The following is a 288,358-nucleotide window of genomic DNA, read 5'->3' as shown; positions in this document are numbered from 1 at the left end:
GACACACATGGAAAAGGGCCCTTTGTAGAAGAAATAAAATTTGCAAGAGTGGAAGCGTGGGCGAGTTGGTGATGGTCCGATTGGTGCATAGCGCTAAAAGGACAAGGACACAGCGAGACACACAGGACGGGCGCTAACTTACAACTGAATTTTTATTGCAAGACCAGGCAATATAAGTACTTTCTCGGCAAAGAAGAGGGGGGGGGGACATAAAAGCGTTAAAATATAGGAAGTAATCAAACAGCGTTATCGTCAAACACGTTCACAGATTAGCAGACAAGTATTGCATTTCTTTGTCAGATAAAGACACTGAGGGAGCACTGATGCACATATCGTTTTGCAATGAAATATTGAACGCCTCTATAATTTCCCTTGTAAGCTGATCTTTGTGGCAATCAATGACGTCCGACCTTTTAAAATCGGGATAACAACTGGGAAATTTCTTAGTTTTTCCATCTATTTCTTTTTCATTAATGTGGCAAGCAAGATGCCCTTTGACACCATTCCTGACGTCATTGTTATGTTCGCGTAACCTGTCATTAAGGCATCTGCCGGTCTGCCCTATATATTGCCGGCCGCATTTCAGTGGTATAGAATAAATTACATTATTTTTACAGGAGACATATTGGTTCTTATGATTCTTTCCACATTTTTTGGCTTTATTAGCACGAGGGTTCACGCGGTTACTTAGGTTTGATAATTTGTCAGGAGCGGAGAACACCACCCGCACTTTGGCTCGGCTCATTGTCCTCTTTAGATTGTGGGAAAGGGTGTGGCAATATGGGATAACTGTGACTTTCTGTTGGTTTTTCTTTTCTTTCGGTGGAATAAGTTCATTAGGATCAACCTTTCCCAAATGAGATAGTGTATGCTTCAGCAATTTCTGAGCGACGGATACCAGAAGATAGGGCGGGTAGCCTGCTTCTTTTCTTAAAGGGACACTAAAGACAGCCAAAGATGGTATGAAAATCTAATAAACTACATTTGGTGACACTGTCGCCGCATATCCGGCAGCAAAAAATCGAATAATTGCTGAGATATTGCGATAAGAAGTTGAGGTTTTTTCTTGTTCCCGCCGGTCGAATTCAAACTGTGGCCTCCAACTACGTAGTTGGAGTTGAGTGACGCACATTATGACGTAAGCGGAGACTCCTTGATAGCTAGCGAGCCGGCGCGGCCCGCGGCGTCGCATCCCTCAAGGGCGAACTTGGCAACAGCGTACTCGCAATGACGGCCTCAGCCGAAATAAATAAAACGATGAAGAGAGTAATTTACGGAGCGATGGGCCCATAAAGGAAGAAAAAAAAAACATAGAGCGCTTGTAATACACAATACTTTACATTTTTCTCAAGCTTTTGCGCTCCTTCTTGCACTGTGTATAAACAAACCGAGCCCTCGGTCATCGCAAAGCTTCCTGACATGTTTACATACAAATAAGATTTAGTTACCAGCAAAATAGTGTCCTCGCTGCTGCGCTTGTCAGTTTTAAAGCTTTGTCGCATTTTTTCCTTCAAGGTTAGTGCTACAGCTCCGTGTTCAGCGAAAATTACGTCCACGGTAGCAGAACATGACAGAAGCCGGCGCCACTACTTTTGCCAGCGCTGTGAAATTCCACATGTTAAAATGAATCCAGTGCACAATATAGTGCGCACAGGCATCCAGAACATTAATTGCGAGACGTGAGAGCAGGCAGCATGCGCCGATGACCAAGAAGTTGCAATTTTTAGACCGGCAGCAGAAACACTTTATTGTAAATAGGGCCATGACATAAAAACTAGAAATAATTCCAAGGTTCTTGTGGCACGGCGTAGCCGAGTGGTTAGCGGCGAACGTTACGGAGCAGGCAGTAGCGAGTTCGAGTCTTATCCCTTCTGGCAGTCTTTTTTTTTTTTTTACAAATCGATTTTTTTTAACCTTTTGTCATGTATTTCTAGTGCTTTGCTATTTTTAGTTTTTACTTTTTACCCGAGGCCCTTTTTATCGCCGGGCGACGAGCGCAATATATCGACGCTCTCCTTGGTATGAGCGGCAAGTATGCCCCTTTTGTTTACGACGCCTGCAAATAGCACGTTGAAGGTCTTGTTGACGCAATATATGTTGGTCAGATGGGCCATGATTTAGTGAACAATTGAATGATAATGCGTTTTTCCTTCGGTACTTAGCATATGTATGCTTTTCGTGGCGTACGTAGCTGCAGTCAAGCGGTCAGGTCGCAGTCGAAGCGGCAACGGCGGCGATATGTTGGCGCAGAAGTGTGAACGAAGAAGCGTGTCAGCGGTAGCGGATTTCGCTCGCTCGTGCCTCCAAATGCTCAAATGGGAACCATCAAGGCGCATCTGCTGCTCCAAGCTCGTAATTCGGGCGCTGCAAGTTCAAACAAACTATCCGAGTGCGCACGAAATGCTTGAGCCGAAACATAACCAAAAAGGAAGTGGGCGCCTGTGGCGCCTCCAAGTATATTTTTGTTTTTGCCTTGCAACGTTTACGTTGTCTTTTCGCCGTCGTTTACGTATGATAAAAGCGTGTTATCATGTTTAAGAAAAAACGTACTACCGCATTCAAACATGCAACGCAATTCGCATTTGTCAGCCTCCGGGATCCCTAGCGCGTCACGTGATTTGTAGTTGCGAGCCTCGGCCGTTTGGCTGTGGTGGCGATACCTGTATTTCTGTCATTCTTCTTTACTACCTTATAACAGCTCTGTTTTCAGTAAGAGTGGTCTTTTTGTAATCAGGAACTGGCATTCTATCGATGCAAACCCACTTCCTTTCTCTCTTTAGTGTCCCTTTAAACAGTGCAATAGGCTAAAAGAAGCAGGCTACCCGCCCTATCTTCTGGTATCCGTCGCTCAGAAATTGCTGAAGCATACACTATCTCATTTGGGAAAGGCTGATCCTAATGAACTTATTCCACAGAAAGAAAAGAAAAACCAACAGAAAGTCACAGTTATCCCATATTGCCACACCCTTTCCCACAATCTAAAGAGGACAATGAGCCGAGACAAAGTGCGGGTGGCGTTCTCCGCTCCTGACAAATTATCAAACCTATGTAACCGCGTGAACCCTCGTGCTAATAAAGCCAAAAAATGTGGAAAGAATCATAAGAACCAATATGTCTCCTGTAAAAATAATGTAATTTATTCTATACCACTGAAATGCGGCCGGAAATATATAGGGCAGACCGGCAGATGCCTTAATGACAGGTTACGCGAACATAACAATGACGTCAGGAATGGTGTCAAAGGGCATCTTGCTTGCCACATTAATGAAAAAGAAATAGATGGAAAAACTAAGAAATGTCCCAGTTGTTATCCCGATTTTAAAAGGTCGGACGTCATTGATTGCCACAAAGATCAGCTTACAAGGGAAATCATAGAGGCGTTCAATATTTCATTGCAAAAAGATATGTGCATCAGTGCTCCCTCAGTGTTTTTATCTGGCAAAGAAATGCAATACTTGTCTGCTAATCTGTGAACGTGTTTGAAGATAACGTTGTTTGATTACTTCCTATATTTTAACGCTTTTATGTCCCCCCCCCCCCTCTTCTTTGTCAAGAAAGTACTTATATTGCCTGGTCCTGCAATAAAAATTCAGTTGTAAGCGCCCGTCCTGTGTGTCTCGCTGTGTCCTTGTCCTTTTAGCGCTATGCACCAATCGAACCATCACCAACTCGCCCACGCTTCCACTCTTGCAAATTTTATTTCTTCTACAAAGGGCCCTTTTCCATGTGTGTCACTGCAACCGTGCACTATTGTCTCCTTCATTGCTATGGCTGCTTGTAAATCGAGGATGCTCGGATTCTACATTCGGCACAAGATTCTACCGCCTGAACTGCGCTGGTGGTTTGGTGGTTATCTGCCATCCCAAGGACACGGCGTCAGGATATGCAGGATCATGAGGTCAGAATGGCAGGACTTAACCCGCCTTCACAAAAACGCTCTACTCCTTCGACTTCAAGCGGCGTGTGGACCTTCTCGAAGCATGCAGGCCTTCAGGGAACACCTTGTCATCGCTAGAAAGTCGACTGAATTCATCTGGCAACAGACCCTGCCTGCTCTGAGGTCTCTGCTCCCTAAGAAGACATGCACAGCGGTGAGCAACGTCTACTGCACAGACGAAATTTCCCTTCCTCGTGATGTGTCCTGTGTGCTTGAATTAGGACCAAAGTTCGCCGTTCCGCCCAAGAAAACAGCCCCAGAACTGGTCGCAATGATTCACCATGCCTCCCGTTTTGCTGCCGACCCGGAAAAAGAAAGATGCATTTCTGAAGGTATGGACGCTATGAGGAGGTACGAGCAGTCCAGATGCAACATTCCAATTAGCCGTACGATATCATATTTAAGAGAGAACTCGCTTTGGTTGTTATTGTCAGACAAAGAGGGAGGGTTTGCCGTCCTACCAAATGCCACGTTTGACTCCAAAGCTTCTTCGGCCATAAATTCTGTCTTTGATAGAAAAAATGTCTCTATAGCGTCTGTGAAAAAAACAGCGATGCAGTTATGCTCCAAGTTGAACCTAAGTGGTCTTCAAAGGAGTATAGAAAAAAGTGAAAACGATACTCTGAATATGTTCTTCGCCGCTAAAACCCATAAGGTTGAATGCCCTCTTCGAGTAATTGTTTCGGAAAAGAGGTCATGGCAAAAATCGATATCGAACTTTCTCAAGACCCAATTGATGATGCTTAAAATTGAAGACCCGTATCAGACAAAAAGTTCCTTAGATGTAGTTAATTTTCTTAAAACTCGAAGTGGTGGGTTAAGTGCCTTTTCTATTGACGTCAAAGACTTGTATTATTCTATACCCCAAGACAAGCTACTTTCATGCGTTGAAGAGTGCATCGACCATCATGGCGCCACAGCTTTCCAAAACGCCTCAGGGGTGTCGGTGCAAGGGTTCCTAGAACTGTTAACGATGTACCTTTCCTCAACGTTTTGTTCCTGGAATAGTACCGTTTATCTTCAAAAAAACGGGAGTTCCTATAGGCTCTTGCATCGCACCAATTTTAAGCGATATCTTTCTGGCATCAGTGGACAGACAGTTAGATCAGATTCTGGATGGGTTTCCTGTCATAAAAATTTTTCGTTACGTAGACGACTATTTGGTTTTGACGAGTGTAGGCAGACCGGACGGTCACGCCACCGCACAAGAAATCTTAAAATGCTTTAACATCGCCTTATCTCCCTTAACCATTACTCATGAGTTGCCTGATGGTCCTTCTATTCAATTTCTGGACAAAAAACTGCACCTACAAGCACGTCACACCTGCTGGTCCTATGAACCACGAAGTAAAAAACCGGTCCTTCCGTTCCATTCTGCTCATTCAAAAACGGTGAAACGTGCCATTGCTGATCTATGCCTCTCCAACGCGCTCAAAAAGACTTGTACACACCATACTGAGTTAAGTTTTCTTAAACAGTGCAATAGGCTAAAAGAACCAGGCTACCCGCCCTATCTTCTGGTATCCGTCGCTCAGAAATTGCTGAAGCATACACTATCTCATTTGGGAAAGGCTGATCCTAATGAACTTATTCCACAGAAAGAAAAGAAAAACCAACTAAAAGTCACAGTTATCCCATATTGCCACACCCTTTCCCACAATCTAAAGAGGACAATGAGCCGAGCCAAAGTGCGGGTGGTGTTCGCCGCTCCTGACAAATTATCAAACCTATGTAACCGCGTGAACCCCCGTGCTAATAAAGCCAAAAAAATGTGGAAAGAATCATAAGAACCAATATGTCTCCTGTAAAAATAATGTAATTTATTCTATACCACTGAAATGCGGCCGGAAATATATAGGGCAGACCGGCAGATGCCTTAATGACAGGTTACGCGAACATAACAATGACGTCAGGAATGGTGTCAAAGGGCATCTTGCTTGCCACATTAATGAAAAAGAAATAGATGGAAAAACTAAGAAATGTCCCAGTTGTTATCCCGATTTTAAAAGGTCGGACGTCATTGATTGCCACAAAGATCAGCTTACAAGGGAAATCATAGAGGCGTTCAATATTTCATTGCAAAAAGATATGTGCATCAGTGCTTCCTCAGTGTTTTTATCTGACAAAGAAATGCAATACTTGTCTGCTAATCTGTGAACGTGTTTGACGATAACGCTGTTTGATTACTTCCTATATTTTAACGCTTTTATGTCCCACCCCCCTCTTCTTTGTCAAGAAAGTACTTATATTGCCTGGTCTTGCAATAAAAATTCAGTTGTAAGTTAGCGCCCGTCCTGTGTGTCTCGCTGTGTCCTTGTCCTTTTAGCGCTATGCACCAATCGAACCATCACCAACTCGCCCACGCTTCCACTCTTGCCTCAAGCATACTGACGCGGACGCTCTTTCGCGCTCACCGCTGCCTCCCTCTTCGTTGTCTGATGAGATCTGCGCCTACGATTTGTCTTCGCTTGCCACTATTGACATGGCCACGGAACAGCGGTGCGACCCGTGGATATCTACAATTCTGGACTTTCTTTCAAGTCACTCTCCAGGTCGTTTGTCTAGGGCGCTTGCCCGCCAAGCTCACCATTTTTCAATTCGTGACGGGATGCTCTATCGCCGCAATTATCTTCACGACGGAAGGAAGTGGCGTTTAGTCATCCCCCGTCATCTCCGCGCCGAAATTTGTGCTGCTTTCCATACTGATCCCCAGTGCGCCCACGGGGGAGTGTTGAAAACCTACACGCGCTTGCGTCTACACTTCTTCTGGCGTGGAATGTACCGCTTTGTCCGCCATTTTGTCCGCTCTTGCCAGTCTTGCCAACGTCGAAAAACTCTTCTCAAGTCTCCTGCTTCGTTGCAGCCGCTGCCCTGTCCTGCCCGTCCGTTTGATCGTGTCGGCATAGATCTATACGGTCCCCTTCCTACAACTTCAGCTGGCAACCGCTGGATTATCGTGGCAATGGATCATCTGACCCGCTACACTGAGACATCATCATTGCCCTCTGCTTCCGCACGCGACGTGGCTGCCTTTATTCTGAAAAACCTGGGCCCGCTTGCACGATAAAGTCCGCGCTAAGTCGAGACTTAAACAGTGTCTTTAGTAAGACCAGACTTTTTCAAGACCGGAGTTATTCAGGGCTGTCTTAACATACCCATAGAGACAGTGGATACCTAGTTTGAGGACAGCGGGTACCTATACATGGGAAATCTTGGCCCCTGCTTAGGGAACGCGCCGTGGCACCTGACGGTGCTTTCCGTCTGTCCGGCGTGGTGAGGATGAAAAACTTTGTTGAAGAAAAAAAAAGAAAGAGTGCAGGTCAAGGGTCCTTTGCATGAGTGGAATGCCTAGTATGGGAGGCCACTGGACAAAGCTATCACCATTGCCCGTTGGGACTCTAGCGATGAGCAGCTAAGCAAGGCCGCCTCCAAAGTCGAATTTTCCTGCATGTCTAATCTCTTAGGGGGCATGATGCGAGCGCACGTTAAAGCGTGCTGCAGTCGTTGCTGTTTAAAACAGAGCTCAACTTCGCATGCATATGACGCGACGTTCACGTCTTAAGCAGCAAAAACCGTAGCCGTCGTGCGTGCTTCATTGGCAATCAGAATGTTCATTCTAGCAATGACAATTAAAATGTTAAGCCGCTAGTTTTTCTCAAACATTTGCCTCATTTTGATTAATTACCACGTCTTTGCTTGGGTTTTTTTTTTCCTCTCATAAAATGCCTACAGGAACGCGCCACGCCCTTCCACAACACGTTTTCGAGATGACTTCAAAAAGCCTCCTAGGGCAGCGGTTATATGCATTTGGGTAAGCAGTGTAAGTACGTGCGCGTACTGGTGCTGGTGTGTAAGGTGGGGGGTGGGGGGGTGGGGAGCAGACAGGCCGCGGATATCAGACTTGTACGTAGCAGCGCTTTTAGGGAGCTTTAATTAACTGCAGTCCTCAAAAGCAAGTATTGTGCTGACGTCAGTGGCGGTTGAATCGCTACTGAGGCATATTATAGGAATCGACCAGTTACATTTAGACGCTGTCCTAACAGCTATCAAAAGCTGAGAGTTGTCTCCCACAATTTTAGAGCCCTCTACGCACTGCAGCTACAATCGAGGTTATGTGCGCCGCAAATGTGACCTAAAATCAGGTTGTGACAAAAGATGCCGTATTGGAAGGCTCACAGAATTTCGACCTCTCTAAAGGTCGCTCATTCACGGATCGTGCGTTTTATCTCGACGCAAGATTCACCAATCATGCATTTTATCTTGACGCGAAACTGTCGAGTCACTCATTCACCAATATCAATTCAATATTCAATATCATTCCGTTTTTAGAAAACGCCTCACTAGCTGCCACGCTCACACATTCCAATTTTTGGAGCCGTCACCACATCCTTTCTTCGACACGGTTTCCTTACCCACTGCTGGCACAGGCTCGTCGCTCGGAACGTTGCCTGTAAACCTACTTACCAGCGGTATACAAAACGGACCGCAATAGCACTAAAAGAATAACTTGCGCTTAGCAGCGGCACAGGTTGGAACACATGCCTGCAACACCCCTGAATAGAAAACCGGGACGTATTGACGAACTTCAAGATATGCGGTTTTCGTTTTAGAGGGGCTTCGCGAAAAAATCTATACGATTGAAATATGCTTGTTAATCTATCCGTCTTCCGAAAAGTTGATTTGAATTTATGACTAGTGTAAAAATACCAAATATACCGTTAATTTCTCAATCACCTACTTTGAAAGCTTCCACGCTTCACCGTGATCGCGTGGACCATGCAGTGAAGTGTTCTCAAAACGCGACGGGGCCGTTTCGTAAAGAGGGCCATTGCGACGGTGTGCCCAATAAAGCGCTTTACGAAAACCGAAAATAACGTCGTTCTCAATACACTTTCATTTAAAAAGCAGACAAAATCGCGCAAGTGCACGTCAGGTACAGATGGTTTCTGTCGATTTATTCGGGCCCCTTAAATAAATAAATCTTTCTTATAAAGCGCAGATTTTTCTGGATCCTTAAAGGCTGATATAGGTATATGGAAGTTTACTGCATTCTACCACAATATGACAGCTCCCACTAGTTTTATGCAGGGCCTTATTGAAAAAAAAATTGTATGTCCAAAGCTGTGTAACATTTGTAATGTACTTTTAGTTTCGGTGTATGCCTATGCACAATATCAGTCATGTGCAAATGTTAGGCAAAAATGACAAAATTTTATTTTTATTAATTTTTATTATTTTTGCACCAGTTTGTAGAATATTTATCCTAATGCATTCTTCCCCACAAATGTACTCGATTTGTATATCAAAATGTCAGTACTCCACACCCCAATTTCTGAAACACAAATGAACACAAATATGTTACAGTATTGTTGACAAATACAGCTGTTCATATGACTACAGCAGTTGCCACCATGACAGTAATGTGGTATACTTGTGCAACCACAGCATTTGCTCTCACCGTTTTTTCCTGCAGATAAACAAAAATGACCAGGTACTTTTCTTCCAGTCATATAATTTTGGCCTGTTCTGGGTGTTGGATGTGCACAGGTTACGAGTGGTATTGCAACCATATACAGATATGCAAGATCAGTAGCCCTTGAGGTGATTTAATGCAAGCATGTGAATAGCACCAGCACGACATTGAGCAAAATCATTTGCACATACTGTTCTCGCAGCATACAATTGAGGAAATGGTGGCCCACATTGGCAAGAAATATTATCATACAAGCAAAACAACATATACTTGAGAAAAGTACAAAATGACAGTTGTAGATGCCTTACACACACCAGACATGCTGATATTTGTTCTGCAGGTCACGCTACATAGTGAGCAGCAGAGAATAAATAACAAACAACAGTTTGTAATGGTTACAGGTATTGGTCTCAAAGGGTGGAATTAATACTTTTGAAGCACTTGCAAGAGTATAATGCAGAAAAGCTTAGTTGACATAAAAACTTGACACAACAAAACATGCACATGATTTGAATCACGGTGGGTGAGGAGTGCTACAAAAGGCTATAAACATTCTAATACAAGGTTAACCAAAATGTTGTTGAATATTGTACCTGCAAATAATAAGACAGTTTTCTGTGGCCCTATATATACTCTTCAGTTGTCGCAACTGTAATTGCAATGTAAGCACTGCCAATAATACAGGTGTGATCACTGAAAGTTGATGGCAAAATTACTCGTTACACTTTGAGCAGGTAGTTCGCATTTTATTTTTATGCCACATGGCTCGTCCGAGCATTGCTGCCATGGATGCCATATGAGACAATTTATACAAAACCTGGGGCTGTGAACACCTACCACAATATGGTAGCCCGCGCTTCTACTTTTGCATACATTCACCAAGTCTCCCAGAGTTTACCATTGCACTCTGATGCATTGCAAGTATTTGACAAAATGGCAATCTTTGAGTGATGGAAAAACATATTGCATGTTTAACAATTCACTGCACAGACTGTAACAAAATATATATTGTAGGTATTAAAATAACAAACTCACAGCTTAAAACATATCTGTAATCTGTTAAGTACCATACTTTACCACACTGAACCTACTCTTGGTGTAACCGATGTTAAGGTTACGCTTGGTTTCATTTATTGGGCTTAACATCCCACAGTGACTCAAGCTATGAGAGATGCAGTAGTGGAGAGGTAGGAAAATTTCGACCACCTCGGATCTTTTAACAATCACTGACATTGCACAGCAGACGGGCGCCTATGTTTTTTTCTCCATTGAAATGTGGCCACCATGGTCAGGATTCAATCCTTCATCTTCGGGTGCAGTAGTTGAGCACCCTAACCACTGTAACTCCACTGCAGGTAGACATTAAGCTTAGTGCTCAAATATAATCTCCTGTTTACATGTCTCGAATTGGATGTTACAACCAAAATGAAGTAAAAAGATGTTTATGCTCCATCTGTTATGCTCTATATGTACTGCAATGTTAAACAGCCCAACAGAAAATACTTCAATGCACACTCTTGCGTAGGCTTCAGGATGTCAATACAAGACTGACATAGCACATAGTGAAATAAGCACATTTGCATAGTTATCCGGTCATGAGAAGTCACCCAGTGAAAACATTAAACTCAGTGACTAGCACAGGCATAATTCATTTCACATAACTGTACTTAAAGCAGGAGAAATCTTGCTGCACCATGCCTTTGCGTAGCATAAATCTATAACCCCAGTGAGGATAAGCATGTACAGACACTTCATCTTGCCCTTCCATTTGCTTGCCTATGCTGCACGCATACTCCTGGGACACGTTGTGGAGTTAGCACCTCGTCATGATGCTGGTCCACACATGGTCCAGTGACATGTGCTGCTGATCATGGAGGGAATGGAAGCAGCGTTTCAGCTGCCCTATTGTCCTACAAAAAAAAAAAAAACCATCGTGAGTGGGCTATGCAATGCCACTATAAAGTTGGTTACGCGCATAATGCAAGTTGCTGCAGTAAAAGTGAATGCATATGCAGAATAATAAAAATTTTCTCTTCATCATGATGCATTTCAAATAACGCCACATCTGCTCTGAGTAACCTGTGGTTTATGGAACTGACAGCTTCATAATATGCTGTACATGTAATGTATGTTTTGAGCATTTGTTCTTCCAGGCTATCACACAACCTGTAAACGTGTCCGGTGAAATGTAATGCAGTAAATACCCTTGCATCATTAATGAATGGAAATATTTCGATACCTTCATTTAAGGAAATATATATTATGCTCAAATGACAAAATAATGCTATGATTTTTGAACAAATCTAATTGCTAAGTAAATATTGATATGTGTCATTCAACAAATATAACTTAACTGACACCCAACCATAATTTGTCTGTTTGCTGAAAAGCTCCCCCCCCCCCCCACAGGCTTGGCCAAAGTTATTTGACTGTAGTGTTATTTGACTAGTAAACAAATGCGACATCAAAGTTAATTTCTTTCAGCATACATTGTTCGCTCAACAACACTTGCAACTGTACCAAGCTGTTCGAACAACACGGACATCCACAACCGGTCAGTGTCCAGGATACCATGCAATCGAATATTTAGAATGTGCTGTGCACCTACCTATCAATCACTGCTCTGGTGGTGCCGTGAGCTGCACTGTATCGTTTTTTGCCGCACATGTCCGCATTCTGGAGCCAAAGTCTGCATGGATAGCCACTGCAGCAGGATGCCGGTGTAAGTGCCCGGTTTGAAGAGCTGAGCGAGGGTGCCTGTGTGTGAGCACTCGTGCGTCATATGTGCCACCGGGCCACTTTGCGACCACATCGAGGATCTGGCACTTGCTGCCCACCACAAGCTGCACGAAGATGGAGTGGTAGAAATGCCTATTTATATGTACGCTCCCTCGTACAGCTCATGGGCCTGGATCTTGACATGAGTGGCATCGATGGTGCCCACGATGCCAGGGAAACCTCCAGCAGCACAGAAGTCGCTCATGCAGCCCGGCAGCTCATCCTGGGATAGCCAGCTGTAAAGCAGGAAACCTGTATCACTTCTGGTGCGCATATTCATCGGTTACAGTTGCAGGTAATCATGTTGCGGCACAAAACCGAGATTGAATTCCATGCTGATGCTATTGCGTAGCAAGACTTGTCGTCCCTTACTCCATCGGTGACGTGCCGATGAGGCTCTGAAGAGGATGCAGTGCAGAGCACATGCCCTAAGAGTCCAAGGCCAGCTGCCGAGATGGATCTTCGCCACATTTTATGGACATGCCCAGGAATGCAGCCGTCAAGAATAAGACGACTACAAGAAGTTGGATCGGCTGTCGGCTACACAGGAGGAACATTTACACTTGTGGCTAATGGACAAATTAAGAGCCGGAGCTTGCTCCGATTCCTTGAATAAAATAGACTGCATGATTCCCTTTAAGTTAAAAGACAGCCTCATTCTATGCCACATGACAAGCCTTAAAAAAAAAGAAAAAAAAAACTTGTCCTAGACCCCGTATGATGCAAACCCCGTCAAGGTGCGCAATCGGTACCGTAGTGCTCGATCAAGGCAATAAACGCTTATGACCGTAATAGGTGAAAAAAATAAACGTTCCCGAAAATATTGCTTCGCTGTTGCTAACGTCCGCTATGGGCCCTGTATATCACAACAACCGCTAAATAAAGGTACACGATTTAAGCACTTTCTTCTATTTCTTCCTGCCTTGACTCTACTGGTCAAGAAACATCACAATAGGCAAAATGGGTGAAATGACAACGGCGGCTCTTACCGTGTCCAGGCTGCGGCGTTCCGTTTCAGTGCGACAACGACTCTTCTTACTGCCCGGCTTGCGTCGACTCGTCCGCGCCGACCGGTTCACTAGCCTTTATGAGAAAGCCGCCGGTAGCAAACACTTCAACGCCAGAAGCACCAGGCAGTATGAAGTTACCGCATTACTGCGATGAGTCGGGCTCGGTTAACGGATGCTGACCCTGCCGAAGCGAGATCGCAGCTGCATCTCAAACTAGCAGGGATATTTCCTGTCCCTGAAAGCACATTCACGACACAAGTGGAGATCTGCAACGGGCAGCACGCGATACTGACGCTCCGCAGGCATTCGACGAACGAGAAAACGTGAGCGAACGCACGCCATGCCGATCAACACACAACGAGTGACCATCTATTTAGTTTTACGGCCTCCCAAAACATGACGACGGGATTTAGTGCAGTTTCAGTTATTTTGTAAAGCTGCCGAAAAGCGGCGCGCACATCCTTATTTGACAAAACAACGCAAGAAAGGCAAGGGGTTAAAACAAAAACAAAAACGCGTATATGAGCGTCAAGCCAAGCGCTACTTCTAAGGCGTTGCCACCTCTCGGTGAAATATTGCGGCAAACGTCGTGACTGTCCAGCTCGTTCATAGGCTTTGTGCAGGCATCAAGTCTATCTCGGTTGGCTCTGTATGTCCTTATGGCCAGCGTTCTTAGCTTATATTTTCCTACGGCTTAAGTCGCTTGCACAAAACTTTCAGTGCGCGTTTAAGACTGCGGTTAAGACGGAGCTTAAAGACAGCGTTCAGGCAGTCTTAACTGCGAACTTTATTAAGATTCAAAGTGGCTGCAGTGCGGCTGCTACGGCTGGATACACATGATAGACCCCTTCGAGCGTGGAAAACGTGCAACTAAGTTTTTCTGTTCCCCTTCGTGTTGATGCAGAGGTGACACGCGTCCTCTCGAAGTTGTTTAGTGACTGGGAACTTGTGTCGACGTTCTTCCGTTGCTCTTTGGACTGCCATGCGAGTCGCGCTGGCTTCGTCGGCTTGAGGTGAGCTTGAACATTTTCGCCATTCTTTTGCGCGGGTGCTTTGCTATGATACGTCTCTCGCGTATTAAACGGTGAATGCAGTAAAAAAAGATAATAATAGTACGCAAAACGTAGTGATGCTCTTCATCACCGTTTTGTTTGTGCTATGATACCGGGCGATACAGAATAATTGATGGTGCGTTTCCGAACCCATTTCTTGGTTGCCGTATTTGTCGTCGTAGTTGTTGCGACGCACATATTTCTTTTTTTTTCGTTTTCCCTGTTGTGTGTACTGGCACCGTATATCCCACGGGGGCCTTTAGTGGTGTGACTATACGGCTAAACGCGGCACGAGCTGCCGGTTTCAAACCTCGCATGAGTCTCGCTTGCTAATCGCCTCTTTCTTTCCGCTCAGTGTGTAAAATGAGGCGTGCAGCTCAAACATGCGTTCGTACCGCTACATGTAGGTTCCAAATCAAGAGCAATTGAAACATGTGTCACAAGTGAAACGCGTACGTCTTGTTTCCAGCGGTCATTCACCGGAGGATGGGCCTGGCGTGAATACATCAAAGCTTTGGGAGGCTTCCAACGTGTCGTGGGCGCCATCCATTGCACTCTCTTCAAGATCCTAGTGCTGGGCTGCATCTGAGAGCGTGCACAAACCAACTGATCGTCTTCGCATTAGTGCTTCAGTGATTTTGCGCCGTTCAAACAGCGCTTGTTCTGCCATCTCAGGTAGCAGCTCGCAAGTAGCTCGTTGATGGTTGGATGTTTATATGCCCCCGCTGCTTTTGGTCTCAACGCTGCGTGCTTATTGTGTGGAGCCCTTCACAGTGTCACCAGAAGTGAGACCAGCTGCAGATCGTTTTGATTTCTCATGTGTGCTTGGTGTCAGCACTATGTGTTCAGTGTGTGCAACTTGGATGTTCACAGTGCCGCTAGAGAAGTGAGACCCGTTGCACCTGTGCTGTTGGTGTCAGCCTTGTCAGCTTTGTGTGGTGCCGAAATAATCAGTGTCAACACATGTGAAGCTGCAGCTGCCAATGTTGGACTTCTAACATATCTAGCAAACCTTAAAAGTTGCTGTATCAGGCTCCAGCATATTTAAGCACTCACTTTTGTGGAGACAATTGGTGGAGTCCTGACCGGCCTGCTTTTAAAGTGTGATTCACAAGAATGCAGATGTTTGCAAAGTGTTTATGCAATTAAAAAGGCAATTGCATTCATTTATAGCAAAGCATCAATACACTGTTTAAAATGTATTACTGCATATGCAACTTTTGGAACCCTTTCATTATCCCACAGAGTTCACATACTCATACTCCTGTATCCAATGTGAGCAACGTGTTTTGAATACTGATACTACCTGTTGCTGCAGGCAGGTACGTTATGTGTTTGCCAAGAATGTGAGAAATGTTTCCAACTCCCTTGAATATTCTGTCCCATGTCTCGAAGACCTTTTTCTCAGGCTGCATTACCACGATAAAAATGTGTTGTAACAAAATCCAGCTCTGAACCAAGGCTTGTCCTTTATGCATTATTTATTTATGTATTATGTTACTGTGAAAGCTACTGTGGCAATCAGCAAAAGACGCTAAAGACGCAGGCACAAAAGTTAAACTTATCCGTGACAAACTGACAGTAAATGGTGTAGCCTATACCTGGAACATGGAAACTAACAGTCGTGTTAAGCTGAGCAGCACTCGCGGCAGCTCATGCGATAAAGACCATTGACAAATATTCAATAAGGAACTCAATCTGCTAAATGTTAATGCCCGTAGTATTGTTAATAAGCCTGAACTATTCGAATTTTTGTCAGTGTTGCACGAACCGCACTTAATTGCTGGCACAGAAACTTAGTTGCACTACGACGTACAGAACGATGAAAACCGTCTCATCTTTATTTTCCGTTGGCTCAGGCTTTTTCAGATAGTAGCATCACAATATTTTACATGACAAACTACAATCCTTCAACATTCAACCCTTTAAGGCTCATGATCTTTTTAAATTGCTTAGTTTTTTTTTAGGTTATTGAGCAGGCTGAGTGCATGGAAACAATGTGCACAACAGGCTATTTTGCTAAGATTCTGCATCATGATATATTAATTGTTTGTACACATTTCCTTGTGGTTGTGCTATGCCGCACTTCACTTCCAAATGGTTATCATTGAAATATTCGTGTGAATCACAAAAGGCCAACAATTGAGTGTAATGATTGCAATATGCGAAGTTTGAAAGCATTTTGTTCCAACACATTCCTGCTTACAAAAATTTGAATATTTTAGCAGAGAAATAGCTCGATTGTGGTACAGCAGAACAAAATTGCATACTGTTCGTCACGTCAGCTATATAAGTGCAGTATCGTCACTTGTCTAGCATCTTAATCTTCGCTTTTGCTGTTAAGTGAAAGCCTCCTACAAAGCCTCCAGGCATGAGGTTTTCAGCCTCCAGGCAGAGGTTTTCAATACTTTTAATGATTACAGCAGACAAAGTAGGTCACGGTCACAACACCCAGCACCAATAAATGGTTGTTGACATATTTATGCACTCTCCTTCGTACCTGATTTCATAAGGGACGTTAAATACCGTTAATGAAAGTATGTTCTTTGTCCTCGCTAATATCCGAACACTGTGATTCTTTAACTGCATGTGCACTAGCAGCTCATATTGACAATGGTTAACCTAATATTTTAAAGTAGATGGGATGCTACAATTTTAATGGGGTGTTTGGCTGGGTTTAAACGAAACTTGAGGGGAAAAAGGGGGGGGGGGACATGCCCACCAATATGGTATACAGAGAAATACTGTAAAGCAGTCTTTTAGGCCCCCTTCTTTTCATTCTCTACAGTAATGATCTTGTTTCCATAGATTCATCTGCAAAACACATTTACGCTGATGATACAAGTCTGTTTTTCTCTGTCACTCGGGCATACAGCTATCCAGTCGGGCTAACATAACCTTGGAAAAAAACTGAACACTGAGCGTGTCAAAACAGTCTAAAACTCACTGACAATAAAACAAAAGCAGTTCTCTTCCATCCCAGAAATAAAGCAATCGAGCTTTATCAATACACTCAGTGGCACTAAAACAGAAATTGCTCACTCTGTGAAAACGTTAGGCGTGTACTTCTCAGGGCACATGACGTGGGAAGTTCACATAGAATATTTAGTCAACAAACTATCACACACAATAGGTTCTCTACGCCGACATTTCCCAGTATTTCCACTTACCATTAACATTATGCTTTATAATTCACTCTTTTCGTCAGTTTTGAACTACTCCTTGCTAGTATGGGCAACAACAACAGCAGAAAAACGTACAATAAGAAATATTGCTAAAGCTTCTTACCTTGAACATACAGGACCAATATTTAAGCAGCTAAAAATGGGTAAAGTAACATCTTTGTATACCTACAGGCTTTTGCGATTATATAAACAAGACATCAATAAAAAGGACAACACACTAACGCTCATAGCAGCGCTTCAAGACAACACACATACGACACCCGTAACCCGGAGCATTGGCACGTTACAGCATGCCGGACGAACTATGTCAAGCAGATGCTTCGCTTCAGGCTTTCTACCATATTAAATCAATAATTCCCTTATAGTGGTCAAGATTTCTCTCTTCCTCTCATTAAATTAATCCGTAAAATGTTCTATGAATACATATTTTTAAATTAAGTGTTCTATTGTGCAGCATGTCTCTGTATTATTTTCATGTATTTTTCCTAATTTACCTTGTGCTTTTTTGTAATCTAATTTAATTATTTCTCCATTCATTATTTATTCATTGTGTAAGCGTGACTTCTCTGCTGTTAAATGCCATCACATACAGGGGCAGCCGGGGCGTCAAGCTGCTCTTCGAAGCAGCTTTTTAGCGGCTGCTCCTTTCCTTGTATTAAAGGATAAATAAAGTATATTATGATATTATTATTATTAAATTGCTGTTTTGTATTTCACAATGTGATGCATGGTGCACTGAATTTTTCAAGAGGTACCTGTGTAACATTTAGAATATTACAATGCAATTTTTATTAAATACAATAAATATTAAATAAAATTACATAAACATGCAACATTCCTATTCAGTGGTCCTTGTTTGGAAATGCTGACAGTTATTATTAGGACTGTTGGGGGGGGGGGGGGGTCACTGATTTCAGTCTACTCCATGTTTCCTTTTTTCAGCCGTTCTATGAACATCTTTTCCGATGTCATTGTGCAAGTGCATGCAAAATGTTTTCAGCCAGCAGCAAGAGGCTCATGCTAGTTGGTCACTGTCTAATAAGGCCAGTGCCCAGCAAGCATTTGCATGCCTGTTGCTTATGAGTTTTTTTGTTGTTTTTTTTTCAAGAATAATTTTTCTCAGTAATTTCCTCTTGCAAAATAAACTGTTTCCTTCGTTAGTTGCCTTGTTTTCAGCCTCAATAATTTCTCATTCCTAGGCCCTAAAGTACATCATTCACATCACAGCTTGCAGCTCGGCGGCCTATGGGTACTAATGTTGTCTCAGCACAACGCAGTGGCCCAGTTTATGGAACTTGACTGTTAGATTTGGAGAACCCTACTTCAATTCTGCCTTGGTGTCTGCGTTTCGATGGTGACTAAACACAAAGCTGGCCGTGCACTGGGCAATCTCGGTGTATGTTAAAAAAAAGGCACAGTAAGCTTGTGCACATCCCGACTATGACATTGCTTAAAACTTGACATGCTAAATCCTGTAAACAAAAAAAATCATGTTCTCAAAACGTATGGGCAGAGGATGTACAGACAGCACTAAATGTTTGCTTGAATGAAGACATAGTCGATTTGTTAATTTTCAGTAGGTGAGCGGCGGACCGGTCACCGGGAAGTGTCTGTCATATGAGAACATGTGAAAGGAAAAATGATAGTGGTATTGATTATTAGAGGTTATGACTTGTGATGACCCACATGTGTACCGACGACCTGTAATTGCAATTGATTAGAAATGAATAAAATGACTTGTAATGACCAAATGTCTAGCAGTGACTTGTTACGACTACAATTGATGCATGAGTGCTTTGTATTCCAGCCAAGCGGCAACAAGTCCTGTCATTGACACCGCTTAGTAAGAGTCGCTTAAGCACTTGATGTTTTATGTGCATGCGCTGTTATGTGTATGCATGTGTATGCCCTGTTCACAAATGTGGAGCACCACCAAATCGTCTGACAGCTGTTCCGATTTTTGAAGACATGTGCCACACAAAAAGTCCTGTCTGTCAAGCTTATTATATTTAATCAACATCAAGCAACACAGGTAATGAATATACCCCTTGTTAGCTATCAAACTATACTGTTTTCTGCAGTGCAACACACCATACCGCAATTCCTATTATGTCAAAAGGTAAAAATACGGCCAGCAAAAACAAAGATAATAGCAAGGTTGAGTCTTTTCCAATCTTCATACAAAGAACATATCTGTACTAAAGCGGGGGGAAAAATGGTAGCACATCTGTGGCGCACGTTGCAAAAATAAAGGAATAAAATAAAATGCTGCGATAGCAGCAACTAGCGAAAACGTGGTCTGTGCGTGTCTCTTCCCGATTTTTCCTCACATCCAACTTCATAAAACCTTCCTTGCCATTTGTGCGTTAATTGCAGCGCGAATGTTACTGCAATTCACGCCAATCGCAGCCCAAATGCTTTGTGAATACAAACACGACCCAAGGACGAAAGTTTGTGTTGATCACCGGTCGTTTACAGTACGGAGACAGTAAAATGGAGGCATGTAGAGAGCACAGCATTGCATTAAAGCCACCGACGACCACAGACGTGACACAGGCGTGATCACGCGCACTACTCATCACTTCGCCACGAGACGTATGCACACGGTGCACAGCGCTCACACATAAGCGCGCACACACACATACGTCGAATAAAATTACACATCACAGCATGCGCGTTGGACGCGGAAGCTCTTCGGCCATCACCGGAGACGCACTTAGTCACAAGGACGATTTTATCGCACATTCTATTTTTTTCTTTCTTTTCACTGAACGCTCACTGATTAACGATGTGCTTGGCTGCCTTACTGCGCCGCGAAAAGGGCCCAAATGCTTCGTACGCTTGCAGCCGGATGCCGAAACGCAGAACCAGTGATTTCAACAGTTGCAGAGAAATAGACTGCTGGAGAACCAATGCTGACAGAGGAAAAAAACGAACTAGTGAGCGCACAGGCCAAACAGCAAAACACCCGACTGCAATCTTCGTTGCTCACTTCGGCTCGGCCCGTGTTCACCAGAGTGGCTTCCACGAACACCCTCAGCAACCACGTTAGTCATTTTACCTCATGACACAATCTTAAGTCGCAAAAAAGCAACGGCACGGATCTAGCACAACGCAAGAATGGCAATGTTTACATCTCAAAGCTGGGACGGGGCCAGCACGTCCCTGCTTTCCCCTGTTTCGCTACTTAGGTACCTGCCGTCCTTGTGTCTTAGCTAAGACGGCACTAGAGTCGTAATCTTGCAAGCGACTTATTCAAGTCAAGACTGAAGCCCAGTCTTGGCTCCAGTCTTAAGCAGCCATGCTAACGGCCTATCCTTAAGACTGCAGTTAAGTCTGGACTTAGCTAAGACAGTCTTAAGATCGTTTGTGCAAGAGGGCCCTGGTTCTTCGCCATGGTGCCCTCGCGAACTGCTCAGTGACCGCGGACGCGTTTTCTTATCAGACGCTCTTGAGGCTCTTCTGAAAGAATGCCGCATCATACACCGCACCGCTACCTCTTACCACCCTCAGACGAATGGACTGACAGAACGTTTCAACCGCACTCTCGGTGACATGCTGGCTATGTACGTGAACACCAAGCATTCCAATTGGGACCAAGTTCTACCGTTTGTTACTTACGCATATAACACCGCGACACAGACCACTACTGGATTCTCTCCATTCTTTCTCCTTTACGGGCGCGAGCCACCCTGTACTATGGACACACTTTTTCCCTACCGCCCTGACGTTTCCAAATCTTCCCCGCTATCCGATGCCGTCACGTACGCAGAAGAATGCGGTCAGCTTGCCCGCTCTCTCCCAACAGAAAATGAGTGGCAACAAAAATACCTCCGTGATACCGGCGAAGCTTCGTCATATCTCCCGAACTCTCTGGTGTGGCTCTGGGTGCCCTCCACAACCCCTGGCCTTTTAAAGAAGTTTCTTGCTCGCTACCACGGGCCATATAGGGTCCTCCAGCAAACATCTGCAGTCAACTACGTAGTTGAGCCCGTCACGCCCTCTGCGGACTTGCGTCGCCGTGGTCGTGAAACAGTTCACGTGAACCGATTGAAGCCATTATGACCCCGCTGTGCTTTCCGCGCCATAAGTCGCCAGGATGGCTCCTTTTTTTTTACCCAGGGGGAAAATGTACTGTTATAGTCAGCATTTCAGCCATCGACATGCACCATTGCGTTGTGCGACGAAGACAAAGAAGTACGCTGGGCTCGCCGTTGCAAGGTCCTCTCCTCACAGCTCTCCATCTGAGCGTCAATAAACGCCCTATTACAATGAGAATTTGGCTCCTTTCTTTACTTTTATTTACAGAGTGATTTTTCACCCTAGCTTTGTGCGCTAATGCGCTAGCCAACAGATGGTGAGCTTCCTCTCTCTCAACCTGTATTTTGGAGAGCCTCTTTTTATATATATATATATATATATATATATATATATATATATATATATATATATATATATATATATATATATATATATATATATATATATATATATATATTTTGGAGAGCCTCTTTTATATATATATATATATATATATATATATATATATATATATATATAACGTAAATGTCATCGATCAAAATGCGTCCGAGTGTGGAAATGAGACGGCTGTTTTCTGTATTTTGACTACAGTACACAAACCGATGGGTAGAATGGAAGTGGATATGTCTGAGTGGTGAGGCTTGTCTAGTTGTTTTAAGCTTAACAGCCCCAAAGTTTCCGATCGATGCAGCTAACCATTAGCCTTATTGTTGAGCGCGTGTGAAGAAAACTTCCGCTTTCACTACTTTGGGAGCTCTATGGAATATCTGCAGTTGGTGCTCGTGAAATGCGAGCAGATTTGGTAAGAAATGCGTCATCGTGCATCAAGCGTCATCACGCGAAGTACTCAACATTTAAAGTTGGCGGCCATACTACTTCACACTAGGAATGAATCACCAGGGTAGAAATTTGGGCCAGTCGATGAATTCGGTGCTTTCCGACATTTTTGGCGCAAAAATCCAGCGACTATTCAAATGACAAGACATAGTTTTTTATTAAACAGTCGATATGCTTTATTAATATGCAAATTTAATAAGGATTTGTGAGATGTGATTTTATTCCTATTCCAAGCAATTCTAGTATCTATACAGATCTTGAAATTGTTTCACGGTTTAGTGTTGTCGACTACCTCGCTTCATGGGATGCCTTGCTCTGGAACCGGTGTCAAATAAATGACACATTATTACATTTCATATCGAATTTGACTCGTATATCTTAATTTTACATACAAGGATAAATATTTAAATTATGAATGCGGTGTAATGGCAAAATAGGCGCAAAGTCTAAAAGAAGCATTGAAATAAGTGTAACATTTCAAATCTTCATCCATTATCCACTTATTCCAAGTTCCAAAATGGCGATCAGTTTCTCTGCTCGCCGCAAATGCTCTGTGATTACAGCGTTTAAATGTTCATCTCGACAAGGTCGATGTTTGCCGGCATTTGCGACTGCTTTAAAATAAAGATCAACAGCAAATTACCCATGCAGGGCTCGATCTCACAGCCTGTTAAAAAGTGAGTGGTGACCGAAATTTGGGGCGTACTACTCACTTACCGCCAGTGTTGCTTTTGTGAATTTAAGCTACATAAACTTAATCATTAATCGCTGTAATCATTAAACAGCTTGCATAACAAAATTACTCTGAAGTTGTTTAATCAATCCTGTTCTGTGCCAAATGCTTGCATTTTTTTCAAGGCGCACTACCCAATCGTATCCGCCCACCTTAATCTCGGCCAAAGCCTGCTATGTTCATCTTCTCTTCGAACAATTTCTTTAGCAGAAAGTGGCCGTCTGCTACTATGACAACTAGGTTCTAATAATTTCCTAAGAATTTTTGGCCAGCTCTATGCATTATTTTTATATAGAGTGAAAACAAAAGGGAGTGAAAAGACAATCGTGAAACCTTACGCAAAGTTGCTTTACATGTCGGATCCACTCTCTTTCATGAAAAACTTCAGTCTAAGCGGAGAAAGAATTTTCCTCCAAGGTGTAGGTAAGTGAAGAAGGACAATTGGGTGGATGTGGTGAGGTAAGAACGTGAATACGGTATAAGAAGAAAAAGGAAGGCCAGCTTCCTTTTTGTTGTGTATGATCGAGTTCGTTTTCGCCCTCCGCTTCCATCTCTTCTGCTGCGTGACATTCTTGTCGGGAGGGGGGGGGGGGGGGGGGGGGGGGGGGAGAAGGGTTTAGGCGGCGCTTCCGAAATAGGGATGCTTCATTTGCCGAGGCTACAAGAGAGAAGACATTGGATTCTTCACCCAAACGGCACTGGTCTACTGTGGCAGTAAAAATCAAATTTGCACTGTGTGCCTTCCTGCCCTGTCGACTATTAGGATGTTATATGTTTACTTGACAAAGTTTGCCGGGCCTTCTTGTGCTAGGTATAACTGTACCGTAGATGTTATTGTGTAAGACTGATGGGCTGTCATTCTTGCGCCTGATATAATTTACAGAGCGTGTAAGTACTTATCGTTGGCTATTTCAGGCGGCATTGAGTAACTGGTGGCAAAGTATAACCTCAGGCCTGAACAGATAAGAATGAATGGCCTCAGGTTTCCTTCCTTCTACGCACGTGGTGTTTCGTATTAATTTAGACATTTATTTCAAGGTTAACGAAACATGCACCACTGCGGATATGCTGCTACGCGGCCATATTAATTCTGTTGAGCGCAGTAAAAGGGTGATAATTGCAGCTATGTAGCCAGAAATAATGTATTATTCGTCAGTTTAGACTACGTTATGTTTTAGAATTGGAGGCCTTCAGGTTAGGTCAATGTATAAATTTTCTCAATGAGCACGTGAGTCCGAAAAGTCAAGCATTTGAAAAATGCCTATCCCTCCACATGCTAGAATTACATCCCTGCGTTTGTTATCATCGCTGGAATCACGTAACCGTTTTTTCTGTTGTAAAGGGTGCATATTTCGCTTGCATCGCATTCAAAACCAACCACTTTAACCACATGTAGCGTAAAAAGGCCATCTTCAGCTTTCACAAAAGTTTGATACAGCAAACTATGAGGCAGTTTCTGACATTTTGAAAGCTTGCCTCTCTTTTAATTTTGGCGGATTTCAGTTTCCATATTACTGATGTCCCCTCACTGCAATAAGAAAGTTGATTCCAAAAATGCTTTTAGTAACATATTCTCTATTTTTGTACGCTTTGCATGTAAATAAAGGCGCTCTTGCCGTAGAATCAACTTGAACATACTATACGCAAGTATTTTCTTATTGTACAGAAAAACAATATCTACATTCAATATTTTCAAACAGCGTGCGAATAGGCAGAGTAAAAGTCTCCTTAAGAAAGGTTTCGTGAAGGGAGTTAATAAGGAGAGAAAGACTCACCGAAGGCAAGGACCAGTCATAAACCTCGGCCACCTGAGGCACCTAAACCAACTTGCGGTGTTCTTTAGTACACGAAAGTCTGTTTCCAATTTCCTCTATCGCAAAGCAAACTTTGCCGCGCATAATTTATGCCACTTTCTTCTGTCCAAGACATGGAGTAGTAAACATAAGTGAGTACACATGTCAGATATTTAATGGCCCTATAATACTGGAAGATAATTGTACGCATAGATACCTATGTTCCCTGTAGAGTAACCTTCGGATATTAAGGGGGAGTGAAAAGGGATCTCAGCGCGCGAGCCTTCTAAAGCTCTGGGTCGACGCCGTGTCGGCCATCTTGCAACTCTGTGACGTCAGCGCTGGCCACAAGCAGTAACGTCAAAGGGGTTTTCGCGTTACGGCGTGTTCTGCTTCGTCCTCAGAAGTTGTAACAGAAAAGCCGTCCTTCCTGGCATTGCCGGTGTCCATGGACGGCGGTAAATCGTCCTGCTCACGCCTGTCGCGTCGTCGGCTTTCCGGTGCGCCATCGATCACAACTCCCGACCGTGGACACTATCTGCCGGGGAGGCTATTTCTCGTTCGTACGTAGGTACAATCGCTCGCTGTTCGCACCCATCCCCACGCGCCGCTTGTGTCGGCTCGGCCCGTTGGTAAATTATTGATGCGATAGCGGTCAGTGGGACGCGACCTACGATCGACGAGCTCGCGACTGACATCCCGTCGGCGATAGCGCGGTAGAAGCGGACCTCCAACTCGCCCGTTGCTGTGGCTGGGCGTTGCTAGCCTCAGCCGACAGCCTTGAAAATGAACTGAAGGCCGGCGAGAAGCTACGCCTGTTTATGTCTTCTAGTTTTCTTCCGCAAACATCCGTTTATTGTGAGGGATAATTTGAAATAATCGTCGCTTAAAATGCGCTCTTTGAGGGGCGTCCGCTTCTTAGAGCCCGAGTTTGTCCCATGCTCGTATATAGGAAACGTTTCCCGACGACTTGAAAACTTAAATAAAAGAAGCCAACAGTTAGAGAAGCCGGGAAAACACAGCGGATTTTTTTCTATAAATTGTAATTTTTGCGGTTCACTTGAACTGATAGTGTAATAGTTTTGGTGAAATATAACTGAATACACAGTAAGAGGAAAATAACGCGTCACTCAAGGGATCCGACCCACGACTTCGGAATGTTTTGTCAGCAGCTCGCAGTCAACGGAGCTTCAGCGACAGATATTGAATCTACTTTCTGGTGGTGTCAATGTTGCTCGTGTCCTCCGCTGAATGATCATCAGCGCCACCCTCATCCATACCGGGAGACGTGGAACATCATGGAATACCGCAGTTAAAATATTAGGTATTAGAATCGCATTTCTATGTTTCTACCACTAACAAACGAACTATTTCCCGTCATACCTAGTAGAGTGGTGGATACCGTGTTCAGTACAACGTTCTTGGAGGCTCATATTCATTGCTTGGAAAATACTTGGCCATGTACCTGGGTTCCCTCCTCTATTGCCTGTGCTTTCGCCTACATAATAGACTCTTGATATCTGCTCCCGTGGCGTTGCGTTTTCTTGCTTGCCTTTTTGTTCCTGTATTAATGCGCAGTTTTTGTGCCATCACCTGCAGCTTCCCCCGAAGTGGTCGAAAAGTTTCTGTTTTGTATACGAGCTCGATCTTTTCTAGCTCGTTCGGCTAGCCAAGCTATGAGATTCCCGGCTATGCCGTCGTCTCCTGCAATTCAAATTAGCCGCCGTTTTTCGATTTTTTTTTCGATCAGTTTCAGGAATCTGGTCACTTTTGTAAATCCTGTACTTGATGAACTGCCTGCGTCTTGAAACTGTGTGATAATTATTAGCGAACACCCGGAGAAGATTTCAATGACTCCTACAGCTTCCTCAATTCGCTTTTCCTTTCTTATTCTTATGAGTGGGATATATGTACAACGTATGAGCCTCCTGCACAATTCAGTGATATTCGAGTTGGAAAGCTACGAATCATTTGAAGACTTCGGAGGAGCTACACATAAATCGAAAAAAGAATACAAAGACCACTTGACACTTTACTAGATCAGGTGCTAGCTCGAGCTCACATTGCATATAGAGGTTTAACACAATCGCCAGAATTGTGTGAACCTCTTTTCATACACCATGTACTATAAAATACTTGTACTATAAAAATGTACTATAAAAATAAATAAATAATTTATAGTTATAAAATACTATAAAATAAATATAAAATATTTAAAATAATTTACAAAATTATACATTAGTAGCGACGACGTACAAGACATCTCAGTTTTTATGGAAATGAAATGATAGCGCAATATAACGAAGCTTCTGTACAATAACATTCTTTATTGGCGCCGGCCAACATTGCTCAACGTAATCAGCGCGAGAGGAAAATGCGCACTGAAACCTATGGCTGGATCACCTATGGCTGGATGCTAGTGGAAAATAGCACCGAGTAAACAGCAACAATTCAAACTAAAAAGGCTGCGGGAAGAACGGTACACCAGCAAGCTTGTATGAACCAGGAAATATTATCTGTACGACGACCTTTTGTGCTGCCTCTTTAAGCAGTCGTAATCCCTGCAAATACTAAATCGCAACATTGAAAATTACATCATCGTTACTGTTAACAAATGTACACATTCCACTTTTGTACAGGTTTCTTGTTTGCATTGTACCCATCCTTTATAGAATGCCCTCGGGCTCTGAGGGTGCTAAATACATCAATAAATAAACAAACAAATACTTGAATAAACAGTTCGTGCTCTACCAAACCCCGGTGGGTTTTTTTTTTTTTGTGTGTGTGTGTGTGTGTTTTTTTTGCTGGAGCTTCGCGGCGCTTCAATGTTTTTCTGCCATGCTATGTCCCATTGTACAACAGTTTGCATGCCCCTGTGGGGACGTGCCGATGGCAGCTTTCGCTGTGTCCAAAATAATTACAGTGCAAACGGTGTGCTGTGATGCCATCGCGGTGTGATATAAAAATGCGATGTCAGGCGAAGGTTTGTGTGTTCTTGACAACGGGCTTTTGATTTATTATAAAGGACGTTCGGTATGTCGCTTACGATTAATAATCACAACTGTTAGCATTAGACAACACGATCGGACTCTAACCTGATCCCAATTCGGCGCTGTGTTCCCATGCCAACCACACACGTTAGACCGGCTTGGTTAATGCGGAGCTTCATATCTATGTCGACTGATCCTTTACATATTCTGATAGCTTACTTCTGCGTGCTAATAGTGCGTGTGGGGCACTAGATGCACAAATTAGGATTACTGATCAAGTGCGTAGCTAAGGGCAGACGACTAACGAGGATCCTGAAGGGGCGCCGTAAAAAGGAAGAGATTAAGGCTGTTGCGCCGTGGCTTTAAAGGCGCACTAAAGCGATTTTTGGAAAACACCATTCTCGCTTTTAATTTCTTTATTTGGTTTTCGTGAAGAAAAACAAGATACTCACAGCCGATATAACCACAAATTAAGGCCGCGCAAATAAAAATAGGCCTCTGCTTTTCCCTTTCGCGAGGCTAAAGCCCACAACTCTGCGGTGGCCAATGAAAACGCTACAACAGCTGTACTAAGTCCGAATAACGGCTTGCACTTTGTCGAAGATTGCTCCGCGTCATGTCAGCGACACGCAGCGTGCGGCAAACGCACCGGCGAATCGTAACAGGCAATGTGAGTAAAAAGGGTGCAAACGTCATGGTGACGTAAGATGGCTGTTGCGGCCGATCCGGCATCTTCCCAGAGCACACCAGACCTCTAAAACACATGGCGCTGTCGCACATGAAATGAATTGTTACCCAAGTCCAAGCGCAATTCCAGAAAACTATAGCCGTTGTGCTATGCTGCGTCCTTTTGCATATTTCGTCTTCTAGATCGTGGTTCACGGCCGCAGTCAGACGCCGCTGTGTACTGCAGCATGGAAAAACAAATCAACGCTGAAATGCTTCTGAAATACGTCTGCCGTCAGCAAGGTGCATGCTGGGTAAAGTAAATTATGATGACACCATTTCTTCTTTATGCGACAACTTCGTCAAGGTTTAAACCAAGGAGGATATAAAAAAACTGCTGGAGTGGAAGTCCCCTATAGCGGCCAATATGCTGGGGTGAAACCTGCGGCGACCATCTTGTGATGGGCAAGAAGTTTTAAGTTCTAATGCAATATTGTGGCCTACCAGCTAAGCAAGTCTTAACTGCAAGTCTTAATAAATACGGTGAAATAACTGCTAAGGAACTTTAGATTTTACACATCATCGAGCTATATGCCGTTAGATAGCATACGTCGAGTATAAGTACAATGGCTTGACTAATTTCCCTAATTAGTTATGCTAATAAATAATTATCTATAAATGTTGAAATACATGCATTGGCTACAAGTCATATATCGTTTGTTAGCTTATCATCATCATCATCATCATCAGCCTGATTATACCCACTGCAGGGCGAAGGCCTCTCCCATATTTCTCCACTTAACCCGGTTCTGTGCTAGCTGCATCCACTTGACCCCTGCGAACTTCTTAATCTCATCCGCCCACCTAACTTTCTGTCGCCCTCTGCTACGCTTTCCTTCCCTAGGAATCCAGTTTGTTACCCTCAGCGACCACCGGTTATCCTCTCTTCGCACTACATGTCCTGCCCATGTCCATTTCTTCTTCTTAATTTCTACTAGAATGTCGGTAACTTGGTTATTTCTCTGACCCACTCTGCACGCTTTCTATCTCCTAATGTTACCCCTACCACTTTTCGTTCCATAGCCCTCTGGGTTGTCCTCAACTTAAGTAGAACTCTCTTAGTTAGCCTCCACGTTTCAGCCCCATAGGTGAGTACATAGGTGAGTTGTTAGCTTATGCCGAGTACAAGTGCTCTAGACTAACTGCACGTCTTAATTAATTACAGCCAATTAGTTAATTGTGATTGCTATCTTTTCAAGTACTATATCATGGTGTAGCTTATATTGAGTGCAGTTGTACTAAACTAATATCATTGCAATTAGCAGTAATTATTAGCGCTATTAGTGGTAAATAATTAAAACGTGCAGCTAGTCTAGTGCTGTTGGACTTGGCATAAGCTATGCAACTATATACGACTTGTAGCTACAGCATGTATTTTAATATGTAGTCACCATTATACAATTAGCAGTAATTAATTAGCGCAATTAGGGGTAAATGATTAAAACGTGTCGCTAGTCCAGTGCTGTCGGACTTGGCATAAGCTATCCAACGATATACGAGTGGTAGCTATAGCATGTATTTTAATATTTAGTCACCATTATGCAATTAGCAGTAATGAATTAGCGCAATTAGCTGTAAATGAATAAAACGGGCAGCTAGTCCAGTGCCGTTGGACTTGGAATAAGCTATTCAACGATGTCTGACTTGTAGCTATAGCCTGAATTTTATTATTTATCCACAATTTGGCAATTTGCTGTAATTAATTGGCGCAAAAGGCTGCTAATATGCTCAGGAACCATTCATGACGCCATACACCAACATTAATCCAAGCTGCGTTGCCATGCAGTAAAGAAATATTCATAAACGGGCCGCGCGCTTGACTGCGGCTGCTGCCGTGAATGGCGCCGCCTGTATGCTCTGCCCCCCCCCCCCCAAGATGGCGGCACGTTGGCGTCACTTTTTGGACGTCACCTCCATTCCAGAAGTTTTTATATACTCCTTGGTTTAAACGCGTTCCCTGTGTTGTCTTCTTTCAAGGCAACACAGCGTATATATCTGCCAGAAACAGTAGTGTTCGCGAAATGAAGTACTGCCGTTGAGCGAAGCGGAACACGGTACCATGTTGTTGCTGTCTGCTCATCTGAAGGGCGCTGCCAAGAGAAGCCATTCGTTACTTGCACTTGCTGCGCTGAGGAGTGTGCATGCAACTATAACATACAATTACCTAGGTAACGCGAGAAATGGTTCAATCTCAAGCTAGCTTGGCGGTTGGGATTTATTACCCACTTTGCAGTAGCACTGTACTCGCATTCTAACAAGAACATTTCTCTTGAGAGAACAGCCCCAACTAAAGATGACAGGAAAGGAGGAAGGCAGCTTTGTTGTTTATACCTCTCGGGTATAATTTTGGCCCTGTAGCAAAATCCCGTTTCAGGGCTTCGTCCTTTCTTCCTTTTCTGCACGCCCATTCCACGGCCGCCTTCTTCGCACTCATGATTAATATTTTCTTCTGCAGCGCACAACAGTCACAGCGGAAATGTGTGGCCAGCAAACTGATTTCCTTCAGAAGCATGCCCGTTCTAATTGCCAAGGTACATCCGCCTCTTTGGCTGTGTGAACTGAAAGAAGATTCAGTTTGCGACTCATGCTCCAGTGGACCACGTAGGTACTTTGCTGGAAATTGCGATCATTTTCTAAGGGTTTCAGAATAGTTCAGTGAAAGAATTTGGACATTGGCGAGGAGACGCTTTCACCAGATACGATTTTGTTTAGGACGAAGTGAAATATTTAAGAGGTGCACTTTTAAAACTCTTGTCCACTCCTTATCGTTATATGTTATTTATTGCCGCTGTTGTCCCTTCCTTCAGCGCCCGCCGGTGTCCTTAATCTAGAAAAGGAATTAGATTAGGAATTAATTTTTTCCCAACTGAAGTTGATGATGGGCTACCACTGGACAAGATCATGTTATTGGCCCTGCACAATATATCTGGCGATCCAGAATTGTTTTCAGGCTTGCAAACATTGATGCGAGAAAAATACGGCAGTATTTTAGAGAATCCGTTTGTAGTGTTATTGACTTTTTCAAGACATAAGACCAAGTGCCTGAGAGGCTTCCGTGAATGGAAACGTTGCTACCCGTTTTTGAAGTTTAATACATCTCGGAGCTCGAGCTCGCGTGGTTTTTAACCCATGTATGTGTTTGTCGCCTAATATTCTGTATGTGTGAAATTTGGTTTTGAAGTTGGTAATAAAGAAACAAAAAAGAATTACGAAGTCGTTCTCAGGAAGTCGCCGTAGAGGTGCTGCTCAGGTTAACGCCAGCAGTAATGATTATCGTGTTGTCCTTCCGGTCTCCCACCTGGTAAGCCTGTCGTCGACTGTGTTTTCCTGCATGCTAACTTTGCCGGCAGCTCCTACCATGCTCAAGACTTCACAGACGCCCTTTGGAACGCAGTGCATTTAAAAGAACTAAGCTTTATCGGACAATCTCAAATGTCGCATGTCTGGATGGTAACATGCTAATCGGCGCAGTGTAAGGAAAACTAGTCTTATGTGGAGGTTTATTGGTTACGAACCGTCGCTGTGTTGTTGTGGATCTGGAACCAAAGTAGGCAAAGGTGAAACTTATCTCGCTCACTGAACGCTTGGATGACTCCGTCATACGTCAGGCTCTACAAGCGTATAGCAAAGTCACCTCAATTTCGGGGGAAAACTGAAAAGTTGCTGCCATATGGAGCAGAGGAAGATGCAAAGCCGGGATGTGACTTTGACTCCTGCCGAAGGGCCTAGCGTTGATAACGGTCCACATAAGCTAACTGTGTGTGAAGCGCAGAGCCTCGTTCTGCTACCTGGCCGACCACCTCTATGCCTCCGCTGCAACCGCATAGGACAATTCGTCGGCACTGCCGTACGCCGCGTTGCGAAGATTGCCGGCGTTTCGTCCACACAGCGGAGGAGTGTGTGATTACATACGCGGACAAGCTTCGGCATTGAGTCCGGCCTCCAGACAACGCATTACGGGAGCACATCATGGACTCCACTTAGGTAATTGACGCGCCTGGCGACCTTTCTGCTGCCGTTGTGGCTGAGTCTATAAGCGACACTCCACAGGCTACTGATGAGAAAAATACTGCTTGAGCATCCGAGGATAATAGGAGCAACACACCGTCTCAGGCCTTGGACGAGATGCCGGGCCAAGCGTCTGACAAGGAGCCAACTGCCGATGTGCCACCACTCGTTCCCGAACTCGCGAGCGCCTCCGCAGATATTTCGACCCCTGTGGCCGTTGCTGTGCAGAAACTTCTGGACCAGTGCCCGGTTCCTGTGGTTAATGGGCTCGCTGCCGCTGATGAGCCAGTCTTGAAACGCCGTGCATCATGCTAATCTGAATCCAGTAGGAGGACAATCAAGCTGGCAACAAGCATCGCCGTCGTGGTCGAGCGTCGAAGCACAAATGAAAATACCGGCGTTCATGGTCGAGGAGGCCTGGCGGTGGTTCGAGGGCGGCGTAGCCGTCTTCCGACAGGCAAATGGAATTGAGGACAAAATTTGGTGCTGTACCATGGTGGTCTCTGAAGAGATAGTGCTTGCAACTCTCAATTTACGGGTCCTTAGTTCTCGCCAGAGGCAGATGCAACTTCGCCGACTTTTGTACAGCAGGCGTATAGATATTGTGGCTGTCCAAGAGACAAAGACAGAGAGCGAGGAGGAAACACAGAAGGCGCTACAGTTTTTTTGCAGATTTTAATGTCCTCGGCAGGCATGCTGTGGGCTTGCTGGTGGGTTGTTTTCGATTTCTGCGAGACACTTCCTTGTTCTGGCCTAACTTAGAATATCGACACCGAGGGCCGGCTGATATTTTGACATCTACTCTTTAGGAAGCCATCGCGGATAATTAACGTTCGCGCTTTTAAAACTACCACTCAGCGCATAAGTTTCTTTGAATACAAAGCTAGCTTATTGGACTGTGACTGACATCTTATGCTAATGGGTGACTTCAATTGCGTTTTCGACCCCATGGATCGTTCCATTCCAGACGCATGCAGTGACAGGAGCGGAGAACTTTTGATTCGTGTCACAAAAGATGCGGGACTAGTTTATACAGGAGCGTCCTACCGTCTTTATAGATCATTTACCCACATTCAGGGGCAATCTCACGCTCATCTAGACCGCACTTATGTATCTTGTACACTAGCTTCCCACGGGCTTATATTCGGGCTTGTAGTTTGCTTCATAACCGATTCTTTCGTTTTCCTTTTTATTTGCAGTGCATCCTTCATTTAATGTTGTATTTGAGCATTTTGACTCTTTGTGCTTATGTTTAGACCATGCACATTGCTATCTTTATGTGTTATTTCCCCCCCTCCAATTATGTAATACCCAACATGGGGTATTTAAGCCATGATGGTGATGGTGGAACTATACCGGTTTCGTTTTCTGATCAACGCATGGTGGTGGCCCGGCTCGGGGGCAATGACCATTCAAAGTTTAGGCAGCAGTGGGAACTTTGTAAGTTAAACTAAATTATTGTAAACGACAAGAATTTATCATTCGTGTTTTCTGATAGCTCCAATCATGTTTTTCCGGAAGTCTTCATCTGGAAGTTCCGCTTGAGAAATTTTCAAGCAGTAACTAAGTGCGAAAAGCGATTGAATTTGGCTTAATTAAATCTTTCTACAAAAGACCTCAGGAGCAGGCACTTAACAAAAGCTTGTGCAACCTGTATGAACTAGAATGTGAATCCCCTGGCTCATATAGGGACGAAATTGCTAGAGTAAAAGGTGAATTACAAAGGCATGATGGGGAACGATACAGGGCAGGGGTGCCTTAATTCGATCTCGTGGCAAGCGTGCTGTGCACTGCCACGGCCGCTCGATGGAAGCGCACTGGGTGCTGCCTGCTGCGTCGCGCCACCGTCAATGGGCAAGAGCGTCCTTGGGGAGTTTACAGTTGCGCCCGCTATTTCTGCTGAGGGCGCCACTGTTCGGGGACACGTCACCGCCGGGGTCGCCGGCTCTGAGCGCGCGGTTTGCTTCCTTCCTGAACGCGTTCGCCTCGCGTCTGCGTGGTAAACGCAAACTTTTTTGTGTGCGCGTGTTCAACCACGTCAACATTGAGACTGGATGCGTTTGTTTTTTAAGGCAAAAGCCGTTCTAGGCCCATGGAACGAAAATCTATGCGCAGAAGCTGTGCCTCTTATCTGTGCGTCGCATCTGTGCACTGGTGTGCCAGTCGCAAAAGCGGGCGTGCAAGGAGGGAGATTAAGAATGAAAATGATTGATGGTGATAGGTAATCAATAAACGTTTTAGACATTGATAGATATAATGACTAATGCTAATAACTAATAATGGTTAAAAATGACTAAATGATTTGTAATGACCAGTATATCAAACTACGACATGTAATGACCGCAATTGGTTAGAAATGAGTAAAAGTCCTTAGCAATGTGTGGTAATGACTATAATAGCTAGGCATGACTCATCATTACGGTTAATGACCACGAAAGTATCAATATGTGAAACGACATGTAATGACCACTGCTGATTCTAAATGAGTAACCTGCTTAGTTATGAGGGATAAGGGCTACAATGACTACGCAGGCAGACTCATCATGACTGAGAAATTACCAATATATCAAACGACGACTTGAAATGACCAACTGTGGCAAACGATGAGAGGCAAATGATAGAAGAAGGGTAGGCTTTCGCCGTCCTGCGCTTAAGAGACATCTAAGAGACCCTCTAATTTTATCTGCTGAGCTCGCTTCAGGCAAAGACAGCAGCGAGGAGTGGTAATGCACTCGCTTCCACTGAAATGAAATCGGCGCTGCGGTTAAAAAGTGCAGATGCTGAAGCATAATGCCCTATCAGCTGCCATTGAATTTGCTACAAGGGACAGCAGATTGGCCTTATCGGTGATTAATTATAATTTAACCGTGCAAACAACGCGACGGGAACACAGGAGAAGAAGACGGCATAACCGCGCTAGTTGTGTCGTCCTATTTTCCTGTGTTCCCGTCACGTTGTTTAACCTATTTAGTTACCAGGGAGCTTGCCAGTGAATTAGAATTTTTAACTATGTGTTGTGAAGCAGATGAACACGATGAGGTAGCACCAGAAGCTTTTCTCGCATGTTATGTTGCGAGGACATATCAGAAAAAGCTACGAAGGTTTTTTTTTTATATAAGCATGCAATTTGTTCTAAATTTTGCCGCGCTAGTCTGAGTGGCCTTGCAAGTAAAGGAGCCTGTACATACAACATTTGTTTATACTGTTGAGACTGTTCGAGCCGATGCGATAAAATGAAAAGCCACGTTCCACAGAAAATCCGGCGCCCGCTCTGTCGGCGGACAGTCGGAAAAACACCTCTCTGGTAACAGGCACTTTAGTTAGTGATATGGCCAGACACCTTTGGCGCAATGAGAACACATGACATGTTCAATGTGGCAGGAGCTGACAAACCAGAGAGAGTCAATAAGATGTAAGGGTGAAATGGGAATTATCGAAAGCGGGACCCTTAGATCCCAAGTCAGGCACACTATACTCCTATAGGACACGTTCGTACCGCTGCGGTAAAGAGGGGCTTTATATAGCTATGTGTAGGGTGCTATTTCATATAATGCGGTGGCTTAAGGCTGCATTCTAATGATATGAGACAGAGGCAGCAATTACGGGATACGGTGAATAAGCAGGTAACAAAGTGCGGGCACTCTAACGAGGCTCCTCAAGGAGACTTAAGAACCCGAAGTTTTGTTTATTACTACGAGGTTATTGCTTAATTTATGCAATATTTGGTAATGGTTTTGAGGCAACATGTCAGTCGAGCAAGAGCCTGTTTCAGGAAGTATAGTCAACTGGACCAGTTACAGGTTGATGAAAACCAAGGACAATGGAGTCTTGATATACCCCGCAAAGGAAGTAATCAAGCTTTGTCAGCTTACGCGCACCTTCATTAACAGGATGATGAAGTCTGAATAGGTCCGATGAAGTAGCAAGCTGTGTAAACTTTTGGTCTCATCATTGTTTTCTCACTGTACACAATACCTGCAGCTAATCTATAAAATCAATGATTGTGCCCATGCTAAGGCGCTATGCAAGATATCTTTAAGTTGCTGCCCCCACTGATAGCGAGCTGGGCTGGAAATGTCAACTCAACAGTGGAGCGATGTGTATGGCTATGCATAAACTTCTCTCAAGAAAGGTTTTCCGTCTGCGATTGGTCATTTTCTTCCTTTTTTGTGTGGCCATTAAATAAGCATACTTGGCTGCTGGCTGAATCTCGGCTGCAGTTGCGCTCTGACGCGTGAACATTCTTGTGATCACAGCTAATAGTTTCACAACAGCAACACTCGATGCGCGTTCTTCCATTGAAAATTACGCACCAGCAATATTGTAAGGGTTTGCGAGCAGCCAATAAAAATATTATTAAAAACATTCGGCGCATATACGTAGCACCTTGAGGCAGACCGGCTCTATCAAGCGCGCTTACTTTGTCCGGTCATGCCAAATGCGGGAATTCCATGACGGATAGCGTTCTGGCGTACAAAGTTTAAGGTCTCCAACTGAGTTGAAGATCCCAGGTTATCATCTAGATTTAACCTAATAAACATCTTCATATTTCCGCCGTAAAATTTGTCACAATGAGATAGAAAGGTTGGTTGCATGTCGCATTTTCACAGAGGTTGCTCATAGTAGGACATTTTTTAATTGGATAGCGCTGGCAGCTTAGAACAGGTTGATATCAGTTTGTGTATAAAAGCTGCATGCAGGAATGAGCAAATGGTATGAAAATGACACACGGAATTCGCGACACAGTTAAGTGGTTATGCATTAAGCTACCATGGCAGCTGAACAGCTTCGAATTGTTCACTGCCGGGTCACATTTTAATATGGCGAACAACTGGATCCGATGCAACATCACGGTAATGCGAGCTCTCCATTCGAGTGGCCTTCAACCACCGTGACTATAAGTTTTTCGGGGTACACTCCAGTGTACATCCTTGCCGAGCAAGCGCTAAGTGCTGACATGGTCGCACTAGACATGACAGTATATACTAATTCTTGTTGCCAAATTGTGTGAAGCGGAGCTCTTATATCCTTAAAATAAAGCGCTTCTACTACGCCGACGCCTCCCTCAAAGCGCAGCCAGGCGCAGCTCTCCGCGCGCGGCTGTCCCCGAACGGTGGCGCCGCGGCGGTGGCGACTGGAAGTAGGCGCCTCCCGCCGGTTTTGGGCGATGTAGCAGGCCGCACCTAGTGCGCTTCCATCGAGCGGCCTTGGCCCTGCGAACGCCCTACGCGGAAAGCGTTGCATATTGAACATCAACGTTATCACCATCATCACCAGCCTGACTCCCACTGCAGGGCAAAGGTCTCTTCCATATTCCTCCTATTAACCCGGTTCTGCGCGAGCTGCATCCACTTGACCCCTGCGAACTTCTGGACCTCATCCGCCAACCTAATTGTCGTCATCATCATTATTATCATCATGCGACAGCAAAGCTGATTCCGGGATTAATGCGTATTGGCTCACTGGTTACAAGTACGAATGAAGTTACGGCAGTGTTTGTGAATGTTTACTCGACATTGTTTAGCGCCACTCATGGAGATATTTAGTGCCAGTCCTCGTGTGAGAAATTCTTTTTCGTTTCACATCCCTGGTGACCCCTTTATCAGATGATTGCTCTGTAATTAGTAGCTCTTTCACGCAGCAGGAGATAGAAGTGGCAATCGATCTCAAACGCCTGTTTCAGATTGCATTTTCTCTGAGTATTACAAAGCTTTTAAAACTATTCTTGCTCATATACTTCTGGATGCTTTCGTCATTAGTTTTGATGCAGAGGCCCTTTCCGAGACCTTTACAAAATGTCCCACAGTGTTAATTCCAAAGAGTACTGATGAAGAAACATTACGCTCAGTAAAAGGCTGTAGACTAATCGCATTGGCAAATGTAGGTTACAGGATTTTCGCCACAATTTTCACCAAATCGCCTACATTTGCAATGTCGGTTCTCGTAGGCCCCCACGAGACGTGCGGCTTGAGGGGCCGTACAATTCAAAGTAATGTACACATTGCGCGCACAGTCCTCAAATCATGCTCCTGCTCTCATGATCAGGTTGCTTTAGTTCAGGTCGACCTTGTAAAAGCATTACATCGAGTTAGCCATTCATTCTTGTTTTCTCTTCTGGGGCGAGCGAATGCTGGTTCTGCCGTCTAAAGGGGGTGCCACTTTGCTATAGGAATCGTTAGACTCGCCTATTGCAAATGACCACCTCTCAAGCCCTGTACCAATCAACTCTTCTGTGGAGCAAAGCTGTCTGACGTCTGCGCTGTTTTTGCCCTTTACCTGGAGCCATTTTGTGTGAGTGTTTTACGTAACAGTACTATCCATGGCTTCCCTCTCCTTGGAAATCAGGTTAAAGTACTTGCATCTTGCCTTTTTCTGCAATGACAAACCAAGCATAGAAAGCGTTATATCCAGCATAGAACAATTTGGCACTGTGTTTGGTGCTTAGATGAATCACTCCAAGAGTTTTGGACTTTGGTTTTATTCATGGGGCTCAACACCAACCCTATATGCAGGGGTGGAATGGTCATGTGTGCCCCCTAAATATCTGGGCGTTCCATTGGATGCAACTAGGTCAAGTGCAAAATACTGGAAAGAGTGAGTTACAGTCGTCCAGCGTTATGCTAATATTTTGGTCCCCTATCGGCTTTCAATCTTTGGTCGGGCTCAGGCCTGCAACATGTTTCTTGCGACAAAACTTTATTACGTGCTTCAGGTCCTCCACTGTGCTAGACAGTACATTCAGCATTTTCACCGAATATTTGCGAACTTTATTTGAAAATCAAATTTTGAACCGATTCAACGTGATAACCTATTCAGACCTGTTTGTGCAGGGGGGCTCGGTTTAATGCACCTGTACGTAAGGTAGTTGGTTGCCCGTTTTTTCTTCTTTCCTTATTGTTCACATCTGATTATTAGAGTATTCCTGCAAATAATTTCATGAATTTGGTTCCCAACTAAGTACTTCTTCACATTTAGAATCTTGAGCTTTTACTGACCACCCACATTTACTAGGATTTATGCAAGAAGTTTATTCTTCGGAGCGGTTTTTGACAGTGCGGCTCTCGAATAAGTACTTATATTCTGTTTCGTCCAAAAGTCTATAAAAGGAATATAACAATGCTTTTTCCGCCATCATTGCATCGTTCTTTATACTTTGGTCTTAAGGGTCATGATGTGCTAAGATGGTGCTCAAAAAACTGATTTCACCTTCCATGGAAATGTTTTTCTTTAAATTACACACCGAAGCTCTACCTGTTAAAACATGGCGCCCTGGGAAAAATATTTTTGTATCTTCTGTAAACTGCCGTCTGTGTAATGTCCCTGAAACAATTGAGCAATGCTTCATTATTTGCAACGATGAAATTTTCTTTTGGGACGTGCAGCGAAGAATTCTAAAGAAAGACTTCGTTTTAAATTCGTGCAGTGCGCGGTATCTTGCCGTTACGCAATCTGATTACGAACCATATGACATGTTTTTCCTTATTACAATTCATAGCTTGTGGAAGACGTGTATATTGGATCGCAACACTAAACCTGTCATTCCACCCAGAATCCATTTTAGCAAAATGATGCTGCAACTGAAGCACATTTGCGAAGAAAATGACTTTCAACCTGACCGGTTTTTGCTGGTGACACGGTGTTTATCTTTGCCTGCCTTTTACTCGTGCTTTCTGTTTTGCAGATCAGCGACTGCTTGGTGCTTTCTAAATCGTCTGTATACCATAGTCCTTTCTGTACATAACAGCGCGTAATCAGTACCACGCCTGAAAAAAAAGTCGCCTTAGAGTAGTGGCTTGTGCAAAATGGGCTCGGAAATGAAGGATGGTGGTTCGATTCCTCGGGGTGACACAATTTTTAGAGCGATGCGCTATGGCGCCCGTTCCTGCGTTTCCGTCGGCGGCGCCGTCGCCGTCGGCGTTGTCCCTCGTAACCAGCTCGACCCGGGCCAGCGTGCCCTCCGGGCCGCCACCATTCGTCGCAACGTGTACCCCTCCTTTAAAAAAGCGCGTTGTTGGGCGAATCAGTCAGACATATCTTCAAGGTATACTGCGCACACACAAAACAGGGACAAGAGGGGTACACAACAAGCGCAACAAGCGTGTTCTCTTGTTGCTGCGCGCTCCTGCTGCCACCGTTCGCCGCTGCTTGCAACCCCCCCCCCCCCCCTCCCTCTTCCTGCATGGCAGTGACGGTGTTCTTTCCGGTTTCTAATCACCAGCTCGGCATCAGAGGATCATGGTGCGGCCTTTCCAAGCCAATACGCAGATCCACGTTACTTAACTCGTTAGTCGCGTCAGCGGCATCGACATGTCGCTGCTTTTTCTTAGCCGCGCAACGTTTCTATATGGGTCTACGCGCTGCATCCCGCGACCTCCCGATAACTTATTTGCTCTCTTCGCTCCTCCTCCAATGCCACGTACTCCTGTGCGGCAGCAATGAGAGCGCCGAATCGGTGGCGGCCGATCTGGATATGTGCACTGCCCGAAACGAAACACAAACCTTAATCTGTCGAAAAGCTGGAACAGCTGATGACCTGTGCTCAGGTTTCGCCTTAGGCAGTCACGTAATCTTCGCCATTTTTTTTAATATGGATTGACAGCTCATGCGTGCACGTGCTGCCGATATGCCGATGAGATTCTCTGCTGACAGATCCTGCCCACTCCACTCTTAAAAGAGGAAATGTTTTCGCTTCATAATGTGAAGGCAGGTTACTAGCAACCGGGAGTACTATATGAAAACGTTTCAACATATCGCACAACTTCACGATCAAGGCTACGCATATAGCAGCTTATAATTTTGGGACGTGAAGTTTGATGAAAAATGAAGAGCATCTGGTTTCCTCAGAGGAGCACTTTTTATACCTCTGGTAGACGCTTGGAAGACTCACTCAGATGTGCTTGGAACAAATCAAGCGCAGCATAATAAGAAAGGACGTGAAAACAACCCATAAGGTGAGCGAGCCTCAAACTTTGATAGAAGCCTCCCGGACAAGACGGATATGTAGCGGGAAGGCTTCTAGAGCCCAAAAAATGATGATAACACATATGAGTAAGAACAATATACAGTAAAGAAAAGCTGAATTTGCATGAGGAGGGGCTGCATGAACATCTCGGCTGCATTCGTGAGCGCTTTGTTTTAAAGGGCAACTCCGATTAGATTTCGATCTCTGGTAAATCTGTATTCTTCACGGTGGAAGGGAAACGCATCATTGTAATTGAGAATTTGAACACTGCGCAGATAAAGACAATCAATTTCTACCGTATAATACAAGAGTATTTAACGCAACGCAGACACCCACAAGAAAGAGCACCCCACGGGCGCCTACTACGGCTGCTTATTCAGCAAATAGAAGCCGACATATAAAGCCTTCTCGAATGATGCGCACGCGTACAAGACAACCACAAAACAGCGTCAATCCTATCAAATAGGCGCGAATGAGATTTCTGTTTAGCCTCGTAAAGAAAATCATACATGCAAACGACACAGCTAGAGCCTGTTGTTTGCCGACATGCCAAGAACTCTTTATGTACGACTGGTTACTTTTTTCTAGCGCATGAATACAGCCCCCCCCCCGCCCTTTCGAGGCGCCATTTCAAAAATTATCTACTTTAAGCGGGGTGGTTGATTATATTCTTGTAAAAATGATGACTTTGGATTTCTTAACGTTGATTTAAAACGAGTTCAGAGTACGTTATGAGGTCAGCGCATTATTAAATGAACAGAACGAGAATTCTTGCATCCGAAATCAAACACGTATACCCCTAGGTAACGTTTATAGACCTTTTTCAGTTCCTTATCTCCTCGGCACGCCCGCAGGGAGCAGGCGGCCCGCCATTGCTTCAGCCACCGCGGCGCTAGTGTCGGCATTTGCGCAAAGAAAGAGCATCGTCTGCTGCAGAAGCGCCCCGCTCCACTCTGCTTCCCGAACTGCTCAGAAGCGTTTCTCTCGCTTTATGGCGTCATGTGCGCTTTATAGGTTTATGGACTTGGGTGCCGTGACAGTAATGATGATTGCAGCGTAGACAAAAACGGGCGTCTGCGATAATTATCGCTTTGGGCAGTACAGTTACTTTTTCGCGTGTGCACTTAGCCATTTGGTTTAATGCCTGCGTATATATACATGTACGTATACGTGAAAATAATGACAGGTACTACCGCGTGCTCCAGCACTTAACGGTGATTCAAATTTTGCCAGTCGCGTTAGGTGTTAAGCGATAGGCTACGCAAATACTCTGGTCGAAAATGCGTCCGCGTAGTAGTTGAAGTCCGCACCGCGTTTCGGAAATAGTAGGTGGCCTGAGTAAAAGAAATCGTACCGTCCTAATCCTTAGTCCCAGTGGTTGATGACCGATTGGTTTGCGGTAAACGATAGTTAGTTAACGAAATCACTGAAGATAATTGAAGGGCGAATTAAAGTAATTAAAAAAATGAAAGAGAGGATTCAATAGGATGCTCAGAATGGAAGCCAATGCTCTATGATGCTAATTAGGTAAATTTGAGAGTTTACAATTGATCAACTAAATAACAGAAATAGTTGAAAAAATGAAAACTGTATTAAGAGGTGCACTGTTCAGAATGGAAAGGCAATGTTAGCAAGTGCTATGTATTGATGAGCAAAATTGTAAAAAAAGAGAAAAGGGGCTAGCATTGTCTGCATATGTACGAAACGCTCTAGCGTCTTAACAGCATCAGTGTCCGCCTTATTTTTAGATTTTCTGACGTGATCTAGGTACGTTGCCTTGGAAGCGAGTGCTTGCTATGCTCACTCCTTTTTCATCGCGTTCCGTACAAATAAAACTTTTCCTCATCGTCATTGTTTTGAGCAATAACAGACACGCCACCCCGAAAAAAATTGTGTGAGGCGTACGTGTGAAGCCTCTGACAGTTAATGCCATCTGAACCCAAGACTTGAGGCGATTAAATGACTGTCTTATAAACGATCGACACGTTATTGGGATATATTTTAAACTTACTGGTCTCGTGCACTTTCATAAGAGCTTTTGATGCTTTTTTCGCCGGTTAATTTGTTTCTGTTTTTTGTTTTCTGGCTAAAACGGCACGAATAAGCCAGCCTCTTCAAATTACGGCCAGGAATGGCACTTTTTTCATGGGTTACTCTATTTTCTGAACGTTCATCATTTTCAAAAGCTTTACACTCCTTTTCTCTTTAATAAAAACTGCGTCATGTTTGTAGCAGACATTCCCTCCACTTTTAAAGGCCCAACAAGCATTGTATAGTATCCAAAATGTGCACAATAGTCTCTACATCTCTTAGCGAAGTGGTTGTCAGATCCACATGAGCGACGTTCACACCAGTTGCCCACGGCCAGTTATTCTGCAACGCGGACTGCGGCACTAGCTCGTAGTAATATTTCTGCATGAAAGCAAAACCAGCCTACGATCAATGCACACTTTTATCCAGAGCTGCCGGTCTCTAAGTAACCATAAGGCGCTAGTTTTCCCCATCAGTTGATTAAATTTCACTCGTCTGTTACTCAGTATCTTTCGCACATCACTTTGCCTTGTGCCACTGAGTACAACTTTTGTGGTTCTTTTTAGATTTTGCCGTTCCTGATGTAGACAGATGTATAATATAGATGATTAAGTCATGAGGCCTGAGGGACCATGCCGCTCCCTGGATTTGGATCACTTTCTAGGTGAACACATGTTTATAAAATTTAACAATATATCCCCTTCACAGAAGTGTCTTTTACCCACACTTGATGTTCGCAACAATTTGGCTCTTAGGGGTACAGCTGTCGCCCAGTTGCAAGACAAATGGCCATTTGGCAGCGAAGAGAAGTGTCTCTTTTGCCAGTTACGCCGGTGCCTGCTGGAATAGTCTGGCTAAAAACGCATTATAATATGTTTCCTCAGTCCTAACACATTCTGAAAAAGGTAACTGAAAGACACCACTTACTCTCTGAATGATTATTTTCAGCATTGTGCTCTCGATAGACGTCCGGCAGCGCTTGGTACTTGTAAATCGAATAATATTTCATGGCCAATGCCGGAGCCCACATTTAACAGCCGGGTAACATGGGCAGTACAGCTGAGTATTCTCAGATACTAACACACAAAGACAGAATATTTGTATGAAAAAGAAACCAAATTAGTGCCCGCAGCTACAGCAGCATCGGTCGCGCTACCGTATCTGCGCATAGTCGGGGTGGACCAAACTTCGACCGCAGCAACATCTCAGTGCCTAGGCGCAAAGCGCGGCTGCTTTGGGTGGCGCAGTTTCAGAACTGAAAGGATCTACAAACGACGCTCTAGAGCGTGGTTGGCCAAATTAGGTAAAGAGGGGCTTTATATCAATGTCGGCTTGTCTTCCGCATTAACTAATGCTCTAACTTAACGCTGAATGCTGCAGGCTGTGCGAGATAATATAGGAAGAAAATACGAGGCTAGCGTATAACTTATTAGCGAATTGCATGCATGCCAAAGGTGCGCAAGGGGCGACATAGACGGGAGCCATTAACGCCCTCCCGATACTCATTGCAAGTCGAAGCGTATGCGTCTCTCCATCTTTTACACTCGATGCAATGGCTCACCCTTCCGGTAGTTCTTAGGAAGAAATAAAATAAGACTACGAAGATACAGAGAAAAGAGAACAAATCAGGAGGCCAAAGCTGATTGGATCAGTACATGAAAGTGCTCAGAAGTTAAAGAAGGCAAAAAAAAAGAAACACAGAAACCAGAAAAAGAGGGTACGGCAGCAACTCTGTAGCTATCCTCGACAGCAGAGGAGAGCAGCGCCTACGTGCTCTGGTAGCCCGAAAAGACGAGTCCGGTTATCATCCAGGCAGCTCGCAACACTCTCCAGACAGCCGGCCGAGCGCGGCGTCCGTCTACCTACCTCACGCGCACTCGCTAAAGCTCTTCCCAGCCGGGTGGTGCGGAAGCAGTAAAACACTAAAGCTGGTGACCGAAAGCAAAACTAGGAAACCGGGCCCGCACTCACGATCAGAAATTAATAGGGCGCAGGACACTCGATCTTCTCCCAGCCGTTTTGGAGTGTCGCTTTTTCCCTCGCATCGTTGTGGTCGCTACTGTTCGTGGGGAGCCCGAACTGTGTTCATTTATGGTTTCTTGCTCGACTGCTCATCGTTCGTTGGCGGGTAGATCATCTCGACGAGAACCCGATGCGGCCTAATGCGCCGTCATGCGACCGGTAGATTATTAAGGGATCTGGCGGCCTGTGTTTTTTGTGCGGTGGATGGGAATGGGAGGGTAATTTAGGTTCCGCGACTATCTCCCATGACCAGCGAAACGATGCAATGTATGTCGCCGCGAAAGCTTATGAAGAGACACCAGCAAGAATCTAGAGGTAATGAATGGTTGAAATAAATGTATTTTCTATTTAAGCTACTATCCAGATGACTACCACAATGTCTTTGCGGGATCATAATATTCCCTTGTTGCCGTGAAAAGAAGTGCGTTGCTTAGACCACTGCAATTAAACTGCGGGTGTTTTAGGGTGAAAGCCTATCTGGGGTCATGCTGGACATCTCGTGTCTTCGAGATGTGTCAGCAAGACATCACAACATTTTTTGACGTCAGCATAATTTCCCTGGTAAGGACGTCCCGATAGGTTTTGACGACGAAGCTAAAGAAAAGAAAGTAATGAAATTATAGCAAGTACACAAACACTAAAGATAGAGGAAGAAAAGAAGAAGAAATAAAGGCTTTCGTCATTAAGCTCTTAAGCAAAGTTAGGTGCAATCCTATAATTTTTGTTACCCTTCGGTCGAAAATTAGGTACGCCAAATAAACTTCAAATATCTCTCAACATTCGAAATAAATCAATGAGCAGACCAAATAATGGCAAATAAGGTACGTTTGGAACTTTGTAATGACCATGAAGTACTATTCTGTACATTTGCAGACGCCGAGCATTCGTCGTCTTCGGTTTAGACCGCCAGTATAGTAAGTTAATTGTATATTTTATGTTTTGGTATTTCAAGGCTGACTTTAAACTAGCAGGAAAGAGCACTGATGCTTTAACATTAGTATATAACCCCCCTCGAAATATACCAGCGCGTTGCCGAAATTGTTTTTTTTTTTTGATGAAAGCCCGGGAGACACGACCAGTGCTGAATTAGCACAGAACGTAGATAATGACAGAGACCTGAGCTTTGGATGTGTGGAAGCCAAGACGCATGTAGATATCCTACGTTGGAAACTCCAATGGCTTAGGACGACTTACGTGGTTGCCATTTATTCCGTGGAAGCTAGTTGCTACGGCGTTGGAATGAAGAGCCTCAGATAAGGAAACTGAATCAGTACTGTGACTGTCCACACGAACGGAACTTACCTTTCCTTCACGATAGTGCCTCTCGTGCCATGTGCGTCAATGAAAAGCAACTGCACGTTGTAGTCGCAGTGCTTTGTACATAATATGTCTGTGGGTTAGCACTCAAAGCATCACGAACTAAAGCAATGTTCTCTGTTGTTGTAGCTCTTATTTTATGGAAGTTATCAGCAGCCTATGATGAGTCTGTTCCTTTTGTTTTCTTCGAGGATTTATCTCGAGTGCCGGTTCGAAATCATGCGTACTGGTAATTGTACGATAAATTGATAATGCAAAATGTCTACAGCAGGCTGTGCTGCGAGCAGACGAAGGAAGGAAAATCGGTAAGCAGTCTCTTTAGTATTCCATTATTTTCAAAACCTTTTCTTCGGAGTATACTGAGAAGCCAGTATGTGTTTTATATATACTCTTGCACATTGCTCTCATATCAGCGCAGCTTGAAGAGAAGTTTGAGTTTTCAGTAGCGCGTACTGCAGTGAGAGTACAGAGCCGTAGAAAACCGCTTTTCGATTCTTCATGGTTTGGTGTTTCTTCGAGGAAAGTCCCTCTTGTCACGACGACCGCGCTCCGAAATTGGTCGGAATCTCTTACGTTTTATTGCAACCGGCAAACTCCGTAGGGATCGCAGGAAAAACGATCTGCAAAATACATTTCCAATGACACGGGCAAGGGAATACAACAAAACAAACGTTCCCAGATATTGCCTGGGCCAGGTGAGGGAGAGGGTTCAATCGGACGAAGAATTGGACTGACAAGAAAATAATGGCGAGAAGCAGAGTGCAGGCTAGTGTCGTTGCGGCAAGAACTTCGCTGCTTTTGCCGCTAGGAAGGAGCCGATTCGAGATAGAGTATTATGCGTCGTGAAAAAGTACGAAAACCGAATTCCTGGGATGAGAGGAAAGAGTCTTGTACAGCCTTTCAAGAAGCTCGTCGCCAAGAAGACGGCGCTACGACGTTTGGGAAAGGTATGTAAAATATCTTGAATGCTTGGAGCCCAAACCTCAGAATAGAAGTTGCTTCAAGAGTCTGCCTCGAAAGGCATGAAGTTCCTATTTGCATACATATTGCCGAAAGCCCTGTTTTCATAATACCGTGTTCTTCAACGCCTTATTGGCGGCTTGAGTGAAGTGAGAAGCCTGAAGTGTGTGTGTGTGTGTGGGGGGGGGGGGGGGGGCTACGGAGGCATATGCCCCGTCTCCGGTTAATTATCATAAGTGCTCACGGGAGTTAAGTGAATATTGCAGGTCGCAATTTCATGACGCGGTAGCTATTACCATGCCAAACGGTTTGTTTATTTTTGTAAGGATTATGATGGTTTGGTTTGTGGGGTTTAACTTCCCAAAGCGACTCAGACTATAAGAGACGCCGTATTGGAGGGCTCCGGATATTTCGACCACCTGGGTTTATTTAACGTGCACTGCATCCCACAGCAGCACACGGGCGCTTTGCGTTCAGCCTACAGGGAAAAGCGGCCGCCAAGGCTGTGATTAAATCCCGCATCTTTGGGATCGAAGGAGTCGAGCGCCGTAACCACTGAACTACCCCGTTGGAGTGTAAGGATTATGAGAAAGGATATATAACCCATAATTCTAGAGCTCAAGCGTGTTAAAAAAGCTAAACAATGCTACAATGAATGCAGAGGAAATTTGGAAGTACGTATGTCTTTGTACTCCAAATATTTCTGATGGTTTAGCTTGACGAAAGCTAGTGTGGATGCGAAACTTCAATGCTAATGGCCCCATGGGATAAAACTCTTTATTTACAGAAGAAGCAGGTCAAATTGAGCAAGGAGGTTCAGAACACCATAAGAAGAAGAAGACGGAGCACATGTGCGGTTGTGGCCTGCGCCCGGCACTGTGACATCGGTTTTACATGGCGTACTCAAACTTTTCTTCAAAAGAACCAGCAAAGTATTCCGGTGTATTGCACAGAGCGGCTTTGATGGATTCTCAACGTTCTAGGAGAGCAACGTCCAATTACGTTGCATTTCGAATGATTTAGACGCGCCAGTATAAAAACTAAATAAAAAATCGAATGCGCTAATTTGATTTACACTGTAGCGAAAGGATAAGTAGCAAGGCGGTTTGAACAGGTCACATTCTCTGTATACTCTCAGGGCAAAAACGTTTATTTTATTATGCACAAAGTAAACTCGGTCTATCGCTTCATCAACCTATCATCGCGTTTGGGCGGAGCACGACGCAACACATGTCGCGAGTTTTTTATTGTCATTTTCGCTAAAAGTGTTGCATTGGGAGTATTCTAAGCTGCGTTTACATACGCTCACAGTGAAGCATGGTTACACGCCTTCAGATTCTATAGACAATTGCAACAAAAGGTATTGTTCTGTAATGAAAACTAATATAGCGTAACTGTACCACAAACTACGCAGTACGCGTGCAGCACCATAAGCCTCACCGGCATTGCTTTTTCCTGTAGCAACTAATAGGAGCAGACTCTTGGCCTAGTTCGTAATTTAAATATTTTTATCATGACCTCAAAGCGAAACACACTCCCTCCATTTCTTTAGCAATAGCCTCGATCATAACTTTTTCATCCCGTACCGTCCACCTCCTTAAAACCATCCAGGATGCTTCCTAAATTTGTTGCCACCTCTTTAAAATTACTGAATAATAAAACACTCGTTACTCCAAAACTGGGGTATGCCTTGGGACCCTCCCCACGCCACCCTTTGCGCTACATTACAGCATGTTCAACTTAACGCAGCTCGTTTTATACTTTCTAATTATAACTGAGCCGCATTTATCAAAGTAATAAAATCTATCCTTTCCTTGCCACCCCTAGCACAACGAATAAATTATTGCGCTTATGCGTGTTGTAGAAAACTTATTATTACAAGTCACGGCTTACGTGATATATCACTGCACCCACTTATCACTCTTTTCGTGTTGACTATCAGCCCAAGACTGGATCCATTTTTTCACATTCCAACACGTTCTTGTATAGTTTAGTTCCTCGCAACATCAAACGATTGGAACCACCTTGCAGCAGCCGTGGCTTGCATAGCAGATTATGCTGAGTATCGTCCGTCACTGTTAAGGCTAATATAATGTCATGCCACGTTTTAGCTATTCGTGGTTCACATTGTTTTCTTTAGTGCAGCTTTTCAGTTTCACGAATTATTTCTGTGACATTTATGTGTAATATTTTCTTCTGTCTTTGAATATTTCCTTTGATTTGGTTCATGCAGTTTAGCGTTTCAAAGCGACTCAGACTATGAGAGACGACGTAGTGGAAGGCTTCCGGAAATTTCCACCACCTGGAGTTCTTTAAAGGGCGCTGACATCGCACAGCACACGGGCGCCTTGCTTTTTTCCTCCATCGAAACGTGGCCGCCGAGGCCGGGATTCATTCCGCATCCTTGAACACAGTAGCTAAGCTCCCAACGCACTGCAGCACCGCGGCGGGGCCTTTAAATATTTGTATTTTCCAAAACGTTAAACATGTATACTTGCCGCTTTCTATATATTTTTGTCTGCTGTGTGTTTCTTCACTGCCATCTGCAATCCCTCTGCGCTGCAGGGTATGAAAAATAAATAAATACATTTGTAAGATCACAGTTTGCTTCACTTTTGTCTTGACTTTAACGTTGGACGGATAACCGAATACAGAGCTTTAAGACTCTGCTGAGGAACTAGAGACCAGATTGCCAACCTTCGCTGGATCATGAAAAAAGCATGAGACTTCCAGAAGCCCATCTACTTCTGCTTTATTGATTATTCGAAAGCGTTTGACTGCGTAGATCACAACAGATTGTGACAAGCTCTCCAAGAGATGGGAGTTCCAATTCACCTCATCTGTCTCCTCAGGAACCTGTATGAAGGACAAGAGGCCACAGTCAGAACTGAGCATGGTCTTACTGATTGGTTCCCGATTGAGAAAGAAGTGAGACAAGGCTGCATACGGTCGCCCTGCCTATTTAACCTATATGCTGAGTGCATCACGAGGAAGGCCGGTCATGACGAGTCTTCAGCTTTAGTTAAGATTGCTGGAAAACGTATCAACAACCTTAGATATGCGGATGATACCACTTTAATGGCAGAAAGTGAAAAAGACTCAAGAGACTCCTGATGCGCGTACAAGAAGACAGTGAAAAGTTCAGGCTTAAACTGAACTTTAAAAAGACAAAGATTATGGCGTCTGGCCCTATCATGTCCTGAAGCATCAAGGGACAAGAAGTGGAAGCCATGACAGATTTTATCTTCTTGGGCTCCAAGGCTACCCCGCAAGCTGACTACATCCATGAAATTAGGAGACGCCTGCTTCTGGGAAAGAGAGCTATGGTTAGCCTTGACCGCCTAGTAAAGAGCAGAGACCTTAGTCTGTCAACCAAGATCCGTATAACTCGTGCTATGGTATTTCCAGTTGTGATGTATGGATGCGAGAGTTGGACTGTGAAAAAGGCTGACCGCCGAAGAATTGACGCGTTTGAATTGTGGTGCTGGCGAAGACTCTTGAGAGTTCCTTGGACTGCCAGAAGATCAAATCAGTCGATATTGTCGACCATAAATCCTGACTGCTCATTGCAGGGTCAAATTCAGAAGTTAAAGCTTAGCTACTTTGGTCATCTGATGAGAAGAGAGGAGTCGCTGGAAAAAGCTTTTATGTTGGGAAAGGTTAAGGGTTACCGGAGAAGGGGTAGGCAGCGAACGCGATGGTTAGATGGCATCCACGAGGCACTGCAGATGAAGTTATGTGATGTTAGGAAGATAGTGACAGACCGTAAAGCGTGGCGTGATATGTTCCATAGGGTCACGAAGAGTCGGACACGACTGAACGAATGAACTGAACTCATGGGCCATTTCCACTAATACTGCACTCGCCTTTTTTCACTTAAATCCTAGGTAGGATGTGAACCTACAATAGTCTATATGAACTCGTTCTCGAGGAGTACAACTTCGCCCAAGCATTAGCAGTATGGCACTGTGTGGTGTGTCTCAATTATCACCTCGGGTTACGCTGCTTCCAACGCAATGAAACGCCTGCAGGACTACCCCTACCGCCATCTCACGGTGGCGGGAGTTATTGCTGCAGTGATTTTGAAAATATTTTACCTGTAACATTCTCAAGTCTTTTATTCCTTTTGTACTGCTCTAATGACGCTATTGGCGTCGCCAGCAAGTTGTAACACGCAGTACCCGGCAAATATAGACTTGCTCTAACTGTCCCAGTGGCTTCACTCTCCGTTAATACGCTCTTTTAAAAATATTCCATCAATCCCGGGATTTGTCGGATTTCAAAAAACGAAGTTATCTTTTTGCAATACGTTCCGACGAACTACGCGAGTTGTTAAATATTCATAGTTCACTACGAGGGGAGGAGTGGCTACTCCTGGCCCTACAGGACTGGAACTGGTAGGTCACCACCGCTTACATGTGGCGGGGGGTAACCTGCCACCGGATTTGTATCTGTTGTAGACCGTATTTGCATCTGCCACCGGCTCTGTGGTGGACGGCGGCTGTTGCGACGCGCGTCTTTCTCTTGCTATTCATTTTCTTTCTTTCTTCTCTATTTTCCTTTCTGTCCGCACGACGCAGCGGAGGTGGCTCAGCTACAGGGCCAGTAGCAGGCCCGTGCATTTTCTTTTCCTTCTTCCTACACTCGCAGCAAGATACTTCCCCAAAACCAGTGCGTAAAATACAGGCACCTAGAGATGCACAGCGACTGCATTAAAGACTGCAAAGGAAATTCTAGGGGCACTTTGGACCACTAAACTGCGATGAAACGAAAGCCTCTATCGCACCGTGGAGCGTTGATGCCTGCTGTACTGCGTCTCCTCTGTGTGCTGTGTGGTGCGGCGTTCAAGGATGCGCTGAATGATAGCATCGCACGGACACTTAGATCGGATGCCCGGTGGAGTCATGACAATTCATGACGTCATGGTCGTAAACGACATCATCATGACGTCGTTTCCGGTAATTAGACATGGCCGGAGACGAGTTCCGCTTGATTGGACGTCACACCGTTCCTATGGCTATATCGACATCCGCGCTATTTCGACGCAATTTTGACATTTTTGGCTATAATTATTTACCTAATTACTCTACAGTCAACCAACCTGCGTTTTAGGTTTGGTTTTTCACCTATATTTGAAGAACTCAGTCTTTTTCTACTCTCTTTATTATTTCCCACTTTAATAAAGCGATACGGACGGATGGACACGATCGTGGCCGCAAGCATGAGCCAATAAAGGCGGTCACTTTAAAACTTTTTAGCACCGTGACGTATGCATGTTGCACGCGAGCGTAAAAGGCTTCAAGTTGCGTACACATGTTTATTCATACAAAATCTTTAATAGTACCATAGTGTATATTTTTCTTTTATTTATGCCTACCCTTTTCTTTCTCCCTATCGCTCACCTCTTTGATTTCCTCTACCTCTTCTCGCTATCCTTTTGTTTCCGCCGCCCCAGTTCAGGCGCTTCAGATATCAGATAGCAGATACCTTTGCTGGCAAACATCGTTTCCTTCCTTTTGTGTATACAATAAATAACCACCACCACCACCACCGCCATCTATCTTGGTGAGGCCAAACCGTTGATGCCAGCAGATGCATGACGGCAAAACGTTTCATTTTTCCACAGGGAAAGTGTGAAAGTTGCTGCGCTCATCCTTTCTGCAAACCAATTATAAAGGATATGTAAAAAATAATGACAATTAGTGATTAAGATTACTACGATTTTATGGTAAATGAAATTAAAATGAAAATAAGAACACGAATAAAATAAAACAAAAATACATATCACAAATAAATAAATAAAAAAATAAAATAAATAATAAACATAAAAATAGGAAGTAAAAAACAAAAACGTCCCTGCAGCGCTAATGCTTTCGCATTCTCCCAATGCGATTTCTGCAGCAACCTGTAAATTTTATATTTATTTTACCCTCAGAGTAAAGAGTGCATTACCGAGGGGAAGGTCCATTCACAACAATGAAGGTAAAGCTTATTACGGTTAATTATTTTCTTACTGCAGAAAAGAATTTATGAACAATAACATAAAGCGGTTTGCCAAAACCGCGTAATAAATAAGTTAACACAAACTTGGTGCTTAGTTATATTTTGGTTTGAAGGAGCTTATTAAACTGAATGGGAGCAATGCTGCTAATTGTTCCTTACTTTAGAGGAATTGTGCCGTGTTTCTTGTACTGTATTGGAGTATTGAGACTTTTTTTTTTTTTGCGATTACGGCGATGAGAGAAGTGTGGTGGCTAAATCCATCGAAGCGAAGTTAAAAATTATGGTAGAAAATGTAGACTGACACTTCGATGGAAGAATGTCGGGAAACAGTTAAGCACCGCTGAGTTGATGCGGTAGCGTCCGTGTTTTCCGGCTCGTTTGACGACAGTTGTCGAGATACAAGTTCACGACAAGAGCACCCGTATGGCAGAACTAGCTGTATACGATGTGGCGTTATTTAATTTCGCCGAAACCGATTCACTCATCCGAAGCACTGTTTGGTGGGGTTTTGCTTAGCGGTTTGGTTTGGTTTGGTTTAACGTCCCAAAGCAACTTTGGCTGTGAGAGACGCCGTAGGGCAGGACTCCGGAAATATGGACTACCTGGGGTTCTTTAACGTGCACTGACATCGCACAACACACGGGCGCCTTACTTTTCGCCTTGGGAGACTGGCACTGAAAATGGCAAAGTGTTCAACGCCTTTATTATAAATTTGTTTAGAGCAAAGGAAATACGCAGTGTCTGTCACACTTTTTTCTGCGAACTTTGGTTTTGCTCTGTGAAAAGAAAAGGCCCGGTACATTTACCAATTCTTTGTGGTTACCTATATTTAGAATTAACAGTACACAATTAAAGCTATATATTTCATCGTCTCGAATCACCTATCGCAAACTAGTCTCTGATTTGATAAGTAGATGGATGGTAAATGGGAAGCGAAATGATATGACACCAAGCTTAACGTTACTCAACAAATGGTTGCTTCACATTTTGAGCTGAAATCGCGGACGCCTTTTCCTGACAAAACATTTCGGAAAATGACAAGGTTTTTCAGGTCGCGGCTACTGCTTCTCCTCTTCGACGGAACAAGACGCATGGGTATCGGGTAATGTGCAGTTTATACACTGCCGTTAACTTTTCAAATTGACAAGGTTTCTCGTTAGCTTATTTTTCTTGAACTAATATGTCTTAACATCGATTCTACATTACTTGCATGGTTGCATTCTTTCCTTTCTAACCGAAGTTAGTTCGTAACAGCCAATAACGTTAATTCAGATGCTTCGCCTGTTTTCTCTGATGTGCCTCAGCGGTCCGTCCTTGTGCTCCTCCTCTTTCTCATTTATATAAACGACTTACCAGCTAATATATCGTCTTCCATTTGTCTTTTTGCCAATGACTGTGCTATTTACCGAGAAATTATTGATTATAACAACATCTGTTCTTCAGTCAGATATTAACAAGGTACTGGAATGGTGCCGCCTGTGGAATATGAAGTTAAACATTACTAAATGCAAGCATTTGACCCTTTCTCGTCTATCTACTACACAGTCTGTCTACCAGATTAAAGGCATATCTCTATTGAAACTGTGTCATCTTATAAATATCTGGGTGTTCACGCCTCTTCTAACCTTTTTTGGAAAACTCATGTTGACTACATCCTAAAAACCGCCAACCGCATCCTTGGATATATTCGCCGAAGTTTTTCATGCGCTCATAGTTTATTAAAATTACAACTTTACAAAACTTTGGTCCGCTCTAACTTAGAATATGCGGCATCGGTCTGGGACCCCGGTGTTGAATGTCTATTTCCGACTTAGAATCTGCTCAAACTCGCGGTTGTCGCTCCATACTTCCCATGGAGCTGAAAGCTAACCTTTTCCTCCCCTTTCTTTCTCATCGCCGGTCAATAGCTTCTTTGTGTACTTTTCACAAGATTTATCATAATCCTTATCTTAAAGACAAGTTATTAAAAAGATCACCGTATATTTCAGCACTCATTGATCACCGCCACAAAGTTTGCATCCCTCCTTGTCACACAAGATGTTTTCGCGATTCATTCATACCTAGAACTTGCGTCAGCTCGAATTACCTTCTCCATTATGTTGCTGAAATTACTGATACTGATGCCTTGCGAAATGCTATTATAGATTTTATATAAGTGTGTGCCTATATTACTTTTAATTTATTATCTGCTGCTTTTTGTGTCTTTTCGTGTATGTTATACCCACTCCTCTCTGTAACGCCTAACGGTCTTGAGGGTAAAATAAATCAATGTATATTTGTTCTTTTTCGGCTGCCGCTGGCACGCTGCCTTACCACTCTGATTCGAAACGCATGGATCAATCCTGTATTATTTCAGTGTTCATGTTCGTTGTCGCAAGACGCGGCTTTATCAGTTCCTTTGTTGCGGCAGAAGATTCGCGATGTATCTCGAAAGATTCCAGCTACGCAGGTGTGCTTCCTACAGTGTTCCAAGGTATGCTAGTCACTGTTCGCGGTATTATCTAGATATTCGACTGATTTACATGGAGCACTGGCGAGTGAAACTGCATTCTTATTCCGGCGACCGCCGAGTGCGATTGCTGCTATCACCGCGGTTGATTGCTTAGCTCTTTTCCAGGAAGGCATCTCAGTAAAGGGTTTTTTCAGTGCACTCACATACCCTTCATTTGTTGTCATCGGTCTCGTTACCACCGCGTGACGTCTGGTGCAGGTGCTGCCCTTCGAGTCCCGGTCTACCGCTTCAAGCCAAGACTACAGCCCTGTTTCTGTCGTCTTCGGGGGCCAACAAACAGGACACCGAACCAGCCGCCGACTTCACGGACTCTAACCCGAACACAGTCTGTTACCGGACTTTATCGTTCCAATTAACGAAAGCTCCGCAGGTGCATGCAATTTACATCTACAAATATAAATTGTTTCTCACATTAACTTCCCGCCTTAACTAGTGCAGAGGTTTAGAGTTATGTTTGCTTTGTCACAGTGTCTATTTTTCGGATGGATTTACTTGACTAGGTAGCCATATGATATCATCAGCGCATGTGAAGAGACTGGTCCATTGTTAGAACCGCTGGCGTAGGGGAAGCAATGAATAGCTCGCTTCGGAGGTCCGCAAGCACTTTTCAACGCAATATTTGAACGCAACGCAACACTTTTGAACGCCACAGTTTGCTTTAAACTATAATATTGCGCGCCAGATGTCCAAAAGAGACTGGAATTTTCACGTACCTGGTACTCCTCCTTCGCTCGCCTGCTGACGTTCCCACTTCGTTGCACTGTAGTGTCCTCAGAGCCGTATTGCCTCTTCGGATTCATCAAAGATCCTCCCGATCAATAAATTATGAGATGTAGCTCTCACTACAAAGCAGCTGGCTAGTGCTTACACTCCGTTACATAACGGGCGGGAAGCGCAACTACCGCTGTCTGCTTTGCCGATCAGCGCTTCGCGACACCCAACGGCTTTCTTTGTCACCAATGTACAGCTAGGGAGGTGATGGTGGCTCTGCATCATCGCCCACTGCCAACAGGTTGGGCATCGCCAAATTTTGCGAAGCACCTCCTGCTGCCCATTGCAACTTCGGCAGCCAGCGGTGGCTTTCTATGTCCAGTCACTCTCGGACGGTGCCCGACGCCCATCTCCACGTTCAACACTGTGGGGCATTCGCCATCCAAAACCAGTTTCTTACTCTCGACTACTGCGCAGTGTTCCGATGACTGTAGGCGCTTTGAATGGAGTGCTTATGAAAGTCAGTGCCAAACGAACTGCTGTAGCTTCATTTTCGCTAATTACCTTGAAATTGTTTGTAACCGCAACACTTCGAAATTTCTCTATTTCCTTTGGATGAAGCAAAACTAAAAACTAAAATGTTTTCGTTTAGCTCCGACATGGTGCGACATGATATGATAAAGTGAAGTATGGCATGGTAGCATAGCATGCTGAAGTATTTGGTGGTATAGACGTTTTATGTTAAAGAACTAATGAAAAAATGAGAGACACATTAGCGGACGGCGTGTGTTTCGCTTACGCCGAAACACTGTCCTAAGCCTGTCTTTAGATGTCATATACAGGCCTTTAGAGGGGTTCGGACTAAATTCCTTACTTTTACCAAAAAAAAAAAACAACAGCTTTTAAATTTTTGTTCTTTTGCACCGTGCATGTATAGAAAAACTTTTAACCACGTTTGGTTCATTTCCGCAATAGAAAATGTAAAACATTATTTCCAAGATTGGGTGCGCTGACCACCGAAAGCGCCTATGAACGCCGATTTCAAGAAGCAGCTACATAACGGACAAGGAATTGAACGCGAAATATACGCCCAAGTTACAATGCTTGCTTGTCGCACTCTGAGCCAAAAAGGGCCTGCTATGTAAAGTACAGCAGACGAATAAAAGGAAACAAAAAAGGCAAATTTTGGCCCATGCAGCAGCGGATTGGCTGGCGAACCAAAATACAAGCTTGAATTCACTAAAACGGAGCACGTAATCTTCGAACGCTGTTTTTGAAGCACTGGGAGTCTGCTTAACCAAAGTGATCACAGGCTGAGATAAAATGTGGAGCCTAGCGAACAGTCAAGCCCAGAAATCAAGCAAGAAAAGCATGTCACGAACGCAGATAAAGGCGCTGGACTGCTGTAAAGCTGAAACAATACAAAGGCTCAGCTCGAACCAATCGCCAGAACGCAGTGACGGGCTAAGAAAGATGGCTGAGTGTATGCTTCAGACCACTTTAATTTATTTAAGCCCTAAAATGACAAGCATGTTCTGAAATATTTAAGGTCAGTTTTCTCAGTTTTTACTTTTTTTTTTTGTAAGAACACAGCTGTTAGAAACCGTACCATTTCCAAACTCTGTTGCGAAATGCTGCTTTCAGGGTGGTTTCTGGGCTAGACGTTTGCCGAGAAGATCAGGTACATTTTGTATTCTTAATTATTCTCAAAAGAAAAAAAAAACAAAGTATAATAATTGCGACGTTTAATGACTACAAAAATGAAGTTCAGTTTAAGTGGCTAGATTTTCACAAAAATATTATGAAGAGCACGGAGTCGCCCTCATCCTGCTCAAAGAATTACAAGTTATCGAAGCACAAATGGTTAATACATCTTCTTGATTTTTGAAATGATAGCTTTCCTAAGCGTGCACAATTACTGATTATGTTAGCTACAACATGTTCTATGTTTGTACTAAGGTGATGAAACTTAGAATAGACCGTGATAAATGGGAGATAAGTCTTCCCTGAAAATGTTGTCAAAATTGATGCCAGAGTTTTAACGTGGACCCTTTCGCTGCGCATCTCCTTTAAGAGCGATGTATGAGCCTCTTTCCCAACAGAGAACGTCATGACTATTGGATGGGCGATAAAGGGCAAGTAAATGAACCTCCGGCCATGAATATGAGTAAAGTGGCGTAGGGACACCGCGCGACTCGAATCAGATCCGCTCTCGCACTTTCGTTTGCAAACTGCCCCTGTATCACCCATGCGGGGTGCGCTGGCCTTGTCAAGATCTCGGTGATGACGCGACACCGCGACAGGCATCGATGCCGCCTCCTCCGGCTCAGCAATCGAGTGATTAACATCTGAGCGATCTTTGTGGTGTAAATGGCACGTGAACTGAAGACTACAACGCATCTGCTGTTATTAAGTATATCATATATACGTCTGTACATTAAACTAAATCGGATGGTAACTAAAAAGAAAAAGAATATTCACTGGAAAGTGGGGAGACCAAGAAGACAGAAGTATGACAGATGGCAAAGTCTCTAAATCACGGACACATCATATTGTTTAGAGGCTGCAGAAAAACTTCCTTGCTTATTTGCATTGCGCTTAAAGCATCTGTAGCATGCCCTTCATAACTGTTTTCTTATCCCAATGCAGAAACCGGATGATTGGAACCTGTTAGAGAATGAATACCGAGAAATATGGAGGGTCAATGATCACGCAATATTACCTGACGGACAAATATGAAGTGAACAGCTATAAACCACGCAGGTTAAGCAAAGTGGCCTGTTGCGCGAGTTGGTTGGACATTATGTTAAAACAGCGCTAGAAACACGGACAGATAGAAAAACAAACACACATTGCGCTGATCACAGAGGGTGATAGAAAGTGGACAACCAAATGTTATGTCGTGTGGCGGATCTGGTTGTCCATTTTATTTCACACTTTGAGTATATAAAGACATGCTTGATGAATAAAACCTCAGCGTTCAGTTCAGCACAACGTGTGTTTGTCTTTCTATCTGTCTGTGTTTCTAGCGCTGTGTGTATAATGTTACGGGCGTGGAAGAAGAAGCGACCACTGGCGCGGGCAGCCGCGCTCGCGCTAGGTCCGCCATTATTCATTAAACGTCATCTACCATCACCATCAGTCATGCCCTGTTTCCTTTCGCCGTCGGCTTGCCGCCCCGCAACAATATAAAGACATGCTTGATGAATAAAACCTCGGTGTTCAGTTCAGCACAATGTGTGTTTGTCTTTTTATCTGTCTGTGTTTCTAGTGCTGCTCATAATAACACAAGTTAGTAGAAGTAGCGACCGATTCCGCCTACAATTCTTTAACCTTACTGTGTCCTTCGGTCCCGTTTCCTGTTTAAGGATATATTGGTTTACAATAAAAACTGGCGAAGTCCCAAGCTGTTCTTTCGACATGGTAAAGTTGAGCAAAAGAGCACACAAGCAAGGAAGAGCAGTGGACGGGTTCAGGGTGATGTGTTTGTTCTCTCTGGCAACTATACCACGTCTCAATTTTTTTATAACGATGATAATTGTCTCAAGAAATTAGGGGAGTTAAAGAAAAAGAATGGCGGTTGGTTATTAAATGAGAAACGTTTAGCCGATTTAATGAAACCGAGGAGGAAGCAATGATTAGGCCCGTGCGACAATATATGAGGATAAGTCGTTCGGCGGAAGACCTGCTGCCGCTAGGTGCCACATTTTGGTTGCCTTTGTAGCGAGCACGCTGCTGGTGCGATTCAGAAAAAACCACCTACACACAGAACGGATGTGTAAAGCTGACTGTTTTATTTTACAAGCGAACGGAACATGAAATGAGAGTGCGGAAGTGGGGAACCGGAGAGAGAGAGTGTGTCTACGGCATCTGGCGGGAGTCCATGGGAACCCACGCTCCGGCCATCCGGCAGGACGTCTAGAACGCCCGAAGAGCGACAGTACTCCACAGTGGCACGCAGCAGAGAGGGACAGAGCTCTGCGGGCCAACCGGCGCCATAACATTGTCTCTTCCTTTACGGCTTTGCCGGCCACGGTGCATCTTCCGCACGTCCCCCGCAGCTTTAGCTCCAGGCAGGTCCACAATGAGGGGGGGGGGGGGGGGGGGGGGGGATATCTGCCTCAGTGTTTTTAGAGACTCAGAGAGGACGCTCTGTGCCGAGATTTAAGTGCCGAAATTAACATCATGTCCTCGGGACGCCAGGAGTTCGGGAAACCCCGACCTGGATCCTCCAAAGCGCAACCTCCTCTGCGCTGGTAAAACCACGGGGGAGGGTTGCCGCACACGGAACGACGAGAGCATGTGTGCGGAGCCGGAGGTGTTCCTTACTTGTTAGAAGCAGGGTAACGATTTCATGCTGAGGAACTAACGCATTGAGGAGGGGAAGGGGCGGTGGGCTTCAAGGCGGGGGCACAATCTGCAGAGCTTTGTGTACTCAGCAGTTCACATGGGACCCACTCAATTGGAATGGGTTGCGTGATGAGAACGGCCAGATGTATGTTCCACCATATTTCTGGGATGCGACTGAGTCAACAGAATACGAGTGTTGCTTCAAGCACGTAAGTGCGGATTACAATATAAGGAATCAAGGTAATGCCGGCTAAAGAACGAAATGCTTCTTGGATAGAAACCAGTGGTTCTCTAGTTTGTGATGTGAGAGATCACTGTCTGGTTTTTATGTCCTATTGGAAAAAATAATCTGAAAGAAATGTCAGATGTAGTGCAATGCATATCTGATGACCGTCTAGAATGATTAAAGTGCAAAAATTTGTACATATGATTGGTTTAATTGTTGGAGCCATTTTTATTGATCTAACAAAAGCTTTCGACTCGTTTACCCATCACATTCTCGTTCATAAACTAGTATTATTTGGAATCTCCGACCCACCTCTCGAGTGTATCCGCATTTATTTAAGCAATCGATATCACGTTGTTCTTGTAAATAATACTTCTTATACGATTCAGGCCGTAAAAAAAGGTGTTACGCAAGGATAGATACTTGGTTCTTTACTCTTTTTAAAGTTCATTAATGATCTGCCCTTTGCACTAAATCACACAAATTGTATGTTATATGCGGCCGATACAACCATTTATGCTTCTCACAGATCCACCGCTACACTTAAGCATATGCTTAACATAGATCTTAATTACATTACCATGTGGTGCAAAAATAACAAGTTACAAATAAATCCCAAAATAACGGCTTTTGTGCTATTTCACTCTTCTTTCACTTTCATAAATGTTCTTCCTGGAATAACGATTTATAGCCATGCGCTGCCTAGCAATTCTCGACAAGCACCTAAAGTTCCATTACATTCTGAATCACTCATTCATAAAGTTTTGTTCGGCATTCACATCATAATAAATACCCGTGAATATTTTCAACGTAATATAATACGTTCATTATATTATGCCTACATTATATTCACCTTATGTACTGTTTGTCTTGCTGGGGGAATACATATTACTCGTATATTGAAAGACTTCAACGCCTCCAGAATCAAGCCATCAGGCTCATGTCGTTCAGTTAAATCCAATCACACCTTCTGCCGCTTTACCACACCTTGAACATACTTCCACTTCAACATTTATTTAGCCTAAAATTGTCCATGATTAAGTATAAACTAATAAATCATCATGATCACATTGATGGCATAACCAAACAGCTTGTAAATACTATTCCTACCAGGTTTAAACAGCGCAATAATCTTCTTTTGCCAAAAGTTAGGACTAATTACGGAAAATTTACTACATTGTTTGCCGGCATAACCTACTGGAATTCTTTTTCTGCAGAGATTAAAGCATCGCATACTGTTCACTCATTCCATTTTCGCATGAAAGAATATTTAATAAAGATATACAATCTTAATTTTTTTCAACCGTTATAGTTCACTTTTGAATGTGCTATCTTGTCTGTGCTATGCACTGAAGTTGATGATCTGTATATTTCACTTCTTTATTTTTATTGGTGTATATTCTAAACGTTGTTTTGCAGGTTGTACTTTTATACTAATTACTTGTTACACTGCTTCCCGTTTTTTGTTTACATTTCTATCCCACTCGCTCTGCTCTGAGAGGTACCTCCGATAGTCTTGTACTACGGGACCTCCTTCTGTACAACTCTTACTGTATTCATTTTTTGTACCTATGCATGAAATATACTTTAAACTTGAAACTTGGTGCCGCTATTTACGTTGAAACATGCTAAAAGTGTAGCTTGCTTTTTGAATTTTAGCATTACGAACACCAATTTTGAAATGCTAATATTGAAACGCTGTTCAGAGCTATTCTCAGTTGTTTACAGACCTCCTAACGGTAATGCTTCTTATTTTCTGAGTTCATTTGATAAATTACTGAATTATGTGAACTCTGGCAATTTTGCTTTGCTTTGCCGGGGCGATTTTATTGTTAACCTTTTCGAAACTAGTAAGGCTGCCTCAGAACTTGTACACAAAACTGCATGCGCAGAGTTTGTGAACGCCATTACGAAACCTACGCTTGTAACGGTATCTAATTCCTCTTGCCTTCACTTGTTAATAACAATTATTGAAACGAATGCGGAACATGCTGGTACCCTAGTTTGTGATGTGAGAGATCACTGTCCGGGTTCTCTGTCCTATAGGAAAGAATAATCAGCAACAATTATCAGATGTAGTGCAATGTATATTTGATGACCGTCTAGAATCATTTAGTGTAAAATCTGTGCATATGATTGAACCTTCCTCTTTTGAATAAGCGATCCGAGCATCGCCTATATGGAATTCATGACGACATTTGAGTACGTGTGTCGGAAAGACTTTTCATCCTGGAGCATAGAAAAATCTCAGAATAGCAGGAAGCCTTGGGTGACTCTCTCTTATTCGTGAAATACGAGAGAAGAGCAAGCTTTATCATATTCTAAATATCCGCCTAGCTTGTGATCTCATTGCATTTAAAATGAACTCGAAAGAAATTAAATCGTGAAGTTAAGCAATCTAAGACCGCGCACTACAATGTATTGTTCGCTGACGTGAAGACCAAACGTACAGATGCGTTCGGAGAGCGGCAAATAGTGTCTTAGGTTGGGGAAGTAACACTTCCTAACCTGGAAAAATGAATTTAAAGAACTATGAAATCCATGGAGAAGAGCTCGCCGATTATTTCAGTACTCATTTTACAAACATTAGCTCAGAAAGGCGAGTTCCTTCAGTTACAAACACAGCACGCATCGACAGAACACTCCCTCAAAAGCTTTTTTGAGCGAACTGATGAGCATGAATTTTACATAACCTTTATCAACTTTAAAAACAGCAAAGCCGTAGATATTAACGATATGCAAAATAAGCCTGCCAGATATGCTTTTGAATTCCTTGTCCAGTTCTTGCGAATATATTTAACTTAATTCTGGTTTCCGGCATATTTCGAGCTGAAATGAAGATAAACTGTGCATTTCAAAGGCGGTAACAGGAATGAAGTATCGATTTATAGACCCTGATCATTCTTACCTCTTTTCGCTAAAAGATAAGATTTAAGGATAAGGATAAAGGATAATATTTTCTAGGCTGTCACATGTTATTTTTTTTATGCACAAAATACAATTACCGAATGTCAGTTTGGTTTCAGGAAGGGAAGATCTACTGAAAATCGTTATTTAAAATCAAAGAATTAATACTGAGTAATGTTTAGAATAATACATTCATCTTGGATTTCTCAGTACGGCTTTTGACTTCTTTGATGATGGAATTTTATCGTCCAAGTAGTCCTCTTATGGTATCCGTGGTACACCTCCCGTCCCAATAAAATCATATTTGCACGTTGGAGCCGCACGATGAAAAGTTGGTGCGGTGAGTACTTCATTTTTGGGATGGTACTAGCGGCGATGTGCAGGAACAGCAAAGTAATTTGAAAGGTTGTAGTAGCTTCGAGGACTTGGCACTTGATCTTTACAGGGCGGCTTGAAAACGCACCCTGGAGGGGGTGAGCTGCGGCATCGCTGTTGGCACTATTTCGTGGATGATTCTATCTCCAGATAATTATATGTCCGGCCTAGGAGTGCGGTGATACAAAATGCGGCGGATAGAGCTCACATTCATGGCACGCAGTGTGGGCGGGAGGATGCTGGAATTTCTCTGCCAGTCCTTCTTGAACCATCTACCGGATGAAAGACGTCATGTCATACTGGCAACGTTTGGGACGTTGTAAAGACGCCCGATCCTGGGGACGATACGCGTTGTCTTTCGCGCCTCAAAATTCCTGCAGTGATGAACGACGTCACAGAAGGTGTCAGTTTTCATTAGTAATTAGAAAATTGTAGACATCTTCAGCAATTCCTTTCAGAAGATGCCAACTTCATCTTCTTCCGTTACGGCACGGTTAGCAGTGCCGCAAAGCTTTAGCGCTTCTTCTATGTACCGTTGCAGACAAAAACTGATCACGTTCGAAGACTGGACTCGAAGAGCTACGAAGACTGGACAGCCCCCAATACCAACGCCAAGCGCAAGCTTAGTGCCCTGCTAGACTTCATGTCGGAGTCTGGCGCCCTCAACCTCACCTAACCCACCCCCTTCCCCTCTAGGCCTCAGGTCATCCTCATGAATAAAGGTTTATGAATGAATTAATGAATGAATGATCACGCTCATCATCATCATCATCATCATCATCAAATCGACTATGCCCACTGCAGGGACAAGGCAAGATGGAGTCCAAAGTCAGACTCCGCCCGCACCATTAATGTATCGCGGGAACCCACTGCAGGGAGAAGGCCTCTCCCATATTCTTCCCATTAACCCGGCCTTGAGCTAGCTGCATCCGCTTGACCCCGGCGAACTTTTTAACCTTATCCGCCCACCTACTTCTGCAAAACTTTCCTTCTTTGAATCCAGTTTGTTACCCTAAGCGACCATCGGTTATCCTCTCTTTGCACTGCATGTCCTGCCTATGCCAATTTCCTCTTCTTGATATCCACTAGAATTACAATAACTTGAGTTATTTCTCTGACCCGCTTAGCACGCTTCCTATCTCTTAACGTTGCACCTACCATTTTTCGTACCATAGCCCTCTACGTTCTCAACTTAAGTAGAACACTTTTCGTTAGCCTCCACGTTTCGGCTCCATAGGTCAGTACAGGTACGAGGCAGCTATTGTATACTGTCCGCTTTAGCGATACCAGTAAGCTGCTAGTTATAATCTGTGAGCACTTGCCAAATGCCCTCCATTCCAATCGTATTCTTCTTGTTATTTCCATTTCATGGTCCGGATCTGTGGTTACTACCTGTCCTAAGTAGACATATTCGCCTACTACTTCCAGTGCTTCGCTACCTAACGTAAACTGCTGTTCCTTCTCGAGGCAGTTGAACATTACCTTAGTCATCTGCATAATGATTTTCAGGCCTACCTTTTTGATTCTGAGCACGCCATTTGCTTCTAAAAGTTTTCACGCGTTGCATAGTTGGAACTGACAGCCGCGGTATCTGCTAATCGGCCGTAAAAGAAAGGTTCCTTCCTGATCTGCTTTTTCTATTTTCGATATAACTTTACACTCTTCTTGTTTAGTATTGAATTTATCTTATTTATAACCTGTGTGTTTTAACTGTCGTTTAAAGCTCCAGATGATGATGATGCTGATGATGTAGTGGAGCCCAGCCCATTTAAAGCGGGTGGAGACGCACTTGTATCCTGACCTCGAGAAAGGGATAATGCGAAAAATGTAAAAGAAAATAGAAATGGAATAGTGCCGAAGAACAAAGAGAAGTGATCGCCAGAGAGTGCTGTGTCACTGATTCGACACTGAGTGTTAGGCTGAGGCGAACAGGGGCACGAAACCACAGCAAAGGTTTCTTGCTGGTTCGGGCCATGCATACACTGCCATCGTTTTCGTTGTCCCCACTTTCTTCCTCGTGGTAGCGGATGCGTCTCTGGGAGTGTTGTGCCCTCCACCGGATCGGACCGGAAGCCCGCTCAACGGAGTACGAGATGTTCTTGCGTCTCGTTCTCCGCTCTGCATATTTTGTACAACGTGCAGGTCATGGTGTCATCGAATACGCCTCGATCATTGAAGCTGCTACTAAAGTTGTTGTCATAGAAGCTGACTACCCTCATAATTTTCTTGTCCACTAGGTCAGTAGGTAGCCATTGCTACTGAGAGTAATTTCAGCCATTTTGACCTGTCGTCTGATCGCTGCCTTCTACTTTGCAACAGTATCAGCAGTGATGGTCCGAGCGAAAAAACCGTACTTTTTCAGCTGATACACTCGGCGTTTCCAGCCCATTCGTTGGCAGGTCGCCGACAGGGAGTCGAATGCTCTGCTTGCCAACTTCGTGAGTGACAGGAAGGGGAGGCAGAAGCGTTATGCGATCTTGCTCGAAGCGTCGCGTTCTTGAAAGCTGGACCACGTCACATTCCACTGCACACCACTGTTGACGACCCACTCATGACAAACCAGGGCGGCGAGCCGGACTGGCCACTGCTGGCAGTCTAGCCACTCTCGGGTGTTTTTCGGGAGGGAGATAACAACGCTTAAAAATTGGGGACTGGAACTTGGATCAGATAAATAGATAGAAATAGGGTCATACCATTTGTAACGGGTGAGCACCATTGGTGTCCGGGCCCGAATGTAAGGCAATAAAAAAATAAAAAATAAAGAAAACTAAAGGAAACAGAACGAAAAGGGGGAGGATGATAAATTCGCATTTCACCAGGTCTCAACACCTCGTCTTCGCACTGTTAAACACAGTACTCCACCATTCAGTCAGTCGATGCATTGCAGTGGCGATGATGATAGTGTTGACTGGCTCTTCGTATCGGGTGGACACCTGGTTGGAGTCCCATCCGGAAAAGATAAAATGCAGAAAGAAAGCCACAGGACGTAGGAAGTTCAACTTGAAGCAATCCACCCGGGCATGTCCTCACGGGCGCACACATACCATACGGCAGAGACTTAGTCACAACAAGCGAACTGCGCTCCTGCGCTCGGCGAATCTCTTTTTGTCACCGCAGCAGCTCTGACAGTGTCATCAACCGCGCTGCCCCCAGCGGCGCGGTCGTCTGTTAAGCATCATGTGCATCGTGCCATGCAAAGCCATCTATTAACGAAAATGAGACATTTGATAAAAACGAATAAAGGTTCGTTGTAGGCACATAGATGTCTCTGAACGGCGGTAAGACAAAAGCGTTTTATGCGAATCTTTGCACTCATTTCCTTTCTTTTCTTTTGTGCTCCTTCTTTGCACTTCTTTATCTTTTTCACTCTCAACGTTTTTCTATTTTCGGCCTCTTTTTATTGCTTTGTTTTTTCAATTCATTATCTGCCACGTTTTTGTACATTACGCACCTATTTTGCATAATTTTGTATTCCGTGGCTGTTTTGCCGGCTGCATGCTATATCGACGCCTTGGGCTAGTTAACAGATAATTGACTTTTTTAAGGTAATTAATTAACTAATCTCTACGCATCAATGAACTTTTGCACAATAAACGTTTTCACTCTCTACCTCATACTATCATTATTTTACTAAAATAAATAAATAAATAATCAGTTCAGTTCTTGACAGTGACAGTGTGACTTCTTCTTCCGACATACAAATCCTGTCCACGCTCATAAGCCTATCAAAGATTTCGCTTAAAAGTACAATTTAGTGAGCTTGTTAGCAACAGAGTAGCGCCGCTTTTTTAAAGGCGACGGAAAGCCGTGTTAGTTTTCAGGAGCGAAATAATATTTTCTTGCAGTTTCAGTAGCGGTATTAGTGTGTGTTGAGTAAACAGATTCACGCTGCACTACAGCGCCACAGAAGTGAAGAAAGGTGTTGCAGGTGAAAAGACGACGACGATGCGCATCGCGGTCGTTCTCGCGTCTCGACGCACAGGCACCGACGGCGACAGCGGCGGCTCGAGTGGGAGCAGCGTCCGCTTCGGGCGGACGGCTCCATGATTCCACGGTGGCCGGAACCAGCATGCAGCAGGGCGGTCGTCGCAGGAATGCCGACTGCATTTGGCTGCGACGAGCTGTCCAAGTTTTGCTCGGCGTCGCCGTCGTAGCTTTGGCCATGGTGAACGGGGGCTTGTTGACTTCCTACTTCACGGGCACTGCCGCTGACGACGAGAAGGCGCCGGCGTTAAGCGCAAGGTAAACCATGCTGCAGCACTGAGTCATTCGTGTTACACCATACTTCTGCGAAGAATCCGCATGCTTGATCGTCTTGCGTTACACACCACAGATGGGATCACAGGATTGGCGAAACACAAACACTTGAGAGTTCTCATCTCGCATATTTCGTGTATTTCAATGTTGAGAATGCTGTGGTGGCTTAAACCATGTTAAGGGATTAGCATTGCCGTCGAGCGTTAATGACGTGTACCTTAGACGTTTTAATACGTGCTTATACAAAATCTCTTTTGTGTGGTGTGTGTGCAGATATTCTTTTATCGTATACCGACTAATAACTGCTGCTTCGTTATGGTTTAATGTATGTTTTCGGTCCAGGCTCGATATCGGGAACAGTTCGAAATATATTAGCCAGTGCTTGACCACCGCGCACGCATAACATGGACAGAGAAGGGCAGAAGCACGCCAAAAAGTGCTGAGCAAAATATCTCTTCGCCGTGGACTAGTCCTAAATTTGCACCATTCAGCCCATTGGCAAATGCAGGGAAGAAAGAAAATTAATATAAAAGGCGATATTTTGCCTGCTTCCTTTTTAAGTGCGACCCCGTTTCCATAATGTAAACACACGTCACAATAATTCTGCTCACAGCAACGACACATCAGACAGTATGGATAAAATTACCGGGGATATAATTCTGCCTAAACCAATCACGACGGCCGAAAGTGCAGCTAAGGATGATTTGCTTGGCGATTTGGCAGGGAGAATCACACTGAGTTTACCGAAATGAAAGTCTCTAATATTATAATAATTGGTTCATTGGAAGGATGATTTTGCTTGGCGATTTGGCAGAGAGAATGACACTGAGTTTACCGAAGTGAAAGTCTTTAGTATTATAATAATTGGTTCACTGGAAAAGAAAGGCGCAGTACCTGTCACTATTCAGTGAACATCTGACCGCGCCATAAGAGATGTGATAATGGTGGGAGTGAAAGTGGAAAAAGAAAGAGGTGCTGTAGTCGATGGATACGTAGTAATTTTAATCACCATAGTATTATACCCTTGAAATTAGGTACAGTGCATTCGCGCTGAAACGTAGGCAAAATAAAAATTACAGCTGTAGGGAATGAGTCGGTCCAGTGACACAATATATTTATTGAAAGTGTGACGATTCCAGGTATATTTGTAATTCTAACTGAAATAAGATAATTGTTATTGTAGCGATTCTGGATGGCAATTGATTGTTGTCTTTTATTGATAAAATTAATGTTGAATGTTTCGACTGTCCCGTCCGGGCAAAAATGGCATTAACTTTATGGGCAGGATCAACGCGACGTGACCTATGAGGTGGTGGAAAAATATGTGACCGGGTGAACGGAGTGTTACCATGATGTTTTCTTCAAAGATGGAACGCTTTGACGTCGCGTTTGCACCCCACCGCTTTGGTATCGCGTTTGAACCTCACGTTGTGGAAAAGAAGCAGTTTACTTTTAATTCACGCTAAAATGCGACACTTAACCTATAAAGATATAATTTCCAGACAAATATTGCCTCTGCTTGAAGGAACCGGTCATTAATATGAGCATTTTATGGAACACCAAAAATAGCCTAACTATGCTTTTTCTGATGGTATAACCCCACACTAAAAAGCAATAACAGAGGTCAGAAAAAAAAAAGAATCATAGATATGTTTTTTACGCCAAATGGTACTATTTTTCTACATCTCGATAGCACCTCAACAACACTTGACAGTATAGCACCAAGGAAATAGACATGAATATCCCGGAGCATATTTTGCAAACAAGGGACCTCAAGAATTTTAGTACTGATTGCTATTTCAATTTTTGTGCTGCTTACATAAGACCGACCTGCACTTAGATCAACGGGCTTTGATTTGGGTCTCAAAAATACGAAAAGCATGAAAAGTATTAATATTCACTCCCAACTGGTTGGCATGAGACCAATATCGGAGGATTTCAAGAGCAGAATTTGCTATGTGGGTAAGGCACACCCAGTCTGAGGCTGAAGAAAATATGCTAGCCTCATCGGCGTATAGTATGTATTTGCTTCAGTGCACATACCTGCGAGATCATTAATATATATATATATATATATATATATATATAATAAAAAGAAAAAGTATGAGAATGCTGCCTTCAGGAACACCTTTTAAAATCGGCATAAGGTCAGAGCACTGATCACGTATCTGAATGTACTGTCGACGGTACCTAAGGTATGATTTAATGATTCAAGCTATGACCACGTACTTCGCAGATTTCTAATTATTGAAGTAAAATTTTATGGTTAATGTAGTCACACGCTTTATGACGTCGAATAATAAGCTGACTACAAGCATGTTTTTTGAAAACTCGGATATATAATACACTCTCTTTTGCAGTAATTTAAGTTCGGTAGACCTATACTTTCTGAAACCAAATTGAGATCCAGTAAGGTTATACATATCGAAAAAAACTTGAAGGGCAGTTGTGAATATTTCTTTTTTAAAGCGTTAGTAAATATGGGGCTAGCATTCCTTTTATTGAATAGGACTGTGATATTAGCAACTTGCATATGTTCATGAAAAGTAGCCCAAAATAAAGAAACGCTACATATATGCGTAATAACTGGCGTAATCATGTTAAACACATATCTAAGAGGTATAATCTGCACACCTTCAACGGCACAACTCGAAATACTTTGAAGCGACATAAAAACAGAATGAACTTGGTTATTACATGACTGGCTTAAAGAAAAAGGTAAATATTACTTGCGGATAAAAGCAATAAATAGTCAGATGGGAGAAAATGATTGTCCCTCTACACAAAATAGTCATTGAATATCTTCGCTAGGGCTTCGTCGGATACCTTAACATGACCAATGCTGAGCTTATCAGTCTTTGGACACCTTTGTTTTAAGATTCAAAACGGCATTCAATTTTTGCCACAAAATATCAGGTTTACGAGAACAGCGACCAAGTTGAGCGTGGAAAAAATTTCAGTTTTACTTCTTTATTTAGCTTGATTCGTTACGTCGCAAACTTCTTTATTCACTCAGGATCTTTAGTTTCATTAAAGTCGTGAAACATTATATTCAGATGATTATTTTTTTTATGCAGCTGAGATCTAATTCACAGCTTACGTATTTTCCTACCCAGTTTAGATTTCCTTAAAGAAAGTGGTGTATGTATATCTCAAAAATCAGATCTATGAATTTGTTGTACGCCTTATCAGCATTTTTAACAGCAAGAAGATATTTGAAATCACAGTTAACCGCGTGTTTCAGAAGGCATTACACGAATAGTTTTGATGAATGGAAATTTTTGGTTTGCGGTGTTTGACGACCCAGAGCGACTGAGGCTATGAGAGACGCCGTAGTGGAGGACTCCGAAAATTTCGACCACCTGGGGTTTTTAACGTGCACTGACATCGCACAGCACATGGTCACCTTGCTTTTCGTCTCCATTGAAAACCTGCCGCCGCGACTGGGATTCAATCCCGCATCCTTGGAAACAGTAGTCGAGCACCGTAACCACAGCACCACCGCGGCGGGGTATTCAAATACCGTTTTGTTGTCATAACGGTTATGCCTGTCTAATACCATCAAGGTAGGAAGGTAGTCACTCAGGTGTCACGATATCACACCTGCTGTGTTGTGTACATCTAAAATTTTTGTAATTATTCCAATATATTCTCACTATATTCCGTGATCCAAGTTTATAATCCGTTTTTTGGAGCTCCCATTCCAAGCAATAAGTGCATTCAGAGTTAATTTTGCGACGTGTTCTTTGAGAAAATCAACATTAAAATCGCCTGCTGAAAGAAGTCAATGTCCGGCATTTGAAATGAACCCCCCAAATTATTCATAAAATGAAAGAAAGCATACAACGTTTCCTTCGGGGGACCGATAACAAACGGTGAAGACTGAATTATTTACTTTTGCAGTCCGCATCTTGTAGCCACTACAGGAAACACAAAAGCGAGAGCGCGCAGTTAACATTTCATTCCTTCTTTCAATAAAAGCAATAGGCCGCCACCGCGACAATTCGAACGAATTCGAAACTAAAGACTGATATGAATTTCATTGAGCATTATCACATCAAATAGAAATGATAAGCCCTGTAGCAGCTTCTTTGTCACAAAGTCAGGGAGCATTTATGTAAAGGCATTTCAAGGTGCTCGTCGGTATCCCGAGACATTGGCATTCACCTCACGCGGCAAAAAAAATAAATAAACATTCAGCGTGTTGGTGTACCCATTGCAATTTATAAAACAAACAAATAGCCTCTTTGGCTACTAAATAAGGTTATGTTTGTAAAGTCACATTCACTGCTAAATGCATGACTATTGCAGAATCGCCTTCGGCCTTGCGAACATAAATCTTTCCATTCCTCAACCAGCCATATTTGTAGCCTTCTTTTGCCGTATTCTTTACTGTTCGAAAGAGTTGTCGCGACAGAGCTGTCATAATCTCTAGTACAAATGCACCGTTTTCCGTGCCTCTGAGCTTCTGTCTGTAATGTAACGATTTGTCCCTGATAGCTTGCCCGGAATAGCGTGCTATTATTCCGGGGAGCTTGCCAGCTTTGGTCGGCAGGCCGTGTACAGCATCAACATCAAGTTCGCTCAGCTCTGGAACTTCCAACAAACTTGCTACTGAATTCACTCTCTGAAGTAAATCTTCTCTCAGAGTAACCTCCCTTCCATGAAATTCCAAATTTAACCGATGATGTCTCCATTCCAGGTCGATGACTTCAGCAGCCAGCTTTTAAGCCTGTTTCGCCCCTCTGGCTTCTTTCCTCGAGCTTCTGTACCCTTGCCTTTATACAATTTGTGCCCATTTCATTTTCAGCAAGGCTCTTCAGCAGGTCATCGTACGTAAGCTGAATACTACTTTCTTTGTTTTAAAATGTTTGTTTAAGACACATGAACCCAAGAAGCCTTTCATTCATGCTCACAAGAAGTGACCACAGTTCCACATTAACTTACCTAGTGGCTTTATCAACCTGCTTTTCGCCCTTCTGCTTCTTCGTTGTACAACTGGGACTGTTAATTTTTTATTTGCTTATGCGCTCCGACTTTTATACTGTTTGTGTTTTTCGAGACCAGCGCAGTTTCCAAAATGGTAGGTATAGGTACATTCTACACATGACACGAAGCCATCCTCGGCATCAAAGTCAGCGTTACAGGCAGGGCAAGAACTGCTAGTGGACATTGTCGAACAGAGTGTTGTAAGAACCAGCGAAAGCGAAACAAGTGAACAGAAATCACAATTTAGCGGTAGAGCAGCAATTGCTTACGTAGCTACGAGTAACGTGGAAGAAAGTCACCAACTTGCGAAAATCCCCTAGTAAAGTTAGCGATGCGTCCACGCGCCTCCACTGCCCCCCAAGGGCAGGAATAACCTTGGATGCTGTCTATATCTTTGCAGTCGGTAGTCTGAAACGCCGCTCATGGTTGCATTTTACAGGTAGATTAGGAAAACGCGGCCCACAACCACGATGGCGAAAAGCCAGCGCAGTCAATACATCCTGTCATGCAATCAATATGCCCTGTCAGGCAGCAGTAAAGCGCGAAGAACGTAGTTGCGAAAATCCAACAGTAAAATTAGTGATGCTTCCACGTGCTGCCTCTGCCGCGTATTGTTCAGTGTATTGCTTAGCGTTGTAAATCATCTGAGTTTATGACAGCGTCTTTTGTTGCACGCATTTCATTGCCTTTCTGTGAACTTCTTGTCTGTGCATTTTCAGTGTTAGTGTGAATTCCTCTGTATCGTCTCTTGCTGTCTAAAGTTTGCCTTGCTTGTTAATTCTGATTCCGCCCCTTACTCTGGCTTGAATCGGCAAAAGCTGGGCATACAACGGCCACCCCCGTCTGTTACTATAGGTAGCTGATTTCTGGCTGAGCTTCCCACATACGTCGACGGCATCTCCTCTAAGACCAGAGCAGCTGGCCCCACACACTCTAAAGGCTGGTTCACACTGGCGACTAATGGATGTCTCCCGACACGATTCATCATAGAAATGTCTATTAGTCACGGAGGGGAGACCCGAATGAGTCGCCGACGACCGGTTTGAGGGAGTCTCTGACTGACAGATTTCTTGCGACGCGACCAAGTCGCAGAACTCCTCGGCCAATCCACGGCGCTTCTACCTTCTGCCTTGGCGAGAAACGTCAACAGTACATGCGCGCATGTGCCCGACTTACTGCGCCCGCATTCGTGGGGCACATGTCAAGGAATACTCCGAGAGTGTAGGGTACTATTGGCGTTTGTACTAATATTCTTGGTCATGTGCTCGATGCTCGGCCATGAGAGAATTTCGTGATCTAGCTGCCCTTTCGCGACACCGCAAACGGCGCGAACAGCTTCCATTTTCGTCGAACTAGAGCGCTTTTGGTTGTCGAAACAGCCATGAACATGGGCATATTCATAAGATCTACTTCCTTGCTGGTAGTTGCACGTATTCATACCCGAAATGAGTCCGAATTGATGTACTCCGAGGGTGGTAGCAGAGGCCATAACGGCGCGAAAGTCTGCTTTTCGTTCATATCGTTTTCGGAGAAGGGGTTTCGTGAAGCGAGTTGCACGCCGCTGGAACACTCGATGTCTATCGGCGCTTGTCACGTGTCTCCCCCTCCGTGATGAATCGAGTCGCACGACCTTCGCGAATCCAAAGTGTAAACCAGTCTTAAAGGGTGTCTGGGAGTGCACGCAGCAATAGTGGCGTATCGTTAATAAATTACAATTATTAACGTGTGACTCTGGGTCACCATGCGCTCATTACCACTTTACTGCACCTACGCTGTCATTTCTTTTTGACACTCACCACTTCAATTTTCTTCCGTTCCTCAGCATCCCTTTCTTTCCGCCGCCTCAGTTCCGGTGCTTCTGGCAATCTGATAGCAGATACCCCTTATGGCAAACATGTTTTCACTTCATTTTTGATTATTTTGCAATATATAACTATATACTACTACTACTACTATTACACTTAACGCAGATGCTTGGCTCATGATTTTATCTTTCGTCTTGTAAAGTAATTAGCTTCAACTCTGCCCTTCTATGTCTTAACGTAGATTTCTCCAAACCTGCAGCTTTCGCAGCGGTCAATGTTTCCACCGTCTGCAGTTTCGTCAGTGTATATTGTGAGGGTGTGCAGCCGAGAGTTGTCCGAAGACGACGAGCATGTGTTGGACGCTGGGTCGAACGACAGCGACACTGAAGCTGAAGTTGTTTTTTGTGCTCTGGTGTTCCGAAGGTGCTCCTGACATAGAAATTAGACTTTTACCACTCGGCAACACCCTGTTACGGTATGATGTTTCGAGAAACAACTCCAGTAACCAGATATGGGCACCCAAAATTCTTCAAGGGGATCCAGACTCTTTCTAACACTGTTCCAGATGAAGAATTTATAAGTCGCTTTGACAGTGCACGATAATCTAGCAGTTGCAATCTAATTTTCGCTTCAATGCCATGGGTGGAATCACTGAATAGAATCAGGTACATTCTTACTACTAACGCCTATATCAAACCCCGAGCTTGAAACTATGTCAGCGAAAATGCTTCTATCTAGCAACATAAACACAGTTTTAGTGTCAGCGCATGAAATTTTGTGTTATTGTGACACACACTCCAGGCAAGAAGAGATAATACCGATTGCAGCAACGCTTTGCATCGTTCTGCCTCCACCTTGAAAAAAAAAGCTGTGTGTGTAAAATCATTGCAATCTTTAAATTATGTTAGAAAAATTTACTTAAATGCATATTGGCCGGCGTTGTCAGTAAACTAATTTATGAGTCAAGTCAAACTCAGACTCACGTTTTGCGGTAAAACTACTCTCTCTCTCTCTCTCTCTCTCTATCTCATTTCTTAGAATAAAACGAATATGCACACAAAGCATGAGTTCTCTACTCTTTCAACAGAAAAAAAAAGAGCAGTAACGTTTATATTTATTATATTCTCTGCACTGCACTCATTTTCTGAGGTTTGAATGCTGGCGAAAACAATGAATGCATCAATTTCTTTGTCTTCTGATTACTAACCAGCTTGCAATAGCGTATTATCCTTTTATAACGCTTGCAGCAGCGCAGCACACATGACGTCATCCTGACGCACTGACACCAATATATGCTGTAAGTGATGCGTTAAAGTTTTGCATTTTCCCCGGCACGATACGAGACTAGAATGAAGGTTTACAGACGGAAATGCACCCATGGCCCTTCGCACAATCCAAGGGCCTGCAATATTTAATAAATTAACATAATAAGAATTCCGACGTCAGAATTATCCACTGTTACATGGTGATTTAGCTCTCTAGGGCTTGTCGGAATTCAACACAGTTACATTTTAGCTGTTCTTTTTATTCTACACTTAAAAGTGCATGGTTATTGGAGCTGGCTAGAAGTTTTGTTTTTTCTGTACCACACACCCTGTCCATCTAGTTCTGGATGTAAACAAGATATTTAATTCTTTTTACGCCTTGTGTGACGTGTTAGGCCTTGTATGTATCTATAACTTTATTAGGGAGCCGGCAAACGACGGGTTAAAGCGTCGTGACGCAGGCCAAGCGTCTACCCGGTGTTAAGCCCTACTCTGCACTACCTCATTTGGCCCCTTTGTGGTGGGTTGTGAGGCTTGTGCCTTGTGTGACCCCAGAAGGTCGAAATTTTTGGAGCCCTCCACTATGCGCCTCTCATTGCCTTGTCACTTTGGGACGTTAAACCCCATAATCCAAACTAAACCAGATATGAAATCTACATTTTTGTTCGAAATTATATTTGTAATCTTTTCTAATTAAAGCCTGTTAGGGCTGAAATTACAAGAATGAAAAAATGGGTCGGAAAATCTAGCAAAATTCGTACGAGTGTTGTTTACAAATTACACTGTCTACAAATACTGGTTAGCCGGCGACTCCTCAGGCTTTGACAACCCAATTCTGCTTTGTGTTTCGCTATGCATTGCATTCGCATAATGTTACGAAAATGTAGCATCCAAAGAAAAAAAAAATAGATTGAAAGAAAGATGGAATCTCTGCAGGCGTGAATGAGTCAGTTAAAGGTAGTGAGTAAAGAACAACGCTAGACGACAAAGATGTTGACCGCATATATGCAGCAACAAGATTCTTTTTGTCCTACAAAAACTTGCACGTCAAACATGGTCTGTTAGAATATTTGCATATGATGACATAAACGTGTGAAAATGCCACGAAAGATGTGCAGTGCACGTGTTATGTAAAGGTGAGGTATTCAACATGAGTATCTTGGTCTTCTGCAGATTTGGTTTGCGGCATCAAAGAGCAGGCACAGAGTACGCATCGAATACGCACCAAGACAGCGCGCGCTTCGATGCCGAGGATGAGCCCATTAGGCCAGTTGAAGACGGTCCCCAGGAGAGTGTCAACGAGGACGAAGACATAAGTAATCTCGAAAGGAACGAAGCCACTACAAGGAGCTCAGCGAAAGAGCTGACAGCAAAACGAAAGCGTGTGCGCCAGCGGAGAAAAAACCACCCAACAAAACGAATAGCCAGACATCATCCGCCTCAACCAGCCCGGGACTCTCGACGGCTCCGCTTCAGTGACAGCGACACGACATGCTCGCAACCCGAGTGCCTTTGGTACCTGCATCATATGGACACCAAGCTTGACCGGACAATAGATCCCTGCGACGACTTTTACGGCCACGTTTGCGGGCCCCGGTGGTTTTCTCCGAACGTGAAGCCCACTTTCGAGGCCGAGAGCATTGAAAAGCTGATGAGCTGCCTCGACCTGAACATACGCGTCGAGCGGCACAGTCCCCTTCGCTGGGTCCGCAACACTGCATTCCTGTACCAGTCGTGCCTCACGTCTAATGGCTCCCGGGAGGTCAGGGAAAAACTGTTCACAAAGCTACAGAGAAGTTCTACCGCGTCCGAAACTGTGACCAGCGTTCCCGCGGTGGTGTTTCACCTTGGTCTTCAGGAAATGATGCCTCACCTACAGAGCGAGTATGCGGAGCACTTGGGCGTGCGTCCTCTTGCCAGTGTCTATCTTGCCCCAGCTGGCACGCAGGCAACGAGGGACGGGAAAAGATATGTTAAGTACGTCGACTCGCCTGAACTGCTGCTCAAGAGGTTCTTCCTGCGGTACCCAGATCTAACTGAGGGTGACTACAAGCGCCTTATAGAGAGCGCACTTGTTGATTCGGAGAACGCCTCATTGGTTGCCACCAAGATTGTGCATATAGAGAAACGCCTAACGAATATCGTTTCCGCAGCTGCTCATGAGAAGAAAAGCCCAACGCTCACTGGTGAACGTATGACAGCCTTGGGGAACGCTACCGTGCGCTGGTTGTCGCATCTCTTTCCAAAGTCGTTCGGCGGGAGGTTAAATATACGCGTCTTAGACGAAGAATATGTTAGTCATGTGGTAGAAATGCTGAAACACATCTCTACCCCGGATGACATCGCACAATATTTCTATTTTCGAACACTGGTTGAGTATTCTTCGTTTCTAAATATTACTCCGCTTATTCCTCTGAGCTACGACACGCACGTCGACACAGTGCCACTGAGGGTACAGGGCTGCCTTCATATGGTCGAAAACTTTTACAAGCATGGCATGCGTATTTTGGGCATCGAGGCCCTAGGCGGAAACCTGGGCGTGTGGCGGATACCTTTTCAGCAAGAGATACAAGCTCTATTTGACGACATTCGGCGCTCCCTCCAGCGTCTCGTACGTTTTTGGTTCACCAGCAGAACGGTAGACTTTGCACTACGCAAGTTACGATCAATGAAGCTTGCTTACTTGGGCGCGAAGGCAACCTACCCAACGTCGTACGCTGCGTTCACGCCAGAAATGAAGAGTCTAGAAGACTTCACATCACTTATCAAAGATGCTGCGCGGAGAGACTTCAATGACACGGCCAACTACGATTTTTTGCACAGAGCTTCAGTGTTTTCCACTTCGGTTGAGTACAACCCTGACACAAACTCAATTTACGTGCCACACGCTCTTGTGACGATGCCGGTTCTGTTTTCAGAGACACTGCACCCCATCTTTGTTCCTATCTTAGGGGCAAAGATGTTGAAAGGCATCATGATGGCCATTGACGTCCGCGGGTCCGACGCGCCCTCTGAGAACGGCAACTATCGAAGCTGGTGGAGCCCAGGAGACTGGCGAAAGTTTGCAAACAAGTCGTCATGCTTTAAGGAGCAGCTGGAGAGCGAAATCAGGAAGGTTTCTCCACGCTCCACCTTCCAAGCGTTCCAAAGTAGGTTCATCGCGGAGAGCGCTGTCATCGAACCCCTCTTCGACGTGTACAGGAGGCGGACTGCAGAGCGCTTTCCTGAGGGTATTGGGCACAACGACGAACGTTTGAGAGAAAACCGGCTATTCTATTACGCGTACGCGATGGGACAGTGCGAAAGGCCTCGAACGGAAGGCGTCCAGATACGGTACAAACACGCGATTCCCGCCAGGATACGCGTTAACAGTGCGCTGGCAAACTTCCCAGGATTTCAGAAAACGTTTCGCTGCAGGCTTCGAAGGCAGATGGCTCCTTCACAACGGTGCACGTACTGGACGATGTGAAGACGAAACGCGGCTGCGGGGCCTGCGCTGTTCAGATTGAAGTCTAGTGTACTGTCTGGTGTTATACGCTCATCTTGCAGCGGTATCAATGCGGCCGAAGTACAAGTGGACTACCTTCGGCCTATCGCTTCGATAAGTGATAGCTACGGCCACAGTTTACAAAACTTGCAAGTGTCCCAATAAATGACTATTTGCACGACTGTTACCTGCAAAGACCTGGAGCTAATAAGACTAGTAAACGCTTATTGCTAATATCGTCAAAGGCGGCTTGTGCCGCGCATTGAGTATCACCGCACCTGTAGCAGTGGTGGATGCTGTGCATTTTCTACAATTTTAGAACAATGTGAAAGGGATATTTTAGAGCGCAGCGCTTTGACGCCCCTTCCTGCGTTTCGCTTCGCCGGCGTCTCCTTTGGTGGTGACCCTCGTAACAAGCTCACTCCGCAGCTGGGGAACCGTGCGCTCCTTCCGCTCCCCCTCTCTCTCTTCCTCAGCGGCGGCTACCCCGCGCGTTCTCCGATTGCTGTGTGCACTCCTGCCGCCACCTTTTGCCGCTGCGTGTACCCACCTCCCCCTCTCTTCCTGCGTAGCGGCGACGGTGTTCTCCGGTTGCCGAAGCGCCGGCTCGCTTTCAGCGGGTCACGGCGCGTTCATCCCAATCCGAAACGCAGAGCTAGCGCCGTCAGCGGCATGATGCAGCCGCTGCTATCTCTTTGCCGTGCAACGTTCGTATGGGCCCACGCGCTGCTTCCCGCAACCTCCCGATCACTTAATTGCTCTATTCATTTCTCCAACCATAACATTTTCTTCATGACAGACAAGAACTGTTAGGGGGTGTTTCTTGAAAGAATATGTGTGAAAAATAAAAAAAAAGTCTGTAATTGTACATACATGTCTTGCCCGAATCTTTGCCTCAATCTATCCAAAAGGTAAAACAGCTGATGAGCTTCGATCAAATTTCGATTTAGAAAGGAAGTAATCATCATAAAAATTTTTAAGCAGCCTAATTACGCTTTTCCAGAAGTGGGTGAGGCTGTAAATGTAGGAAAGAGACTAGTGAATACGCTCTGCGTTACTGCTATTGAAAAAGAAGACGATCAACTTTCGTGTACACTCACTGGCGAGAGTCGGCTTTTGTGTATTTGAAAGACTTAAAAGCGGACGGTAATTAGTCCGGCCAAAAGTTTGTGTTTCGAAATTCTTTCTTTCCTATAAAACCTGCACCGAGATTAAGAATGCACGAGCTGATGTTAGGCGCATGTAGCCTTCATTTTATTGTGGAATAAATGATCAGTACATTCCCAAACAACGATTGTACTCCCAACACTCCTCCGCGCACTGTTAATTTAAAAGAGATTAACTGGGAGGTTCCTGCAGTCGAACGGTATCTATAAATTATTTCTCGTGCTTCAGGCTGCTTTGCAATGAAACGTCACCTTTAAATTATTTTTCGCTACGCAGTGTGCCCGGCTATTCCAAATTAATATTGCAGAGCGCCCTTTCTCGGCTTTTTGGGTGTGCTTATACCGCATTCAAGCACTGGATTCCAGCAGCCACACGTTCTTTGTATGCTGCGCTTTGAGGGTCGAGAAGTAAATTCCTTTTCAAAGGAATTCGTGAACCCCAATTTAGAGCTTTGTGATATTGTTGTGTTGGGTTGCGTTTTTGGCACAAAGCCGCTGTGATCTTATTACGTATAGTGTTCATAGGTGTATTATATGAACAACTATCACTTACACTACAATTATCGCTACCACTGTCATCAACCACCAGGAATGATGCAAATTATTCTCTTGTCTTCCATACCATGAATTTATCTCAGGACCCATTTCACTTGAAGGCTATCACGCATCACATGCTGGCACCGTAATGCAGGTGAAATACAAGACCGACCGTATTTTGCGGGATGACAGCAAAGCCACGATGTCAAAAGTATTTCGGAACTCCCCACTCCGGCTCCGCCAGAGCAGAATGCCGTATCGGTGTCTTTAACTACACAATTCACAAATAATTCAATAATGCTACAAAATTTAAATACTCATCCGCCGCGTGTTACTCTCGACGGCTGAGGTCAGATAACTTCACATAATCTGTTCAAAGCCGGCGAACTTGTTTTATCTTTTCACACTGTTCTCGCACAACTAATGCTTTTAGAACGGAGTAAAAGCTTCACATGAAGATGAGCTTCTCAGGTTGGAAGGCGTCCCACATGTTACTGGCGATGAACAAAGGGCGATTCCTAGTAGCTCCAGGACGAATGAAGCGGCTGGGCTAAAGCCAAAAGGACGCTCAGTTGTGGATGTGTCGGGAAGCGATCGGAAAGTCCGATGTTGCAAGGAGATATATCACATAGCAACATGGAATATAAGATCTATGCAGATGAAGTTATGTGATGTTATGAAGATTGTGAGACACCGAGAAGCGTGGCGTGATAGGGTCCATAGGGTCAGGGAAGAGTCGGACACGACTGAACGACTGAACTTAAAAGCTACAAATGGCAGAAAAATTTGTATTAAACTATCGGTGGTCTATTTTTATCGCAGCATACTGTTTTGTAACGAAACGCTATAAGAGAAATATTTTGTTTAGTTGCACCAGCCATGCGTATGCAAACACTAGTTGATGTCAAGTGTATTGTTGTTTTCCCTCTTCACTTTACAAAAGTGCTTTTAATATTTTTTGACCGAACAACAGGGACTAGTGAACCTGCCTTGGATTATATATATCCTAGATTCTAGAATAATTAATTTCAGTATTCTCCTAAACAAGGCGCTAGCATATTATGCTTCTTCCGTAGTTTAGCTGCTAGAAAAGAAAATTCGTCTAAATGTTCAAGAGTTCGCACTCTCCCTTTTGGCGCATGCTTCTACCGATGGTAGTGAATACTAACAAGCGCCCTTTCGGAACTCCTTAAAGGGCAACTCCGGAGGGTCTTTGCCATTAAAATATTGTAGTAAAAATTTTACTGTTCGTTTTCCTCACCGCGCTGACGCATTCTGCCAAATTTGGGCGCCGTGTGATAAATAATTGGCGCGCAACATCATTTTAAAATGCGCAGATTTCGCGGCTTCAGCTGAGGTGATTTCTGCGAGCAACACTAAATTTGTGACATCACAAACATTATACCCGCGTTTTTTCCCAATCCCCGTGTGATAATGAAATTTAGAGGCCTGTAATAGGCTATCTATGGCATTTTATGTATTGCGTGACTTGGCCAACGAGCCTGCGAGTGTTCGTACAATACTATATGTGACGTCACTGTCACGAAATCGGCGCCCATTTTCATCAAGCCGGTACGGCGCGAGGCCCGCACGGCGTCGCGTGGAAGGCATGGAGAGCAAAGCCCCCTTCCCCGCGCTGGAGAGCGCGTAGCTTTGTACGCGTTGTTGTCACCCTCTTTCCCCTTGCCCGGGGAAGACGGTGGTTCATCGGCCTGGAATATGCCAGGCCTTTCGAGAAGGTTCTATGGGACCTGGCCAATGACGACGCGCGGCTCGACGGGAAGAGAAGAGGGAGCTACAACCAGCGAAGCTATGTGTGTGTGCGCGCTAGCTTTGGCGCGTGTTAACAAACAGACGCGGCGCGCCCTATTTAAAGAGACCGCGCCGTTTGATGAGCCAGTCAGTCAGTCAGTCAGTTCGTCAGTGTTTTGCGACGTGCTCACCTCTACTTCGGCTGGACTCCCGGGGATCACCCGCTGCTGGCAAGCCCACGGACTTTCAAGGGAGCGGCGCTCGTCTCGTATGGCGGCCACATCGTGACTCTTGAGGCGTCGGACTGCAACAGTTCCCGGTGAACAATTTGGTGTTTGTTTATGTACTCTCTCGTGTTTCATCTGTTGTAAAGCCTCTACGTTATTGGATACCTGTGTAATTGCATGCTTAGCGTTTGTATTCTGTGAACCTCTCGTCTGTGTATTTCAAGCGATCTTGTGTATTCCTTTGTATCGTCTCTTGCTGTGCATAAATTGTGTTTTGTTTGTTACTTCTGACTCCGATCCTTACTCTGGTTTGAACCGGCGACCGCTGGGCACCAAACGACCACCCCCTCCTGTCACTACAAGGTAGTCGAATTCCGGCTGAGTTGCCACGCAAGTCGAGGGCATCTCCTTTGCGACCGGAACAGCTACCCCCACTCACTCTAAGGGTGTCTGGGAGTGTGCGCACCGTTAAGGGCGCATCGTTAATAATACCTCATAATTATTAACGGGTGACAGTCACATTTCGTACTCTGGAACGTCATTTCTCGCCATAAAAGCAGTTTCAGTTTCGATGTGCTGTCTTTTCATTTTAAAAATAGCTCTACTTCGAATTTTTAAGAGCAGATTTTGTTTTGGATTCAGGACACAATGAGGAATTTAATGCAATAAAAACTCAAAATGTTGAAAAAAGCCACCGAAGTTGCACTTTAAAGGTCATGAATGTAGTAAATAGTCCCCTTGCAAAAATACGCCAACTGCCGGTGATAAGCGGTTTCTTTTTCATTTTAAAGAAGCACCGTGGGAAAGCTTCCACCATATTAAGGGAAGCCTCACATTGTTCTCGTCGGCACGGCCCCGTACGCGCTGCTTGCTAAGCGCTGAGCAGAATACGTCGTGCCAAGCCGCTACTGCTGCTGCGAAGGATTAATTTTATAGTGCACTTCGTCGCAATGAGTGACATCGTTTGCCCAGTGTGTGCCTGAGTAAAAAACGTGGATTTGCCGCTGCTTCGCAGTGCGCATATTGCAGCGTACTGTCGTTGTTAACGGTGACGACGAAATGCCAACGAAAGGCGTACAAGCTTGCCAACGAGAGCTACAGAGCTAAGTCGTTGCATCATCTGTTTTGGAAAACTATTCATGCGCTACGTAAGTAACTGTTTGTGTTTCTTTTTTCGTTTGGGCGCCTTAAAAGCTGTTAAAACCGAATATAGAGTTGCCTTGGATCTCCACGCCGCGTTGTTTACGCGTCAGCTGCAGAGACAGTGTCTTGCCTTTTTTTTTTATACGTGCTCTTTTGAACGCCAGAATAAAAAGTGCGTGCAAGATTAAATATTATTAAGCTGCAGGGGTTGCACACCTGTCCTGCGTGCGTTGTACATCTTTGTTATCTCATTCTGTAGGTTTTCAACCTGCTAAGCTGTCAGCAGTTACTCGATCCACATGGATTTTCGGTTCTCCTGTCAGAAGATTTAAAAAAGAAGCAGCAACAGTTGTGGGAGACACCACAACCCTTTGAGTGCTTCTGTGGAAATATACCTTGGGTGGTTCCTGATGGAGTAGATGGACCTACTGCAACAATACTCACGGTATTTTTTCTTGAACCTGTGTTTTGTTTCTAGAAGTAAAAACATGCCATCTCTTAAACACAGAAGTGCTTGTGGTATCTGCTTTGTCTGCATTAATGGCTAAAGCTGGCCTATTTTATTTTTGTTGATAGTTGTGACACCAGCCGAAGCCCATAAACTGGAGGAAGCTTCGAGGAAACAATGGCTGAGCCCAACGTGGATGCGGGCATGGGCCTACCGCTTGACAGCATCAAACTTTGGAGTTGTGTTGAAGAGTAAGCAGCGGACGGCGAAAGGATTGACAAACCTAACTGCTACGAAGGACTTGTGTTAGGGCTGTCAGGAATGTGTATATTTTGAAATTAATGATGATTGGGCAGCGCACATACGCTATGCAGCCACTGTATGCGTAGCCAGAGAAAGAATAACAAGGCAAGGCCCTCCCATAATACAAGGAGACAATGGCTTCAGCAGGCCGTTCTGTGGAGGTGATGAACTGCGGCATTTTCGTGGATCCAGGAAAACCCTGGCTTGTAGCATCACTTAAAGCCATTGCCTTTGACACTCACGATCCTTTCCCGTGGTGCACGGTTGGAGTTGAATGCTCATGTTTTCTGCGAGATGCCAAGAAGGTAGACATTCTGTGTGAAGATTATTTCGGGAAATTTGACAAGAACTGCACGCCTGCTCTCAGGGAGCACCACGACCACATTATGCAGGCGCATGGTAAGATGGGTGTGACCCATACACAATGGGCAGACTTTATAGCCTTTGGCTCGAACTTACTCATCGTGCAGCGGACACGTTTTTGTGCGCAAAAGTGGAAGAAAATTGCGAGTGCGTAGGATGATGTCTACGATTTGCCTTTCCACGTAAAGAAGCTAAGGCACTGAATAATTGCATCTGCTTCAGGCATGTTTGCAGTAAACACTTGAGCAATGTTATTGCGACTCTACAATCAGAGGACTTTGCATGTGGCTTAGCACTGCACAGACTCCCCATATCTGATATATCAGTGGATCAAGGGATAGTGGTATGGTGCGGTCAAAGATATGGTAACACTTAATGCGCTGTATTCTTCTCTTGACGTGGATGCGACATGATGCAATATCTTAAGTGTCTTGAACGTCTTTCCTTTCAAACTGGTACTTTCTCACGAATGGTGGAATGTTCAGGGATACCCCTTTTTCTTCCAGCAGATCACTGAGTTGAAGCCTTTATCAGCCATGACCGAGTCTCGAGCATAGAAAGTTTGGTCGTGAAATCCACTTCTTATGACTAGTTCTCTATCAGAGAGATACCCCATGAAACGTTCGGGCGCAAAAGTCAACAGACCATCTGGTGGCACGCTAACAAGAACCTTGAAAGTGTTGGCTGATTTATAGTCTGAATACGTTCCAGACAGCGTTACAAGCAAGTTCTATACTTCGCACCTAATCTCTGTGGCATCAATAATCACTCTTGTGGAGGGATAGTGGTCACAGAAAGCAGCAGGCTTGTGGCGGTGAATCACACTTCGGGGTCTCCACACAAGAACTTTTCCCAACTGGACATACATAAATTTCACCCAGCTGGAAAACACTCTTGACACCGTACTAACAGAGACGCCATAAATGTGTGCAAGGTGTGGGTGGAAAAACGTCCGGTCCTGAGCTTTCCTAGTGTGAGGAAAAGCTCTTCCTCTGGAGAAAGCTGGCGAAGACGCTCTCTCACATCGTCATTAAGCAGACATTGCTTCTTGCTATACACATTCCATGCATTTTCGCCTGGTTCTAGCAGTGACATCAGCTTCTGAAAATGCTGGTAGCTGATTAGTCTCGTGTAGAACTGCCTACTACTGTCGCATTCTTGAATCTGTCAACAGTGAATCTGGTTTGTTCATAATTTTCAATGAGTGCTTGTAATTCTTGCATTTCCTGTTTGGCCATTTCGAGCTGCTGCTGGAGATTTTCATTCTGTGTTGCTGGCTCAGACCTTTCTTTGTTTTTTCTTTACGTTCATGTGTCAAATTTTTTAGGGAACTCTTGAGATGTGTCACATAATAATAGAAGCCTTTCAGCTCCTCGGATTTGGCCTGAAGCTCCGCTGTTAGATTGGGCCACGCAAAACAAAGGTCAGGCTCTATACACTGCTGAAGAGGAGAGCCCAGTGGTTGCTCTGCCAACGGCATGGGTTGAGAGTCGCAGTCCGCACCTACGTTGAGGCTAGCCAGCACTGTTTTGACTAAAGGTTTCTTCTAAATGTGTTGTGCTCGAGCTAGTTGGTGCAGTGCTTGATCTAGGTTAATGATCACTCTTGATGCAATGCAGAAGGCGCTGCTTTGGTGGCCGCCGTTTGGTCACTGGTTTCAAAAACGGAAACTGGGAAGGAGTAGCATTTCCTTTCAGGAAACGCCGTCCGTTTGCTACACGGCTGCCAAAGTCGTGTGGCCTAAAGTGTCTGAAGAATACTTTATTCGACTGGTCTATAGGACCCGGGCCTCTCTTACTAACTACGATCCAATTCTTGAGTAGCAGCTTGTCTCTTGGGAACTTGGCATACGATATCTGCAAAAGAGGGTGTGGACAGCATTGTATCTTTATAGGGGTAAGCTGGTATGCAGATAATGGCAATGGAATAAAAGGAATGTTATGACAGATGCCAACAGTCATCAGAATGAAGTAAAGAACAAGTTAAAGTTTGTTTATCAGCACAATATTTATTTCTGAAGTAATAAAAAAATTGCACAGCTTTGCTTTATTAACATAAAGAAGATTTCCAGCCTTTCATTGTATCACAAGTTCTTTTTTTCATTCCTAATCAAGTACCCAACATCACAGCAGCAGCACGCATATGTTATCGAACCAACCATCCGCTTCAAGGTGCGTCCCCGCGCGCCCGGACTCCGACCTTCACTGCTTCATTCATCTTCCGAACCGTCCCCCACAAAATCGCTCCTACTACTTGCGCATCTTTGTTTTTGCAAATTGTTTCTGCCCATTGTTGTCAATAAGTATTTCCCATTATACTTATTTTTAATTACTCTGTGCTTTCTCGTCCCGTCCGTCGTCCGTGCGCGCTGCACTGTTGAAAATAAATCCATACCAGCTAGCCCAATTAGCCGTTCTCGGTTATGACAGGTTATTGTATTGTATTGTAAAATCGACAGACCCCGCTAGTAAATGCACACCGATGAAATCACACCTTTGAGCACACGCAGTGTCGTGGCTAAAGCGTCCTGCTGCAAGTCTCGAAGCAGCCTGAACAGTATTTTCTGCGGCTGCTGCATTTACACGGGAGCGACATGCAAACAGGTGTGCTCTGTGACGCCAGTATATAAGCGTAAGGCTAGGCACGATGACGCTTTAACCGCAACACAATAGTGTCATGGGCTCGCGCATGATTTCATCGGCACGTCCGACGGTCACCGTCTGCCACAACGTATACTTCTGCCATTAATGGATGCAAAGTGTAGTACTTGGTAAAACTTGCAAGCCGCTTGGGTTCGACTGCTTCAACCATTTTTTTTTTTATTTTTATTTACGGTCACTCGGCTGCGAAGGAGCGCCGACCCCAAAGTTCCTGCGTAGCTAGGATTTTGTATGAGTCGGCCGTTTGTTTCCAGTACTTTAGTTGCCTTCGCGATGCAGGCGCATGCCGGGGACGGGGCATTTAGGCCACTGGCGATATTGTATCAGTGTACGATTTTTGGCATATATAAATCTTAAAGCTCTAGTTACAGTAGATCAGAACAACAAAGCTACTTGAGTTGAGAGTTTTATCCACGCCGAAGCACGATACCGTAACAAAATGGATAGAGCGGCTAGAAAAACGCACATACAGATGTACGTACACGTTCCCTTTCGCAATTTTCATCACGATATCCATGCTGGTGGCATTGCGCAACATAGCAATAGTTTACCATTCTGATATGGCATGAGAGTAAGCGGAGTACATTGATTTTGGCAGCCAAGCACAGCTTCCCACAGTTTTTCCGTGTGGTCAGCAATCCGCCCCTCGCTCCGGCTTTCGGCTTTCGGCTTTTCCCTAACATGGCGGAGGCGCGCTTTAGTGCCTGCGGCCGCCACAGGCGGCATTGACAGTTGACAGCTGTGTCGTGCGAACGCGTGATCCATAGCTCCTCGAAATGCACGTGGCTACCGGAAACGGACGGACTGGCGACAGCGGGAGCTTCCGAAAGCTTCAAATGATGCGTTTGTTTCTTTTATTAACTTTATTTCTTATTCAGCTAGTTAGGTTAGGTGCAGCATAAAGAAAACATTTTAGGTCTTTGTTCTAGCGGCCTGGTCTTTTTTTTTCGGCAGCTAGATTTCCTCGGCGCACATTCTTTAACTATTTTGTTTAGATAATTAGCCTCTTTTTCTAGACTATTCGCAATCGCAGAATTTATTTTAACGCGTGTTTTTCTAGTCGTTTTTGTGACTTTTCCTTGCAGTTTGTATATCCTGAGAACTCGCAGTAGAACTAGCTCAGTTGATACATGCAATCAAAACAAGGTAAAGTGTATTCAGCGTGAGGCGCAGGTTAATTTCAAGGAAACGCGTTTTGACAAAGTAGAGGAAGCGGAAGGCAGGGACTTTTTGTGCCGCGGTTGCGTGCTGAGTGCGCGCCTAGATGGATTTGAAATATTAAAGGGCAGTTTAGTGTCTCGTGTGAAAGCTTTAAAAAACAAGTGGGTTTATTAAGGACCAAAAATCAGAAACTGATGGGGCAACTTCCTCAAATGAAAAAAAAAATTTCCGACTTTGCCCATGAAAACAACGAGGACGGACATTCCAGTGAGGGCCACGCGTGGCTGGAACCAGCACTGGCATGGATGGCATAATTAAAGTAGGTCAGGCGGATCCGAACTGACAGAGGTATTTAGAAGTAGCTACTAAGAAGTCGGGATAAAAGGAAGAAGTAAGGAAGATTGAAAATCCTAGAAAGAATCAAATCAAATCATTTATTTTCACCAGGGGCTTGCTGGTTAGAGCACCTGGGTTAAGAGCTGCTCGAGGCAGCTTGAAGAGGCCCAAGTGACGATTACAGGAAAAACAAAATCAAGGTAGGGCGTGGTGAGCATGAAAAGAATTCGTTAAAAACACTACCGGAACAATGAAAACCGACGTGTTCACACGTGCGATTCACAGGCGTTCAAACAACCAAGATATACAGTATGTAAAAAAGATTACAAATAAACAATTACAGATACATAATCGCTGATACCAGATAAAATGTCAAACACTTGTCAGTTATACAGTGTTTAAAATTCTATATAGCACATATGCAACTTAAGGAGAAACCATCAAGGTATAAAATACAAGACCAAGGACACAGATAGCCGAAAGCAGGAGCCAACAGTTGAGAGGGAGAGAATGCCCAGGTGATTATTGTCAGGGGCTGAAACATTAGCAGGCGCAAGCAAGATATCTTGGAATGTGTAAAAGGTGATAAGCGAGTGTTAGTTGCATCCTTCCCAGGGAGGAAAATGAGGGCAGTGCTGAAAGAGAGTAAAAATAGGCTGTTTAAAAATTCCGCACAGCGCAATATGGTGATAGTAGCCGTGGGGCTGAACGATGTCCTAAATGGTGACGCTGCAGGAGTGGTGGAAAGTTCAGCTAAGGGAGATGACGATATCAGGGCGATAACACAGCAAGCGCAGATAGTTGTATCCACATTACTGGATGTGCTAAGAACGAACGGAAATCTTGAGAATGATGTGGTGACTGTTAATCAGGACATAAGAAGGTTAAGCCTGGAGAAGTGTTTCAAAGTGGGTGAGGTAAACAGGGAGGTACATAAAGCAGGTTTTGGCAGGGCTTTGCAACGAGATTGCATCCATTTTAACAGAAGGGTGGGAACCGAAATCGGCTGGCGCCTGGCAAGCCCGGCTGTAGCTTTTTTAGGGATCTGCGAGGCCTCCTTGTGCAGGGGTAGTTGGACGTGAAGCCGAAGAAAGCATAATAACAGAGGCTCAGCCCAAAAAAATGGCATGGAGGAGGTTGAGAAAGAAAAGCACAAAATTGAGCTTCATCACTAGGATCAGCTACATAAACATGCAAGAAGGTAGAAAAAAAGCGAAATGGCTAGAGATAGAAGAGCCGTTGAAGGATGACAAAACAGGTGTGTACGCTCTATGTGAGACATCTCCGTGATCTAGAAGGTCCGAAAATATAGAAGGCTACATCAGGGAAGAATGCAATAGAACGAGAACGGAAAAAAAGGGGGAGGGGTAGGTGTGTTGATACACCTAGGAAAAAATTGGCAAAGGATAAGATTATCTTACAAAGAACATATTTGGGTATCAGGAACAATTGCCGGCATAAGAAAATTGCTAGGAGTAGCTTATTTAGGAACCGGACACCAATGCAGGCAAGAAAACAAGGATCTATTTGTACGTCTTAATGACGATATTAGCCAGTTTGGAGACGGGCAAATATTATTCTACTGGGGAACATGAACGGCCACATCGACGATCTGGATGGATACACGAATTGGGACGGGAAACTAATGCTAGATTTCTGTGGGAGACACGACTTAGTTATTGTAAATATAGAAGCTAAATGAGAGGGACGAATCAAATGGGAATTCCGCAACAGGCAGACGACCATTGACTACTGTCTAACGTAGCAGGGAATTTATAGCAAGGGCACAAAAATGGAAATAGACGAAGAAGGGGAGTGTAGTCTGAAAAGTTATCATAAACATATTAGCCTGCAGATGGGGCCCTTGATGAAAAGAGAAATCAAACTTAGACAAAATTAAACACAAAATTAAGCGACGATCAAACAGTGCAGATAGCAGCAGACATAGAGGAAGCAATAGAGAAAAGCCTCATTGAAGACTGGGATTATGAACAGGTAGAACTACAGGACTAAAATTAGGGACAAAGGGACAAAAATTAGGGAGGTTAAAGTAGCAAACCGCTGTAATGGAAAGAGGAAGCCACGAAGATGGTGGAATAAGGAAATCAGAGAAGCCATTGAACAACGACGGGCAGCTCAAGGGAACACGGAGAGGCAAAGAAACACATGCATCTCAGGAGGAAATATACCAGAATGGGAATCATATCGACAAAAGAAACGATGTACAGGCCCTGGTCCAAGGTAAAATAAAGCAGTCCACCAATCTCTGGATGGATGACATACACGATGCCACTAGATGCGGACCAAGAAACATTCTGGAGCCATTAAGCTGGCTAGGAAGAAGAATCAGAGAAAGCAGGACCAGATTCAAAATAACGAGGGAAATTGTTTAAAGGGAGACGATAACATTACATCAGTTATAGCCGAGTTTTAGGAGCGACAATAGGGTAAATTCCGCAAATCACTAAACAACACAAGATAGAAGAATACAGAGCAGCTTACAACTGACAAATCTAAAACGGAAAAAAGAAAAAAATGTTATAAAAACATCTATAGGCACAGGTGGAATTCCGATTAAGCTGATTAATGAACTTGGCCCAAGAACTAAGGAAACGTTGTTAAAAGCTTTGGAAACAGTCATAATGAATAAGCAAATTCCGGACAGCTGGCGGCAGAGTGAAATTAATTTGATTTATAAAGGGAAAGGAGAAAGGATGTACCTAAAATTCTCAAGGCCGATTACCATAACATCTGTTATATATAGGTTGGCCATGCCGGTGGTGAAATTAAATATGAAGTCATGGGTAGAAAGTAAGAAGACACTCGGAGAACTTCATAGCGGCTTTAGAAATAGCAGGCGCTTAGATAATAACCTGTTCGTGCTTACCCAATGCATCAAAATATCTAGAGTAGAAAGTAGACTTTTTTTGGGCCTCCTGGACATAAACGGGATGTGCAACAAAGTAAACAGGGAACTCCTGTGGAACATATTAAAAGAAGGTATCGGTCATAAGATAACATGGTTCTTACACGAAATACACCGGGATAACAAAGTAGAAATTACATGGGAAGGGATAAGAAGTACGAAAGCTGTCAAGGTATGCAAAGGATTAAGAATATGTCGTCCTCTATTACCGCTGCTGCTCATCCTTTACAAGATAAATATGGAACGGAGGATGCATGAAAGTAACCTAGGTTTTAACCTATCATATAAATTAGGCGGAATGGCGGTAGAGCAGTGCCTTCCCGGTTTATTGTATGCAGACGATATTGTGCTGCTAGCAGATAGTCAGGAAGAATTGCAAACTCTGGTTACATATCGCGGAGACGAAGGCGACGCTCTAGGCTTCAGTTTTAGCACAGTTAAGTCGGGTCTAATATTTTTCAACGGCTCAACTGATCAGGGGCTTAAAATAAAGGGCCACAAAATACCTAGGGTTTCACAATATAAATATCTCGGGGTATGAGTAAACGAAGGATTGGCATACATTAAAAAGCATGAGCAATCACTTAAGGCAAAAGGGCGAATAAATGCCGGGATAATAATGAAGCATAGGGCATTGTGGGGATACAACGGGTATGAGGTTTTGAGGGGTATTTGGAAAGGAATTATGGCGCCCGGGCTCACTTTAGGAAATGCGTTTTTGTGCACAAAGTCAGAGGTACAGTCGACATTAAAAATAAATAAGAGAGCCTTTGGACGATTAGCACTGGGTGTCCACGGCAAAATCATAAATGAGGTGGCACAGGGAGATATGAGCTGAGCATCTTTCGATGTACGGGAAGGTCAGAGTAAAATATTATATTAGGAACGCCTGAGGAAATTAGATAGTAACAGATGTACAGCTAAAGTATTTAAATACCTATACCTAAAATGCGTTGACTCACAATGGAGGAAAAGAACTACGAAACTAACCAGAAAGTATGCTGCATGTTCACAAGGACGAAGAAATAAAGAGCGTTAAGCAACAGGTGAAAAACACAGAAGGCAAAAATTGGATAAATTAGAAAGAAAGGAAATGTAGTTTGGAACTATACCGAAAGTGCAAAAAGCAGATCAGGAAGGAAGCTTTCTTTGATAACTCGATGGGCAGTGGCCTACTTTTTGAAGCTAGATCAGGGTGTCTTAGAACACGCACCTACAAAAGAAATTTAGCAAGAAAGATGACACATGTGCAGTATGTGGTAAATCCACAGAAACAATTAACCATAATATACTCGAATGTAAAGGTAACCATCCGGAAGTCGATGCAGGCGCAATCACTGTTCCTGAAGCTGCGGGATTAGAGATACCAGTGGCCGGGTGAATGCAGCTGCGGTGGAAGCTAGCAAAAGACGATTGGAAGATTAGTGGCTCAAAAGCAGAAAAGTGAAATTATTTTAGTAATGTAGAAAGAAATATTCAATAATTATAATTATGGTATAGTTAACCAACCTAAAATATTAATTACGATATAGGGGGGGGGGGAAATGAGCATGATAGCAACTGCTACCACCTCGTTTCAAAGGGGACGCTCCTATATTCCATCCATCCGTCCATCCAGTATTGCACATTTCCAATTCCGGAATACATAGTGGATTAGTTGCCGAAAAAAAAAAGGTTCCCCTGAGGAATCGCACAACAAAAAAAAGAATAAAAAGCTTTAAGGGCGGCCTTCAGCGTCTTGCTTCTTTTAGCGATATGAAAGAATGCAGGAACTTTCTGCAGCGAGGTTAAGCACTGAGCGCTATGAACTGGGCTGAACTGAACTGTAGTTTCAGGAAGTATAATGAGCCGCTGTGGATGTTATAGAGATAGAGCTGGTTTAACATGCAAATGTTTACTACAGGCTTTTCTGCGGAGAAAAACAGGTTGCTCTCAATTTGTTTATTTATTTTATTTCAGAAATACTGCCAGCCTTCACAGAAGGCCTTAGGCAGGACTGGGATTACATTCATTGTTAAAATACACAGCAGAAAAGAAAAACCAGCTTAACAAGAGGAAAAACCTAAGAAATAAAAAATCATCCCGGTGTCGACCTGCCACCAAAAAATGGAATTAAATACTCACACATCAACACGCTGTTCGTACAGTGAAATTGACCACAAAAAAAAAGATACATTAAAAACAGACATTGAAACCACATGCGCAAGGAAATGGTAGGAGCAATACAGGAGCAAAATACCCGAACAGATAACCAACGGCAAACCACATGTACTAGAAACGCCAACAGTAATAAAGAAGCACTACACGTGAATATATCAAGAACAATTATTCAATTTTGATAATATAGACCTGACGGTCGGGCATTCTGCAATATCAGCAGGAAGTGTGTTCCACTCGCTGACTGTTCTAGGGAAGAAAAAAAATTTTAAATACGTTGGATTTGCAGGAGTACTCTTTCATTTTTTTTTTTGAGTGATGTGCACGAGTATTGCGCCGAATAACAGGTTCGATATATAGCTTCTGGTTTATTCCTAGCTTAGAATAGTAGAGAAGATGCATGTACTTCAGTCGTTCATGAAAGCGACGTAACTGCAGAGTATCTAAATTAGCTTTTGAGAATGAGAATTTTCCGCCCGCTTATTTTCGCTCTGTTTCTACCGCTTTCACTTTCATTCGAACATTTTACCTAACAATGTCAATGCATCCCTCTGATGTTTAGACAAACATGGGTAAAGAAAGGGCGTCATATATTCCAGTAAATGCCGCTCACGTGGTAGCGAAAGATTAGAGCGCCGCTGGAGCAACTGAAGTGAAAGAGCATCGCACGCGTCAATCAAGCTGTTGTGTGTTATATTCCCAGGGATAAGAATCAGTTCTATTTTACGTTTCGTCTAAATTTACCGTTGCTCTGATATGACTGATATTATAAATTTCCCAAATGATTAGTGCTATATCATCAACATGTAATAGCATTTTCATATGTCTTCCTCAGTTTCACGGACATTACGCTTCTTTCAAAGGGGGCCGGAAACTGCTTTGCCATCACATGTGTACGTGAGATACATTTCAATAAATTATACGGCCTTGCACTTTCCTATAATGACACGTTTGCGGGAGGCCAATGCGGGAATAGTATAACCCAAACTTTGGCTGCCATGCACGTTCAACATAACAAAACATTACAGATGTTTTATGTAAGTAATTTCAACTGTACACCTAACTATAACGGCCACAAATACCCCTTCGTCCCACATGAAATGTGACCGAGGAACAAGGAATTAGATGCGGGCAGCATAGAATTCTGTTCCTGCTCCACCCATTGTGGAACGATTTCAGCTACTTCTGATAGGGCAGTTTCGGAAGAACTAAATTTGCTATTTTTATAATAGGCTGAATATAAAATATAGGCGTGCTTGAAATATGCAAATCCGTACATATTTGTGCATGTACGATGGTGTACGTTACGCTATTTGTAAAGCATTACCGATTTCCAGCATTTTACATGCGTTGCAAGGTTCGGCAAATTGATTGCTCATGACAGGACGAGGTCGAGAGCGGCGCTGAGTGTGCAAGAATCGTGAAACTTGGGTACCATAGCGTATAGCACTCTTTCCCTGACGTTACCTGAAAAAAAACTGGATTTATTGTATGGCTTAAAAAGCGTAATTAGCTTCGGTTTCGACATCCTCATCGCGCCTTTTCCTGGCACGCACCGAGGCATGTATATATACCCTAAACTTCTAAGTATAAAATCAGTTCTGTGTGTTTGTCCATGCAACATCTCCGTCCCCATCCTTGGCAGATTTTAATAAATTTCGACTTACCGGTAGTGGCCTTTAAAGGGACACTAAAACGCTTGGTTACTTTCTTTACAAGCGCAAGTGGCGTGAATCTTAGTGCAGTGGTAGTTGTTAATAGTTCCCGCATGATCTGCACCAACATGACACCTGCGACCTTCCTAATCTAGATAGATAGACGGATTTATTGAAAGGAAATGCAGAGTGGTTGGCTGAAATGATTAAAATCTGGCCTGCTACTCTCTGTCCACATAACTTTCTTCCACCCCCTGTTATGCTTTCTTTCCTTTGAAATTAAATGTATTACCCGTAACGATAATCGGTTATCCTCTAATCCAACTACAAGTCCTGCACATGCCCATTTCTTCTTTTTGACATCCACTAAAATATATTTAACTAAAGTTAATTCTCTGACACACTCTACACGCTTCCTACCTCTTAGCATTAGACCTTCCATTTTCCGCTCTATAGCTATCTGCGTTCCCCTCAACGTAGGTAGAACGCTTTTTGTTAGCCTCCATGTTTCAGCCCCATAGGTGAACATATGTGTCAGTAAGTTGAACATCAAACACTTAGAACATCGGAGGCGAGCTACCACAGCTTGAAAAGATTGAAGCGTTGTGACAGAGCATGCGTCCATTTCAGTATTCCTCGCCCTTGTCGCATTACTTTGTGGAAAAAGGTTTTTTCTCGATTTTTTTTTTTTGCTCGCAGACGCTGCCCACAGAACAGGAATGAAAAGCGTTGTGCTAAGGGATTACAGCCGCTCTCAGTGGTCCAGGCAGCGTGACCAAAATGATCCACACAATCGATGGGAGCACTTCTCCGAAGGACGGAAGCAAACAACGATGACCGACGTATTCGGAAATGAATAATGTTTTGTTGGCCACAGTCTCGCCATTTCGACATGCCTGTCCGGTGCCTGTCCATGCCTGTCCGAAGAGTGAAGAAAGAAGAATAAGAAGTCGTGGGAGGCGGTAGCTGGTAGCTGACATGGCCGAGCACTAAATGGGCGTCATGCCATTACGTTTGGTAGGAGCTGCCACCTCGGGTCTCTCCTTTCATATGTCAGGGTGATACCACAATCAGCCTGCCAGGACCCTTGCATTCACGTCGTCCCTAAGCCACGCAGGCACGTTCATACGGCTCGGTTTCTCATATAACAAGCTAGTAGTAAGGCCACGTTTGGAGGAGAGCGCTATAAAAATGCCTTAAGAAAGCCGGCATTAACTTATAGAATTCGAACTTTTTGTAAATGATCATAATATTTACGATTGATGTGTTTCGTATGAAACCTCACTACTACGGTGTAAGTTCTACTGGTAGTATTAGGTCACCATTTAGATAATCTGAGAAAGAAATCAGCCCCCAGCTCGACTTTTGCAGTGTTTCCTGTGTGATTTCCCATGGTTTATATTTTTACCTTTTTAGGAGTTTTCATTTCTGCTATAAAGATTCTGGACGCGCATCACTAAAACAGACATCCGTAATTTACTCAAATTGTGATTACGAGTCTCGGATGGCTTTCAGCGTTTGACTAAATTCAACTAATTTTTGCAGCAGCCTATACCTTCAGCAATGCTCATTCAGAATATTTGAGCTTTTTAGGTTTTAACGTGGTTCAGTTATAGTTTTGTTTGATGTCAGTTGTTGAACCTTACTTGTCTGAAATGAAACTTTGTTTCTGAGCATATGATGTGTCTTAAGTTCATAGCTACGGTATCGAAGGAGAGAAATCACTTCAAACAAGGAACTATCTCGTCATATTTCTGGCAGCATGGCGACAGCTACGAGGAAAGACTACAGTGCTGTTCTTCAGAAGATAACCTGATACTTTATACAGCGGTCATTGCATCGCCGACAAGAGGTTCTGTATTTTGAGCAGTCTTTTGAGCAGAAACAAGCAACGTTAATCTTGTCAATCGCGTCATGAGTCGAAACATAGTAACAACCAAACACGAAAACCAACCTACACGTGAGCACTTTTCACACAATCGCCTACTGCCCAGAATCCAGAATCCAAAAACGAAAAACTTTCTTTTTCTATAATGAAACAGAAGGACTACTAAGAAATTTAGCGCTCGTGTTTTGTCCCTCCTTTGTTGCGCTAAGGAACCTCATTTAGATTACCCACTAGCACGAACCCTGGCCCTATACAGCCGAACAAAAAGTCTCTATACAGCCGAGCAAAAACGTTCCTTTCTGTATGAAGTTGGAGCTAGTACGCTGGACAAGAAGCTCTGCTTTAATGATTTCCTTTCCTGTGCACCGGGCGGACGCTCGTGTATTTCCAGGTACATCCTTATGCAACACGAGTTTAGTTTATTAAGCTGTTGATTTGCCTGATTTCTTGTCCGCTTTCAATGCAGAATGCAGAAGAAAATCAATAAACCACCCGTGTACTGGCGCTTTCAGCGATCGTTAAAGAACATTCGGTTGCCGAAATTTCGGGAGCCCTCGAGAACGTGGTCCCGCAATCCATCTGTCACTTCCGGGCGTTAAACCCTTTAAACCAAACAAGAAGTCAACCAGCACAGCAACCAATTTCAATTAGTTTATTTGATGTAACTGTTTGGGGCAGGTGACACTTCTAAAATATGTTTACGTGAAAGCGTTAAAGGTCTCGTTATCTACAAACGCTGGCGTCGGCGTTGCGAGCGAGAAATCACGGATCTGGCTGCGGCAAGTGCCTAATGCCAGGTAACACGATATGTAAATCTAGCTTCGAGAATCCTTGAATTCTGCATCACAATCGCTGCCCCTAGGCCAGTCAGGCATGTTTTTACGGATTTATTAAAGATTTATGTGTTTTGTTTAGGCTGATCATTCACATAATACGCTATCTTCGGACTGTGTTTGCTGACACTAAATTAGACATAATCGGGCGACAAATGAAATTTGACTGATTCATTGATCGACTAAGTCATTTGACTAGAACAAGGATCTATAATCAGAATTGTTCGATGGGAGCCGTTGCGTAACCCCGATAAAACAATTATGACACTTTTTTATGAAGGTCGCTTGGTATCCTGGCCCCACACAATCTGGCGATCAACAAGCGTATAGTCGTGTCATCTGCTGCAGCACTGGACACGCGTGACAGACGGTGGGTATTGGCCCTGGTGCATACCTCTCTAATGTTTCGGATAATATTGGCTTCAAATCTGCGAATCCTTCTCCAAAGGCCCATTGCTTGCAATTTATCTTCATTCTCCTGCCCCTAACGGCCAAAATTAAAGACCTTGGAGCGCATTTAAGCTCCACCTTCGTGGGTTAGGCAATAGCGGTTACTCATTCGCTTACACGTGCTTGGCGCCTTCGAGGTGGAAGGCGGGAGCCTTCCCTCCTCAAATAAGCAAGGCAGCTCGCAGTTCCTCCAAGCTTTCTGATATATTGTGGTCTCGTTAAGCAGCGCAAGCCTTCGAAGACTCGTCGGCTGCTTACGAGTCAGCGCCGTGTCCGAGATGCATTTTTGGTCACAACGGCGATGACAATGCCAACGCCGAATTTTTAGGTAAAGAGGCATTTAAAAGGCCTATGAAGTGATACTAAGGGTAATATTCTAAAGCAAGAAATCCGTGTCATCATCGCCATCATCAGCCTGACTATACCCACTGCAGGGCGAAGTCCTCTCCCATATTTCTTCACTTAAGCCGGTTCTGTGCTAGCTGCATCCACTTGACCCCCGCGAACTTCTTAACCTCATCCGCCCACCTAACTTTCTGCCGCCCCCTGCTACGCTTTCCTTCTCTTGGAATCCAGTTTGTTACCATAGGCGACTATCGGTTATCCTCTCTTCGCACTACATGTCCTGCGCATGTCCATTTCTTCTTCTTAATGTCCACTAGAATGTCGGTAACTTGAGTTATTTCTCTGACCCACTCTGCACGCTTCCTATCTCTTAATGTTACCCCTACCATTTTTCTTTTCACAGCCCTCTGTGTTGTCCTCAACTTAAGTAGAGCCCTCTTGGTTAGCCTAAACGTTTAAGGCCCATCGGTGAGTGCAGGTAAGATGCAACTGTTGTATATTTTCCTCTTGAGCGATACCGGTAAGCTGCTAGTCGTATTCTCCGAGTGCTTGCCAAATGCGCAACATCCCAATCTTATTCTTCTTGTTATTTCCTTTTCATGGTCCGGATCTGCGGTTACTACCTGTCCTAAGTAGACATATTCGCCTACTACTTCCAGTACTTCGCTACCTAATGTAAACTGCTGTTCCTTCCCGAGGCTGTTGAACATTACTTTAGTCTTCTTCGTATTGATTTTCAAGCCTACCTTTCTACTTGTCCTGTCTAGGTCATCAATCATTATTTGCAGTTCATCCCCCGAGTTGCTTAGCAAGGCAATGTCATCAGCAAATCGCAGATTACTGAGGTATTCTCCATCCTCTCTTATCCCTAACTGCTTCCATTCCAAGTCTCTGAATACTTCCTCTAAGCAAGCTGTGAATAGTACTGGGGAGATTATGTCTCCTTGCCTAACACCTTTCCTTATGGGTGTTAGAAATCCGTGTAGCTCTTCTTTATGAATATTCGAGCGAACTGTGAAAACTTTGTATCGAGCGTAAACAAGGAATCATCATGCACAATTGGTAACGTCTTACAGTGCTAGAATTAACGCCTTCAAATACTGATTTTTTTTTCACGCACCATAGAGGGGTGAAACAAGTGTCCGCCTAACCTCTTAAACAGAGCTGATTCTTTTGACACTATGGTTTCTTCACAACATTTATTTTCAGAGTCGTGTTTTACTGATGTTGCACTTTCGGAGCCTTGTATTATCCATTTGTATTCTGTGTTCTTGGTAGCTTGTATTTCGCAGTTGCACTTTTTCCTTATGCTGTTTTTGGTGCAATTATAACATGCTTCTGCCCCTCCTGCTTAGACCTACTGTGAAGGCCTGCAGTGCACTAAATAAATAAATAAATACGAATAAAATTTAGAACGTGCTTCTGGAGACCACTCGCGACCGATTAGTGCGACACATCCCTCGATCTTCGCACGCAAACTTCCTATGTGACATCCCATGTATTGCTGGAAACGACCGCACATTCGACGCTCCCAAGTTGTAGGGGCGGGACGGGCTTGGTGGGTGGATCCCGCTACTTTTCTACTTTATTTTCCTGGCCCCCTACTGTTGGCTGAACTTAGGTGGGAAAGGAGGAGCATCATTTTTGTTTCCGTCTATCTTTAGTACTAATAAAGGTAAATTAAATAATTTCGTTTTGCGGTGCCGATTAATAGGATACCTATTGCTCATACACGTTTTTTAAATTTCGTAAATAGCTTTTCATTGGCCCTTAACGCCTTCGCGTTAACAAAGGCAGCATCAGATGCATTACTTAATGCCGATTGTACAGTAGTGTGGGGACAACCTGCGTTCCGTGACTCAGAATTACACGTGGCTAAGTAAAAGTAACAGTAACATAAGCTGTGATAGTTAGATGCGGCTCCCTACAGCGCCAAGGTGTAACACAATGGAATTGTCGAGAGCTCGCAAATAAAGTAGAGGAAATTAGAACAAAGTTTTATATTGCAAGTTGCACACCTGGGCGTTCCTGCTACAAGGGCATAGCCGGCTGTGTACCATCACGGGATATATTGACTACAAATGCCCTTCAATTTCTGATAAACGAGTTAGAACAGACGCAGGCTCAGGAAAAGCCGCTATATATGTAAAGACCAACATTCCCCAAAAGCCGGTTGATCTAGCCAAGTGGTGCAACAGACACCAGGAAGTAGTAGATGTACTCACGAGTCCAAATAAAACACCAGTAATACTAGTTGCAGCATACGCACGATTAGGAAACACATCAATCAATATTGGACGGTTAAACACGTTCATTATTAATTTAAAATAATTTAATTTATTTAAATGAATTTAAACCAACTGCGCCCAACAAGGTATCTTGGTAAACACGTTCGTTTAACGTATCCAGGGACACCTGTACTAATAGGCGGAGATTTCAGCTCTCCACACACAGCGTTGGAAAACGACCACCAGTCAAAACAAGGGAATCAAATTCATGCTGTTGTGATAGAAATGCAGTTCACCCTGCTCGATATCTCCGTTGTCGATACGTTGCCTGCAAGTCGAACACACTCTCCAGATTTGACTTGGTGGAAAGGCCTTGGTATACAGGAATGGGAGGCCAAATTATATGCATGAGGCAGTGGCCACAAGCCGATAAACATATCTTTTAATCCAGCAACAATACAAAAAATGAGAAATGCATTCTTAACGCACTGGCATGGTGTTCGAAGGGATGACCGGATCAACACGTCACCCCAGATACGTTGGTATCAGTATTGCAAGCTGTTCTTAAAGAATACACAATCACTAGAACTGTAAAAGAGAATCAGCCAGCCCCCAATCTTCATCTTCTCCAATTATGGGTACGTAGAAAAAGAGCGGAGATAGAGGCTAACCGGTCACCTGAGGATATTCAAAGAAAATATCTGTCAGTCGACAGACAGCTCAGGCACGTCGCCATGGAAAGCAACTCACCCACCAAACATGGATTGACCGGTGCAGTAATTTGGCCACAAGAAAAAATAAAGGAAAGCAAAGCGCTCTCGAGGACTTTCCGAGCAGTTTGAAAAAGGGAGGCAGAATAACGATCAGGCCGAAATTATCCGCCTACAGATAACTCCAAAGGAGCTTGCCGATCAGGTGGCTGCCCTCTTTTTCCTTAATCATGAGCAGCCTGCCACAGAACCGCCGACAAAGGACTCGGTAGATAATTCAGGATTAACATTCCCGTTTGTTACATTGGAGCTGATGTCTGCTATAGAAGATTCGAGGAGAAAAATTGGCTATAGTTGCACTAATGGCCATCCCGAATAGAACTGCAGAAGCAACATCTGCGGCGAAGGTGGTGACCGGAGCACCTCTGAGTCACCGCGCCGCGGAGGAGTCGGCGGTGGCCCAAGTGCACCAGCTGTGCACCGTGTGACGTCAATCCCTCCTTGTGCACGCGCAGGAGTCGCGGTGGCAGCGGCTCCAACGCTGCTGTCCAGCTGTGCTCCATGTGACGTCACTCGCTCCTCAAGCATGCGCAGCTTGGCTCATCGGGGACTCCGCGAAATGGCTCGGCGATTAGCTTAGTGTTGCTTCCGTAACAAAAAACAACGCCGGGACATGACGGCATTCCATACTAAGCGTTTCAGAATGTAAAAAGAGAAGCTCTTGGTGCCATTAAAGTGGTACTTTGGGCTTGTTGGTAACACATGTAAACAAAAATAGTGCAGAGACACAAGCTCTATTTTTGCTGACACGTCTTGATGCCATTTTGGCTGTGATTAACAATGTATGAGGCAAAGCAGAAATTCCAAAAGAATGGACACATTTAGTAATCGTCCCCATTCCAAGGGCCGGGAAACCGCCAATCAGCATACATTCCATCCTATATGGTTAATGCTAACAATTTGTAAAATATATGAAGAGATAGTTGCCCCACGCTTGTCGTGGTGGCTGAAAAGAGAAAGAAGTGTCATTCACGATAGTTGCCACACGCTTATTGTGGTGGCTTAAAAGAGAAAGAAGTGTCATTCACGATAAATTAGATTTAGATCAAACTTCGGCACAGGAACAGGACTGACAATACAGTCTGAAGAGCTTCTACATGCCTCACCTCATAGCCATCTTCTGCGCACGGTGGTGGCTATAGACGTGCAAAAGGCATATGACAACTGGTCACACTCTAAGATAATTAAGAATATGAAAGATTTGCTAATTCCTTTGCAGGTTACTAAAGTTGTATATAACTTGCTTCAAGACCGAGCGTTCCCTATTAGGCTCAGCGGAGAGCAAGTTGGTAATTACACATCAGACAGTGGAGTACGACAAGGTTCGTTCTTAGCCCAATTACTATCTCATATAGCTTTCATGCCATTAACTGGAAAACTAGGTGAAATACTAAATGTACATTTCCTGGTTCATGCTGATGACGGCACAATATGGTCCACTCATAAACATCTACAGACGCAGAGCCTTCAATTACAAGAAGCTTTAAACACTTTGGACGGGTACGCACGAGAAGCAGGACAGGAAACGTCGCTTCAAAAATTCACTTACATTCAAGTGGAAAACAAGAACGGAAGAAAGAAATTGGAAGATAACTTTTTTTTTGAAGATTGGTAGCCACACGTTAGAGGAAGTGGACGAGATGAAAGTTCTTGGGCTAGACATATATAAGTCGGGCAAAGGAACTTGATGGCTCCATAATACAAAAAAGCTGCAGCGCCTACGCTACATTTGATCAAACGAATCTCGTTTAGAGGAGGAGGAGCTCGAACAGATATAGCTAGATGTTTTGTACGTTCAGTACGTAAACCTAGGATAGTGTCCGAAGCTTAGTTCCATAAACTGAGGAAACAACAGTGCGCGGAGCTAGAAAGAACAATTTGAAATGCAATGCGTACCACCACGGTTTTGCCAAAACTTACACTCATCCCTATACTTCAGGAATATAAAAAGTTGAACACTGTTACGGAAATTGTTCAACTAAGAGAAGAAACGAGAAATCGAAAGAGAAAGTATGTCAAGCATTTTGCTGCAGTGTACAATGAAGTGACAGCACAGACAACAAAGATAATAGACCCCCTTCCCTCGGCTTACACAACAACGACGACTAACAAGACTACTAAGCTCCATTGTAAAGCACGGGCGAAAACACGTCCATTGGTTGACAAAGTCCTTTGATAATTTGAAAGTAGCGACTTTCTGTGAACCATGCCGCCGCGACCCGCACCCTCGCTGATCCTCCTCTCTCACCTCTCCCATCGGACGGCGATTGGCTCCGCGGGCGGTCTACGGGAAAAGCGCGCGATAAGCTCGCTCTTTTTGTGTTTTCATTTTTCGTCGTCGACATTTCTCGGGCAGCCGCCGCTGCTACCACTGAGCTCCCTGACATTGCGCGCTTGCACTTCGCGTTATTCGCGCTCCTTTAGTGCAGCACTATGCCCAGTTGCTGCGCATTTCAGCGCACAAGCCGGCGTCAAAAAGGCTTTGTTCTTTTCGCGATTCCGAGCGGCAAGAAAGATACAGAAGAAAAAGTAGCTGCACAACATCGGCCGCAAGAACTTTACGCCGACGAAGACTGCCCATCTCTGGGAGGTGCTGTGCATTTCTTCCAAGCGACTGTGTATACCGAAACTGCATGCAAGCGCATCACTAATCTGGCAATCTCACTTCATTCACTGATTATTTTGCGTTGTTATGCGTGTTATTGTTTTCACTTCATAGTTCCGCTCAACGTGCTATAATAGCGACGGCTGATGCATACAATGCGCATATATTCGCATACAATACCCCCTTTGATTTCTGAACCTAGGTCTCGCTTTTCAACGATAGCGCATGCAATGAGGGAGATTATTAAGCATTAATAGGCTTATGTCGCAGGAACGCGTGTAGAGAACTCGCCCACAGAACGTGTCCGGAAACAACATACCCGCACATCAAAAATTTCTCTTTAAACCCTTAAAATTTCACCTTGTCTGAATCTGGCGAAAACTGGTGTCTAACCTAACTTGAATATGGCGAATTCAGTGGTTACGCCCAAATTTCGGGACCTCCCGCAAAATTCAGCCCCAGGAACCCTCTGAATTTGACCTCATCCGAATGTTGCCGAACTCTATGTCTAACCTATAATTTTGTATGGCGAATTCAGTAAAGTCGAATCCAAATTTTGGTGGTCGAGAGAGCCAAATTTGGGGGTGCGGACACTTTCCTTGGATGACGGGAAATCGGTGCGCGGACCTTTGGCTCTCGGTTTCGGCTCGACATCCCCTCAAAGTCGCCGACAGCGGTAGCTAAAGGCGTTTCATGCTTAATAGAAAAAAGTTCATATTCTTTTCAAGCCGCCGCGAAAATTCTCAACTACAAAAACGATTAAGCCGTTGCACGTGCACTGCGCGATGCCAAACTCAGACTCAACCTCAATGAAACATTTTAGGACGGCCATCAAAGCAAATATCCCAGCTTGTTTCCAGCAACCATCCCACTACTAAAATTCCACTCGTGAGCAACTTCATAAACTGTACTTCCGCGAAAATTAGTTCGAGGTGAATCTAAATGCAACTAACGTTTGGTATGCTGAAAATATTCTGGAATGTTCAAATATACTGTAAATATTAAGCTTCATATACTATGCCGTGTTGAGACAGACGGTATTGAAAAGTCAAAAGGAATGTGAGATGTTGCAGCAAGTGGTTTGGTTCGTGCCGCAAGCGCTCTTAATGGGCACTTTCATTGCACGTACGAGACGCTAATTTATGTGGCTCGTGGTATTCAAGCGTGTCGCATGTCTCGTGATTTTATTCAATAGCAGAGTGTGAAAAAAGCGCGAACTTAAGAGCGCGCCCATGTGCCAGACAACTGCCCTGACTGCGGCCGAGTGATGCCCAAAAAAGCGTGCCGTGTGCAGCGCGCGCAGCCGGCGGGAGAGGATATTCGAGGAGGAGAACGCCGGAGTGAAGGAGAGTGTCGCTACTTTCAAATTATTGAGGGGTTTTAATATGTATAGCTTACACAGACGCATCAGTTATTCAAAGTGGCGAAATGACGGCAATTACCAGCCCCACACATGTAGAGTTATTCATTCACACATCGGGAGTACTTAACGGACCGCCTAGACTCACTTGTAATAGAGTTGTATGCTACCAGCGATGCGACTGAGGCTATAAATGCCATAGTGTCCATAAGCGAAGCTCACGTTTATACCGACTCTCTAGCGGCTATTAAACCGTTCAAAAAATTTACAGAAGCCTCAAGCGTGACACATGAAATACATGCTCGAGATAAGAACATAATAAACTGAGTTCAGATGCACTGGATGCAAAAGGACGCTAATAACATTGATCATGAAAGACAGTCACGCTTACACACCAAGCCCTTAACACAAGTGCCTCACCCACAAGCCTCCCATTAGATTATCGCTCCGCTTTACCAATCATGGCATCTGTTGTAAAGAGAAGGGCAGGTACCCTTATACCCTCGTGTACTTACTCCCTCCCTCATAACCTAACGAGAATAGAGGTGTTTTACAAGGATTAATGCTTGGGTGGCCCTTACCCCGTCGTTGATGTGCCGATAGGGTTCTGAAGATGTAGCGCAGAGAACAGGTCCTAAGTGCCCAAGGCCAGCTGCCGAGGTAGATCTTCGTCATCTTTTTATAGGCATGCCCACGAATGCGGCAGTTACGAATAATACTACTACAAGAATTTGGACTGTCGGCTAGAGAGAACACAGAACTACACTTGTGGCTAATGGACAATAATAAGAGCCGAAGCTTGCTCCGGTTTCTTAAAGAAAATATAGACAGGACGACTTACTTTAAGTGAAAGGAAAGCAAAGACAGCCTCATTCTATGCCACATCGCAAGTCTTCGAATAAAAAATATGTAACAGTCAAGATACTTCAATGCTTCAGGTCACTGATGTCCAGCGGGAGATTTCTATAGGCCAGCACTGGTTGTTAGAGGCACAGTACTACACTGCAATGTTACCTATAGGCTCCGAATTACCACTTCGAGTTCGTCACCGTTGTATTCATAACTAAGGATTAAAAACTTTTAAAGACCTCCTTCCACAAAAATTGTCATGCTTTCTGTGTGGGTGTTCTGAGCGAGCAATTACCGGTAATGATTGGTAGGAAGTTTGTATTACATCACGAAATATGTTGGAAGCTGCCTACTCGGGTACCTACGATGACCCATTAATTTCAGAGATATATGCTACACACCTAGTTCATGGAAGCCTGCTCGTATGGTTTGGTAATAGTATATAGGCGCAAAAAATAAAAAAATTAACGATTAAGCGAATCCTAGTATGTGAAGCCTACTTCATACTTTTCTCGAACTGACATTTAAATTTTCCTTTTTTCACATGCCATAGCAGAGTAGAATCTTCCAATACAATTACTGACAGCGCATAGTCATGCTGAATATTTCAATTTGTTTATTTTGTTCATTTTACTTTGTGTTTTTTAATTGTAATATATTCTTGTGTGTGTGTTCGGCTTGAGTCTGTACAATGATCTGCAGTATGAAATTATAATCAAGGGGCGTCGCAGCCGAGAGCCAGTACTGATGCCGTTAAAGGCACTTGGTTAACGGCACAGCCAAACAGACCGCCATATTGTTCTCACAATTATCTTACTAGCCGACGTTGGAATTCGCTCCAGTGTTTGGCTCTTAAATGCAATTTGCGCCTCCAATTACGCCTTTGGAGGAGACAAAAAGACAACGTTAATGATATGCAGTAATGTCACACGGAGCATAGTTTTTGCGTGAAACAAGCTGTGCATCGTTTTATTTACTCATAGTTGCCATGAATGAAATTTATAGCATGCCCAGGCACGTGCAAATGCCATTACAGTTGCCGTAACGCACTGTTCCTTAAGGCCACCAAGCACTGTGTGCAAGTGAAAATCTCGCGCTACTCTGCGGTCAGTACTTGGCACGTGATCAGTGCTTTAAAAGACTGCAGTATCTATGGATCTATGGCGATTTCAGTCGGCAGACTGTGCAGGAACTCATTTTCTGCGGTCTACTTGCCATTGCCGCTCTCCGGTGATACACAGCGGCGCGCCGATGTAAGCGTACGACGTTGTCGAAGGTACCACGTCGTCAATTGTAAATGTAATTGGCCGGTCAGTCAGCATGGTTTCTTGAGTGCCGACAAGCCTTCACAGTAATTTGGCCCCGCTTACAGCCGCACCGCACGTCTTCAAAAAATTCTGCTGGGAACATACCACTTTAGCCACTCAGAGTGCTTTGAGATATATCTCTTCATTCAGTGCTTACCGACTGCCTGTCATGTATCCGTTGAAATGCGCCGATACGTGGATCGCACCGCAAGGTAGCCTTGTTAACATGCTGTGCGAAAGCACATACTGCTGTTTACATGACAAAAATGCAAACTGAGCTCTCTGTATGAAATATATTCCTTTATATGCCACTACGGTATAAATCCGCTTGTTTTGCACACTACGATGAATCCGCCAGCAGCGCCGATGAATGTGAATACACGCCTGGGGCAGAATTCCTTAGAGCATGTATGATAGCGCTTCCGCCCATAATATGTGCTTTAAGCAATATCCCCCATCATATGTTAAATTATTTTTGTACAAAGCAATGTGTACAGGTGTTTGCATTTATTACGACGTCCTATATAATCTGTTGCCCGCAAGTGCCGCCGAACATAGCTACGAGTGTTTTCAACATTGCTTCAGATATCGCGCCATAGATGCGTGTGCCGCTTCATCGTCGACTTTACTCGATTATTTTCAGGACTGCAATGTATGCCTATTTGCATTCGCTAGAACTCTAAACTTCTCTTTTCATAATTTTGGTGGAAAGTTGCCGGCATTTCTAATGCTGAAGAATGAATACGCTTTACTTTGACGCCGAGGTAAATGCATATATTGTTTTTGTGCTCTCGGATCCGTTTCATACTGTGCTACTGTAAGCTTCGTTTTTGTCGGCAGCTGTATTTCACTGGGACAGAGAACTGACAAGACTTATATCGTGCGCTCCTTTGTAGAATGAATGACATGTCGAAGAGTAAAAGTGTTCACCCTTATCTTCAGCACAAAGCTACACCTAATGCTCAAAGGTAAATTCAATTGATTTATAGCTAAACTGGCACAGAGAGAGACCTGAACCGTTTCGGCAGTGGGCATCTTGTAGTTAAAGGCGCACTGCTGAAAGGCAGTGTGTGGCAGTGATTGCGTGCTATGATAAGAGCGCATTCACTAACGCCGGATGGACGTATCTGGTTTATGGTGTTTAGCCTCCCAAAGCGTCTCAGGCTATGAGAAACGCCGTAGTGGAAGTTTCCAAAATATTCGACAACCAAAGATTCTTGTAGCGACAGCATGCAGCTCATGGCCGCCTTCCTTTTCCCAGCTTTAAAAAGCGGCCGCCGCGGCCGGGATTCCATCCCGCAACCTTGCCCCATAGGAGTCGAGCGCCCTGACCACTGCACCACCATGGCGGGGCAATGAACGCTGGATAAGTTTAAGCCAATTGAAAGTGATGGCACAAATATTTAAATTTTGTCTGATCATGGTAGTATACTGAGACGAATGTTTGCCAGAATATGCGAAGTGCCCGAGCGCTACCTATATTCTGCCACCCTACAGGACTGATTATGAATGTGGCCCCTGACTATACCATTGGTATAGGAATGCCGTCAGAAAATTCGCACCGTCTTTGACAGACACTCACCTGGTTTTTCATAATTTGCTCTGTGACGAATGTTGACGTCATTGGCAACAGTCACCACCGCGATGGGAACGACTTGTGCAAAATACGAAGTGCTCGGTGATATGTGCACTAGAAGTGGGCTCCAGTACCACGTTCTTGCCCTTTCGCAAGCGACTAACACTTTCAACATGTTACATCAAGCTCAGAGTTTCCTTTAGAAACTGGTTAGCGAAGAAGGGAGCGCAATTATTGAGACATTATGGAGTAAGCAGGGAAGGATTTCTCGCGGACTTGCCTAGACGCAGAGTGACGCCTCTGGACGACAGGCAGGCCCCAAGGAAATATCGGAAGAGATTGAGGTTTGCCCCGTAAGACTTCATTGGTCGAACCAAGATAAGCGCAGGATAGTGGGTGGAACAGCACGAAAAGACGAAACACACAAGAAGAGACGCAAAACTCTTATTGTGCGTTTCGTCTTTTTGCGCTGTTCCACCCACTATGCAATTGTACCAACTCGCCCAACTGTCCATCCTACTTCAATGTATAAGCGTAGGAGCGTTTTCTAGCTGACTTGTCGTTCAAAGGGTCCGCTTTCATTCCTCTAAGGCCGCGTTGTCAGGGTCAAACAACAAAAATTGCCACAAAAAGCCACATTACTGCTAAACTCTCTCGAGATCCTAGAAGGTTCTAATAGAGAGGAACATGGTATTTGGCGGAACAGTTCACATCTGCTTCTCACAGGCTAGCATTTCTACCTCAAGGCATTCAAATACGATGACATCAAGGGAGCTACTAGAGTCGCACGCGCATGACTTCCATATGCAGCACAAGAGGCAATTCTTTGCAAGAAAAGAACTTTCCTTGATGCTCGCCGAACTACAAACTTCCCATAGCTCGATTATTGTTATCATGCAATACTCGCTTATGACGGCATGACACAAAACCGAAATCCTTGCAGCCTCACTCTAAATTTCGAAACTTCGCTGTGGAAGAAAATGAATAAGCACATATTACCCGTCCCACAAGGTTGGCAGATAGACCGCTGCTGAGATCTGTCTTAGGAGCTGTGACGCAAGATAACTGTGCGTGGAGAGCCCCACAAAAAGTATACTTGTTTCGGTTTTCTCTTTATTTATACAGATGCCATATCTATCACATCGACATCGCTGAAATACAGGTGTTCATCATTAGATGGATGCTCGCAGCAATCGACCGCGGGAGAGGTTTAAAGAGACATCTGGCTGAGTTGCTTTCTCAGATGGCATTTGGAACTGCTGACCATTTAACCACTTGCCCTGCTCTGGTACAATACCGACGCCGCATTTCGGAAACCCCATATTCACCAGTGACCTCCTAAATTCATTTGCTACTTTTTATACATCACCACTTAATTGGACTCCCAGTGAGCCTAGAGCCGGTCATAACTTCCGCACCAGACCTTACTCAAATCTCTGCGCCATATGCGCGCTTATTTCTTACTAAATAAAGTAATCTTATTGCCAATACATATTTCTGGTTTACTTGCCTTCAGTGCACTTTTCCAATGAGTTGCACAAACCGCTCTATGCATGAGAATGCCTCCAAGGAACGGATTGGCATGAAAACTTGAAACGAGTACGTAAATCCCGATACAAATATTATGCATGCCAGTAGGTAGCTTGTCTTACAAATATTGCTGTGTCAATGAAATTTGTGTGCACAAAAATTTTTAGAAGCCAGTGAAACCTCTGATGGGAAACATTACGACAACCGAATACGATTCGGTTGCGAATGTAGAACAGCGCGTCAAAAGAAATATATATAGCTATGGGTTTGAAACAGGACGACCGGCACGGCAGATATAACGGCTTTTTCAATGGCTAATTATGGCCTGAATATGTGTTTAGCCTTGCTATATAGTAGCTCGGGTAGCGGTCGGGTAGAATGCCATTTAAGGTATACATGTGCTCCTTTGTTTCCTGTGCTGAGCCGGCGTTGGTCAATCCCTGTTGTGCCACTTAAGGTGTAGATATAATGTATGGGACCAATCAAGGAAGGACCAGCTTTTAGTTTAGTTACTAACCATTGTGGGTGGAAAATAAAGCTAATCTATCAAAGTACAGCAGACATCCCCAGTGTCTGCTATAAGGCAGCGACTTTAGTCATTAAGTCATATTTTTTGTCCAGGCTTAGATTATGTATTGTGCTTCGATCAGGCGTGGACTGCATATTTTGGTCACTAGGCACAATGCGCGCCGTTTATCTCTCTCTTTCCTGCAGCCGTGCCGCCATGATCCACATAAACGTTCCAGCACCAATTAAGGGTTGCTACATTCGCCTCTCTGATCTTGCTCTGTACTGCGCCATGCAGGGAAACATGATAACGCTGCTGCATTAGTCACAATTGTTATTTGCAGCAAAAAAGGGAAGAAGATCAGTATTTGAGGACAAGGCATAGACTAGTTATCAGTTTTTTATTTGTTTCATTGTCACTATCACAAATATTCACGGCGCCGCGCAATGGTGAGGCTCACCTTTACTGATATTGGACTAACGAGCCTGCTTAGCACGTGTCGCAGTCCGAAGGTCACGGGTACGAGTACCACTGGATCCCGATTAACCAAACTTTGTTTCAGCTCAGTCACTTGCCTTTGGTCACAGGAGAGCTTTTGGTTATTTTGGCGTCACGCAATTCCAATATTTTGACTATGTTTTTGACCCGCAACGTCATTTGATTGACGGCCATTCCGAAATTTACTCCGGTTTCTGGGGCTATGACGTCACAGTCCTTTTTTAGGCACTCTGGCAAATTAGGGGCCAAATGTTATGCTTAAAGGTTTAATTTCGGTTTGAATGGGGCATACAAGGCTTCAGCTATTTTAGACCATCGTCTAACACCCTAGCGACTGATTCACGAGAGCGCGATTCATTGCGAAATAGTTTTTGTGAGGTGTAAAGAAGGCTTCTGCGGCAAACCAGTGCTATAAAACATCAAAAATGAGGTAAATAATGCTGGCTAGTATTCTGAGTAAGTAACGTTTGGCCGCTGGCCGCCATTATGCATTTGTATCTAGCCGTTAGCAATGTATATATCTGGTTTTTAGCACTTTGAAAACGCGATCACCAACGGCATGTAGCAGTTAATTGTGAATGAACTGAGAATTTCTAAAAATGGCTTGTTTGTTCACAATGACGTCTCTTTGCGTTGCTTAAGAACGAGGAGTAAGAAGGATACATGCTCGTTTCAAGAATGGCATTCATAAAAATTAAGAGCCTCGCGCTAATAGATTTCGCCGAACGAAATGTCCCAAAAAAATGTCTGCAGGCGTCGAAATGAAATATTAGCAAATCCCTTAGAGCAAAAGGTATCTTAGCGGAATAAAGGGCAAATAAATATATCTACGAAAATAAAGAAAAATAGTAACAGGAAGTTGTAAAATGAAGTTTCACACATAAAATGTGGCGCAACGCGAAAAATAAGAAGCTACTGCATCGAAAGCTTCACCGCCAAGCAAATAGGAGATTGCTGAACTTCCTGAGAACACACAGGCACTGTCTTCTTCAATAGACGGCGCAGATAAGTACGCCGTCGGTTAGGGTGAGTCTAGCTCATGTCCATCGAGGGCCGGAAGACGAGCGGCTCATCGACGTCGACGGACACCTCTAGGACTTCGGTGCCTTCGTAGAGCACGCCTTGTATTTCGGCGCTCGAGTCGCCCAGTTCCTCCAGCTCCTCGAAGTAGGCGTTCACGCGGTTCGGCGTGTTCGGCTCCCAGTGGTATTCGGGCTGGAAGGCCCGTGCTGGGTACTGCAATGCCCGCATAAATACAGAGTGAATGGCTCACGGTATTTTACTTTATACTAATTGTAAATGTTCGATATTATTCCGATTGCTAGTTATCAGCTTCCGCGTCGAAATGGGAATGTTTTTTGTGACAGTAGGTATTCTGCAAGAAAAAATCTGATTTGTAATACTGAGGACAAATAATCGAAGCTGACCTCCATTGACCTATTACTTACTGATTGCTAAAATATAAGCAATGTCGGCCCAGAATTCGGCACTTATAATGCCAAAATGCAAACTAAAAGAATGTGTTAGAAGCATTGACACCAAAGACTGCATAAACAGTGCAAATGATATGTCCGATGCAAATATTCGTCGCCGATCACTGAGTCTTCGAGTTTTCAGTCTGCGCGATTACATAGACTCAAAAAAAAAAAACGTTTTCGTTTCTTCTAACCAATTACGTTAGTACCGAATGCACCTTTTCTTATCACACGAACGTCAACTTGGCAAGAGAAAGCCACGCTCTACTAAGCAGAGAACTTTCATCGCTTTGTTCACTGTATCTCTCATGTATAGCTTTAGGGGCCAGCGTGAAAACGATGCAAATCAGGAAGCGCTATTCGATATCCCTACGGAATATGCAGGTGATGTTCAAATGAGAAACCTGCCTTTCCTTTATTTAGTGTAATCCAATGTCCTGCAGGGCTCTGTTAAACTGTTTACTCAGCAAACCACCTTCCTCAAGGATATTTTGACAGTGATTCTGGGGCCGCAATAATCAGTTTGTTATTATTTGAATATTGAACTATATATCGTGCGCCGGACCGCCTTGAATGACTTATTTGGATCAAAATAGTGCTTAGGTTCTTGTAAAGTATCCTGCTTAGATTACTTTTCTATACAACAATGTGCACCAAGCAGTTCTTTAAATCTTCCATGCAGCGTGGCGTCAATTGTCTGTGGTGGGCTGCCATGAAGACAAGCAACAACCGCGTTCCTTTCCGTAGTACGAACTCTCTCAATGCGGAAGGTCAGCCGTCCCTCTTTGTTGCTCCCATCTACCTACAGCAGTTCAGGCGTGATCACGGTTGAGAGACAATAGTAGTGCCGGGATCGTATCATTTTAAACACTGACACACATAAAGTGCTGCAGATACATTGGTACCCTCTAATCATAGAGAGAAATATAGTTCAAGAAAAAATAACTCAGTTTGGTTTCAATATGTTTTAGCTATCTATAAGCCATTTCCATCATTTTCAGGTATGGAATGTTTTTGTTTTAATTCTTTTTCACAAGCTATGAAGAACATCAAAAGAAAGGGCGACAAACGTGAGGCATAATATGAAGCTGAAGGCTTCCCGGAACTTGGCAAACTTTGCCGTTTTTATTGCATCCACCAAAAATGAACTTCTTCGCTTTGCGAATAAAATCAGCACTCGAGCTAGTCTAGCAAAGATAGTTATTGGGCTAGTTGGTAGTCTAGATTTAAGCACATAGTTTTCAGTGCAAAGGCAGACGGCCAAAGAGAAGAAGGAGAAAGAGTAGGACAAACGCAGCACTGTCTGACAACTGTTTATTTAGCTGCGTACACAAAGCTTACACACAACTAGACCAACGCAGGCGCACACTGTGCCAAAAATTATGAACAACAGAAACGCATCCCACCTTTAGCGCAAGAACGTGGAAAGGAACGTTTTTTCTGCGTTGTAGAAACCACCCGTGAAATGATAGAGGCATTTATAATCATAGGACTTGGTCAGTATCTCTTAGTAACATTTCAGTTGTTTTGTGGAGTTGTACTCGGACCACGGTACGATGCACGGCGTCCCGCTCGAACAACAGAAGTAGGCTAAGTTAAACATTAAGAAGCCTGACTGTGAGGAAACAGCCAAGGTCAGCTACCGCACTCTATGCGTAGCACGCGCCACGGCTTTCCTTCGATGGATTTCATTAAAAGGGTCCAAGTGTCCCCTCTTGTCGGCTGTGCTACATTATTTTAAAGAGTTCTCCTTCGTCTCACCCGGACGTTCTCGAGGACGCAGGCGAAGGCGCCGATGGGAACCTGCAGCAGGCCGGTGCAGCCTATGATCCAGGCCAGGGCTTCGTACTCGCCTGGATATTGCACACCCCGGTATACAGGTGACGAATAGGACAACATGCGCTGTAAGTAGGCCACCTGGGAGTAGAAGGTGTCAGAATGAGAGCCAGAGAATTGGTATGCTCCCTCCAAAAACGTTTGGGACACGCTGCCGGGGGTATTGGGACAATGCTTCCATATGCCGAAGGGCATACTAGCGCAAAAAAAGGATTACATCTCGTGCTCAAGGCTGGTACCGCGACGCTTCATCCCGTTGTTCCTTAGAAGCGATGTTAGCAAAATAACCTGAAATTTTAATAGATAAGCGCAATTTGTTCTGTGTTGCACCCTTAGAAAAAAAGTTAGCAGGACGCTATAGTAACTGCAGCAATTACTAACTTCGAATAGGTTTTACTGGATTTTTACTACCCTTTAAATAACTGGAAACTTTCTGAGGTGGTAACGGCTCTCATTACTAACCAGTGAGTTTGTCAGTAGTTTTGACGAATTAATTGCTAGAATTCCTTGGCAACTTTACCATAGTATCTTGCTAGCATCACTTTACCAAGATGTTCAGAAATGCCCGCTTTGACTGCTCTTGAAACTTGCCTTGTCAGTCATATATTAAAACTTATTCCGGAATTAACGAGATACATTATTTTCGATTATTTGATGGCGTTATTTTTAAAGTCTATGTTTTTGTGCACACTTGACGAAAAAGGACAGAATTTCAGTTTTCGTGAGGCATTTTCATTACTGAAGGATGTTAAATTTAATTCCATGGCGTGCTAAAATGTATGTACCCTTGAAGCTGGGATCTACATGTTGGCTTAAGATGACGAAAATATCCAAGACTATGCATTGCGTTTCTTACATGCAAATAATGCTGTGATTATTTTAATGCAGAAACAATAGCTTAGACAGAACACTTGAGGGACATGGCAGAACGTGCACGGAAAAATCACATGAAAGTTGCGTTAATTTGTCTAGAGTCACCAGACGCAACGAATCGGAATGCATTTGTTCAGTATTTGTAGCAGTGATTGTGACTTCATCTGCAAATCAACTGATTATTGTTCTCCTGTTTTGCTTTTGTCTGACCCTTGTGCTGTTGGGTCTGGCAACACATCTTTGACTAAGAAATAGGTTGCATCACACTATTCACAATTATCTCCAGGCTGTGATGTTGCGCTCTATTTGCCTAATATGCCCAGTACATTAAGCTTTAGGTTCACTTCTGCTTAGTTGTTTCAAGATTAAGGGGAAACCAAGGCAACACTGGTTGCCGGTACAGAATAATCACGTGCTCACGAGAACATACAAGCTACTTTCTGCGCAATTAAGCTCTGTCTTGAAGAGTATGGCGCGACAGGATGATTTGCTCCCATCTGCGGCTCCTGTTGCGGAATCCTTGTTCGCGCATATAAATTGTATACAGTCTTAATCAATAATTTTTTATTACCAGCTCTGTAATCTCGCACGTATTCGTTAGCATATATATTGTCGTAAGCTGCCGAATTATCTTAAAAACCACACTACAGAGGTGCCTACAAAGGCCCGTCTGAGCCCCACCGTTCGGAAATGCCGGCGGGACCTAGAAACGCCGGATTGTACTTCTCGCCTTAGTTCTCGGAAGGTTCTACTCACATCTCAACCCCTCCAATCAAAGCATAAAGCCCGATTTGGTTACACTTGCATGTCATAGAGTGTAATGGCGTCGCACAAACCGCCGATCGATCAGGACCCGGCTGTCACCAACCACCCTGCCAGTGCCACGACTATCACTTTTCAGTGACGACGCTGACGACGCCCAGCAATATTAATAATAATAACAATATTAATTGGTTTAGAGGAAGGGAAAGGCGCAGTATCTGTCACATTTTGCTCTACGGACACCGGAACCGCTCCGTAAAGGAAGGAAGGAAGGTGGGAGTGAAAGTGGAAAGAGAAAGGGGAGCCAGTAAGTAACCTAGATTTTTTGCACGATGCGGTATTTCTCGCTATCGCATTAAAATGAGAGCAGCGAGACCAGTAGAGCAAAATCTTTAATTACAAGAATCCTGCTCGCTCCGTGCATTCCAAGGACTCTCTTTTCCAGCTCTGGCGCGTTGCAGTGCTTACAGTCTGCAATGCCCCGAGAGATAAATCTGCCATCTTGATACCTATTTCCGGCAGTTGTTAGAAACCTAATCCCTCACATATGCTGTTTGGAGAAGACACCTGAACACGACGGCGCCGGACTAAACAGCCCTTGAAAATAGCTTGAAATATAATGAAATTAAATAATAAACTAAACAAAGCTGGTGGCATCTGCCACAGACGCCCAAAACTGTCTTTGACGAAGCAATGGTGCCAATGGCAGCACATCGACAAGTATGGTGGTCGTAGATGTGAGGTTTGTTGTTTTATCCTTCTGCACCTTTCCAAGGTGCTCGTCTATTTCACAGAGGAAGCGTAGTTTACACAAACAGTGGAATGAAGGACGACGTACAGGTGCCCCAAAAGTAAAACGCAGTACGCGAGCTGTGGTCGAACTGGAAAAAACTGCGTGCCAACGCCCTCTATCAGCAGATGCGCGGCAAAGAGCGAGGCTACGCCGGCACATCCGGCTGACTTATCTTGATAACTTGATGCTCGCGTTATCGCCGCCACGAACGAAGCTGCGCTGCTACCATCAATGCTTGCCAGGAGCACATTCAATACATCATGAAAGGGTTTGTTGCTTGTCCGCGCCGTGTAGAAAGTTGGCGTTCGGCAGCTCGCGCTTTTTGCTTTCTCAGGAATGCCATGATTTGTAGCCTGCGTAACTGCCGTGGTTCGCTCTTCGCTTCGCGACGATTTTGTGACAATAAAACCGAGCAAAATTCACGAAGGACGCAGAAAGGCAAAACGAGACACAGGCGTTGATCCAACAATGGGTTGTCGTCCTCTGATCGTCTTCCCTTTCTGCGTCCGTCGTGGAGTTCGCGCTGTTTTTATTCTTATGAACAACCAACTAGCTCAGGATGTGTTATGCGAGTTTGTGCGTGAGGTTTAGAATACAAACGCTCATCCATCGCTTTGGCAAGTTTGGTCAACGTTTTCTTTTCCCAAGGTAGCGCACTAAAAAAATAGCATGCCGGTGTTGAATTTAAAGATGAGAGTTAATTAAGGATCACTTCCCTCGGCACAATTTGCTTTATTACATTGGAGTAAAAGAAGACAAAAAACGAAGTTCTCTCCCTTTAGTCGTCTGCGATCGGCTATAATTCGCAAACATGCAAGGAGAATAGGGCAACAGGGTGCAGACGATTAAAAAAAACTTCTAGAGGAACTTTTCATGCAAACTCAAAGTTTAATGACAGGTGAAGCTCCCGCTTATGTTAATGACATCGGTCATAAGCCGAGGAAGGGACTCACATAAAGAGTCCACGTATCCGTTGCTCTCACCTCCCAGAAGTCATCTGGACTCATGTGGTGATTGATACAAGACAGATTACTTTTCAACGTTCTCCAAACGTTATCAATTGTGTTCATATTGGCACGTTTTAGAATCCACTCGAATAGCTGCGAAGCCTATTCTTCAAGCAAGGCTTTCATAACTCGCTTTGTGGGGATGGGGCTTGTTGCAGGAGGATTGCTCCATCTTTAAATGGCCTTTCTAGCTATCACGGAACGAGACAGTGGTCGAAGACACCGCAGTAGCTGGCTCCGTTAAACTTTGATGGCAGTCTAATAAGAGGGCGGAGACTTTCTCCACTGGCAGCTCCCCAGACGTTCACGGCACAGCGACCACTGCTGATTATTTGGGTCGCGAAGTCGGACAGGTATCTATGTGCGAAATAATAAAGCATTAATAAGCTCCTACGTAATTCGTGATTAAAAAAAAAGCGCATTTTTCTCAAAACCAAAATTGTCAGGCCACAGAGAAAGAAATAAAAAACGTATTGGCTTATAGAACATAAGTAATTGCTGCAAGAGCACTAGCGAAGAAAAACAGTCTAATTTCTCTACATTTATTTGCCCATGCCTTACTGTTCTTTAGAGCGCTGTGCTCTTTCTCTACTTCGCACAAATCAATCTTATTCGAACATGCCTGCAATTACAAGGACGCCAAAGACGCCGCTGCTGGTCCCATCTTAAGAAGAAGTTGGTTCATCTGTAAATATGATTTGTCACCAGTCATCCACAGTTCACTGCTCGTGGGCGCGATAGGCGCTGTGCCTGCTGTCGTGCCGTCAAATACGGCTTCTGCGCCGCCACACATCTACTTAATCCGACTTGCTGGAGACGGTTCCGAATGGGCCTAGACTGTTGTGGAGGCCGAGGACATCTAGAATTTCTTTTGTGCTCTGAAAAGGATCCGCACGGCAGCAGCGACGATCAGTTGGTCAGCCTCAGCCGAAGTGCACCACTCGTGGCCTGGACGTAAAGCATCGCCAAGGCGGCCGCCTTCATCCCTGTAAGCTTGCATTATCCGATTCACTGCAGTCATCGATCTTCCAGTCCTGCGGCATATTTCTCGTTGGGGTACAACCCGAGCGCTTAGAACAATTTCGCGTCTAATATCCAGTGAAACTCTGGACGCCATTTTTCGTGGAATGGGAATTTCCACAACGTTCGAATATAAATACGTGCGTGCGGGCGTTTTTTTTGCAAAAGGCGTCTAGCCTTCCCATCGATTATCAAGGTGACACCATGAACGAAGCCAGCTACTGCAAGGTGCTCATCCGCTATCTCATCTTATATGACTTGGATGACCCGTTTAGCGATGATGTATTATTCTAGCAGTAACACTGTGGTCCCGTCCACATTGCGCGAGTTATAAAGGTTTTGCTGGAAGAACGGGCCGTGATGCTGTTGGAGTGAACGCCAAAGGACGCCGATATGAACATAAGTGAGGCCGTTTGGTGAACGTTGGAAAGCAAGCTACCTCGTATCAGCCGTAGAACTCGTCCATATGTCCTTTGAGTGGGAGGCTATCAGGAGGATGTGGGACAACCTCCAAAATCTACGTCGACTTCTCGTGCGAATCTCTTTTTCGACTCTTCGTTTATGTCGTAAACCTGGGGGCTTTACCGGTTATGAAAGTTGAGTGTGCATAAAATGGCACATTTCGATGTTATTTTTTGAAACTATTTCCTTTGTGCTACTCATTTCTACCTTTATATGCTTAACTTTTCGTTTTCCAGTGTAACAAAATGAATTTGCGTTCAAGAAATTGGTCTTGAAATATTAGCGCACTTGCTATGCGGTGATGACCTACTTGTATTAAAGACAGCAAAAATGCATGGTATTGTGTTTTGTTTTTCATGCATTGCCTAAAGCGAAAGAACATTTCACCGCACTTCCTAAAGCATTGCGGGAACGTTTATACTCGTCAGCGAACAAGCTCGCCGCCAAGTGAGGCGCAAAAATTAGCTGTTATGTAGACAAAGATAATGCAGTTCTCGACAAAGCATAAAGCCCAGAGTGCCGACGGCAAACATTTCTGCACGATTCGGACGAACAAAAAACCATGCGGTATTGAAAGCGCCTCTGGTGGGCAGGAATGGTAGCAGCACAGCATCGCACTTTGAGGCGATAACGCGAGCATCAAGTTATCGAGATGGGTCAGCCGGATGTGCCGTCGCCCCCTTGCTCTTTGCCACGCATTTGCAAATAGAGCGCGCTGGTATGCAGTTTTTTCCATTTCGGCCACCACTCACGTGTTCCGTATTACTTTTGGGGAACCTGTACTTGGAGCGCCCGGACGAAACTTCACTTTAAACACACGGATTACAGAAAACGTACTTACACGAGACAGGAAGAACACGACACTTAACAGAGGATGGCTCACTCGACAGTGTACTACGCGAGCTGACGCGTTACCCGACACTTGCGCCGAGGCATGCCTGCTTCCGCAATCGTAACTTCACCGAGCGAGAACCGGCGATCGCCGAGCGGCGCGCGCTGAAAACCTTAAAGAGGACTGCAGAATCTGCATTGAAGTAATACGAAAGCACGAATGCTGCTGTTGGTTTCTTCTGGTTGTTTCAGGTTGCCTAATTTACTTGTTTACCCATTTTATTGTTCAATACTTTCAAATTGCGCGCCAATCCCCTCCTATGCCCTTTTTCGGCTATACTTCCGGTTGCGTGACGTCACATCCTCTACATCACATTATTCACTTCTTGATTCATTTTAGTCTTTAGTACTTTCATACTACGCGCCAGTTCGTTCCTATGACCTTTTTCGGCTCTACTTCAGGTTGCGTGGCATCGCATTCTTGACGTCACTGTAATTGACTGTCCTAATTAACTACTTTAGTCTCTGGCACTTTCCAATTGCGCGCCAATCCCTTCCTATGGAATGTTTTGGCCCGACTTCAGGTTGCGTAACGTCACATCTTTAACGTCACCTTAATTGACTGATTTATTTAACTATTTTAGTATTTGATACATTCTAATGTGGCGCCAAGCCATTACCTAATGAACCAATTTTCGCCTTTACTTTTTTGCTTCGAATTATATACCTCATTAACTCACTGACCTAATTAATTTTTCGGACATATCAAGTCACCTTCCATTGATTGACGCCACTAATTTACCTCTACCACTTCTCAATCACTCAGAACTGCTGCGGACACGATCTTGCGTGTTCTGTCTCTATCTACCCAATTAAATTATCAGCCTAATGATTTTTCGGACACCACATTACGTCCCCCTTTATCGATTCATACCACTCATTAACCTCTACTGCTTTTCAATTACAACGGCTGCAAACAACATTTGCATATTTTGCCTGTAAATAATTACCTAATTAACCTATTGTGCTATTTATTTTGTCAGCAACAACATTACGTCACCCTCTATCGATTGACATCACACATTAATTTTTACCACTTCCTAATTACTCACAACCGCTGCGGACACCATTTGCCGACGCGGCCTGCGGCCAGAAATCTGAAAATAGCGAAGTAGTGCTCTCGCGTTAATACCTGCCGCCGAATTTTCGAGAAGTGGAGGGGGAGCGGAAACAACCCAACGTTAATATAGCTATATACTTCCTCCCTCCGGTTCGCCATGGAAGCCCAGGAATTTCTCGAAGCCATAGGCTGCACGCTTGTCCTCCTCAAAGGCACGGAGTGAGGAGGGCCAGGTCCGCTTGGTGGGATGTACATGAGTCAGCGTGCCTTTTCGCCTATCTCTGCTGTGGCGAGGATGCGTAGCGTGGTGGTTGGGATTGCGCAATCGGCTGCACTTGGTTCTGGTGGCTACTGGGTCCTTCTATCCGCGTCGCCTTCTCCGGCGTGTACACCGAAACGTTTGGAACTACACCATCGCGGGCTTACACGCCCCACCATAACCGCATTGCTGGGCTTTTTATTGCGAAAGCAATACTACGGTAATTTTCAAGCCCTTCACGTGGCACGGCGGTGAACACGTTTGACCTTAAGCGAAGTGACGTCATACCAGCTGCAGGGGAAAAGGGGCCCAGCTTGGCTTGTCGGAGAACGCGGCGGTGGACACGCGCCGCGCTAAGCGCGCCGCTCACCAGTGGCCCTACTGTCGATGTGACGTCATACCAGCTGCAGAGAAAAGGGGCACTAGCTCCGCTCGCCGCAGAACACGGCGCTGGACACGCGCCGCTCTTGACCATGCCTTCGACTAGCAAGTAAAAAGAGAAGACTGCTCGCCAATGCGAGGCAAGGAAGAGAAGGGCTGCGGAAACTGCTGAAGAATGGGAACAACGGCTTTCTAAACGCCGGGCTCAAGATGCAGCTCGTCGAAGACGTTCTAGCTCTAGGGAGTCTGAAATCAGTTTAATGAGTCCACTTAATGCTAATGAGGACTCAAGGCTTTCCAGTGCTGAACGTTGGGATGAAACTAAGCGGTTGCGAAGCGCTCAAGAAACTTTAGAAGAACGAGAGTAACGTCTCCAAAAGGAGCGCGTTCATTGGACCAAGTTTTCTTTGGCGAAACTTGGTTAAGCCCGGGGAATTGGGTAAAAAATACCGCCTGGCTAGGCTTGGCTCAACTAGTCGTAGCTTGAATGTTTACCTGAACTGGTTAGGCTATGTATAAGCAGGACCAATTGTTTTTGCAATTATCCAGGCTTAACCAAGTGGATCCACAGCAAACCATTTTTTACCCAGCCAATTGCCGAACACTTACAACGGGCCGCGACTTATTGTCAGCTGACACACATTACTTTCCATTCTGGCCATGATGAAACTCCCGGCTCAGCTGGCGAAGGTCGAGGGCATCCAGCACGCGCTGTACGCCGACGACATAACTACCTGGACCAAACATGGATCAGTTGGAGATATTGAGGCCAACCTGCAGCAACCGGTGGAGATCGTAGACGCTTACGCCCACCGCTTCGGCCTTCAATGCTTTCCGTTTGCCCGTCGCCGAAGCGAACCACCAAAATGGAACGGTCCCTGGATAGCGGTCCGATACGCGAACACGATGAGATTAGAGAACTTCGTCTCCTTATCCACAAATATCGACGGGATGATACAACATTGCAAATCTGCGCACTGTGGGGGACAAGGTGGGCCGGATGGTTCGCCGGATTTCCAACAAACGCGGGGGGTTACGGTGCACAGACGCTTTGCGGCTGGCGTATGCATTAGTGACAAGTCGAGTTGTCTACTGGACTCCTTACCTCAACCTGCACATATTTGACGAGAACGCCCTCGAAATGATTCTCAGAACGATTACAAGTGTGCCCTCGATCTCCCGATCAACACATCTGATCAGCGTTTCATGGGACTGGGGATGGTTAACACATCTGCGGAGCTCCGGAAAGCCCACTTGACCAATCAATACACAAGGCTTTCAAAAACGCCGTCGGGACGCCACCTATTATCCCGACCACACATCCACCTCCCAACACGTACGGAAGAGCGCATACGCGTTTATGAAATCTGGAGATACGCCCTGCAGTACGCCCTCTTCCGGCCAACATGGCGCGTGACGTCCACAGTGGAAGGCGCCTTGCACGGGCTGGGGCACTGACCCGTCACTATGGGAACAAACACGGAATCGTCTACGTGGACACATCCGGCCCTCACTATGGGGAGTGGTACATGGGCGCAGTCGTCCACCAAACAATCGTGGGGAATGGCCTAACGTTCCGAGCTCAAGACATAACACATGCGGAAAAAGTTGCCACTGCGTTAGCCGCCGCAGACCAGAACGCATCATCTTCAGACCCTTTTCGATACGGATCCTGATCCAAATTCAGCCCTCACTTTTCGAGAAATTACTGAGTTATTCCAAATCGGCCATGCAATTTATCCCAAGCCTTGTAATTGCCTTAAAAAGGTGGAGGAACGCACACTTCGTCTTTACACCAAAACACTGCTCTGCCCAGCAGTTTTAAAACACTTTGATCCTGCCTGTACAGGACAATGCCCGCACTGTGCGGAGAAGTCTTCGGACATCTTCTACATGGTATGGGCATACCAATCAACCCCGAGAGCCAGAAGGCCCTGGTCCACCGAGTTCGAGCTGCGGCGGTGGCCAATGGGCTTATGTAATGAGGAGCCCACCTAGTGCTTGCGAGATGTTGCCCTGGCTACCTCAAGCTTCCTCCCTTCAATAAAGCTTTTCACACACACAAACACACATTTTACATGGACAGTGCTTTTTCGCAGACACTTCATGGTACGCGAGACATTCACAACAGGTCACACTTCCAGTCACATGAAATTCACAAGCATCTTCGTGGCGCCCAGTCACATCGCTGTAGACAAAGTTTTCGCGACAGGTCCCAGTTCCTGAAAATCTGCACGCTCCACGCGTCACGATGGTCCTTTCCGGGTAGCTTCCCTGGCGCACTTCACTTGTCACTCTTTGCGTACCAACACGCACCCTTTCATGCACTGGTGAGCGGGACCCCCCCCCCCCCCCCCCCCCGCCCGACGGAGCCCCGTGACTCAGGCTTGCACTGTAGATTCCTCCCGCCAAGTTAAATTAGGCAGCCTGGAAAGTGCGTCAGCGTTCCCGTTAGAGGACCCTTTTTTATGGCTGCCTGTGACGTTATACTGTTGCATTGCTAGTGCCCACCTGGGGAGCTTCTCCCCGTGTGGAGCACGTGTCACGTAGGCTAGCGGCTTATGGTCCGATATCACCTGGGCCTCTGCTCCAAATATTCCCTTCGTGCTTTCTCACTTCTGCCTCGATTTTTCTCATATCTCGGATGCTATCTTTCTGATACCTCAGTAATCTGCGATTTGCTGATGACATTGCCTTGCTAAGCAACTCGGGAGATGAACTACAAATAGTGATTGATGACCTAGACAGGAAAAGTAGAAAGGTAGGCTTTAAAATCAATATGCAGAAGACTAAGGTAATGTTCAACAGCCTCGGGAAGGAACAGCAGTTTACATTAGGTAGCGAAGTACTGGAAGTCGTAGGCGAATATGTCTACTTAGGACAGGTAGTAACCGCAGATCCGGACCATGAAAAGGAAATAACAAGAAGAATAAGATTGGGATGGAGCGCATTTGGCAAGCACTCGCAGATATATGTCTAGCAGCTTACCGGTATCGCTAAAGAGGAAAGTATATAACAGTTGCATATTACCTGTACTCACTTATGGCGCTGAAACGTGGAGGCTAACCACGAGAGTTCTACTTAAGTTGAGGGCAACTCAGATGGCTATGGAACGAAAAATGGTAGGGGTAACATTAAGAGATAGGAAGCGTGCAGAGTGGGTCAGAGAAATAACTCAAGTTACCGACATTCTACCCTTAGCAAAAAACAGGCACACTAAAAATGCACTTCAAACGCATTGTATTTATTTCGTATTAATTTCGCATTTTTTGTCCCAATGCCATACAAATATGTTATAAATACACTAGAAGTACAACACTGCATATCTTAATATAAATATGTTTAAAATATGCTTTTTGCCTATTGAGCATATTTCTAACATACTGAAAATGTACTTTCTTCAGCTTGGCAGGGTTCACAAAATCTTCCACCAATAGACTGACAATGTACTTTGAAAGTATTACTAATGTACTTGACCTATTTTTCATGCTGGCAGAAAGTACCCTTGGAATGGATTAAAAATATATGAAAAAAAGGATGCGCTCATATTTTTTGGAGCATTACAAATATGTTGCAGTTATATTTTCCCAACCAAGAAAAATATACTAATAATATACTAAAAGCATAAATTTATACCATTCTCGGAATGCACTAAAAATACATGAAAAATGTGATGCGCTCATATTTTTGATGCATTACAAAAATGTTGCAAAAATGCACCAAAAATATAGCTGCCAAATGCTGAAAATACGTCCGACATTTTGAAAACTAGCTACCAAGAAACATAAATGAAGGGCAATAGCGACATTTGTGTCCATTGTCATGACCCTTTTTCATGCTCCTTGGTTGACAGTTTTCAAAAGTCAATGTTACTTAATCTAACTTACCGTTATTTCCGTCCCTGTATTTTACCCACCCAGTCTGAATATATGTGACACAACTTCCTTTATATCTTTATTTGAAGCATTTGAGTACAATGACCTACCGTGGTGGTGCTGTGGTTAGGGTGCAAGACTTCTGTGCCCGAGGATGTGGGATCGAATCTCGGCCGCAGCAGGAACTTTTCGATGGAGGTGGAAAGTAAGGCGCCTGAGTGCTGTGCAATGTCAGTGCACATTAAAGAACCCCAGGTGGTCGAAATTTCCAAAGCCCTCCACTATGGGGTCTTTCATAGTACTCGCAGCAAACAATTTCGGCCATACCATATCACACATTAAATCACAATACAGTCCATGGAAAGGAAATACGCCTATGCCACTCAATATCTATTTACAGAGTTTAATTTTCAAGAAACAGTGCTACAATACACCAATATATAGAGTAACAAAACACTGATCTCGTGCTAAACGAAAGCAAGTAGAAAGTCCGGACCGCAGATCTGGATAGGTTCCAAACTTTGGGCGCAACGTGGACTGAAAAGGAAGAAAACAAGACACAAATTAAAGTAGGCTTTTTAACATGCCAATTAACAATCATATACTGCTACAAGAACTAGCTTTAGAAACCAGATGGTTCGTTCCTTCTTAACATGGTTATGAATGATGACAAAACAAAAGTAAAAAAGCTGAGCTGGAGTTAGAAACCGCAATGTCTGAAACGCCGTATTTGAAATGTAGACTATGGCAAAGCCACCAACCTGTAATGGAAACCACAATGGGGCATTCTGTTTTTTTAATCTGATTCTGACATGAATATAATAGTTCCATTTTTCAGAATAAAGGAGTGCGGGTTAGAATCTTGGAAGCATATTTTTTTTTTATCAGAGAATGAGAAATGAAACATACTTCCCGTTTATGCATGAGGTTCCATAGCGTGCATCAAAGAAAGGACCGAACACGAGTGCTCGTGTTCTGTCCCTTCTTTAATGTGCGCTATGGAACCTCATGTATATTACCCACTAGCCCGAAGCCTGACCCTTCCTGTTTATGATTCTTTACTTGCTTTCTTCAATGCACTCGCTGCATTGTTGAATTTGTGATGCAAAAAACTCTGGACCATAGAGTAAGGTAGGTGGGGAAATATCGACATCGCATGAACTGAAGAGGAAGGAAACAAGACACAAATTAAAGCCCTCTTTTTAACATTTAAAACAATCAAATACTGTAACAAAATAATAAATACTGTAAGCTGTAACAAATATGGCAGCCCTTATTAACGCAAAATAAGTGAATAAAATTCTCAAATGCAGCCCGAATCTGGCCAGGTTAGATATACCAGTACCGCCCTTCTAAAAGCCGGTGTCATGATCACAGCTGACCGCATGCTTTCGTTGATTTATAAATGCAAGAATGAACAACTCTCGCAAAAAAAAAAAAAGATAAATGTGCCACTTCTTAACATTCGCATCCACCATAGCTTATGCTACTCCGCACGTTCAGACGACAAGGACGGTCGACTCTGGCAAAAAAACAAGAGAAAAAAACATCTGCCGCTTCTTAACGTCCGCCCTAATCCATCCTAATTTACAACGAAATTTTGTTTTGACGCAGCAGCATTTATATAAAAAAAAAACACTGTTATATTACGAACTTCACTGCATGAACGGTTTGTCTTTTAGCGGTGTAGAAAATACAAAACCCAAGTTTTCGAACCCTTCCCTTTCCGCTTAATCTTGAATGCAAGCATTTGTGACTATAATACAAGCGAATTTGGAAAAAACAGCAAACGAAACAAGTAAAGCTTTGGTAACATACAATTGCATACCTCAAAATATCAGTACAGTTGAAATTTTCTGTGGAGCTAAGCTGCTCCCAACAGGTGCTCTACCATTCGTTTTACCCACAGAAAACCTTTTGACCAAACTTGGGACATCTCAATTAAAATCCTGACTGACGGCTGGAGGTACAAACATTGCCATCAAAAATTATCATGAGCTTCATGTGTTAATACAACTGCCATGAAATGGGTGCTCCCACTCAATACGAAAACTAATTGGCGCTGTGATTGTTTTAACGGTGCCTGAAAGACTGCAACTGCATTGCAGGTATAATAGGAATGGGATGTGCAAACTGAAAGTCTCAGCAATATAGACCACCAAGTTCAGTTTGATTCTTGTACTATAAGTTCTCAATGGTTTTCTCACATGAATGCAAACTAGCGCCCATATTGTAAACGTGCATCGACTCGACGCTCTACCACCAGTGCTTGGAGTGGAGAAAACAGCCACTCCTCCACTTCAGGGCCAATTAGGATTCATGAATCCAACTCGGCATTTCCTCTGACAAGTTCTCTCTCCACTCGAAGCAGCGCAAATGGCGTATGGGGATGAAATTAAGGCGTACTTTTGGCCCGAAAACTGTGTGCTAAAGTAGCACGCTTAGTTTTTCATGTTGAGTCTTCAACAACCTTCGCAAGCAAGTTCGATGTTAAGAGCATAGTGGAACTTGTTTTGCGGGCTAGATGAAAAGGGTGGCTGTGAAAAACGACCAAAAATGCTTTTGCGCCTGGCAACAGTCGCTGCTGGTGACAGAGTTTACTCAGTACATGACATAGGCTTTGAGAAATGGTGTAAATACTTCAGTTTATTTGTTTGGTGTGAGATGTTCTCGCCCTTTGCTGCTTTGCCTTTTTTTTTATTGCCATGCTTTGACAGACATCAACATACATTTGAAAAAAAAAAGTAAAAGCCGGCACTTTCTATGAATGGCTTTGGCCTTCAGAGGGCTCGGGAGCAAACGGTGAAAACCTGCATGCTGCTTCACAGTGCGTTTCAGCGCATACACGCTGAATTCGGAGCCCTAACTGAAAATGTGCTTGAAGAGAATGCCTTCGCTGGCAGCGAATATCCTTCCGTAGGACAAGCACACCAATGCACTCCCTCGGCAGTGCCGCGCGTCCGAAGACGCACTACGTACCCTCAGATGACAGGCAAGCCATTGATGCGTGGGGTGCAGCACGTATGTCCGCACAGCCCCACCGCGCCTTCGGTGCACCCCAGCTTACTGCATGTGACATGCTGTTCCCCCACGACAAGTTTGCCGCCGTTCATCAGACAAGGCGAGCTATGGAAGGAGTGCGCCTCCCCCACAGCTAGAGTCCACCTGCAAGCAAGCTCACCATTAACCGTGAAATTCGCGCCTCAACTCTGCACTTAGTAGGCTCCGAAAAGTTGTTCACTTCATCGGCAACGACTTGAAATGTACCCACACCACAGGCGCATAATGCGATAATCAATCACAGTACTGGTACCGGCGGCTGATCACAGTTATAAAAGCTCGGCACGGGCAGCAAGAGGCTACGGCCACACCTGTAAAACTATAAAGTGCCAGATGTCCTGGGTCGCTGTCACTTTCAGCCAATGGTTTAGAGAAAGGTTTGGTGCATCCTCGTCATATCCACTTTCGTGAAGTTTGGTATACCTGTAGAACAAATTCCACACAGCGAGCAAACGATGTGATGTCCTCAGTGTTTACAAGTGGAGTGGTCGAGGAGCGGCGCCAAGGCAGCGGCCCTGCGGACTAGAGATTCTTGAGAAAACTAGAGTTCTCTCTGCCCCTGTGGAAGTTATTCGAGTGGAGGTTGTTTTCTGAAACGAAAAACGGGCCTCGGGGGCCGCTTGGAGTAGAAGTTAGAGTGAAGGCGCAGTCGTGAATATGGCGGTAAGACTAACTGCCACATTCACGACATGCCTTCCCTGCAACTTCTACTCCAGGCCGCTTGGAGCGGCAGATCTGTTTTTTTTTTCTTTCTTGTTTTTTTTGCCAGAGTCGACCATCCTTATAGTCTGAATGTGCGGCGTAGCATAAGCTTTGATAACTCTGATCAGCTGCCGGTACCAGTACTGTAATTGATCATCGCATTACACTTTTGTGGCATGGGCACATTTCAAGTCGTCACTGGTAAGCGAAAGATTCCTGGTTTGCCCTGCGCGATGGCTTCCCCAGACGACGTTGAACTTGCAGGGAAGCAGTGTGTTACATGCAGTAAATTGGGGGAACTGGAGGTGCGGAGAAGCTGTGCGGACATCTGTGCTGCACCCCACGCATCAGTGCCTCGCCCATCGCAGTCGAGGAAGCGCATTCATTTGCTCATCCTACAGAGCGATATTTGCAGTCAGCAAAGGGCATGGCTTTTCAAGCAGGTTTTCAATTATGGCTCCGAACTTGTCCGAAAGAGACTGGGCAATCAATGAACAGAAGGGTAAATGAACATCGGGCAGACACAGGCAAAAACCTCCCAAAAGCAGCTTCCCAGCATTTCAATCAGATGGGCCGTAAGGTTATTGAAATTTATTTATTTATTCTCCATGCTGGGCTTTAAATCTTCAAAGGACACAAAATATAGGGTGGCATATCTAATCGATAAATTTAGAAGATTGGAACCAACAGGAGCAAATATTGTTACGTGGAAACTCTATGTATTTACAGTATATTTACAACAGCCTCAACAAGCATAGCCGCGAGCAGCAACATGGAACCAGGCCCACTTTGTTGTCATCTCCTTGTCCCTTCCAAGAGGCAAGTGAAGGAAACACTTCGTTGTCGTTATCTTGCAACAATATCTTGAAAGAAGCATTAGTATTCCTTAAATATATTTCCTCTCTGCCACAACTAGTCATGACAACAATCCCATAAAGTGTAAATAGTACACTTTATTCATAGCATATGTACATACTGTGTATCCCCGCCCCCCTCCTGTAATAGCAAAAGCTCCAAGTGTTTTTTAAAACATGTTCGTTTCTCATTACTTCTTACTTTGGTTCCCCCTTGAATCGTTTCAGATAATTCCATGCTTGGCAGGTATAGTATACTCTGATTTGTTGTTATTTTAATTTTTTTTTTGTCCTTCTCTCCCCTTTCCAAAACCTGTTGATAGCTGTTCCCATGCAGCTAGCTGTATTGCTCATCAGGTCCCTTTGGAATGCTTGTCCCTTTCAATGTATGAAGGAGCACTGAACAAGTGTAAAAGGGGTACAAGAATGCTGAATTGGGTGAGTTGCTGCGTTTGCACTTGTCCTTGTCTTTTTTGCGCTACGTTTTCTAAAATGTAAAAGGGGTACATCTCAGTTTGCAGGTCGAGCCAACGTTTCGGCAAATGGACTTGTCTTCGTCTGGGCTAGGCGATCATCAGTGGCAGGGGTTTAAATACGCTTTTGCTTCCAAAGAAGAAAAGCTGTGGAGGTGAAAGTGGGTGAGAATAAAGCAGGTGAAGGAGTGGGGAGGGGAGGATGGGTGAGAAGATGAGAAGAAAGTAGGTCATGGAGTGAACAAAAAAAAAACATCTTCAGTATGTATTTCTCAGCCTGGAACCAGGGATCCTGTGGCCAGCAAAAGAAGTAAAAGCAGCATACCAGGAAAAACTACAATACCGGGTAGATGATTAGTCACCACTTAAGAGAATCCCTTAAGTATATTCCCTATGCAACATAACTATTCGGGGAAACAATCCCACATAGCGTTAATTGCACAGTTTATTCACAGCGCATGTACACTCTATTCCCTTCTGCAATAGCATAAGCTGTGCATGCTTCTCCAAACACATTTCCCCCTTATCACTTGTTGCTTGAGTTTGTCCTCAAACTTTTTCTTTTGCATGTCATTTGTAGTTCACTGTGCAGTTATTATCCTGTGACTTTGTACTGACCCCCCCCCCCCCCCCCACCACCACCACCACCAGCTTTGCAGAAAGTTTTAAGAATTGGCCCCCTTAGATATATTCCTTATCAGGGCCCTTTGCAAAGCCTGTCCCTTTGAAGGTGTACCTGCACCAAACCCTCTTAAGTGGTGACAAATCATCTACCCGGTATTGTAGTTTTTCCTGGTATGCTGCTTTTACTTCTTTTGCAGGCCACCACAAGATCCCTGGTTCCAGGCTGAGAAATACATACTGAAGATTTATTTATTTTTTCACTGCATGACCTACTTCCTTCTCACCCACCCTCCCCTCCACACTCCTTCACCTACTTTCCTCTCACCCACTTTCCCCTCCTAAAGTTTTCTTCTTCGGAAGCAAAAGCATATTTAAACCCTTGCCAGTGATAATCACTTTGCCCAGACGAAAACAAGTCCCCTTGTCGAAACGTTGGCTCGACCTGTAAACTGAGGCGTACCCCTTTTACCCTTGTTCAGTACTTCTTCATACCGGGTAAACCAACTTCCTCTCGTTCTACCTGTCCCCTTTCAAGAAACACGTGTCAGCATCGAACCTGCTTTAGGTGCTGACAATCGTCTACTTCGCATATTAGATTTTCTTGCTGCTGCTGCTGCTGCTTTTCTTTCTTTTTTTTTTCATGTGATGATGAAAGCACTGGTTCCATGCTCATAGAAATTCATACCTAAGGAAACATTCTTTCACTTCTCGCCCTGCTTCTTTCTCTCCCCCCCCCCCCCCTAGCTTTTCTTCTTCGGAAGCAAAACCGTATTTAAAACCTCCACCAGTAATTGTGCTGCCCAGATGAAGACAAGTCCCCTTGTCGAAATGTTGGCTCGGCTTGCTAACTGAGGCTCCCCCTCTACACTTGTTCAGTGCTCTTTCATCCTACAAGCGAATTCCCTACTTTGATCTAATAGATGTGCCACCTTCATGGTCCAAACAGCGCAACAAACATTGTTTAGACTTGATGTTAAACTCTTCTGTTCATAGTAAAACTGAAGGTGTATCTGGGACGATTAGCTTTCTTACTGCTTAGACTGTGCAGCTCTGTCAATGTTCAGTGCCCCAATGAGGCATTTACACCACCCAACTTGACACACAGTACTTTCTGAGAGAATCATGCTTAGCAACGGGTATAAAAAAATAATGCAGAATAGGTGGCTCTTATAAAGGGCTACAGGTTAACTTAATTTTCATTGCAACAGTTGATCAACACTTACAGGACAGCCAAAACACTCAGTACCTCCAGTATTTCCTGCTGCTGCACCAGCCATCCCAGAAGTATTGAAGACTTCAACAAGTTCTGGCAACTCTATAAAACAACAGAACATTACAGAAAGAAAACATGAGCAACACTGCACATTGGAGCTTCAGATGGGTGAAGTTTAAATTTCCCAAACTAATTTAGCTACCGACAGCACACAGCAACACAAAGATGCTACTCAGCTAGAAATCATTTGCACTATGTCGTGCAGCAACCAACAATGCTACTGAGTAAAACTTATTTGCCTTTGTCTGGGCCTTAGAAAATAATCCTTTTTTTTTTTCATTTGCTCCTGCACAAGGTCTGCAGACATAATCAGAAAGGTATCACTTGCAGAGTTAAGAAATCGTCCTTGAGGTGGCACCACAAAAGGCAGCTATGTATTGTACAACCAACGCCGATTGAGCTACCACTGCACAGCACCAACTATAAGATTGGAATGCAAGGAGGCAGTGTCCATATTCCAGTGTACATAAAGCAATACCTACAGGAAGAAGGTGTGCCTATATACACACCCGCCAGCTGCTCGGTAAAATGGACTCACTTGCTCAAAATAATGCGCAATGGTCTCAACTGCCTCAGATGAAACAGACAAAGCGAGCAATCAGATTAAAATATTCAAGGTGCATTCTGAATGAGTGAGCCCAAGAAAATTTGCACTTTTCTTTCTAGATGCAAGATTTCTGGTTCCCAATTCAACGAAAATGTTTGTACTCTAAAAAAGTAGTCGCATACAGTGCTACGTCTGAACGACAAGCACTGTATCGCAACAGTGCTCAGATAACAACATTTTAGCGCACATTATTTGGATTACATAACTTGTATCAAAGCCTCCCTTGACCTTCACCAACTGGAAATTCCGACGGAAAATTGCCCAACTTTGTCCTCATTGACAAAACTTGCTCTTAGAGTTGCCACTAGGCACTTCTCGTTGCCATTATAATTCAATGAGCGTTCAGCGTCTTCATGGTCACACTGATGCTTTCAACAGGTCCTTTTTTCCTAGACCAATTGCAGCATGGAATAAATTATCCGAATCAATAGCCTCCAAGCATGACATTTAAATTTACGACTATACTTGCTGCCGATCTAAACGAACAACTACAATGGTTTCCTTTCTGTGCAATTTTTATTCTTTCGAGTTTATGTGATTGTGGTCTATGTTGCATTTGTTTTTGCTCTTATACTGCCATAGTCTGTTTTAGGAGTTTTTGAATTGTGCTCAGGTACAATTTATGGTATTCTTGTATTGCTGTTGTATTATTGCATTGTAGTGCCTGTCCTCGTTTATCATTTCCTGACCGCTGATACATATGTTATCGATCCCCCCCCCCCCAATGTAATACCCCACTTGGGACCTTTAAGGGATAGAAAAGGATGATGATAATGATGATGAGACAGACTATTTGGCTGGCAGAAAATGTCGGCTCCTTTCCAGCTCTTCAACACAGTAAAGGTTATGTGAACGCATAACTTTTTCTATCACGCAAACAAGACAGGCAGTCTTGCGCTCGTGCCAATAACTTTGGCATGTAAGTATGCGACATAGTACAGCTAGAAGCAATATAAGAGAGAACACAGGAGCACGTGGCCTCCACACTTTGCAAAGTGCTGCCACCGACATGTGATCAGAATCAGCAGTAAAGGCGCACGCAAAGCTTGGACGGCTCCTCTTTCCGAGGATGCCCTTTACATTATTTCTTTAAACAAAGAAATAAGTGGTCAGTCGTACCATATACTCATGGATTGACCCATAATTTGATGAAGATTGGACACAGACATGGCATCCGGATTGTGTCCTGCGACATAAAACAGAGCCAAAGGAAAAGTTTGCGCGAGTGAATAACCAGGAGTTTAAGTCTAGATGCCAAACTGCGCACCGGACAAGGTACTCCGATTGTATCCAGGGGATTGTCTACCAGATTCCCTTACATTGTGGGAAGCAATACATTGATTAAAGCTTCCTGCTGGGCGAGCTGGTAGTTCATCTTGATGTAGGTCTTTTGTTTTTTAGCGCAAACGTCTGGCCTTTCTTGTCTGTTTGCGATAAAAAAAAACCTACATCAAGCAGTACATTGGACAAACAGGAAGATTCAATTATGACAAAATTAGAGAGCACGCTGCAGCAATATCGGAGAAGACAGACACCAACCTCGCAGTGCACTGCAGAGGCTGCTTTATTTGTATTTGCAAAGACCAAAAATGTCCAGCTGACCTTCACAATGTGAAGGTTTTGAGAAGGAATAAGGACAGGTTAACAAGGGAAATTTTCGAAGCACGTGCAATCAGGAGCTCGGAAGACCAGTGTGTTACCACGCCTTCAGTGGTACTGTTGAAAAAGGAATTAGATTACGCTTGTTGGCAGGATGTTAAAGATAAGGAATAAGTTAGCTGCAGAGGTAAAGTGAAGGGAGAAAAGAGGCGCGGGTTCAGATCAATATAGTTGTCAGTGCAGCGTTGTCCTTGTGTCTGTGTGCGCTTCTTCGGTTTTGTTCCCCTGCTCTGCTGCCTCCTTCCAAGATGTTACACCAACTAGCTCAACGTTCTACTCTATTATTGTTCAACTGAGTGATTTCATGTGAAAACCAAAGCCTTGAATGTACACGGCATTGCGTTCCACTGTTTAGGGCATTTAAAAGGCAACAGATGAGAAATGTATGTGACAGTCAAGCACAGCAAAACTGAACATGCCGCGCCTACATTTCCTGCCATCACTCTCTTGTGTTTCGCCCTGCAGCTCGGAAATTTCTTTCTTTCTCTACTTCTTGCTATGCTTTTCCGCTCTTTTACTTCTGAGTGAACTGCACCACCTTCCTTCCGTATTCATAGCCAACTTTACTTTTTTATCCTATGCACTGCATTCTTTCCTTCACGGTTCTAAGGCTTATGTAAAGTTGGCTCCTTAGTGTTGGTGAGCCTGATGGTAAAGCCATTAAAAAAGCAGTTTTGCATTTTTTGTTTTTTTTTTTATATCTGCCCTTCGATTCTAAGTAGTGCGTGTGCAGTGATGTAATTTTAAGGGAAGTACATCCCCGTGGCCAGGTGCACTTTACGACAACTGATTGTTACCAAAAATGTTTTTACCATTTAGGCAACAGATGTCACTTATGGAAGCGGAACTGGGACTTCAGTTTCATTTTACTATATCCGAGTTTACTATAGTGGGGTTCCACTGTATTAGCACTGCGCTGCGTGTTCGTTTATTGTTAGTTTCGCTGAGCTAAGACAGTGCACTCTTAGACAGGCCCTCCAATGGTTAACCGGCTTCAAGACATAGCAATAAATGAACCAGCTGTGAATGGACCCCTAAGTCAAGCCAGAGCTTTGAAATCAATACTGGGTTGCAGGCAGCCACAAATTTGCAGTGATACAGATAGGACTGGGACAGGCATTGAAAAACATTCATCATATGTCTAATTCTGCACATGCACCATGCCAATCATTTAATGTGCCAGAGAGTGCCATGTAATGATTGATCACAGGCCTTTAATTGTGACACTCAATTGTACCGTGAAAATCCTTCCCCATTTACAAAAGTAATCATTAGCTGTAACATGACCTGTAGAAACTGACACAGAGAGCTGAGGCTGTGTGATCACTACATGCATAATATGATGCTGCATTCCCAGGCCATTAAAATTGCAAACAAGCCATTCCTTTCTTCAGTAGACACAATATGAAAAATTTTTGACTGATTTTAACTCTTATTTATGTGGAGGATCATAATATTGCAAAAGTGTATTTAAATTGCCAATGACAATTTTTTATTCAATATGAGTTATGCATAGATAAGCCTTCTAACTACTTCAACATAGCCAAAAATATGTAGTTGCTTACCTTTCGATCTAATTCCAGCCTAAGATGCTGTCTCCCCCTTTCGTTTTCCTGGCTTCTATTATATAAAAAAGAAACACCATAATTTTTTTTTCAAAAATGAGGTTTAACTGCTTAAACACAAACAATTTAGAACTGATTCCTAGCTTTTAACAAGCAGCAGTTATTCATCAATAAGAGGCCTGGAGGAATGTAAGAGACTAATGGTATAATGAAGAATGCAATTTGAACATTATTTTCAATAGCAAGCTGTGGTACTTAGGAGAATAGTGAAAGCTTAGCATCAACACTAAGGCAACAGGTGATGCCACCAAGCTGCCCATTAAGGCTCAGAAAAATAATTTCTTTTGCCAATGTACTGCATGTTAAACTCGCTGAAATTGGTGTGCCAGACTTACTGAATAACATAAAAAGCTTTCTGCTGAATAATTTGACAATCTACCAGCTCCAAGATGCTGTGGAGCTGGCCGATACACATAGGGTTCACGACCACCCTGTACAGGATTTCTGGCTCAAACAGGCTTCTGCAGCACACTGCTAACTCGAATAAGGAAGTTGCTACATGATGATCTTAAAATATATCTTAATGGCCTGCAGATCTATTTAATTTCTGACTCTGTCTCAAGGATTAGATTGCAAACGTAAGCATTTTATGCTGTTGTCAAAGAAGGAAAACAATAAATTTTTACAGAAATCTAAAAAGCAATACAAAACATTTTCTCATTATGGCCTATAACACACGAATGGAAGGTACAGAAGACAGAAACCTTGCTGGTCTTCAGTCGATGGGCATCACCATATCCCTCCTCTTCCTCAAGCATTGCAATCAGTAATATTTCCAGATTGCTGCGCACAGCTAGGAAGAAGAAAACCTATTAGAAGACATTCTCATACCCGTCTTTGCTTCACTCTATATCATGGCTTGCGAATGACATCACTTGCCTTAACATACAAATGGCACAGTTCAAAATTGAGCTCTTACTCTGAAAAAGCAATGACTACGTTCATATTTGTTTTTACATATCGAACACCCTGGGCGGGGACACATATCCCCACCCACGGTGTCCGATATGCAAGAACAAAAATGTTGAAGCCGACATTCCCCACTTCCTGTGGGACTGCCCAGCACTGAAATTGACACGAATCCGGCACTTGGCGATAGCTAGCCTACCAGCAAACAATCCTGCCTCGTATATCACCTGGACGGAGGGACATCATGCTCACTCCTTGACTTCATAAAATCATCCAACCTTTTTCCATTAATTTAATCATTTCTTCATTCTTTATCTCATACCCTACTGATGCCCTTAGGCAGTAAATATAGTTAAAAAAATACAGACGGCACAAGCAGGCAATGTACTTTCCGGTTCTAACCAAAAAACATTGATAAACATTCGCCGGTAAAAAAATTACGGCATCTGAAAAACCCAATAACGCCGGTTTTTGGTATCTAGGACCAGTTCTTGACGAAAAACTTTCCTCTTCCGTCCCTTCAGAGTACAGAAACAAGCACAAAGTATTTTAACCATGGCTCCACTTGTTTACGTCACTGCAAAATCCGGACACTGCGATATGTACCAAAAGTCTTTCTGTGGCGTGACATCGTATTTTTTTCTCCCTTAATACCAACGTTGGGGAAAAAAAATTACTGCACTGTCGACATGTTGAGTACTACGTGCATGCCCCTTCTCCCCAATGAGGGCCGTAAATATAGATAACCAAAGAACCTGGGAGACCCTGCACAGCTCTCAGCCTGAGACCCAGCTGGGCGCGATCAACCTGACCGAAGAACAACGCGCACCAGCCAGCATCCAAGGCGAAGCGCCAGACGCGGGTGGAGGAGATACGCGAAGTCTATTCCTCCTCCTTAATAAACATACATGCATACCGCCACAGCGAAATAGCAGCGCTATCTGGCTCAATGCAAGGGCGCCAGTTCTACATCTGCAAAAAATACAATAACAGTCTGTATACTTACGGCTGAACTTGACAGCTTGCGCGACGAGCAGCTTTGATGAACCAGTTGCCCGCCGTTTTTTATCCTCTTGGGCCAGGCAACGTTTGCCCGATTGACCTTCTGTGAAGGGCCGCTGAACGTCGGCAAGGTTTTTGAGTTACGTTTCACGACTGCGTCGTGCCCCTGAATTACATTAACATACTCTACAGCAAAAGACTCATCGGGAAATTGGAACAGCGCGAACTTGAACAAGGTGTCACATGTCACCAATGGATCCCAAAATGGCCCAATCGCACGTATGTCGCACCCGCCACCTATAAGGAGTAAATAATGTTTCCGTCTCTTCTTTTAGTAGTAACACACACCATTTAGCCCCAAATCTAGCCCTTGTTATTCTATTTTAACAATCTTTTTCCTCATTTTTATTTTTCACTTATGACATCTTTTTACCATGTATACAAGCATGGCCTCCGAGATCACCAAACGCGCGCGTTTGGTGATCTCGGAGGCCGTAATACAAGCAACTTTTTTATATATTTATTTTTCAAATTTTATAGGCCTACACGACACATTTTTGTCTCGCTTGACATTGACACACACAATGTTCTTACACAGCTCCTTCTGCATCTGCTTTTGTGTCTGCTTAGGTTTTGTAACGCACCATAATGTGTACAGCTTCATATACAAAGGCGTAGCAATTTCATTATCAACTCCATTCTTATTTTATTTTTTTGTCAATTAGCGGTCGCCGTCGTCAGACAAGTCGTACTGCATGTTGCTCCTTTTGCCCGGAAGTTAACGAAGAACTCGTCCGCAGCGTTATGAGGACGATTGTTCGAAAGGATAACGATTCGGCTTTTTCGCTGTCTCGGCATCATTTCACTAGAACTGCTAGCTGAGAGGCGCACACGACCACAAAACATCAGTCATGATGTATGTGCACCCCTCGAATGTACTCAGGAAAACAAAAGGGACGCAGGAGGTTTAGGAGGTATGATCTAGTCCTGAAAGTGGTATACGTGAGTCCCTCTTAATCACTTGAGTAAGAGACAGAGAAGATCGGCATCGTGGCCATCGTGGCCACGGACGTTCCGCCACGCTACGCTTTGTGGCCATTTCAACGTGTTAGCAAACACATCGCAAGACATCGTCGCTGCCGTATTCAGCTGATTGTAGTACATATGTGAAAGAGCATATGTGTGATCCGTACTAAGCTCGCCATACGTGTCTGACACGACGTCCCGTATATTTGCTTGTGTTATATACGTGATCGGGATTGGGGCAGGGGGTCGGTAGAACACTGCACGGGAACGGGCCGCGGGCCGAGGCTTTCTATGTATACAGCTTCTTTCGGAAATGAAGGAAACCTGCCGCTGAATTTGTTCCAGTGATTTATTTGACGCCGAATAAAAGAAAGCGTATTGTAGACAGAGGAGTAAAATGTCTTCCCAAAACTCTCTTGACGAAACATTTGCCTCTACAGATACTACTGCCCTTAATTCTCTGTTGAGAATATTATTACTGTAAGTTTTTTTTGTCTCATCTTGGCTTATTTTTATGTACTGGCGGTAAGCAGTACATTTTTAAGGCGTCTGCGCATGCAGACTTTGTCGGGCCTGGGGCGGGCCTAGTGGAAACGCGGGCCAGGTACGCGCCTGGTTCATGTGTGCATGGGCCAGGGCCAGTCCCGGGCTTGGAGTTATGGGCCCGGGCTAGGCTCGGCCTTTAAACGATGGGCATGGGCCGGGCCCGGACCGGAAAATCAGGTGCAGTGCTCTAGTCATGATGTCGAGCGTGTGTTAATGCTGGAAGCACGTAGAGCATGAAAGCTTGCAGCGCGAGCCCAAGACCCTTTTTGCAAGAAATTTCTGTAAGCCAGCCAGATATATCAACTGGGAATTAAGTTCTATAAACAATTAGACCAAGCAATTTACCATGGGCAGTATCAAATAACTATATATGGTCCTTGAAGAAAAAAGCTATGGCAATTAGAACATAATCGTTCAGCGGTTCAATTGTGCAAGTGCGTTACTGCAGAAAAGCCAAATTCAATTTCGAGCGACCCGGGAATTAATTTTGTGCCCTGAACGTTCGTTTCAACTTCGATACCACGGCTGCGCTCATGTACCCATGCATGTTCAACGGACAGTCTTTCACGCTCTTCAGCGTTTGAATTTTTATCCCGAGAATGAAAACGAGTGAATTAAAACGATGTATAGGCCAAGGATTCTGTGGCTTAAGGGCTACTGTTGCAAGGTAGTTTTCACAAAATACAAAAAGCAGGTGGCGCATAGTACCACTTAATTTCAGTGGTATGTACATTTACGTTCATGATCTACACTATTTGCCAGATATGTGGCAGTTTAATCACCACACCAAACCATAGACCCATAGAGTTAATCGACAAACACACACCGCTTTGCCAAGGGAAGGCCTTGGCCTAGCTGTAAAGGCAGGACGATTTCTGTATACGTTTTATTGGACTGATTCGTCGATGTGCGTTCTGTGACAAAAGGGGGACTGTGGTACCTGTGGAACGACGCGCGCTATGCCTTTAAGGTGCAAACGCCACCTTGAGCAAGATAGGTGCTCATGCACAGAAAAACGGAAAATCGGCGGTTCAGAATGCACATGGCTGCCGAGACCTCTCATACCTCTTCGAGCGGTGGAACTTCTGACTTCGACGCCCCCAGTTTGGCGAGATCTACGACGACGACAATTCTACCGACAACTCTGCAGTAGTACAAGGCGGCGGGAGAGGTAAATATATACGTTCGAACTCGGTTGGCTAAAGACGCGCGGACAGACTTTACTCAAATCTGGGCTTGCTGTTCAATCCCTAACCAGTGAAGATCATGGTGTTATTTCATTTTATTTGAAAACATAGAGCCGAGTCTAATAATTGTTCTGGGGTCGGAAAGCGCGGTCTTTGAGGAGCGTCTCATTTGCATAAGTGTGTGCGCAGTCGAGATCCCGTAAAAAAAAAAAAAAAAAAGAAGTGGCGGGGGGGGGGGGGGGGGGAGAGGTTATAAGTACGCCAAACATCTCGGAAGTTGCTGCTTTGAATCTCTCACTGCCTGAGGGCTGGACATTACACTGACACCATGTTTACTGACCTTTTACAGTAATTGGCACGGTATTCCGTACAGCACCTTCATAGACTAAGTGTCATCTTAAATAAGCTCTCTGCTCCAAGTGGGCTGCAACCTATGAGAGTAGGAGGGGGGGGGGGAGGGGGGGAAGGGACTTTGTTTTAAGCAGCATCATATATGCAATCCCAAATAATGGAACTTCCAGCAACAGGCACTTAGAGAGAAAACCAGAACGAGGAGACGGGGTCCCCGCATAATCTTTGTTTGGCAGTTGAGAGACCTTGTCGAGATGCAAAAACAGGATTTCTAGGAGGTCCCTTTTTGTGAGGTGATCTGCACTTGCTTAGTGACTGGAGAAGTGATTTTAATGGTTTACTGTGAATCTCACAGTCCTGTGGTGACAGACAACATTGAAAAAATGGAACTGCACAATAAATGAGATAATGAGGAAAATATTTTTCTGCCACCACCATCACAATTACCCTACATCTCTCAAATAGTTCCATCGATGTTTTTCTGCCGCTTTGGAGGAGGAAAACAGGCCATATCAGTGTAAGTCCAGGACTAGTCTTTTAGCATTACCTCCACGTCTGATTGTTAAATAGCTTGTGCTTGGATTCTGTGAGCTGAAACACTAATGCATCACCCTTGCCCTAACTCTACTATTTTAGTTCCATGCAGTAACATATGAACCAGGATATATTATTTACATTATTAGATATATATCATAGTAGGAAGGGCCACTGTGTGTGTGTGTATGTGTGTGTGTAAGGGTGGGGGGTACATGCTCTTCAGCATGTTGCACAGAGCTCTGCATTCGAAGCTTTACTTGAATGTATGTTAACGGTGTGCCCGATGTTTCATGAAGTCGGCTGATTTATTGTCTAACATCTATGCTCTTTGTTACCAGGTTACACAGAGCATTGATGAAGACGAGGATAGAGAGGTGCCCCTGGATTGATGCCAGGTATGAAAAAGGCTTTTGGCAGAGAAAGAGAATGCTCATGGCACAAAGTTGTCAGTGTTTAATTATATATTTGTTTCAGTTGTCCCCACTACAAGGAACTTCATATTCGCACAGTACGAAGTTTCTCGATTTATAATCTGGTATCTAATTTTCAGCACAGTTCAAACTAAGCACAGTTAGCATAGTTTACACATGACATCTCACACTGCATTCTTTCCTTGATGGTCTTTATTTTGAGATGTTTCAAAGTACCTTTTATTTCTCTGTTGAGAAACTTGGTCTCCTATTAGAGCTGCCACTAAAAAGTGATAAACGTGATAACCAATAACCGTGCCTTTCTTACACCAGGCCAAAGCAAGATATTGCTTGCCAGTAGGCACAGATGTGCATGACAGTCTCCTGGAGCAGCCGGCAACCGCGCAGGTAAAATTGTAACATTTTAGTTTGGCCTGTCCCAGAATTTCTTATGGAAACGTTACAGTAGCTCTTGTGCTTGTTTTTTTTTTGTAACCTATTGTGCTGCAAGTAGAAAAAAAAAAGAAGATTGAGGTCTAAAGATTCAAACTAAAACTGCAACCAGGGTCTAAGATTTCAATTTTTTTTGTCAAGTTTCAAGTTTATTGCACTTCATATATGATAGCATTACATACATAATAAATAAATACAAAAGGAGTCCCATAGTGAAATGTACTGTACTGGGACCTCCTCAGCTAATTAAAACGAGTTATGAAAGGGAGCAGTGGTAACAGCAAATGTACAAAATAAAAATATAGTATGTTATAACAATAATAATTTTTTCTCCCTTGCCTCTAAACAAATAAATGTTATAGAGGCAAGGAAAAAATTCATTCTTAAATTATAGAATACCCCACATAGAAGTAACCGTAAACACGACAAGCAGTATGATATCATAAAAAAAAATGAAAGGAAGAACAGCAGCATAGCGTAAAGTAATACAAGAAAATACAAGTATCCATTATTCAAATATTAATACAAACAAGTGAACATGTGTAAAAAAAGTTTTAAAAGTAACTTTTTATGAAGTGTGTATGAAGTATTTCATTAGTTGGTGGCATTGAATGATTGAAGAATTGTAAAACAAAATGAGCGCCATTAAACAAATGTAGCAAAAGACTTGATTTGATGTCCGGAGGTATGTTATTCCATGCTTTGACTGATGTGAATCCAACTACGGTAATTAGTGCTCCCTCTTGGCAGGAGAAAATTACTTGATGAAAATCTAGTGGTATTGGGGTCAGTAAGATCTTGACGATATATAAACTAGAGAAGATTGTTGTCACTAACAAAACAATATGTGAAAGTGCCTAAGTTATACGTGAGTATAGGCAGAGATGGGAAGAATGTCAAGTTGATGAAAAAAATTGGGAATATTGGCATGGTATGGAAGATGAGCGGAAGATGAGCCCCCCAGGTTGGAAGGCGTCCCACATGTTACTGGGGATGAACAAAGGGCGATTCCTAGTAGCTCCAGGACGAATGAAGCGGCTGGGCTAAAGCCAAAAGGACGCTCAGTTGTGGATGTGTCGGGAAGCGACCGGAAAGTCCGATGTTGCAAGGAGATATATCACATAGCAACATGGAATGTAAGATCTATGACGCAAGGTAAACTGGATATCGTCAAGCGAGAAATGGACAGATTGAACATTGATATCTTGGGTATCAGCGAGCTCAAATGGACCGGAATGGGAGGATTTAACTCCGGCGACCATTATGTCTTTTATTGTGGGCACGAATACAAGAGAAGGAATGGGGTCGCTCTCATAGTAAACAGAAGAATTGGCAAAGCAGTGCTAGGGTACAACCCCAAAAACGACCGAATGATTTCACTTCGGATCCAAGGTCACCCTTTCAACATAACAGTTATCCAAGTCTATGCACCGACCACTGCTGCTGAAGAAGCTGACGTTGAGAGATTTTATGCGGACCTACAATGCCTTTTAGACCGCACCCCATCGTCAGACGTCGTTTTTCTCATAGGAGACTGGAATGCTAAGGTCGGGAGTGAAGAAATATTCGGAATTGCAGGCAAGTTCGGTCTTGGTGAGCCAAATGAAGCTGGGCAGAGGCTAGTAGAGTTCTGTCAAGAAAACAACCTGACCATAGCGAATACTCATTTTCAACAGCACAAGAGGCGCCTGTACACATGGATTTCACCGGACGGTCTGTACAGGAATCAGATCGATTATATTATTTGCCGGCAGAGATGGAGAAGCGCTATATAAGCAGTAAAAACAAGGCCTGGGGCCGATTGTGGCACCGATCATCAGCTTCTTGTTGCCAAAATTAAGCTTCGATTGAGGAAAACGCAGAAAACTAGAAGGCCTTTCAGGTATGATCTGGATCAGATTCCATTAGAATATGCTGTGGAAGTGAGCAATCGATTTCAAGAATTAGATCTAGAAGACAGACAGCCCGAAGAGATGTGGACTGATGTTCGTGATATAATACAAGAAGTTGCTACTAAGGTAGTTCCAAAGCAAAAGAAATGCAAAAAAGCAAACTGGTTATCTGAAGAGGCTTTGCAAATAGCTGAGGAAAGGAGGATGGCAAAAGGTATGGGAGAAAGAGAAAGATACAAGGTTCTCAATGCGGATTTTCAGAAAATAGCAAGGAGAGATAAGAATGCCTTCCTGAACATACAGTGTCAAGCAGTTGAGGACAACAGCCAATTAAGGAACACAAGAGCTCTGTATAAGACAATCAAAGATATCAAAGGAAGCTTCTGTGCTAAGCTGGGCGTGATAAAGGACAAACGAGGCAAGGACCTCACTGAAGCCTCAGAGATAAAGACGAGGTGGCAGGAATACACAGAAGAACTGTACAAGAAGGACCCGGATGTGCAAACCCAACATAGGACGGTTGTGATTACTGATCTCGAGCCGGGCATCCTGAAGAGTGAAGTTGAATGGGCCTTAGCCAGCCTTGCTAAGAACAAAGCTAGCGGAATTGGTTGGTTGGTTGGTTTGTGGGGTTTAACGTCCCAAAGCAACTCAGGCTATGAGAGACGCCGTAGTGGAGGACTCCGGAAATTTCGACCACCTGGGGTTCTTTAACGTGCACTGACATCGCACAGCACACGGACGCCTTGCTTTTCGCCTCCACCGAAAAGCTGCCGCCGAGGCCGGGATTCGATCCCGCGTCCTTGGGAACAGTAGTCGAGCGTCGTAACCACTGCGCCACCCCGGCGGGGTAAAGCTAGCGGAATTGATTGTATTCCAGCTGAGTTGCTTCAAAACCTCAACCACGACGCTGTTAACACACTGCATACATTATGTCAAAAGATTTGGACAACACTGCAGTGGCCACAGGATTGGAGGAGGTCAGTTTACATCCCCATTCCAAAGAAAGGCAGTGCCAAAGATTGTTCCAACTACCGCACGATCGCGCTTATTTCGCATGCTAGCAAGGTGATGCTAAAAATCCTGCAAGGTAGGCTGCAGCAGTATGTGGATCGGGAGCTTCCGGACGTGCAAGCTGGGTTTCGCAAGGGCAGAGGAACTAGAGACCAAATTGCCAACCTTCGCTGGATCATGGAAAAAGCAAGAGAGTTCTAGAAACCCATTTACTTCTGCTTTATTGATTATGCAAAAGCGTTTGACTGCGTAGATCACAGCAGATTGTGGCAAGCTCTGCAAGAGATGGGAGTTCCAATTCACCTCATCTGTCTCCTCAGGAACCTTTATGAAGGGCAAGAGGCCACAGTCAGAACTGGGCATGGTCTTACTGATTGGTTTCCGATTGAGAAAGGGGTGAGGCAAGGCTGCATACTGTCGCCCTGCCTATTTAATCTATATGCAGAGTGCGTCATGAGGAAGGCTGGTCTGGACGAGTCTTCAGCTGGAGGGAAGATTGCTGGAAAACGTATCAACAACCTTAGATATGCGGATGACTGGTCTGGACGAGTCTTCAGCTGGAGTGAAGATTGCTGGAAAACGTATCAACAACCTTAGATATGCGGATGATACCACTTTAATGGCAGAAAGTGAAGTGGAACTCAAGAGACTTCTGATGCGCGTACAAGAAGAGAGTGAGAAGTTTGGGCTTAAACTGAACATTAAAAAGACGAAGATCATGGCGTGTTGCCCTATCAAGTCCTGGAGCATCAATGGACAAGAAGTGGAAGCTGTGACAGATTTTCTGTTCTTGGGCGCAAGATTACCTCGGAAGGAGACTGCAGCCATGAAATTAGGAGACGCCTGCTTCTGGGAAAGAGAGCAATTGTTAGCCTTGACCGCCTAGTAAAGAGCAGAGACATTAGTCTGCCAACCAAGATCCGTATAATCCGTGCTATGGTCTTTCCAGTTGTGATGTATGGATGCGAGATTTGGACTGTGAAAACGGCTGACCGCCGAAGAATTGACGCGTTTGAATTGTGGTGCTGACGAAGACTCTTAAGAGTTCCTTGGACTGCCAGAAGATCAAATCAGTCGATATTGTCGACCATAAACCCTGACTGCTCATTGGAGGGTCAAATTCTAAAGTTAAAGCTCAGCTACTTTGGTCATCTGATGAGAAGAGAGGAGTCGCTGGAGAAAGATTTGATGTTGGGAAAGGTTGAGGGTCGCCGGAGAAGGGGTAGGCAGCGAACGCGATAGTTAGATGGCATTCTCGAGGCATTGCAGATGAAGCTATGTGATGTTAAGAAGATAGTGAGAGACCGGAAAGCGTGGCGTGACATGGTCCATAGGGTCACGAAGAGTCGGACACGACTGAACGCCTGAACTGAACTGATGGGCTGAATGTAAATATACGTAAAGCTTGGTTTTGTACGTGTTGTAGTGGTGTGATGTCACGTGTGAAGGACATGTGAAATCCCAAGTCGTAATGCAGTAATTAAGATGACTATGTATGAAAGCGTAGTATTATGTTCATATTCATGGAGAAAGGATCGTGCAGGTTTGAAATCCATTTATCGCTCTGAACGCTGATAGCCTCAGTGCCAGTTGGCTGTCGGCAAGAAACAGGAATTAGTTGCTGAGTTGCTGCTAAAGCAAGGAAATGGCTTGACAAAAGCTGAAAAATGAGAGCACCTGTAGGAGGACAGGGTTTCCAATGTCACCAAGTTGCAGTTTCCAAAATACACAGTGTTATCAAGTGTGTTTACCATGCTTAGGGGACACCCTATCTGAGGTTGGTCATCAATAAATATAAAGTCACTCACTAAAGCCTGTTAATTTGCTTCTGTCAAGCTTTATTGATGACTTTAAGATCATAATTTTAATGCCAATGACACCTATAGTTGTATGGATTTACTGAAAAGTCAGTGGCTCTTCAGATACTTTTTATTTTTTTCTTTCCCACCTTTTAATACCTGACCCATATCACAAAACAGCACTTTAAGCCCTGGTCACATTGTTGCATAAACAAGGATGTGACTTTGATATGCACCACGCTGAAGGTTTTTTAGTTTTCTTTCAGCTTGAGTGTTACTCGCGCTACCAAGAGTGAGATTCTGTGATCAGTAATGCCTGCGATAATTATGCAAAAAGCAGTTCAGTGACTTAGAGAGGTATGTCACTGTGATTTTGGAGGGAAGTGGATAAACAAAAATATGCTTCAAGGTTTAGTCAGGGCTTTGTCACCTTCTATGCATCAAGGTTGGTGGGGCCTGAATTACTCTTTTCTCCTCTAATTTAGCAGCTGCGCAAGGTGGAAGCAAAAAATTGCTAAATATATACTTAAATATTGTTTAGCAGAATCAGATCTATGTACGTATCTAGCTTGACCATTAGGAGGAGCCATGTGTGGCTCTGGAAGGAGCAAACTCATGGTCAGTCAGTGCTACCACGTGCATCTTCATGTTTTTGCTGTAACAAGAGCACGCCATAATTACCCCCCCCCCCCCCCCGCTGCACACAATTACTCGTGTCTGCCATAGGATGCCACAATGTTAGAAGACTCAGGTTATCATAAAAGATATAAAAGATGAGTGCTTGACCTATGGCAATGTAGTCGCTTAAGATTTACATTTTTCCAATGTACATTTAGTTATTTAAATGTTTAGTTCTGGAGAGTTGCTGATTTTAACTCTAATGCCGCCAAGACTGCTAAAAAAGGTGCTCTTCCTGGCTGAATATCGTTCCAGATACTGAAATTACGAACACTTTTTGGCTTGCAGTTGGCAAGCGGCCATGTAGCAAACTTGGCCTTCCAGCGTTCACCATGTAGCATTTCTCCTTTTCCTTCCATTGATACCCCTTAACATCCAAAGTGTTTACATATACAGCTTTAAGTCAGCGTTTCAATCAATTTCAACAGTTGCTTTTAAAATTATAATTGCCATATGAGCGCTTAATCCTGTTTTACATGCAAGTGAAAACTCCAGCAATTTCTGCCGGAGTAACTAAAAAATCTTATTTTGAGCTGTCACGGCAGCTCGAGCTCTCCAGTTCCAACCTGTTGGAAATTTTTTGCTGTGTCGATGCCGCTCACCACTGAGTTCACTCAATTGCTTGCATGTGAACCAGCCTTTATGTGAAGATTTAAAAAGTAATTGAACAAATTTTAGTTAAATAGGAAACTAGCAGGGATAGCTATTGTCTCTTTAAACGTTTATCGAGCCTCATAAACTGATTATAAAAATGAATTGCATGTAGTGGCCATCCTCTCTTTTTTTAAAGAATTGGATCTGTTGTCTCCACTTTTCTGCTCCCCCTCCTTGGTTTAATGAAACTGCCATGCAACATTGATTAATATGCTAGTGTCATTTAATAGTTGTAAGTAGCGTGCAGTGCTGTTCATGAAGCTTACCATAATATAAATATTTTAAGCTTCAATAATTTCAGAAAGGAAAGCTGGGCTAAGTTCTTATTGAGTGAGGGAAGATTTTCTTCTCTGGACTCACAACATTTTTTTTTTTATCAAAGCAGGAAGAAGTGCCAGTACCTTATTCTGTGCCAAATGATGCAGACAGCTCAGGTTCTGATGAAGACTGAGGTTCTCAAGTGAGCATGCTTCTTTTTTTCTGAAATGCTGAAGATTTAAATGCCATATAAAACATAAATTAGAAGGATGCAACTTTCAGTATACATTAATTGTAGTTCAAAATTGAGTTTATTATATGTATATAATTGTAAAGGATAATTCCATGACACCAAAAGCTTTGAATGAAGTGCAAATGTTAAGCATTTTGGGCAGATAACCTTTCTCTGGCTTGCATGTTCAGTACATGCTCACCTTTATGCTGACCCTAACAAATGTAAAAAAATGGAATTTATCATGCAAGGAACCATATCGCACTGTTTGCAAGTAAAATACACCTGTCATTGTATCAGTTAGACTCTGCTATTTGGCACTTATGTATAAGTGGACTGTAGGAAAATTTGATGTGAACTAACATTTTCCTCCAATTAATATTTGTGGAATATCTCATTTATTTTAAGATGCTGACCGCAGAGCTCAACAAAGTACTTTGCAAGTTGCTGATGAGAGGACACAAGTTGCAGCCCTTCTCATGTCCTATGTGATGCGCCATAAAGTCAGCGACCAGGGGGATGACAGACCTGCTGGACCTGCTGAATATCATCTAGTAACCAGGAAAAGCTCCAAAAATTGAAATATACTTGCTTTTCAAAGCTTTGGGTGTACACATTCCTGAAGCTGAGAACCACTTCTATTGTCTTGATTGTACCAGGTACTTGGGTAGTACAGCTCAGATTGAGATTCACTGTGAGAACTGTGAATGGGATATTGACATAGCCTTTTGCTCTTCCTTCCTTCTAATTCCTTTGAAAGAGCAGCTTCAACAAATTCTTGGGCAGCAAAACTTGAAGTTGCTTCCGCAAAGAATCAGAGGAAGTGTGATGACGTAGTGGATGGCATAGAACATGCCAGGCATGTCGGCTGATTTTTCAACTCACAATATTTCACTATTGTGGAATACAGATAGAATTAAAGTGTTTTAAAAATTAACTTTTGACATCTGGCCAGTTAAGTGTGATATTCTTGAGCTGGACCTTGCAGTCTGAAAGCAGAACATGCTTATGCCTGCTATTTGTTTTGGTTTTTCAAAGCCAAACATGACCACTCTTTTTACACCCTTTGCAAAGGACCTACAGAAGCTTTCCTTAGGATTTCCATTAGTTAAACATGGAGAACAGGTCCAAATAAGGGTATTTGCAGCTGCGTATTCAGTGGATGCCATTCGTTCAGCAGTCAGAAACTATAAACAATTTAATGGTTTTTATGGGTGTGGCTGGTGTTACTACCCCGGGGGCTCTTCATATGAATATTGAGATCCTGCTCCAGTGTGCAGGACTGCTGTGAAGCATATTGAAGTGGCTAGAAAAGGCACACCTTAAGTGCCTATTTATTAATAGAGTCAGGGGACCTGTCGTGACCTCGTTTTGATGTGGTGGATGGTTTCATCCCTGATTACCAACATTGGGCCTGCTTTGGTGTCATATGACAGTTACTCAAACTGTGGCTAGAAAGCAAGTATGACTGCCCTTGGTAGAAAAGAAACAAATTGACTCAGCTAAATAGCCTGGTGTTGACCATCTCACCTCCGATAGAGATCACCTGCACCCCAATGAGGTTTAAAGACTGAGTTAGGTAATTGGAAGGTGTCAGACCCCCTGCAGACCCCCTACCATGCTCTGTAGAGAGGAGGGCTCCTGCTTCTTTGTCGAGCAAATAGTTACTTTGGGCATACCACTTTTCTTTTTATTATTATTTCTTTTATTATTTTTTTGCTGAAGGTGCTGCGATGTGCAGGTCTGACTTACTCCTTTAGACTGAACCAGCTCTGCTAGATGCTTTAACAATAGTTACACGAGTTGTGTCGATACATTTCATAACTCCTCTGTGGTGCACTGTTATTCACTGAGGCTTTTTTTGAGCTCCAGAAGTCTGCAGTATTGGTGCAATAGGCATTACCTTTAGTAAGTGTCGGTTTCCTCTTTCACTCCCTGTTTCCACTTGTGCAGCTTTATGCATTTTGGAAGTTTTCCAGTCATGGATGCTTACTGAGTTTTTTATTGCCTCTACTTTTACATTTGTCATTTTTGCTAATTCTTTTTTCAATTGTATACATACATACATATATATATATATATATATATATATATATATATATATATATATATATATATATATATATATATATATATATGTACATTTTACTTCTAAAGTTAAAAGTTAAATTGGTTCACAGGACGGGAAAGGCGCAGTAACTGTCACACTTGCTCTGTGGACACCCGAACCGCGCCGTAAGGGAAGGGAGGAAGGTGGGAATGAAAGTGGAAAGAGAGAAAGAGGAGCCGTAGTGGAGGGCTACGGAGTAATTTCGACCACCTGTGGATCTTTAACGTGCGCTGACATCGCACAGCACACGACGCCTCTTCGTTTCGCCTCCATCGAAACGAAGAGGCGTCGTGTGCTGTGCGATGTCAGCGCACCCTGCTAAGTTTTTTGCCATTGTTACAAGTAAGCTTGTTTTTTTTTTCCTGTCATGTGGCTTCTATGAGGTATGTATATATAGTTGTGCTTCATTTACCCTTTCATACACCTTTCAAAATTTTGCCTGCTTGGCGAGTATTTGGGTACAGTTTAAATCTGATGTAGTGAAGGATGTGTTCTCTGTGCATCTTCTTTTTCCCATTATTTTTTGTGTATATGTTTCTTTGTTTTTTTCACTTTCTGACCTTTTTCATTTTTTTTTCTTTTGCACCTCTTACAATTGTAGTCTAACGGGCCTGGAGGAAAGTGGTGGCACATAGAGCACTGAACACAGGGCTCCACTTGGGAAGAAAGTGATAAATGAAATAAAAGTTGTTCCTCCTCCTAAATCTGCTACTAATATATCTTTGTCAGTTAATGAGAGTGGGCACGTTCCAGATATCTTGTCTTTGGTGAAGTGAATTCCTCGCTGCTGGCTTACTCAGGCACATTGACAAGATCTTGCCTTTATAAGAAAACGTTGCTTGCCAAACTGCACTATAAGCACTTGCTTCCACTCTGATCAGCTTTTGAAATGGTAATGAAGGCTTGGAGCATCATGTTTTGAAAGGGTGATATAAAACGGGAGAGAGGGGGGTAAGTGATCTGAAAAGGCAAGCTGTTGGGTATACTTATGATCATCTTGACATCTATTCATTAATAGCTTTCTGTTGCCATTGAAAGTCACAATCAAGGAGTCCAGCAAGGTCATATAACATTCACTGCTCTTGTGAATGCTTGAGGCAGCGAGGCTTGCCGATTCTGAAAGTCGACAGTTGGAACTTGCATTTTCTGGGCAGGGTCGGTGCCAGAGTTGGCTAGAGCTGTTGTGTCAGTGACAGAGTGGCAGGGTCAGTTGGTGGCAATATCAGTAAGAATATTGTAGATGATTTCATCTTCATAACAAAATTGTTCAGCGATTAACAAGCCAGCGGCTTCCTCCCATTTGTTGAGTGTTATGGCAGCAGTAATGGGGCAAAGAGGGCAGGTGGGCATCAGCTTCTTAGGCTTTGACTGTCTAGGCTTTTGGCAAATATGGTCAGCTACGAATAGGCAGGATGCTTTGAAGTTAGTGTCTTTTTTGTGCCTTATGTGAGCATGAATGTATTTAGCACTAATCCAGCGGTTCAGGGCATAGCCAAATTGTCTAATGCTTGTGTGTCTGCTTGTAGTGCTTTCACACTAAAAAGAAACAATGGGGACATATTGGATTCAAACCCAGGAATTACTCATGGGAAGCAAGTATGAAGTGCTGTAGCTATAACTGCAGTGGATCCCCCCATGTGCAGACTGCAACACACTCTTGCACTGTGCACTGGATGTCCTCATCTCCATCAACTGCCACCTGTGCACAAAAGCTTTCGACGTCCTACTCGATTTAACTGTGTTAATTTTTTTTTTGATGCTCAAACAACTGGGTTACAGGCAACTACACAGAATGGCTAAAATAAAGGCTCATAACGCAAGATGAAGCCGTGGTTGTCTCTGGCTTCGTGAATGGGCTAAGCTTATTGTTTTGACTCCATTGCTCTTCGGGTGTCACTTGCTGATTCTAATGGATGGCTCGTATTCTCACTAATTTCATTTTGTAGAACAGGTGCTGTTATATTTTTATTCTATTATTTTCTTTGTGCAGTCACCATTCTTTGTTGGTTTAAAATGTGTAATAAATTTTTTGAATATCTTGCAACCTTCGTGATTATTGTCCTACAATGATACATACGTCACTGAGAACAGCTCATAAGTTGCAAAGGGACACATGAGTCATGATTTGTGCTTCCATATATCCGTAAAGTTTCAACACATTGTTTAAATATGATTTCAGCCATGCCTACTTGATGAAGCAGCCAGTCTAGAGCTCGAAACTTCATAGCTTTTTGCAGATTCATTAAAATAAAGATGCCAGATAAGAGATTTTCTTTTTTTTTTTTTCACAGAAAGGAACAACTATAGATTGCAACAAACACTTGTTTGGAAAGTTCGAGGGCATAAAGAAAAGCTGTTTTCTTTTACCATGATGAAAACAACCACATTTTGCTCAGCCTGACTGGATTGAGCGTTAATTTTGCAATGTCTTTTGCAGAGTTAAAAAATAGCCGTGGGCTAAAGCGCTTACATAAACACCCCCCCCCCTTCTTTTTTGTCCTTACTCACTTTTATCTTACATTTCTGCAATATGCCCCATTTTATTCTATCTATATTAAACTTAAGAAGGACAAGATGTGATTATTGCGATTAGTGCGAGAGTGATGCATTTGTTTGGCACCACACAGAACAGAAGCAAAGCCCTTAACAGTCAGACATGACTAGTCCGGCACTCACTCTGATACAGCCCATTTTCCTCCCATAAAGAAGCAGAAAAGAACAGACAGAACTATTTGAGAGATGAAGGGCGATAGTGATAGGGATGAAGGTGGCGGTGTAAAAAAAAATACTTGCATCAGTTCTTTCAATTACATTTTTTTCATGTAGTCGACTGTCACAGGATGGAAGCCCGTTATACTTTGTGGCACGGGCAGAGGCTCTTTATTTTTCTTTCCTTTTGCATCCCTCAACATAATATATGTCACGGGATGGAGGGGAAACTATTAAAACCTCTGTGATAATATAAGCAGGTGCAGATCACCTCACATGAAAGGGGCCTCCGAGAATGGTGGGGAATCCCTGCTTTTGCAGCTCGACAGGGTCTCCCCTGTTGCTAAACAAATCAGTCGGATTAAGCAGGGACCCCGTCTCATTCTTAGTTTTCCTCTTCATACCTGTTGCTCATAAGTTACGTTATTTGCTGTGCTATATATGAAGCAGGTTAGAATAAATTGGCCCTGTCCTCCTACCTTCAGAGATAAGATCCTGGGCCGCAGCCTCCTTAGCCCACATTTTAATTCAGCGCTGCTTGGCCACCAGCTCATTAATGGCGAGAGATTAAGACCCGCAGTAGCAAGAAATCCCTTTTAAATGAAAAAATATTGGGAAAGATGGTCAGTTTGATGAATGTAGCTCAGTTTTACATTATCAATTTTTAAAACCATGCAAAAGTTGGAAAAAAGTGTGTTCCAGAATGAGTAAAAAGTGCAAAATAGTTATTTTATGCAAGCCCGACCTGCTCGGTCTCACTTTGTGCAAGAACTTTTTGGCAGTTTCCTGGAACAGCAGCTTGTGGGTAAATGCAACATTGAATGGAAGGAAGGAACAGCTGAAACGGACCAAACGTAGGAAGGCGAGACAGGCACATGAGTAGCTCATGTGTCTGTCTCGCCTTCCTACACATCCCGTCCGTTTGAGTTTTTCCTTCCTTCCATTCAACATGAACCAACCAGCCCGACAAAGCCCTCTTCTTGAAATGCAACATTATGTCTTTTGCTTGACACCATACAGTGCAATAGCGCCTATGTGTGTGTCAATTTTTCTGCTGGATTAAAATTTCAGAAATTGTTGAGCACTCTTTCTGTGAAAGTACCTTTGTTGCACATTCAAAAAAAAATATTTTTATTACCTTTGAAAAAATCCACAGAAGGAATTAAGGGTTGAGCAATGAATATAGGTTCTGCACACTATTCGAAGCACTGTTTTATGTGTTTAAAAAAGCTCGCGCGGTAATAGGTAGTGTAATGTCTGTGATATTGTTAGTGGAGCCAGAGCCAGAGACAGCTTCCAGAGACACCAGGAGCCAGAGACACCAGGAGCCAGAGACAGCTTCAACACACATGGCAATGTAGTGGACCCACGGACGGCAACGAAAATGACAGGAAAACAATAAAACAAAAAGAGCATCCTACATGAACGGCATTGTTTAATGCCAATGGCTGGCAGCGAGGTGTGGGACAGCAGCGTGCGTCACCTGCATGTGGCTTGGAGCGCTGAGCGCCTGCGTCAGATAACATACGGGCTGGCGGCTGGCAGGGTACCATGATGCGTTGCCAAATGCCAGTCTCACGCGGCCACGTTACCTGACCGTTCCAGCTAACGGCCTCACTGTTCGGATGCGCACGTGTGGCCAGTCTGCACGAGCTGTCACCCACATCATTACAATGCATTTTTATTTGCACAAGGTTTAATGATCATTAAATTTAGTCCCCAGTGTCCGTTTTTTGACAAATTAAATACACATTTGCAGAAATACATTTTTAGTTCATTGCCAATATGCTACCCCAAATATGATTTTGAGCACTGATCTTTGAAGGCAGCTTGAAGTGTGCTTCAAATATATTTTCAAGACTATCCATTTACATAATTGAAGTATACTTTAGGCACATTGCTTTCACATTTACAAAAGTACATTTTAAATTCATTTTCAAGATGCTGCCCGAAATATGATTTTAAGCATGGTTTTTCTAAGGATGCTTGAAGGGTGCTGCAAATATATCTTCAAGGGCCACCCATTTACTATACCTGAAGTGTACTTCAGACAAATTTATTTCATATTTGCAAAAGTACATATGTAATTCATTTTAAGTGTGTAAAAAATGCCTACATATTTTTTCACCTATTTGAACTATACTCGAAATGTACTTTCAGATACGATATTTTTGACACATTTTAAAAATACATTTTGAATATTCAGCAAGGAATTTGATGAATATATTTCAGACATATTTTGAGCACATTCGTGAATACAAATTACATTTAAAATGCGTAAAAAATATGCCACTGTGTATTCCAAACGTACTTCTTTTTGCTAAGGGTAGTGGAAATTAAGAAGAAGAAATGGACATGGGCAGGACATGTAGTGCGAAGAGAGGATAACCGATGGTCGCTTAGGGTAACAAACTGGATTACAAGGGAAGGAAAGCGTAGCAGGGGGCGGTAGAAAGTTAGGTGGGCGGATGAGATTAAGAAGTTCGCAGGGGTCAAGTGGATGCAGCTTGCACAGAACCGGGTTAAGTGGAGAAATATGGGAGCGGCCTTCACCCTGCAGTGGGTATAGTCAGGCTGATGATGATGATGATGATGATGATGATCTTTTTGATTTCTACTTTATTTTTTTCCCCTTCGTTTCTGCACTTCTTGCCTCTGATCCTCGTTTTTCGCCTCGCTCTAGAAGCTTCACCTCGTCTCTACTTATGGTCCTTGCAACGTAGTCCTTACGTGTTAGTGCATTTACGGGGACCCTTACACACACTGGTCCATCCAGAAAACACTGACTTTATACTGTTATTGTCTGCTATTGTACTACACACCGACACCACGCACCTCCAGCGCCTTATGCCTGTGCCACGCACGCCAACGGACGCAACGAATCCCGCCCACCTGAGTAACGGTTGTGCCTTCCTCTCCGCATCTCTTCTCGCTGTCGGGCAATTCCGCTCGATGCTGCCTTTGACCATCACCGCTGGGGGTCCGTGGGTCCCTGCACGTGTCGGTGAAGCTCCTACACCGAATGACCGGGAGATCTCAGAAGCTCATCAACAGTTGTTTCTTCCTTGGTCCGTTGCTCCTCACTGGTGCTCGCTCGCCGCTACCTCTGGCCGTCACATCTTGGGGTCCCTAGGTCTTTGCACGCAGCGATGCTTTTCCATCTTAACGCCCAGCAAACTTCGGTGACCGCCGATAACATTGCATCGGCTCGTGTGACAGGCTGGGCTTGCGGAGTGCTTCGGTTGCCAAATCGTACTGTCTACAGCGTCAGTGAAGGTCAGGTTAGTTGTTTTCTTCTGCGCCTTTCCAAGGTGATCGTCGATTTGGCAGGCGACGTGTAGTTTACACACACAGTGGGATGAAGGACGACGTACTTGAAGCGACAGGGCGAAACTTCACTTTATGCAACAAACACACGGATTACAATCGTGGAGACGACACTTAGCAGAGAATGATTCACTCGACACTGCACTACGTAAGCAGACGCGTTACCGGAGACTTGCGTATGGGCCTGCCTGCTTCCGCAATCATAGCTTCAGCGAGCGAGAACCGGCGATCACTGCGCGGCGCGCTCTCAAATAACCCCAGCCCAATTCTCGAAAAGCGGAGGGGGAGCGGAAGCAACCTAGCATTGACGTAGCTCTGCTTCCGCCCTCCGGTTCAATTCAATTCAGTTTATTTTCAACTCGAGGTTGAAGGCGCTCAGGCGAAAAAGTTATTTTAGGACAGCACACGGAGTCAGGAGGGCCATGTCAGCGCTGTGGGATGCACGTGAGTAAGCGTGCCTTTTCGCCTATGTCTACGGTGGCGAGGAGGTGGCCGCAATACAGTGGCCTGTATTGCGCAGTTGGCTGCGCTTACTTCTGGTGGCTACTGGGTCCTTCTATCCGCGCCGCTTTCTCAGGCGTGCTCGCCGAAACGTTCGGAAATACACCATCACGGCCTTACAGCGGCGTCTCTGATCGAGCGGCTTTTCAGATTTGAATGCATTTTAGAGCAAACCAAGCAATATTAAAGTACAAAAGTACCTATATTTAACTGTAAGATGCCATAAGTTGATATGAGCAGAATTACCTGTCTGTATGACGCTGTAACACTAATCAAATGTAGCACAATCAATGCAGAAGTTCCAAATAGATGAAGTGTTAGCAGCAGCAAAATACAGCAGTACAGCGCCAACTTTTGCTAGAAGCCTTTCATGATCAATTAAAAAAAAAAAATCCCCAATTGAAACGGGAGTTCGCCCCTCAATTTTGCCGCCAAATAGCGAGATCTGCCATATTATGCCTATCGTTATGTTTGTCTCCGGTAACAGACGTCCTTTAATAATCCTTGTCTGCGTGTCCCTCTTCAGATACTCGTTTGCGTATAAGCGCATTGTGTCACCCACATATTCACTAATCCTTTGATTAGTGTCTTGATTATCTCATGCTTGACTGTTAGCATACAAATTTAATCTGACACATTGGATGAATACCTCTTGGTTTATTACAATAATCAAACCCTACCAATGCGTGGTTAAGAGTGGCCTCCGCATGTAATACCCTATTTACACGGCCGGCGTAGCCACGCTTACGCTTAATCGAGTTTGCCGAACTTCATCATCATCATCATCATCATCAGCCTGACTATACCCACTGCAGGGCGAAGGCCTCTCCCATATTTCTCCACTTAACCCGGTTCTGTGCTAGCTGCATCCACTTGACCCCTGCGAACTTCTTAATCTCTACCGCCCACCTAACTTTCTGCCGCCCGCTGCTACGCTTTCCTTGTCTTGGAATCCAGTTTGCTACCCTAAGCGACCATCGGTTATCCTCTCTCCGCACTACATGTCCTGCCCATGTCCATTTCTTCTTCTTAATGTCCACTAGAATGTCGGTAACTTGAGGTATTTCTCTGACCCACTCTGCACGCTTTCTATCTCTTAATGTTACCCCTACCATTTTTCGTTCCATAGCCCTCTGGGTTGTCTTCAACTTAAGTAGAACTGTCTTGGTTAGCCTCCACGTTTCAGCACCATAGGTGAGTACAGGTAAGATGCAATTGTTATATACTTTCCTCTTTAGCGATACCGGTAAGCTGCTAGACATAATCTTCGAGTGCTTGCCAAATGCGCTCCATCCCAATCTTATTCTTCTTATTATTTCCTTTTCATGGTCCGAATCTTCGGTTACTACCTGTCCTAAGTAGACATATTCGCCTACTACTTCCAGTACTTCGCTACCTAATGTAAACTGCTGTTCCTTCCCGAGGCTGTTGAACATTACCTTAGTTTTCTGCATATTGATTTTCAAGCCTACCCTTCTACTTTTCCTTGCTAGGTCATCAATCATTATTTTTAGTTCATCTCCCGAGTCCCGAGTCCGAGTTACCGAACTTAACCACAGTTAACCGCCAATTGCTGTTAGCTGTAGCTACACAGCTCGCCGCCGTTCCGGTTACGGCCGCATTTCCCATAAAGTACAACCACCGAAGCGACACAGGGATCTGCGGAACGAAGCAGCATTTACAAATATTTTATTTATAACGTAGTTTACAGGGTGCTGTCCGACAAGTCGTCAATTAACAGCGCGGTCAAGCCCCGCATGGTGGCAGCACCTCATCGACCACCGCAAACACCGCCGCGTTGGCCCCTCCTCTCGCAAACCTTACGCGAACGACACGGCGGCTCGCTAGCGCCGACGTCAGAAATAAAGCGTGCTAATTTTTTTTTGCATCTGGAGTACTGAGCCAAATATCAGGATTGAATCACTCTTGAGGATCGCTGACCAGCGGCAAATTGCTGGTAAGACCGATAACCGCGATACCATCAAGTTTCTGCTTAAGCCAGCTGCTGCCCGTGCATTGCGTTTCACCGCTCTGCTTATACTAGCCCTGCAATTAATGCGTCGCCAAAGTTAATCATATCGTTATTTTACGGCAGCAGAATAGGATTCACAATAAGGAAGTTCGGTTACTACACCATTTACGACAGCGTTGATCAGTTCCAAAGCGCCGACCGCCGCAGCTTCGAAGGTAAGTAATTTAGGCCTATCGACGATTGGGGGGGTTACGCCGCCCGCCATAATTCGCCGCGGTGGCGCGCTTCACCGCCGCGGCAAGTGTAACGTACCTCAGCCTGCTCGCAGCATCCCGTGCTGCAAACGTTGCTAACTTGTGTACTTTCACGATAAAATTGAGGCCGCACATTTTTTGACGTTCCGCTCAGCAACAAGCCGCGCAAACGATACTGCAAGCACAGCACGGGGCTTCAGTATGCAGGCGCGTGACTGTAGGTTAGTAACCGAAGACGTAGGGAGGCACAGTGCACACCGCCTATTCAATACGGGCAAAGCAGTACAATGGTGAAGCAGACACGCTCGTACGCTTCGTGCACTCGGGTGCCGACGAGTAGCCTCCGTCAACGGACACCACCACAACATCGGTTAACGACGCAGACCGAGGTCGCCAAGCTTGGTTCGCGATAGCTGTGGTTAGGGGCGTAAGCATGGTTTGGTCTGCCGTGTAATATAGGCTAACAACGGTTTCGCGTATCCGCCGTCACGCTAACCATGTTCAACGCTGGCTGTGTAGAGAGGGTATAAGTAACTTTTGGAAGCAACGTGTTTGAATCGAGAATTAAGAGACGGCTTGAATTACATCCTTAAAAGAGCTACCCAGATTGGTTACTGTCAATTCTGCCCTTTTACGCAGTCTTATGACATCAGAGAACTAGCAGACAAAGCAGTGCCAATTGCCACATGTCACCTGTCAGAGCCATGCGCCTCTTCGCGTAACCTTCGTCTATCGTCGCTCGTTTGTACAATGCGAGCAAAGATTCTAGTGGTTATTCACTCCCAATGTCGAAGCGACAATGGTTGATTATCTGAAGGAGGGGACATTCAGTTGTGTCGAAATTGCCGCGAGAATAGGGCGTTCAGTATGACTGGGGGAACGCCATGTGCACGCTACTATCGCGTGCGCAACGAACACGCAAAGTTAGGGCAGACTAAATACACGTTCTGCATATTTTAGTAGGAAAAATTTAAACTAACCCTTTCGCGTGAAAATTTGATTAGTGACATCAGTGTAAACTTGATGTTAGGAGCAAAAATAGCCTGTCTGACATATTAAAAGATGAAGAATATCTTTGAAGGAAGCTGGCGAGATCGTTGCACTCAAATTAATGGTAGCAGAAACTATGCCGTCACTTGTCTTTTTTTCTTACAGCAGGCGTACTACCTCACCAGGAAAAGCAGAACCTTTTCTTTCTGGATAATGATCTACCAGCAAGGCAGCGATCACTATAAGCAAGCAGTGGCGATGTGCTAAGGTTAGGGGTTACAAAGCCAATTCGTTCCCCAGCCAGCTGAGGAAATGTGATAAAGCCAGGAAGAGGTGCTAAAACCGGAGGTTATGACGTTATTAAGTTCTTTGCCCTTGAGTTAAAATAAAACACTTCATGATTTAGAGTCGTCTAGTTCTGTGAAGTACATAAATCCTTTCTACCCAAAACAGTTAAGGGATTTTCTTCATGAAAATTTAGGCAAATCATCTTGAATGTGCAATTCCTGTTTCTGTGGGGATCTTCAATCTGTTTACCTCTAGTCTAGGTACATTGTTTACCTTTAGTCTTCGTACCTACCTGGACAAACTAGCTAAAGCGAAGCTTACCGAAATTTTTATCGAACTATCAGAAAATTGTGTGGCCACTGAGAAAGAGTGCCCCAAACTATCCGTGCGGTGCCACGTATTATTGCCGGGTCAGAAATATGAATGCGTGCCTCCACCGTGCTAAAGCGCGCCGCGCCTGCAGCGCATATCTCCAGTCCGCTACGGCCCGCCGTCAGCTGGGAAGTTGGCTAGGTCTGAAGGCCTACCCTAATATTGGGTTGACTACAGAACTATCAGTTCTCTTGCCTTCGTAATGAATTTCATCACATTTTTTTAATCTGACCAGTTGTGTTCAACAAAAGAACACAGTAACATTAAGCAAGAAACCAAATTTAATACTTAGAATGACTGGCTCTTTAGGCCAGCCCTAAATACCTGAGTATCAATTGCTCATTTAATTTCTGGCACTAATTGCGGTTCGTGAAATATTTTTCACATTTCTTCTACGTCGAGATCAACTGGAGGCATTCACACTGGAGGCTTCAGCTAAGCATATAGTCCCCACCTTCCAGCATCTCTAACAAGAATCCTGATTTCCTTCCATTAACGCACAGCCGAGCGAACTTCTGCCGAGTAGCGCAAGTCCTGTCCTATCTTGTATGTGTGTTGTCTCTGTTGCGCTTAAATTTTTGACTGCTATGCACCAACCTGCCCCGCTAAGTGTCCGTAAACACTAAACACCCCGCCACGCTGACGTGAACTGCGAACAAAGCATTTCATATAAGGGAAGCTGAAACTTTCATGTCAAAAATGATCTCAGTGCATTGAGGTAATCGCTACAAAAATGTAGAGAAGTTTTGGTTGCTCCTGGAACTCGAAGCTACAATCTCTTGTTTCCTTCGCCAGAAAAGCTACTGACTAGGCCACGTAAGGTACACTTGAACTGCTTAGCAACAAGCGGACAGTTTTTATATATGTCTTGCCGTCTCTCACAAAACGTGATATGTTATAGCTAACCGGTATGCACGTACGTAGGACTACAGGTCGATATCGCGTCACGCTGTTGAAGCGCAGATTGAGTGCCGCCGTGTCGTTTATACCCTTCCTTGCTACGGTTTAACCGCATCTTCGTTTAGTGCTATTTCACTCACCCCCATGATGATGGGACAGAATACAACCCAGCAAACCTTAAAGTAGGAGTTGGGTGGTCGGCCTAACATAAATTCCAGGTCGAATGAAAACCTCTTCAGTCCTGAAAAAAAAGTAAAACAATTAGAGAAAGTTGTTGAGGAACTTGCAAGGAAAGGTTTGTGATTCAGCCACAGTGTGCAAAATAAATAGAAATGTGTAAAAAGAATGAAACGGACACTTCAGAATAAGGAATAATTTATGAAGGATGCATCAATATATTTTTTCTTTTTGCAGTGTCGTTTTACTTTTATAACGAGTGCTGGAACTGTTTATAATATCACCTTTGTTTCGTGATGTATAATTTTATCTCAGATTGTTAGACATACATGAAAAATAGCGAATTTCCTTAGAAAAAACAGACGTCACTAAATTTTGCCTCCGAAATGCGATTAAAAAATATGCATGTCTATGCAACACATTGTAGATGATGAACTCGCTGGGCACAGCATGATAATGAGAGAAATAACTGTCTGCATATATCGCTGAACTTCATAAATTATACAAACCAACGATGTGTCTATCGGCATTATGGCTGCCATAAACACGCCGGCTAACCAGAAATACCGCTTCTTTTACTGCCGACATGAGGAAGCGAGCCTTGGCAATGTCTTTACTTTGCGCCTAACTGATTGATAAATAAAGACAGAACCAGAAGATAGAATTACTCAGCAGAATCAAAATGAGCAAGACTTAAATGGAAGCCTGAGGGCACTCGCGAATGTTTATACGAGATGATTGCCTTTGTCTGTGCAAGTGCTTATGAAAACGTTGCCTAGAGCATTGCGGCTTCATCCACTCATGTTCCTTACGTTCAGTATTATGAATGAGCACTCGGTGGCTATTGAAGCCCACTGTTCAGATATTGGGTTTCATATCTGAGGTACGAAGGCCTGCACATGACATACTTGTGGTTTGTGGGGTTTAACGTCCCAAAGCGACTTAGGCTATGAGAGACGCCGTAGTGGAGGACTCCGGAAATTTCGACCACCTGGGGTTCTTTAACGTGCACTGACATCGCACAGCACACGAGCGCCTTGCTTTTCTCCTCCATCGAAAAGCGGCCGCCGAGGCCGGGATTCGATCCCGCGTCCTTGGGAACAGTAGTCGAGCGTCGTAACCACTGCGCCACCCCGGCGGGGCACATGACCTACTTATTGCTCATTCCCATATAGCTGAATGGGCGAAAAAGAAGCCAGCTGTCACAGCAACGCGGTGATTCTTTGTGTTCATTTAGAGGTAGCCTGCTGCGAGTGGTGATCCGTAGACAGCATCAAGTAGCGAGTGCGGTCGTAGTTGGACTGTTCCGGGCATTCATGGTGGTATGCGCAAGCGCAGCGGCGACAAGCACTAGCACTGGCGGTGTATGCTATAGAAGTATACGACGCTCTCGTAGCCTACCGCATTTCACTGTTCCTGCAACCGTACTCTGAAGTGGAAATTGTAACATCATAACATGGAGCATTTCGCAACGGATATTGGGACCTGACAACTGATCAGCAATGATAGTCAGGAGATTAAAGTGAATAGTTGCAAAATAAGAAGCTCAAGATAATAAAGAGATGGACATCTATTGATGCCATCTGTAGTGCGCACGTTTCCGGTCTGTTCGGATGCAGGGACGCTTGCACTTGCCCCAAGAACGAGTTATGGCACAGCAGAAACGCGACACACATCACCAGGCTCAGTATAAATATACGTCCGAGAACCCTCCCTTTCAGGCACTTCGAAACTGTCAAATGCAGCAAATATGTTTATCCGCTGTCAGATGGGGTAGGAACGCATTATCCTTGGCAGAATTTAAATTCATCAGAAATTTCCGGCAGGGGCTACAAATAGGCATATGCAGCTGTATTGGCAGTGTGTGAATTAAGAGACATAGCGTCATTCAGTCTGAAGCATGGAGGTCTAGGTGCCAGTAGATGATGTTTTATTCAAAATATTTATTTCTTAAAGCGGAAGTTTAGTTCCATCAGTTTCTTTTTAAGCGGATGTACTAATGTTCTAATGCAGCACGAAAGTCAATTGGCATTGTCGTTTCCATGCAGTGGATTAAAGCTACGTCCTTGATGTCGAGAATGGGATTAAAATCATCATTTCTGGCATTAAACCTCTGTACTGGTTTAATCTTGCTTGTTGTTCGTGAAAAAGTGGTAAATTTCATCCGGGCTTCTATTCAAGCATGCTATTGCGGCTTCTCCTTTTCCGTGACTTCCATTAGAGATGCAGCTCATGTGCGCGAACCTGTTTCCGCGATTTCAAACGTTGGTGTATGTCGTATTGCTCACACCGAAAGTTGTAAGTTGCGGTGAAGTTTAACTTGCGCTCTTGTGTCGTGCGTCGCTTAGCCGTCAGCGCAATAGGCGTCAGTCGTGGTTAAAGACTTAGAATACAGTCTCAATGCTTTGTTAGCTGTACTGTAGGTTACGATCCTAAAGAGGCGAAATCTAGTCCAGACTGCAGCGACTGCATTTCTATGGAGACGAAATACATAAGTAGGCTCTACATTCTGCCTTCCGATTGACATCATGATGGCCTCAATTACTCCTAGGCCCTGAATTAAGGGAGTTCATATTATGGTAATAAATTTTTGAGACGTTAACTCCCACAAATCTTGCTAAGACACTTTTTGGCAGCTGTCAAGACACTTACGTTAGCATGTATTGTTGATATGAAGTATCTGAACCAACCTTTTCTTCACAGTTTTCATTTAACATGGTCGCACTGTTGCAGATTTTACTTCAGGCATTTAAGCAAGCCTATATATGTAAATTCAGGCTCATTTTCACGACAGTTCGCTGAATGTCTTGAACCAGCTGTTTAGATGGCTGAGTATTAATAACCTTATAGGTCTTGGACCATACTGCACACACTAGGGGAATGCTCTGGACGTTTATTATTGCTCAACTGCAAGCAAAAAAGCAGTGCCCTCTGGCGCAGAACGTTGCAATTGGCTGCGCGCCGTGGCAGGCAATATAGCAGCGGAAAGCGCCCGGCTACGCACCGTATATCCATATGACGGTGCATATTTCGACGAACGGAATGAAGTGCGCTATGATGCGGTTTACGGTGTGCTCTCGCAGAAGCAGCACGATGTAGGCGCCTGCTTGCGTCACCGTCGGGAAGCCCGAGATGAACATGCCGATGCAGACGAAGAACACCGTCTGATTCATGTTGTTGCGCAAAGCGGGGAACAGGTCCTCGGCACACGCCACCACCGTGCACACATGGAAGATCTGTGGGAAAAAGAGCGACGCGTTACTGACAGCCCAGGCTCGCCCGGCTGTTTTTGTAGTACGTTATCGTTGAATGTTGAAGAGTTCGGCCAACAGGGCAGAATAAACGCATTTAGACGTCGACAGGAGAGCCCAATCTTCGAAAAATATATGCACAGGCACGATAGTCCAATGTCAAAAGCTGGTGATGTAACCGTCATGTTATGATGTGAAATTTGACTCTAGCTGAAGTGAGTCGAAATGTAAGTCACGATATAATCGTTAAAATTACAAATGTGGTTTAATCATCACTGATCATGTGAAAAAACAATCGTAGGGAGTTTTCTGTTTATCGACTGCACTCACTGTTGAGTTGCAACCTTGTTGGGTGAAGCGCAGGAGTTAGGATCGCAGCTCAAATAAAATTTACGGCATAAAAGCACCAAAATATAAACCTCAGCGTAGAATGATGATGGCCGGTAGTAAGAAAACTGATGCTGCTTACGAATGTTAAAGCGATAACATTAGCGTTGACCGAAGAACTCCATGATACAATGACATTTTATCCATGGAAATCAGGAGGAAAGGTTAACGAACCATTTTCTACTCATTCTACCATTAGATGCCATGCAACAGTAGATCGGAAAAGCCATCTACTGGAAACAGAAGAATACGAGTCGACATTGGCATCAGCAGTCCCCAATAATGAAGAAAAAATACATGAAAAAGGATTATTACGCTTGAGGAGCAATCCTGAAGATACTGAGGAGATGAGCCTGGGAAAAAGGAACGCTTTATTTAACTCTTTCACAGGCGCTGTCAATGTGAGGCTAATGAAACCGTTAAGCCGAGACACGGTTGGCAACGTAGCGGCGAAACATGCATCAATGGCTGCAAATGGCCTTCACTGATGACAGCTGGGGGCTCAATAGCTTTTTCGCTCTTTTTCGACCCTTTTGAATATGTCTATTTTGCCCAGTTTGCATGCCATCCTTGTGCTGATTGATATTTCTTCTGTTTCATTTGTTTACTGCGTTTCCAGTCACTTTAAATTCGACTGAATCTTTTTCATGCTGCTTTCATGGCATCTACGTCGTGACTGTTGTCGTAACGTTTGGATCTGCTCTGTATACTCATGTTTACACCCAGCCAAAAAGTATTGTTTGTAGCTTACGCGAGTCTGATCCGTATAAGTGAAGTGTGTTTTCAAAAATGTTGGTCGTCAGTACCCCCCTGTGTTGTCTTCTTGCCTTCGTTCTGTCTTTTCCACTGCTTTAATTATGCGATTACCTAGCAGATCGCTATGTCGCAATACTCGTCACTTTGATGACAGGAAAGGGCAGGTAGGCAAAGAGCGAAGGCACACTGTGAGGCAGCATGAAAATTGTGCATAATCTTTGAGCCGCTTCATAAGGGAAACAAAGGATAAGATTGAAGCTTTAGTCGAAGTTAACCACGAACCTACTATTCGCAAAAAAAAAATTCAAATTTCCGCACAGTCGTACATAGTATTTAGAGCACCTATAAAGTATACTACATTTTCAGAAACGTTCTTCGCAACAGGACCGTCGCATGTATTTTCTGCAGCGTGAAGCTCCCTGACTAATACGAAATTACAGCTTAGTCTTATGTGCTTAGCGAAGGCTAATTAAAGAAACGTACATGACACTGAAGTTTGCACGTACGGGTAGAGTTCCAAGACAGTGCCTTCAGTGTGACGATACTTTTAGTAAACAAGGAAATATATATAGTCGCCGCCCACCGCCATTACCGCGCTTGGGTTGCGCAGGTATCTTTCGGTCCTAAAAGGTCCAAACGATACCTGCCCAAGAGCTTAAAGTTCCCGTGTCTTGGACATCCAAATGTAGGCGTGGTTACCGTTCTGCAGCAGAAAAGACAATCTAATAAATTACATAAGACTCATATATATTCGTGCTAGAGTGGTGGCATTGGTCCCAAACGTATTTGGACGCTTATACAAGGTATTTTAAGAAAGGTGAACCACAATGTTTAAAATATAGTGACATCGAAGATGTTTCATCTCCAGTAGCGCCGTATCTGTAAATAATATCCCATTATTACTTTTAAATTAATGACTGAAATGCCGCAATTTTATTCCAAACGCTTCGATTTAGATTGGTGATTGCCTTCTCAGAATTGAAGCTCGCCCTCCCGAACCGTAACTGTACCGTTAAGAAAGACGAGAAAAATATAACAGTGACCACAGCATCGTGCTAAATTTCGCGGGCTGGCACGCCTCCTAACCATCGCTGATCTGCCAAGAGCGCCTGTGCTTTTATTGACTCCGCCTTTCGTTCAGTGACGCAGCTGATATCAGAAACGCGCAGCATGGTGTGAGCAATGCGGGCCCCTTTGTCAGGCAGAAATCTATGTACAGGGTTGTTCATTTTAGTAAGAAATACTTGAAGGTCTGGTCGCTCACTCGGGGCACAATTGCAACCAGTCCGGCGTGAATCAATACAAAGAGGCAGGTCAATAATAGCACTACCTCAAGTGCTCAGTGTCCTGATTTCACTTTGTGTTGATGCGTGGTGATGTCGGGCGCATCGGTATTTCGAAGAGAATGACCACCATTTCAAACATTCACGCTAAGAGCGCACAAGCCCATTACAACTGCTTGTATAAATTCAAAAGAGGACGGCCGTCTGCGGTATGGCCGCATGCGAACCAGGCGCTTGTAGCATGTCGCGACATGCATAATAATCTTTTGACTGCCTATTCTAACTGTGGAATCGGATGCATTTGTAGGCTTCCTCCATCGCGTTCTTGTGCTAAGAGCGAAGCTTTAGCCTCCGCCAAGTTTCCACTGTCGATGTCGGGAATTTACATTGAATACTCGTGCACGTCGTCGCGCCTAAACTAATGTATCTTATGCTGCAGTAGAGAGACCAACTTGCGCTTCCAAGAGATTCAATAAATTGAGTATTCTTTGGAGCTGCAGTGGCATCCAGGTGTCATCAGCTTCAGTTTAAAGAGGGCACATAATGCAGTAGCACTTGTCTGGACAAGTATACACTCAAAGGAGATCTATATCAAAATTGAAGTTATGCTTCGATTGGCTGGCATTAGTTAAGCAGAAAAGTAATTGCGCTTTGTTAAGCTATTTGCCCTGGGCGTATTATTTGACGACCGGCAAATAACAATCAGGTAGATTTTTATTTTGATTTTAAATCAAATATTGATATTAGAACCAAATAGGTACGAAAATTTTATACACCATATAGAAAGATTACTTAATTTTTTTTTAAACTAAGTTGCTCTTTACACTGCTTTTTTCTTGCATTAAGAGGCTATCATGCGACTAGCAACTGGTCCTCATCGCCCAGAGCGCGCGCACAGACACATATCACCACCAAGAATCTAACAAGGCCAGTGCATGACCTCCTTTCCTAGGAGCGAACATTAGCACAGTCGATGGTGATAAAGCATCAGCAAATGAATCATATGGCAGGGACTTCGGTACAGTGGCGAAGGGACACAGCGCGACTCGACTCAGATCTGCACTCAGATTCATTTCGTAGTGTTTTATCACCCATCCTTAGCCGTGAGATAGGCTGCTGAGGTGAGCTCGCCTCGTCAATATCCCAGTCGTAACAGGAGAGCATCCCAGACAAAAAAGAATTTTTGTTTGTTTGTAGGGGGTGGGGATGTGACGAGCGCGCGGTTTCATTTCGTGTGTTATCTTTGAAGGCTGACAAAGAAAGCACACTTTTCGCAAACGGGTGCTTGATGCGAACCTATCAGCCAACTATTTTTCAAGGCGTAAAGATTTTGAATGGACATTTTTCCCTCTGATATGAATACATAAAGAATTACACAATTAGCTTTCTCTAGTCTGTGAACTTGTGAGTACGAGATAAACACTGCAGACTAGGCCTTACGAAAATTATTTATTTTCTGAAGGTTTCAGTATTTTTGAATGCTTGATTGTATTCGAGACCTGCTGATATATTGAAGCAGTGTGTGTAGAGTCGAATTTCGCAATTGTAGCAGGGCCACGATGCATGTGAAATAAAAATAATGCAATATAGCCTCGGTTTCAGCTATTGCAACCACCATTTTCCACTGCAGGGCCCGAGAAGTTGCAACACGTTTCTTTTTTATATTGGAAGGAAAGAAAATTGCGCTAGACTAGGCTGCCTGTGTCAATAACTAATTTTTAAATAAAAGGAGATCAATGCAGCCATGAATTTAGGCACTGTATTACGAAGCCTACAACAGTAATTTCGCCCAAGAAAAAAATACACTATCATACAACTATCATAGAAAAAAATACAGTTCTAGAAAGAAATGCTGAAAAAATATGGCAACTGTGTTGCGAACGCTATCGATCTATCCAGAAACTGACTCTCCTCTGCGCCGCGACGTCTCTTTTTGTACACACAGATCGACCAAGTTTCGAGTCCGATCACGTTTCCGGTGGTGGGAAAGGTTTTTGTGGAGTGCCGCGCGAAATCGTGCTCCGCCTGCTTCCGGAAGTGGCAACTCCAACTCTACACAAAATTGGATAAAAGACGTGAAAGCATCTTCGCAGATTTCTGTACTCAGTCGGTATGGAGACTGCCAGAGTTTTCTTAAGAAATGGAATCAATACACACTTAATGGGAGCCAAGGTTGAAAGAAAAATTTACTCGGCTAACAGGATTTGCTTCTAAAAGCTTTTCGGACTGGCCAGTGGAGAAGACTCACCTGAGGTTTTGATTCCATTTCTCGTGGGATATCGGCACTTTAATATTTTATGCTTTTATTTGTTTACAGAGCACCTCCAAAAAGAACGCGTATTATTGATTAAATTTGTACCTTGTTTGGCTCTGGACACACCACACACCCTGGGGACGTTATTGAATCAGGGTTGTTACTTTGGATCACCAGGCACAGCTTTCACATGCATCTCGTCTTGCAGAAAGGAGATTACCGCGTTCAATCATCAAAGAAGAGAAAGCATCACAGCAAACTGATGCGGTGCTGTGACGCTCCAGAAATTCCTGAATAACATAGGATATTAACGTGAAAGCCAGGAAGGGCCCGCTGTCCAAACCTTCTTCCGTCGGCGAAGTTAACAATGGCCTTCTGAGCTAAAAATTACCGGCATCACTCTGCCAGATGGTAGCTGCAATGGCTGGAAACTGATTGGTCTGAGCTGTGTAACGTCACGCAATCACGGGACATCACCGATTGGGCAGGAGCTGCCCGCACGCCACAAACACGCCTACCGAGACGACGCCGATTAGGTACGATGACTCACCGCACCGTTGTGACGATCTCACGTAGCTAATTTATAGCCCTTGCCTTTCAACACCTGCTCTTGGACCACCTCTTCAAAAATATCTGCCACGCCTTAGATCATGCCTTTGTAACAATCAAGAATTAGAACACGAGTGTCATCCGAAGGATGATTGTCTGGGAAACAGATGTATGTCTCTGTCAAATTCTTCATTTCAGCTGATGGCAAAATGAAGAAAATTTCAAGTTTTATGCTCAGTTTTGGCATTGTCTAGTATCGTAATTATCTGCCAATTTATTACCCTGATAAAGAAATTATTGCAATCAAGCTGTTTTTTAGGGACTTCACTTAGTGCAGAATCTCGTTTAATGAAGCAGCAAAGTATATCGAGTATGCAGCCCGCCTAACAAAAATTAGACATTTTTTCATTCTCCTTTGCGCTGCATTGTAATGGATTTTGTAGAGGATGGAAGACACACCAGCTGTTGTTATCCGGTTTTTACTGAGGTCCCAACGTGGCGCTCAAACTGCCCCTAGAGCCCCACGCTCTTAGGCTTCTTGCTTTTCGACATCTCAAGCCTCAGGCGCTAATCTTAAATACACTCCGGGCCCCGAGGTTACCTCTAATGGATAAAGACGTTGAACAGGCCTAACTAGTTCCTATCCTTGTGGTAATCGAATTCGGCATGTGCGCACTATCCCGTCCTTGCTTTTTTTGCATTCTACAATAACGCCAGTCTGCCAAACAGGTTTGGCGCATTGTACTAAAGAACAATTGCGGCATCACCAGCTTTGAGGTTGTGCGCGTTGTGTACTTGGCTAGCATGCAAACTGCGAAGAGCAAGAAGATGCTTATGGTGCCACCGTTTCCAAAAAATGGATCATGACTTGCTGCCTGTGAACCCACAGATTTAGTACATCCGTTTGTTGTGAATCATCACTGCTCTAGGGCGTTGATAAATGGAGACATCCAAGCAAGAAATGTGACGGAGTTTACACACCTGGCTCATCAGGACTGGAGTAAAGGAATGTGATTGGTCTTGAAATTATTAACGGCCTCAATTTCACATATTATTGTGCCTAGCTGCTGCGTATCAAATTATCTTTTTCCAAGCGTTTTCTGCAGGCACACCTTTACGATTCTTATAATTTTTTTCAAAACCCTCCCCGCCAGGGAGATCTCTCGGCAATAAATTTCCACATTATTCTGCGACTAGCACAGCACAAGTGGCACAAGTAAACAATGCGGTGTACATTTTCCTCGTACGACTGTTTTCAGCAAAATTGGTCCATTAAAGTCCACACCTCTCACTTCGAAAGGTTGAGCATTCTGTAGACATGAAAGAAGTTTGGTCAGAGATGTAACTGCTTTTGGCTGAAAGCGCTGACACACCACACACTTTGCCAGGACACTTTTGACACACTGATGGGCTCGTACCACCCAGAACCTTCCTCGCAGCTCGTTCAGTGTGTCGCTTACACCGCCATGGAGAACATTGCGATGTGCATGGAATATCACAAGACATGTTAGCGGATTGTCACCAGGGAGCACCACAAGCGTTTTTTTTTTCTGGACGTCGCTGCATCATTGTGGAGCCAGGCCCTGCTGAGCCAGGTGTGCTCAGGCACACCGTCGTCATCGATGAAAGGGTGAAGAGATCGCATTTTCGAGGATGGGTCAACACTTTTTCCCCTTGTAAGCTGGAAAACCTAAGCAGCAGAACCGTCTTTCTGAATTTGCGTGAACCAAATGATCTCGGCCTCTCGCAGTTCTTGCGCATCAAGGAGACCGGTAAGACAACTGACAATGGAACAACAGTTATTGATGCAGCGAGCTATGCACGCTGTCACGTGAATAGTTGTGCTCCAAGTGCTGAACCGGGTAGCTGCAAAACCTGGCTCCCCGGCCATGTACGCCAGAGTCATCACGTCGCGCGTCAGCTCTAATATAACTGCACTGTCAACAGTGCATCCTACTAGGTCTGGCCAAGCATCGTTAGAGCCTGACAGCCATTCAGTAACCTCTTCATCAAAAGTCATTCTCTATCCAATCCCTCGCGGATATTTATTGGGTTAAAAGATTTGCCGGGTTTAATGACAAGGGCAATACCTTCAACAAGATGGTCACTTAGAGCCTGTATTTCGGTGACTCGATTGCATACAAACTGTTTCCATTTAGTTGCCACACCATTTATAAACAATGTGCGACTGAAGAATCGGTCCATAAATACTCTTCGAGGTACCCGGAGCTTCCTGTCAACGTCCCTCTTAAGAACTTTACTAGACGAGCTGCGACCATTGAAGCAACCAATTCTAAACGAGGTAGGGTGGGCCGTTTGATTGGTGCTACTGTACATTTCGAAAGCAGAAGTTAGATGCTCATAGCGCCACCCACATCTTCTGTCCTAAGGTATGCGACAGCGCCGTACGCAATGGAATATGCATCAGCAAAGACGTGCAACTAGTATGTGGGAGTTGGCCCAAAATTTGTGTCAATTCGGATCTAGGGCGACAAATCGTGTGGATATTGTTAAAATCTGCACCCCATTTATCACAAACTTCTCGTAACGCTTCAGGCATGCTGCCCTCCCATGCAGTTGCTAGCCTCCAAAGCCTGTGGAATATAATCTTTATCCTGATGAAGAACGGGGATTACCATCCCAACGGATCAAAAGGGCGTGTCGTAGTGCGTAAAACTCAACGCTTCGTGTTCTTTTTGTGAGCTAGTAGCTGAAGCACTTCGTCGACCTTTAAATGAAGGCGGTCAGAAGCAGCGTGACAGAAGAAGCCCAGCATCTTCGTGAGTGCAGTAGGGGAATCTGGTGATGCATCTTCGTGGATGTGTTCTTGCAGCGCGGATTAATTTGTAGCCCACTTTTGTAGCTTCTTGCCAGCAGTGCTGAGGATACTGTTTGCGTCTTTGTATACCTTAAAGGCTTCCAAGGAACTCGAAACACCAGTGACGAGGTCGTCAACGCAGAAGCAAGTAGAGAGGATGGCCGCTGTGCTTTGTAAAGAGGCTTCAACGTGCTGCAAATGAAGCTATACTGTTGCGCTCAAAAGAAACGGGCTTGCAGTCGTATCGAAGGCTACACGATTCATTTTGTACTCCTGAATGGCTGGCAAAGGGCTGCCTCGCAGTAATGCTGGCTGAAACCACAAGAAGCGCAGAGCGTCTTGGTCACGTTGCCGAATAGCGATTTCCAGAAAAACTTTTTGCATATCCGCTGTGATTCCTATCGGATGCAGTCGGAAATTCGCAATCATCGTCACCATATTGTTATTAAGGTTGGGCCCTTTCTACAGGTGGCCGTTCAGTGATTATCAACCATAAGAGTGCGACGATAAATCGATGATTACGCGCAGCCACGCTGGGGTAGAGGATTCTCGAATAACAGCTTTCTGAGCCATGTAATAAATTTTCCCTCGGAGATGTTGTTCGGGTGGGACTTTTTCTGCATGCCCGTCCACTTCATTTTGCCGGATTGCTGCGTCGTACTGCTGAAGCAAGTCACTACCAGCGTCAAGGCGTTGAACCAGGCAGCATAGTCGTCTGAGCGCCCCCGAATGATTGTCAGAGAAGTTAAAATGAACGGTCTTCCATGGAAGGGTGACTTCATACCGCCCGTTCCGGAACTGGATGTTCTCGGTACATTTTTCTAAAACTACGCGGTCTGGGCAAGCGTTTGTCTGAGGGTCACATATGCCAATACTATCCAGCTCCCAGAAACGCTGGACTGTGTTCGAAACTTCTGCGTCGATATAGCTCGTTCGAAGCACGCAGAGGAATACCTAAGATAAAATGCCTCCCGGGTTTTGGCACCATAACATGTAGAAGAAAGAGGGCACACACGCTGTCACTATCCGATATTTACTGAGGTCCCAACATGGCGCTCACACTGCCCCTCGAGCCCCACGCTCTCGCGCTTCTCCCTTTTCGTCTTTTCAATCCTCAGGCGCTAATTTTCAATTTATATATCGTCTCGGACAAACGGATTATGGGGTTTCTCTCCTTTCCTATTTCGCCAAACTTTAGTCACCTAGTCACACTGGCTTGGACGTCTCTATGCAAGGATTGATATTCTGCAAGGACTCTATTCGCCGTCCGAATCCGCTAAGACGGACCTACTTAAGAAATGGCTTTTGCAAGTTGCTGCGGCGGGGTTTGTTAATGCGCAGCCTTTACCACCTGCCACGCTTGGGAGTTCAAGTGTTGTCAAGACATGTACCGATCTAGTATTTAATATGCATCCGTAGAAATATAGACAGGTTCATGGTATGGGCCTTTCCTATGCAATCTATGAATTCAATACTACCGCCGTCGCTTTTTGAGCAATGGTATTAGAGCCCACACCAGTAGCGAAAATTGAAATCTACCACAAAAATTCTCACTTTGGAGATATTGTGGAAGTTAGATTGTCCAGTGAATATGACATTCAAGGCAGATGCGCTCGCAGATGACAAAAAAAAAAGGCCGAGTGCCCATTGTTGGTCGCAATGTGTGAGGCCCATTCTGTCGTGCCATAACAGAGTTTAGTGGCGCCTAAACACGTCTTGAGCATGAAGCCTTATTGGCCAAGTTATGAAATAGACTTGTGAGAATGTGCTTGAGGAAGATGTAGCCTGTGCATGATTATATGTGTGCATGCAAAGGTAGAAACAAAGAGTAAGAATTTTTTGTGTAGTGAAAGAACTGATATAGGAACCGAAATATATACCAGGAAATCTTTTGATACTGTGTTTGCATTCCGGCCTCCAATCGACTTTATCTTCGTCATATTAATTTTTTTCTTTCTCTTTCAGCCTGAGCATGATGTGGGTGGAGCCTATGGGGAGGAAACAGTCATCTGGGGGGCTTATATTTGGCGTTTTCCTAAAGTGACTCTACAGCATTTATTTCCATACTAGGAAATTGGGCTCGTCATACTCGCCACCACTGCCGCGGTTACTAGACGGTGACCATCGCTTCCGAACTATGTTAAAGAACGACACCTGCACATAGGTACAAGGTCGTCCACTTCTAGCTACAACATGGTCACTGCTTTCAAAGCGCCATTTTGTCCAGCCCCATAATGCAACAAAGTTAGGTGGCAGACCCTGCTAAGCACCACCTTCGGCTACCTCTGTGCTTGTATCCCCTTGCTTCGGCATGTGCTTGCGTCGGGCGATATGCTTCATTGAAAGCAGTGGCCGTGTTATAGCTGGAGGTGGACGTCCCTGTACATCAAATTTCCGCAAATAATAAAAACGCCGTATACTACATTTGTCCATACTGAATAAATTTACCGCGAAAACAGTGAATGCCTCTCATTATTAAAAACAATCCACGGTCGGATTTGTTGCTGTTATATGCGAAAAAGCATAAGCTGGCAGCTGACATGACCGTGCACGTAGGTGTCGTCGGGCCGTAGAACGTCCAAAGAGCGCATGATCACTCCTTTTGGATCATACCAACCGGAATCTCCGGTTCAAAAAGCTACTAGGTGTAGTAATCCCGATCGCCATCAGCTCGCGCGCCAACCCGAAGAGGTAGACGAAGTGGAGCCGGAGCCTTGTTGGCACTGCACTGTTGGCAAGCTGTTGGTTCGAACGCTACCCCGTCGCTTTGGTTTGAGGACGTTGCATACGTTGTTTTAATATGCACTTTTCAGGTTTTTATGCGCTGTCGCTTTCTGTTTATTGCAAAGGCACTAGGACAGAATCACGGGGACAAAGACGGATAGAAAGAATCCCTTCTTTCCTGAGATCGTGCCCTTGCGCCACTTCAACGAATAGCATGGGCCAATTGGCATTTCCATTATTGCCTTTTTTAAATAAGTCGTCTTTCTTCATTTACACCTGCATTCTACCGCTGTTATATCTAAGACTTTCAGCTACTGCAACCTTGGGGCTAATTTATTACTTTCCAGGTGATTGGGCATTTACCAACAAATTCAATGTTTCAAACTTGGACGTAGTTTTCTTTAATGGCCGCGGGCGCCGCCCCTATTCGTAAACACACAAATTTTGACCAATAAAAATCGCCTTTTCTTGTTACATGGGCCCTATAGGAAATTTCGCAACTTGTAATATTAAAGAGCTCTATGCATGACATGGCCAAATAGGCGGCGCTGCCAAATCGGACTTCGCCTTTAACATTGTAACGGTCGATGGAGTAAAGACTTTTAGCTGGCTTCGAACTTGCTTTGCACACCTACCACTTGGCCACTCAGAAACTGTCATACAGCTTGGTTAAAGCGAGGATTCAAATGTAGGTTGCTTTGGTGTCCGCATTATGAGGCATCTTACGACTCTATAGTAACTAGCGTGTGTGGAATAAAACCGCCCCCCCCCCCCAAAAAAAAAGAACAAAAAAAAAACAATCTACTGTTAAGGCTAGTGGCAAATCGCACAGATGCAAACGAGGTTTCACAAGGAAAGCCAGCAAATGGGAACCATCAACGCCCTCTCGTAATAGTCATTAGATAGGAGCTTAAGGGTTCCCCCGGTTTTCGGTGCCGGCATTTATTTTTGATATTTTTACCTGTTTCAACTTTTTGCGTTCTTTTTTTCAGCGATTTCGTAGACAGATTTTTCTTTGTACACTGCAGAATGCGCAAAAATCTATCCCTACTGAAAAATCCTGTATAAAAATTATATCTGGAAATCGTACACAAGTGTACTGCACAGGATCTGGGATACAGGATTGTGTGCTATTTCACGAAATTCCTGCACTACCCTGGAAAGTCCAGAGTGAAACCGCGCGAAGATCTGATACCGGAACATTCTGTATGGTTGATGGCCCTCATCTCCGGAAAGACACGCTTCGCCAGGCTGGCAAAAGCATGCAACAATATAACATAACACGACTGCATTTAAATATAAATACAAAGTATAAAAACAAATTAAACAATTTTCGTCGCCAAGTCTGGAATCAAACTTCGGTCTTTATGGTTTGAGACGGGCACCTTAACCGCTACTCCACGTCTTTTTTCTTCTTTATTGCCTTTACACGTAAAGAACATTACTCCACACACACACACACACACACACACACACACACACACACACACACACACACACACACACACACACACACACACACACACACACACACACACACACACACACACACACACACACACACACACACGCACACGCACACACACACACACACACACACACACACACACACACACACACACACACACACACACACACACACACACACACACACACACACACACACACACACACACACACAGAATATTACGCGACAAATACACAACATGGGCTAAAACGACGCGATTTGGGCTGCGTGATCTATTACAAACCAGTCATTTGCAGCAACACTTCCATTCTCGGAAGCCGCTCAGGCACTTCGTCATGTGTCTTGAGAAATTTAATAACACACGAGTTACCGTTAGAGTGGTTATGATTCAGTACAATGTCAGCATGTTAGTACACTAGATTAGTTATCAAACTGCGGTGGAATGCGCGGGACAGCACTGCGCGCTCGAGTCGGTGGCGCTGCAGTCGCACCAGGCTCTAGCTGCAGGAAGCCAAGGAGGCTTCCAACGACGAGCAAGGCAGTCAGTGGAGTCTTGCAGTCATCGAGAGCGCGCCGTTCTGGCTAGAATTGGAGTTGTCGCTTTTGTGTGATGACTTTGTGGTTTTCGGGGAATAATATACGCACAGCGGTGCTATGCCGGTATGCTGAATGAACGACTGCATAAGCAGCTATCGAACGAAAACGAGCAGAGCTAGACCAGCATTTCATTTTCACTCTAAGCGCGGAGTTCTTCATGCCGCATGAAATAAGGCTAATCCATGGGCAGAAAAGAACCTTTCAGCCAAGTCGGGAGTGTGCGATCGTCACTTCCAAGCTGAGGTCATTCTGAAAACGTACGTTCATGCAATTGAAAGCAAAACTCTAGAAATTTCCCTGAGGAAAGGAGAGCCTTGCCAAAAATGCCGCCCCGAAAGTTGTTCCTATTGTGTCGGGGTGCTTATAGAAGCCACCAGCAAAAAAGGCGCAAAGAAATTTGGGAAAACGCTAGAGACGCGCTCAAAGCCCGTGAAGAAAATTGCGATGACCGCGTGGGCTTAAAATACCTTCAAAACCCACAGTGCGTTTCGGAGGCTCAAAGCGATGATTTGCCAAGAATGAATATGTAATGAAACAAAGCGATCACCGACTATTACTATAAATAGCCTAACATACTTGAAGCGTGAAAACCAAATAAGCCAGAGGTAAGAAGCGATCGAGCTAGGTAAATGCTGGATCTCTCATTGCCTCTACTAATATTTTTTTTTTGGTTTCACACGTTCTTTATGCTTTAGTTTGAGTTATAAGCTCTATCAACTCATCCAGCAAGGCATATCATTGGTGTATCGTTCGAAACCTGTATCTGTGCACAACAAAGGCTTGTACAAAATTCTAATAAGCTATTTAGAGCCAGCCACTCTCTTTTACCAGGATAGGCAGCTGAGAACTTGCCCGAATAATTGCAAAGATACTCTAATTACTACCTAATGCGCTGGCCCTGTAGTCTCGTCGCGCTGCTAGCACCAAGATCGCAGGTTTAAATTCCGGCCGCATTTCAGGTGGGTGAAATCTGAAGGTGGACGATTGGACGAGTTCGTTGTTCGTGATGAAGCGTGCAGCGCTCGGAAACACGGACAACAAGAAGAAGCGCATGTGTTGTCTTCTTCGTTTTATCCATGTTTCCGAGCGCTATAGTCTTCATCACGAAATGTCAAGGAGCGCTTATGCTGTGCTTGAAGGGAAACTCTGTCCAAAACGCCTAAATATTTGCGGTATAAGCGAGAGGCGAATGAATATAGCCTGAAATCTGTGTCTCTCAGTCCTCTATTAAGAAACCTCAAGCTTGACCTTCTTTTGCGCTCAAGGAAGTAAGGATCACAGCTCATATTCTATGAGATGAAGCTAAAAATAAGGCTGCCGTGCAGCGAAACCATTCCTTTGCCATGCCGACGGCGCGAAGCTCTTGGAGACTGCTACCACGCCACCGCCATCTGGAGACGGAGCTGAAAAGTGTGCCTTTTCTTACGCACAGCTCGAAAGGGAAGTTTGGAAACTAACCTAGTCTAGTATTATTGATTCAGTTTATGTAGCACATTTTAAAGTTTCGTAGTTTGCATATTTTCGTTGGCTGTAGAATTTGCGGTCGTAATTCAACGATCACCCTTTAAACACGCTGAATCGATTTCCAAGCTATCACGAGGGTTCACAAATGTCCTCTATGTTCATAATGCGTTGCTTCATTGCAGGCAAACCTCAAGATATCATAATTTACTAGTGCTGATGTGTTTTCCATCGTCTACGAACGCTTGTAAGTTTTCCTACATACAGATATATCTGTAGCACTGATACTTGTAATACTGGGCGTTTTAGCTTCACGTGCTGCCAGCGGAGCAGCGACGTCAATGAATACACTTCCGGCTGAGTGGTTTCAATATGTAATCTTCGAGAAAGCGTCGCCCGGTGTGCGGCTACCTGTGCAGCTTTCGATGGTAAGCGATGTTTATTTTTTCTCAAGCAGTTTTTTGTCATCGCTAACGAAACGATGCGTTCGTTGTTAATATAAACAGCGCGAACACGAAGACAAAGGACAAGATAAAAGAAAGTCACAGTACAAGCGCTGACTCAACTATGCCTAAGCCCTTTACTCCAAGGCCCAGAAAAAAACAAACATGAAGAAAACGAAACAATCACGTGAAACAACCCCTGGGTTCACCTGCTGCTCAAAACATCACTTAAAAAAGACACCTCTTTGCTTGAAAGAGCAAGAGAAGTCTTGCTGACACACTTATTGTCCGTTGAAATAAAATATGATTCCACTATCTCTCTCGTCATCTTCTCTTTGTGTCATCTCTATTTTTTTTTCAACGGACAATAAGTTTGCCAGCACGACTTCTCTTGCTCTTACAAGTAAAGAGGTGTCTTTTTCAAGTGATTTTATGACCAGCAGGTGAACCCAGGGATTTTTTCACGTGATTGTTTCGTTTTCTTCATGTTTGTTCTTTTCTGGGCCTTGGAGTAAAGGGCTTAGGCATAGTGAGTCAGCGCTTGTACTGTGGCTTTCTTTTATCTTGTCCTTTGTCTTCGTGTCCGCGCTGTTTATATTAACAATGAATAAGTACCAACTCGCCCAACAAAGTATCTTGATACGTTCGTTCTTCAACTTTCGCGTTGAAGGCGGCAAATCTTCAGTCGCAGATATGAAGATGCACCGCAAGATCGTATGAGCTGCAGCGACTGTTGCACGCGCAAAAGCGACGCGAAGTGCGTATATGCTTGCTAGCGCACACTTCGACGGCTTCATATTTTTGAGGTATTTGTGAATCGAAGCGTGCTCTTTATACACGGAATAGTTGTATAATCTGTTTGGTGTCATGCTTATTTAGTGCGCTGGCGTGTATGATCCTGTATGATCCGTGGCCCTTGTTTAAAAAAAAAACATAAAACTGGACTCCAGGCTGAAAAAAAGCATGCAGAGCTATAAAATAATACGAGTACATTAAAAAAAGAGAGTCTAAGAAAAAATTAAAAATTCACACGTCGCGATTCGAACTGCAGTCTTTACGGCCACGAAGCACACACACTCACCACAACACTAGGGCGTTTTTTTCTCTGTATGCCATATTTATTATTAGATTCTACACATAAAGAACATTACTGCACACACACACACACACACACACACACACACACACACACACACACACACACACACACACACACACACACACACACACACACACACACACACACACACACACACACACACACACACACACACACACACACACACACACACACACACACACACACACACACACACACACACACGCGCGCGCGCACACACACACACACACACACACACGCATTATATTAAGCGAAAAACACACAAGATGGGTTAAAACCACGCTATTTGGGCTGCCTGATCAATTTAAAATCTGACATTTGCAGCAATACTTCCGTTCTCGGAAGCCCCTCAGTGCTTCGTCTTGTGTTTTGAAAAGTTCAGTAACACTCGGAACGGCTTCGCAAAAATACTGCCATGTTTTACTCGCATCAACTTCTGCATGCCTGAAAGCCATTCTGGGTCGCCTGATACTGTGCAGGCCCAATAACATGATTATGTCCAGCGGTAGCCCATCATCTTCAATTGGTAAAAATCGAATTCCGAATGCATCCACGGGTAGGTATTCAGTGACATTCTACAACGAGCAAATAAAAAAAGACACTATACCACGGCGAGATACGGTTGTGGTGGTTATTTATGTGGTCGACATTGCTCTTTCGTACTTTGTGTATTTTTGTAGGGTGTGGAATTTTTGGTCGTAATTGACCGAACACCCTTCAAACAAGTTGAATTTTTTCCTAGCTATCACGAAGGGTTATTCATGTCCCGCATCTTTACAATGCCACGGCCGCTCGATGCGAGCGGCCGTGACAATGCATTGCTTTCTTGCAGACAAAGCTCAGAATGTCGCCATTTACAAGGGCTGATGTGTTTGTCATCGTCTTCCAACGCATGCAGAGATATGCGATGCACTAACACTTGTAATACTGCTTGTTTTATCTTCACCTATTGCCAGCGGAACAGCGACGTCAATGAATTTACTTTCGAGCAAGTGTTTTGCGTACGTAAACGCTCGAAAAAGCGACTGCCGATGTCCGGCTAACCTGTGCATATTTGATGGTCAGCGATGTGTTTCATTTATTCTCGAGCGTATTTTTATCCTCGCTACCGAAACGCTACGTTCTTGCTTCCACCTTAGCGTTCAAGGTAGCAGATCTTCAGTCGAAGATATCTTCAGATGCACCGCAAGATCGTACAAGCTGCAGCGGCTGTTGCACACGCCAAACCAACGCGATGCGCGTCTCTATTTACTTCCTAGTACACTCATCCACGGCTTCATATCGTCTAGGTATTTGCGAAACAACGCATACGCCACATATACAGAAAGGTTGTAACGTATATAATGCATGGCTGCATGCTTATTTAGCGCGAAGGAATGTCCCGATGTGGTCATTCTGGTTGAGATTCAAGATCCGCTCGAATTGTGTTGAGAAGCGGAAATACTCTGTCCCGTATCAGTCCCATTCATGACGACTTTGTCCGGCTTCATTTAAACCGGACATGACCTGTTCTGTATATGAGCTCAATAAAATAAGGTCCGCCCTTTTTTCATATCTATAACGGACTGGGATGTCCCATTTAAGTTGCATACCGCAAATGGTCTGTCCTGTATTAACTCCATACCAGATCAGACCGTCCTGATTGAAATTCTATCCGGACATAAGCTATCCGGTATAAACCTGTTTAGGCTTCAACTAAGATTGGTGACACCGGTATGAAATTTAGCAGGATAATACAGGACCTGTTCAAACCCGTTTGACGCGATACGGGAATTTTCACTAGGGATTTGTTATGCTTTTAAAAGATTCTCCGAGTACCTTCACTTTAAGGAATGGTATAGAATTAGCGCGTAAGGATATTGTAGCGTAGATGCACACGCACGAAGAGTGATGTATTTACAGATATTCACAGACCGGTAGCTGACCACAACACGGACAAGCAGATCAGGCCAGCGGCGCCCAATATGAACCACACACTTCGTCGTACTCGCGTTCCACACGTTCCACATACGCGCACAGCACTTTGTCCTCGTCGTTATCCGTTAACTCCCACATGGAGGAAGCCCTGTTCCGGCGCTAAATGGAAGACGGAGCAAGTGCACGGTGTGGCTTGAGGTGAACTACGTGACCAATGTCAGCAGCAGGGCGGATGGATGACATCGAAGTATCGAGGGGGTTAACATCATATGTTACGCCGTCACCTGACAGAGCCCATAAGGGCTGTTGTACTGACGAAGGAGTTTTTCAGAAAGCCCAGCACGTCGAAAAGGAGACTAAACGAGAACGAGTGACCCTGGGGCGTAGTGTGCTGGGCTATGCCGGCGGTCGTAAACAGACTTCTAGTAAGCATGGGAGGCAATGAGACAGTCGCAGGTGATTTCGCGAGCCATAGCTGCTTGGGCGATAACGTCACGTGTGTACTCCATGGTCAAGGCCAAAGAAATCGGCAGCTGTGTATCGAGTGGTAATGCAGCATGTCGACCAAATGGAAGTAAGCAAGGGGAATAGCCTGTGGTGTCATGCCATGACGAAATAGAAGCAAATGTTATATAGAGCACGGCAACGTCTCAATCACGATGGTCGGGTGCGACGTACCTACATAGATGGCATGTTAATCAGCGCCTGAACGGGACGTTCAGGCGCTCGGTAAGCCCGCTCGTTTGAGGATGATACCCTGCAATGAGCTTATGCTGCGTCGAACATGACTGGAGCCGGTCGTCAACTATCCGGGACAAAAAGCAGTAGCTGCGGTCAGTCAGCAATTGGCGTGGAGCACCGTGGTGAAGGATGGCATTTGCCACAGGAAATTGGCGACATCGGTGGCGCAACTGGGTGGTCATACATGCACGATAGCGCACCGAGTGGCGTAGTCAGTCGCAACAGTGATTCAGATGGCGGTTGCCGGAATTGGAGGTCGGAAATCCTCCGTGGTCTAGTCCTACACAATGAAAGGGTTCTAGGGGTGCGTCGACAGGCTACAGAAGGCTAGGAGGCAAAGTAGATGGGCGCTTCCTCAGATGGCCGAGGTCACAGCTGGCAACCTAATGTCGAACACTACGGTACAGACAGGGTGAAAAGAAGCGGCGTCGGACCCGATCGTACGTTCGTGAGACACCGAGGTAGCTCGCGGTGGGCAGGTCGTGTAGTCCCCTAAGGACAGACGAGCGGAGACGCTGGGGAATCATGAGCAGTAGCGAAGGTCCGTCAGGGCGAAGGTTGCGGCGGTATAGGATGCCTTCGCGAAGAACAGAGTGGGAGTGAAGGGTCTGAGGTAGCACCGCTGAAGCCATCGATTAGTAGACGCAAGGCGGAGTCTTGTCGCTGCTCTTCAGCGAAGTTAAGCAGATCAGAGATAGCGAGCAAGCATGGGCTGATGTCTTTGTCACTACGATCTGGCGGCTTCACGGGGTGACGAGACCGGCAGTCAGCGTCTTGATGGAGACGCTCTGACTTCTAGACAACTCGAGGGGCAATGCCAATGACCAGGCTGACCTGTGGGGTGCTTCAGTGAAGAACACCAACAGCCTGGTGGTCAGTCACAACCGAGAAAAGATAGACAAACAAACGGGGTCGAAATTAAGACACGGTCCAAACATGGACTAGGCACTCGCACTCTGAAATGGAGTAAATGCGCTCGTCGGTGGACAGAAGGCGGCTGGCATATGCAACGACACGACCTTGGCCTTGGTGACGTTGGGCGAGCAAGGCGCTCATACCATATCCGCTGGCATCTATGCGAACTTCAGTTGGAGTCGACGGGTCGAAATGGGCCGCTACAGGTGGTGAGGAGAGCAAGTGGGTCAGTGAAGAAAATGAGTTTTCTTGGGCAGGGCCCCTGGTAAAAAGCGTGTTTTTCTTAAGGAGGTCGGTGAGGGGATGGTCGATTGCAGCAAAATTTTTGATGAAACGTCAGAAATAGGAGCGCAAGCCGACAAAGCTTCACACATCTGAAGACTCTCGAGGAAGAGTGAAGACCTTCACAGTTTGAAGTTTAGCAGGGTCTGGGCGGACACAAGAATTATCGACAAGATACCCAAGAATTTTGAGTTGGCGGGGCCTGAACCGGTATTTCAAAATGTTTAGCTGCAACTGGGCTCCATGGAAGACCGGAAGAATCTTCGGTAGTCTGCCTATGTGCGCGGAAAATGCGGGCGAAAAACCCATAACGTCATCGAGGTAACACAGGCTGTAACTCATTTAATGCCTCAAAGCAAGGAGTACTATCGAACGGTATGACTTGAAACTCGTATAATCCCCCCGGTGTGATAAATGCGGCCTTTTCATGATCTTTGTCACCGACAACAATTTGATACTACCCGGATCGAAGCATGATGGAAGAGAAAAATTTGGCTCCATGAAGGCAATTCAAACCTTTATCGATTCTTGAGAGAAGATACATGTCCTTTTTCGGGATGCCATTCAGGTGCCGGCAATCAGACCAGAAACACCACCTCCTGTCCTTCCTTTTAACAAAGACCACTGGTGAGGCCTAAGGGCGAGACGAGGGCTCTATGATGCCTTTAGTAAAAAGCTTCACCTTCTGCTGAATGATTTTGCGTTCTATACCGAAATCTTTCACGGGCGCCTGTCAATCGTAGCGGCGTCACAGGTGTTTATGCGATGGGTAACCACAGAAGGCCTGGCCAAAATGTCGCGAAAATAGGGAAGAAGACATCTGAGGTCGTGAGTGTCCTGGAAAAAGGTCAAGAGCAACCATTTTTGCGTCTTCGTCAGATGGTGGGACGTCTGACACGTGGCTGTTCGCCTGGGGTGGTACAAAACCTGTAACAGCTGATACAAGACGTGTGGAAGCAGGGAACAGCGTGGCCAACGACATGTCTTGGAGAAGGGGCTGAACATGCTATGTAAAGTTGAGTACCGGAAGGGACACTCCACTGACATTGTCACCATTGTATGCGGAAGGGCAACGTACCGTGCGAGAGGTACGTCAAGGGCTGTAGTAACGGCGCACTGGCCATCGGGGACTGGTGGGATGGACGAGAACGTTAAATAGGTGATGGTTTTGGCATCCAAGCGGAGAAAATCAACAGTACGTAGGCGGTGCACAACTGGAACCGGCGGCTCCTCCGTAAAACGTAGGTCGAGCTGAACAACACTTGCGACCCAATAAGTGAGGGCAGAATGTTCAGGGAGAAAGTCAAGGCAGAGGATTAGGTCTCGAGGACAGTGTTCAAGGACAGGGAAAGGAACCGAAGTATGATGGCCGGCGATTGACACGTGATCTGTACATATTGCAATGACAGCATAAGTACCACCATCAGCGACACGGACAAAAGCTGAGTGTTAAAAAAAGAACAAAAAATTAACAGATGTGTGATCCTTGTTTAGAAAATCAAGGACGAATTTTACCAGATTTTTATATTTTGAAATTTCGATATGCCTGTATTCTGACTGGACAAAAAATTGCAGGGATAAGCATGACTTCAAATATCTCGGCTGTAGGCAAGGTAGAGGGACGTCGTGAAATAAAAGCGCGGAAATGACACGAAGGCCAAATATAACATAAGTACAACCTCCGTGAAACTATATTAGGAGTAAATTTTAAATTATTATCTTTGCAGCTACGTTTTTATTCACACCTTGCCTATTTTTATAAAACGCTCCAAGAAAACATTTTTTCATGGTGTAGACAACGCATTGCTAAGTATTTATTTAGGTTCATAAGGCATAATTCAGACAGCTTCAATGTAGCATTTGTAACACCAGACCAGTGTAATACCTTACTTCTAAAATTTTTTCCGATGCCAATCCCGCCTCTTTGACATATTGCCAACATAGCTCTTTTAGATTGGACAAGGATAGCTATACCCTTTATAACCCCAGCCATTTCAAACTACACGCATTCATCAAAGCGGCACGCTTTCGTATTGAGTGCGTTTCCAGAGTGAGTGGTGACGACAAAAACTTCAGCCATTGTCAACAAACTAAGAACAAATATTCTCACTCATCGACGACGGCAGCCAGAGATATGTCTGGTACAGCCCCAAAATGCTTTCATGAGAAAAGCTCAGCATTTTGCGTTGAAATATAAAGGTTGAGCTTTGGAATGTCAATAATTATAACTGTCTCACTGAAGGTTTTCTTGAAACAGCGCAGAGATATTGAAATAAGCTTGGAAAAAAGAACCTTCCTCAACCGAAGAGTTGAGAAAGGTAAAACTAAACATATTTTAGTCAAGGGAGTTTCAGAGTAATACCGAATTAGCGCAGCGTCATTTTCCTTAAATAAGCATATTCATTTTGTCTCTCAAAGCAATATTTTAAGTTTTTTTTTGTTTTGGGAGGGTTTGGCCTCTGCTCAAAGAATTCTCGTGAGCCGATTGAGGATTGCTTCTATACACAAGCCATAACAATACAGTAACTGCAGCCGCCCGATAATCGCCACTGAATAGCTATCAGTTTCGCGAGTAAAATGAGGGGGACACTTAAGCTTCGCAGTTAAGGTTATGACGTGATAGCGTCTCACACACATAGGCAATGCTTTCTGGCTTTATTTTTATTTGTATGGTTTTTGAATTTTCGCTTTTCATAGACCGATATCTCGCATCAGCAAATCTTGGCTGTCAATTCATAGTCGTTTTGCAAGGCATTGAAGGCATTTTTCATTTTTACACAGTTTAAAATAATGAATCAATAAGGTTGTGACATGATAGCGTCTCGCACACATTGGCAATGCTTTCTCGCTTTGTTTTTATTTGAGTTGTTTTTGAATTTTTAAATTTTTATAGACCGATATCTCGTATCAGCAAACATTAGCTTCCATTCAGAGTCTTTTGAAAGGTATTGAAGACCTTTTTCATATTTACACAATTTCAAATAATGAATCAATTACACACTCTAAATTTTCCTGATTAGCCTCATCAAGCATTGCCAAGTAATTTTGAGCATTTTGAGAGCTTTTCAAACTTTTTAATATTTATTCACTTCATTCATTCATCAAATATTCACTAATTACGATGCTTTCATGAACTCACCATCATCTATCCTCACGAATCAATCATCAATAATAAAAACCACAAATTATAATTGGATGTGGTTTACAATTACAGTTGGCTGTGGTTTAGCTCTGGTTAAACGCTGATGCAAGAATAGTTTAAACCTAGAGAAGGGTTAAGCCTAGTCATGTAGCGATAGCTACAGGCCCTCGGCTACGCTTACTCTTCGCTTGTAGTTAGACATGTTGTTATTAAACTTAGTGGTTTCCCACTAGACTAAGAAAAGAGACACGTCGTGGTCAATCAACGGGTAAAACAATATTTTTCGTACCAATAAATAAGCTTCTATGATCCGTAAAGGGGCTTTTGGGGCTACATCGTCAATTGCGTAGTACTCTAAACGAGCCCGTCTAGGCGCCATCGCTTTCACAGCGTTTGGCCAGTCGTTCGTCACGCTACTCTTGAAGACTATTCAGCGTGCTGTCTCCACTTCCTTTATACGGTGATCCCTGGCCTCCGTCAGACTGTCAGACTTTTCACCATCCATACTGCGGCCTCAAATATGGCTGCGGTGACGCGAGATCTCCCCTTCTATAGAAGATTTTAGTTTCGATGCCTGGGTGCAGCCATCTTAGTTTGATGGCGCCCCGTATAAGCCAAACGGAGAAAGTCCGCTCCGGCTTCTCTTGAAGCCATCTTGGGCTGTGCTGTGAGTGTTGATGCTGCGATGCGGCTGTGTAAAAGTGCTGTTTCGCGGTGCTCGTGAAAGCTATCCGACACCTTGGTCCTATTCTGTTTTCTTTGAGCGCGCCAGCACCGTATACCATCGGTTTGGTATGGCGGCAGCTGTTGCAAACAGCACTAGCGGCCGGGGCGACAGCGAAGGATAGCGCTCCGCTTCCGCAGGTCGAACTCGTCAGTGTTAACTGTGAGGATGCATCCGCTGTATCTTTCACGATACATGTATTTTCAATTATATTTTATAATCACAATGGTAACTGTACACATAAACACACAACTACCGAACGCGGAATACAGATACTACGAAAGATGCTTTCCACTCATCGCCGCATAGGTTTAACGTGCAGTGCGACCCATTTCATGTCGTGAATTTCCTCCCGACAGTGCATATTTATATTCGATGTTACGCTGCTTTCATTTCGCATTAAATGCACAGGTAGCGCTCACCGCGGTTGCGCCGCTAACCGCTGCTATTGCGTACCGAGTTTGGCGAATGCATGCGTGTTTGTGGTGCGCCGGCGACCGAGTACGAAAAGCATACGATCGAGCTGTCCTGCTTCAACCATGTATACTTTCAAGTAAAAACACGGTTCAAAAACAGCACATAAAAGAAGTAGTGTCTACGTCCGTCGACGTTTTTTTTTATACAGACTTGGCGTACGTTAGGCGGCGCAGCAATATCCTATCCCCGTCCTGTCTTAGCAGCATAGTTTGCACGACGTATTGTTGAGGAAAATGTCCAAAAACGTGCGCTCTCAGCTGCACCATGAGCGAAGACAAGTTCGTAGCACATACAGCAGCGCTTACGAAATGAACGCAGCCCGCTGGCGCGGCGGGCGACGGCGCTAGTCGTCGCTATGCCTAAATTGTTTCGCATCGAAGGCACATCCGACGGCGCTTTCTCACTGCTGAGCGCTATAGTAAATGGTCTCTCGTGGAACTGTCTTACTGCCGATCCCATTGGATCAGTAAAAGAAAGATGTAAATTTCGGTGCCTTAGCAGCGGAGCAAGCGTGCAGACGATGAGCAGAGCGCCGCACCAGCGGCAGCTGGCTGTGTTGAGAAACTTGTTCACATTGCAATTATCAACAGAACGGAAGGGGTAAAAAATCCGCAAGAAATATTTCTTTTCTTTTTTTTTTGGTGTCGGCTTATTGTTTAAGTGAAGAACAGATATCAGCAGAAATCCCCCGTGTGGTCGGAGCGGAGGGCGCGGGAGACACGGCCGGTGCGGAGTGCGTGTTCACTACGGCGGAGGCAGCAAAATGAGCGTCATATTTGTGAGTCCGTCATTGGTGCTAAGTTAGTCTGGCTTACACAAAACGTTCATAGGCGAAATAACTCAGAATGGACTAGAAACCGTTGAAGCAGTAACATATCACAGCCGCACTTGGACTGTCGTTGCAAGCTTCCAGCATGCGCTCTCAGCAAACACCTTGCGATTTCTTTGGTTGTTTGTACAGTCCACGCACTCAAATTTCTGCCTCGATGACATTACCACTAAATAATACCGCTAATACCGCTAATAAACATTACCACTTATAAAGGTATATAAGTATCTTAAACGACCATACACAGAGGTGCAAGGCCGCTATGCTATGCATGAAGCGCGCGAATGCCCACCCCACTCGAGGCTGGCAACAATGAGCCGGCGCAATGAATCTGGTTAGAGAGTATTTTCCTTCCCTCCTGCTTGCTCTCGGTAAAACGGTCTATACTCCCGGTTATCACAGCTGCGAAGCGCGGAATGTGACGTCATACAGAGAACGCAGCGAGCGTCTTACGGCTATACACCGTGCGACGGCTAAAGCACCTCCTAACGGCGGGAGCGGTGGCCGCGGGGCGACCGCGACGAGCCAAGTGGCCGGAGAACCGAGTGTGTGTGTGTGTGTGTGTGTGTGTGTGTGTGTGTGTGTGTGTGTGTGTGTGTGTGTGTGTGTGTGTGTGTGTGTGTGTGTGTGTGTGTGTGTGTGTGTGTGTGTGTGTGTGTGTGTGTGTGTGTGTGTGTGTGTGTGTGTGTGTGTGTGTGTGTGTGTGTGTGTGTGTGTGTGTGTGTGTGTGTGTGTGTGTGTGTGTGTGTGTGTGTGTGTGTGTGTGTGTGTGTGTGTGTGTGTGTGTGTGTGTGTGTGTGTGTGTGTGTGTGTGTGTGTGTGTGTGTGTGTGTGTGTGTGTGTGTGTGTGTGTGTGTGTGTGTGTGTGTGTGTGTGTGTGTGTGTGTGTGTGTGTGTGTGTGTGTGTGTGTGTGTTCCACCTCCGACGCACAGGCCTAGGGGCAGGGGCCGGGACCTCCGCGAATGGAGGCAAGAAAAGAGGCTCTGCTCGTCGCGGCCTCTTCCTCCAGAGTTGGGCTCTCTTCCACAGAAGGGTTTCCCAGGCTCCTCTACTGTCTATTTTTGTCTTGCGCACCTGGCGAGCTAGCCCATTTCCAAATTGCGCGGTTGAGAGTCCCTTTCCTCGCACATTATTTACATCTATCGTTCTGTCTCTCCCACTTATCGACGTGATGGGCCCAGATAATTTCGTGCCTGTAGACACCGTCATGCGGTTGTCTCATTTTTGCACAGATACTTAACCGGTGGTGGCCCCAGTTTTCTGCTTTGTCTACAATAATAGACACTTTCTGTATAATTTATTAAACGTTCGTCGATGTTCTGGCAATCGGGTGTCGGCACGGCTACCCGGAAGTAGAGAGTTGAGGCTAACTCGTGTGCCGCCTCGTTACCAGCAGCGCACGTGTCTGTTCATTGTGGCTCTCATGGTAACAGAGAATTGAGGCCCGTGGTGTGACGTCACACAGAAGGCGCGGCGAGCGCACCAGCTGCGGCGGTTGATAGCAACGGCGGACGCTGGTCTGTACGAGTGGTGGCCGCGACGAGCCGAATGAATGAATGAAAACTATTTCCACCGAAAAGGAGCCCTTCATCTCCCGCCCCCGGCACGCAGGCCGGGGAGCGGGTCAGGAGGGCCCCGCAGGCTGAGGTCAGGTGAGGTTACAAGCACTCTTCACGGCCTCAGCCGCCAGGCGGGTCGCGTGCCGCTGAACGGTGGGATCTCCGCTCCGCAGCCAAACCTCCTAGGCTTCTCTACTATCAATGTTAATGCCGGCGCCTGGGGAATCGGCGCATTGCCATATTATATGATCTAGCGTGCCTTTTTGTCCGCAATTTTTACATTTAGAATCTTCTTCCTCCCCGGTCTGTGTTAAAAAAGCCGAGACAGGGCAGATGTAGTTATAGGGCTTGTAATCGCCTCCAGATGCATGCTTCATTGTTAGTGAGAGACCCATCTGGCGAGGGTATACTTTTCGATCTAATTTGTAAGATTCTGTGATCTCATTGTATGTGATAGCGCAATCTTTAATTCCCTTGCATTCGGGCTGTTCTACCGCTGCCCGGTGGTAGAGATCTCGGGCCAGCAGGTGCGCAGCTTCGTTGCCAGGGACAGATTCGTGTGCTGGTATCCATATGATGGATATGGTTCTAGTAATGGGATTTGTGAGAAGAATCTTTTTGGCCTCCTCTGAGATCCGTCCTTTTGCAAAATTCCAGACAGCCGTTTTGCTGTCGCTTATTATAGTTTTGGCCTGTGTACCAGTGCATGCGAGCGCTATTGCGACCTCTTCAGCTGTACTAATGTCACGGGTGCGTGTTGAAGCCGCAATTTTAGGTGCACCTTCTCCATTTACTACTGCCGAGACAGCTGCTCCATGTCGTCCGCATGATGCGTCTACATAAGCAAATTCATCGACTGCTTTGTGTTTCATTCTTTTAGCGATGGCTTTGGCTCTGTGTTCTCTGCGTTCTTTGTTGTAGTCTGGGTGCATGTTTCGAGGTAAGGGTGGTACCAGTATGTGTTCCCTAATGTTGGGTGGGATAGATGTTTTCGTCTGTGGGCCTCTGTCTGATTGGAGTCCGACCCAGTCTAGGATGGCTCTGCCTGTCTCCGTCTGACTTAGTCTTTCCAGTTGAGAGATTCTGACAGCTTCAGTGAGCTCTTGCCATGTATTATGAATCCCCATTCTCTCCAGCTTCTCTGTTGATGTGGAGACAGGGAGGCCTAGTGCGCGTTTGACGTATTTTCGAATTATGATCTCGATTTTTTCACGTTCTGTCTTTTTGAGATTGAGAAAAGGTATGGCATAACATATGCGACTGATGATGTAGGCCTGTGTCATTTTGAGTAGACTACGTTCATTGAGACCGTGTCCTCTAAGCGCTACTCTTCTGAATATGCCCGTAACTTGGGCTGCGGAGTTCTCCAATTTTTTGATGGTGTTTGTGTTCTGCCCTCTTGCTTGGAGGATCATTCCTAGGATTCTAATTTCCTCTACTTGTGGAACCGGGTAGTTTTCAACATTTATCTTTATGTCGGCTTTATTCTTCTTATATTTGGGGTTGTAGATGAATAGCTCTGACTTTTGCGGCGAGCAGGATAGACCGCGTTCTGCAGCGTACTCAACCACCTTATTTGGGGCAGCCTGGAGTTTGTTCTCTATTTCTGCGTCGCTACCTTTATTTATCCAGAGATTTATGTCATCTGCGTACATGCTAAATTTTGAGTCCGGTATTTGCTTTAGTTGTGCTGGTAGCCCCCTCATAGCAATGTTAAATAGAAAGGGAGACAAGACAGAGCCTTGTGGCGTTCCCTTGCTACCCAAGGTAATTGTGTGTGATTTGGCGCTTTGAAAGCTCATGGTGACCTCTCTGTTAGTGAGAAAATCTTTGATATAGTTATAGGTTCGGATTCCAACCCCAACTTCTTGGAGACCTTCGAGCACTGCCTTATGCTTGACATTGTCGAAGGCTTTGTTTAGGTCAAGTCCGAGAATAGTCTTTGTATCTGAAGATTCATGTGTTATGATATCGTATCTAAGTCTGAGCATCACGTCCTGTGTGCTTAGCCCCGGCCTGAAGCCCACCATTTCGTGTGGCCAGAGGTTCTCTTGCTCCATGTATTTGGTAAGTCTCGTCTGAATAACGCGTTCCATTAGCTTTCCCACGCATGAGGTCAGTGATATGGTTCTTAGGTTTTCTAGTTTTGGCGGCTTCCCCGGTTTAGGTATGAGGACTATACTGGCTTTTTTCCATGCCTGCGGTAGTTGTCCAAACTCCCATACCTTATTCATGTATCCTGTCAGGGTTGTGATTGAATCGTCGTCTAGATTTCTGATAATAGTGTTCGTGATACCGTCAGGTCCTGTGGCTGATCTTGTCTTTAATCCAATAATCTCAGCTCGGACTTCAGCCCTGGTGATGGGGCGTCTAAGTCTAGGTTAGGTTCCCCTCATATGTTGGTAACGTTTCGGTTTCCGTTTGTCCAATGTAGATTTCGATTAATTTACTCATCAATTGTTCGCCCGAGCCTTCGAAGGCATGCTTAACTTTAGTTTGATTTACGTTGGCTTGTGCTTTACTTTTTTCCGGATCGAGCATGTGTCGTAGAATGTTCCATGTTTTGGAGAGGCTCATGCCTTGTTCCATTTCATCACATCTGCTACACCAGTTTTGTTCATTTAGTTTGATTGCGTATGTCTCCATCTCTTTATTATGTCGAGCTAGTGCTCTCCTAATATTACGGTTCCATCTTTGTGTTTTTAGGCTTTTCTCTAGGTCCTGTTTCTTGTTCCAAATGTTTAGGTGTTTGCTATCGATACTCGGCGGTGCATCTTCGTCTTCTAGAGTGACTGTTGCTTCCTCCACATGTTTCTTTAGCGTTTGTGACCACTTATCGATATCGTCAATTTTCTCAATTCCCTCGGTCTCTTGTATTTGCTTAAAGCTTTCCCATTCCGTGATTTTGGGTTGTTTGGGTTTTCTAATTTTGATTCCTTTTCCTAATGTCAGTGCAATAATGAAGTGCTCACTACCTAGGTTTTGCTCGGCGTTTTTCCAGTCCGCTGTACTTACATTCTTGCTTAAGGTCAGGTCGGGGGTGGTGTCCCTGCTGACGCTATTACCCGTGCGTGTGGGTGCATTTGGATCAGTGTGCAGGGTGAGTCCTAGTGTTTGCATGTCTTCCCATAATTGTCTGCCCTTAGGATCCTGCCGATTGTACCCCCATTCCTGATGGGCTGCATTAAAGTCACCGGCTATGATAAGCGGGTTATTTCCTGCGATCTTTAGGGCTTTTCGGAATAGGCCTTGAAACCTAAATTTCTTTCGCCTTGGAGTGCTGTATATGTTCAAGAGAAAGATACTCTTTCGGTCTTTTTTTCCAGCGATGATTTCAGTTAAAACTGCTTCTATATCCCGAGATGTGATCTCGTGACTAGTAGCGGCTATGTTTCTCTGGATAAAAGTCGTGACTTTGGATTTTTCGCCCCTATCGCTGCTGTGGCTTTGATATCCAAACAATTTGGTTGGGTTTTTCCCAGTCTCCTGTATCATGATAGCTATGGGTTTGTCGGCAGTTTGTTCTATGTATTGTTGCAATAGCGCTCGCTTTCTCTGGTACCCTCGGCAGTTCCACTGCCAGATCGTGGACTTGTCTTTCTGATTATGGCTTTTGTCCATGATTATTACCCATTGTTTCTTCTAGTTTTGCGATTCTGTTACTGGATTCAGAGAAGGCCAGTGATGCTTCCTGCATTTGTTTAGTGAGATTTTGAATCTGCACTTGCATCTGTCCCTGAGCCCCTAGAAGTTGCTGGATTAGCGTGTTAATATTCTCGAGTTGCTTATCAAATTTGTCATTACGTTGTTCAAATTTTCTATTAAGGGTTATAAATGGATCGGTCTCTCCCCATTTACGCTTCTGTGGTGGCGGCCAGGTGAATTCCAATTTTATACAGTTTGATTCCTCTGAAGTAGAATTTATAGTAATTGAATTTGTGGTTTTTGGTACCTCATGTGATTGATTTGCAGGCGGGCTGTTAGCCGTGGGCTTTTCGTTGAATTTAGATTTAAGTTCTTGAATTTCGCGACTCATTTGTTTGATCATCTCTCTAATCTCTGCGTTTTCCCCTCTGAGTTTTTCCATCTCTATTTTCAGCCTGGGAGGTTTTGCTAACGAAGCTTACCGTCTTGTTGTCTGCTGACTTGAGTTGGCCCCATGGATTCTTGGGATCTCTGGGAGGCAGGCCAGGTCCTCGTCCCTGGCTCGTGTCCCGGGATTTCGAGGTCTCTCTGGTTCTCGGGCTTGATCTTGACCTCGATCGGGTCCCCGACCGTGAGTCCGTGTTCGCCCGGTTCCTTCTTCGGGGTTCTCGTCCCCGGTGCTCTTGTTCCGAAGAGTAGAGGATGGATCCCTGGCTTCCTGAAGTTGATTGCAGTTGTTGTTTTTCTAGCCTTTTCTCCCATATTTTTTTCTTTGAGAGGTAGGGCATCCTGTATATTTCGCGGCATTTGTTGTCTCCTAGGACATGGTCTTTGCTGCAGAGTTCACACTTAGGTTCACATGTGTGTCCAGCGCCTGGATGTTCCAAGCCACAGCCGCGACACTTCACCTTGGTCGGGTCTGGGCATACATCGGCTCTGTGTCCCAGCCTGCCGCATGTTGTGCAGACTTCGTACTTCTTCTTATACAAGTAGCACCTCATGTTGATTCCCTGGAAATTGAGCCATTTCGGCACAAACCAATCTTCGAAAACTATCAGAATGGTTTTGGATCCCGCTCCCAATCTTCTAATACCGGAGATTTGCGGATTAGTCCCACTCCATTCTATCATTTCTTTAATTTCTTCCGTTGAATATTCGAGTGGTGCGTCGTGAACAACGCCTTTGCCTCCGTCTTCCGGCATGGCGATGTATGACTTGGCTTCAATTATGTTGGGTCCAATCTTCAGAGCTTGAATTGCTGCGTACTTGTATGTTCTCTCGGTATCCGTGGTAGCGACCAGTATTGATTGCTGAGTAGAGTTTGGGGAGATGATGTCACCCTTCGTGGTCGTCAGATCCAGGCCGGCGGCTTGGATGATAACTCGAGACAAGTTCAATCTTCCTACAATGTTGATAATACTGTTAATTCCACCTCTGGGGCGATTGATAATCTTGTTAACGATGCTGGGAATTCGCTCCTGCTGTCGCTCAATCGATTTTTCGGCCAGCTTCCTCCCTTGAGGGGGCTTGGGCTTGGGTGGGCTCAGCGTTCCAACGTGATCGGCTTGGGCGTTGTTGACTGCCACGTTTCTGTTTCTCTTTCTGATGAACCATTGTCCGTTCAAAGTATCGCTGGTGGAAGCGTCTCTTCCCTCCACGGTTTCCATCATCTTGCTCTTCTGAAGTCGCGACGCTCTGGGGCCGCTCCCAGCCTCTTCGGGTAACGCTTGGCGCCCAGCGAGGCTTCGGAGTCGAGCTAGGCCTAGGCCTCGGTCAGAAATTTTTAAAGACTCATAAAATCCAGAAAATTGGGCCTACTGTCGAAAGTCCGGTGTCCCCGTGGTGTTTCAAGGTTCAGGTATCCGTTGGTAACACAGGATAGGAGGTGAGTAGTCAAATACCGCATTCGCAGATTGAACTTTTGCGGAGCGGAACAAAGTGGCGTCCGTCTCAGAGACCGCATGCGTTCGCTCTCCGACGAGCCGAGTTGCCGGAAGACTGAGGCCCGTGGTGTGACGTCACACAGAGGGCACGGCGAGCGCCTAACGGCTAGTGTTCCTTTATATACAGGAACACTACTAACGGCTAAAGCCCCTCGACCAACAGCCGCAGCTGTGGAGCGCGGCGACCACGACGAGCCGCGTTGCTGGAGAATCGAGTGCCGTGGTGTGGCATCACAGTGCAGAGACGGCGAAGAGAATGGCTAAGTTAGCTCAACTTTGGTTTCAGGAAAGTGAAGTAAGACAAGCTTGATTTGGGCATCCGGCCCTTTTCCCTATTGCTGCATGCTTCTTGAAAGTACTACAGCAACGTTAATATTATAAAACGTGTTCGTGATGCATCTTGAAGGTGATGTACCAAAGAAACAGCGCTAGAAATTTAAAAATATATATAAAACATATTCGTTATTCTTCGGCATAAGTTTGATTTGTTCTGTAATTTTGAAATTTGCACGCCATATATCAGTATCTACAAATATAGAGATACGAATTCCTTTCGGTTTGTAGACATGCTTGAGTAGAGTAAAAGGCAATTTCTGCAGCGCAGGACAACATACTGCTTGAGACACAAATGCGTTCAAAGTAGAGAAAATGTCGCCTCTTGGGTTAAGTTTGAAACATTAAAAAAGCTTCATCCGAGGATCACCGCGGCGGCTAGCAGTTGTCTTCTTCCTTCCTCAGTAGTCCAGTCACGCCCATCGTCATTTCATGGTGTCATCAACATCGACAAGCTTCCTCGTCCACAATCGGGGCGATCGCTCAGTGGCTCCGGGTAGCGTTACGGACAAGAAGGAGAAAGAAGAGGGCAGTGGCGCGAGCAGGAGTGTTTGTGCTAGGCCGGCAACATTCATTAAACGTCATCTAACGTTCATCGAGCATCTTCTCTCTGTTCCCTGGGGCCAGATCCAGCGACGGTTCCGTTCGGAAACTGGTTCCTTTCGCCGCTCCTAATTGGTTGCTGCGTCACATCCGGCGTCACCCCCAAAACTTCCGGAGGCGGCTCCGCGTTTTTCGCCTAACGGGGCAGGGCCACCGCTTTTAATGAAACCGTTTGCCGGCCGGCGCAGGAACTGCGGCGAGTTGGTCCGCTTCGAGAGGGAACCGCTCTGCGCTCGCTACGGCGCCTCATGGCAGTAGTTGAGCGACGGCGCGAGCCGCAGCTGCTTGAATACGGCCGTGGTATCTTTTTTTTTTTTTGTTCGGGGGGGGGGGGGGGGGGGGCAGCGCTTTGCTGTTTTAGTAAACTGACGCAGTAAACAAATTCGAGACTACGATTCCTACATCTGTGAGGAGGTTTTGCGGCAACACAGACTAAGACTGTGTGCCGATCACTCGCGAAGGGAAGTGAGGAGGAAGGGTTATGCTGGGCTGCCGTCAGATGCGAAGATGCTCTACGCGCTTCGATCGGTACTTTGCAATCGGGAGCTCTCGGTAAACAGCAGTGCGATTATTTGAATCCGGCAGACGTAGAGACAAATAATTCGCGTCCGTAAGTGTGTGGGCTGAATTTTCGCCCCCTTCTACATTAGCGGAAGGGGAGCAGACAGTTGCTGACTGGATCGCTGACTGGATCGAATGCGGTCGGATTCCCTGTCATCGGCTGCGACCTACATTGACACCTATATTCTCGGAAAGTTCGCACACACTCACGACGCTTGAGCGGCCGATAAGGCTACGGACGCTGCCCCGCTACATAGGCAGGCGCGGACGCGCCGGCGCGGTGCAACTCGTTCGTACTCGCAACGGCGGCAGCAATTCCTCAGTCATAGAGCTAGCGGGATTCGGACTACATACTACGGGCGTTGTAGACCTCGTTCTTAGGACTATTGCCATTCTGTCCAAAAGACAGAACTTACAAAAACTTCACAGCTAGCGAGGAAGCAGACGCCGCCGCCACGCCGCCTAAAGTCACTAGAACTAACGCCGCCTAAAACCCCTTGATACTTTGAAAGTTACGCCAACGATTGAACTTTGCCGCCGCCGCGCTACCTCCTCGCCTCCTCCTCGCCCCTTGCGCGCCCCTTCGCTGAAGGCCGGCTCTCCGGCCGATTTCCTGAGCGACGATTGGTCTCCCTGCCGTTGCCATTGGAAACCGACGCGCGTCCGGCGTTTTCCTTGTGTTTTCATTTTCCTTCACGCCATTTTTCCCCTAGTCTCTGCGAGCGAATATTGCGCGCTGTGCTTTTATTGCAGCGTGCAAGCTCTATGCCGTGCTGTTGCGCGTACAACTGCAGCAAGCGACCTGAAGATGGTTATGCGGTATTCATGATATCTCAAGGCAAGCGTGACGGCTTGCGCACGAGTCAATGGATTCACAAGATTAGTCGAAAGACGTTTATTCCTAGAAACAACAGAGTTGTTTGCGACGTCGAGTGCCTTTCTCACTCCCCGTAATAACGCGTGACCTGACGCTGCGTTTTTTATTCCTGCTTGCTGCTCAATATTTTTGCGGCGGCAGCATGTTCATTGTATAAAAATAAGGTTGTTCTCTGCAGCATGCTGAATATTCTGCGAGGCTCCAAGGCTCCATCATTTAACACGCTTCGACTTCTGTACAGTCAGAAACAGGGCGCTATGATCTGCTTTTTGCTGTCAGAAATAACTGGAAAATTACAGTCTCTCGATTGCATTTGTCGCGATTATGCTAGGATCCCTGGCCTCCTTCACTAAAAATCAAAATTCGGGCTTGTAGAGGAGCTAGCCTTTCCAGCTTTTACTTGTAGTGTGCGTCGGTTACTAGGGAGCAATGAATGCTGGCCCTGAAAAACTCTTTGGCAAGTAAACCCGAGGTATTGCGGGTAATCTGCACTAGTTAGGTCGTATGGCATTTTTTTTTTTTTTTCAATTTTTGAATGTGTCTTGCCATGCTTCGACGCACGCGTGGGTTAAAAAATATGCGTTCGTTTTATCAGGGATACGGCCAATGTGCAGGAGGTGCTCATATGATCACACACGCTTCACTTTGACCATGACTACAAGGCGTTGGCAGGTTACCTTCGCTTTGAAAGCTGGAACTCTAAAAGCGCGATTCCGCGTATTCATTTATTGCGAGAAAAGTTATACCATCGATGTCAAATCAGCCGGAATCATTGCATCAATTTTCTGTATTTACGAAACTTAAACAATCAATGATGACTATAGTTATTATGTAAAAATAGGGGAACATTTTGCGAGCAACAATTCTTAACACTGTAACATATTACTCATTTCAATTGTATGCAAGATTTTTTTTTTCACCTAGCCTGAGTAATTATCTCATCGCTCTATGTTCTAGCTACATTTCACTGAAGACCAGTTTGAGCCGCCAATATTACACGAACTCGAAAAAAAAAACAGACCAAACGCAGTTCCATCAATTTTCTCTCACCGACCTGTCCTGAAGTAAAGGAAGCCTCCTCGACAGAGACATGAACCTCGCGCTGATAGTAGTCAGTTATTTCTGTGGCTTGCTCTTTTCCCACCTCCATTTATGAGAAAACAAGAAAGTATAAGAATTAAAAGTCAATGTATAGTTGTCTCGTCAGATATTATGAGATAACAGAGATATGACTGACAACGTAAGTCAATGAAAATTGAAGTATATCAATGGGTCATGGGACGGCATCAGATTAAATAGTGATGGTTATGAATAGTGATAGGTAATGATGGTGACTGTTACGGATAATAATAGTAAATTATAGTAATAGGCCCGGATAGTGAGGTGATAGTGTTCGTTGCGGATAGTGACAGTCACGATAGGTCTCTGGCATTAGTAGATATAGTGATAGATAGGATAGCGATAGTTAATGAATTGGCAGTTATACGCTTTCTCATTTCCGCACGTTGAAGACTTATGTGCACCTTGTAATTTTTTTATTTGATTGTTGCGTTCAATGAAATCAAGCTCTTTTACACAGCGCATGAGACCACAGCATGCTTGCCCCAGAACTTCAGTGTATCGGCAATAGGGCCCACCACTTCTCCCAGTGTACCCTGCTGTCTTTTAACCACACGCGAAGTCAGTGAGGGGCCACGTACTCATAAAATTATTTAATTCCTTCATCAGCATCATATCAAGACTGCCGTGGCAAACCTGTTCCTTGCCTCGAAGCAGCAAGGAACAGCTCAAAAATCGATTTTATACAAAATTAACTAATGAACGCAGATTATTGCGGATCGCTAACTAGCACAGTGCCATTACACTTGGCCTAAGCTTTCCAACGGTATACGGTTCGGTGTTGCAGCTAAAATTTAGATTTTAATTGCAATTTACTAAATATAAATTAATTTGGCCCAGTAATTGATTGAAATACATGTACAATTAACCAATAATCCAATCTCATGGTTGATCACGTGACATATACTATGCTTAGAGAGATAGCTTGACAGTAGCGAAATAGACTAAGTCCTGCTTTAACCTCCTCTAATCTTGAAGTTCAAAGCACCAGCCTGGATCGTTATCTGAAGTTTTACCGCGGTGACAGATTTCACGCTCTAAAAAAAAACAAACGCAAAGTCAGAGGCAGTACTAGATTAAGTGCACAAAGTAAAACCTTATCATGAGACTTAAAAAGTGTCTGTAGCACAGAACTCGCCTGAAAGCTTTGTTTATCAGTATTCCCCATTCAAACAGTTCTAAGAAGAAACCAATCAATTCATGAACTTTACTATCGCCATTCTCAATGCTTTTCTCGCAATTATTCAAAAATTTTGTGCACTCCTGGAGCGCAGACCTGGCCCAAAAGCTCGCGCTTCACTCACTGCTGCGGCCGGCCGGCGGGCGTCAGGGGGAAAAAGCGTGTCGTGCGCAGCGCTCTCCGCCGCCGCGCGAGGAGAATCGAGGAGGAAAGTGCGGCGCGGAGGAGAGTGTCGCTACTTTCAAATTATCAAGGGACTTTAACGCCGCCGCGCGTGCGACACCATCTAGCGGCGAGAAAGGTACTCATGAGCCAAGAAAATTGCTCGGCAGTTTTTAACAGGAAGTTTCCAAGAGTATTTCAGTCTGTTATTAACCAGTTTGCATTACTATGTAATTATAAGATTTATTTCGGGCTTAACACCACTTCGGTACAAGTATTTGATACCAGGAAAAACCACATGCTCGTGGTGGACACGCCTATGATCTGGCACCATCGCTGATTGACCGCTGTCTTTCCCGTCCTCCCCGCGAGGTGGCGCCCACTCAAGAGGCAGTGTCCTACGTTTTGAAGCTGGATCACGGTGCCTTAGAACGCGCAGCTACAAAAAGAAATTTAAGAATGAAGATGACGCATATGCTGTACGTGGTAACTCCAGTGAAATAATTGACCATATTATACTCGAATGTAATGGTATACATCCGGAAGTTGATTCAGGTGCAGTCACTGTTCCTGAAGCTCTGGAGTGCAGAGATACCAGTGGCCGGGTGAATAAACCGGCGGTGGAAACTAGCAAAAAACGACTGGAAGATTGGTGGCTTAAAAGCAGAGAAGTGATATAATCTAGTAATGTAGAAACAAAAATTTAATAAATAGAATGATGGTTTAGTTAACCAATTTAAATCAATAATTAAGATATAGACAGAAAAGTGAGCATGATAGCTACTGCTATCACCTCGTTTCAAAAGGGACGCTCCTATATTCCATCCAACTCATCAATCCATCCACATCAAATTGACGTCATCTTGAAAGAGGATGGTCCCCGAAAGGAACCTCAGCTGGATGCGGTCCCTGTTCTCCTGTTTTCATCGGCTTGCCGCTCCGTAACAATAATGCGTTCAAAAACAAAGTAAGACGCCATGAAGAAAAGATTGTACTGACGTGTCGGTCGCGGGACCGCCCTTCGTCGGAAGAAACCAGGTGTCAGGCAAGGGTCCTATATTTATACGTTATGTCTATCTGTGTCAGTACTTAAGGCTGCGATCATGTAATAATAAACCAATATGATGTAGGTAACACTCATACAGTCACACGTGCGTCGTTATGCAGATTAGAACTGGTTTAAAATAACAAGAAAGTAATAACACGTGGTGGCGCGACATTATCGAGAATCCTACGGAACCCATGCGTGCGCAAAAGTCCATCACCACTAATCGAATTAGTACACCTACCAAAGCACGTGGCTAAACTGCGGACAATGAGGGGGTCGAAAAACGTGCACATAAAAATAAAAAGAAAGGGACAGAGAGAGAGAACGGAGTAATGCGGGGCCATTCATTTCCCGGCTGATCTTTCGAAGTTGCAAAATCAGAAATAATGTTACTTATATAGACAATTTACCTTCCTTACGTTTTCGTTAATACCTCAGGACACAGCATTAAAGATGATTCTCTAATAAAAATGGTTCTTATTCACACTACAACCGTGAAGTCAGAGAAGCATTTTTAATAGCATATACAAGTATACGTGAAGCATATTCAATTATCTTCTGAAGCATGCATTTCCGGCTTCTGTCTGCCGCTTTTCTTACTGTTCCTTTCTCACACTAAGGGCTAAAGCTGTCTAGCACTCTCTGTTGTCGATTATCCTGGGATACACTGTTGAAAAATATGTTACAGTAAATTTTGACGACTTGCTAAACCCCGTTTCCTGCATTAAGTCATGTCAAAGTCTTCCATTTAACTTTGGAACCAATTTAAAATTTTGGCTGGCGTAAGCAACAATAGGTTAAAAAATTCAGGACCGTTTTGTTCGGTTATCATTTTATCTGGCACGTCGACGCAATTTGAAGTTTCCGTTCGGCATTCTTTCGATGGTATTATTGGGGTCCAACGCATGCAGCTTTTTTTGGCGGCTGTTTTGGTTTAAACCGAGCATAATTCAGAGATAACATCAGTTTTACAAGGGCACTATTCTAAGCGGCAAATTCAGTGATCAGCGCAAGTTCAGACAAAATCAAGAGCAGTTTAGTGGTTCCGTGACTTTCAGAAGCAGTTTCCAGATTTTTAAAAATTTACAAATGATAATGAGATTTGTGCGGAATATATTTATGACCGTTATACTTGTATAGTACGCTGGAGGCTCACGTTACCACATATGCAACGGAATGAAAGAGAAGTTATTGCTTCTTTCTGACTCATTCACTGCTTTGAAATCATTTCTTTTTGGGTGAGTTTAGACACATTTGGTATAGTGTGTCGAAGCTTACGTTCGAGAAACGCAAGAAATTTGCGGGACGTCCCTCCGTGTGTCGTATCGGCGCTTTTAGTTGACCGTACGAAAACGCAAACTTAAACTGCAGTGGTAACATCAAGAGTCGAAATAAGAAACCACATTGAGATTTTCTATTTTTTACTTGGAAGCCAAATCCACCCAAGTCGCTCTGGGATGGCAGCCAGTTCAAGGCAGTCCATACATGGCGCTGCCATGCCAGCAAAACGATCCGCCATGCTAGGGTTAGGAATGGTGGAGTCGTCTCACAGAATCGAAAATAAGGAAAATTTATCCTTCATTCGTTCTGCTGTCGGCGAGAGGAAGTAAAGCGAATGTCATTTGCATAATTTTAAGGCAGGAAATAGGCAAAAACTAAATAGCATTGACGAATTCTCTCCGAGGCGGCTGACTTGAGTGCCACCATGTTGACGATGCTGTTTTTGCTCGCGTCAGCAAAGAGTGCCCACGCTACATTCGATAAACGACGTACGTGAAGTAGTCTTATATCAATGCTCTAGCTGAAATGGCGCTTGGCGCATGCGCACAATGAAGCAGGTTAATTTACAGCATTCATTGTCTCTTAGCGTATGTCTGCGTACTCTCTCCTAAAATTTTCTATTGGCCACAAGGTATGCTCCGCAGAGTGAACCATTGGTGAAGGTATACGTGTCGTGCTCAGGGTGGCTTCATATATATTATTCCCCTTCTGCCCTAGTCAGGCTTCTGAATTTTCAAGGCTGCTATGCTTCAAAAGAGAGGTGCGATGGTTGTGTTCTAATAAGGGAGCAATTACTTATTGGGATCCACCTACGCGCAGCCATAAGGCTACAGAGGAAAGCTACACAGCTTTCTCATAAGCTTCGTACTTAAAAAAATTCATTCTGGTCCTCAGATCAACCCGGGACCACCGCCTTTCCAGTACAGTCGCTTTATCAAGTGAGCTACTCAATTGAGCACGGTCAGCAGAACAGATGGTAGGGCGAGAGCGAATTGATCTATATAACTCGAAGTGGAAATTTTGTTGATAGAATATTTTTAGACGAAACCCCCAAGGTGAAATACCTGGCGTATTTTCCCTTCACTTTGGGGGTTTACCCTAAAATACTCGAGCAATGACTGTGTTGTGCTTGACTTCCACCGCATCATTAATTGGAAATTAGCAACCCTAATAGGCAGCTTCTTCGATATCGGCCATGCACTCTCATCTAGTAGCGTTCTAAAGTCCGCCCAGCCGTCACACACCCGGCCACTTCCTTGGGCAAAACAATTGGCAGTGGTTTAGCTCCGGTTAAACCTAATTGAGATGCGAAAGCAACAGCTGCATGGCTACACTTAGGGCAGCTTAGGCTACGCGCTGAACAGCGGCTACGCACTGTTGTTGTTGTCGCTACTGAAAGAAGGAAAAGAAAATGCACGGGCCTGCTACTGGCTCTGTAGCTTAGCCACCCCCGCTACCTCGTACGGATAGAAGAGAAAATAAAGAAATAAAAAGAAGAGGGAGAGAAAGACGATCGTCGCAACAGCCATCGTCCACTACCGAAGTGGTAGCGGGTGCAATGCCAGCCTACAACAGATAAAATTGCGGTGGAAGGCTAGCCCCTTCCGCAAGTGGCAGTGACCTACCAGTTACAGCCCCGTAGGGCCAGGAGCAGCCACCCGCACACTCCTAGCTATATATACACCACACACTGTGCACCACACACACCTCGTCTGCGCACAACCAACGGAGAGTGATGCGCAGCTGGCGCCGACTGCGATAATGACGTCACTTCTCCTGCACCCTGCCGTCTTCCCCGGCACGGGTGCCGGGGGCGGGAAAGAGGATGCCCATTTCCGATGGAAATAAAAGTTGTGCGACCAACCAACCTGCCAGCGGTGAGTGCAGCCTCAACGGCAGCTTCGAAACAGTAGCTGCTGCTTCGTCGTTACGCGGCTCCTCGCGCAATCAGCTTAGCCCACGCTGTTCATGGCTCGACAATTAGCGTAGTGTTGCTTTCGCAACAAAACAGCACGCCCCTTGTTTGTACACCTCCAACCATTCAGAGGCCGCCATATTGTCTGCCAACTGCCGCATGAAAAAGGCACAGTCTTGATCTTTAGAAGCTGCGAGGCTTCAAACTAGTGCTGTAAAGGTCTTGATATTTTTCACCTAGAAACTACCACCTGCCAGAGCATGCATGTCATTTCTTGAGGCTTAAAATTACCGACACCGACTGGCAATGACAAGGACAATAACGTCCTCAGGTTAAAGGTAATGGCAGATAACATCTAGAGAACATATGTTGCGTTTGCCAAGACAATGAGCATAGTTTACATTTCTTGTTTCTGTTCAGGCTGAGTAATGCGGTTTGCCATCTCTTTTATAACCGCTACGTTAGGGCGCAGGAGGAAGATATTACGTCCTACTGGACGATATTACCTGGTGGACGGCCGCAGTGACGTCTATTGTTATATGTCACAGGGACAGGTACCGTTTGCTTCCGTCGCTTCTCAAGGAACAAAACAAGGACGCGAATTGGACACATGTCAACCTTAGGTAACGCCACCAAGCAGGTTTTCCTTAACTGCCTTTTAAGCCGCATTCACCGTGCGTTGAAAATCAAACATATTGATCACTAAGGGGCACGCACCATGTCGTCGACTGAGAGCAGGAAAACGGCGCCGTAGAACATTCCTGACCAGAGTTTGGGCCACTGCATGCTCTTGACCACTTCGGCGAATATCACAAACGGGAACACGAACGCTGCAAAGACAGGTTAGTGGGTTCCCCTGTTGCAGGATGCTTTTCCTTGTGACGCATCACAAATTGACGTTAGCAATTCTCTCTCATAGATGACGTTAACAAGAATTATGAGAGCAGTGAATAAGGGTTGAGGGGGAGCCTCAGCTGCATACCAGGCCAACGTTTCCACAAGAGGACTGGTCTTCGTATGGGCTTGTAAATGCAGGCTCCCAATCAACTCTCGTTCGGTTGTCTGTGTAGCTATCTTCTTTATCCCATCCTACCCAGCATCATGAACAAGAATTAATGGCTGTTATAAGTAAAAACTAAACAGGTGCAATAGGATTGCCACTTGATAAACAATTTAACCTTGTAACCTGAGAGGTAAGGTTACAAACTCGTATAGAGCTTATTCACGTTACGTCATTCCTGCTTTACTGGAAACCATGGCATGCACAACGCAACATGAAAGAGGGAGAAAGAAAGAGAGAGAGAGGGCCTACGGCGAATAAGGGCACGGCGTCGGTGAAATCCGAGCTCTGGTTGGACGGCAATCCAAGCAGCGTCACAAGTATCCGACAAATTAGCGGCGTGCAGCAGGGGGAACGCTGGTAGATGGCGCCGACGTGTCGGAAGGATTTTTTGTGTGCTTTTAGTTTCGAATCGTCCAACGTTATGGCGTTTCCGCAATACACGGTTGCCACAACGGCCACCTGCTAAACCTGACAGTGAATAGGGTCTATATATGTTTTGGTGTAACGAAAAGAAACACAAACATGTTAAATAATTAGGTCCACTTGATGGAAGCGCAAGAACATCCATGCCAATCACTGCCTCCTTGGCACACTGCACATTGCTCCGTTATATGTAGCCTATTTTTTGGGCGGTCGACAGTCGAGCCTTCATGTTGATATTTCATTTTCTTTAGGGGAGGGAGATGCATGTAGGTAACGTGTCGTGGGTGCAACGTCTGGCTTTGCTTACTGTAGTTTGTGTAGTTAACTGTTACAACCTAAACGCCGGCAAAACAAATACGATGCTATGAAATCTTACCGCGAAATAAACTGGCTGATGCTGCATATTATTCTATTTCAGTGTGCCATAGGGGAGAGGTGGTGCATGCTCTTTGGCCAGAAAGATTTGCGTAACTTCTCACAAGGAACATGAAATAAAATCCTATAGCTTCGATTGAGAAACTATGCAGCTTTGTGGAGTGTGGCGATGCCTCTGAGCTGTAAAATAAACTGCGCATTTATCAAGGCGGACGAGGTCAATAAAGATGGTGCAACTTGAACAAATACCTCTGAAATATGTGTGCAGTAAGCCAGACTGCGCCACAAGTACAAAACAGAAAAAAAGATTAGAAACTGAGAAAGAATATATTTCAGCTGTTCAGAAATCATTGGTGACGAAGAGCGAGTTTTACTCGTGGAGAGAGTGTTTACTCGTGACTTCTGCGTAATTTATATTTTCCTAATGGCACGAAGTAGAAATTTACAGCGGAGCTTAAACAACTGTAAGATTAGGATTTCTCAGTTCAGGCTGTTTGATTTTGCTGCTGCCCTAACAAGTGGGTTAAATCTCACTGAATGTATCATCCAGTTGAGGGAGTAGATGACATCGGGTGTGCACTCACTGTACGCTTCGAAGTCTCCGAAGCAGATGCCGAGCTGCTTGGCCAGACTCCCTCCCATGCTAAACACGATGACCGAGCAGAGAATGCTCGACATGGTCATGCCCAGCGGGAGCAGCAAGTAGCACCTGCACATTGACATGGTGGGTGTGAGGTCAGTATCGATTTGGGAGGAACACGAACTTTCCAAGACGGCATTACCCCGAGAGGCGACCATTACTATATTAAATACGCAGTTTCCGGTTACGCGCAGTAGGAGGGACTTCCGGCGCAAAAAAGCGAAACTCAGGCCGTTCAACATTCACTAACCTCACATATATCACAAAACGTGTAAACATCTTGTGCACCGTTTAGTAGCGCGAATAGAGCACTCTGTAGGGGAAATGTAAACTGTCGTCCACATTCTGAAAACTGGAACTAAAATTTCAAGAGCAAAAAAGCCAAATTATTCCTGCAGAACTCTCTCTACTCATGTCATGCGAGGAAGAGTGAAATGGCCTTTCACTCTTCCAAGAAAAAATGAGTAAAGTGACCATTCTACTACTACAAACTTTGATAGAGTAAAGCTTGTTTTACTCTTTCGATAAACAAACTATATCTTTCCGTACCACACATGTTTCGATCGTTGCTCGGGCAGCACAAGCGTTCGTATTGGACACTGAACCAGGCAGCAATGCACATTTTATATGCATGAGCCGGCATTATATAAGCTTCATCACACTTCAAAACAAGCGTAAAACGTATTCGACTGTATGGACGAATACAGCTGGAACATCCTATGGTTGCAGTACTACTTTAGATAATCTAATCGGCTCCAAATTCACAGCTCAATTTTCAAGTGGAAAGCTGAGTTTTCATATATATGTTTGTGCAGCTGAACAGCAAATATAAGCTCGTCGCACGCACAGAAAGAATTAGGTTCTATATGCGTGGTTCTTCATAAAAATCAAAAGAGGTGCATGCAAGCATAGGTACGTATACGTCGAGGTTCCGATTTATTTTCTGACACGTCGGACAGCACCGACGCTGTGGTTTTATGACAAGTATACGTCGTACGTCGGGGTTGAACCAGTTCCACATATCCGATCTATTTCACGCGAGGCTGTAGCATAGGAATTCGTACGTACCACGGATACGATGCGGTGTATAGAAATCCAAGACTAAATCGCACAAGTGCGTCGCGCGGTTGGTATCGTTAGCCATTGCTTGTCGAGTATGCACACTGCCAGAAGTGGGGCGATTGTTGTGCGATGAGTGTGTACCAGTTTCGATCTTCATCAACAACAAACTGTCATAGTTCGCGCTTTATGTGGCGCGCGTGAAACAGCGCGTCTTATTTTAATCTACCAGTAGCTTAGCTGAGGAATTTAACTGTAATTTTACTCCTGTCTGTTTTCATGCTAACATTATTTTCCGCAAATATCATCTCGCGGGGGAATGTTTGATCGGCTCAACTTCGAACATACGGCCGAGGGAAGGGGGCCTAAACTTAGAGAGGTGACAATGCTGCAAGTTCAGTAGTGGTCTTTATTCTCCCCTAAATACACAAAGATGAAAGACGTTGATCGCTGTTCGTATACCGTGCGTACAGAAGCGGGTCGACCAATCTCGTTCCGACTTTCCGGTAATTATGCACTCGCTTGCATCGCGATGCAGTGTGTCTTTTCCTCGGCAGGCTCTATCGTCGGCCTAACAGATCATCGCCGCCAATCGTCGCTTTAAAAGCTTAGGCCTGTAGTAGATTAAGAATGCCTTTTTTCATGCATGTAAAAACATCTTCTATTGCCGAACGAGTAGGCGCGAATAAACAAATGAGACCTTTACGGCAGTCCATGTTTACTTTCGTGATGTTCGGCTCCCGCCGTCATGAAAATGCGTCTGCACGGTAAGCACTTGGTGTGGAAAAGCACACGTCTGGCTTTTATAGGGCAAACGTGGTTGAGACGATATCCTAAACGCAATGCGAATTATTTAATTATCGCTAGAATGAAGTAAAAATGGGCACAGGTGCATACGAATTGTCTCTTCCTCTGTTTTTATTTCTTTGATTTCATTCTACAGCAGAAATTGTCTCTTCCTCTGTTTTTATTTCTTTGATTTTGTTCTATAGCAGATAGATGCTGGGCCTAATTGCTGTTGACAGCCTGCTCCTTTTTTTTCATTTTTCCTCCTGTCTGCGGGATACCGCATAAAATAGTAGCAATCAGCGATCAAGGGTAAAGGCTTCCGGGCGTGTGGTCTGCTCCTGTTATCACCTACGAAGCTGTCAATCACTCAAAGCAAAGTTACATGAAGAAATGAATAACCTACAAGCATCTAACTTCACAACGTATGTTTAATAATTGAAGAGCAATTTATGCAATTACAAATGCTTGATAGCTATAAAACTCACCCCCCCCCCCTTTTTTTTTGCGTTGTGCAACTGTGGCTCTCCTTATTCAGTTGAAACACTGCGTCAGCTGCGCGTTCTTTATTCTTGCGTCCAGTCGTTTGCGTTGTATTACACTAAGCAATCATCTATTACCGGCGGCTTGACCTTTTACACTACCCTGTTATAACATTATGAAATGTATCGCATGCCTCAAGCCTTCGCAGTGTTCACTATTTGCAGCGCATACACAGCATATGACCGGCAAGTTGCTTTCAATGCTCGCTCGCCAACGGCATCAACGGTCTCCGGACGATAATAGAGTAATTCAAGTAAGGTTCGCTTTTTTTTCCCCCGAAACTGCAATTTTAAACTACGCGCAAAAGCGTGTAGACATCTGTTCATTTGCGCATATGTTGAAGCCTGTGTTTTAGCAAGCGCTACTTTCTTGTACTGGGAGCTGCGGCATTGTTGCTTGTTCGAACATGGGAGGCGCGTACGCCCTATTCGTTTGGCAGTACTGTAACCGATAATTTTCTCCCGTAGACACAAGTATTTGTTCTTGTGCATACTCGTTTTATTAATCTTCTATTTTTCTATCATCACCAATATGCATTGGCAGTCACTTTTATCTCTGGTTGAGTGAGGTCTTATAGGTTTGTTTCTTGCACTGGCAGGTGTACAGCTATGTTTGGCACTGGCATAGACGTTGTTGCAAAATGTGGTCCTGGAAGACAGCTGCTTGTTCAGGGTGTATGCTTGCTTGGTTTTTACTGGTGTCTAATGAACTGCATTAATCTCGTAAGTGTGTTCTCCTTCCGTCACACGATTCTCAAAAGCCACTACCATAATTATTGATGATAAATGCTTTATTTGCCTGTATATGCTGCACAAGTGCAGGAACCGTGACCTTAGGCTAAGCACATGCACCCAAAGTTCGATCAGCAGTTGCCATGGTCTCCTAGGCTATTCACTCTAATGACGTCATTGCATATTAGGGCACTGCAGATGGGCAAGCAGCTTGAGTATTCAAATGTGTTTCCTTGCACTTTATGTTTTGAAGATTAGTGCGGTGTGTAGCACCCAATTATTGAAGTAATCATGAGTTAATCCGAAGAAAATGAATTGTTCATTTTTTACTTTCTGGCATGCCTTTTTTCTACTGCGGAAAAGTAACTTATAAACACTGCCCATGCTTTATAGTGCAGCATGGGCGTGCTGTTATAAAGCCGCTTTGAAACATCGAAAAAGTAAAGCTGCTATTTAGGTCTTGCTCATAGAAAGGAGAAGCTGCTAAAAACGGCTCACGAATTAATTGTCGGGGCCACAAAGATTATTCTTTGTTGCTGTGCAAAATATAGCAAAATGTCCTACATCTCCATAAAAATTTCGGGAAACATTTCAGTGACATTGTGTGCTCGCTGAAACACACACACACACACAAAATAGAAAATGAGAGTGTGGACCAATGTCAAGGGCGCACAGGAAGTTGAGTAGCTGGGGAAGTCATCGCCCTGCTCGATGACAGCAGACGTGGCATGGCCAGGAGTCATAGATTACTGGTACGACAGTGTTGCATCGGCTTCAGCTCTTCCCACGCACTTTTGATGGCCTTTCATATCTCATCAAAATTTGCAGTGCGCAGGACCATTTATTGCAAATTGGTTTTTAATGCCTGAGATGTTTTCAGTGGCGTTCACATCAGCCACCATAAGAAGCCAAACTAATGTAATTAATGGGCTATAAAGGTTTTCAAGGTGCACTTTCACAGTGTGCGCCGTGAGGATAGAGGAAAATAATGCTGCAGCAGGAAATTCTTTTAAGACATGATTAACAACGCTTAACCACGCGGACAGAGTAAAGAACAGATAAAAGGTGAACACAGGCGCAGAACTTCAACTTTATTCTGTAGAAACCGATACTCTGCTTATATACCCACAAAGGCACCGATTAGTAGCGATTTTTGACACTTGTGGCAACAAAAAGGGATGTGACAAATAAAAACCAAAAGAAGTACTAGAAGGTCTACCTCGAACGAGGAGAGAGCGAAATAGACAAGTTATCTTTTCAGCCGCCAACACATGGAACAGGGGACTAATAAGAGCAAAAAAAAAATACAAATGTGCAAGGGGAACATAAAATGGGTAGCAGAGGTAAAGCTAACAATTAGCACAGCAAAACGCATGAGATGAAGTGCACTAAAATTGAAAAAAAGAGAATGAAAGACAAAAATAAAGCAGAAATTGCCATTGCTTAAATGGAGAAGACGAGCAGTACTAAAAAGCTAAGCCAAAGCAAATGAACGAAAAGCGCATGAGCAACCAGATTGAAGTCAACAACAATTAACATAGCCAAAGGATGAAGATGAGGTGCATAAAACTGAATGAGAGAGATAAGAAATCCACAAATGAATTAAAAAAATTGTATGAAAGCTAAAACCGGGGTATATCAGACAAATCCTGAAAGAAAGGCTGTCTCGCTTTCCGATAATGAAATGTAGGGGATGCTTACACAATCATCCTTGAGCCTCAAAATCTTGGCGGCTTCAAATATTTCACGTGGCAGCTTATTCCGATGCGCTTCTAACACTGTGTATTTTTGTTTCGAAGATTGGGTGGCATCCCTTCTTTGAGTTGCAGTTCCTGCAGTGGGCTCGCAGAGTCATGAGGGATATACGTGATAAATCATTTTTATGCTCCAATAGGGGGCGGAAGTAATTCCTTGATGGGGCTGGGACAGGTGGGTCACCGCCGCTTGCAGCGGGGGCTGGCCTTCCACCGAAGTTTTATCTATTCTAAGCCGTCATTGCATCCGACGCCGCTTCAGTGGTGGACGATGGCTGTTGTTGCGGCGCACGTCCTTCTCTCGCTCTTTTTTCTTCTCTATTTTCTCTTCTCTCCGCGCGAGGCAGCGGAACTGGCTCAGCTACAGAGCCAGTAGCAGGCCCGTGCATTTCTTTTCCTTCTTCCTACAGCCACAACAACAAAAACATCCTTTATGCTCCAACAGCCTTTCATTGATGTATCGGCCTGTTTGGCAAGTCAAAGGGTTGGAGTGAGCAATGCCTTCCACACATACTGCTAAGGGCCTCTTGATGCGGCCTCTTGTGCCTCTTGATGCGGCCTTTTCTTGTTTCTCCGAAACAATAACGTGCAGAGAGTACGAGAGGTATACCTGCAGAAAGACGTCACTATGCATTTGCAAGGCAACCTGAAATTGTTTTCTATCGCTTTCTGGTAAAGAACACAGATGCAGTCATTAAGATTTTGAACGGGAGTAAAAACAAAGCCTACCATGCTTTCTCTATAAATGTGAAAGACTGATTATTCTATACTTCATGATGACCTCGTGAAATGCGTTAGCGAAGCTATCGACAAATATGGAACCATGTCCTCCCAGAATGAGTGTGGTGTATGTGTAGATGGTTTTTTAGAATTGCTTTCTGTGTATCTAAAATCAACATTTGCAGAATGCAATATTTCACACGTTATCCAAAACCACGGGATCTGAATTTTATCATGTATTTTCCTTTGCTCAGTGACCTTATGCATGATAGAAGTCTCAGGAACTGATTCGAACACTCACGAGTTCAAAACATTTTCCGCGTTGGGGACACTTTCTTACTTTATAGTGTGACAATCAAGTTTTTTTTTATGAGCTGCCTGAATTTTTGAGTCTCCTTAAGAGTATCCTGGCTCCCCTTGAATTATTGCAAGAAATTCCAAACAATGATTTCATGCGCTTCCTGGAACTAAGCATCTTTACACCCAGTCACGTGTGCTGGCTATTTCAACCAAGGGGCAACAAGCACTCCCTACCATATAATTCCACTCACTCGAAGCTGGTCAAAAGAAATATCATCCACTCTGCCCTTGTTAACTCCTTGGACAAGTCATGCAAGCACGAATTGCATGAAAGCTTCTCGAATCAGATATGCAGGCTCCTACAATCAGGGTACCCGTTACAACTCCTCTCCACTGTCTCAGGAAAAGTGCTGCAAAACACAAAGTGTGAAAAGGAACCACTGGGTGAAGCTCGCGGGCAACAAAAAAAAAGGTTGCAGTGATATATTACATGCACCAAATTTTCCGCTACCTTCAGAAGATTGGTAGGAATACAGGATTTGCCTTCTTTCTGCCCTCGAGCGACAATTGCATCTTTGTCGGTTTGTTAATGAAAAAAAAAACAGGCTCTAACATGCGGCACAGAAAACCCTTAGCGGCATGCGCGAAAGGCATTTTTTACTCCTTCCCTTTGAATTGCCGTAAGTATACATTGGCCAAACAGTCCGATGCATCAATTAAAGATTAATGGAGCATAAAAATGACTTATCATATATATATCCTTCAGGAATCTGCCAGTCCACTGAAGGTGCTGTGGCTTAAAGAAGCCATGCCACCCAATCTTCGAAAAAAAAAAAAAAACACAGTGCTAGAAATACACCGGAATAAGCTGGCATGTGAAATAATTGAAGCCGCCAAAATTTTCAGGCTCAAGGATGATTGGCAAGCGCACCTTCTCTATTTCACTCTCGGAAGAAGAGATTGCATTTCTTTCTGGACATGTTTGATCGAGCCCCGTTTTAGCTTTCTTACATTTGTTGAATTCATTTCCTAACATTTTATCTTTTTTGTTTGGTTTTATGCACCTCATCTTCATCCTTTCGTTATGTTAATTGTTGACTTCACCCTTGTTGCTCATGAGCGTTTCCTTCATTTGCTTTGTTTTAGCTATTTAGTGCTCATCTGCATTTAGCGGTCGATTGTTGGCTTCATCTTTTTGTTCATGCACCTTTTCTTTCAGTTTTCAGAGTATTTTATCTCATGCGTTTTGCTGTTTTAATTGTTAGCTTTACTTCTGTTACCCATGTTCTGTTACCATTGCGTTTTTTTTTTGCTCCCATTAGTCTCCTAATCTACATGTTGGGGGCTTAAAACAGTAATTTTCCTATTTTGTTTTCCCCCTGTTCGGGTTTGCCCTTGCGGTACTTCATTTTGTTTTTGTCGCGTTATTTTTTGCTGCCACGAGTGTCGAAAATCTCCACTAGTCGCTGCCCTTATGGGTGTATAAGTAGAGTATCGGTGGTTTCAGAATAACGTTGAAGTTCAAAGCCTGTGTTCGTCTTTTATGTTTTGGATCATTTTGTGTGCAATCATCAATCAACACCACTAGGCCGACACGTTTTACTATCCTTGTAAGCTGTTTCTAGTAGGTGAGGAAAGATCTGGTGGCAATGATTGCAAAATAAGCTTGGGAGCTCAGCTGAATTTTAATGCAGGGAAGAACCCAGAGGCTGCTTTGTGGTAGTCCCCAGTCCCCTACATGATTAGGTTTTGAGTGCTTGGCTTGAGGCCATTGACATAAAGGGGCCACGCCTTAAAATAACACTATTTAATGAACGTTACAGAGCCTCGGCAGCAAAATAAATATGGTATATAAGAAAGCAAGCTACAGGTCAAAAGACAAAGGTATATTCATTTACGTTTTAGCAACTAGACAGCACTCTTTTCGTTTCTAGGCCTACCCAGTACAGAAGCTCATCATCATCATCATCATCATCATCATCAGATTGAATATACCCACTGCAGGGCGAAGGCCTCTCCAATATTTCTCCACTTAACCCGGTTCTGTGCTAGCTGCATCCACTTGACCCCTGCGAACTTCTTAATCTCATCCGCCCACCCAACTTTCTGCCGCCCCCTGCAACGCTTTCCTTCCCTTGGAATCCAGTTTGTTACTCTCAGCGACCATCGGTTACCCTCTCTTCGCACTACATGTCCTGCCCATGTCCATTTCTTTTTCTTAATTCCCACTAGAATGTCGGCAACTTGAGTTATTTCTCTGGCCCACTCTGCACGCTTTCTATCTATTAATGTTACCCCTACCATTTTTCGTTCCATAGCCCTCTGGGTTGTCCTTACCTTAAGTAGAACTCTCTTGGTTAGCCTCCACGTTTCAGCCCCATAGGTGAGTATAGGCAAGATGCAACTGTTGTATACTTTCCTCTTGAGCGATATCGGTAAGCTGCTAGTCATAATCTTCGAGTGCTTGCCAAATGCGCTCCATCCAATCTTATTCTTGTTGTTTCATGGTCCGGATATGCGGTTACTACCTGTCTTACGTAGACATATTCGCCTACTACTTCAAGTATTTCGCTACCTATTGTAAACTGCTGTTCCTTCCCGAGGCTGTTGAACATTACCTTAGTCTTCTGTATATTGATTTTCAAGCCTACCTTTCTACTTTTCCTGTCTAGGTCATCAATCGTTATTTGCAGTTCATCCCCCGAGTTGCTTAGCAAGGCAATGTTATCAGTAAATTGCAGATTACTGAGGTATTCTCCATGTACCCTTATCCCTAACTGCTGGCATTCCAAGTGTCTGAATACTTCCTCTAAACAAGCTGTGAATGGTACTGGGGAGATTTTGTCTCCTTGCCTAACACCTTTCTTTATGGGAATTTTGTTACTTTCTTTATGCAGAACTATGGTTGCTGTGCAGCCACTATGTATATATATCTTCCAGCACTTTCACGTACGGCTCGTCTAGCCCCTGATTTCGCAATATTGCATCACCGCCGAGGTTTCAACTGAATCAAACGCTTTTTCGCAATCAATGAATGCTATGTATAAGGGCTGGTTATAATCCGAGCATTTTTCTATCCCCTGATTGATGGTATGGATATGATCGATAGTAGAGTACCATTTCCAAAACCTTGCTTGACCCTTTGCTTGATTGCAGTCTAAGGTTGTCATGATTCTATTAGCGATTACCTTAGTAAATACCTTATGTGTAACAGACAGTAAGCTGATTGGTCTGTAATTTTTAAGGTCCTTAGAGTATCCTTTCTTGTGAATGAGGATGATGTTTGCATTCTTCCATGGTTCCGGTACCGTCGATGACACCAGCCTCTGCGTATACAGGTGGCCAGTTTTTCTAGCACGATATCCCCTCGTCCTTCAGCAAATCTGTAGTTATCTGATCCTCTCCAGCTGATTTCCTCCTTTTCATAATTTCTAATGCTTTCTTGACCTCGTCCTTTGTCACTGATGGAACGTCTGACTTTTTCCCTACCGCCAATCTTATTACGGTCCTGACTACTTTGGCTACTGTAGAGATCTGTATAGAACTCCTCGGGTACTTTGACTATCTTGTTCATATTAGTGATGACGTTGCCCGCCTTGTCCCTTATCGCATACATGTGGTTTTTGCCTATGCCCAATTTCTTATTTACCGCTTTAAGGCTTCCCCCGTTCTTTACAGTATTCTCAATTTTCTCCATGTTATACTTTCTTATATCGGCCACCTTGCGCTTATTGATTAGCTTTGATAACTCGGCCAATTCGATCTGGTCTCTTGGATTGGAATCTTTCATACTCTGGCGTTTCTTAATCAAATCTTTCGTCTCCTTAGACAGCTTACCGGTATCCTCTCTAACTATCCTACCGCCTACTGCTACCGCGCACTCAGTAATGTTATCTCTGAAATTATTGTTCCTTGCCTCTAAAGTATTATCGCCATCCTCAGTTAGAGCTGAATACCTATTCTGTAGCGAGATCCTGAACTAATCTGCCCTCCCACTCACCGCTAATTCGTTGATGGGTTTCTTTCTTACTAATCTGTTGCGTTCCTTCTTCAGATTTAGGCTAATTCGGGACCTCACTATCCTGTGGTCACTGCATTGCACTTTCCCAATTACCTCTACATCTTGCATAATGGCGGGGGTTGAACACATTATGAAGTCGATTTCATTTTTAGTCTCTCCGTTAGGACTTTTCCATGTACATTTCCGATTCTTCCGTTTGCTGAAGAAGGTATTCATGATTCATAAGTTATTGCGCTCTGCAAACTCAACTAGTAACTCTCCCCTGCTATTCCTAGAACCAATGCCATAGTCACCTACTGCCTTGTCACCTGCCTGTTTTTTTCCCTACCTTGGCATTGAAGTCGCCCGTTAGTATAGTATACTGCTTCTTTACTTTTCGCATTGCCGATTCTACATTTTCAAAGAAGCTTTCAACTGCCTGGTCATCATAACTACATGTAGGTGCATAGGCCTGTACAACCTTCAGTTTATACCGCCTATTAAGCCTAATTACGATGCCTGCAACCCTCTCATTAATACTATAGAATTCATCTATATTACCCGCTATATACTTATTGACAAGGAAACCTACTCCTAGTTGTCGCCTCTCTGGTAAACCTCGATAACACAGTACATGCCCATCCTTCAGTACAGTATATGCCTCATTCGGCCTCCTAACCTCACTAAGCCCTATGACATCCCATTTCATGCCCTCTAGTTCCTCTAACAGTACTGCTAAACTAGCTTCACTAGCTAGGGTTCTAGCATTAAACGTTGCCAGGGTCAGCTTCCAATGGCGGCCTGTCCAGCGGAGCCAGGCATTCTTAGCACCCCTTGCTGCTTCACAGGTCTGACCGCCGCCGTGGTCAGTTGTTCCGCAGCCGCTGGTGACTGAGGGCCGGGGTTTTATGGAGCTTATCATAGGAGGTTGCGGCCAATTACTGCACCAGGGTGGCCAACTCCTGTTCTGGTGGGGGAGCACGTTGCCGGAGGTGTGCAGCGGCATCAGGTCGCACCCCAAACCTGTTTATGCAATTCTATTCACACGCGGATATTTTTTTTTTAATCCAGTGGAGAATTGCGCGGCACCGGGATTGGAGCCCCGGTCCTCTTGCATGCGAGGCGGATGTTCTACCGCTACGCCACCGCTGCGCCGTAGAGAAGATTCTGTACACCGCTGCGCTGCTGTACAGAAGCTACCTTCTTTAAAAGCAGTGTTTCAGCAGTCAGAACCTATATTCTTTGAAAGATAAGCCGTTTTGCTCCGGCCCTGCTTAACCTTATGACTTTCGTGTAGCCATCCTATCAAATTCCTGCTGTGATTCCTCAATCACAGTTCTTCAATGACTTTTTTAATAAAAACTGGACTTTTCTGTTATATTTGACGATGGTATGCATTCTTGCCTTCACTCTGATCAACGTTTTTAGATTAGGACAGTTGGGAAAGAGCGCGCCCGCGCCGTGTAGACGGAGCGGGCCCCTCGCGTATCCCGCGCAGCGGTGGCGCTGCTGTGGCGTTAGGACTGCCCCTTCTGATGTCGTCTGCTACGTCTCCGTGTTGCGTATCCACTTCGGCAGCCCGGCGCGCTGCACGTTGGCATGTTGATAAAGCGTCAAGCGTGGCTTACAACATTACGACACATGATTGTATGCCACAGTCTTATAAAGCAACACATAAAGACGCAATCACAAGCACCTCAGGAGAGTGCACCATCGATCGACGACAAAACACACAGCAAACGAAGCAATGAACACGTGCGCCGCGACAGCGGCGACGGCCTCCCACTCAATCTTAACGCGACGGTAGCGCCACCCCTCAGATAGGATACGAGTTAGAGCCGCCTCTGGCGGAGTCTTTTCCAACTGACCCTAACCCAAAAACGTTGACTGTGATTGTGTATATCAGTAGGCCTCTTCGATTTTCCACTGCCCGCGGGTCATCTGAGTACAGCCCAGCCATTTGTTTCCTGGGGTTGCTCTGGCGTTAGTATTTCTCTAGGTGGGCAGTTCCGGGCTGCCTGCTGGCTGCCAGACTTGCGAAGATGATTTTATTTTGGCTGCTGGCCTCCAGCTACCAGACAACGGAGAGGTGATGAGGAGGTGAGAAATGTCTGCGGCTGTTTTTATAGAATAGGACCGCAGAGCTTCAGGTGAAATTTAATTTTTAGGGTATCTTTAATAATATGCTGGCAGATGCGTATTTTAACTGATCCTCAGTGTACATCTATTGCATCTTAAATTGTCGCTGCATACTTATTTTGCATGTGTGTGACATTGTCTCCCATCCCACAATTTACAAGCTCAGATGCTCGTCCCATATCGAGCTTACTGAGGTCAGATTTGCAAATTAAATTTAATCTGTCAAGTTCTAGCATCGACTTATCTTATGGCATTGTTCGAGGACTTTCTCGAGAGTGAGAGCAGATCTCAACTCTGCGTAACTTAGGCATGCGCAATCATGCAAGCATATCGTCAACACGTGACACATAGTCTGACTGTTTAGCATTTACTTTTGCAGCACAGTGGAAAGGGCATGCTGAGATAATTGCTCAGAAATATTTCAGATGTAACGCATGCATGTACGATCACGTTTGACTTGGTTGATTAAAGGGGTCATGACAGCTAACAACAGAGCATAAACTGGTTACTGAACTTTCACTCCTCATGCGTTAGATTATGATTCCTCGATATTGTGCTCATTCGGAGCAGTAAATAGCTCTAAAATAATTTTTATTAATTATAACGGAATCAGATTTCTGGTCTGCCAACCATTGGCTGCTGACGTCACAATGAGATATTCCAATATCGTCTGCTATTCGCGGTGTAGGCTATGTAGGCTGCGCTCTTTCATGCACGCGCTAGATGGTAGACACTGATTCATATTTCAGCAAGAATATTTTATTCACATATTTGCATTTTTAAAAAGCCTTCACTATAATATGCGACCTTAGTGATCCTCGGACTTGTTTTGGGCTGCGTCTAGACTTCCGCGGAGGCCGAAATCGACGGGATCATGCTGTATATTTTAGGCAGACAATCAGAAGCATTTTATTCTTACGATATGAGACTTACCTTACTTTAGCAGCAAGCGCTCATGCCTATTAAAAAGCGCTTGCCCAACGTTTTCTTCCGCTGTGTACCCGCGCCGCAAAAGTGCGGAGAGCTTAGCGGTATCTTTGATTGCTGAGTTATTGCGATCGCTCTCTCTTTCCAAAAAGTACGAGTAAACAAGCATACCTTGACGCTAGAGTATACCTTGCGACAACAAAGGAGGAGACCAAACTTTTTAACGAAGCGGTGCCTCTTGACTTGCTATTATATGCGCTTGTTAGATTTATTTTCGGCTGGTAAAGCATTTTTAGAAAACTATGTTTAGCGTGGCGATGGCCAGCGCACGACAGCCTGAGTCACTGCCGCTTCACCCCCGTCATCGCAAACCCCAACATGATTCGACTGATCCTCGTTGCATGCCCGCACCTAACAAGATCATCCCAATCGCCGCCGTCTCCCTCTCGCCTCCATTGCAACCGCGCGCGCGACTGCGACCGACTGCCGAGCCTCACGCCGCGTTTTTCGAGCACTTCTCCAGCAAATGACTCGTGAGTGCTTCAGTGTAAGCATACACCATTTAGTATTTACTGGGTGAACCCTAAACTCCCTCATGAATGCGCAGATTCGCGGATTACGACTGCGCCGGCTCTTCCGGATCCTTCCTCAGCGTGTTTGTTTACATAGCTTTTGTAATGACTGGATGTATGCTGCTCGTTCCAACACAATAAAATGCAAGCTGCGCTAACGGTACCAAACCTATCCACTTTTTTTCGCACCGGCTGCATCTTTATTTGTTCACAAACTACAACTGCGTTGCAAGAAACGCCGTGGATGCTACGTCCCCTGCCTGCGCCGGGCATACAAATAAGCAGCGCTCGCTAGACAGGGTCACATATCGACGCTTCACGCTCAATTTTCACTCGCTTTGTGATTTGTGCAGTCGTTGACTTGGGGTCGCTACTACGAGAACTACCCTCGATGGCCCGTGCAACCGCTGGAGCTTGTGAATGCGCACTCCGCAGTCGGAAACTCTAGACCCGAACCTCGCACTCGCTATGCTTATTCATCGCTGAATGGGCCGGCAGTTCGGCGCCGACTAATAGTTTTGTCCAAGGTCATTGCTAATGACAAGGGGCAACATATAAAGTGTAGCTTCTTATTTTTGTTTTCTAACACGGTGAAGCTACAAGTGCAGTTGCTTAGGCTGGTAAGTCCTCGCTCGGACTCCAACGATCTGACAAAAACAGATCGGACGACACGACCGTCCGCTGATTCATTCCGTCGGCGTAGGCGGCTGAAAACCTCCCACTACCGTGCTAGGCAACCGTTGGCCGTGCTAGCGTCGTCGCCGGCCTAATACGAAAGATCATGCGTCGATAAGCTAAAAGAACCGTACAGGCGACTGACTGGATCCATGCCTTACGCTGAAGAATACATGCATTACTCTATATCACTTTCGTGCGGGAGCATCTTCATCAAGCACTAACACATGGGTCGGCCACTATGCAAATTGTCTCCCCCCCCCCCCCCTCAAATAAAAAAACATGTTCTCGATATTGCAGCCTGCATTGCAGATGACGCTCTGCCGCGTATCTGCCTATGGTCTGCTGTCTGCAGTAATGTATGCATAAACTCTATAATTATGGATGCTTTTAATACGAAAGCGTCTCTACTTTATCAAAACTTTAGCAGCAAACCTCTGATTTGAATTTATTATGCAGATGGGGCTGGTACAAAAGTGGTCAATGGCGTGTGCTGTTTCTTCACTTTGGGGAACAATCACTAGCATGACCAGCGTGACAGTCCTTCCTTTCATGTTGGTGTTCTTGCATGATGGCCCGCACGGGAAAGATTGTGAACGAATAAAGTGGTAGATAGTCATGAATTTGGCATTCCTTAAATATTTCTGAGGGTTTTCCAAAACACGCCCAGTTTCCACTGTGCAGAAAAATGAAATGAAGGCATGAAAACTGAATGCACTCTTGATACTGATGCACATGCACGTATTATTGTATCCTCCCGACTACGTACTGGGAGCTGCAACCCGAGTCATGCTCGGGAACGCCCTTGAACCGCAAGTTACGTAAACTGAGTACGGACTTGAGAGATGAAACACATTTTACGACTCAATCGATTTAATGAGCATAGTATAACGCAAACATCTGCACTTGTAAATGGTGAGAAGAGATACTTGCTGCACATACACAAATTAAGCAAACAATGGCAGCGGGAAAATACACACACGATGTCCACCACGATGCCAGAAATGAGCACTGCCCTTGATATTGTACTAAAAGTTGTGTTCTATGAAGTACCGCACATGTTCACCACTTCCATATCACCTCTGTCGTTTGCTAGCTGCCCGAGCGTAGCCCGCACTAAATCATCCTTGTGAGAGTCTGGCATACAGCGGCATATCACCAGAGAAAAAATGAACACATTTTGGCAGCAACCAAACCCCCCCTCCCCCCCGCCTTTTACACAGAAATTTGCAAGAACTGAAAGTGTGAGCAAATCGGGGTAGCAGCAGCTTCTCTGCCCTGCCAGGAAATCAGCCACTGAGAGGGCTTTGATTAGTTTGAATACTTGTCACGCAGTATGCTTTGTTGGTCCAACTGGTCACATGGCAATGCATCACCTTCCCAGTTGGATAGCAAGAGTGTTTACCCACGGGCTACTGTGGATAAACGAAGTCCGGTGACAAGGTGCACGTATCCTGAAACTAAAGCCAAGAAAGAAGAGTAAGCATGACAGATGTATCTTAAACCTAATTTCATTGTTTTATCGGTTTTTCTGTGCTTTTATTCATTTGTTTTTATAGCGACAGCATTGAAGGCTCTGTTCTCCCCAAAATCGTGCATTGTTTTTGGAAGCGTTGGGAGCAAAAGGTCATGAGCATGGTTCTGGAGTTTCAAAATAAGCAGGTGACATTTTTGTGGGTCAGATATTCATTTTTGGTGTTGGTTTGTGTGTCATCATGGGGCCGCATAAGACAGCCGAATTGTCAGCAGCTCCTTGCTAATGAATGGTGAGATGGCAATCAAACCTTTCCGAGTCGCACGCTTTTACAATGCGGCTAAAGCAGCTGTTTATATCCATGTCAGGTTGTCTTTCAGATAATGTGGTAGCTTATGACTGTATGCTAGTGAATGTTTGATATAAACGAATCAGTGACGAAGCGAATTGCAGTATGCAGGTACGAAAATGAGGGTCACCTAGTAGAAACGCAGACTGGAGATAGTCACATTGCCACATCATACCCTTAAAGGCAGACTTTAAGTACCCCCAAGGTTTCAAAAATAATTTTATTTTTCCGAGGCCTCTTGTTGCACCTGCTTTACTTCCTGATTTGGTTTCCATTTGTAATCATCGTGTCGATTTAGGGTGGTCTCCTTTCTTGCAAGGGAGGCACAAAGGGCTAGTTGCTAGTCCATATTGGGAAAAATAGATGGCGAACTCTTGAGACATGAACAAAGCGGTGTGTTGTGATTTTTTTGTCCATGTCTCAAAAGTGCGCTGTTACTTTTTTCAAGCTCTCTGTTCTTACTGAGCTTTTTCATTTCACCCCAGATGCATTATCTACAGTAATGAAGAAGAACATGCCTCTTTGTTTATGCCCTATCGCCTAATGTTGCAGTATACAATTTTTTTCATGTCTATAGCCCTGTATTTGCGATAAAAAGAACGACCGAGGTCACCCTGATTTTTATATATATTGAACAACATTGCTCCGTAAAGACATGCCACTGTCAAAACATGCATGAACATCAGAGCATATCCTACCTCCCGTTATCACTCTCAAGGAAAGTTTCGAGCATTCAGAAACAGTAAAACAGTACGCATTGCTAGTGAAGTTAACTGCCGCCCCACCACATGCCCACAGGCTACAAAGTAAGCCAGTAAGTGTGTATGTGTGTGAGGGCTAGGTAGCCCTTCTAAAGTGTGAGCAGAATCGGGGTAGCAGCGGCGTCTCTGCACTGCCAGGAAATCAACCACTGACAGGGCTTTGATTAGTCTGAATGCTTGTCACGCAGTATGCTTTGTTGGTCCAACTGGTCACATGGCAATGCATCACCTTCCCAGTTGGATAGAAAATAGTCTGCACCTTTCTTGTGCAGGTAGGGTGCTGTTAGTCTGTGCAGATCTACTTGAACGAAAAAGTTGCTTTATGATTCAAGCAACAGCGATCCGATATCACTTTATTTAAAGCTTGATGGGCTGGTGCAGTTACACAAATGTACGTTCTGCATGCACATGAGCTTGGTAGGATTGCCGCAGTATCTTTCACCATGCAGGGTCGATGACAAGATGTCCAACCTACCTACGACCAGTTGTCGTGAACACCTTGATTACAATATTGCATTCCTACAGTGGCTTATCCACAACCAATGACTCGGTCAAAAGAACACGAGCAATCTAGAGAGCTTAGAGGGTAGCTTGACAGGGTCAGGGTGTTTACTGTATTGGGCGTGGCAAGCACCGTGCAAAACAAGGAAGTGGTGGCAGTCTTAACACTTTTACACTCGGCTAGATATAACATTATTTTTTATATTTTGGCATGTGTGCATTTTACATGAAAGTTGCAATTTTCAGTTCTATTTTGTAAATATATTCAGAGGAATCAACTGTGAAATACAATATGACGCTATTTCTGGCTAGTTAAACATACCTTTAGGTTGTTCCTCGCTATTGCTGTCTGCAGTGCGAAAACCTGGCTCCTCATCTCACTGGCATATGACGTAGTCAATTACAGCCTGTGCATTTTAAATACCCATATATTTGAACCTTTTAATAAAAACAGCCTCTGGAGACAGCACACTAAAATATTTGAAAGCAGGCAGGCTAAAGTGATACTCCAAGCTAACCATATGGTGTCATTACATGATTGACTGCTGCCACGCGCGCAAAGTACAGACGTGTCTGCATTGTTCTTTATATGCCACAGAGCAAGACGATGATATTGATGTAAACAGGCAGCTGCAGTACCACAGGGTGTATGCGGTGCCGCTGTACTTTGCAGATTCCATTTTCTTTCAGATAACAGGTTAAAAATTTACATGCGGCTTACACATAATTGTAGCCCCTAGTCGAGTGTAAAATGTACCCTACGTTTCCTTGGTATTGATGATCACAAATTGTTTAGGCTTTTTGAGAAAATGTATCACATAAAAGGGTTGCGTTTACTCAGTATTTACACTAAGCAAAATGTGCCAGGCTGCATTATGCACAGATAGTCCGCCGTCTACCTCTCACTTCGTGACGTCCAGTTCAAAGATATCTGTTGTCTGCCTCTGTCAGTGCATCCGTCTTTTTTCCAGGCTGCCAGGGAAAGTGACACTATGCACAGACAACCATAATAAGTATACTTATGCGTCCTCACTAGCAGTGCAAAACAGCTCGCCTATACAGTGGCCTTGTTTAGGCACTTTCAGCTAATTGCTTGTCGTTTCATGATATTATTTCCTCGCGCCTCCAATTTCGGTCACTGAAATTTGTCATACACGTACTCCGGGGGTAAAGCCTCAGCCATCTGCTGGGAAATCACAATACTGCAATGATTTTGTAAGAAATGAATCTAGTTCATTGGAAAGGCACCAGTATCAGGCGTTAGTGCAACAGTACTTGACGCTATTAGATGAGAAACCGCTAGCTATAGCCCTGCAGGAGAGGAGTAAAGTAGCAAACCTCTCGGGATATGAATCTTTTACAAGTGACAGAGGTAAGAAAAATGTTAGTTAAGATGAAAATTGCGGCAATCGTGCACGAAATCAACTCGATGAAATTGACGCAGTGCCTCTGGAAATTCTTACCGGACGTAAAGGGCAACCAAGCGTGTTACTTTTATATTTGCACAGTACCCCACAGAAAAGAAAGGTAAGATTCAGGGCACTGTTTCGCAAAGCGATAGTGGCAGCTGGGAGTAACCCCTTGCTAATAGTCAGCCACATTAATGCGGTGCAACCGGAACTGGGTTATGCTAACCAAGATCCTAAATGCAAGCAGTTATGGGAGTACGCGCACGAGTTGGGACTCGCCTTGCACACGGATGATAGTAGTCTATCCAGGTTGGGTAACAGCGTCTGCGTAGACATTTCCCCTGACGACATTCTCCAAAAATGTGACCGATCTAAAGTGGCAAACATCAGAAAAAAATTTCGGCAGGGAACATTTCATTCTAGCCTCGATACTTAAAAAAGTAGTCATGACTTGCCGTGTGCGTCAGCCGAGGGTACGCAATAGGAATTATTTAGGGAGAAGCGAGAGAAAGCTGCCACACGGAAGATTGCATATCAAAATGAACGGCGGCCCTTATGCGTCACGTAGGAGAGGCAACAAAGACTCTTGAAGGGGACGATGCCCCGGAAATAGCTGATAGCAAACCGCTTCACATGTGGAAGGCAAGACATTATATGGAGAGAACTAAAGCATCACAAATGGAACCGTAATCTTGAAAGGAGGATAGCTATACATAATAAAGAAATTGGAAAGTATACGAAAAACATTGGTACGGTTGATGCAACCAGATGGATGGTGGCATGAGCTCCTCCAGAATGTGGGGTCTGCTGAGACACCCATTAGATCCGTCCAACTCGATATCCCAATTCTGAATTAGGTTATCAAAAGCCAGGCACGCGTTTAAGGGTACATATGTGGAAATTATAGACACTCTAATCAACATGTACACTGGCGATACTCATAGTACCCCCCTCCCAACGAGGAGCTCGACGCACCGATCCCGGAGGCGGAGGTACGTCAGGGCAGAAATATTAGGACTAAAACGAAATCGGCCCCGGGCCCTGATGGAATAACAAACAAAATTAAAAAAAGAAACTGAATAATCACTCCATCATCACTCTTACGGAGTATATGTAAAAAATCTGAAAAGGCCACCTGCTTCGGCAGTGGAAGTCGGCAAAAGTCATTTTAAACTCAAAGCTGGGAAAATCCCCGAAACTTGAAAATCTAAGAACTATTTCTTTAACCTCAGCATAGGAAAATTGATGGAGGTGGTCCAGACCAGACTGAGGCGCTTTATGAAAAAAAAACGACCTGCGGCCGCACGAGAGGGTCGGCTTCCGACCGGGCTTGTACACACAGGATGTGATGCTCCTACTCATACACAATATAATCGACTCGTGTTCGAGAGACGCCAAAGTAATTCTCGGCCTGGACTTGCCAAAAGTTTTGATAAAGTTAAACTCGAAGCGAACCTTTGCGGTCTCCAATTAATCGGGGTAGGTTAACGAACATACGAGTACATCAAGTACGTTTTGTGAGACAGAACTCCTTGTATGACGTTTCAAGACATTTGGACACCCACAGTGAAGTTAGGGAGCAGGGGCACGCCGCAGGGCTGGTTTCTCTTCCTGTTCATCTTGAACAGGGCCATGAGGAGCCTCCTTGAAGGTCTGAGGAGCATAAAGAGGCTAAGTTGCAGTATATATATACAATTGATTCACAGGAAAAGCGCCGTATCTGTGACACTTGTTTCTGTTTAAAGGTTTGAAAATTGTACAGACGCAGGAAAGAAGGACCACAAAAAAAGAGGAGGAGAAGAAAGACGGCCATGGGGGATCGGTTGAATGCTAGGAAAGAGAGGACAAAACATGAGTACGGGCGGGCGACCAAACCAAGAAAATGCGGGAGCGTGAAGATTCTGAAGGCCCGGAAAGAGGGGCAGGCAGATTAGCAAAAAAAAAGGAGATGGCAGGGGAGAAGAAAAGCAAGAGGGGGGGGGGGGGAAGGGGGAGAAAATGAACAGAACACTTTCGGTATGGTCTCAGACGACGGCACTGGCCGTGTCTCTTCGAGAAGGCAGTTAACTAAATGCAGGTGCACAGGGCTAGGGTTATCTTCACAATGAATCTGTTACTTGGAATGCTTCGAGAGGTTAGTGACCCCGAAGGGGTCACTAGCATATATATATATATATATATATATATATATATATATATATATATATATATATATATATATATATATATACTTCTTTTTTACCCGTTTTAGTCTTTGGCACATTAAAGTTGAGCGCCAATCTCTTTTTGCCCCCTTTTGTGGCTCTGCTTCCTGTTGCGTGACGTCACATCGTTGACATCACCCTAGTTTAGTGACTATTTCAGTCTTCGGTACTTTCAAATTGCGCGCCAATCGCGATATCTGTCACTGGCAGAATCCCGCTATCATCCTCACGGTAGAAAAGCGGAATTATGAAGAATGTTTCACGATCCGGGGCGTAGCACAGCGGTAAAGCGTTCGGCTGGGGATCCAAGAGATGCATGTCATCCTGCCGTCCTTTGTTTGACCTCACGTGGAATCACCGAGTAGTGTTGAAGCGATTTAAATAATTGCAGGACTGCGCAAATGGCGAAGCCTAACCTAACACAACTATCATCAACTATCATATCATAGCCACTATCATCATCACCATCACCAACTGCTATTATCATCACCAACTATTGCTATCACCTTAGTCATTACCGCTATCACCATCACTATCATCATAAAAATAATTATCATCTTCACCACTACCACTAACTACCATCGTGATCACCGGCACTGTCATTATAACCAGCCCTATCACTAACTAGAAATCTTCATCGCCATCGGTGCTATGATCATCACCTGCACGACAACTATTACTCTCACTCACTACCACTTCCACAACAATCATTATCACTACTACCCGTATCACTAATACTAAGTATAACCAACTATGTTACCCCCGCAGGCTCTCAATATACTCTCGGCAAGCGTCTGTAAGTACCATTATCACTATAGTTAACTATCACTAACTATAACTATTACAGTGTTATCAGCAGCTACCATTGATTATGGATTTGCCATTATGTTATTAAGCGTACACCACTATCCCTAACAACAAATATATGGTGATTCACAGTTTGTGCGGACACATTTGTCCACGGTTCGTTTCCACCGCCCACAAGCCAAACAGAATTTTAAAAAGTGCATTTCAGTGAGAGCATGAATGTATATAAGAAGAATGATCTGCTACGTAGCCAACAGACGGGGGCCATTAATGCGACCGCTTCATTCCCTCCAAGGCGTTGCTCAAGTGCACCAGCTTTTTCTACCAACTGCTATGTATTTCATTTTAGGAAGTAAACGAATGAAAATATATTGTCTCCTCCTAGGCGAAGACAAGCTGCTGTGGCCTGCTCACCAGTAGAGGGAGGGCGAGTCGAAGTCATTATACGAAGCCAACGAGTGCAGCTGGCCCAGGCCAATGGCAAGACCCGTCAGTACGTGGAAAGAAGCATCAGACCACGCCTGCGTCGAAGCCGACAGCATAGAAATGAAAAATTAGCTACGCTTGTCCACAGAGATCCATGCAGTGATGCCATGCGACACAGATATCTACAATTAGGTGACGTGTCGTTCGGAAGCTTGTAAGCCTGAGAGACGAATTCTGTGCGATGGCTGAGGCAGGACTACACACGCAATCTTTACCGGCTCTGCATTTATTACTTATGTAAGTTGGATTGCCACAATTTTATACCGAAACAGAATGGGCAAGGCGACACGGAAGACAAGTGCGCATGCGCTGCCGACCATCTAATCTCATTCGCATTCTACTTCCCAGCTTTGAACATCACTGGAAATATTTCTCGTATGACCGTTAAATTAGATCTCCACGTCATATTTCCAAATTTCCCATGGCTTCCAATAGCAAGCAGTTATTGGCCAAGATTGTTTTTGGCATGTCCCCAGTTATGTCACCTATTTGGTTTGGTTTGCGGGGTTTAACGTCCCAAAACTACTCAGGCTATGAGAGACGGGGTAGTGGAGGACTCCAGAAATTTCGACCACCTGGGGTTCTTTAACGTGCACTGACATCGCAACGGACACGGGCGCATTGCTTTCGCCTCCACCGAAAAGCGGCCGCCGAGGCAGGGATTCGATTCCGCGTCCTTGGGCGCAGTCGTCGAGCGCCGTAACCACTGGGGCACCCCGGCGGCTATATATTGGGCTTCCGCACTGTGTATCTCGTCCTAACTCGTTCTACCTTCTTCAGTTCATCTGGCAAAAAAAAAAAAACAATTCTCTTTCCCCGTGACGTCTCCATTTCTGTCTTCAAACGCCATTTGACTAGTTCATTACGCCGTCGCTGCTACGTGGGACCAATTTCAAGAAAGTAACCATCACAGCATCACGAAAGTAATAGGACAAAGGTTCCAAGCCCCCGAAGCTAATATACAATGTCGAAAGCTCATTCGCGCTTTTACAATCAAAAGCCTAGCCAGGCTGGAATTACACACATCTGACCTTTTTCGGGATGAATTCTCTCTAAAATTGATCACCCAGTGACACAAAAGCGTTTTTGTCATCTGATGGCAGGTAAAATGCCGCGATGGGGGATGCTTAAGAAGCACTGGCATTAACATAGCACGAATCTGAAAGCTCATTATATTACGATCGAAGCCTGAGGATGCTTGCTGTGTTTATATTACTGGAACCTTACTTTCAGGACTTTAATGTGTTTACAAATGAGGGTTGTCAAGCCTAGAAACACCTATAGCGCGTTTCGTTAAGGATCTCGGTACCGCAAAGCCAGCGTCGCGACAGTTGGTGCCGATCTTTACAGCCTTGGAAGAAAGGTGTCAGTGGAAGGAAAGGATTGATTAACTCAGGTAACTTTAAAAAAAAGTGATTGATCAAGTATTCATATAGAGGTTCCTTTATTCAAAGCTAAGTAACTGTGCAGGAAAGAAACCTTGGTGGGCGTGGGCTAAGGTAGTCAGTGCACTTGAGCGTTTAAGCGATAAGTGCCTGCCTTTGCGTACTACCTAAAGTTTACAGGCCTCTGTATAATCTTTCGAGAATGAGACAGGAGTTTGTAGCGTGGGGAGCGCCAGATAAAGGGATAAGAATAAAGAGCATCCCAGTGCCTCCGTGATAGCGTTTTACTTCTGGGATGCCGTTTTGTGAGCTATCGCTAGGTTTAGCGAATCCGAGGACAAAGAGCTATGGAATGGGTCTAAATAGCTGAAAGATTTAGGACACTGAAAGTTGGGCTGTAGAGTAAGCATGAAACCAAGCTCATTTTAGCCTTGCGCCTTCAGTTGTGTAAAAAGGGAACTGCACATTCTACCCAAATGCTGTCCGATGCAGTAGTCGAGGTTTAATTGGTTTTAGGAAATGTGCTTGCAGAACAAATGTGGAGTAAACTTTGGTTTTATGGAATTCAAGGGACCAACCCATATACCGTCTGGCTAGCTCTTCTGTCTTCACCTAATCTGCATCAAGACCGCATCTTTGTCAGCGCTATGCATAAACATCCTATCACGTCAAGAGTCCAGCGCTACTGGCAGATAATAGGCGTGCGCTCTCAAAGGGCAGGTAGAAGCACCTGGGTGTCGGTGAGGCAGCTCCAGCGCGGTTTGAAGAATTCCCACACAGAGCTTCTGGCGCCAGGTAGGTAGAGGGCGCTCGACGCCACGACCACGAGGAGAATCACCGGCAGCAAGCCCATTACGGGAGAGATCTACACCCACGCATAGGGAAGAAACGGATAGAGTGGAGGCATTATTAAGGGAACGTGAGTAGACCAGCGGAGTAGTATCGGCAGCAGTTGGGAAGCTTCGGTTACAAAACTCATTAGGACATTGATGCCCGTATCCAGATAATGCATCGGCTCTACTTCATCGATCAGCGGTATAACGCTTCATGTTTCCCCGTTGCGCATGAGTTCGGGTGCTGTACAACAGAGTAAAAAGAACGCAATGATCGTGGGCGGCGGAATAATGTTAGAAAAATTGGCCACCCAGCTACGCAGTGCCCCATGATATAAAATGCACGAAGTCTTGGAAGAACAATAATATTACTAGTAATTTCTTAATCGATAAGAAATGGGACTTCATGGACATGACAAAATATAGACCAATAAGCTGAGTACGTGAGGAATTTACGAATTTAATAGCAAATAGAATAAGGGCAACCTTAATCTTCAAGAAGTGAAAATCGGGCACGTCATCGTAAAGGCTATTCTAATATAGATATCATCGGTGCTATTAACCAGGTGACAAAAAAATGTTATAAGAGCAGCCATAGTTTTTCATAGAAAATTAGTAAGATTCAGATACTCAAAAAGGCTAGGCATGGAGATCCAATTTCTCCAGTACCATTCTCCGCTTGCTTAGAAGTATCGAAAGTGCAGGATTAGGTACATTTAGAGGACGCAGTTAATCGAAAAGCTTCAGTAATTTAAAATTCCCTGACGAGACTGCCTTGTTGAGCAGCTAAGGTTATGAATAGCGAGGAGTGATCAATGACTTGGACAATTAACACGAACGATAGGCGTGAAGTTTAACATTAAAAGAAATTAGGTAATGTTCAAAAACCTCCAAAAAAGAACTGGAATTCGGTATTGTTCAATAACTTAAAAAAAAAAGAGCAGGGTTCAATGCTGCTGAACCGAATATGGAGCAAAAGCATTAGCTGCGGGTGACCGAGCGTTCTTCTTCGTCTTCTTCGCGGCTGTACAAGATAATTCGTGACTGCGGCCATGGACTACGTGACGGGCCGACACCAGGCGTAGTATTGCTTTCGCAATAAAACAGCAGTTTGCGATTGGTAGTGAGGAGCTGGAAGTGGTAAGGGAATCATCATCATCATCATCATCATCATCATCATCATCATCATCAGCTTGATTATACCCACTGCAGGGCGAAGGCCTCTCTCGTATTTCTCCACTTAACCCGGTTCTGTGCTAGCTGCACCCACTTCACCCCTGCGAACTTCTTAATCTCATCCGCCCACCTAACTTTCTGTCGCCCCCTGCTACGCTTTCCTTCCCTTGGAATCCAGTTTGTTACCCTCAGCGACCATCGGTTATCCTTTCTTCGCATTACATGTCCTGCCCATGTCCATTTCTTCTTCTTAATTTCCACTAGAATCTCGGTAACGAGTTATTTCTCTGATCCACTCTGCACGCTTTCTATCTCTTAATGTTACCCCTACCATTTTTCGTTCCATTGCCCTCTGGGTTGTACTCAACTTAAATAGAACTCACTTGGTTAGCCTCCACGTTTCAGCCCCATAGGTGAGTACAGGCAAGATGCAACTGTTGTATACTTTCCTCTTGAGCGATACCGGTAAGCTGCTAGTCATAATCTGCGAGTGCTTGCCAAATGCGCTCCATCCCAATCGTATTCTTCTAGTTATTTACCTTTCGTGGTCTGGATCTGCAGTTACTACCTGTCCTAAGTAGACATATTTGCCTACTACCTCCAGTACTTCGCGACCTAATGTAAACTGCTGTTCCTTCCCGAGGCTGCTGAACATTACCTTAGTATTCTGCATATTGATTTTCAAGCCTACCTTTCAACTTTTCCTGTCTAGGTCATCAATCATTATTTGCAGTTCATCCCCCGAGTTGCTTATCAAGGCAATGTCATCAGCAAATCGCAGATTACTGAGGTATTCTCCATCTAACCTTATCCCTAACTGCTCCCATTCCAAGTCTCTGAATACTTCCTCTAAACAAGCTGTGAATAGTACTGGGGAGATTGTGTCTCTTTGCCTAACACCTTTCTTTAAAGGAATACGCCTACAAAGGGCCACTGTCCACCCCCTGGCTGAAAATACTTTATTCACCCGTGACTGTGAGGCTTCGGCCTCACAGTCACGGGTCAGAATGCAAGAGGGAAAAATGTTTTAAAGAGAATGACTAATAAAACAGTTATAGCCACCACAATCACCCGATTATGTCATGTTTCTCTCCTCCGGTTCCCTCAGAACGTTTTTCGCTCTCCTGTCCTGTCATCTAGCCTGCGCAGGCCGAATTCCTTTGCTTAAAATGTTATACCCAGGGCAGTGGCCCTTTAAGACCACTAATAGCTGCAGATCTGGAGTGAGATAGGGAACTAACAAAATGAATGAGATTGTGCTAGCCTGCATTCGGAAATTGCTATCAGATTATAAATGGGAGGTTACCAGTACGCCTAATGTGGGAAGTATATAACAACTGTGTCTTGCTGGTACTCACCTATGAGGCATAATAGTACTGGGTAAAGAAAAGGGTACTGCTTAAACTCAGGACCCCTCAGACAGTACAGAGAAAAAAACGTCAGGTATTACTTCAAGAGATTGGAAATGTGCCGAATGGTTAGAGGAAGAAACTCATGCTGATAATATACTAATAACGCTCAAAAGGAAATGGGCACCGCAGGTCTCGCAATGCGAAGGGTATACCAACTAGTCTATAAGGATGACGGACTTGATCCCAAGGTAGTTATAAGCGTAGCAGGAGGCGGGAGAACGTTAGGTGGGTACAGGAGATTGGGAAGCTTGCGGGGCTCAAGCGGATGTAGCTAGGACAGGGTAGGATAAACTGCAAAGCTTAGAAAGGAAGCCTTTGCCCTGTACTGAGTACAATTGGGCTAGTTATAATGATCATGAGAGTTTTTTAATTCAATTTCAAAGCAGATTTACCGTGACTGGCGCCACTAGGAAGCCTGTACAAATATTTTAGCAATTTTTATTCATTGGCTGGTAGGTCAGATCGCAAGGCAATGAACAAGAACGTCTATGGCATCGCAATGAACATCTATCGATGTCGTCCTGATCCGTCTCTGTCATGGTATTAATTTGCAGTGGGACGCTAAGTGCCCTCTAAAGAGCGGTTCCTGTCATGCTTTTTCGCAACTATTTCTAGTTTTTGTAACTGAAGATGGCCACGTTTCTAATGCTTTCAACTCGTGCTGCTTTTTGATACGTCTTCGCTTTGCTTTGATGACGCTTTGTCTTTGCTTTGGGAAGCACCAAATATAGCTACATGCATGGCGTAATAGATGGTGGAAACCAAAAACATTTATTCGAGCGGATGTTTCAAAAACACTTGATTTGAAGGTTTGGGAAAGACCGATTGCCATATGAACATCTTTAGGACGGCGGCCTCGCAAATCCAAAGCTGCCGGTGGGTAGAACTTCGCCTTCGGAGTCAGTACGGAGACCACGGAACAGCAATGGAGGCCATTGAGCCTTTCATATCCAAGGACGTCAGGCAGTTGCCCGCATATCACAGTTTTGTTCACAATATGGATGCTCGAGAGAACTGCTCACAGATAAACTGATCCATCCGGGCATGTCTTCAGTCCAAGGTATTGGATTACTAATTGGAACCGACCATCTGTAAATTTATGACCGGAAAGATTCAAAGATGCAACGAAAGCGAAGGATTAGCAGCGGGGAATGCAAAGTTGGGATGGACCATCCAGGCTCCGCTCAGCACGATTTCTAACCTCACACTCGCAAACAATGTTTGCATACTAAGAATAGGCTTCGAAACGGCACACCAGGTTAACAATACGATGCAGAACTTCTGGGAACTAGATGCCATCGGCGTAAAAGATTCCTTAGAGACCCCAACAAATAAACATTGAGTGAAGTAAAATTGGAAAAGAACGGCCACCGCTATGAAGTTGCTTTACCATGAAAAGATGGATCTGAAGGACTGAATGACACCAAAAATAGACAATTCTGCGGCTCAATAATCTGACAAAGCTCCTATGCCGCAATACAGAACTCGCTGAACGGTACAGTAAAGACATCAGGAGTTATTTTGAGGCTGAGCATGCGGTGCGGGTGATCGAAGAAGTTTACTACATGCCACATCAGCCAGTCGTACATATAGTGAAGCAATCACGACGAAACTTCGCGTCGTATTCGACGCATCGTCACACGCTCCGGGGAAACGGTCACTCAATCACCGCTTGGAAAAAGGACCAAACCTCGTGAGTGATTTGGCGCAAATTCTTGTGCGATTTCGCCAACACAATGCCGCTCTCGTGGCAGATACCGAGAAAGTGTTTATCCAGATGAGCGTGCAGCCTGCAGATAGAGATGCCCTGTGGTTCTTCTGGTACACAGCCCGTCGCCTAACCCCTCAGAATTGCCGGATATTGAAGTATGGAGAATGACTCGGGTACCGTTTGGTACTACAGCCAAAACGTATTTGCTGACCGCTACCATCCTCTAGCTTCTAGATTGCACCACAATTAAAGTTACTAAACAGATGAGCTTCATGAAGTACTCCTTTTACGTAGATTATCTGGTGACTGGAGCGGCTACAGTAATCGAGGCGTTGCGAATAGTCACAGAAGCTACCCACATAATGAACGACGCAGCCATAAGCTTGAAGAAATGGTCCTCGAATTTCGATGCAGTCCATGCGGCGTTTGGAGACGAAGAACCCACACCCCTGAACTGTGAACGGAAGATCCTTGGGATGAAGTGGAACGCAGTTTGGTAGATTGCCATATCCCTGGCCACTATGATCAGCTCATTAACGAGCAGAGCTGCTTCGACCACTTGGGCCTCGTCGCACCGTTCGTAGTGCGAGCATAGATCATTTTTCAAAGGCTATGGGGGAAAGGTATTTATTGGATGATCATTTTTGGAGTGATTTGGAAGTGGAATGGAGTGCCGGGTTGGAGATAATAGTGAAAACAGTCAAAGAAACGCTACGAAAAATCTTCGGACACCAAAGCCTCTAATTCAAGGTGCTACCCATAGTGCTTACAGACGTCAAGGTTACGATTATTTCTCGGACTCTGGCTTACGCCTCCGCAGAACCAGATTAACCATCAGTTCTCAAACCCTCCCATTTTCTAACGGGTAGTCTGTTTATCACCTTGCACAAAGAGAAAACAGCGTCAGTTCCTTCGGCCATGACAACAGACTTCGGTCGAAGATGGAAATAGCGACAAATGATCATGGACTTGTTTTGGAAGCGATGGTTGAAGGAGGGCCTGCTTCAGTTCAGCTCGGTTCACTTCTCCATTTCTAGCATCGCGAGTGTCATCATGGTCGGCGACTTGGTGATCGCGCAGAAAGAAAATGCGCCGAAGCTTATGTGGCAGTCTGCTCGCATTTTGGAGGTTTTCACGGAGCGATATAGACATGTGGGGTCATGCATGGTTAAGATGCCATCCAGTGCCATTTTAAGGCGCCCGTTGCACCTCCTCTATCCCTTGGAGACACGCATAAAATGAGTTTTGAATGGTCACTCATTTTGGGGGAGGATGTAAAGCATAAAAAAGAACAAACGGTAACCCCGGAGCTCAAATTCGGAACAAAAAGGGGCCGACGATTACGAAGCTGTGCGCACGTTCGGGGAGTGAGTTCTGCAGAGAAGCGTATGGGAGAGATAGAGGTAGCAGTGCAGACGGGAGGGTGCAGAAAGAGACTTCATCTAAGAATATTTGTGTAATATTGTCTGAATATATGCAATGTTCGTAACCGTTAAACAGTTTTTTTCGGTGTGTGATTTCGTCCTACATTAGAATCCGCAAAAGTGTAAACCTATAGTAAGCAAAGTTCAATATAAACTTTACTACAGACGCTTTGCGAAGAGAGAAGAGACAGTGTGCTTGACGTGTGTATGAATCCAACACTACTATGCCACTTCGGCGCACGCACCCTTCCGACCGAGGCGACGCCTTGCGCGGTGCAGATGAAGATGAAGAACCAGGTGAAGATGTAGCACACGAGCAGTTCCCAGCGAATCCCGCCGAAGTATTCGATGCCTGCTGTTATTTTTAGCATTCCGTGCCTGCAGTAAAAAAAAAAAAAAAAGCATTGTGCGGGTGAGCCCTTCCAGCAGGTATCACATCACGGGGGACAAACATTTCCATCCCATCTCCTCACCTGACAACGAAGCAAAGAAAAAACGCCTTGTGAAACCACATTCAAAAAACAAAAGTAATAACAAATTATAATTTTAGACCATGTAAATTTGACTCAGCTCGAACATAAAGCTGCTTAGGTTCACTAAATTTTTAGCTAAGCACAAACGATATTGCTGTGTTCTGGTTCGAAATAGAGAGAGAAAAAAAATAATGACAAGAAGCTGCTAGAATGCTGACGTAAACAAAGTTTAGGTACTTTAACGGAGTAGTGAACATTTTGTATACTATGTACGTAGGTAGCTGAATTTTCATATTGAATTCACTGAGATACGTCGTATTTTCGCTATTTCGCGCACGCAGTGCCTGACGTAATGCGCGACGTGGAGGACTTATACGTTCTAGATTCTCTCCAAAATAGATTTTGTTCTTTTTCTCAAAGTATGATTGAACGCTTATTCTCGCTCCTATTGTCATGATTATTCTTCCCCGCATAAGTCTCCTTACAACCAGGGAGGAAGAATATATTAAAGGGAAGCAGAAATCGTTGGTGTTCCAGAAGAATTTTCGATTATATTAGGCGATGCTGGATAGCAAAGCTATGCGTATTGCAAACTTATTAGTGCTCTTAGCGTTGCTGTACGGTGCACAATTACTGATTTCATTTCGAGTAACACAGACAGCAGGGCTGCAGAGATTATTGCATGTAGTCTAAACCTGCAAAAATTGGGCAGTCGACTTCAAGGTCAACGTTAAAGAGCACTAGTTTATTATATATTTTCACTGTAGACACAGATTCGAGGGCCTTTCACACCAGCTCTTCCTTATGCGAGATCAGTGGCCTTCACTCAATCTTTTCTTTTCTGAAACTCCTTGCGACACGCGTTGAAATGTGCAGTCGTATTCAACTCCAAGCTAATCTCAAGAAAATGCTTCTACTCATTGGTTCAAGCGCTTCAGTGGAACAGCTTCAATACTAAAAATGACGCCAATATTGTAACCCATGATATATATGCTGCAGAAATGATGGACACAGCATTTCTCTTTGAAAACAATAGACGTTGCCATGAAAAAGACATCAAAAAACATGGATCACCTCGGCGCTTTACTAAGCAAAATGCGACTAAGGGAGAGCATCATTAGGTTCCCTGTAGCCATCCTAATCTATGCCTAAAACAAAATGATTCCGAATATATCTTAGTTACCTCACTTCAGAAAAGACAGAATAGAAAGCTCAAGTATTTAATATAACCCAGAAAAGCAATGACATGTGCCAAATTTCGGCAGTTATCAGGAACGTTAAGGTTGGTTGGTTTGTTCGTGGGGTTTAACGTCCCAAAGTGACTCAGGCTATGTGAGACGCCGTAGTGGAGGAATTTTTAAATTTCGACCACCTGGGGTTCTTTAACGTGCACTGACATTCCACTGCACATGGACGCTTTGCTTTTCGCCTGCATCGAAAAATGGCCGCCGAAGCCGGGATTCGATCCCGCACACTTCGGAACACAAGTCGAGCGTCGTAGCCACTGCGCCACACCGGCGGGGCTATCAGGAATGTTACAACTCCGCAAAAGAGGACACGAGAATAAGATAAAGGGAACAAACCAACACAATGGGAGCATGTGTTGCTTTTAGTGTTTTACCTTTGGTTTTTGTCCTTTATTCGCTGTCAACAGTACGGGCATCCGTGGTCGCGCTGCTCTCCATTACCGTTAATGCTTATTCTTTCAATTGGTTGCAACATTCCTCGAAAATGTGACCCTGCTCGGAGGCATTTTGTGATAAACGACAATTGGAATATGTCGCACGAAACCGAAATAGTGGCTGATGTTTTGAACATCCACTGTCCTATGTGATTAGATGAGAAAAAAAAAACTCATGTGAACTTAGGCCGTATGTCGGGTCTTTGAAGGAACCCATAAATTCCTTCCAAGAGTTCCAAAGAGAGTTACAACTTGTCATGTCAAATAAAAAAACGGCGGTTCAACTAGTCTTTAATAAGTCACAGGTTCAGTTTTTCCCGAGTTAAAGTACGCAGCATATGTGATGGATTTTTTGCGTTTATTGTAAGTCTTTCTTTCAATAGTGGAATATATGCGCAAAAAGGTAAAATTGATCGAACTATTCAGATAACATAAAATTGCATCGATAACCGCTCAAACTATCGCACATACAGTCCTAATGAACGCCTTCACAGTAGTGAACTACCTACTTCTTGAATTATACTGAATTCGTATGGTGCAGGGTTAGAATGAGCAACGACAATTACCTCACTGGCTGGTCTCTTAACTGGCCTCCTAGTTCCAGTAATCCCGAATCATTTGCCGAGCTAACAAATTTTTAACTGCCGTAAATATTCAGTTTATACTTAGGAGAGGTTTTGACATGCCTGCCGTTGAGTGTGAAAATGGAAAACCTGTAATAACAGATTCCACTGCCCTACCTCTAGCATTTTCAGAACTTATTAGAGCTAATGATATAACGGAATCCTTGTCTCAAAGAACGCGACGGGATCATTCTTCTGCCAGCAATTTCAATTTGTGTTTTTACTAGACCTGTGCCGTTGGTCCAAAATGTAACTATCATCACTTGGGATTTCATCCCCTTATCCCTACTCCCCAGTGTGGGATAGCCAGCTGAAGGTTTGTCTGGTTAATATGCATTGTAGGATGGTAGCGCAAAGAAGATAAGGACAAAATATAAGGGAAACAGACACGAGCCCTTACAACTATCTTTGTATTAGAAATGCTAACAGAATATATACTGGGCAAGAACTATATATATATATATATATATATATATATATATATATATATATATATATATATATATTCTGTTAGCATTGCCAATAAAAAATCGGTTGTCAGTAAGCGCGCGTGTCTGATTCCCTTATATTTTGTCCTTGTCTTCTTTTCGCTACGTTCGTACAATGCAAACGCATCAATTCGCCTAATTCGGTATTCTTGTGCAGTTCTGGTTAACATCCCTGCCTTCCATCCTCATCCCTATCTATCCATCTATCATCCCTGATATTGACACATATGCCATTCATAGACGACGAAGATTTGAACCGGCGATTCGGAGAAGACGACGAAGCGAAACGGTGCTCCGCTTTCGTGCTGCCCTGACTGGCTGTTGGTGTTCTTCGGTGTCACAGTGCCACAGCGCCTTCTGTGTAACGTTACGTTACAAATCTGGTGGAGGTGCGGGGTATCGATCCAGTCCTGCATAATCAGCCTGTCAATACGGAGCTTACCCCCGTACATCAACGTGTCGGCCGCCGCCTACGTGGAGAGCCCCCTGAATTCGGACCCCTTCCGGCCGCTACCAGGACGACGCATCCTCAGACGGCCGTAGAACCTGCTGCAATGACATCTGAGAGCAGGCTTCCCACCCACATCCTGTGTCATCAGCCGCGAACACCCCCCTCCTTTCATGGTGACGTGTTCGAGGACGCCGAGGACTGGCTTGAGAACTACGAGCGAGTTGCTCGTTACAACGGGTGGACTGATGAGCGCAAGCTCCACAACGTGTACTTCGCTCTTGAAGAGTCTGCACGGACATGGTTTGAAAACCATGAGGCTGCCTTCCCATCCTGGGCAGCCTTCTGTCGTGATTTCAAAGCCACCTTTCCTAGCGCCGACCGCCGGGAGCGAGCAGAAGCTGCGCTACACTCGCGCAATCAGCGCCCGAACGAGAGCGTGCGTATGTTCTTTGAGGACATGACACGCCTTTTCAAGCGTGCAGACCCACAAATGCCTGAAGATAAGAAACTGCGTCACCTGATGCGGGGCGTTAAACAAGAACTTTTCGCGGGACTGGTGCGCAGTCCACCGCGCACTGTGGCGGAGTTTCTCAGCGAGGCAGCGACCATGGAGACAACGCTGCAACACCGAGCCCGTCAGTACAACCGTGACGTGAACATCATTGGGTCCGACGCACCTCCTGTGCATATCGGCAGCGACATGGACGCACTACGAAATCTCATCCGTTCTGTCGTGCGGGAGGAACTGCAAGCGCTCCGGATGCCTTGCAACACAACAGCTTTTCCTTCACTGGCTGAAGTCGTCCGGGACGAGGTGCGTATGGCAGCTCAGCAAGTTGCTGACGTTCCCCAGCAGCGCGTTCCCCAGCAGCACGTTCCCCACCAGACGATCGACGCGAGGCCCACCTACGCATCCGTCTTACGTAGGGCTCCCCCGCCGGACCATAGTATCAACGCCGCAGCTCCAGCAATGGAGCCGCAGGGTCCTCGCATGGAGGGTCTCGCATGGAGCCGCATGGGGCCTCAGTACTCCCCTCCGCCAATGTACCAGCGACCCCGTCAAGTATGGCGGCCCCGGGACCGTCGCCCCCTGTGCTATCATTGCGGGGAAGCCAGTCACCTTTACCGGGCATGCCCGTACCGCCGCGTCAACATGCGGGGTTTCGCCTCGGAGGAACTCCACCCTCGGTATGACGAACGGCCTACTGAGATTGCAAGCGACCTTGCAGCGCGACAGTATCCCGTCACGTCCGGTTACCAAGAGCGTCGGTCTACGTCCCCGACGAGCTACCGTTCGACAAGTCCCCACTCTTCCCGACGCCGCTCCTCTCCCAGCCCTAGCCGGGAAAACTAATACCAGCGGCCTTCGGAGGCAGGGTCGCTGATGTCGGGAAATGTGAAGATCCTCCGTCATCGTCATGCCGACCCGACGAGATTTCGCTTGTGTCAGGTAGCGACAGCATCCGGCATACTACCTCCGATTTATGTGTAACGATTGATGGAGTGGATGTCACCGCGTTACTCGACACTGGTGCGGATTATTCAGTAATGAGCCGCGGTCTCGCCCGAGAATTGAAGAAAGTTTTGACACATTGGTCCGGCCCGAAAATTCGCACGGCGGGAAGCCACTTGATCGAACCTGCAGGCAAGTGCACAGCGCGGGTCGGAATCCGTGGTTTTGTGTATGTCGGAGAATTTATCGTGCTTCCTGAGTGTTCGAAAGACTTGATCCTTGGTCTAGACTTCCTGCAGACCAACGGCGCTGTCATTGACCTGAAAGAAGCGCGTGTTTCCTTTTCGACGAAACGAGCCGTGGCGCGCATTGAAAACGAAGATCCGGGTCTGAACGTTTTGCGTATAGTCGACGATGACGTGAGGGTTCCGGCACGTTCTAGTGTGTTGGTTCTTGTAAAGCATGACTTATTCCACGATTACGAGGGCATCGCGGATGGGCACCTTCCGCTACTACTCGAGAAGGAATTAGCCGTTGCTCGAGGACTCGTACAACTCCAGAACAGTTGTGCTACTGTCCTCCTGACAAATTTTGCTAAGGAGATGCGGCATCTCGCCAAGGACACGGCTGTTGCCGTCCTTCACGATGTTACTGCCTTGCCTCATTTATGCACCACCGGAGCGAACCCTAAAGAGGAGGCCGCACCTTGTCATGCTCTGCAGACCGTTAAAATTAAACCCGACTTGAGGCCCGATCAGAGGAATCTTCTCTCGGCTCTTCTGAGCGATTTCGCAGACTGCTTCGCCACAGGCTCTAAGGTCGGTCGTACTCCTGTCGCCAAGCACCGCATCATCACCGATGAGACCACGTTACCGGTATGCCAGCGCCCGTACCGGGGTTCTCCTAAGGAACGTGACGCCATTAAAATGCAAGTGGATGAAATGCTTGCGGACGACGTGATCCAGCCTTCGACGAGCCCATGGGCATCGCCAGTGGTCCTTGTCAAAAAGAAAGATGGCACCTTGAGATTCTGTGTCGATTACCGAAAGTTAAATAACGTGACTAAAAAGGACGTCTATCCGCTGCCCAGGATTGATGATGCCCTCGACCGGCTACGCGACGCCAGGTACTTCTCCTCATTAGACCTCAAAAGCGGATACTGGCAAATCGAGGTGGATCAGAGAGACAGAGAGAAGACTGCATTTGTGACGCCCGACGGCCTATACGAGTTTAAGGTGCTTCCGTTTGGTCTTTGCTCTGCACCGGCCACGTTCCAACGTATGATGGACACGGTTTTATCAGGTCTCAAGTGGCAGTCGTGCTTGGTGTACTTAGATGATGTTGTTATTTTCTCGCCTACTTTCGAGCAACACTTGGACAGGTTGCGCATCGTGCTTCAAGCACTCAAAGGCGCGCAACTAACGATCAAGCCTGAGAAATGCCACTTTGCTTTCAAAGAACTACGCTTCCTCGGCCATGTTGTCAGTGCACAGGGCGTTCTCCCTGATCCCGAGAAGACTACCGCAGTGTCAAATTTTCCACGTCCTACCGACAAAAAGGCACTTCGACGATTTCTAGGTCTTTGTTCGTACTATCGACGCTTCGTCCAAGATTTTTCTAAGATAGCTGAACCACTGACAGCACTAACCAGAGATGACATACCCTTCCTGTGGGGAGACGATCAAGAGCAAGCCTTCCAGGAGCTTAGAAGCCGCCTACACAAACCCCCAATACTCGCCCATTTCGATGAAGACGCCGCAACAGACGTACATACTGATGCCAGCAACGTTGGCCTCGGCGCGGTACTCATTCAGTGGCAAGGCGGAGTAGAACGGGTTATCGCCTACGCGAGTCGAACACTCTCACGATCAGAGGCGAACTATTCGACAACGGAGAAGGAGTGCCTTGCGGTAATCTGGGCCATCAGCAAGTTTCGACCATATTTGTACGGACGACCCTTCCGTATTGTCAGCGACCATCATTCCTTGTGCTGGCTGGCAAGCCTTAAAGACCCGTCTGGACGCTTAGCTCGTTGGAGCCTCCGTCTTCAAGAGTATGACGTTACTGTTGTCTATAAGTCGGGACATAAACACCAAGATGCGGATTGCTTGTCACGCGCGCCATTGGACTCCACCGCAGTAGAAAACGCCGACGAGTTCCCCTTTATTGGGGCTATTACTCAATCCCATATGGCTGACCTTCAACGCAAGGACCCGGAGCTGGCGCCGCTCATCGATTATCTGGAAGGACGCGGTGGTAGAGTACCGCTTGTTTTTCGTCGTGGCTTGCAGTCATACGCTTTACGAAGTGGAGTTCTCTACAAGCGCAATTTTGAAAGATCAAGAGAGACATTTCTACTCGTAGTACCTACGCACCTACGGCCTGACATCTTGAGCGCTTGTCACGACGAACCGTCCGCCGGCCACTTGGGAGTTAGTCGTACGCTTGCAAGAATTCGGGAGAAATACTATTGGCCAAAATTATTACCTTCAGTACGATCCTACGTTAAAACCTGCCGTGACTGTCAACGCCGAAAGACTCCACCCGTGAAACCAGCTGGATTTCTTCAGTTGATCGCTCCACCGCAAACTCCATTCCAACAAGTGGGAATGGATCTTCTCGGTCCTTTCCCGAAGTCAACTAATGGAAAGCGTTGGATTGTTGTCGCGACAGACTACTTGACCCGATATGCTGAAACCGCGTCGCTCACAAATGGAACTGCCACCGAAGTCGCAGAGTTTTTTGTCCACGACATCGTGTTGCGTCATGGCGCTCCGGCTGTTATCATTACCGACCGCGGGGCAGCTTTTACGGCCCGCCTGACTAAGGCTGTACTGAACCTTACACATACTAGCCATAGACGGGCCACGGCATACCACCCGCAAACTAATGGCTTGGTGGAACGGCTAAACAGAACTCTGGCCGACATGCTGTCTATGTACGTGGATATAGAACATAAGACCTGGGATCAAATCCTCCCATATGCCACGTTCGCATATAATACGGCACTTCAGGAGACGACGCGGCTCACACCCTTCGAGCTTGTCTTCGGCCGTCGAGTGACCACTCCACTGGATACAATGCTGCCCGTATACACCGACGACGAAGGTGAGCTTGACCTGGACATCGCTAGTTTTACCCAGCGTGCGGAAGAAGCACGGCAGCTGGCAAGGCAGCGCATATACCTACAACAGCAACTAGACGCTGACCGTTACAACAAGGGACGGCGCTTCGCTGCCTACGAGCCTGGAGACTATGTCTGGATTTGGACGCCCGTTCGTCATCGTGGGTTGTCTGAAAAATTGCTGCGCCGGTACTTCGGTCCATATCGTGTCCTCCGCCGCCTCAGCGACGTTACTTACGAAGTTGAATCCGCGACCCAAGATCCCTCAAGCCGCAGACGACGCAAGTTCACTGATGTTGTACACGTCGTCCGGATGAAACCCTACCACGATCGCCCCGCTGACTATTCTTGAGACTGATGGTGCCCCGTTTTGTGTTGTGGTATCCCACACCAACCTAGAATAACATCTGTCAGCTCATCGCATCAAGCAGCATTTGCAGCATCGAGGCGATGCTGCCAAGAAGGGGGGCAATGACACATATGCCATTCATAGACGACGAAGATTTGAACCGGCGATTCGGAGAAGACGACGAAGCGAAACGGTGCTCCGCTTTCGTGCTGCCCTGACTGGCTGTTGGTGTTCTTCGGTGTCACAGTGCCACAGCGCCTTCTGTGTAACGTTACGTTACAATATCAATGATCAGGATTGGGTTGTGGTCACGTGTAGTGTCGCTTCAGTTAGATCAGCCCGTAAATACCCGAGAATGTTCTTTTTCTACGACCGGAGGAATTACATGTCTTTATCACGAGAACTTTCTCATTTTTTCTTATTTTTATGAGGTCAGCCAGTCAGTGGACATAGATCAAGCTGAGATTTTTTTTAGAGATAAAGGATTGGCTTTGATTTAATTACACATATCTTCCCATCTTTTGACAACTAGGCGCGGGAAAGATAAACCCTAATTGGATAAGAAAATTCGCTCACTTACTAACACGAAACCCAGAATGTATGCTTCGTATTTAGAGCATCGCAATAACAATTTTAAAAGAGGGTTGAGGGTTGATCCTGAAGGATTTTGGAAATATGTTAAAATCAATACTTTATCAGTTGATCAGTAAATTCAATAGATTATTTATCACTCCCTAGTTTATCAGTTGGCGGAAAAACCGTCCTGAATAATTATGAGAAGGCTTGCTGTCTGAATTTATATATTACAGGTGTTCTTTTTCTGAGACATAGACTGGTGAAGTGCCTGAAATGCAGGAAATAGACCAAGAGAATATGCATATGGTTTCTATCGTAGAAGTGTTCTCAAGCTGCTTTCCAATCTGAACAACAAATTGGCTTACGGTTCTGGTGGTACTCCGTCGCGGGTAATAAAATCTTGCTTACAAGCTTTTCCGCATCTTTAGCACCTCTGCTTGATAAACCACAATTACCATTTCATTACCTGCGGAGTGGAAGGTAGCCCACTTCTTTGGTATTCACAAAAGCGGTTCCAAAAGTGTAGTAGAAAACTACAGGCATATTTCTTCATCATGCGTAAGTTGCCAAAGAATGGAAGACATCATATACAGTACTGCGATGAAACACCTTCAAACAATAATTTCTTTTCGAATTCTCAACATAGATTCAGGCCTGCTTGTCATGTACGACTCAACTAATAGAGTTCTCCCATGGCCTCTTGTAGTCTTTCGAACTTAGATTTCAGGTAGATCGTATTTTTTGGATTTCCAGAAAGCTTTAGATATTGTTCTTCATGCATTGCTGTTCCATAAATTATCTAGTCTCAGTATACAACAACAATAGTGGATGTCATTAGAAATTGCTGTCTGAGCGAACACTGCATGTTTCAATAAACGCAACTAAATCAGCAGATGTCCCCGTAACCTTTGGTATGCGCCTCGTGTGTGGTTTAGAGCCTTTGTTATTTTAAGTGTTGATTAATGACATTGTCCAAAATTTAGAATGTATATTGAATTTATATGCGGATTGTTGTGCCATTTACAGGAATGCAGAAAATGATTGAGATGTTAGCAGTTTGCAGAATTTCCTGAACAAAATTCATCTTGGTGCACTACATTGTGTACGCCATTGAACAGTGCTAAATGTCAACTTGTGGTACTGACCCGTAAACGCTTTCCTGTAAGTTTAGTCTATAATTCGTGCGTACTACTCTTGAAGTGTTCATTATTACAAATATCTCAAGATCTATTTTTCAGAACATTTCACATGCAACGTTATTGAATACTTAATTTTAAAGTCATCTCGTATGTCAAACCTCGTTAGACGTAAATTTTTGAAGCCCCCAGAAAGTAAAACGACTGCTTTCCATAAGCAATCTTCCTCCGGTACTCGAATACGCTTGCGCGGTAGGAGACCCTCAAAGCTCTAAGTTTATAGAAAAGCTTGAATGCGTGCAAAACGGCGCTGCAAGATTTCTTTCTGCTAATTTTAGCTTCTGTAGCAGCATTACAAATGTTGAAGGAAACTTGGTTGGAAACCGCTGGCACCCCTCCCCCCCACCACCGCCAATTAACTGCAAAATTATAACATATTTTTCAAGTTTACTCTGGTCTCAGAGGAATAAAGAAGAACTTCCTGATTTTCTGTTTTTCTCTCCCTACTTCACCTGTAAACGATGTGATGACGGGCTTAAAGTCCTTGAAGTCGTTGTCAAACTGCCATTTACCGTAATTGGTTCTTCTGCATGCATGCGCACTCTGGCATGGGCTTTCCAAGAGCATTTGTGAATGCAAACCGTATTCCGAATTTGCCTTTATTGTACAACAGTGATGCAGGCATTGCGAAATCAGGGGGTAGACGAGCCGTACGTGAAAGTGCTGGAATATATATATAGTGGCTGCACAGCAACCATAGTTCTGCATAAAGAAAGTAACAAAATTCTCATAAAGAAAGGTGTTAGGCAAGGAGACGCAATCTCCCGAGTACTATTCACAGCTTGTTTAGAGGAAGTATTCAGAGACTTGGAATGGGAGCAGTTAGGGATGAGGCTAGATGGAGAATACCTCAGTAATCTGCGATTTGCTGATGACATTGCCTTGCTAAGCAACTCGGGGGATGAACTGCAAATGATGATTGATGACCTAGACAGGAAAAGTAGAAAGGTAGGCTTGAAAATCAATATGCAGAAGACTAAGGTAATGTTCAACAGCCTCGGGAAGGAACAGGAGTTTACATTAGGTAGCGAAATACTGGAAGTAGTAGGCGAATATATCTACTTAGGACAGGTAGTAACCGCAGATCCGGACCATGAAAAGGAAATAACAAGAAGAATAAGATTGGGATGGATCGCATTTGGCAAGCACTCGCAGATTATGACTAGCAGCTTACCGGTATCGCTCAAGAGGAAAGTATACAACAGTTGCATCTTACCTGTACTCACCTATGGGGCTGAAACGGGGAGGCTAACCAAGAGAGTTCTGCTTAAGTTGAGGACAACCCAGAGGGCTATGGAACGAAAAATGGTAGGGGTAACATTAAGAGATAGAAAGCGTGCAGAGTGGGTCAGAGAAATAACTCAAGTTAACGACATTCTAGTGGAAATTAAGAAGAAGAAATGGACATGGGCAGGACATGTAGTGCGAAGAGAGGATAACCGATGGTCGCTGAGGGTAACAAACTCGATTCCAAGGGAAGGAAAGCGTAGCAGGGGGCGGCAGAAAGTTAGGTGGGCGGATGAGATTAAGAAGTTCGCAGGGGTCAAGTGGATGCAGCTAGCACAGAACCGGGTTAAGTGGAGAAATATGGGAGAGGCCTTCGCCCTGCAGTGGATATAGTCAGGCTGATGATGATGATGATGATGATGTACTACAGTCTCCCGTATATGCATATTGTCCCGTTTAATTCATTTCTTTTGGCTTGCATGGCGCTTCATGCGACAGTTTACCATTTCCGTTTAATGTGTAGTGAATTTTACACCACGTACCCTGAAGACCATTTGCCGTCGAGTTGACCTATCCGTGTTACATATTTTGTCAATTACTATATTTCTCCAACTGTGCTTACTTGTGTTAAGATTTTTGTCATATGGTCACTTGAGACGTATATTGGCCTTCGATTGTAGCTTCCCCCCCCCCCCCCCTCCCGATGCAGTAATGCCCTTGAGGGGCTGCTGGTACTTGTATAAATAAATTTGTATGGATTTGAGATAAAAAAAAAATCAAGAGGGGATATATGACATTGCCGAAGGCTGATTTGATATTTCTTCAAATGCCGTGAATTCATAAATAAGGTGATCGAGGATATTCTAATCTTTAGCATGACTGTAATAGTGATAGATAATTCCGATTCCGGATTGTTGGCACTGCAGGCAAGGCCGCTCTGTCTTTGCTTCACTAGGCGTCAACGGTGCAACCCTGGTGGGGGAACTGCAAATTCGGAGAATAAAGCCGGAGCTGAATCTTCCTAGGCCAATGGGCACGATGGCACGACCAGAATGCGTATCGCTAACCGCCTCTTTTTCACGCAGGTGTGAAAATGTTATGGAAAATGCTATCGTTCGAGCAACCCGTATTTGGTTGTGCTGCCGTGCCCCGGACTGCTGTGTGTGTTAACTTGCGATTTAGCCAGCACCATTATGAAAATATTACTGCTGCTCGGTGATGTTGAAACCAACCCGGGACCCGACCTCGCCCAACTCGCGCACCAAATACAAAAGATTGCTGAGGATATTAAAGAAATTAAGTATGGGCACTTAGCATCCATCGACGCGAAGTTGGAAATTCTAGCTACTCTTGACAGCAAAATATCAAACTGTATTGATGAGGTTGCTAACGTACAAAAAGTTGTATCTTCTCTTGAATCTAGGGTGCAGGACTTGGAAAACCGTTCTCAAAGATCCAATCTACTAGTGTACGGTGTCCCAGAAGATCCAGAGGAAAATACTGCTTCACTTGATGAACTAATGAATGAAAAAAATTCGAAGGACATTCTTAAAATCGAACCTGTTAGCACAGAAAGAATTCACAGGTTAGGACGGCCAGCGACGGATAAAACTAGGCCCACAATACTTAAGCTGCTAGACTACCGTGACAAAGTAAAAGTATTAAAAACTGTCACAAGTTGAAGGGCTCTAACTACGCGATAGGCGAGCACTTCTCAGCTCGGGTGAGGAAAGTAAGAAAAAAGTTGTGGAATTGAGCAAAACCGACAAAAGAACGAGGAGACAAAATGTCGCTAGTTTAAGATTAAACTGCGCTAAATGGCCAGTTATACTGCTGGGATGACATAAATGATTGTGAAGCCCTTGCACCTCATCTTAGCAGTCCAGACAACCAAAAACGCACGGATGATTTTGAAGGCGAGGTGTCTGATCGTAGCATTTCATACAGCCAAAAAAAAAAACAGAAAATCCTCCAGGTCAGGCACTGAAACCACGCCCCAGGTGGAAACCAAAGCGCCGCATATAACTTTCTCAAATGTTAACGTACGCAGCATTCTGAACAAAATATATTGAATCGAATCACTGCTTGTTGGAATTGAGCCAGATTTTATGGCAGTGACAGAAACTTAGTTATCAGCCGATATTGGATGGCGAGATTACACCTCCAGATTACGCAATCATACGCAAGGATTGGCCTACAGGTGGCGGTGGTGTAGCTATTCTAATAAATAAAAAATTCACTTCTCAGTACTGGCGGATCTTCAGGATGCTGAGGCAATTTTTGCAAACTGAAAACGATACACACACCTCGCGTTATCTTAGTGAGGTGTGTGTATCGTAGTCCTTCATCCGACCATCTTCTCTCAGTGTCATCCTTGTATGATTACATACAACGCCATGTTCTAGGCTCTAGAAGACTAATCTTAATAGAAGATTTCAATCTGCCAGATATAAACTGGCAATCCTTACAGTTTCATTGCCTTGGTTCCGAAATAATTATAGATGCTATGCTTCAATTTTATCTTTGTCAGGTAGTAAATAAGCCTACACGTCTACAAGGAAGAACGTCCAATATACTTGACCTAATATTTTTCAGTAGCCACTTTTCAGCAGACCAGGCAGAAATCGAATATATTGATGGCATATCTGACCACAGATCAGTCCTACACACTCTTCCTATTTATAATACAGAGCCTCCCACTAAGTGTAAAATTATCTATCACGTTACACTAATGCTAGAGATTTCAATATCCTCGATCACCTTATTTATGAGGTCACGGCATTTGAAGAAATATCAAATCAGCCTTCGGCAAATATTGAGTCCTTATCATGCAGATTCAAACGCACTGTTTTCTTCTGTATTCAGAATTATGTACCGAGGAAAACAAAACTAAGCAGAAAGCAGGACCCTTGGATAACACGAGACGTGATTGATGCCAAACGTAAAGTTAAACGACTAATAAAATCATCGAAGATGAAACGCACACCTGGACTCAAAAGTCGTTTCGCTGAAGCCATTTCAGCTAAAACCAACTATTTCACAAATGCTCTACCCAATTTTCACAAAACCTCCCCCCCAAAAAAATTTTTGAACTTTCTCAAACTCAAAAAAACAAAACAAGAACCAGAACTCCCAAGTTCAAGACCTTAACTATGCTAATAGCATGAATAAATATTTTAAATCTGTTTTTAGAGTTGATGATGATGAGTTCGCTCCTATAGTCCCTTTATATAGGTTACCTCTAGCCGCTTTAAATATAAGTGAATCAGGTATATTGAATCTTTTACTTTAACTAGACAGAAAAAAAAGCTTCTGGCCAGGACAACATACCACACATATTTCTCAAACGATATGCCGAATGAATCGCCAAATACTTATTCATACTATTTAATAAATTGCTATCAACAAGCGCTTTACCCCAAGAATGGAAAAGCGCCAAAATTATTCCAGTACATAAAACTGGAAGGAAGAGTGAACCCTCTAACTTCAGACCCATCTCCTTAACTTGCACAATATGTAAACTTCTTGAACACATCATGGCCAAGCATATAACCACATTTCTCGAACAGCACATTCTGACACAATCCCAGCTTTGGTTTTGGAAAGTTCTTTCCACTGTTACTCAGCTCTTGGAACTATAAATGACCTATCATTGAGCATCGACAGTCAGAAACAAGTAGATGTGATTTTTTTTACTTCTCAAAGGCATTTAAGCTCAGTTCCAACAGAAAACTTATTAAGAAGTTATAATGCACACTTGACAGCAGCCACGTTGTTAAATGGATTAAAGACTATTTGACAGATCGGTCACAATATGTTGAGATTAACAATCAGTGCTTTAAAATTGAACGACTAACATCAGGAGAGCCTCAGGGCAGCGTTTTGGCTCCAATTTTATTTCCAATTTTATTACTGGTCTACCCTTTTATGTCAATGTCAATATGAAACGTTTTGCAGATGATTGTATAATTTACCAGAAAATTAATACTCCCGATGACCATATTGCCCTAAGCTGCGCTGCAGAAGCCGTATCCAAGTGGTGTGTTGACTGGAAAACGAACCTTCATATTAGTAAGTCTACGCTTCTAACAATAACGAGAAACAAAAGTCAGTCTTCATATTCCTATATCGCGAATAATACCCCCCTGACACGAGTTAACAATTATAAATACCTCGGTGTTAAGATGGGAGTCGCATGTCAACTATGTGACATCAGCCGCATTAAAACGGCTCCTGTCTCTCAGAAAACACCTCCGTCAAGTCCCGCCTTCAACAAAACAACTCGCATATATCGTCAACTCGCATATAACGTTTTTGTACGATCGGTTCTGGGATATGCGACTGTCGCTTGGTTCCCTCATACGAAATGTCTCATAAGTAAATTAGAATCCATCTAAAGAAAGGCAGTCAGGTTTACGTTTAACAGGTAGAGGTATACTGACTAACCGACTCAACTACTAATTGACGCCGGCATTCTCATTCTGAAAAAATAGAGCCAAACTTGCACGTATTAAGCTGCTTTATCAATTGCTGCATAACTAAATTAATCTTGATAAAACTAAATACATCATGACCTCAGAGGCAAGGCCAACTAGGCATAAACATAACCAACACTAAAACAATATACTTTCTCCACTGACCGCCTGAAATATTCCTTTTTCCCCTTGCCATAAGAGAGTGGAAAAACCCTCATCATCATATCACTAATAGTACATCACTAGATACTTCTCCAAAACTTGTTGAAAATTGCCTCCTGTCATTGTTTCAAATGTCATCCTAAATAGTCGACTTCATGTTTAGTGCTGCATTTTTTGTCCATATCATTGTTTCTGCGTGATGCTATGTGGGCCATGCCTAGCCTATCAGTGTGATCATGTTTGCCAGGCGTCGGTGATTTTCTGTGTATAACTGTACGATGAAAAGTGGCACTGTATTTTCATCGTTTCACCTTTTAGGCTCCCTTTAAGAATACGCATTCTGCATCTGACATTTTTAGCCATGTAGTCCTTTTCACCCAGATATGTTTTGTACTAAATGTCCTTCCTGTTATTTTTTATATATTTTATATCCACTCATCCCGTTCCAAACCGGTTGTTCTTATTGGTTAACCTCCCAACCTTTCCTCCTCATCTTCCTTCTCCTCGCCCTTCCTGTTAAAATCCCCAATGGATTGACAGTATGTATAAATAAATAAATAAAATTGCCATTTCTCAATTTACAAACACAAAATGGTGGCAATTACGAATTTGCGATGCCCATGATAATAAGGGAGGCATCAATGTGTACTAAAAATTGAACATGTGAGGCACACAAAATTGAAAATTCGCGCTGGATTTCTTTTTATATGTCTGAAACGTTTTCAGTTGTCTTAGTCGTTACCTTCTATGCAGGAAGTATTAAATAATGGAATGGTGGTGTATGCCCTTATTTCCTTATTATACAATATACATCACCATTTTGAGCCTCATTAGCCAGCCCCCTAGCTCCCTTTTTTTCATGCAGGGCAGGCTCTCCTCCCATTTACATATAATAAATGCGGTCCTGTGCCAGCTGCCGCCACCTTTTGCACGCACACTTGCTACTTCCATCCGAAATATTTACGCCCGTCTTCCTGAAGCTCCCGCACACGCTTGCCTTCTGATTAATTTCACTCGGTGAAGCTTAAAGGGCAACTAAGGTTTTTTTTGAACCTCCTTGGATATTACTAACGCTTTGGTGTTATGTTCTTCTCAGTATCCAGGACATTAGGAACGAAGTTTAGAACGGTTCAATATTTAAGTAAAATGAAAATTTTAAAATCTCTTATTTAGTGGCATGAATCAGACGTTTCTTCGGGCGACGTTGTGCGCGTGACTTTACAAGACGCACGCTGTCTGTATTCCCTCTGCATTTTCTGAAGGATAAAATAATGAGCTTGCACTTTAGCCATTTCACACTAAGCTGTCATTTACAATCGCTAGTTATAATCGACGCTTACATTATAGGTTTTGGTGTATCTTTCACTTCATTTTTGGTTCGTCATGACGTGTTAGGTTCGCAGAAACGCGCTTTCTAGTATCTAATACTACATGGAAGCCGTGATAGGAAGTTTGGTTTGGTCTGTGGGGTTTAACGTCCCAAAGCGACTCAGGCTATGAGAGACGCTGTAGTGGAGGACTCCAGAAATTTCGACCACCTGGGGTTCTCTAATGTGCACTCACATCGCACAGCAGACGTCGCCTTGTATTTCGCCTCCACTGAAAAGCGGCCGCTGAGGCCGGGATTCGATCCCGCGTCCTTGGGAACAGTAGTCGAGCGCCGTAACCACTGCGCCACCCCAAGTGTAGTAGGCAGCGATGAACCCTATATGCAAACTTCGACTTCGGAAGCACATTCGGTTTAAGTGTACGTCGAAAAAAATTCGTGCATCCTGAGGCAGTGAGATCGCACTCATTGTCGGAAAAACACAGCGGAGAAACGCTGTGCTGTTTCCCGAGTGGCCTGTCATCAGAGAGTCCTGAATAAAATCGATCTGATTAGTTCATCTGGTCGAAAGCTCTTGTCAAGCCTAAATTGGATTACTTTTTTATTATTTTGCGTCTCATGTTTTCAGACGTTTTTCCATGGACTAAGCATGCATATGGATTCGGGCAATGGACATGGAAGTGCACTGTGCTGCTATCACATAGAGTAAGGTTTGCATGGTTAAGAAAGGTGTTCAGTGTGGTTGCATTGCAATGATTTTTGTGTTGCGTGGGTTATTTTTGTTACCACGCTTGTTTCATTTACTGTAGGCATACATCATGTGCAGTTTTCTGCACACAGTTTTTGTGTCTAAAGTTGAATTTTGCGATTCCACTGCTCATCGCTAAGACCTTCTTTAGTGCTTGTGCCTGCTTCTCTTAGAGCAGAACTACCACACCTCCCATGAAGCACAGAAACAATACTTTAATGGAGAACATTTAGTCCTATAAATATGAAGTTTCACCACAGCCTGGTGCTAAGCATACCGATAGGTGCATGCATCAAGAGTTGTATCCTTTGTGCTAGTGTTTAGTACCGTGTAAATGTTGTGTGTTATTTTGTACATAAGAGTGACTTAATTAACATTACACATATCCTTAGAGCCAGAGTTCAAATTTAACTGATTTGGTGATTTGGAAAGGGGAATTTAATGAACCGTTTTTTTTTTGTAGCTTGTGGGGAGGAAGATGTAATACAACTGAAGCGGAAGTAGTGAGCGTGTTTGTTGATCCTCTCTGCGTTGCTCCAGGTTTTCGGATCCTGGCTATGGTCTCCGAGTTTCAAGCATAGGAGCCCACAGGAGCGGGCCTCTGCGTCTCCGCATCGGCACCACGTGCTTTCTCTCGAGCTCGTTTCACCTTTATCGCGGGCACGAACTTGTTCCAATCTAGCACGGCAGGAATAGATCTCAACCAGAATATTGGTAGGCTTGCCAGATTGTGATGGAGGTAGGATGAGCCCAGAGTCATACATCGTGCTCGGAGGCCATGGGAAAGGGCTGCGACTGGCCTGTCGGTTCATGTCGCCAGATCTAATGCAGTTATAGACGCTCCAGAGATAGGCTGATGGTGTGGTGCGGAGATGCGGAGGTCCGCTCTTGCGGGCTCCTACGCTTGAATCCCGGGGATCCCCAGCCAACGCAGACAGGAAGAACGAACGCATACATTTATTTTACTTCATTTCCCTGCACTTCTAACGCTTCTTTCTCACCTGGCGCTACAAAATTGATCTACATAATCACACTCGTTTAGAGCACTTCTGGTTCATTGATAAGGTATACTTGTAAAACATGTAAGACGGATGATGCATAGTGAACTTTTAGGCGTGCAGGGGCACGATTCACCCGTTTTCTGATAGTGGGCGATGCTTATTTTGTTTCGTTCAAATAACAGAGTGCGTGAGGCCTGGGAGTATACTTAATCAATATGACAGAGCAAGAAAGCGATCATGTGAATCGAACGTGAAGGCATTTGTGAGATTAATCTGGTGTAATGAAAGTCGAGTTTACTTCATTATTTCAGTGACCCTCGATTATACTGCTGTTTGGACTCACATTTTCTATTTCCATTTAGACCTTTTTCTTCAGCCATCACGCTTTTCTGCCGCATAGGTGAGCGTAGTTACATTACACCTCTTATATATTTCTTCTGGAGGAACACCGATGACTTTCCATGCATGGTTCTGAGTGCATCCGAATAGTACGCACCGTCCCAGACTTATTCTTCTCGTTGTTTCACGACAGCGGTCTCAGATCAGCCATCACTGCGGTCAATAAGTAGATGCGTTTGTTTGCTACTTCCAGCATCTTACTGTCTGTTGTAGTGGTGCTTCCTTCTAAGACTGTTGAATATAACCTTGTAATTTTGCATAAGGGCGTGTTTTCTTTTTGTAGTAAAATTAACAAAGAGGAAACTGCAGGACGTAGGCATGGAGACAACATACGGTGTTTTTGCTTCTCTAGCTTAAAAAAATGGCTCGCATGTCCCCACCTAATCTGATATTCATTGAGTGTATGCGTACACATTCGGTGAATAGCACAGCAGAGTACAGCTGTACCTCCCGAACAACTTCCGTATAAGAGAATTATTTCTTTTTTTTATGATAATAGCGGCTGTGAATCGAGCCGCTATAGATAACAATCGATATTTTACATACGTCTTTTCTATATCATAGTTATATAATTCTGTCATGAATACTGAGGTTCCAAAAGTGTCCAACGCCTTGTTGTGATATATGGAGACTACATGCAGTATTTGATTATAGTTTTTAGGCCTCTGTATCTCCCGAGTTTTAGGGGGGCTAAATTAGTGCATAGTCCACAAGTCTTTAATGAACTCTGACCGGTCACAACAGCGAGTGAAGACTAACACTGTCTTGGTTCAGTTAGCTTATCGTCCTCCGATTGCAGGCGCAGTTCTTTAGCCTTGCCCTAGTGAAATGTTTTCGCCTGCATATTCGCTGCGTGTGTGAAATGCACGCGACCTGCCGGCACACTTTCAGCACCACGGGCGCGAGGAATGAGTAAAAAAAAAAGAGCAGCGACGTTGCACGTTTGGCATCTCGCAAACTCAACGAATTAGCTGGCTGAAAACTCTCCATGCAAGCCAAGAGTTAGTTACCTGAGTTGGACGCCAGCCCTAACCAGCGCAGTGAACTAATAATAGGATCACTGCAGAGAGAGAAAGAAGGCGGCAGTTCGCACAGCGCGGGGAGAAAAGCAGAGGAGAAAGACGAGGATCACAAAGATAGCGGAGGAAAAGGAGAAAGTAGGCGACAGAAGCGCATCGGAGAAGCAGGGGACACACTTCGGAAACGCGCCGCTTCGTAGAGGCTTCGCGGTTCCTGATCCCTGTGCGCCAAAACCCGCCATCGTAAGACACTGCGTATTGAGTCTGCGATCACCACGAGGTTGAAAATCCGCAGCAGCTGCGCTCACAAACTGCATTTCCGAGACGATTCGCCTTTCTGACGGTCGAGGAAGACAATTTTCCAAAAACAGAATGCTCGCGTTCACGCAAATTGAGTGTTGTCCAGAGAAAGCTCAGTTCTATGCTTATTGTTACTCATGCAAGTAATCTTAATTTTCTGACTTTGCCTCCTGGTCGTATGTGCAGTTAAACCTTGTTCATGCTTTTAGGTTTCTTATTCGAAACTTCCTTCTAATGGGAGCGTTTACTCATGTTCTGTCAAACTCTCCTTAAACTTACACTGTGCAATCGGTAAAAATATTTGCCGATTATCTCTTCTTCCTTCGACAATACGCATGTCGCCTTGAGGTAATGCTGAATACCTCTTCCGCAGCAGGAGTTTTTGCAGGAAGTCCTCCGCTAACCCCTTACCGTAAACTCGTTTCTGAGCGATCTCGCTGCTTTGTTCCGTTTCGTGTTTAGGCATAGGGTAATTCGGAACAACACCGTCGTACGGTCACTAAAAAGGAATTCTGCGAAGTTTCACACCCTGTATGATGCCAGACTGAGAGCGCAATATAAAAAAAAATAATTTATTATAACTCTCTAAATTCGTGCGTTTCCACGTCCATTCTACTTAGCTTCATCATGCGCCTTCGTTTGGCGCATGATAGCCATAATTGCTTTTGCGCCATTAAATCACATATAGCTAATTAACCTATTCAACTTCCTTGGTCATGCCATTTCTTCATCCTAATATGTAGGAGGATGAAAAGAACATATATACTTTTTCTATCAAAGCCTTAAGGTAGGCTTATGGGCTGCGTGCATTCGTTCTCTAAATTCCCAGGAAATGTAGATTGCTTCTGACCACTAGGACATCTGCATATGCTTTATTCTGCAAAAAATCATAAACTACTTGAGCGTAATATAGAAATAATTTGGATAAACAATGACCGCTTTGATCACAACAGTAAACGTTAATTGCAGTGTAACACACAAGAGCCTAACTAGAGTCCAAATACCAGTTGTCTTTCTGAGTTGGAGCACACATTATTTCATTCGGCCTGAAAGGTAATGTACCATTATTGTTATTTGTCTGTGTGGGTGGGTGGTACCATTAAGTGGGTGGTACCATTACCGGTGCGAACAGAGAATATTTTAATCTGATAAAAAGTTACATGCTTAGAAAATAACCGTTGGCGTTTTATACAACTGCAAACTGCTAGCATTGTTTGTCAAATACTCGACAGTAAAAATCAATCGCTTTCACCAATTACCTTTAGATGGAGGTGTGATCCCATATCCCGTACCTTAGGGTTAACCTTATTACCAGCTCAGAATTTGTGGAAACTCCTGTTTACCGATTGGACATTAAACAACAAAATTTATCAGGACAGTTTTCCGCGTGACGTATTTTAGGAGGGAAATCGGGTTTCATTGCAAAACCTGGTACGACGTCTTCCCGGGTGACAATTTAATTCCGAAAGTACTTTCAACGGCAAAACTTTGGAGACATTAAACACTGGTTGTAGCTCTACGTGACGTTTGCCACATTCAACCAGTGGGATGACGCGACAAAGTTCTGGACTGTGTACGTATGTTGAGCCGAAAAGACATGCGGAAAGGTTTCGAAAATCGTGAACTGCAACTTTATTCCTGAAACGCGTTCAAGTGTTATCCCGCGCAAACTTAAGGGAGGAAGGAGCGTGACGAATGGGCTGCAATATCTCTTCAATCCCACGTCCAGATGCATAATAACAACGTCGTAAAATATGTGGAGAACCTTACACGTTGCCACAATGCCAGAGCTCAAAACCCAGCGGCAAATCAAGCGGGGCGGCAAAAAGGAGGTTTTTAGAGACCTTGAACTGGGGTCCTCCAGTATCGTCCAATTTTACATAGGGCGTTTCAAAATTTTACTGACGAATAAGAGAGGCCAGCGAAATCATTCAATGGAGTTGGATTGTTGGGAGTTTTAGGCACTGAAATGGGAATATATCATCTTGAAAACTTTTGGCCCAATTTCCCGACTACAGAAATGAAGGCACAAGGATCATACTTGATGGTGAACGGCGATTCAATTCCCCAGAATAACGTTGCCCATTAAGGTCCGAAATGCGAAAAAATTGATTAGTAAACTTTCTGGTTATATAATTTTTCGACAGCGGTCCAGTTATTGAGTTCTGCCACGCACATAATACCTAACATGCTATAGAATCCTCCTGCACATATTACACCGAGGATCAGATAAACATAATTTTCTAACCTTTCATAAAACACGGCATATGCCGCAATTGAAGCTTCAAAAGGGACCATGAAAATATCAACGCGTCTAATTTTCCTATGCCTCTCTCGATGCCTCCAACCAGGCATCGACAGAGGCATAGGGCTTTACGGCGCAGAAATGAAGCCTTTGCTCTCCACAGGGCCACATACAACTCACCTAAGCGCAAGTAAGCTCAGCTGCCCCCCGTGCGGTTGTGATCGAGTGCGAAGATGGCTCCCTTGTCGCCCACACAATTTTGGCGATATTACAGATGTCGGGGAAATGTCCCATCGAACGAGCCAGCCTTCGAAGAAGTTCTGTAGTTCCCGTTTTTAAAGGGTCCCGGGATACAGATCAAATGCTCCCAACTGGTTACTATTGTAGCGATACTAATGCGCAGAAAGATGCAGCATAGATCTGCCTATTGTTGGGAAACTGTATATCAAGACCGTAGTATATATTGTTTACCAGTAATTATAGAGTTCCGAAATATTGATGCGAATAAGCTATGAGTATGAGCCGCTATTGAAATTTTAATGAGCCTATATCTGCAGACATTGGTAAGCCTTGAATGCTGGAGAATGGAAGGAGGAGAGAAATAAATAAGCTCAGTTCGTCACAAACATCGTGGCTAGTCTGATGACGTCACCACGACTGGCAGGGAGAGTACTCACGTAAAAAACGCTGTCTCGGAGTAGTTCCGTGTGTCGAAGCAGGCGGTGATATTGGCGATGTCCGCGTATGCCACTCTGGCCACCTTGCCGCATACCGTGAACACGGTAGCGTTCTTGCCCGGGTCGTAGTTCTCCTCCTGGGTCTTGCTGTACACGTTCTCCTTGGCGATCTGGCATTGACGCTGCGCCCACAGCTAATGTTAGCACACTGTGGGCGTGATTTACTCTATCTATGTTCCTTCTTTCTCTGCCATCTGCTCTGTTACTCAAATTTTACTGACTGTTCTCCCTACACCCCGCCCCCTCACCCATCCTACAATCTTTTCCTCACCCTCTTTTCTTCAGTTTCCCCTGTAATATATGCGTACATACGGTACCGTAACAGTATAATACAGTTTTCTAAACATTTAGCAGCACTGAAGCATTTCAACTGATATACACAGGCTAGCGCTGATTTAACGAACGTCCTCTCCAGTGCTTCCTCATATCGACAGTAAAGGTACAGCGCTGCAAAACAGGACAAAAACTTGCAAGCTTTCGTTTGTGTTATTTCTGCAAGTTCTGTGAATCATTTGTAGGTATCTTCCTTGGTATGCCAGCTAAGCCGTCTGTGAAACTGAAACCTCTTGCAAAAAAAAAACTGTGAATGATCGTTTTTTAAAAAGAGTCGCATTTAATTGTTTTGTCCAGATCTAAGCTCAAAAAGTAACATATAATGGGCACAAAAGACAATTTTTTTTTAATGAAGCAAAAACTGATTGTCTTGCTCGGAGACCTTTAATTGGAATTCGTCAGCCCTTACGGGTCCCTCGTAAGCCTATTCATTGCACATCGTTTATTCGATTGAAACCTAAAGTAGCGTTGTGTTGGGTCCAAATTCCTTTGCGAGGTATTGCCAGTCACATTTGTCGCTTAACGATCGCTGTGCTAAAACGGTTTCCTTTTAGTGAGCCATTGTAATCAACAGCGTATAATTTTATTTCAATTTCTGTTTCATTTTCTTTCGACCGCTCTGATAATGAGATCCAAAAGCTGCTTGTCTCTTTTTTCGTTCTTTTTGGTTTTATAAGGCAGATGAGAAAAATTCTGATAGCACATCTGGCTGTAATCTGGCTCTTTACCATCTTCGGTAAAAGTAGACTGGGAGCAGTTAGCCTTCTTGTTGACCGCAAGTATTCTTTAAAGCTGTGCTTCGCAATGGCGCTTCATCAAAATCAGGATTATCCAGCGATATACACTAAAAGTGGCCAAATAATTCCCTTCTAGAATCCATTCCTTCTGTTGCTGATAGCTAGAAGGCTTTCTTTAGCAGATCACTTTCATTTTTTTAATGAGCACTACGCACTAGGTTAAATTGTAGGCCACTTGCTTCTACTGAGTTATCATCATATTTGCCGCCTGATGGACTCTTGCTCGATCAATGCCATCGCCAAAAACATTACAACATAGCAATATAGCAGGTATATTGTCACCTTAACTCGTAGCTTGGCTGCTGCACGGTTCCGAAGAAAAAAAAGAGAAAACTGAACGGGAGGATTGCTTCCGCTTTCGGCGGGACAGGCACTCTATAAAATGTACTGCAGACTTTTTGTGGATATGCTGATCGCATTTTTCTCATGGTCTATAACAAGTATTTAGGGGCCACATTGCATCAGATTTTGGTTGTTCAGCAAACCTCCCTACTCTGCAAGTTGTTACGTTAGATAAAATTAGGCGAGCCATGTCTCATTTTGCCCCATGGCATAGTTCACCCCGCCCTACCCTACTGCATGATGGTAGCTATACCATAATTCCGCATTTAGTAGTCAAAGAATCCGTCGATTATATAAAAGTAATTTTAGGGACTGGAACTGACGGGAACGGCCAAAGCTGCCGAAATCTGTATAAAAGGTTTCAACGCAGAAAATAATATGATCGTTAGAAAGTTGTTTTAGTCGTATGCCAAATCATCGCATCAAAACGAAACAGCAAGCATTGTTCGGCACAACTCTTTCTACAAAAATTAAGTCTCAAATGTGATGTAACTATTTACCGTAGCCGTATGCGTTCAAGTTTGAGACGCCTTGGCCTACGCTAGGAAGGTAAGCTGTATCTGCAGCGGCTCTGAGACTATAAGACTATGCTATGAGGTTGGCTATGAGGGCGGCTATAAGGGACACAGAGAGACAGCGGATATGAGGGACACTGAAACGCTTTTTGTCCAAATGGGGCTTCCAGCGGTATCCTTAAGTTTTCATGCCACGAGCTATTGAGATGGGTAGAAAGTAAGGACCAGCTGTCATTCGTGGCAAAATAGAAGTCTTCCACTAGAGCTAATGCTCATCACTCCGTGAACTATTATTTGTAACGATGTCGAAGAGAATGCGTCGAAGACAGTTAAAAAAGCCGGCATGGCTCAGGTACCTTTTAAAGCGATTGTGGGTCGATATTGACATTTATTGTACGATCATTTTTTCTCTGGCTGTCTTCGCACCAGTTGCGCGAGCAAATAATGCAAGCGAAGGAATCGAAAACAAAAAAAGACCGTCCGAATATTGCTATTGAACGCCTCTATGCCTGCCTAGAGGTCGTTCTCCTAGAAGTAACACGCCTAATATATTGTGTGTAAAAGTTTCTTATGAATGTACTGTGTCCTGCAATGAGAAAACGAGAATTTCAAAGAAGCGTATGAAGCAGCACAAAGCTAGCGTCACAAATGCGAAAAGAAAGTAAAGCCCACTGGCCGAGTAGTGTGAAGCATCGCACCACCAGATAGCGCCTTAGCGACCGATTCAAACCCGCATTGAAGGCTGCTGCTTGAGTCACGGTAGAATTAGCAGCAGTAGGAATTGTTCATCGATCCCCCCCAGTTACTTCTAGCTTACTATTGAAACTGCGGTGAAAAAGAGTTCCCGGTGGTCGGCTGCACAGGTGCTTGAGAACCGAGCTGAAACTTGCCCCCAGTCACATTTTGATGACTAAATCGTGTAGATTTCGAAAGGCTATGTTTGCTTAAAGCTTCTCTGAAGCTCGTTTCGCACTTATACCCACATATATAGTGAGAGAGGCAACTGACTGCCAATTTCTTTCTTTAAATATGAATAAAACTCAACTGGCGCGCTTTGTGCGTCCAGAATGTGAACAAAATAAGGCACAACGCCGGTTGAAAGCTCCACTGTTTGACTTGGCTGCATCCGGCCCCTAACAGAGACGACAAATGAACTTACACGAGCGAGCTTTCCCTTTGTGCTTTTCTCCTCCCCTCCACGCGCTCGCGCCGTACGTGGAAGATTTGAAGAGAGTGCCTTCAATCGACGTCTGCGGCGAGTTTTATCCTAACCGAATCAATAACTTCATGTCGGATAAGAAATGTCCACATCAGAACACTATTTAGGGTAGCAGGTTTAACGCTGCTTCAGTGTATCTTTGTTGCCCTTTAGTAAAACGACGCGTACAGAGTGGAAGCATAGCTCTTACCGTCTCGTCGACCCTCCTCTCTCGGCAGTTGAGATCGGTGGCGCCCCACCATGTGTAGCAGTGGCTCCAGGGCAGCTCTTGCTGAAACGTCTGCAAGAAGTAGAAGAAGACGCAGGCGTTCTCGAAAGCCTTGTACGCGCCGATGACGAACGTCTTCAGCAGCATGGCCATGCCGATGCCTGCGCCAGAGAATGCGTCGCTGTGAAACCGGTGCGCACGGAGTGAAATCATTTGCTGTCAAACGTACATGCAATGCTTGTGTGACTTCAGAACTGTTAAGAATGAACTTTTTGAGGAATGCCGAGGATATCTTCTGAGGTTAATCTAAAGCGATACAATACAGCCAGCTCACAATGTCATCCATCCAACGAGCTCAACTGTTGCTGTGTACAAGTCGATATGACAACGCAGAAACGTGCAATGCCGACCACCAGAAATAAACTTCAAGCTATAGTCACTAATTTCGTATATGCAGTTTGCCGTTGTGCAAATAAAGGTATTTTATTCTGGTGCCGACATTTCCATGCGCATTTTATGGCACTTCCGACATAGCCGTTAAATTTAGGCGCTTCTTCTTGCATTTTTACTTCAAAGACGCTAAGCTATGCTCTTAACATGTTTATTTCAGTGCACTGCACTAGAAATTATATTTGGAAATCATATATGTGTTTGTAGTTGCAAAGTGAATGCTGATTCTAGGCCATAAAAGTCCTCGTCGAAACGCTAGCTCGGCTTGCCGAATGACGCTCCCCATCAACCCTTGTTCAGTGCTCTAAGTTCCGGTGATGTAATTTGCCATTTGAAACTCTGAATACGGTCAAATAGCAGGTGTGCCCATTTATAAAAAGGCAGAACAAATAAAAACTGTAGTTTGCCTGGCAGCGACACTGTGATGTATTATGATATTACTACGACAAAGCCGCTAAATTGAATGCAAATGCAGCGTATAGGCTGAATTTGCAGCCTTAATAAATATCAAAGCTGAACACAATAAAATGTAGGCATCGCAATTAAAGAAATATTTAGCCCCCTCACTCCTCTCTTCTCCCCAAACTATAAGCATCCTGCATATATCTATGCATCTTTTAACGCGGAATTTCTCATGACAGCTACAGTGCCATACCATAACCACGGGATCATTTTCGATAATGAGTAGTGTACACTGATGGGCCAGTTCATTAAGAAGTATTTAAAGAATTGGGGGCATATCAGACAGAAAAAAATGGAGCGAGAACCCAAAACCGAATGCAAACGTAAAATTGTACGGAAGGAAAATTTAATTTACCGGTGAAACAAAAAAGGTGCAGGAACACATTTATTTCGGTTGCGTGCATGTCGTTACGATATCAGCAGCAAGAAACTGCAGAATGCGTCCATCAGACATCATACCTACGGTTAAAATCGAAACAACTGACAACCATCGAATAGTAGAACCGTAACAGGAACGATTAATGACACTCTTCTTGAGCTGATGAAATTAGCCTCTTTCTGGTGGGCAGCAACTGCTGCCTTACTCGTGCAGGAGTTTCAATTATGACACTCTAACTTCTCAAGTGCTGACTGAAAAGAACAAAAATATTTTTCTGCCCTCACTATTGTCCCAGGTGCTTCTGCAGGCAATATAAGGAAGCGAACTTCTTACAACGTCGCCCTAAACTTGTTTTCAAGAGGCTAACAGAGGCTAACTTATTTGTTCTTATATATTCAAAAACTACGGAAGACACACTCTGCACAGGTCCTTGTAGAATGCGAGCCAGTTAGCAAATAAAGAGGGGACGATAAAAAGACCACTGCATGACGCATGAAGGGTTATCAAGGTGAAAACGTAAGTGTGGTGTCTTTAAGCGCTTTGACCCTTTATATATTTCTTAGTAGTCATGCTAGGGTCTGCACATTGTACTTTGCATTTTCCGTATACTTGCACACAACAATGTCTGTGTAATATGCTGCTTACTTTACTCCCTCCTTTGTTATGATTTCGCTATATATACTCGTACAGCCGAAGTACCTTTTCCGACGGGGACGCAGGTCCAGATCTCAAGGCATCCTTTTCCTCGGAACTGACCAATCAGCATTTCGAAGGCGACCATGGGAACGCCCACCGCTACCAGGATAACCGCGTAGGGAAAGAAGAAGCATACTGCAATGTTGACAACGCAGAGAAGTACATGAGAACCACCTTTCAAATTCACAAGTACTTTTCGGAATCTCGCGCATTACCCGCATTTGCCTAAAAATCCTACGTGGCAGGATTATCCTAAGAGTTCCCTATACGAGGCGTTTCACTGAAAACTTTACCGATCTTTTGAAATACTTTTTTTTTTCATTTATAGGAGCGGTCTCTTCAATTTGTGAGTGCTGTAACAAAGGGTAATAGAGTAATATAGCTGAGACATGCTTTGTATTCAATGTACGCCAACTACCAATAAATAGCTATCCATTGAGTTATTATTCTTAGGCGTCTAATTTATTTCGAGCTGCTGTAGCCCCTTGTTAGATTCGATATTTGTTTTTATAATTTTGGAAGAGCGAATGTTACGTGCTCCGTGTAGCGTCCGAAATTTTTAGGCAACATGCGAGCGAATTCGATTCCGCGCTGCCAGGTTTAGCGCTGGCCATGCCACCCATCACGCGTCACACAGCGGCGCGTGTGTAATGGGTTGTTTTCGCAGCACCGGAAAGGAAGCGGTGGTTGGTTTTGGTTTAGGGGTTTTACGTCCCAAAAAGAATCAGGCTATGAGAGACGCCGTATGAGAGGACCCCGGAAATTTTGACGACCTAGGGTTCTTTAACGTGCACTGACATCGCGCAGCACACGGGCACCTAGCTTTTCTCCTCCACCGAGAAGGGGGGGGGGGGGGGCCGCCGAGGCCGGAATTCGATCCCGCGTTCTTGGGCGCAGTAGTCGAGCGCCCTAACCACTGCGCCACTCCGGCGGGCCGAAAAAGGAAGTGGTCAGAGGGCGTAGTTAGTTCGTTGTAATATGACGCGCTACGACACTGGTAGCGCTCTTCCGAAAATTATTACCCCTTCATGCTCAAGACGTCTATTAAAAATAATGGCTGACAACTTCAGAAGAAACATCTTGCTTATAAGTCTTGATTTCAGCTCTCGGCTCTGTTGGGTTTAGTAGGTTGTTTGTTTTCGACTAATTTATCAAAAGCACTTATTCAGAAGTAAGCCCTTGTTTTAGATTTCGGCAAATATTTTGTTCCTGTTAGCCCTCAGGGCAACATAGGTCAAGAAGAATTTATGCTTGTTACATTGCATACAAAAAGAGCAACCATATGCCATAGTTGCGCGATGCTAAGTGTTCGCCTGAAAAGAAAATTTACTCATATACAGAACGACAAATTTTATTTCAATGCATCTGAAGCCAAATACTGCCAATGCATCAGAGCCACAAGGCAGCACGCCAACCACAAGGACAGCGACGACGCCGTACAAACGCTGAGACGGCCGCACTGAGCTTGTCCCGTAGTCTGCGCGTTTGTACGGCGTCCTTGCCTTTATCGCTGCTTAACAGGATGCAATTCTCTAGAACAGTGATCTGACTGGAAGAAGGATCCACAATCGCGAGAAAATGAACTAGGTCTCGCACTAGTATATCATGTCTGGCAATCCAGAAAAAAAAACATACGCGAAGTATCCTATGGCTTAGATGCGCACGACGCCTGGGGCGTTTCCTGGCATGATCAACGATCACTGCATGCTTGAATTTGTTCAGTGAGCAATGCCTGCCAGTTGAAGTGTAGGCGTCATGTGCTGTCTGCAGAAGCATCTGTTGGACATTCCCCAGTGCTTCTCGCAGTTACAGTAGTGGATTCAGGAGCCGGCGCGCTTCAATACGATGAGATGAGGCGACGAATGCATGGTAGAATTATTGTCTACAGGTCCACAACGTAGGCGGTGGCGCTGTTGTAGCGTAAGGCTGTAAGGCTCCGCGCGCCCGCGTTAAACCGCGCGCGCGGCTAGAGTCCCGTCAAACTGCCTGCAGCTTTTTGCTGCTTTCGTGCGATTCTTTTCTGCTCTTTCTGAGTTTGGGGAGTTAAGATTTGTCAGCTCCAACGTTATTGCTTCGCCCCTGGTTGCAAAACGAGATACCAGTGAACGAAAGGCGAGCAACCGTCGCACTTCGCTGAGCCAGGGGATGAGAACCAATGGAAGCAATGGGAACGCAACCTTGGTTGGTTGGTTGGTTTGTAGGGTTTAACGTCCCAAAGCAACTCAGGCTATGAGAGACGCCGTAGTGGAGGACTCCGGAAATTTCGACCACCTGGGGTTCTTTAACGTGCACTGACATCGCACAGCACACGGGCGCCTTGCTTTTCATCGAAAAGATAAGGTTTTGGGATGTGAGCTACATTACGAGCCATCATGCATTGTGAGGGACTTATACGTGTCATCGACGGCAAAGAAGTCCCCATCCCACGTGGAAAGCCTGGACTTTTACCCGATGCGGTGCCAACTTTGCTCCCGGACGCACCGACCTATCTGTCAAAGGAAACACCGCTACAGGGACCCCCTGGAAAGAGAAAAAGCGCAAGCACCTATCCCAAAGAAGCGAAAATATCATCAGGTCATTATTCTGACCTTAACAAGGAATTGAGGTATGGCTTTTTTTTTTTTTTTAGAAATTCAATAATGTTTCATAGTGTGTACTTGGAGCGCTATACTAAAGGAGTGCTTTATTTATACAAGTTATTTGGTCTTGTCCTGCATTCACCAGCGTTAATACATTGGCGGAAATTGACCATTCGATCTGAAGAAAAACATGCACGCATCATAACAACAAACAGAACAGGGGCATGCTTACCACACCTAAAATTGTCACGTTCAGCTATAGTTTGCGGTACACACAAAGGTCTCTAAGTAAAGCGTTTTTTTTTAATTGCAGTTTCTTGTTGCCCCAATCCTCTACTAAAATACATCCAATGGCTCAAACTAGAGCCCACTTGGCCACGTTTACCAACAGCTTCGATATGGGCGCAGGGCAGCCTCGATGATACGATAAAGTATTTACTCATTTCCCTTTGTCCAGCCTTTCCTATGGGCGGCGATAATGCTACTATGCACTAATGTTGAAATATAGAAAACGGCCTGATGGGCGACTTGGTGCAGGATGATATGAACGGCGGCGCAACAAGGACACTAACAAGAAAGAGACACTACATGCGCACACTACCAACTGTTTGTTGGCCGAAAAGTGGCATATTTATACATTCAGCTCAAGCATGACACTCATCGCAATTATCACTCCGAACCCAACACGTGGAAAACAATTTGCGACATCGGGTAAGAGACAGGAAGCCTTTACCACCTGCAGATAAACTGACAAAATTTTGGTAAAAGAAATTAAAAACAAAAAAGTCCGTCTCTTAGCAAAAGCGACGTCAAATATTCGTAGCATCAGCGGAATCATGCATGAGAAGCAAAGGCAGTCCAAAACCTAAAACCATAATAAAAAAGAAAAACAGAAAAGAATCGTAGCAACAGAAGAGTGAAACGTAAAAAGCAAAACCGTCGGAAACCTAAAAAAAAGATGAAACCAATAACAAAATGAACAACCGGCCTAAACAGACAACAGACAGCTGCTAGAAATACAGGGCTGAAAATTCGCACAGTACATAACGCCACAAAAAACTATCACTTGTGACGATGTACTGTGTAAAGATTTGTGTAAAGAATCCATTCGCCTGCTTTTCAAGCAATTGCTGAAGATATCTTACAAATGTGAGAACTCGCGACCTGCCATAATATACGAGCAACATAATTATCTAATAACTGCAGACATAACGCGCTCTAAACATTGTAACATGAATAAATGCATTCGGGGACAGATTTTTGTGGCTATGCAGCTAAGGCGAACTGCGCGCTGTTTCCCTCACAGTATAGTAGATGCAAATCTGTACTTCTCTCACGATTTCGATCACAGTTCTTTTTTACTCTGAATGAATAGTTTTCGAGCCGCTAACAACGTAGAACTGTATAGCTTTTTTTTACAGAACAACCCGGGAATGTATATTTACGACTGGTCAAAAGCCCCCAGGAAGTACCGGTGCGGACAAACGGAGCATGCAGTTTTATTCAAAACATTTTCACGCGTTGAATAACTCCTACTAGCAGTCGTGGTACGTGCGAACCGGTAGTGGACCCCAGTGGTCTTTCACTTGCACAAAAATTGTTTGCTTACCTGCTTTGAAGGAGGCGCGATTTTAATTTGAACGGAAATGCGTGCTCCGTTTACTATGCCCGCAACTGCACGTTGTGGAAGCAAGCACATCGCGAAAGCACAAAAGGAACCGCTGACGAGACGCAGCAGACGCTGCCTGCGTACGCTTCGTGGCGTTCCTGGAAGGCAGCGGAGCCATCGCCATGGGCACGGAGTATTATACTAAACTTTAAAAGTCGTACACTAAACCTGTACTGAATAATATCGTAATATATTCTCGTGCAATAACAACGTGAATAATTCCGCAATGACAGTATATCCGAAAGCACGACGCCGGAAATATCGGGAGGGAATATATTCTCCTACTTTATTGATCATGGTACGTGTCGGCTCTGTAACTTTGGCTACACAGGCACAGGAATTCGTCCAGAGTTTTTTTATAGCTAGTATTTTCAGCGAATATACTTCAAAATGAACGTAAGGAAAGTACAGTTTAAGCCTAGTTGATCTAACATGACAGCCCCTGTATGATACTGTTTTCTCCATCCTGTCTCCGCTCCGAATCTTTCCGTCTCGTGAAGCCGAAACAACTGTTTAATTCCTCTAGTACTGACAATAAACGTTGTACTCGCTAATGGAATTTCACATAGCATGACCTACTGTGTCTAATTGCGCTAGACGTCAAGGAGTAAAGGGAAAGCTCTCTTCGGTGTAAAGAAACTGTCACTGTCTGCATTCCACCCGGGATGAGTGTCGGGAAAATTGGTTTGCTCCTAGGTTTACTAGCACAGAGTTCAATACCAGGAATATGATATCTGAGAACAGTGTTATGACGCGCGTAGTTTTAAGATGTGAATAACCCAGGAAAATGCCAATATGTAAGCTTTTTCAATTGGATTATGCAGGATATATGCAAGAAAGAAGAATACAGGTTAGTTCTGGTTTTCCTCTGCATATGTGGCGTGTGGCACCACGCGACGTCCTTAAGTGTTTTCGTGGACTAAACAGCCACCTGTAATCATGTTGCCTCGGAACCTGCAATTGTTTTGTTTTATGTGGTGTGCGTTATGCATACAGTACATTATATGGGGGTGTGCGTGCGCCCGCGTGCGTGCATTCGGAGATTCTGTGTACGATTTAAGTGCTCAAGAAACTACTCACTCATTCCAGCCGACAGTGTGAGCACAGTGCGCTATTCAGTTACTGCGAAAGATGGGTAGAAGCAGGCAAATATTCCTCATATAATTGTCATACTGGGGAAGCTTGAGAAGCGCTTGTGTTGTGTGTTTCTTCGTTCGTCTTGTATTCCCGCGTTGTTTTCACTAAATATCAGTGCCAACTCGCCAAATTTGCAGCCTTAATTACCTCCTTAGGTAGTAAAATGCTAGAAATAGATCTTAGCAATCAAATAATATTCATTCGGGAAACATATGAGTGGTTTTAAAAGCTGCCTTGCATTTCGGTAGAAGATGATATGCATCAAGTCGTTACTTCTCGTAAAGTCGGTACCTTAGGGGTCTTGCTTTGTTAGACGACATATAGGTGGCGACCCTAATTTCGGAAGCTTAATAAACTAAATATCGTATAGGCCGCCTCCAGATATTCCAGGACCTCTATCTGCGACAATAATGTGACACAGAATGTGTCTGGCATATGCACAGCAGGGCCAACATCGAGGCAGCCAGAGCGAATATGCGGGTCGATATCGCTTCATGTTTGGTCTATCTGGGCTCAAACTTGCCACGGGAATTTTGAATTTTCGCTACACTCTACGTGTTTCCAATGACCATAAGAAATAACAGGAGCCAGTAGATGTCTTAAAGCAGAAAATAAGTTGGCCACGTCCATGCAGAATTTCTTCGGACTCTCTACAGCGCCAAAAAAAGCTGCGTCTAAAATATACCTGTTTATTCACGCGGCGTTTCGCTCCTTGAAACGAGCAAATGGCGCTAAAGAAAGAATTCTTATAAAATTTAGTTAAAAAACAACAGTTAGGCATAGTTGCACTCAAGGCTTCATTCTTATTACTAAATAAAATTTAATAAAAAAATCCATAAAGGGTTTCAGGCAAGTTAAACCGGTCACTTCGTTCACCTGCAAGCGAAATGTGAAATACCAAAGGAGGCACGTACATTTGTTTAGGCTTCCCAAGGATATGCGAAAGATGCGAGGATGCGCGCAGCACTTACTTCCACCGTGCGTTACCAGCAGGTAGGGAAACTCGGTCAGGCACTGGTAGCTGAACGAGATGCAGACGCTGATGTAGAGAATAGCCCGCTGGTTCGCGTAGTAGTCTTTATCGGGCGGGCCCTGGAATGCACCTTCGGCCGACCCGGAGCCCCCGGAGCCGCCGTCTGACATGGTTGTGCCGCTAGGTTGTAAGTATATCCGAATAGAGGGATATGGATCAATTTACATGTCACTCCGGAGTTTTCGGCTAATATTTCTTATAACGTTCTCGCGTTAAAACGGGAGTTGCTCTGTTTCGCGCAAAATAGGCCATAGGTCCTGCATGCTTGACGGAGCACGCATTTTCTTATCTTTGATTTAAAACATCGGCAAAACTATTGTTCACGGAAACAAAATTTTGTGGTTTCCGACTATGCAGCAATTTCGCTAAGTGACATAAAATACGCCGGATTGTAAAGCGGCTGGGACATGTTTACTCAGTGACCCTGACCATGCAGTAGATCTCGAAGAATTGAACAGCACCAACAGATGGAAGCTCTGGGTCTGTTTACCTCTGTGGCATTTCTTATTTAGCGATACTGCAGACCAATGTTTTGGCCCAGGCAGGAGGGGCGTTACAGCAATATGCGAAAGTGAACAGGCTCTACAACAATAAGAACAATGATCGACACAAGATGACACAAAATAGGGGACACAAATCCAGAAAGAGTCAGGAACACTATGCAAAGGCAATACAACGTGCACTATAGAAATCTACTCGATGAGAAAAACAAGATTGAGACTGTAAATTTCGTTCTAGCTATATTCCATTCTATTCATATTCCAAATTCATTCCAGCAAAAAAAAAAAAAAAGAAAAGAGAGAGATCAATATTTAAGAACATACTGCAACACAGGGCACCTGTGATCCAGTCAAAAGTCGTTCTAGTTCTTGTAGGAAATCGTTGGATTCAAAGACAAATGGAGATAACGCGTTCGATTCTTTCACTGTTTTGGGGAAAAAAACTGTTCTTATAGGAGTTTATTTTTGCAAACATCGGAGTCAGTGCGTGTTGTGTAGTATGCCTTGTTCGCCTGGTAGTAGATTGCTGAATACAATTAGGAAGGTTTAACAGCCGTTTTCTTGAAATAAATTTATGAAGGAGCAGAAGTTGACCTATTTTTCGGCGTACTTGTAATGTTGGATTATGATGTTCTTGCATGAGCAAAGAAGGTGTCTCTAGTCGTTTATATTTCCCGTATATAAACCATACAGCTTTTCTTTGAATACATTCGAGTTTTTTCCGTGCTTGCTGTAGGGATCCCAGAGTTCCAACGCATATTCTAATTTGGACCTTACGCAGGCGTTATATTCTAAAACCTTTGTATTCGCTGGGGTATTTTCGAGCTTTCTTTTAAGAAAGCACAACTTTTTAAAAGCAGGACTAATATCAGAAATATGGTTAAACCATGATACATTATTCGTAATCGTTACTCCTGAGTATTTATACTTATGAAGTTAGCAAATCGGACTGCTGCCAAAGTGACAAGTAAATATGCTGGGACGTTTCTTCCTTGTGACGCGTAGAAGAACAGTTTTTTTTCTTGTTGAGGTCCATACCCCACTCTTCACACCAGCCATCAACTATATGTAGAGCCACCTGCAGACCGCATGGTCTGCCATGCACGTTATCTTTTTAGAAACAACACAATCATCTGCAAATATTCTGATTGAAACATTATCTAGTGATACACCTACTAAACCATTTATATAAATTGAAAACAACAATGGTGCTATCAGACTTCCATGGGGAACTCCGGAGGTGACCGGTAGTAGGCTGGATGAATAATTTTTCATTTGAGCAAATTGCTCCCTGTATTTAAGATATGCAGCAAAATATGCTATCCTGTCGGACGGAAGACCAGTACACTGCAACTTAAGCAATAATTTATCATGAGGCACTTTATTAAAGGCTTTACAAAAGTAAAAATAAAAGCACGCCCAACTGGCAGAACATGTCAAAAACAATAAAAAAAATTCATTAACTATTAAGACTAACGGTGTAACTGTAGAAAGACATTTTCTGAAACCGTGCTAATAGGCGGAAAGTGTATTATGTTTAACAAGGATTTTGTGTAAGTAATTTACAATAGCGTGTTCCAACAGCTCACAGCACTGACTAGTGATAGAAACTGGGAGATAATTAGTCAATAATAGGCGATTTCCTTTTTATGTATCGGTACAATACCTGCATTACGCCTCAAAAATAAATTGAAAATGCCATTTGGTCCATTGGCTTTATTTATGTTGATATTCATAACCATCACCAGAACCCCTTCGCGTGTGACTAGAATTTCATGTGAGCAAACAGATGTGGGGGCTTTATGCAAAGTTTCATTCAGCTCCGAAAATCCACTTTAAGGTAGCGATTGAAATTATCCGCTATGCTTATTATCTGCTAATTTGACTACTATTGTAGCTTGTCACACAGGAAAGGCTATATTAGAATAATATTTATGTTGACAAATACAAACAGTTGAGACGGTGAAAGGCTCTTGGCTTATCTCAATCCAAGCTCTCGTTAGCTTCTTTGTGTATTGATGCTTTGTTGAAGAATATGGTGGACGTGTTGGTCTTGGCTATCATCTCTGGAGTATGAATTGAGGGTTGAGAGAGAGGAGGTGAATAGAAGTGTCGTTCGGTGGGCCACAGTATCCCTAGCTAATTAGCCGCGGTGACAAGGTGAATGGTAAAGGCTTCACTAACCAGGCATAAAACGGTGGACTTTTTCGCCCGAAGCTTTCTTTCCTTTTTTTTACGGGTATCGAAGTAAAACCATTTCTATATATTGAGAAACTTTCTTCTTCAGAAAGCCATACACTAAAGTTAACCGGAAGAGCAACGTAGTACCGAGAGGACAGGTAGGAGCCATTATTTAAACTTTAAAACATAAATGAAGCAGGCAGAGAATACATATTTTGATAGACACATCTGCCTTCACTTTTTCTGCTGCTAGCGAGTGACGGAGGTGGCAGAATGAGGGTGTGCCGGCTCTGCCGTATTGGTCGAGTAATAGGGCGCTCGACTGAAGAACGCTGGATAAAATCCCGGCCGGTTTTTCATAAAGAACAAGGCTACCATGTACAGTGCGATGCCAGTGTAAGCTAAAGGATTCGAAGTAGTCTAATTATTCCTAGTTTTCTACTGTGGCCCGCATCATAGCCTGAGTCGCATTGGGAAGTTAAACCCTACAAACCTGACCTGAGACCGTTAGGAAGCCGATGGTCTGTCCGACACAGCTGCTCGACCTAAACGAAGCCCACTTCCGAATATCGGGAGCCGTGTTAAGCACCGGGATAATTCTTAGAACATTTCTTAAGCAAAGGACGGAAGCCAGCGCGAAAATGCACAACCATGACTGCCACCCACAACAGATGAAGTTACTTGTTGACGCAAGAGTTAGCTTAAGCCCTTTAGCAACGGCCTCTAAACATTTGGCGAGATTAGGAGCACTATTATTAGTGTTTAATGAAAGCAATCTGTTTTACCAAAAATTAAAATCAAGTTGCACAACCCGCTTTGGTTCTGCGACAGCTTGTGATAAAACGGGGCTGTATAGCGGCGAATGTGCTCGTTGCCTAAATGTTAAATGCAGTGCTTCTGCAAACGGCAAGTAGATGCTTCGACACTTACGTGCGCCAGACAGGCAGTAGCTCTTCCGGTGAGCGATGCCGTAGGAGATGTTGACTTCACACGGCGGAGGTAGAGGTCGGTAAATCCCGAGTTCCTAGACCAGCGCTGTTCCTCAGCTACTCGCAGTTGTCTTACAGGAAGCAAGGAGATGGCGCACCACTGAGCAAGCAACCAGCTGCAGAAACACTCGTATTGCTGCTGAGTAGCCCGTGTTCGATCGGCAGGATGTTTCTTCTTCTTCTTCCTCAGCGCTACCCGGGGCGCGTGATAATCCCGTACCCGCATCTGCTTTGTCCTTCTTGAGGAACAAAGCATGTGATTGATTATTATGATCACCGCGTCCTTGACATAGTATTTGTCCCTTGAATGTAAATCAATATCACCGAAAATATTCGCCACAAACGAAGCGAATATGCGCGTGCAGTAAAGTAACGCCTTTCTAAATGTCTTGAAAAAGATTTTTGCTGTTTTTACCCACCATATGGTTTTGACATAAGGTCCTTCCTCGAGTTCTCAAGTTCTTAAAAAAAACACGCCCCCTAGAAACATTTCACCGTAAAGTGGAGGTCGGGGGGGGGGGGGGGGAGGGAATTCTTTTTTGCTCAAAATATATTACACGAAATCGCATTGGATTTGGCGCGCTGAAAAGCTGTCGCCGTCCCTTGTTTCACAAGGAGCTGTCAGACACGTGTCGGACAAATTGTGTGAAACTCAGGCATGCTACGTATGTGTTAATGATTTGTATTAGGGTTGAATGATTGATTGTGTACGGTTGACTCAGTGAAGTGATTGTAGTTTGTGATTAACGTTTGGAGAAGGTTGATTGGGTGATGGTGATTACTGATTAGGGGTGCTTGACTGGATGATTGGAGATGTGTGGTTGGGGAATAGAAATTGGTGGCATGTTTTTCCGTTGTTGGTGACTGGGATATTTGTGACAGATGATTAGTGACTCAAAATTTCGTGATTGATGGCTGAGGGCTAATTGACTGGTAATTGACTTGTGGTTGGTTAATGATGATTAGTGATTGGACATTGGGAGATTGGTCAATGATTATTTCTGACTTCAGAATGAATGATTTCCTACTGGTGTGTGGAAACTGGTTGATTGGTGAATAATGTTTGGGGATCGCACTGGTAGTGGCGCCTCGCGATGCCACTCTACATGTGCGATTTGGCCGGCGCCGTCAACAGGGATTATTCTTTTTAATATTTTAGATATGAATTGGGAGATAGAAATCGAACTCTCCTGTACCCTTGGATTCCGGGTCAGACTTTCTGCACCTAGGGCACACAACCATGTTTGTATGCATGGTTAAAGCGTGGTGTGATATCAATGTGGCGTGGTCGTGCACACAATTCTAAAGCTTACGACTGCGTGCTATTATGTGTGAGGCAGGAGAGTCTCGAACTATGGTACCAGTGGCAAGCGAGTAGCGAAGTGAACGTAGGCGAATCAGGATCCGCAAGAGGATCTAGAAGATGGGAGCCATTAACACTGTCGCATCAACTACGCTAAATAACCATCGGGCTAACGTCTCGGCGGATGTCTATGCCCAACGAAGTCGCCTTCAAGCATCCTACTAGCAAGTGAGACTTTCATCTGGAAGTTCAGATGACCTCTTCCGCCGTGGGCACAAGTGCTGAAGGGCACTGCGCTCCCTCCTAAGCTTCATCGCAGAGACAACATTGGACGCCTTACTCCCGTGTGACGACACCCCTGCGACAGCGGCTGTGCGTGCCGGCTTTTTTCTATCAATTACCTCGCTTCTCCTTTGTTTTCCTTCTTCTGGCGCTTCTGTCTACATTCTGGGAGGGGTGGTGATGCTACAACTAGCGCCAGTCACAGGTCCATGCTATTCCCTCTTTTTTCTTCACTCTCACACACAGAAGTCTCTCAAATTTGGGCACGGAAAAGCGAAAGAGGAAGCGCAATTTGCATCTGCGACGAACCGACCTTGAAGAGATAACGTGAACAATAGGAGTGGGCAACTGGTAGCGCGTTTCAGCCGCAGTATGTCAGACATGACCCCCCACTGCCTTTATCATGACAGTGACAGCTTCCGTGATGTCACATGTGCAAGAAACAAACATACAGAAAAATCCTTTTCATTATATCCCCTAAATGCGTGTAGCTTACGCATCAAAGAAGACGAGGTCCCTTTTATTTTCTTTTGCTCATAAATTCGATGTTCTGACATTTAGTGAGACGTGGTTCACCAGCCTCAGTGACGCAGTGCATTTCGAAGGATACAATAGTGAAGCTTTGTGCCGCGACAACAAAAGAGGAGGAGGCGTTGTCCTGTACGTAAAAACAATATTTCATACACGACTATTTCGGAGAATTCCCTTGTAAACCATGATTTTGAGTCTTTTTATCAGTACCAGTTCATTAATTGCACTTGGCGTTGTTATCGGTCGCCGCATGGCTTTGCTAGCCGAATTCTACCTTTTGTTGAAAATCTCCTAGATTACCTTTCCTCACTGAAGACACGCGTAGTGATATTCGGTGATCTTAATAAAAATGTTCTCGAAGCGTCACCTACGTTTATCAAGCTTACTGGTATAGTTCACTAGCAGGTTTTAGCAACAAATTTGACGTTCCTACTGGTGTCACAAATCACAATGAAACATTATTAGACTAATTCCTGAAAAACCATCAAAGAAGTGAAACAAACGCAGGCGTGCTTTTGAGTGAGATTAGCGACAATGTCTTACTATTTTGCTTTATCCCAAGGCATTCTGCGCTAAAAAGGCAAACAAGAACAATTGTCATAAGTGTAATGACGCGGGATAGAATTCAAAATTTTCGCTTACGAGTATCGTCTGTAAACTGGTCCGAAATATTAGAAGTGAGAAACCCCAATATGCTGTATGATACACTCCTGAACAAACGTTGATTTATATCAATGCTGATTTCCTGAGGGAGTGCTGAAGCAGCGTGAATGAGCAAGGAAACCGTGGATACGCTGTGGCTTACTGCAAGGAATCAAGGCATGGAATCAGCTGTTTTATTATTTCATTAAATCTAAAGATGGAGCAGTACTGACGGATAAGATGATTAGAAATAAATTAGCTGCTGATATAAAATAATCACGTATTCGTTACTTTACTCAGATATTCGTTGATATTTACTACGACACTCAGAATAATTGGCGTGTACTGAAAGATCTATTGATAACTAAGCAGAATAGCCCTCCCATGAACATGAGTAAATGAGAAAAAACTGTAAGTGGTAAGGCATTCGCAAATTAATTTAATTATCCTTTCATAAGAGTTAGAGAGTACAGTTCAGTACGTTGTGGTAAATTACAATATCACTTGAAGGTTGACGTGCCCACCTCACTATTTTTCCCCACCACGCCATCGGAAATCACTAATAGTATTAACGGCGTAAAGAACGGTTCTTCCCCCTGTTAAGATGGCATGAAAGCTGCTCCAAATAAATCGCTGTCTGACTTACTCTTTGATGTTCTGTGTCACTTTACAAATCTAGTTTAAGTACGGGTATTTTTTATAATAAGATGAAAGTTCACTAAGGTATCATTATTACAGAAAGCTGGCGCATTTGATGATACTATTTCCTAAAGAACTATATCCTTATTGCCAATATTTTATCAAATAGTAGAGAAGATAAAAACTTCAGAATAATTAGCCATCTCCGGGCTCAAAGCCTTATATCCCCAAGCCAGTACAGATTTCAGAAAGGAAAAGCTGCAGAATCGGCACTATGTAAGGGATAAGCTAGTTCCGAATATGAAAAATCTTATTTACACAACTAACATATTGTCAGACTTTAGTAAGGCGTTCGACTCATTAAACCTTGATACACCCCTTATATAATTAGCAATATTTTTATAGCTATCAGACAGATCGCTATCAGTTTGTAAGTATTTAATAAAATAGTCTGAGACACTGAACACATAAGCTTTAGAGTTCCAAAGGGATCATTATCAGACCCAGTTTTGTTTCTTTTATAAATCAATGATATTCTTTCTGTGCCATATACTCCCTATGATGTTCTTTACGCCGACGATGCGAGTGCTGTCTTTGCATGTCGCATCTCTCGCCACTATATCGCAATACGAATCTGTGGCTTGAGAAGTAATCCGAATGGCTTGATAAAAATCGACTTATACTGAATATCAATAAAACTAAATACACGGATTTTTTAGCAACAAATCAGACAGTAAATTAGGATGAAAACGTAGCGCTGAAATCCTGTTTCGGTGTAATGTTTCAACAATATGGTCGCTGGACGTCCCATGTAAACTCTTTTAGGAATAACTTAGCGCAAACGATAGGCATGTTAAAAAGATTTCGAGCATTACCTCTTGTACATCTTAAAAACAAAAACTTTACTTTAGCGCTCTTCACTGTAGAATATGATATTGCTTTTTTGTACGGGCATAATGGTAAAAACTAATATTGATAACATTTATTTTATGCAGAAAAAAGGCGTAAGATTTACTTCAAGTACCTTAAAACCTGATGGAACTTTAGATCACTTCAAACAAAACGGAATACTGAATATAGGTGATGTTAAAAATCCTGCAAGGTAGGCTGCAGCAGTATGTGGATCGGGAGCTTCCGGACGTGCAAGCTGGGTTTCGCAAGGGCAGAGGAATTAGAGACCAAATTGCCAACCTTCGCTGGATCATGGAAAAAGCAAGAGAGTTCCAGAAACCCATTTACTTCTGCTTTATTGATTATGCGAAAGCGTTTGACTGCGTAGATCACAGCAGATTGTGGCAAGCTCTCCAAGAGATGGGAGTTCCAATTCACCTCATCTGTCTCCTCAGGAACCTTTATGAAGGGCAAGAGGCCACAGTCAGAACTGGGCATGGTCTTACTGATTGGTTTCCGATTGAGAAAGGGGTGAGGCAAGGCTGCATACTGTCGCCCTGCCTATTTAACCTATATGCAGAGTGCATCATGAGGAAGGCCGGTCTAGACGAGTCTTCAGCTGGAGTGAAGATTGCTGGAAAACGTATCAACAACCTTAGATATGCTGATGATACCACTTTAATGGCAGAAAGTGAAGTGGAACTCCAGACCCTTCTGATGCGCGTACAAGAAGAGAGTGAGAAGTTTGGGCTTAAACTGAACATTAAAAAGACGAAGATCATGGCGTCTTGCCCTATCAAGTCCTGGAGCATCAATGGACAAGAAGTGGAAGCTGTGACAGATTTTCTGCTCTTGGGCGCCAAGATTACCTCGGAAGGAGACTGCAGCCATGAAATTAGGAGACGCCTGCTTCTGGGAAAGAGAGCAATGGTTAGCCTTGACCGCCTAGTAAAGAGCAGAGACATTAGTCTGCCAACCAAGATCCGTATAACCCTTGCTATGGTCTTTCCAGTTGTGATGTATGGATGCGAGAGTTGGACTGTGAAAAAGGCTGACCGCCGATGAATTGACGCGTTTGAAT

General features: G+C 44.4%; 2 protein-coding genes across 2 annotated transcripts; one reads left to right on the top strand and one right to left on the bottom strand.

Annotated features, from left to right (window-relative positions):
- The first annotated feature begins 69,008 nt into the window (after positions 1–69,008).
- On the top strand, positions 69,009–80,724 carry LOC146194657 (neprilysin-2-like). The gene is made up of 4 exons (XM_084596612.1): positions 69,009–69,181; positions 74,007–74,028; positions 76,232–76,413; positions 78,429–80,724. Exons 1-4 carry the CDS (start codon positions 69,009–69,011, stop codon positions 80,722–80,724), a joined length of 2,673 nt encoding a protein of 890 aa, XP_084452738.1.
- Positions 80,725–115,355: 34,631 nt separating this feature from the next.
- On the bottom strand, positions 115,356–279,429 carry LOC146194656 (sodium- and chloride-dependent glycine transporter 2-like). The gene is made up of 13 exons (XM_084596611.1): positions 279,258–279,429; positions 272,905–273,036; positions 270,897–271,075; positions 267,441–267,622; positions 243,692–243,824; positions 237,621–237,755; positions 235,434–235,540; positions 213,253–213,377; positions 211,525–211,637; positions 169,447–169,678; positions 166,406–166,506; positions 117,560–117,715; positions 115,356–115,559 (listed from the first exon to the last, which is right to left on the bottom strand). Exons 1-13 carry the CDS (start codon positions 279,427–279,429, stop codon positions 115,356–115,358), a joined length of 1,971 nt encoding a protein of 656 aa, XP_084452737.1.
- Between the last annotated feature and the right edge of the window lie 8,929 nt (positions 279,430–288,358).

The sequence above is a fragment of the Amblyomma maculatum genome, chromosome 3, assembly GCF_055883805.1.
Source record: "Amblyomma maculatum isolate TAMU_Amacu chromosome 3, ASM5588380v1, whole genome shotgun sequence".
Classification (NCBI taxonomy): domain Eukaryota; kingdom Metazoa; phylum Arthropoda; class Arachnida; order Ixodida; family Ixodidae; genus Amblyomma; species Amblyomma maculatum.
This window is presented reverse-complemented; position numbering and strand designations above follow the sequence as displayed.

Excerpts from the sequence above, each read along its gene's own strand:
- LOC146194657 (XM_084596612.1), top strand. The coding sequence starts at position 69,009 with ATGCAGCAGGGCGGTCGTCGCAGGAATGCCGACTGCATTTGGCTGCGA. Across the intron at positions 69,182-74,006 it reads GCGCCGGCGTTAAGCGCAAG|CAAGGCTCTTCAGCAGGTCA; the intron begins GTAAACCATGCT and ends TTTCATTTTCAG. Across the intron at positions 76,414-78,428 it reads TGTGCTCTGGTGTTCCGAAG|ATTTGGTTTGCGGCATCAAA; the intron begins GTGCTCCTGACA and ends GGTCTTCTGCAG.
- LOC146194656 (XM_084596611.1), bottom strand. The coding sequence starts at position 279,429 with ATGTCAGACGGCGGCTCCGGGGGCTCCGGGTCGGCCGAAGGTGCATTC. Across the intron at positions 271,076-272,904 it reads CTGCGTCCCCGTCGGAAAAG|GCATCGGCATGGCCATGCTG; the intron begins GTACTTCGGCTG and ends TCTCTGGCGCAG. Across the intron at positions 169,679-211,524 it reads TGCTCTCAGTCGACGACATG|ATCTTCCATGTGTGCACGGT; the intron begins GTGCGTGCCCCT and ends TTTTTCCCACAG.